The sequence below is a fragment of the Columba livia genome, chromosome Z (genome assembly GCF_036013475.1).
Source record: "Columba livia isolate bColLiv1 breed racing homer chromosome Z, bColLiv1.pat.W.v2, whole genome shotgun sequence".
NCBI lineage: Eukaryota > Metazoa > Chordata > Aves > Columbiformes > Columbidae > Columba > Columba livia.
In genome coordinates this window covers 56572839-56861196 of record NC_088642.1, presented here as the reverse complement: position 1 = coordinate 56861196, position 288358 = coordinate 56572839, and the positions used below count along the sequence as shown (strand labels likewise).

At 39.2% G+C, this 288358-nt stretch overlaps 4 protein-coding genes and 1 long non-coding RNA gene across 14 annotated transcripts; 1 reads left to right on the top strand and 4 right to left on the bottom strand.

Moving 5' to 3' along the window:
• Positions 1-3565: 3565 nt before the first annotated feature.
• Positions 3566-35057, bottom strand: ENTREP1 (endosomal transmembrane epsin interactor 1). Of its 2 annotated transcripts, XM_065045959.1 has the most exons (11): positions 34501-35057; positions 31900-31956; positions 21435-21545; positions 18637-18765; positions 17675-17782; positions 17445-17563; positions 12848-12977; positions 12145-12217; positions 8128-8256; positions 5447-5733; positions 3566-4021 (listed from the first exon to the last, which is right to left on the bottom strand). In XM_065045959.1, the coding sequence occupies exons 1-11, from the start codon at positions 34846-34848 to the stop codon at positions 3815-3817; spliced, it is 1698 nt and encodes a 565-aa protein (XP_064902031.1). In that variant the 5' UTR covers positions 34849-35057; the 3' UTR covers positions 3566-3814. The 2 variants fall into 2 exon arrangements, with proteins under 2 accessions (XP_064902031.1, XP_064902032.1); XM_065045960.1 differs by lacking the exon at positions 17675-17782.
• Positions 35058-53338: 18281 nt separating this feature from the next.
• On the bottom strand, positions 53339-60271 carry LOC102086233 (riboflavin kinase-like). The gene is made up of 4 exons (XM_005507938.3): positions 59712-60271; positions 57989-58140; positions 56578-56680; positions 53339-55976 (listed from the first exon to the last, which is right to left on the bottom strand). The coding sequence occupies exons 1-4, from the start codon at positions 60055-60057 to the stop codon at positions 55846-55848; spliced, it is 732 nt and encodes a 243-aa protein (XP_005507995.2). The 5' UTR covers positions 60058-60271; the 3' UTR covers positions 53339-55845.
• A 1875-nt stretch (positions 60272-62146) lies between these two features.
• On the bottom strand, positions 62147-78648 carry LOC110362954 (uncharacterized). Its single transcript, XR_002420696.2, has 3 exons — positions 78346-78648; positions 67067-67158; positions 62147-66976 (listed from the first exon to the last, which is right to left on the bottom strand). It is a non-coding gene; the product is annotated as an uncharacterized LOC110362954 (long non-coding RNA).
• An 864-nt stretch (positions 78649-79512) lies between these two features.
• GCNT1 (glucosaminyl (N-acetyl) transferase 1) lies at positions 79513-91884 on the top strand. 3 transcript variants are annotated; one of them, XM_065045953.1, is made up of 3 exons: positions 79513-79688; positions 89052-89153; positions 89569-91884. In XM_065045953.1, exon 3 carries the CDS (start codon positions 89705-89707, stop codon positions 90983-90985), a length of 1281 nt encoding a protein of 426 aa, XP_064902025.1. In that variant the 5' UTR covers positions 79513-79688; positions 89052-89153; positions 89569-89704; the 3' UTR covers positions 90986-91884. The 3 variants fall into 3 exon arrangements, with proteins under 3 accessions (XP_064902025.1, XP_064902022.1, XP_064902024.1); XM_065045950.1 differs by having other exon boundaries at positions 89017-89153; XM_065045952.1 differs by lacking the exon at positions 79513-79688 and adding an exon at positions 79784-79802 and having other exon boundaries at positions 89017-89153.
• Positions 91885-126023: 34139 nt separating this feature from the next.
• On the bottom strand, positions 126024-265621 carry PRUNE2 (prune homolog 2 with BCH domain). Of its 7 annotated transcripts, XM_065045943.1 has the most exons (20): positions 265454-265621; positions 231994-232098; positions 231335-231537; positions 229851-230014; positions 222004-222150; positions 219411-219505; positions 186636-186794; positions 179148-185688; positions 177866-178697; positions 153490-153569; positions 152376-152576; positions 147651-147827; positions 142474-142576; positions 138069-138200; positions 137813-137899; positions 134415-134513; positions 132957-132992; positions 132399-132437; positions 131152-131199; positions 126024-128907 (listed from the first exon to the last, which is right to left on the bottom strand). In XM_065045943.1, the coding sequence occupies exons 1-20, from the start codon at positions 265487-265489 to the stop codon at positions 128886-128888; spliced, it is 9306 nt and encodes a 3101-aa protein (XP_064902015.1). In that variant the 5' UTR covers positions 265490-265621; the 3' UTR covers positions 126024-128885. The 7 variants fall into 7 exon arrangements, with proteins under 7 accessions (XP_064902015.1, XP_064902017.1, XP_064902016.1 ...); XM_065045945.1 differs by lacking the exon at positions 132399-132437; XM_065045944.1 differs by lacking the exon at positions 132957-132992 and having other exon boundaries at positions 265454-265620.
• Positions 265622-288358: the final 22737 nt, after the last annotated feature.

Below are 288358 nucleotides of genomic sequence, written 5' to 3'. Positions count from 1 at the left end.
TTGAGGAAGGGTAGCAGCAATTCTTAGGAAACCAAAGGATATTAACAGCCTGTTAATTAAGAGAGGTGCTCCTCAGACCTAGTGTGAAATATGTAACTGCAACACGTATGGGAAGGGAGCTGTGGTTCATTCTTAAAGAGGTTGATTGTTGCTGTAAATGTTGCTCCTAACTACTTCTGTTTCTGTAAAATACTCAAGTAAGGACATTTTTTTACTTCTCCAGTAAAATGGTTTTGGTTACCCTCATTTTCTCTGCACTGACCATCTGGCATGACTGCTATTCTGGAAATCTCCCCTCTCTTAAAACCTAGTGTCTATTTTAAATATTCATATTCCAGCTCAACTGAAATAATCTGTAACTCCTGCTTATTCTCATGCTTTCACGGCAGGAATTTTGTGCAGAACTATTCTCTACTGGATGATTTTACAGATGAGCAAATTAAGATGGCAGAAAAATGTCTCTCCGAATCCTAAGCAGTCGTCTTAACAGGCTAGTTCCATCTCCCTCCACCACCCAGTCATTTCTGTTAGTCTGCATGCATGTGTGCAGGTGGATAGGGGAAACACAACTGACTTTCAGAGAAGTAAACTGAAACCAGGTACATTTTGTTCCACTTTAAGTCCATCCTTAATGTTTATCTTTATGATAAGCATCCACTTACTTACTACTTATCCAGTGATGCTTCTTCCTACCACCTTTGCCCCATTGGGACCTGCATGTACTCTGCCTTTCCTCCCTGTTCCATCCCATACAGAATCTCTTACGGCTTCTGTGGATTTCTCCACCGAGTGAGATGTGTGTGCTGCTCCTTCTTCAGAAAGGCATCATCAAACAAGAGCGTGGAAGTTCAGATGTACCCTGGCAGCAGTGGGAAGAGAGTATGGCAGATTGAACTAAGCTGTGTGCCCCCCAGTTTTACAATAAGAAGTTCTGGGACTAAATGGGAAGTGTCTCACCCACTAATGAATTCCCACTGTTCTTACTGGTGGCTTTTCCATCAGGTGAGAGTTGCAAGAGGAGTGGTGAAGGCATCTGCATTTGAGAGTGTGCTGTTCATGAACAGAGACTTTTCCATTCATTCTGAAGGCTGCCTGGGTGGGAAATGACACCACATTTGAAGTGAGAATGGGCGTGAGTTTATCTTTTAAATTTATGATTGCTTTTAAAGCCGGTAGATTTTTTTTAAAACAACAAAACTCTGCTGGTGCAAAACTGTTTCTGATTAAATAGATTTGCATAAACTTTTCCTTGAGGGATGAGAAACACTTCAGAAAATGAAAATTATTCTTCTGTTGCTAAGGGCTGCATTGTCACTGGAAGCATGGTGATTAACATTAGCCCCTGGACACCTTGTAGCTCTAGAAAGCTTTGCATGTCTTAAACCTGTTGGAATAGCATAAAATGTGGTAAGTGTCCTTTACATTATTTCTTGCTGAGCTTCTAATTATGACTAAGAAAAAGAATTGGGCTATGCTACTGTTCCAGTGCCTGAAGATAACTGAAGATAATTAAACTAAAACTTACTACATTGTTTGGGTATATGGGTAATTTTTTTTTTTTTTTAACTTGCAATGTTATTGTTCTAATACTTGTAGAGAAAATTAACTTATATCTTCAAAAACTACTCAGTTTGTTAGAGCATTATTTTGCAGTAGATTTGTTTCCTATTGAGAAAGTATTTAATCAATGTGTCATAGTCAGAGATCGTGTGGAGCCAGGCTGTAAATTCATGGCAGTCGAGGTGCCGTGTTAGGTGTAACAGCTGAAGGGGCTGGATACCAGTGGGCAAAACAGAGCCCTGTATGGTGAATAATCCATGCAGTTAGCAAGAACCTGCCTGTGCAGTCAATAGCCAGTTAGGTTGTCAAGTCACTGGTGCAGAATAGAGCACAGCCTGGCTACAGAAACCAGGCTGTTTGGTGTTCAGGCCGGTCTCCAAGAAACACGGGAATTCAAGTATTTTTTTTTTTACACACTGATTCAGCTGCAAAATTTGCAGGGATGTTGTGTGAGGCACATGGAGAACACAAAGGCTCCTGCCCTGAGAAAAGGTGCCTCAGCTTGTGCATTCCCCATATGAAGCAAGACTGGTTAGCTGGGGAGCACCCTGGGCACAGACCTGGCCATCAATTCTCTCAAATACTCCTCTGGGACAGGGACCAAAGCCTCTGATGACAGAAATGAGAGCATTGTTTTGAAAAGGTGATGATTCTGTGTATGGGTTTTCTTTGGTATATTTTCTTCTGGTGGAACAGCTGCTGTTGGCACATTGTCTCTCTTAGTGTCTACTAAAGCATGACTGGCTAAAATCCAGGTCATTTTGTGCAGGTCACTAAGGAACAGCTTATCTGGGTAATAACTTGATTGATCGGTTTTATAAATAATCATGGCACTCATCCTGTAGTAATTACCTGGTCAATTAGAAATTAGGAGCTTGGGTAAGCAGATAATTTACTGAAATCAGATTTTTTTCTCTCCTGTTATCTAAAACATGTGCCTGCCTTTTGAAGCACTGTCCAATGTCTGGTAACTTTAGCTCAGATTAGCTCTGTTCCACTGAGACAGTGAGCACATAACTGAATTGTGATCAAGTCTTCCAAAGCATAAGCTTGTGTTGTATCCTGGTGTGGATCCCAAGGACTTCGTAGACTTTTCTCCCAGTAAGGTTGTAGAGAGTTTATATAGAAGTGTGACAGCAAGGTAAGAGCTGTCAAGAGTACAGTCTGCACTGATGGAGTACACATAATTTTCCTCTTCTGCAACTAGTTTTGGGAAGGCAAATGATTAACCGGGAAAAAGAAGCCAATATTGGAAATCTGAAAGAACTCCCACTAAAGATGATGCATGTAACAAGAACAGTTATGAGTTTCAAACTTGATGACATTGCAACATACGTAACAGAGCAAAGGCAAAAGCTAGCATAACAAGGCAGTGTCAGTGTGTTGCTGTAGTATTTTCCTTCTTCAAGACAAAACACTTTATTTTTACTTGCTATGCTCTTACTTCTGAGAGTAAAATGTACCACTGTGCCAGTGCTTCAGCAAACTCAACATCCTTAATGTATTTCTTCTACCAGACAGGAAAAATGAAACACTAATTCCAGTGTAAAGCATTTTATTTTATTCAAGTTATCATCTTTAGTGAGTCAAGCCATACTGCACAGTTTCAACTTCTGAACAACCTTAATTAAGACTCACTTTATAGCTTTTTGGTTTTCAGTGGGAAAACTGTTTAATATTTTCTAAATGAAGCTTTACCATTAAAATAGAGGGAGGAATATTTTGTCATCCTGCTGAGACACAGAAGGCTACAACTTGTCTTGCAAATAAAATATGTATCTGATCCCAGCCTCCGGAAATACCGAGTGTATTCCGTGTTAGCAGCACACGTATAGAACAGAACTTAACAAACTATAGTCATCAGCTTGAGCCAACTGGCATGCATGTTTGTTTATTAGCCAGAGGTTGTCAACTCATGGGTCACTCACTGTGGCCTAGTCATTAAGATTGCCAAAATAATGTTAGGTCGTCACCTGCATGTCTGCAGACCAGTTGAGATGGCATCACAAACAGACCAGTTGCACCTGATCAGCCCAATAAAGGCCAGCTTGCAATCTACTTGATTTGCTTTGCAGAATGAGCTTCCCCTCACAATTCTGAGCAGGAAAGTTAAAAAAAAAGAAAAAGTGTTATCAACACACCAACACACTTTTCCACCTATTTGTCAGAGATTATTTTCCTAGGCAACATGTATGGCTGACAGAAGTGCTCTACTGAGGAATAAACAGAAAACAGCTCAAAGACAGAAACTAGCTCAAAGTACAGTTTCCCTGACAACACCAATAATACTGTGAGGCCGTTCACGCTCAGCTCTCTGGATCCCGATCTCTGCGAGCGGTTCTTCATCTGTGGTGAAAACACTCAGGTCACAGCAGCTCTGCACGTGCGGCAATCTAGTATGACATCCACAAGGTAACGCACGGGCACTCAGTGACGTGGCTTGCTGGGCAGGTGCCATCACCTTTCAAAGGAGAAAAACATACAAAATGTAAATCAGATTTGGTTTTAGGCTCTTCTTCCATTGAAGTGGTTTCTTACCCAACTAGGAATAAGCTAGTTGTATTCCTGTCTGTTTTTTTTAAAGAATAATAAAAAAAGCTGAGACTAAAATTGTTATTTGTTAAGGAGGTATGGGAAAAGTAATCCCAAATGGCAAAAGGAAAGAGTATTGGTTTGTTTTTTTTTTTTTCAAAAAAAAAAAAAAAAAAGCTGCACAAGAATCAGGTCACCCCAAACCATAGCTTGTCAGGTATTGCTTAACAGGAATCTAAATGTTGCTTCCTGCAGAAGCAACTGGACTGTAATAAGCTTCAGGCTACTGTGATACATTCTCATAAAAATTATTTTTCAGTTGTTTCTGTCAAATTTGTTAAGGCTTTTGTGGCCTGTAGGCTACAGTGGGAAATCTCACTTTAAATACAGAGCCTAAATTAAAATCTTTGATGTGTTTTGTGTGAGAATGCAAACCAAAACCAGTACTCACAGCAAATCACTTGTGCTGTGTGAGAATCAAGTAATCTATCCAAATGGCCTGTAAGCTACCAGACCGTTTGTTTGATGAAGTCTGTAATGTCTGAAACATCTGAATATTCATTCCATTAATGTAAGCACATATTTTCTACTTCCTGCTTTTTTTCCCTTTAGTACCAGGTCTTATCCTGGGAGTCAATCACAAAAAGTTGCTTCTAGTGGGTTTACATTAAAATTTCCTTGTCAGTCTCTGTTCCTTCCAGTTTATCATAGTAAATGCTTTATAACATCTCTTCCCCCTCCCTTGCCATGCTCAGTATAAAACATTGTCATGTTATTTATAGTTCATGATTCGAGCACAGCTGACCACCTCCTAAATACACCTTTGTTCAGTCCGAAAACCTTCCTGGCTGTGTGGTTGACAGAGCAAGAGACATAATAGATGCACAGCCTCTCATGCACTCCGTAAATAAAACTACAGTACCGAAGGAAGCTCATTGGGTCCAAAACCTGTGACACACAGAGCAGAGTGCCAAATATAAAGCTATACTCCCAAACGAAGGCCACCTTGGGTTTCAACATCACCCCATAAATACAAGGAGGTTGTAGCATGAAGGGTGTTGATCTCTTCTCCCAAGTAGCAAATGATAAGACAAGTTGAAATGGCTTCAAGTTGCACCAGGGGAGGTTTCAATTGGATATGAGGAAAAAATACTTCACTAAAAGGGTTGTCAGGCTTTGGAACAGGCTGCCCAGGGAAGTGGTGGAGTCACCATCCCTGGAGGTGTTTAAAATATGTTTAGATGAGGTTCTTAGGGACCTGGTTTTGTGCTAGGCTTAGGTTATGGTTGGACTCAATGATCCTGAGGGTCTCTTACAACCGAAATGATTCTATGATTCTACGTAGTAAAACTACCTGCTCAAGGAATGTGGCACTGGTGATAACTTCTGCCATATGTTTCTCATCTGATTTTAAAAGAGACTTGATATTTTCCACCAATTCATGTATGTCAGGCCTCACGCTGCAGGACTGCTCAAGGATCCATGACACAAGCTGTTTAGTGTCTGTGTAACACCTGTAGTCTATCAAAGACTGAGGCCTTCCCCTCAAAGTTCTTGCTCTCAAACTGTTCTGCAAGGTGACAGCACAGAGTTGTGGTTTTAGTTCGGTCTGTGTTGCAGCTTCATAATTGAGCGCTGGCCCTGAAGACAGAGATCAAACAAAGCAAACAGTCCACTTGGTTCACAGAGCCTTTCAACAAGTAACCCCTGAGATTTCAATCCTGGTTCAGTGATGATGCAGTACATAGTTTAACCACATAAAACTCAAAAGCCTGACATGGTCAGGGCAGCACACAGGGCTCACTCTGTATTGGATTTACACTAGAGAAAATGCCTGTGAAATGAAGTAGAACATGGCTATGGTTGAGTGCATATCACGTGTCAAAGGAAGAACATTTCTAGGAAAGCTGTTTGCCATTTTGTATACATCATTTCCTTTCTCTTTTGCTCCTGTTCTTAACAGACCTGAAATGAGCATTCAGTGTTAATGCTGACATACAGTTATACAAAGCAGGTTAAGTCAAGCTTGAAGGCTTTTGCGATCTCTCCTAAACTTTTTTGTAACTTTCCATTATTACCAGTCAATAGGGCTGATTACAAAATATCTGGAAACAATTGTTTGTTAAGCTGGAAGCTAGTAATACTACAAAGTAGAAATGTCACAGGGGAAAATGAAACAAACCAAACAATAATAATAAAACAAACAAAAACCAAAGCAAAACAAACAAACAAAACACCCAAGAGGCAGCAGGAAATCAATTCCACTGCCTTTGGTCTAAACGAGGATCATCAATTTTTGGCCTTTGTAAAAAAAAAAAAAGTAAATATATATTAAAAATATATATTTTATATATAAGAACACCTACAGGTTGTTCAAAAAGCACTTTAATGTCGGCTTTATGTTGAACACAATACAGGATGAGGTCTAAAACTTTCCAGCAAGAAGAGCACTAACTAATTTGAAGCAGGTTCCATTATTTTTTTGCAGCTGAGTTCCCTTGCCACAGCACCTATGTATTTGGCTCTCAGATCCAGTGCTGAGCAGACCTAATCTTATCTGCACCGAGCCTAAAGTGCCCAAATGCTTCTGAACGATGGAGTCTCTCTACAGCAGAAAAGTTGTTGTTACTAAAATGCTGCCTCCCCACTTGCATTTTGTGAATGCTTACATGTATCAGCAGCTACTATGGGGATTACAATATCCTCTAACAAAAAAGGCAAGACTCTTGACTCGTGGATTTTTAAGACTGTCAGCAGAACCAAGGACTCTTCAGCCACACAAGCAGTTTTCCAACAGCAACTGAATTGGATCACTGACACTAAAGTAGCTGTGACAGACTTCATTGGCTCTTCACTGTGGGGTTTTTGTGTTGAGTTTTTGGTGGAGGTTTTTGTTTGTTTGTTTTGGCTTGGTTTGTGGTGGTGGTTTTTTGTGGGTTTTGTTGTTTTGTGGTTTGTTTTTTTGCGATACTATGAGGAGCAAGAAAAGGTGTGCAAATTTACAGGCTAATACCAAATACCCAAGCTAATTTTGCTTTAAGTTGCTCACATTGACAACTACCCTCACAGGCTCTTAGATGCCAGTGATACAGGGAACTGACAATTTACTAATCAACACTTAAAGAACTAACACTTGACACTTAAAGAACTAACCCTACCCCACATCACTAAAGAGCCAACAGAGAGCTAACCCTTTAACCCACATAGCCTTGCTTAGCTTTGTGTAAGTTATTGTATGAGAAACAGGAGTTTGCTGATGCCTTGCAGAGATAATAATCCTTGGGTACATCCTTGATGAATCCTTGGGTGAACTAGATAACAGAAATCTGGGCACAGGACAGGAGATACACCAGTTTTAACCAACTCAGCAGTCTGAGTCCTAACCAACTCATCACACTGGACCAAAGGTGACCATGTACAGAGAAAGAGGACCCGGGTTCATGATCACTGTGCAGCTGCAACCAGGAGGAGCCAGAGGTGGAGACTATGGAAATGGTCTGCCAGAACTCATTATGATAGGAACCACCTTCTTGGGGACAGCTTATGAATATGTACAGGCGTTCCTAAAAACTTTCATGAATATGTAACACTTTACTGTATATAACCAAGCTCATAACTACTGTAAAACACACACTTCTTGGGTGGAGCTATCCCCAGTGTGTCCAGCATCGTAAATACATACCTTCTTTACAATCTCAAGGGCTGTAAGTTCGTTTCCGTGCCTCACCAGTGTACAAATACACTGAGAAATCCTATGTGTTCCCTCCTCCTCATCTCCCAACACCCCTCTCCCCTTCCCAAACCAGTAGCACCTGTTACAGACCCTGTTTCTAGATGTGAAAGCCTAAAGACCCACAAAACTAAGGTGTTGGTTGGAGAAAACTTGGCGAAGCACAAACTGCTTGCTGTATGTTGGTAGTCTGTTGGGGGACAGCAGCTGATTTCTGCAGGTGCTATGTTCAAGGTACTAACCTTCTGACGAATGTTCTTTTAAGGATTCATTACATAAGCTCTGATAGAGAAATATCAAGTCACCTTGAAGCAGCACGGGATCACTTTTAGACCTTTGTTGCACTGGATGGAAGTCTCTCCCTTGTGCAGGCAGCAGGCTTGCGTTTGGAGGTGAAAGGCTCACTCTGCTGGAAGACTCAGGAATTTCTTCACCTAAGTAACCAGGAACAGTGAAAGTGAAGGAAAAGTAGTCAGAAAAAAGCAAATCTGTGTAAGTTGTTATTAGGTGTCATTACTGTGTTTGGTTGTGTTTTTTCATTTGTGTGGGGGTTTTGTAGGCATGTTTGTTTTTGTTGGTTTTTTTTGGTGCTCCCTCCAGACAAAGCTGTAACGATTGAACACAAAAGCCCAGAGGTGCGTGTATGTGTGTGTATGCCCACACTCATGAGTAACACTGGTCTAAAGCCTGCTTAAACATTTGCAGAAACCTGTTCAGCCTTACACAACTAAAGCAGCAAAAAAACCCCACCCCAGCTTTGCCTTGTATAAACCTCACCTTAAACTATCTGATCAGAGAGAAACGAGCTACAGCTTTCTTGAGCAGAAAATTAAATCTCACAGAGCCTGAAATCCACCTGCACATAAGCAGTTGTACCAAGATATGCACATGGTCACACAGGTCAGTCACTGTTTGCAATTAGGTAGCTCTTAAACTCGACACCAGTCCCTGTAAGGGAATTAAAAATCTTGTTTCCCTGGGTTCTTAATGAAATTAACAATTTTCCTGAATTCTTGTGATGTGTTTCATCTTCCCAATTAATCAACATTCCTCCTTTTCCTTAGAGTGAAATTACATGCTGTGATTCTCACAACTGCCTTTTTGTGCATAGGACAGGACGAAGCTTTGTATTTTGCACCAAGGCTGGTTCCATACCTCTGTCTGATAGTAGCTGGCATATTATAGGAAACAATGTTCTTGCTCATGCAAGAAACAAAGGCAAATTAATGCCAACAGTTTCTTATTCAAAAAAGGGCAAATGTTTGTGCCGTTGCTCCAACAGAAATGTACCGGTGACTGGAGCACTGAAGAAAGTTACGGCTTGGATGAAACATACTTACTGAGATAGCACCTCATCTCCCCCACAAATACAACCTAGACTCTCTAAAGTGAAAAAACAGTGACACAACCTACATAAAGTAGATACCAGCCTTGAAAGTCAGGAAGTAGGACACAGCAACAAAGCATGGTGGACCAAGAATCACACAGGATTAAAGAATTCATCACCAATATAAATGTTTTAACACCAGTGGAGCTGTGCTAGCAGTCATTCCTGAGGTAAAGTGCTGCTGGCACTCTGGAGAACTTTGGTGGTTTTGTTTTTGTTCTTCAAATACTAAACTTATGAATGAACCAATTTCATGATCTTGTGAAAATTATTCATAACAGAAATGTTTCAGATGTCAGAATGATCACTGGCTTAAGCTGGTGTGTACTGGAAATGCATATGTGATGATACAGAGCAGCTACCAAGCACCCCCAGCCATCAGCAGAAAGTCTTGTCTTCCTTCTACAGGTGGCAGGGAAGTGCTTTTGAGTTAAATAAAACCATTTTAGCCAGCACAGAGAAGCTTGCAGCTCATTCTGCAGCAGGCAGCCAGGATTACCCAGGCTCTGCTGGCAGACAGTAATGTGTAGGTTTGTTTTCCATTGGGAGCTACATTTAGCTGATCAGTCCTGGCAATGCTGAGGGAATCACAGCATCATACACAAATGCCCCGGCATGACAGAATACTGGCATAAACCAATATTTGGCTCTTATTTATAGACCGTTAACTCTATATCAGGTGAGACAGGCCATGGAGTTACCCTGACACAATCCCAACACATCCTCTCATTTTGTATTTCCCTCCTGCTGTGGTTTAAATGCAGCAGGCAGCTCAGCCCCACACAGCTGCTCACTCACCCCACAGTGGGATGGGGAAGAGAATTGGAAGCACAGAAGTGAAAGGGCTCGTGAGTTGAGATAAACACGGTTAGGAGGTGAAGACAACAAAACAAACCAAGGAAAAACAAGTGATGCAAAAGCAATTTCTCACCACCAGCTGACTGATGCCCAGCCAGTCCTTAAGCAATGACAACCCTAGAAAACTTCCCCAACGTCCGTGTTTTTGAGCATGACATTCCAGGACATCCCTTCTTTGGTCACTTGGGGTCAGATGTCCCACCTTTGTCCCCTCCCAACTTCTTGTGTACCCCCAGCCAACATGCTGTGGGGGGCACAGTGAGACACGGAGCATGTGCAAGCACTGCTTACTGAGAACTAGAACTCTGGTGTGTTATGAACACTGTATAGTTCACAAATCCAAAACAGCATCACATGTGCCATCCCAGCCAGACCTAGTGCACCTCCCCAAATGCAAATAAAGGACAAAATACTGCTCAGCGTATTTCTGTTACTTAAATTCACCACCCCTAGGAAGCCTTGGCATCATCTAGAAGTAGTAGTGTTATGTTTCTTCATTAAAAAGCTCACTTTATTCATTATCTGAATTTAACAGCCAGGCTGAGGTTTAAATAGGTCTTTACAGGCATTCTTATAGAAAAAGAAAACAAAAGGAAAAAAAAAAAAAAAGTAATAAAAAGGAAATTAAAAGAAAAAAAGGAGAAAAAAGTATGGACAAAGCAGTTAAAAAGATGATGATGAGGGTACAATTCATCACATGTTCAGGTCTGCTTGCTTGCGAAGGAAGTTTTAAAATACAAACAATACCTCAAACAATGACTTATTATGGCTTAAAAAAAAAAAAAACAAGCAAACAAAAGAATCACCCCAGCCCCCCCCAAAAAAATACCCCTTGACTCTTCTTCACAACAGTTGCATTTTCTATAGTGTTCTTTTCCTGTTTTCTGTTCTCATAACTTTAAGCAGTCACCACTCAGCCCTGTGTTTGATATCTTGTTTTCTTTTGTGTTCAAAGTTCCCAGAGAAAGCAACAGTACATTTATCAGTAAGTCCTTGAGAATTAAATTTTTTGCTACAAGTCTTTTGAATTTCTTTCTGGTTATCATAACTGATAAGATATCAGAAGCATCCAATTGCTTGTTTTCAGAAGTTTCAGATAGACTGCCAGCGAGTAAGGGAGCTTTGAGAGACTTGTTATCTGGTCAAATTATGGTTTTATGTAAATGATTTTTTTTCCTGCCACCACTCATTAAGGACAGTTTCAACTGAAACTGTTTTCAGTTTTTCCATAGCTTGGGAAGTAGGTTGGCAGAGGAGACCCCACAGTCAAGTAAAAGATTCGGGGCTTCCCCTCTGGCCCCAACTGTCTTTACTCTCAATATTCTTGCAGTGTGAACATAGTGCAGTCAAGGCACATGACCATCTGTTACACAAAAGACAACCTGCCCCATAATGGCAAGTTTAAATGAAAAGCAGAACAGATCTTCACCATGGCTGTACTGGAAAGGCTGCCTGTGACTTACATGGGAGCCAATAATGTTTAACTGCAAGCGTACACTGCAGCAAAAATTAGGCTGAAAACAACTTGGAACTATTTCCATGATTTTCTAAAACGATCCTGAGCAAACCATGATGTGGCCTCTACATGGAGTCTACCTATGTCCTCTACCAGCATGCGGAAACTAATTAGTAATTCTCTCAGTGCAGGCTGAATAACAGGGTAATTCTCACATTTAGCTCAACACAGTACAGCATTATTTTATCCTTTTCCTATTTTCATCGGCAACAATATGTCAACAGGAACCATCATGTATACAAAACAAATGGAAACACTGGATCTTACAAGCTAAGAAGAGAGAGTCAACAACTACCTTGTGGACTACTAAGAAGGAGATATAGATATATATATATATAGATATATATATATTTTTGTGTGTGTGTGTGTCTTAAGAGCAAACAACTTTTAATGTATTTTAAACATTAACCCTTGTTCCTACTGCCCTAAATAGTCATGATTCTGTATATCTGCTTTGCAATATGGTGCTTGTCTTTCAAATATATAATAATGCTGCTGCCACAGTAATTCATCTGGGTTGGGTGGAACTGTTCTAGACAAATTTTAAAATGTACTTTTTACCTTGAAAGGCCTCACTGCCACTCACTTGACCCAAATCAACGACTTCCACGACACTTGTTTGTAGCGCACTTTCCTGGAATAAAATAGAAAAGTTGAAAAGTTACTAGTAACTACCTCTTCTTCTGGTACATTCTAACAACTGCAACATACACCTTAGAAAGAGAACTCTTTTGCTTAACTTCACAGTGCCTATGTGATACAAGTTTAATCCCACTGCAAAACCAAAACCAAGACTAGTGAATGTCTAAAATTAATGTTCATCATTCAGGTCAGCCAGTTTTATCCTGCTGAGTATTTTCTGAGTAGAAGCACCTGTCTTCTGAGAAGACCAGTGAAAAGGGATCAGTGAGCACGGCAAAACTCCAACCTACTCCCACATGGGAGGAGTATAGGTATGGACAGAATGTTTAGCAAGGAGGCAGCAAGGGCATCCTCTAGAATAACCAGCAAAAGATATGCTCCAAAATAAATTTTGCTCCTTTTCCCATGCACAGACACAGTTTTCCAACTCGGTGAAACTTCTCAACTCTAAAGGCAAGTGATTAATTAAAGTCTTCTGTGATATTAACAGCAAGCAAATCAAACATTTTCTCCTGTTATTCTAAAATTAAAATATACCTGACTTATTTTACTGCTGCCTCAGTGCAACCTTACCTTTATAGCGGAATAAACAAGTTAGGCTTGAAACTCCTGTGGGCCATACCTGCTCAGAGGTTTTCTGCCTACAAACAGCTTGGTAAGAAGGAGGTGGGTCCAGAGGGCAGAACACTTCAATGCCTTTGATTCGCGCTCCATATATGTGGGGCAATGGAATCACACCAGAGCCCAGCATCCTGCAACAAACAACAGTGAGTGGCTCTGTCAGTACAGCTTTCCAGCTGCAGGAAAACATCACCAGCTGCCAAACTCCACTGGCTTCCCTGTGCCAGCTCAGATTTTGGGATCGCAGTCACAGTTAATGAACTTGATGTGAGCTGCAAGAGATTTTCCCAGAAGATGTCAGGAAATTGCTCCTTGGGTGGAGGTGACTCTCCAAGGTGTTCACCAGAGAGTCTTTGGCCAGTACTGTGCCTGGAAACCCATTTCAGTTTTACTTCACAGAGATACGGTTTTGTTTCAAGACATCCAAAGGCAAGTGGTAATTTAAAATGTGATAGCCTAGCTCTGACTCTTGTGAACAACTGAATTCTTAATTATAACTGAAATTCAAGATACTTACAACCTCATGTTCTATGTTCAGATATACCTGCACGGAAAGAAGCAAACTCAAACTAAAGACTGTTTTTGTGATGAAGCTTGGCTAAGAATATTATAGTTGATCAATTCACAAAGGCTTGTATGAGGCAAGTGCACCTCATGGTTAATCTTACTTCGCAGTTTTCAAAGAGCTCTCTGAAATCTTAAATACAGCAGAAATGCCAAAGACCTTGGGCTGTATCATCTTCCTCCTACAAGGTAGCTCTGAGAGGGAAGAAACCAGAACACTGCCTGAAGAAACTCTTGTTGGCAAATGCCAATTTTGATGAGTTTACATCACCCCATTGACACTGGAACAAAGCGTGGTGGTTGATGGCAGAGCTGCCAAGGGGACCCTCCTCACACAGTCTTTAGATAAGTGTATGACACAAAGCGTCTCAGTTTTTCTCTGCTTTATATTATGCTTTAAATTGCTGATTTGGTACTGAGCAGGAACCTCAAGCAACACACAGAAGCCCAGGTTTTCCTCTTGGGACCCACATCAGGCTCACAGCTGTCACTAGTGGATCTGATCTCTATTCCCTGACACTACAAAGAAATGCTACACAAGAACAAGGTTCTTCCTCCTACCGTTTAGGCTTCTCTGGACACTGAGATAACAAAGGTTGACCAGGAAAATTATTTTCTTCTAAGCTGATAGAAAAGAGCAGAGTGAATGGAAATGTTTAGAGAAGGCTGCTTACAGAGAAAAAGAATAGGACTTCCAAAAAAGAAAATTGGGAGCACTTTTGTGGAAGGCTCCTGTCAAGGTAATGCATGGAAAAATCCAAGGAAAAGAAATAAAATATTTTGATAACTGGTCATTGCCTTTTCAGTCTTAAAACTGGGAGACAGATATCATGTTGAAATAGTTTTTAATTTCAGGCTATTTCATCTTCCCCTAAAAGCTTCAGAATAGTTTTGGACTTCGATAGAGATTGATGCTCCATTGACATTACTTCTTTACATTTTTCCAGTATGTTTGTGCTGAGTTTACATTCAATGTAGGCCACAAAACTGTACTTCTTGAACCCTAGTTCTGTTCTTAAACATGACTGATCCGGCCTACACAGCTCAGTCACTCATTGAAAATTAATATTGCATCCAAGCATCATATCATGTTAAAATGTTTTACAGAACATGCAACCAGGAAAGCATTCCTTTAAGTGCCTTAACAGAAAATTCATTTCCAGGATGTGCACATTTTTCAATCTGTTATTAATTTCTTAATTTGCACACTCTTTTTTTATGTAAGCAAGGCAAATACTTCTGTTAGTCAAAAAAAAAGCCGGCAGCTTTTTGAAGTGATGACACAGAAAGGTAGGAAAGTAGGAGTCAAAGCTTTTTCAGGGAATCCCACTGCCAAGAGAACTCCTCCGTACCGTGGGGAGACTTCTGTCCTGCCGCTGGTGAGCAGGACACCGAAGGAGGAAGGCGCATCCTCGTCAACCTCCATCTCACATTCTGCATTGGTACCTCAGCCCACCAGCAGCATCAGGGCCTTGGCCTCCTGGAAACTTCAGTGTTTCAACAGCAGGAACATGTTTTGTGGTTAAGAAACAACTGTCAGCAGCACAGAGGTCCAATTTGAGACACATTATGAATTTGAGAATACACAACTTGGATAAACAGATTGGCATTTTGGTAAATGCCTCTAGTCCCCAGATGGTACTTAAAGCTGGACTGGGGTAGATTTCTAGGTCACAGGCAATTGGTTTGCTGCCCTGCATGGATCGCCTCTTCCCTTACATTCACATGCCTTATAACACTTTGTATTTTATTCTTCACGTGGGAACTCAGCTGTAACTGTTAATGTTGTTGTGCCAGTCTTGAAGAACAACTTAATTGTTGTTTCCTTATTTGTGAAATAACAAGGTTAGAGGTAGAAGCTGACCAGACATTTGTAATGTTAGCTTGTTTTGTCTGCTACTAAATATGACAAATGTAAAAGCTTTTCCTTGAATAAATGAACAAACCAGTTAATTGGCTTTGCTAGTGGTGCCTCTGGCTCTTCAATTTAAAGGGTAGAAGAGAACAGCTTCCCATTCCAAACATTTCCTTGGCCCACATTTTGATGTCCGCAGTGTTTCCTTTTTCAGAGGGATGTATCTGTTTTGGAGTCAGCCCAGGAGCAGCTTGCAGAGGGTGCTTCACCATGCTGGATGCAGCTCCTGTCACTCCCATTTCACACAAAGGTTTTGGCTGCGGGGTGCACGGTAGCTTGGCACAGAAAGCCAGGCCATGGATGCAGCGTGGTGTTCAGGCTACAGACCAAGCAGGGAGGGGAGGGTGAAGCGTGAGGAGGATGCTTGGGAAAAGGTGAGGTCCCACCTCAGCTGTTCCGTGGGAGCCATCACATCTCATCTGCCAAGAGTGGAAATTATCTCTGTCCATTGCTTTAATTACTGCACTGCTGCATGACTATCCTGAGTACCTTGACACAAGCAGCCTGACTTCAGAAAGATGTCACCATCACTTAAATGTTATTATCAACAATTTCTAGTGCGATCACAGGCAAGGTAGCTACCCCATATTAGACCACAGAAACCTTAAATACTGTTCAGCCGCCACTACTGTGCAGAAAAAATACAAGAGGAATACTACTACCAGGAATAAGATAACCTTCTAGAATGACATGTCAGACAAAGAATGACAGCCTATTTTAAAGCAGGGGAACTGTGACAAGCATATTTCATAAATACCTTATCTTCCAAAGAGATCATTGCGCATGTCATCCTCTTCTCATAACTAGCTTAAACCCAGGCTCACATAGGAGATTTTTAGTAATGTTTGGAATTAAACTCCAGGTTTTAGCATTTTCAATGACTTTTTTATTCTAAAATCTATTCCTGTGCTATGTTAGCATTTTTTATGTAATCTCAGGATCTGTAATTACCTTTGCAAGCACCATGGAGTCTTGAAAGTCAATGTACACACTATCTGTCATGAAACAGTGAAATAAACAAAATAGTTCTGCACACTGAAAACAGCAGGAGTTTTAAACAAGAGTAGTATGATACTGTCTGCTTGAGCATGGTGATATTTTATATATAAATATCATATGTTCACAGCAGCATAATGCGCCCCACTTGAGTTGTAAACTAATAAAGCGAACCTGCAAGTTACTGTGACGAGTGTGTAACCACTGGCAGAATGAAGGATAACAAAACCCACAAGTCACCAAGAATTGCAAGAAATATAGGCACTACTAAGTACCAATACAGCAAAATAACCAAGTTGATGCTTAATGGACAAGCTACACGATTTTTAACACTATTCCTCTGCAAAAACAACAAAAAAATCCACAAAATTTACACTAAATGTTTCGTAAGACTAATTATATGAAAGAAGGCAGCCTTCTGCAACATGAAAATTTTCTGCACATTTTCTCTTGCTCACAAGAAAACTCATGCAGCTATGATTTTTTTCTCCTCCAAATCCTTCTTCCCTGATCTTTGTAGTAATGAATTTAGAAAAAAAAAAAAAAGTGGACAGGGGAGATTACTGTGACTTGTGACTATCCTCCTTTCTGATAAGCAAATTCACCCTCCCAGGCTCACTGTCAGTCCTCCATCCCACAGCTGCCACTGCGGAGAAGCCCAGCAACAACCCCAGGTGCAAAACCCGCCTGTCTGCTTGCACACAGGTAAGGGTAGTGATTACCTGGCCTGGCAGAACAATCAGAACATACCCTCCAGTCCAGTAAAAAGGTCTGGGAGGTGAGGCTGCTGTCTCTCTCACATCACCTTGCCAATAGGTTGTGCCTGGCTTTCTGTCACTGCCCGCACCTGACAGCATCGCAGCAGTTCTCAGACATGCCAAATTGCAGTATTTCTCTTATCTGAAACAGTTCCTACAGAATCTAAAGTGAAAATCCCCAGATTATTCCCCTAACCCATCCTGTATATATGCTGCCTCCTAACTCAACAAGTTTATTCTTCTTTTCTTTTTTTAACTTCCTGAGGTCACCAACCTTTTTCAGTTAACAACTGACTAAAAGAAGAAGACGATCTTGTAGTGTTTCCAAAGACATTAAAAGAAAGGAAGAAAGTGTAGAGGTTTACCTGTGACTGCTTTGTGGAGTACAAGAACAAAAAGTTGAAAAATAGGAGGGAGGTGGCACAGGTGGGACAAAATCATCAGGATCCGAAACTTGATCTTGCTCTCCAACATGAGATTCATCCTAATCAAATGAAACTTCTGTTAAAAACCTTCCGAGATTAAAAAATTCCTGTCATCTAGAAATACTGTTAGTATTGCTGTTCATAGCAGGCAACGCCTTGCACAGACTTACTATGCAGGATCTTCTCGTTAGAAATATTTTTGAGTAACGCAGGGAAACCGCTGCCAAGCAAACTGTGGTGGTGAGAGCATTCAGGGCACAAAGGACAAAGATAACTTTCTGAAGAACATGAAGATTATGGAAATTAAAAGATTAAATCAAGATATTTGTAAATGTCAAAATTAATAATAATAATAATAATAATAATAATAATAATAATAATAATAATAATAATAATAATAATAATAATAATAATAATAATAAACTAAAACAAACACGGAAAGCACAAGAATGACCATAAAATTACTTTTTACAGACGTATGTGATGAAGCCTTCAGAACAGGTAATCCCCAAGATTGGATTAATTTGCAAAAGCTTGTTTTGCCTTGCTATGTGTCCTGACAGGAAGATACAAAAGGATTTAACACCACTCAAATGTGTTTTGTGGCCTGTCTATTCATCCAAGAATTATAACCTTCCTCTTAATTTTACTGTGGGAAATCCAGATGTGAGATAATCACCATTTAATAAACATTAAAGCAGTTTTATATTTGAAGATGATGCTGTTTGGAAGATGCATTTTGGCAGTTTGTAAACCAAGAAAGCCTGAGAAGATCAAAAAACACTAAAAGCATCAAATAATCAGCTAACATTTACACCATATTTACCCATGTAATCTTGTCTGAATTCAGCTGTAATTTTGATTGCATAAAACACAGGACAAGAGCTGCATCTTGGATCAGCAATGCACTGGTCAAAACCCAGAGATGAGTAAAAAAACAACCAACCAAAAAAAAACCCAACACTAAACAAAAAACAAACCTGTTACAGAACCATAAAGGGCTCTGACCACTGTGGAAGACCAGAAAATAACAGGATTTTTCACTAGCAAGCACAGCAGTCGCCTGAGCGCTGCAGTGTCACACAGGTGTGGACAATCAAAGCAGTCATGTTCCATGGTGTGCTCAGGGTACCTTGAGAAGAAGGCGAGCAGCATTGCACGGCTTCACATGGTACAGCTTCAGGGCAGTCTCTTCATCTGGGCATTTAGTGGCGTCAGACCTTTCACAGCAGATACAAATCTTCTCTTCACCTTTTTCCACCTTATAAACACAAAACTCCACTTTTGATTTATTAGCTCTTTTAGGTAACATTTTAGCTTGCATAGTATTGGGCCTGTGTCTTAAACTATACCTCTGAATGGAAAGCAAACTGTAAATAGAGTAATAAAATGGAATTTTTGCAGTTTGGTACACCAATGATTCGTGCATTATAAAGCTGTATTATGCACACTTCTTATTTGAAAGGAAGCGTTACTGATAAGCTCAAGACCTTTAAATACAACTAAGTTGCAATCAAAGCAGCACTGATTACTAAGCAATACTAAGCAATGGGGTGGTTAGTAGGTAGAGAGAGGTTCCCCTTCCCCTCTACTCCACCCTAGTGACACCACATCTGGAATATTGTGTCCAGCTCTGGGCCCCTCAGTTCAAGAAGGACAGGGAACTGCTGGAGAGGGTCCAGTGTAGGGCAACGAAGATGATTAAGGGAGTGGAGCACCTCCCTTATGAAGAAAGGCTGAGGGAGCTGGGTCTCTTTAGTTTGGAGGAGACTAAGGGGGGACCTCATTAATGTTTATAAATATATAAATGGTGAGTGCCATGAGGATGGAACCAGGCTCTTCTCAGTGGCAAACAATGATAGGACAAGGGGTAATGGGATCAAGCTGGAACACAAGAGGTTCCGCTTAAATTTGAGAAAAAACTTCTTCTCAGTGAGGGTGACAGAGCACTGGAACAGGCTGCCCAGGGAGGTTGTGGAGTCTCCTTCTCTGGAGACATTCAAAACCCGCCTGGACATGTTCCTGTGCGACCTCACCTAGGTGTTCCTGCTCCAGCAGGGGGATTGGACTAGATGATCTTATGAGGTCCCTTCCAATCCCAAACATACTGTGATACTGTGAATACTATTCTATGCTTTTTAAAATGCATCACAACCTGGATTCTTTCTTTGACTGATGTGTAAGCCACTGTATACGGAGTGTACACATTTTCTTTGACCCAAGTATATTTTGCATCTCTATGGATGGAATTAAACCCATAACTATAATATCAACCCAGCCAAATCGGTAATAGTTATATCTGTACAACACTATTGCTTGTAAGTTTCAAATTAATGTTATTATCTTAGTTTTCAAGGAGAAATTCAATGTTTCTATATCTAGAGGTAACTGGGGGTTTTAGCTGTCAAACTCTCTAGAGTCATTGTGTCAAAGGTCTTCTGTCTACATAAACCACTGTAGAGAATAATTTATGATTTCGGGAACACCTTTCAGCTGTACGCTATGCTTCCAACCACAGAGGGCTTCAAAATTCCTGAAATGTTTAACCATCTCATCTGGAATAACACTGATAGTTCTCAGTGCTGCTTCAGTACATTGATATCGGTGAATCTATAGTGCTAAAGTGCTTGTAATCTTGGACTCTCACTGTAATACACCAAGTGGCTTGTTAAGGAATAATCAATAGCTTCTTGAAGCAACAAATGAATGAAAATAAATATTCAAAGATCTTTCCATTAACCCTTAAAGTTCTTCACACCTTTATGCACGATCATCTTTATCACCAAGTGACCCTGCATCCTTCAATTTCAATTATTCCACAGTTCCTTATTCATTAGTAGACATTCTTCTACTTCTTATGACACCCATCTGAGAAAAATCTTTTGCATTGTGTCCTTTCTTGTGCAGGTTGCTTCTTCCTCAACTAGAAGATTTCTGAAAAGCTAGTGTGATTTAATCTACCTTAATTTTTTGCTCTTAGTTCTTGCTGTAAGGTATCAATGCAAATTGTTCTCACCAGGTGACACAAACCAGGAAAAATAATACCACCCACAGATTATACTGAGATATTGTGCGTAGCTCACCAGTACCCACTCAGGCTTTTTTCAAGAGTTTATCCTCGTGACATTACTACAAAACCCCTTTATGCTAGTCCTTAAATTACTATGATACTAAAATTAGTGCATAATTCTGGCAAGAGGGATTTTCTAAAGATTATTTGGAATTCCCTCTTACATGGCCCCATAAAATTGTCTAGGAAGCAATTTCTGGGCTAAGTATGCTCTTCTAACAAAGACTAAAACCTTTAAAAATGTATCATTTTGGAGTCTTCAGCTTTAGGAACCGACCTGCTTATGAAAACTCTAACCCCAAAAAACCTGGTGTTTAGGAGCAAAGACAACAAAAATTCTGTTGTGGATTTCAGTGCGTCTGTTCACAATTGGAATTGAATCAAAGCCTGTGGGAGATCTGAGGGATTTTCTTGAGGTTGTTGTGTGGATGGGTCTCTATTAGATGGAGATTTATTTCTGAACTAGCCAAAGGAATCTCAAGGCCAGCTCGAAGGCTGAAAAACAGCACCCGCTGTGGGAGTGAGGCCTCAGGGCCTCAACAAGGTGTAAATCAACAGACCTATTAGCAGTGAGATTGGGGCGCGTGGACAGCTCGTGAACATGGACAATATTCAACCAGCTAATGCATGCTTGGAGTGTGTTTCTGTAAAAAATGGCTTCGCTTGAATCCATATTGGACTGTGTGGAGTCCCTGATTTTTTGCCCTCGCAAAGGCCTGCAACAGAGAGTTTTCTTTTTTCCCCACCGTGCTGCAGCTGCATTATTTGCATCTCTACATTAGCCCATTTTGTGATCCCAGCACATCAAGCTTACACGGCACGCTATGAAGAAATAACTGTAAATCAGTATGTCTGCTCACCACATCACATCCAAGTGTACTGGACACAAACTGGATGCTTTGACATCCTAATACAAGTCCAGCCACGTTCAGCAGAACACAGATGATTGACAGCAGAACAAACAGGTTAGCCTGGAATGGCAAAACAAAGTTAACAGCAGTGGGAACAGGATCACCAACCTGATTCAAGGAACCTATGGCAGTGCAAATCCCACTCCCAAACTGAAGCTGGGAATGACATTTCCCCCAAGGGTGTCTTATCTTAACCCAGTAAATGGTTACTCCAAACATCTTTGTCTTCTCTCTCTCCTTATTCTGCACTAGTTGTACAGTAATAAAATACAGGCAACTGTTGAAAAGTACAGGCAGCTAAAGGTTTTACTGGAGTGCAGAATACAATTTGCAAGCCATCCAACTTCCACTGTATGTCATATCTTTCTACTGAGTTTACCTCGCAACACATTTAGATCAGTAACAAAACTGAAGGGGAAACATTCTAAGACAACATTCATTCTGTGTAGAGTTTCTAAGACTATTTTGCAGCAGTAATAATTGAAAACTGTTTGCCCCAGTACGGTGAGGACTGAGACACTTAAGGGACTTTGATTATACGTTTTTGTTTCCTCTTGGCTACTAAAACCAGAACACTTTCATTTGTAAATAAGATAATACATTCCGTTTATAAATCATCTGAAAGACCAGCAGTTGGGAGAGTGATAGAGTGCTTGAAAAAACACAAGCAAAATTAGTGGATAAAATGAAGTCCTACTTTTCGCGTATGCCCTTACAATCTGCAATCTGTGCTTATGTGAGACTTGGGATATGGATTTTAGACACATGTAAGAACTTTTCTGTCCCCAAAGCATATGTGCAAAATTTTTCTGTAGTTCAAGAGAGAGTACTATGGGTAAGACTACTACTTTAGAGACAATTAAAAACAAAGGATCCCTCTCCTGACATATTTAAATTTCAAGCACTCCATCCTACAAAGAAAGTATCAGGTCTTCAGTGTCCAAAAGAATCCTTAAAAACAATCTGCCCCCTCAGATTCCTTTGTATCAAGATGTCCTAAATTAAAAATGCAGGAGATCACAGAAAGCTGAGGAAAATAAGGAAATACTGAGGAACACATGCTCAGTTCTGCTCCAGATAGCTTTACAGCAGATCCAGCAGCAAGGACTTCCTAAACATGCACAAACACTGCAATCAATTTCCAAATTAGTTTAGCTGACGTACCATGGCTAGCTACTTAGGAAGCTGGACCAAAAATAAATCAGAGCTGTTGCACCAATTATGACACAGTTTACTGAGGTTCAGGGAAAAATGATCACCCCTGAATGGACAAGAGCGAAAGAGCATTACTGTGCAAACTCATTCCTTAAATTACACCACCTCACTACTAGTAGGCTTTTTCAGAAATTTACCCTAACATTATAAGGTAGGTTTTAACCTCACAAAACCCCAATGATTAAAGTAGCTATAGTACTTCTCTGAAGAGGACTGAGACTATTTTGTGTTCGACATACCAAGAACAATCAATATTAAGATAAATGGTGTTTTCCTCTAGCTTTATAAATACCAAGAAGCCACAGATAAGAGGTTTTTTAATGTCAGTAGGCACTCTGCACGCCATTTATTTTTCTGAATAAGCACAGGATTTTTTTTTTTTTTTAATTAATTATTTGCTCAGTACTCAAATGAATAAAAAATGATCAGGGGGCAGGAACACCTCTCCTATGAGGACAGGCTGAGAGTGGTGGGTTTGGTCAGCCTGGAAAAAGCTCTGGCGAGACCTGACTGCAGCTTTTCGATATGCAAAGGGGCCTTATAAGAAAGACTTATAAGAAAAGCCTTTTAGGAGGGCCTGTTGCAACAGGACAAGGCGGAATGATTTGAAACCAAAAGAGGGGAGTTTCATGCTAGACATCAGGAACATTTTTTTTTTTTTACACTGAAGGTGGTAAAACACTGGCCCAGGTTGCCCAGAGAGGTGACATATGCCCCATCCCTGGGGACATTCAATACCAGGCTGGACAGGGCTCTGAGCAACCTGATCTAGTTGCAGATGTCCCTGCTCATGGCAGGACGGTTGGACTAGAGGACCTTTGAGGGTCTCTTTCAACCCAAACCATACTACAACTCTGTAATATCCCCAGATCCTTCTCTGCAGATCTGCTTTCCAGCAAGCTTTTTCCCCAGAGTGCCTGGGGTCATTTCCCAGCACGGGCAGGGTTTTGCATTTCCCCTTGTTGAGCTTCATGAGATTCCTCTCAACCCATTTCTCCAGCCTGTCCAGGCCTCTCTGAATGGCGCCACTTGGTATATCAGTCATTCCTCCCAGTTTTATGTCACCTGTGAACTTGCTGAGAGCACACTCTGTCCCATTGTACAGACCACTCTTCAAGATATTATGCAGCCCTGGACCCAGCATCCACCCCTAAGGCATGACACTTCTGACTTAGCATTGTGCCACTGTTCACAATCCTCTGGGCAAGATCATTCAGCCATTTTTTAATTCACCTCAGTGTCCACTTATCTAACATATACTTCATCAGCTTATTTTATAAGATACATTCTCCTGCAGATTCAAATTTAAACATCTTCTCCATCTCTACTCACCTACAAGTGAAAGCAGGTGTTCTACTTTATTTCAGTGAAAGAAGATCCCACTTGCATGTAAACCAGGAGAAAAATAGACCTCAACATAGAATTAACAAGCAAAGGCAAACATGTTACTTTAAAAGCCAGAACAGAGGTAACTAGTCTTAACTGCAGTGATGAAAATGGTAAGATCTCAAATTATGGTTTTAGTTTGGCCCACAGCCCTTCATCTCCTGAGTATTAGATACACATGGGCAGTGAACAGCTGCAGAAAGTCTTGAGAAACATTTATAGGAATGAAACTACATGTCTTGCACGGATGACCTCTTCCAGGTTAAAATAGACATAATGCACTTCGAGGAGTCCCTACCAGCATAAACTTGCATGATAAGGCTCTGACCTCATCATTCATTCTGTTTGTTGTCCTGCTGCTGCTGCCATTGAAGCCAATATCTAATGCCAGAGAGGAACTCCTTTCAATTTAATATGCACACACAGAGGACTGATGCTCAGACAGGCACTTAAAAAAACAGAAATCACTCCACAGGCATCAGCTCTTATGTCTATTTACATCCTACACACATACTTTCTAAACATCCTTCTAGGAAAATGCAAGTCAATGTTTTAATTTTCCATATACACAATAGCAATAATTAAGCATTAATTATGGGACCTTACTAATTTTCTATCAGTTGTGAGAGTTATTTATTGTACCATATGGAGACCTGCAATACAGTTGCCAACAAGAAAAAAAGCCATGCAGAAGTACAAGACAAACTATTTCATTTAATAAAAAAGTCACATCCTTCAAATGCAGCATCAAAACACACCATATGAATGGAACAAAAGCTTTTTCAGCATAAAAATCAGTGATCAAAAAAATCAGAAGAAACCTGACTTTGACCTGATTATGTAGGCTAAAAGCTTCCCTAAAGCCTTTTCACAGTCTCACACTTAAAAGCATATTTATTTTTATTTGCTTAGGCTCACTTTAAAAGCTTTGTATGAATACCTTTTATTGACTTAATGCTGGAGGCCTGCCTGTGGGCCAAGATGTTAACATCAAACTACTTTACTCCTAAAATACAGAAAAACAGGCACTATTACTGCAATTCTCACCAAAGCCAAATGACTTTGCTCATTATGAAGAGCATGTATAGGGAAAGATTTTTTTTGGCAGGCTTAGGGCATTGACAGGCAGCTTCTGTTCACAAAGCTTTATATTGTTACCAGCAGGGCTAAAATTTACTAGCACCAGAATAGTTTGGTCTAAACATTGTATTTTGCCTAGATCTATGCAAATTAGTCAAGGTGAAGATACCAAGAAGGCAGTAACTATTCCTGAAATTCTTTATTTTCAAGCTGCTGGAACATACTTTTCTTCTGACAAGATTTTTCAATGAAATAAATTGCTTCCTACACATTTGTTCTTCAAAAATTTTCGATATTTAAATAAATACTTGAATTTCATAAAGTGGTCTGCTTTCCAATGAAGATGCACAAATTTTTGTCTTAAAACAAAAAATATTAACACTTTTGAATTTTAAAGGTTTCTAATAAAAATTCCAAATCCTTAAGTTACTGCACTGTAAAAAGAATCTAGATTGAGTGACTCATGCCAAACTTGCAACTTGGACTTTTCTGAGTCAAACCCCACAAACCTTTACATGAAAGCTGACCATATGTCTGAACACAAAAGCTGGCTGTTAGCTAACAACAGAACCATAATGTGATGTAGCCGAAAGCCAGGGTTGCATTCACTAAACCTGCATCCACTCTGTTAATTTCTTGATCCTCTGCTCTTGCAGATACCAAGCTGCTCACCAGCGCTCGCAGCTGCCACAGCACCATTGCCTGGTGTCTTCCTGCATGCCTGCACACCTGTCACTTTTCATGCAATCACAGCTAAATCTTCTCTTTAGCAGCAGAACCCAAGCACTAACCAGCCACCAAAGATATGCTTAACTTGAAGGTTTTGCTACAGTTGGTGAAAAAAAAAAACAACACACACGCAAAAAACCAAACCAACAAACAAAAAAACCCGCAACAAACAACAAAAAAAGCCCCAAATCACAGCACACAATCAGAAAGCCTCCTAAAAAGCACACTTTACGGGACTGCGACTAATTTGTATATGACTGGAAAGGAAAGGATACTTCACTAGTAAAATGCTTCTTCATTTAGCAAAGTATCTATGGTTCCTGGGAATACAATATAAACTCGGAGTGCATTGGTGTAGCCCAGACTGGTACACGGGTAAGGACAAAGCAAGCATGGCCTACAGAAGATATGAATTGCCCTCAATGCACACGCAATCAAACAAACAATGTGGAATTACAATATTTTCTGAAAATAGTCAGGTTCCTCCCTTATGGAGGACAGAGAGGACCCCAGGAACTATGGACCTGTCATCTTCACCTCTGTGCCTAGGAAGATCATGGAACAGATCCTCCTAGAAGCTACGCTAGGGCACATGGAGGACAGGGAGGTGATTCGAGACAGACAGCATGGCTTCACCAAGGGCAAGTCCTGCCTGACTAACACAGTAGCCTTCTATGGTTCACTACATCAGTAAACAAAGGAAGCTCTACAAATGTCATCTATCTGGACTTCTGTGAAGGCTTTAACCTGGTCCCCCACAACATTCTTCTCTCTAAACTGGAGAGATACGGATTTGACGGGTGGACCATTTGGTGGATGAGGAATTGGCTGGATAGTCACACCCAGAGAGTAGTGGTCAATGGCACTATGTCTGGATGGACACCAGTGACAAGTGGTGTCCATCAGGGGTTCATATTGGGACCAGTACTGTTTAACACCTCTGTCAATGACATCGACATTGGGATCAAGTTCACCCTCAACAAGTTGCAGATGACACCAAGCTGAGTGGTGTGGTTAACACACCTGAGGGACAGGATGTCATCCACACTTGGACAATCTTGAGAAACGGGCCCATGAGAACCTCATGAGGTTCAACAAGACCAAGTGCAAGGTCCTGCACCTGGATCAGGGCAACCCCCAGTATCAATACAGGCTGAAGGATGAAGGAACTGAGAGCAGCCCTGCAGAGAAGGACTTGGGGGTACTGGTGGATGGAAGATCAGACAAGAGTTGATGATGTGTGCTTGCAGTCCAGAAAGCCAATTGTGTCTTGGGCTGCATCAAAAGGAGAGTGGCCAGCAGGTGGAGGGAGGTGATTCTGCCCCTCTGCTCTGGTGAAACCCCACCTGGAGTCCTGCATCCCGTTCTGAAGCCCTCAATACAGGAAAGACATGGACCTGTTGGAGAGGGGCCAGAGGAGGCCACAGAAATGTTCAGAGGGCTGGAACAGCTCTCCTTCGAGGACAAGCTGAGAGAGGTGGGCTTCTTCAGCCTGGAGTAGAGAAGGCTTTGGGGAGACCTTATTGTAGCGTTTCAGTACTTAAAAGGGGACTAATAAGAAAGATGGGGACAGACTTTTTAGCAGTGGACAGGTTGCCCAGAGAGGTGGTAGATGCCCCATCCCTGAAGACATCCCAGGCCAGGCTGGACAGGGCTCTGAGCAACCTGATCTAGTTGAAAATGTTCCTGCTTATGGCAAGGGGGCTGGACTAGATGACCTTTGAAGGTCCATTACAACACAAACTATTCCATGATTGAAAAATAATATTTAAGGCCCTATGAAAGCAAGGAGTTTAGGAGCAGAGAGGAAGGAACCAGCTTCTGTACAAAGTAAAAAGTAAAACTGAGCCCAGAACAGTTAAAAGTCAATAACCAAACAACTCTGGGGAGGGGGAAAAAGTTTCACTTTCCCCATTAAATACATTTGGACAGGCATGCACAAGACGGAGCTTATTCTCTGGAAGAAAAATCAGCTTCAGAGCATTAAGCACTACAAGCTGACTTCGGAATGTTGTTGGCAATTGATACTCAGAAAATCCTCAAACAACTAAAAGCAAGGTAAGATTTCAGAGCCAAGGCCTCTCAGCAGCTGTATTGCTGAAGGTCAAGCCTCCGCTGCAAGAACATCCTTCAAAAGATATTATTATAATTTGTCTCTGGGACCTATTATTAATATTTACCTAGTATCTTCCCATGCTGTAATACAGACTGGGTGGGAGAAAAAACAACAAGTGTGGCTATTTTATTTATTAACAGGTCTTATCATAGTCATCCCTCTTCAAGACTGGTCTCCTCTCAGCTGTAATCTCCAAAGAAAAAACATGAACGTTTAAAACACAGCAGCCCTCTCTGCCTTTGACTCGGCAGCCAGTCCCTGGGTCCTTTCTCAAAACATCACAGCCCTGCGCTTTCTCCAAGCGCCAGCAGCACCAGATCCTTGCTGTCATCGGGGAAAAAAAAAACACAGTTGTTTTGTTTTCCCCATGACCAAGGCCTCAGATTGAAGTGGCAGCCAAATGACAGCCTGGCTGTTCACAAAGAAACATACCCAGGCAGTGAGAAATCATCACCTAAAGAAGGAAAATGGAGAAAAATGTTTTGTGAGCCCTTTTACTGGAGGAGCTAGACTGCTGCCACACTAAGAAGCTGCAGGCAATCAGGTGTACTTCAGCAGGTTTCAAAGATTAAAATCTTGAATCAGAGCATAAAGCAGGTTTCTTTTAGAAATAATTAGTGTTTTTGAAGGGGACAAAGACAAATGTGAATTGCATTATAAAATTCCTTAAGTATCATAAACTGACAAGAACAAAAGAAAGATAATGTATGAATCCATAAGACACAGCTTTACCGCATTCTTCAGCATAAACTCTACTATAAACTGCTCTGAGGACCAGCACTCAAATTCTGTGGCACCTACCAGTCGCTGTAATTCTGTTCAAGACCCAGATCTGGGAAGGAGAGAGGGCTAAATGATGGAGCTTAACCTTCTACCCCTAATGACAGCCTAATTGGTACATTTGAGAGCCTTCAGTACATACCATGATAAATTAAAAACTAGATATTATGATCCAATTTGGGCTGAAACAAAGCTATTTTGGGGGGGTTAGATGCATATGAAGAATTCCAAGGGGTACTTGCATAATTTGAAGAAATTATGAAACTGAACTGATTGAAAACAGCTTTGCATTAAATGAAAGATGAGAAGAGGTCCTTCCTTATGAACAAGAGAGTATTTGTAGATTGAGGCGTAACTACATATGAAAAAGAATAATGACCACTTAGTCCCACAACACTTAACTATTGAGCAGAGTCCAAAGTCTCTGCAGAAAGACAACTAAATGTTGACATAAGTTGCTGCAACATAAAATATAGTAATAGATATAACTCCTCAGATTTCTGCCATGGCTCTAGCACAGGTACCCAGCATGCTAAATATGTGGGTTCAATAGCAATCTTACAAAACCACCTTAATGTGCAATCAATCCTTTCCACAAAGCTCACCTGCTGCATAAAGGCATTTCTACACCTAGCACCGGCCTGAGTCAAAGGCTGTCAAGGAGACAGTTGTGTGATCTCTGCTTCCCTTGCAGCAGGATAGCAGCTCTGTGCAGGCAAGGGAAAAAGGGATTCAGTCCAAAAGTCTGGAGAGAGGAATCCATTAGTAAAGTATTTACAAGAAATAAGTGTAAAGAGCCCCCCATAAGAGTAAAAAGGGAATGGCAGTCACAGCTGGAAAAGGGATGTTTTAGCTCCAAATGCATTTTATAGTTTCAGTTACGAATGTCACAACTCTAAGCCATGGCTGTATGAGGAGTTTTATTGATCTGGTATTTAGGAAACTTGCCTGAACAGCTCATACAATTCCTCATAACTCCCAAGAGAAAACGTTCAAGCTACTAGAGGGTAGACATATCAGAAATTTAGCCCAAAATAAGTATGTTCACAGAAACTAACAATTTCTCCTTGATTCGCCATAGTAATAGACTGTTGCCAGTTCAATGCATTATTTCCTTAGCCTCCTGTAATGTTTAATGCTGATTTCCTTTTTTTGAGAATAGAATAATATTTCAGAGGGAAGGGACCTACACCAATCTTCTAGTTGAACTGCCTGAGCACTTCGCCGCTGACCAAAAGTTAAACAATGTTACTGAGGGCATTGTCCAATTGCCTCTTAAAAACTGACAGACACGAGGCATAGATCAACTCTCTAGGAAGCCTGTTCCAGTGTTTGACCAGCCTCTGAGTAAAGAAATGTTTCCCAGTGTCAAGTCTGATCTAATCTGGCTTTTAAAAATCAGACCTCTATAAAATACACATACAAATAAGAATCAAACAAACAAACAAAAAGAAAAGTACAGGTTCGTAGAATCACATAATCGTAGAATAACTGTTGCCGCAAGTGAGCTCAGAAAAACTCTAGTGAATCCTCCTGCTCAAAGTAGGGCCAGCTATGAAATCCCAGCAGGCTGCTAAGGGCTTTAATCAGTCTCAGAAAATTCCTCATCTGCTGCACAACACTACTAGGCAATGTGCTCCAGCACTCAACCATCCTAAAGATCATTCTATATAAATGAAATGTTCAGGAAGCATTTGATGCTTTCATATTAAAAAAAAAAAAAAAAAACTAGGAAGGGCCCATGAAGTTTACACAAAGGAGAATATGAAAGAGTTAAAGAACAACAGCAGACAAAAGGAAACTACAGCAACAACATGCTGCAGAAACAGCACAGAACACAGGCAAACAGAAACAGGGAGCACTGTGCAAGTCTCAGGCATTTTGAGACAGATGGCCTTCCATATTGGGAGTCCCAGACACCAAGCTCCTCTTTCTATCCACAGGTAAGTTAAAAAAACCCTAACAATTTGCTTTGCTCTGCCTGTGCTAACTAATGCACCACCGAGAAACAGCAATTCATCTACAGCTCACACATCTGAATCTTGGTACTTCTCACTGATAACCATTAGGATCCCAAAGAAGTACTGCATACAAATACAACTGCTTTGGCCTGGAAAAAGTCTTCAGAAGTAACAGTGCAGAGAAAAAAGGAAAGGAAAAGGAAAAGGAAAAAAAGGAAATAAAAGAAAAAGGAAAAAGGAAAAAGGAAAAAGGAAAAAGGAAAAAGGAAAAAGGAAAAAGGAAAAAGGAAAAAGGAAAAAGGAAAAAGGAAAAAGGGAAAAGGGAAAAGGGAAAAGGAAAAAGGAAAAGGAAAAAGGAAAAGGAAAAAGGAAAAGGAAAAAGGAAAAGGAAAAAGGAAAAAGGAAAAAGGAAAAAGGAAAAGGGAAAAAGGAAAAAGGAAAAAGGAAAAAGGAAAAAGGAAAAAGGAAAAGGAAAAAGGAAAAGGAAAAAGGAAAAGGAAAAAGGAAAAGGAAAAGGAAAAAGGAAAAAGGAAAAAGGAAAAGGAAAAATCACTTAACACTTTAAAACCTTTTTTTCAAATCATGTCTCTAAGACACTGAGAGCCACACAGCTTCAGATTTCACTTACAAATAGGAAAGGATTACACACCCTGCACATCAATTAACTTCTCTCAGAGCAATGTAACGTCAACTGTATTTGGAATAGTAACATCAGACACTTACTGTAAGACAGCAATACTTAGGTTAGCTCTCAAACCTGCCGTCAGACACTAGTGCAGTATAAGTGAGCTAAGCTTTCGAACCAACTCATCTATATAAACTTAAACAGCACTGCCTCAGACAGCACTAAACCAGCACATTGTTATACCTACACAAATACAAAAAGTGCTCTGTAAACAACATTAACACTTCCCCCAGATATGGCCCATTAGTACTTCATCCATTCAGGAAAGAGCATAGCTTTTCATGGACTCGGATTTATCTTTCAGTAATTATGATTCTACAATTTTAAAAAGGGACTCAACAGCATAGTCTTTTTTCAAGCAGAAAGAAGTGATTTTGTTTGTTTGTTTGTTTTCCTTACCAATGACTGTTAAATCAGGATCATCTGATATTTTCCTTACAAGAAATTTTAATGCATACTTACCAAAACCATTACTGGCTTCTTCCACGACATTATGGCTAAGATTCCGGATAAGATTACCTACAACATCAAAAAACTTTGCATCAGCAAGAAGCAAAGAACTTTTCACAAAATGTCATTTGCATTGTATATATCACTGTTCTTACAAAAGGTACTTTATAATACTATAACAATGCTGGGAAGATACAAAGCTGCACTTTAAACACAACCAAATTTTTGTCCACTCTTTTCTTATTTTTATGTCCCAGAAAATATGCCAAGGGACAAGAGTTATGGCAGTGACTCAGACCTCAACAATTGCCTAAAAAATTACTTTCAGACAACCCAGTACTTTTTTTTTCTGCAACATGGCCAAGCAAATCTAAAAACTTGATATGTCTTCTCCAGCCTCACTCACCACTCCAACAGTTCATGAAGTGCCTGTGGGCACTTACTGCTTCATCCCTTGTGCTGGCTCTGGCCCTCTTCGAACCATCTCAGTGAACCAACTTCCAGAGCATAAACCCTACCAAAAACACTGAAGAGCACTAAAACTTATCTCCCTGATCTGACTTGCTATTTAGTCTGATGAATGCCAGTAACAGCACAAGAAGGAAAAGCATTCCCTTTACAGCAGTAGTCATTACACCAAACTTGCTGAGTCACAGAACTGGACCCCATGACTCTTCACCTTGGGGAGCAAAACCAAGGAAGGAGAAAGCATTGCTGTAAAACTGAAGGAAACAGCATATCTAAATACTCTCTCACAGTAATGATGGGAACACTATAAAGAAAGGCAAATCAGTTTTTCAGCAGGTCCTACCAATAAGCAGGTATATTTTAATTTGTGGGACTTTGTGACTAAGCCAATTCAAACCAAACTTGTACTCTAAAAAGAAGTAAGAAGACAAGAAAAAAAACAGGAAGTTGCCCACTAGTATTTTTAATAAATCCCTTCTGTAACTTCATTCACTTGACATGATCAATCTGATTTAGCGTAACATGCACATATGACTTGGCCAAGACACCTACTGGTATCATCACTGGTGTTGTAAAACCACATACGTAACTCTGCAGTTTCATAACAAATTATTTTTTTGAATTCTGTGAGTGCAAAATAGTCACACGATTTTATAACAAAGCACAACAATACTGATGTGAATTCCTGTTTTGCCTTAAGGATCACACAACATTTCATTATGCTTGTTATAGCTTTAAATTATGAAAAGAAAGTCTTCCTCAAGGTATTCCTGACCTGCACTTAACCAGTGAATGATAACCAGGATGTTGCACCTAAAATGAAAAAACGAAAACAAAAAAAACCACACCAAAACACCAGGCACCCTCAATTTCAGCTTTTAATTGCCTCACCTTTCCACTTTGCTTCTGAGCTAAAATTTTCACTCACACTGTTACACCTGAAAGATATTTCTGATAATTATTCAACTGAATATATTATTGTTTCAGAGCTAGCATTTAAAAAGTAATCATCCTTCTTCATTATTAAAGAGACTCAATATTTCTATATTTTATAATACGCATATAAGCATGGTTCTGCCTGCAGAGCTCAAAGAAATTCCATAGCTTACATATATTTAAACCAGTTTTAATCTAGGGTAAGAAAAACAGCAGATGAAAGATCAGGAGGAGGACACCAAATGCACATATTCAGATGGTTTGGGTTTCCTCCCCACCCCACCCCATCCCACCCCTAACAGGCTGTCCATACTGTCAGTGATTAAAATTGCATTATACAGACAAATAGGAACTATTTGATCCCCAAACCACAGATCATTGAGCACATTTTCACAGGTTGTGAACAACATCAGAAACATAATATAAATGTTTAAAGCCAGGGACAGGCTGATGCTATTCACATCAGCAGCAGAAGAAGAGCATGCCAGCCACAGAACGCAACTTGCTCATTGATCGAGGGCCCACAAACTGGGCGCAATCTGACTGTTTCCTGCTCCTATTAACTTCTGCTACTACTGCCTAGCTTCTGCAACACAAACTATTATATACTGTACAATTATAGAGGTGCAGTTTAAAGCAGGGCCCAACAGGATGTGGAATAACTTCTCTCACTACTCTTTAGTAAACTGTCATTTTTTTTCCCAGGAATTTCGCTATTTTATTATCTCTCAGTCTCGCTAGAGCAACGGTATACAATGCACAACAGCAATATGCAACATCTACATACACCACGACTTGAGAAAATTCGGTTTCTGATTGTGTATGATAATTTAGTACTTTTTTTTAGGCTAAACGGCACACCAGGAAACAAATCCCCAATCTAGTGTCTTATCCTGTTGAGATTCGTGCTGTAAACCTGGTGAAGCCGTTAGCAAAAGTGTAACTGTTTATTACTTCCAAGTAAGAGAAAGCTGCTCTTCGCTGTTGGAGCAGCGGGAGCAAACGTGTCTCGGTGACAGCAGCTCTGCCTTGGCGGTCCCGTGAACCCCAAGCTCCGCGCTCGCACGGCGCGCACGCACGGAGGGTTTCCCAGCGCTCGGCAGGCGCCGGGAGCAGCCGCTGCCGCCCCGCAGGGGCGCGCACGGGCACCGAGCCGGCCGGGACGGGAGCGGGCTGTTGGCCGGCTGCGGGCCCCCGGCCGTGACTTACCGAGGAGCCAGCCCAGAAGGAATAGGCGTTCTTCACCTGCGGGCCGCTGCTCAGCCACAGCGCCCTGAAGTTCAGCGCCACCACAGAGCAGCCCAGCACAACCTGCAGCAGCCCCAGCGAGAGCAGCGGCCGGCGCGGCAGCAAGCCGTCGCCCGGGGCCGGGGCGGTGGGGCGCGGGTTGCGATATTGCGGCAAGGCGGGAGTGCAGCCGCCAAAGCGGAGTGGCGGTAGCGGGGAGTCGGCGGCCGCGGTGGACAGCGAGCCGGACGACGCGCCGGGTGACGGGCAAGAGGGGGCAAATCCCGGGACGGGAGAGGAGATGCCCGGCAGCAGCACCGGCAGGGACATGGGGGGCGGCGGCGGCTGCTCTTCGCGGGCGGCTGCTGCGGACGCCGGGCGGGGGCCGGACGGATCCCCACCGACCACCCGGGCGACGGGTTCCTGTAGCGTTGCCGTCGCGTCGCCTCTCCGCCGGGAAGGACGCCTCCGCGCCAGCCCCGGCCGTAGCCTCCAGCTGCCCTCCGGGACACGAGGCTGCCCGCCTGCCTCGCCGCACCCCTTCTCCGACGGGCACACGGGCCTGCCCTCTCTCCACCCCTCCAGGCGCTGCCGGGGCCACCCCCGCGGCAGTCGTCATGCTCGCCGCAAGGTGTCTCGCCTGATCCCCCGCTCCCGCCCCGCTGGCCCGTCGCCGACCGGCGGACTCTCCCGGCTGCTGGGCCATGCCATCCCCCGGTCCCGTCCCGCCCTGTCATGTCTCGTCCCTGTATGGCTCTCCCTACTGCTACATGGGCCATTTTGTACCACTCTTGACGGGGTTTTCACCTCCCCTTGTTAACGTGCTCACTCCCACCCCTCCTCCCTGGCCCTTTTTCCTTCAGTCACTGTTGTTAGCAAGCAGTAAGCCTGAAGTTTAAAAATAACTCGGGGGGAAAGCCACTGGATTGCGTTTCGCGTTGTTGGCGCGCTTCCACCAGGAGGAGGAGGTTTGGCTGACAAAACGATGTGTGTTTTTATGTGTGTGCCTGCGTGCAGACACCGCACCATGTGTCTGAGCGAAGATAAGGGCAGAGAAATGTCTTTCCTTATTCGTCCCCCCCATTTTCCCTGGGAAAAGCTTGTCGTGGTCATGGTCTGTCGTTCTCTTCCACTTTTTTATATGCTCCAAGGAAGGAAGGTCAGGAATTTACTTTGGCTGTGTGTGCTGCTCTCTCCAGCTCGGTCAAGGCAATTTTATACCTGTTGGGCTTGTCTGGACATTACTTTGAAAAACTGAGAATTTCTGATATGAAAAACAGAGCTTTTAGTACTATGGGAAAATAGTTTATGTTAAAGGTGTCATTGGCTCAGATGACAGCATTTTCTCCTCTGCAGAGAAGGGTGCAGATCCAGTAGTCAGGAAAGGATTTGGAAGCTGTTGCAATAATGCATAAGGTCTTATAAAAAGGAAGGAAAAGATTCATCATTAGAGAAGCAGCTTTTGGAGTCAGATCCTTTGTGCATCTCTGTTGATTTTCTCTCTGAAAATCCAGCATTTAGAGCACTCCTTAACAAGAAAAAATCACCTGCCACCCTGGACCATCATCTTGCAATCAAACCCTCACAAATCAACCTTTATGCCAGCGTTTATGGACCAGAGTTTGAAGCAATAGATTTGAACACCCAAGATATAATAGGAGGGCTGCTCAAGTGCTGTTGCTCTTGCTTATGCCCTTCCCAGTCTTTAACTCAGGCATTAATTCATAAGCATGTAGGTTTAATGATACATGTGAGATTGAAGTCTATCCTACACATGCTAACTTACATGACACTTTCTATGTTTTTACCTTTTATTCTGTTATATGAAAATAGAATTGCAGATGTACTGTAAATATGCTGAAAGTTCACTAACAGTGAGTAACTGCAAAATGCCACATCCATGTATTTCAGGGCTTCAGGGATGATGCTCCAATCTTAGTTTACCCAATCCACAAAAAGCAGACAAAGGTAAAAGGTGCTCCATCAAATGACAGATTTCAGCTGTATCCAACTAGCAGCTTACTTGTAACAAGTAAAAACAGGATATATGCACTTCATCTGGTAAATGGGATCTTGTAAAGCATGACATTTATTTCCAATTTCTTCAAACATGCTCTTCTTTTTAACTTTCATAAATACAAACTGGGGAACAAAAACAGTTACATCAGAACAGAAAGTTATTTTAAGTCTGAGCCAACAAGTTGTTACTTCATGTCTCAAAAATGCAAACCTATGATGTACTAACTCATGAGCTTGAAGTTCTCTGTGTTTTGGACCTGCACATTGCTTTCTCCGTAGCTTTTTACTGACTTGTCTTAATCTGTGAAACAGAAAAAATATCTAGATCTTTTTCATCACATTGCTCCAAGTTACTTCAAGTATCTGAAACTCCAAAGAATCATGGAATGGTTTGGGTTGGAAGGGACCTTCAAAGACCTCCCCCCTTGCAATGAGCAGGGACATCTGCAACTAGATCAGGTTGCTCAGAGCCCCATCCAGCCTGGCCTGGGATGCCTCCAGGGATGGGGCATCTACCACCTCTCTGGGCAACCTGTGCCAGTGTTTTACACCCTCATTGTAAAATATTTCTTCCTCAAATCTAGCTTGAATCTCCCCTCTTTTAGTTTAAAACCATTACCCCTTCTCCTGTCACAACAGAATCTGCCAAAAAGTCTGTCCCCATCTTTCTTATAGGACACTTAAGTGCTGAAAGGCCATAATAAGGAATTTGTGAAGCAGCCTTGAGATGGTTTTATTACATCATGTCACCTTACTTTTGGCTCTTGAAGCTTTGGGAAACTGGGCAACCTGTGAAATCTTTTCACGGAGCCTTGAAAAGGAGAAAAGTTAGCCTGAAAAAAAATGGATAAAAGAACTTTTAAAAAACATTAAATAATAATACTGTATAGAATGCATAGTTAACAATTGAATTCCCTCCAATACTGTTTAAACCCATCCAAAGTAAATATTTCTAAAGGGAGATCAGTTTCTCTGATGACATGTTTGGCTACGTGCAATAAAAAATTTCAATATACTCTTCAAAGTCCTGTCTGTCTTGAACTCATGCAAAGACTTAGGGCATCAGAAGACACCATGACCTTGATCAGTATTCCTCTAGAAGCAGAAGCAAAGTTGCATTATATGTAGCATATCAACATTTTCAAGACACTCAGAAGAGATACTTGAAATCAGCTCTCTGGCTTCTTTTCCCTAGTTTTCGTAAACCTCCACTGGTCAGCTCAACTTCTGTAATCCCATCTTTCTGCCTAGACAAAATTTGGATGCTCCACGCTTTGGAGTGACTATCTGGTATCCTGCAGCCTGTGGCCATCCACTTAACAGGGACAGAGCAACCTCAGTTCCTCAGCTGCCTGGTGCAGACTGATATGGGAATCCTGGTGCTCCTGAACAGAGGGATATGACTCTTGGGGGTGCCAGATGAAGAAGCAAAAGTCAGCATAAAAATGCATTTAGTGCTCACATGAACAGAAAAGGAGATGATAAAGATAGACAGATAGAGAGAGAGAGAGAGAGAGAGAAATAAAGGAAAGGGCAAGTCAGGACTACCTTGGTTACTTAGGTAGAGAGGTTAAGAGACAAACAAGGTAAAATCTCTTTGCTAGGAGGTAGGAAAGAAAGTCTTACTCAAAGTAATGTGACTTACGAATGTGACCAGAAACAGTCAACTGGAAGCACAAGCTAAATACTAAAACTTGCCAAAGCTCAGCAGTGATGATGTTTACTCAAAAAAACACTTCTGGAGAGAACATAGATCATGGGGGCTGCAGTCATTGCTCTCCATACAAGAAGAAGCCAGTCTGGGGCCACTCCTGAGAGCCTGGAGATAGTCACAGCTGAGCGGCTCATTCCTCCCCAGGTACGCTGTGAGTATTAGCCACTTGGGAATCGTGGAGCTCCATACTCTCATTTGGTTCCCATAGCAGGCTCTGGGGAGACGGGACCAGGATGGCTCTGAGTGCTGACACAGCCTGCGGGGCTACAGTCTGCCTTTACAGGTCAACGTGGCCTCCAAAAACATGTCACACTTGGCCAAGTTGGGACACCTTGTAACAAGTTTCGCTATGTATTTTTGGCCATTTTTTTCCCTGGTTCATTATGTGGGACAACTGAATGTCTTGTTGCTGCTGTCCCTATTATGAATAACGTGCTACCATTCTTGTTCTGAGGAGCTAGATGAGGCTGTTTGCACCATTTATGTCCATGTGAGTGCTCTGTGTGTTTGTTTGTACCATACATGTGTCTGGCCACATGCAAATATGCATATACATGTTGTATACACATGTTCTGTGTGTGTCTGCTGGGAGCACACACACAGCCTCATTAGCAGCTGGACCTTGGGACATGGAGCTGACACATGTTCTGTGTGTGTCTGCTGGGAGCACACACACAGCCTCATTAGCAGCTGGACCTTGGGACATGGAGCTGCTGCAGCCTCACTCCTCCTGGGCTGCTGGATCCATTATGATTCTGCTAATTGACGGTTTCTGATGAAATCTGATGGTTTTTGCATTCATTCCTCGGTTAACTTCTGCATGTCAAAATCAATCTTTCATGAACCACAATAAACACAACAATAGGCCATAAATGCAAATAAATGTCTCTTCCTTATAAATGACAGCTATGATTTCTGCGAACAAATTGAATGTTTGTTACCCTATCTCTGTTTTATCATAAAAATGATTATGAATAAATTACTGTAGTTCAGAAAACATTATCAAGAGAACAAGCCCATGTCCATCACATGTCCATCTTCAGATTCCTATTGTTCTTTCCTACTGTTCTTTTCTCAACTAATTTTAGTTTCAGCAGTGTGTCTTTGGGTGGTATAACAGGTTTACCATAGTCACTGTCACTGGGATCTGTTAATTGCTGCTGCCAACTGCACACCTATGCAGATATCCTCCTTTGCTGGCATAATATATGTGATGCAGCAAGTTGATAAGGCCATTTCTGTATCAGTTGTCAGAATATTCCCAACAAATACACACACAAAGCATACTCTAACACTTCATGCTTCTGCAGCCTTTATAAAACAGGATGCAAGAATTCATCAGCAGATTCATCATCTGTGCATAGTCTCATAATGAGGTAACAACCAGGGCCAAGAGGGGGTAGCAAAGCTTATCCACAATTCTGGGGGCATGAAGGATCCCCAGCATTATTTTTGAGCTGCAATGTCTTTGCAGAAGTGTCACCCAGAAGAAACCTGTATCAACTTTATGCAAATATCTACATCCTGACACAGTAACTCTACAATGCCACAATGATACTGCATTATTTTTTTTTAAAATACTGTCTTTAAGTGAGTTAAAGAAAGAAGGAAAAAAGATGCAAATAGTAAAGGCGTAATGTCCATCTGTAATTCCAGCATTATTAAGGAAGCTTACTGGATTAGCTCCCTCAGAGATTTCATGCAACCTGTTTAGCTTCATCATGTCTCTTCAGTTCTCAGCTCGAAGTTCATGAGGGCAGAGGATTTCATTCTAGATTTCCCATTCCAAGACTGGGACTCAGTACTTCCAAACCAAGTCTCCACAAAGTAATCAACACCCTCTTGTGTTCGTGGTGAGCATAGGCCGTGGCCTTGGTATGCTATAACGCTGGACCTTACATAGCCTTGCTGCTTCTTCCAGGCCTGGAGAACAACTCATTGCTCTGGCCTAGCTGGGTACGTCGAAGAATATGAGGAGCAACCATCATGCTGAATACACTCATTAAGAGCTATATATGTGATTAATTCAACATTATAGAAAATACTTTGATAAAATATCTGGTCTGACACTGTCTCCTGATTGCTGTCAAAAACAATGTAAGCATCTGAAAACAACATTTCAGGGATACGTTAAGCTATGCTGGTGATGGGTGCTATCAGGGTAAGAGCCACCTTTAACTGTTGCAGAAGAGACATGGGACTGGGCATATTTCGTGCTCAAAGAAAGAATGAACAATGTATCCTTGTGCCTGGACCCAAGTCAGTCAAAGCCCCCACTGGAGTGCATACAGAAAGGTGAGATGTGGTGCAGTTGACTGTGTCAGAAAAGCCACAACAAAGACTGGTTTTGACCAGATTAGTAAAGTTTTGACAATTCTTTGTGAAAATGAATGGCTGTCATTGGGGGAGAGCAGCAAGGGGAAAGAGGCTTTTGGGTTTTTTTTGGTAGCACAGTCCTTCTGTTTATCCTTTATTCTGCTAGATAAGGTAGAAATTATTGAAACAGTCCTGGTATTTTTGTGTGTTTGTTTTTCATATAATATAAAATACGTTTTTCAGCTCTCTCAGGAGGAAGACAAAGGAAGAAAAAAGTAGAGAAGGTAGAAATTCCTTGTTGGAACAAAGAAATAAATGCATTTCAGATGAGGAATGTTTTGCTGCTCACATAATTTACTTTCATGAAGTCTTTTCATATTCAGCTGGAGATAATTTGTTTGAATAAAACCTTTGTGCTCTTGCTGTATGTTCTTAGATCCACCTGAATTTTGATGCTACAGTTCCAACTCTGAAGTAGTTAAGTGCTGCCTGCGTGAGAATGTAGCTACTAGCTCAGCTGTACAACAAGCTAAAATAAGACAGTCATGATCATCAGCTCTTCCCTGTGATTTCCTCCCACTCGGGATGCTTCTGTCATTCAGTTCACGGGCAGTTCTCAATGGAAAATTGTTCAGTTCTCTCTTTTTTTTTTTTCCTTTCCATTTTTCCTGGGATCCAGTACATGTCCCTACCCTTGTTCCCAGTCACAAGCAGTAGAGAAATATGCATTTATTTATGTTTCATAATTTCCAACAGAATCTTAAGTGCATTCTAGTGGTTTTGATTATCTCTGGGAATACAAAACAAGATCTGTTAAAACACATTGTTCCTTGGTCAAGCTGCTGTGCTTTACTCACTTGCTTCTGAGTGGCTCTACAAACACTAAGCAACAGACCTTCAGTAAACTTGTAGTGTGTGCAGCACACTAAACTAAGTCTTGAGATGAAGTTCACCTGTTTGCTTTCTTTGGTTTAGAAGTGAGAGAAAATAATTTGGGATTGCTTCTTTTCTTTTATTTTCCTACAGAGAAGTGATCCGAGCATTGGTTATGAGTTTGGAATCCACCCCATCAGCAATTCTGCTACTGTGGCTTTATTTTGTTAAGACAAGTTTTAAGGGACAAAGATGTTGGCTCCTTCACATCAGAAGGCTTTTTAAGGTGCCATGTAATGCAGAAAAAGTGCTACTCCTTCACAGTTCAGCAATGGAATTCAAAGGGAGAAATATTCACCTTTCATTCTCCTTGCAGTATCAGGGTGTCTGAACTCTGGAAGAATGTTTCAGTATCATACAGAGTGTGAAGAATTTATGTGATGATGCTAATATATGCTCCTTTCACTATTTTTGGGTCACCAGGGAAATCAAAGTCTGCTAGCATCCCGAGAGCAGACTTAGATCTTGGAATGACCCCTACATGTTGCTTTCTTTGTGCTTTCTATGATGTCAAAGACAAAAATGGATTTTGTTATTGTCCTATTTTATTTGATTAAGTATTAGCTAACAGTTATAATTTGTAATTTATCTTTAATGGAGGAAAACTTTTTTCCCTATGTGCCTAAGGCAACAGTTCCCTGGTCTTATTTTTGTTGCACTATTCGCATGCGTATGTTAACAGAAAAAAAAAAAAGAAAAAAAAAAGAAAAAAAAAAAATTGCATGTACTTAAGCAGCAGTAAATTTGCTTTATTAGCTCCCCAGACACATATGTACCTGGAATTTTATCAGGGGATTTGAGGATTTGAGCGATCTTTAGTTCCAGGGAACAGAGTTCAGTGCAGAAGATCCTGTTGGTCTGTCAGCCTGATTGTGCTCTGCTTGGGAAAGCAGTAACATCTTTACAAGTATTGTGGTAAAAATTATGGGCTTTGGAATACAAGAATCTTGCACAAGCTATTTAATTTCTTTTCATACTTACTATCCTTTTTTGTAGTAAAATTCTAAATTAGAAAATCTAAGCCCTTTCAGAGAATGTACAGTGATTTCTTATTTCCATAGACGTTTTTGTCTCACAGAATCACAAAATGTTAGGGATTGGAAGGGACCTCAAATGATCATCTAGTTCAATTCCCCAATCCTCATCACCTGTTGATCTAAAATATTGCAAGTTTAACAAAATTGAAGGGATGAGAAAGATCAGGTGATTAACTGGAACATAGTAAATTCTTCAAGATATGAAGCTTGTGACTTCAGGTAACTTGACTTTGTTCTGTCACACTGCTTCAATTTATCTCCACCTTGCTACTAGTCAGGTTATTATATTGCTGGATCATTAACTTTCTTAGATGTTCCTCTTTCCTCTGTGACTTAACATGTGCATATTTGTGCATTTTATCATTGTTTACCTGCAACTACTGCCCGTAGAAGATTGTGTTGACTCCTGTGATAATTCTCATGAAGAGGAATCAGAAGCAGAAATATAAACTGTGTAAATACAGGGATTTTTCCTTAATTAAGGTAGAGGATTTTATCTGTAAGTCCACAATCACACATCTTTGGTTCAGGTTTGTTTCTGCACCTCTTTGTGTGTGGTTTGATTTTTTGTGCCTTAAAAAAAAATTTTAATTCTTTTTATGAACAGTCTTGTTCTGATCTGAAGGGTGGTTCTCCAGCTGTGTCATCTCCACTGGAGACTGAAATAACCTCGCAGGTATGCAGGGAGGGTGTGACTCTCCTCTTCCTTTTACATTGGCTGTCACTCAATGAAAGGGGTACTGAAGTTTAAGTTGCTGCTTTGGTCTACACACATAGACCCCCACTCTAGCAGAAAGCAGAGGTGGCAGTGGGGAGAACAGCATAGGGAGGATATGTCCTTAAACTGTGTCATTAGCAGCATTCAGGTAAAGATTTATGTTTTTTCTAGAGCTCCTCATCATACTGCTCGTTTACTAGGGCTACAAGGACATATTAACAAATAATAAATAATCTAAACTCACTGTAGCAGTGGACTTCAGAGGCCTCTGCTCTCTCAAAGATATAAAAACACATAGGGAAAAACAGAGCTCCAATTACTTTTCAATAGAGCAGAAAGCTTCTTTAAATTTAATTCTACTTTTATAACTGGACATGTTATTTTGCAGACAAAACTGAGACCTCATTTTAAAATTTTCTAGACTCTCTTGTTTATCACTTAAAAAGAGATGTGTAGATTTTTAATTTTAAAAGGGAAACCAAGTTTGTCAGATATGACACTATATGACACAGGAAACACAAAAACTAAGCTGCCCTGTTTCAGCTTGACGTGTTTAGTATAATGCTCATCTCGTCATTAAGAAAGCTAAAAAAATGGTACAGCCCCATAGCCACCTGCAAACACTTAACTTCTGATTACCAGCTGGAGCTCAGGGACTGGTCGTGCAAGCGACACGTTTAGGCTGTCTTAGAAGGTTCACATGCCAAGTTCAGAGATACAACAGCAGGTGGGGTTGATTTACTTTTCAGAAATCTCCATGTGTAAAGTATTCCCATGTTCCACAGAACTGTTTGATAAAAACAAAGGAAAAGTCTTGGTCAGTGGGAGCTAAATTGTGGCCTATATGGCTGTTACTTTTGGTAAGAGATTGTGTTATTTCCTAATTGGCAAACCCGTGGCACTTTATCCCATCCTAGAGTTTTGCAGTGGTTTCAGGTGTGCATTCTGATGAATTATAGCTTGTGTAAAAGGTAATTCCGTGATGTGCATTCTGATGAATTATAGCTTGTGTAAAAGGTAATTCCATGATGTCTAGACTGCATCTCAAGACCGCAAAAACATTATTTTTCTTTCTGTTAGGATGTATACATTGCACTAAGGAAAACAAGATTTAGTTCATCTTAGATTATACACATGTTGGCTTGGAATTTCCCTGGAAATCACTGTGAATGCTTGTAAAACTTCGAGGCAAAGTTAAGTATATTGCAGTAAAATAACATGTTCTTTGCAAAGAAAATGAAAAGATTATGATTTCTTCTTTTTAAACTGATGATTTTGAAAGAAAACACTAAAAAGCCACTAGTTAACTTGTCTGCAAATTTAGTTTAGGGGATTGTGGAAGGAGCTTTCTTTCCCCTGGTTTCCTGATTCACATAAACATCAGTTCACAATGGAAGTTTTTTCTGATGTCTACAATGGTTAGTAATGTGCTCATATAGGAATATATCTAGAGAGTCAAGCAGCTGATCTGGGAGGCCCAGTGCTACTTGAAGCATTTCAGGGATGTGACTTTGAACTAGCCCAGGTCTGGTCCTATGGACTAAATGCCTGCTAGCAGTTGTAGCATATCTTTGAATGATTTAGTTTTGACTGAAAGGAAATCTGACAATGTCTCTGAGAGGCACTGAGGTGCACTCTTAGATGCCTCCATGACACAAGTGATTATGAGATTTACTTGAAAAGCACACTGGTGTAGAAGTATGTGTTTTCTGTCCTGGAAATTTGGACTAATTAAAGGGTGTCCTGCAGGGCTACCCAGAAGTTCTGTGGTACTTTGTTGCAGACCATTTAACATAAAATTTCTAGATAAATATTTCTAGCACTTCCACAAAATATGTTTTGCTTCTCTATCTATTTACTTACAGCTAGGAGCCAAATTCTAATGTGATCATGTAAAGTCATGTTCATTTTCCATGTGTGGTTTCATGTTGTTTCAGAACCCTGATGTCCCAATAAAAATATGGTGAATAGTGTCACAATTCTTTTGCATCCTCTAGTTATGTACACAGATCACCACACTATTCCAGTGTTGCAAATATTGAACTGTTACTCACTGTTGCCACTATATCACATTGATGTTCGTGCACAGGAAAAGTGGTATAATCATCACCATTCCATTCTACTTCTGTGGTGGCAGCTATACACATACATCCAGAAACAGCAGTATTGCTTATATACTTTCCCACTGGGTGTATCTGACAGGAATCTGACAGGAATCTAGAAAGATGTTTTGTCGGTGGACCAGTGTTGACAGTAATCAGTGTAGTCCTGACTTGATTTTTCGACCTGCCACACCATGACAAGATTGCTGTAAGGTCAACATAGTTTTCCTTTACCCATTTGATATCCCAATGTGGATTATCGTATCTCTTCTTTATAAACTTTTGCCCTATGGGGCTCTGAAGAGGTGAAGATCAGCCCTGCTGTGGCATCATGGGGTCAGAGACTGATGATCCTGGGGCACTGAAATCAGGTCCTGGAGCAGGGCCAAGGGGAAGGCACTGGCCGGCTGAGCAGTGACAGTGCTCTTACATCCTGGACACTTCATTGAAAGTTTTCTGTTCCAGCTCTATGACGCATATAGAAATCAGACAATAGGTAAATGCAACAACACCAAAAAAAACATTCAACCTTTCCCAAATGCCCTAGACCATACACCACATCCTTGTGGGAGGGCTGAGGACAAGCTAACGAGCATCACATCGTGGTTGACACCATTTCCATGGCTGTTGGTTACACTGAGGACAGCATTGCTTACAGAAGTTCAGAGATGACCTGTAGACCTGCCTTGGCCACTCCTGGCATTTCCAGTCATCAGGACCCACTCAGCATGTCTGTTCACTTTCCTGCAAACACTGAGCCTGACCAGGGAAGATTCTAAGCCCCTCTCTAGCCCTTGAATTCATCATAGGTTTGAGACTGCTGGAAAGGATAGTCACACATAGTCAAGGTCTGCACGTGTTGTCTCATTCAGTTGTGCAAGGCCCAGGAGACATCAGCTGGCGATGGGAAGCTGAACTGCATGACACCATGGGGGATTTGTAGATGAGAATTTTTGTCTCAGCTGAGGCATCTTTAAAAAAATGGGCCTGGGAGGCCATCACAATCAGGCTAAGATCAGTTTCTGTGATATCTTCAGTACCCATATAATTTCATTTGGCAGTATCACTTTGCTTGGTTCTTGGTTCATTCCTGCATTTCTACCAGTTCTGCGGTTATCCCTGTAGATCAAATACCACTTCTGTGGTTCAAGGGCCCATGGGCTGCTCATGAGCTTGCACAGGAATCTTTCAGAGCAGGGCCAGTTTCTTTGTTACACAAAGGTATGCTCTTCCTAGTGGGAAGACAGGAATCTAGCATGCACACTTCACGACTACAAAGGCTCAGCTCTCTGACTGAGATTTTCTCTCCTGTTTTGGTTTTGTTTTTAAATCCAAACCCAAGGATGAGAGGAAATGGCCTGAAGTTGAATGAGAGGAGGTTTAGATTGGATATTAGGAAAATTTTCTTCACAGAAGGGTTATCAAGCACTGAAACAGCCTACCCAGGGAAGTGGTGGAGTCACCATCCCTGCAGGTGTTTAAAAGACATGTAGATGTGGTTCTTAGCGACATAGTTTAGAGATGGACTTGACAATGCTAGGTTAACAGTTAGACTCAATGATCTTAAATGTTTTTTCCAACCAAACGGTTTTATGAAAATTACTGTTTAATTATTAATTTATAAATTGGTAAACTACAATGTACTTTATGCAGCTAAATAATCTTACAAGGCCGTCAGGGTGTTCTTACTGATTTACTAAAAATCAATTCTGAATTTTGAGACTTAGATATTTAGGTGTACTTGAAGCCATAAATATATAACCGAGGTTAACAACATGGGATTTTTAAGAATGCTTAAGAGTGCCTGGATGTGTAGGTTATTGGACATAATTAAAACTATTTGAATGACTCTCACGAAATATAATAAGTATTTGTATGGTTTCCACTACATGAAAAGGCACACAAAAGAAACATTACCTCATACGCTAACTGAAGTGCTTAAAAGCTATGTGTTTCAAATAAGAAAGGTAGCGTGACGGGACATGTGTGTGTAGTTGACCATATAGAATAATGTTGTTTCAGTTCTTCTTTATCCACTTACTTTCAAGTCTACTTCATCCCATTAGCATTTCTGCTGTCAGACATGGAGGTGTTCTTCATAGAGTGGAAGACCTTTTCTTCCTCTTCTTGGTTGGAATGAAGGCTATGTGTGAATCGCCTGTTCAAGGTAAATGGGTCTCTTCAAATGAGATAGTATTATTTTCATTATTATTTGGAGAAAAGCAAAGCACGCTATGAATTCTAATGCGTGTGTGTATGGTGCCCAGTTATCCTGGCTCCTTCCTATTCCGAGATGTACATAGGCTAAACTCAATTGCGTTTCTACAGTTCACAACAAAATTAACCCCTCTCATTTCAAAATTATAATAAAATGGAAAAGCTGATTTTATGCTTCTTAAACAACTTTTCTATTCTAAAATCAAAATCACACAACAGTCTCACATAACTGTGGTAGAACTGCAATGAGAGTTTTAGTTCTTTAGTTCTGCTGTTCATGATCTCAGTTGTGTCCTGTTTAATGCAGCAGGTGACCAAATAGGCAGTCTCTCTGCTTTCATATACACACAGACGTGTGACGTGTGTGTATGTGTGTGTATGTATATACACAATACCTGAAGAGGCTTCCGGATATCTGTGTCTATGAGCGCGCTACAGATATTTAGCTGTGAGTGGCCCTCATTTCCCTTGTGCCATTAATGTATTTTCTTGTACCTACATGTGCCATTTTGGCTAATAATGGATTTTTAGAAGACCTTTCATTTTCAGGAAAATAAAAGCCACAGTCATGTGGAAAGCAGGCTTCTACAGTTTTTTCACTCACAGTTTGGCAGTGAAGATTATTTTAGAAGAGCAGCTGGTGAATTGTGTTCATCCTTCTGGTTCACTACTGCAACAGAAGGTATTTTCTTTATTTTGTCTCTTCATACATGCAGTCATTCACTTAACTTACGTATCTCATACTCAGTTTTACTACAACATATTGTGCACATCATCTAAATAAGAGTGAATGTTTCTTGTTGGTAGGAGGACCAACATTTGTTCTTGAAACTGACGGGTAAAATCCACAAAGAAGTACACATTTCAGGCTCTTTTGTGAGTGAATGAATGACCCTAAGATCCTAGTAGAAAAGGTAAGAAAATCTCACAGACTTTGTAAAGGACTGAATTTTGGCTTTATGCCATAAGAAATGCAAGCTCAATGCTCGGTATCTGTAGTGATACTTCTTTCAGATGTTTGACCAATTAGCTTCTATGTTCTTTCAAAGTGGACTTGCCTCTTTCAGCTGTTAATAGCTACATGTTTGATTTCCCCACATCAATAGCTAAACTCCTTTACATTTTGCATGTGAATTTTCATTTTTCTGTATTTACATTGCATTTAAATTTGTCAAGTGCCTGCACACTTCTTATTACAAATATGTTTTATTTTTTACAGTATGTATACATATATGACCCTTTAAAGATGATGTATTATGTAATGGAAAGAATACTAGTCTAGTTTCACTCAAGGTGAAACAGTAGCACCTGCTTCCCTTTGACTTCCCTTTCCCTATGAAACTCAATCAGTCATCAAGGCACACAGCAGTGGCAATGGCTAGTTCCATGGCTGAGCACTAGATTGGGGCAGAGAGTGAGGCTCCTGGAACCAGGGAAACCCGAGGAAGAGTCTGCTGTGGCATTCAAGATGGGAAGTGGCAGTTCTCATGAGAGGGGCTGATGAGGCTTGGGCATTGCCAGGAGCAAACGTGGGTCATTTAAACCTGTTTCTAGGGAGCGCAGGTGACCAGAAGCGTGGCATTCATGCAGGAAGGGCAGGGAAGCTCTGCCAACTCAAGAGATTAGCTCAATTGGTGGTTATCATTCTCCCAGGAGTCTTACTATGGTATTCACCTGACACAAAGGTGTGTCCTCTGCACTCACTAGAAGGGATGCAGCAACACAGACAGAGCTGCCACAGGAAGAGGCAGCTGTCCATACCTCAGGCTGCAGGGAATGCCAGAGCCTCTCACTGGCATGGGATGGCGATAGAGATAACAGCTGCACGAGGTGGGACCAGGTGGATGATCTGCCCAGCCTGGTGGTAGATCTGAGAGAGCTGATAGAAAAGTTGAGAAGCATCAGGGAGCTTGAGATAGACTGATAGGCTCTGGCCTCCCTGGGACAGGAAATGCCACCAGTAAGAAAAGAAGATCAAAGGAGTCCTGTATCCTTCCACTGCCAGACTGAAGACAGTACATCAAGGGAAAGGGGTGAATAGAAACAACTCCACACTCAGGGTGGCAGGCAACCCCCTCCCCATCTTGCCTACTTCAGCCTCCCAAGTGCCTCTGTAGAACAGGCATGAGGATCTGGATGTGTGTGGCAGTTGCACACCCCCCCTCTCTCTCCCTTCCCCCACCTCTTTCAGTGTGGAAGAGGTGCATGCACCTGCTTCCCCAACACCTCCTGCCTCTTCTGCTATGGGGCAAGTTAACAGCTCCATTTGTTTAACCGTCTGTTGGTTAGCTAGGAGAGGGAAAGAGGTGCCAGACAGTCGGGAAGTTTCTGGGTGCCCAGAGCCAAAGTGGCGGGTGCTGAGAAGTTTCTGGGCATCCGTAGCCAGAGTGGGGGAGCAGAGAATCTTCTAGAATGCCCACAGCCAGATCTGACACAATTATAAAATGGGACTACTCGCTGAGGCATCTCTTTGTGTGTGTCCTCTCGAAGCAGGAGGCCAAGAATGCTGTCATCGAGAGCCCTCCCCTTAGGCAGGATGGCCGCCTAAGGTAATCTCCCGGGACTGGAACTACCTCACCGCACTGTGTGGGTGAGTGATAACTTACTCAATAGTTCCTCGCTGCATAAACAAGTGTATTTTCCTTGCCGAAATCGGGCAAGTGTATTTCCTTGCAGCATTTGTGGGTGTTTTCCTCACTAGACAAAGTGTGAGTATTCTGTGCTTAAATATAAGCACGTGTATTTTCTTCCTGAAGTCAGGGACGGCTCTGGCGTTGTTTTTTGTGAGCCACATGTATGCACACTGTGGATCTCCATTGTTTTTATTTGCTGCACCCCAATAATTTCCTCAACTGATATTCAAACCTGTATTTATGTTACTGGAGTGCTAACTGATTGCCCATTCCTTACTGGTTAATTTGCTGCACCTTTTTGACCAGAATAAAAGTTTGTCCGCCTAAAACTAACTTCAGGGTGCCCCTGTGACAATGTGGAAGACCAGACAATGGCTGAGGAAAATGAAGGTACATCTATATCAGAGGTGTTGACAGGATCAGAAAGGCCTACCCTCCACATCACAACCATCTCCACAAGGAAGAAAAGAAGGGTTATAGTTGTAGGTGACTCCATTTTGAGGGGTACAGAGGGTCCAATATCTGGGACAGACGCTCCTTGCAGGAAGATCTGATGCCTTTCTGGGGCCTGGGTTAACGACACCACCAGGAAACTTCCTAGCCTGGTACAGCCCTTGGACCTGTTACTGGTCTTCCATGTGGGTGGCAATGAAGTTGCAACCCATAGTCCAAGGGTGATCAAAAGAGACTTCAGGGCCTTGGGCAGTTTGTAAGGGAATTGGGAGCACAGGTAATTTTCTCCTTTCTCCTCCCAGCTAAGGGCAGTGACATTAGAAGAAACAAATGGACAGTCTATTAATACATGGCTTTGTGGCTGGTGTCACCACCACAATTTTGGATTTTTTGATAATGACATGGCATACAGGGCAATGGATTTGCTGGCATTGGATGGAGTTCACCTTTCTCAAAGGGGGAAGAGGATCTTTGCACATGAACTAGCAGGGCTCATCGACAAAACTCTAAACTAGGCATGATGGGGGAGGGGGACAATAGCAGGCTCACCTGTGACAAGCTGTGGGATGAGACACCAAGGATTGAGGGGTGGGGTGCTAGTGAGAACCCTCAGCTGGTGGTCTTGAGATGTGTTGGCCTCATTGGAGCACACCTAAAGTTTTACAGAGATGAGCCAGGGACTCAGCAGAACAGAGGTGGCAGAACTTTAAGGATGCTTTCCAACATGCACAAGAGCTCTTGATCCCCAGGTGTAAGAAACTGGGTAAGGAAGGCAAGAAGCCAGCATGGCTGAGTGAAGATCTGCTGGTCAAACCAAAGGGCAATAAGCAAAAGCACAGGCAGGGACAGGGATCCTGGGAAGAATGTAGTGACACTGCTTGGTTGTGCAGAGATGGAGTTGGGAATGCCAAGGTGCAGCTGGAGATAATTTGGCAAGGGATACAAAGGAAAACAAGGTCTTCTACAGGTATGTCAAGCAGAACAGGAAGGTCACAGAATGTGAACCCCTCCAATGAGGAAAACTGGTACAACGGACAAGGAGTATGTTGAGGTATTCATTAATTTTTTGCCTTAGTATTCACTGGTAAGCTCTCTTCCCACACCTCTTGAGTGGATCACAGAATCACAGAATGTTATGGATTGGAAGAGACCTTGAAAGATCATCCAGTCCAATCCCCCTGCCAGAGCAGCAACACCTACATAAGGTTACACGGGAAGGTGTCCAGGCGGGTTTTGAATGTCTCCAGAGAAGGAGATTCCAAGACACAGACCAGAGTAGTGAAGTTGCTTCCACTGTAAGATATCAAGTTTGTGACCACTTGAGGAACGTAAACACACATAAATCTACGGCATAAATCTGACAACATACATCCCAGAGTCCTGAGGCAATTGGCTGATGTAGCTGCCAAGCCACTCTCCATGATATTTGAAAAGCCATGGCAATCAGGTGGAGTCCCTGGAGACTGGAAAAATAGAAACATTAAATGCATTTTAAAAAGAGTAGGAGGACACCAGGAGCTATTGACCGTCAGCCTCACCTCTGTGCCTGGGAAGATCATGAAACAGATCCTCCTAAAAGCTATGCTAAGGCACATGGAGGACAGGGAGGTGATTCAAGACAGCCAGCATGGCTTCACCAAGGGCAAGTCCCGCCTGACCAACACAGTGGCCCTTCTACAATGGAATAACTACATGAATAGTTAAATCCATACCTGAAGCAGTACACAGAAGAATCATAGAATCATTTCAGTTGGAAGAGACCCTAGGATCACTGAGCCCAACCATGAGCTAAGCTAACTCTAGCACTAAACCATGTCCCTAAGAACCTCATCTAAATGCCTTTTAAACCCATCCAGGGATGCTGACTCCACCACTTCCCTGGGCAGCCTGATTCAATGCCTGACAACGCTTTCTGTGAACAATTTTTTCCTAATATCTAATCTGAACCTCCCCTGGTGCAACTTCAGGCCATTTCCTCTTGTCCCATCACTTGCTACTTGGAAGAAGAGACCAACACCCTCCATGCTACAACCTCCTTTCAGGTAGTTGTAGACAGTAATAAGGTCTCTCCTCAGCCTCCTTTTCTCCAGGTTTAACAGCCCCAGTTCCCTCAACTGCTCCTCATCAGACTCGTGCTTCAGGCTGCTCACCAGCTTTGTCACCCTCCTCTGCACTCTCTCCAGCACCTCAATGTCTTTCTCATGATGAGGGGCCCAAAACTGAACACAGGATTCCAGGTGGGGCCTCACCAGTGCCGAGAACAATCACTTTTCTAGTCCTGCTGGCCACACTATCCCTGATACAAGCCAGGATGCTGTTGGCCTTTTTGGCCACCTGGGCATTCTGCTGGCTCATATTCACCCAGCTGTCAATCAACACCCAAGAAGCCAATTTTTTCAATCTGAATCCTAAAAGAAACAAGCAATTTTTGAAAGTTTTGCAACAAAGTATACAGACAAATCAATTCACAGCTTTCAGGCTGCAGCTCCTGTAAGTTCTCACTAAGGCACAAGTCTCCAGAGCAGGGCGAGTTCTCAGACACACTGGGAAGGTTAAACATCTCACTACTCTTTTCTGTCAGTCTAGCTTTTTAGGCAGTCACCCCCACAAGGTTTGCATAAGACTGAGACAACCAGCCTTGCTATGTGTGTCAAAGGAAAGGAAATCTGCAACAAGGATAACTTTGTCAACCACAGTTCCTTTACTAATGGTACAGCGCAGCAACGTCAACTGAAATAAATACAGTTATTTGTATATAATACAAAAATATAACCATTCATAAAATTCATACTGTGCCAGGAATTATGTCTTGAACTTCAACAATTGATATATAACATTTTCTCTTAAATAATGCGGACAGGTACCCTCAGCCAAACGAATGTAATAACATTTTCTCTAATTTGAAGACAAACACACGAGGAGCAGTTTATTAGTTCAGTGTACACATACACTTCAGCTAAGATTTGAGAGCAAACTAACAGTTTTTCAAGTTCTCCTTTTACCATTTTTCTCTATCAATATCACAGTGGTTCTATAAGCAAATGGTGATTTTTTATAGTAGGTACAGATTCATAGGTACAGAAAAGTATATATCGGACAACCATCTTAAGGCACTATGGTTTCCACAACAGACACATGAAATTACTGGCAAAAAAACAATTTTAAAGACTGCTATGAGTGTCTAGCTACAGTACTATTGATGAACAACATTCTGTTTATATATATTCTTGGCAATACATTCAGCTGACTAGTGTGGCTTCTTTTTTCTTTTAAAAAAAAGTAATAAAATATAAGATTTTGACATTGCTACAATCTCAAGAATTCCTCAAGTCTTTGCAAAAAAAAAAAAATATCTCCCTTTATCCAGCTGTCACTCTTGCAAGACAATTCTTTTACAGACTTCTTAGAAATACAGTTTCCAACATGCTAGATGGTAAAAGTCCACTCCTTTAAAAAAAAGTTTGCTTAACTGCTGATAAGCACCCCACCCCCAATTCTGTATTCCCTCTATCTCTGCTACCAACAGCACTGGTGAACAATTCATTTAAATGAAATCAAGTTCTTGATTTGCTCAAGACCCCTTCCTAATAATATCCCATGATATTTGCTCAAAGTTAAAACAACATGAAGTGAAACTAACATGCTGACAATACCTGCGTCAAAGACCAAAACTGCTACCTTGTTAAAATTCTCTTAAACCCAACCTGAAAATCAGGATAGGACAAAGAGTAAATTCATAAAATTGCATGACGGAAACTGTGTTTTGCAAATTGCACATGGTAGTTCAGACACAGAACTACAATTGAGACATATCCACAGAACCATTTTGCATTTCAGAAAATGTTCCAGCCACATCACAAGCTGATGCCAAAAGATTATAAACATGACAAAATCACTGCAGCTTACCTAGGTCCACTCACTGAGCAGGGGATAGAAAAAAAAAATCAAAGGAAAAAAAAGAAGTAGATTTCAAATCACACGTTACTTACTTTAAGAAGCATTTTCCAAATTAGTATCTATTCTGACAATTGCCCCTCTGTTTACCTATCTCTACATTTCAGAGTAGGACCAGCTGCAATTACTTGTAATAAATAACCCATACCCACTATAATGTTGATGTATTATTTCATGTATCCCCAAAGGCTTTCATTTGTGTATTGGTCAGCCAAAACCTTGGCTTGTACCCGCACTTGGTGCAGAGAGTTGATGGGATTTTTTTGTGCCTTACAGTAAATGTCAATCTTGAAGTCAGACATTTAATTGCCAGTGTAGTAAATAACTCCAAGGTTCTCCCCATTTTCCTATGACAAATGCCAACAGTACATAAAATGCAAAGTCACCTTTTGTTACCTCTTTTGCATAAAGGCCCAATGAGCAGAAGTCTTGTTATACTGTTTCTGCATCTTTTGTGCCTGAACCTTTAAAGTTTATCAACTTTCACATTGTCATTCATTTCCTGAATTTCAGTGAAACACTTCCTCAGAAGTAAACTACACAGGTCATGTGTTGTCATATGTACTGTCAACTATGAAGAACTATGTCTCAGATTCTGGTAAACTAAGGAGCAACATTAATTTCCCACATCTCAAATAAACTTAAAATAAATAATTTCAATTAAAATAACAGCTTCAACCACCACAGCTGTGTAGTATATAAAAAAATAAGAACTATAGAGAATTAATATTGCTACTGTTACCTAATCATTGGCTTCCTGCACCACAGGAAATTTCTGACTCAATCAATAGCAAAATTTTCTAAGCTACTAGCTAAAATCCAGATGTAAAAATTATATAAAACTGAGAAAAGAGGTTGAAATAACATTCTGTATGTTAAAACCAGACAGCCTTCACTTAAATGAACAACTCCTATCTTAGATTCAGAAGAGGTCACAATTACCTTTGGTCATGTTCTGCACGTGTTTAGATCTCTGAACAACTGGTAACTTTATGATACACAATGTATCTTGTAAGCACCTAAAACTGCCTTCAGCTCCTTTTGCGTGACTGGGTTAAGGATGAATTAGCACAAGGAAACTTACATTATCATGTACGGTTGGTTCCATCCTCAGTTACCAAAACAGACATATGACAACAAAGTACCTATAAAAGCAGTGCAAATACAAAAGTTTCCTAGCACGGGAGGAAAAAAAAAAAAAAAAAGCAGCATAGGTTTGCCCAGTGGTTGTTCACTGTTTGTTCACTGTTTTGCCTTCCGGCAGACGAAAGAAGTTATCTTCTTTGAGTTTAAGATGTTCTGGTAAATCTAGCTGTCTTTTTGCTTCTTCAATGTCTTCCTGAATTGCTGAAATGAGTGCCTCTGAAAAAGACAAGAATAGGGATATTTGAAAGTTGGTTTGAATTCTGAACACAATAGCAAGTGAAAATAAGGTGTACCACAGAATACCAGACAACAATCACAGAAGTAGAATTAAATTATTACCACAAGGTTTCAAAGGCTAAATTATTCTGCTCTAAAATGCGTCCCCCCCTTTTTTTTTAACATGCCAGAGTTGCATTTTTCACTGTTATAAGCACTACCATCTCCTTGTTCCAAAAGACATTTTAGCAAAAGATCAACAGGGTTTCATGAACTGTTTCAACTTTAACAGAGCTGCATCTTAAAAAAAAGCTAACAGACTAGACTGATGCTTTTACAACAAGCCCCTGATTTTAAAGTTACTCCTCAGACAAGTGACACAACACCACCATTTTTAGTGTGATATGCTGGAAGATGTGGGGCTATGTTTTTGTTTTTAATTAAACCAACTTGTACATTTACCTCATTAAAACATTTTACTGAAATTTCAAAGGTTAACAGTTAAAACATCTAATAATGGAAAATGAAGAAGTGAAGACACAGTACTTGCATGAATAAGACAAATAAGAGATTAGTGTGAGCGATACCCTGTAATACTGACCTACAGAATCAAAGTTTTTTTCCGGTCGAATATATCCAGTTATGACTATACTAAGAATTTCTCCGTAAAAGTCATCTTTGAAGGTGTGGATAATGTGTGTTTCCTAAGGGAAGAGAAATAAGTTGGTGTTTATGTTGAACTTTAATTTTATTCCTCTCACTGTAAGGATGCACTTCTAATATTCCTAATTCAAATTTTACCCAACAGACACCAATAAAAAGGACATTTAGTTTAGCATGTATAATGCAAGATTAAAAGGCTAGGGCTTTTGCTTATGTTAGGAAAAAGAATTGTATTTTGCATGGAATTTAAGAAATGTGATAGCCAAAAAAAAAAACACCAAAACACGCAAAAACGTGGCATTGCTCAGGAGAAATGCTTCACCACTTCTCAGAGGTTAGATTTCAAAGGCAACAAATCAAAACCAAAGCTTAATGTTTCATCATTAAGTTGATGCATCTAAATGGGTATGAAAATTTTGATTGAAATAGTTGGCTTAAGGAGACCTTTTACAACCAGCTCACACAGAAACTGAATGATAAAATTCAAGAAGGAGCGAAGGCCGTCTCATGCTCAAAACCATCCATGCACATCTCCCTCTTTAATGTAGGCCCACCCATAGCAAAAGCAGCAGAAATACCAAATGGAAAGCTTTGGATTACCTGCTCAGAAAAGTTAACTACAAACATTTTTAAAAGTATCTCTTTGCATAGGACAAAAATATTACAAGGTCTTCAAACATTTAATACTTTAGAAAGTTCATGCCTTAGAAAGTCATACACAAATAAAGTATTTTAAACAATTAAAACAGAGCTCTGCAAGACTCAGAAAAAGCACCAGCACCTGACAACAAGAAAAACACAACAGTCACAGCTCAGGATTTTAACTCAACTCCTCCATCCTATTACTATGTACCTCTGAATATTTTTTTCTGTATATCAAGCCAAAGCACCTCATGTATGGATTCCATCATTTAAGAGAAGAACTAATAGAAAATCGTTACCAATTAAGATGCCCAAACATATCTTATTTGAAATGTAAATAGATTGCAGAGAACAATAGATAAGTATGTTCCAGTTTATGCTAGGGGTCTTGTAACCAGTTAATTCAATGCATTTATCAAGCTGATACTTAGTTAGCTATCACCACCATAACCAACCACAATTTCAGAAATACTGTTAAGTTTTTATTTTAGAAGTATATAAGTAATGATGGAATAGAAAGAAGAAAATAAACTTTATTCATATACAGCTCTATACTCTCTGGCTACTAAGAGTATTTTCTTTTCACAATACAAACATATGGATATCAAATACATTTCTAAGAGCAAACAAATTTATAGATCTCATTTATGGATCAACATCTGCCTCATTTATTACAATAAAAATTCCACACAAAGCAAAATTCTTACCACTGATTTCTTAATATTCTTATAGAAAGGATTCCATCCTATGCTCACAACCATTTTATGCACATCTCCATTTCCAACACAGGCCCATCCATAGTATATACCAGTAGACATATCAGATGGAAAGCTTTCAACTACTTGCTCAGAAAAGTTGGCTGCAAAAATTTTCGAAAATGTAAAGTGTGAGTGACACTGTCTAAGTCAAAGACATAAGAGAATCTTCAAACATTTAAAAGCCAAACTCTGCCTACATATTATTTACAAACATAACACTGATGATGATGCAAATGACGCAATGTGTCGTTTGGCAAAGTATAAAATACAAAACAGGTTCACGATATTCAGTTCCTATGGTAATATTAGAGTTATCACGTAACTTATGCATACTATATTTTATAGTTATACACATTCTCTCCTGTGGTAATAATTAAAAAACGTGTTACATATCCAGTCAAACGTATTTCACTCTTAGCATAACCGCTTAGTACGGTGAAAGATGAGAAAAACATTCAAGTTTCTTCTGCACTACAAAACAGCATCTCAGAACGATTTACTTGCAAGTTAAATAATTACGTATGAAATAAAATACATAGAAATAAATGAAATTATTATTTAGTCACCTGTCAATTTTGGACAAGTTGCCTTTCAGAGGTATCTGTGGATTTTGGGGATTTTCTTTGAAAACTACATCCCTACAGTAACAAAAATTGCCTTCTGAATGAAGCTAGACTTCTTGCAAAATTATTGTCCTCCTGCCTCCCAGATAAGTAGATCTCTTCAGGCAAAACATCAAGTTGACTTGAAAGAATTTATAGTTACTGAATTTTCATCAAAGCTCACAAGCAGTAACAAACTTCCCTCTCCTATTCCCTTTACACCATTTATAAGTCAAAAGTAAAATGCAAAATTCGTAACAGATGTTGTCAGAAATCCAGCACCTCAAGATTAGTCTTATTAGTCTTATATAGTTTGTCTGCTATGAGTGGTGCAACATGACTGCTGATTTCGCTGTCTAAGACAGGCCAAAATTCAATTGAATTGCACATCTTTATTTATATACCTGAAACAGAGATGAACAACAGGAAAATATATTTCTTTGCAGGCCACATCCACCTGCTGTTTTTCAACCTCTGCATTATTTCCATCAACCTTCCTTCCTTACAACTATTCCCAGTGCCTGCTCCCTTTGTGAACGGATATTTTCCAAGCTTCCACACCACAACATCGTGCGTGTGACCACTTATCTACATCCTGAACACTACCGTGACGGTCATCAGATGCTCAAACCAACAGAAAAAAAAAAAAAAAAAGACTGGAAAAAACACCTCACAGAATGGGAGGAAAGTAACGCAAGAGAGTACAAGACTCTAGGCAACGCAAAAAAGAAAAACGCCTGCCATAAAAAAAATGCTAACACGGAACAAGCCAAGCCTTTTCCCAGAAGGAACGAGTCACGCCAGCGGCGCGGTTGTGCGGTCAGCGGGCCCTCCCACGCTCACGGGAGCTCAGTCCCCAGCCGGGGTCCCGCGCCTCTCCCAGCACCCGGGCTCTCACCGGCGGCTGCACTTCAGCCCTGCCGCGGTCCCGGGACAGGGATCCGGTGCGGACCACTGGCCCCGCGGCGTGGCCAAGGCCGGGCCGAGCCGAGCCCGGCTCCTCCGTAGCGGACACCTCGCCGGTGGCCTTCGCGGGAGGTGTCACCCCGGCCCCCCGCGCCCCCGCTCACCGGTGGGGATGCCCAGCTCTTTGGAGCCCCTGCCGAAGCCCTTCACCACCTCCCCGCGGCAGAAGTACGGCAGGTGCCGCATGGCGGCCGGCGAGCGACGGCGGCCGTTGGGGCAGGCACGCGACGGCGGCGCGAGCCGCCCGCAGCTCCCAGCAACAGAGAAACAACTCCGCTGGCGCGTGGCGCCCTCCACCGCCTCGCTCTGGGCGCTACCAAAAAGCGGGGAGAAATCTAGTGGAGCGTTCCGGTTCTCAATATATACACCGCTCTGACAAGCAAGCTGCCTCCCCGTGAGAATGGACTTGCCTAAGCGGCTATGGCCACCGCACCCATACCGCTTGCACATGCTCAGTCTGCTGTGCTGGGCGCGGTGGTTCAGTTGCGGACTGAAGGGGCGCGCCTGGCGGCTCTGCCCGGGGCACCGCTACCCCTCCCTGCCTCTCCCCGCCGTGTCGGTTCTCGGGCAGCGCAGCGCTGGGGCCCGGCTGGCAGAGGCCGCTACTGCTGCGGCGGGTGGTGGCGGCCGCGGCCTGTCCACCCGGCCCGGCAGGGTGTGAACCGTCTGGGTTCGCTGATAACCCTGCTGCCCCGTCCGCTCCGCCTTACAGGCCGGCAGCGCGCTCTCAGGCCGCCCGCACGGTCGTCGTCCTGCCGGCCGCGGGAGGCGAGGCGGGGCGCGGCGAGCTTGTGGCGCAGAGCCCGCTCCCGGAGGCCCAGCGCCTGGCGGCGCGGAACGGGCCGCTTGCAGGTCGGGGTGGTGTGGAGCGGGTTGTTCGCTTTGGGAGCTGAACCAGGGGAGGCAGCGGGACTCGGGGCGAGCCGCCGGCGGGGTGTCTGGTCCTGCCCACAGACCCTGCTAGACTCGCTCTCGTGGGGCGACCGGCTCTGGCCAGTCCAGCAGCCTTCGTGCAGTGAGAGCTGAACAGCAGCTGTGGCTGTCAGCAGCAGTGACTGGCAGCTGCCACACCTCACTCTTCTTACCTGAAAAGCCGCATCTCGCGCTCTGCGGCCGTGCGCAGAAGTAACGATAGTTTCTTCCTTGGTAGCGCAGGGTTTATCTTTCAGAAAAGGTCACATGCCTCAGAGCACAGCAGATAGGTAGGAAAACTCTGAGACTAGATTTTTTTTTTTTTTTTTTTTAACGTTATAGCAACGAAATGTAATTGCTTAAAAAAATTTACTCTGATTTGCCACCATACTCCCATCTCCTTTTGTGTCATTACCCCGGTAGTATAGGGATTTTCCCTGGGGAAAAAAAAGTGTCAAGACAAGGTATGCTCATCCTGTGTTCACTCTGTATACTTAAAGGAAAGTGAAAGGTACATCAGCATTTCTCTTCTTTTGCTTCCCATTTCCAGTTGTTTTTCATGTTGTAGCTGTGTTGATAAATCTCTTTAATGTCCTTAGCTGATTAACACTTTCTATGGCCCCAATCCAGCTCAAATAAATCGAGTTCGCATGCATTCAAAATAGCATTATTGAGTGTGAAAAATGTCCATAATCTGCCTAAAGCACAGATCATACAGCTTTCCAGTGGACAGTCTGTTTGTATCAGTGGCATATATGCCAATTGAGTTCTGGGGTCTCATTCAGCATTGCTGTGCTGCGTGTAAGCATAATTGTGTATAAACACATATCTGTATCTAGAAATACCACCAAAGTCCTTGAAGTGGATTTCTAATCCTTCTCTCATCTAGAACACAGTTGCTAATTTTACTGGTTTGATACAAGTTACAAAAATATTTCTGGACTGCTTCTAATTCTGTTAGCTAGCTTTTAAATGGGAAAAACAGTGTAAACACCTATGACTTATGCTTACATCTAGCTGCATTCGAAGTAAATAACTTTTAAAAATGGGAACTGTCTTGAGAAACTGACTTATTTGTCATACAGTACAACATGGAATGCTACTAGTTTGTGGAAGCTGTGGACACAAACTGTTTTGTATTAGAAGGCCAAAATTTTTTAAAAAGTTATTCTCCCTCAAACTTACTCCTTACTTTTGCCTCCCACCCCTTATGCCAATACCCTCTCCCCGCCCTGTCATTTTCATGCTAAGATTTAAATTAACTACTTCAATTTGATTAGCTTTGACTGACTTAACAGAATAATTATATACATAGCTGTAGCCAAGCAACAGAGCAGTGGTGGTAGTATATATACTTAAGAAGGAAAAATGGGAAAGATGTCCTAAGTATGCTTCTACTACTGCATATATTGTGTTTGGCTGTCTCCCAACCTATAGAGAATAATTTTGCAAAAAGGGTTTTCAGCATACTTCCTAATGGAAATGTCTTGGATATTAAATCCAAATCCTGAAGTTGTTACATCGTTGCTTAACTAATGACAGACCATAATAATTGAAAAGGTGATCACATGGCCATTAGAGTTGTTAGTTTATTTCAGCTGAAGAGCAAGAAACAAAACAAAACACCTTATATTTTCCAAAATATATTTTTTCCTGATAGTAATGAATTATGCATCTGGTTATAATTTGTATTTAAGGACATACATATTTGTGGGGTTTGTTTTGTTGTGTTTTCTAATGAATACATCTTTTCAGAAAAAAATGATCATGTTCTTCTGATGTCCACAAGATGGCAGGCAATATCTTCTTTCTTAGCATCTGTAGGTTTGAGCATAAGGTTTACAATCTTCTCAGTAACAGAGAAGACCTTGGGAAACAATTAAGGAAGTATTTAAGAACTGTGTGGTTAGGTAATTTCACAGAAGTCTAACTGATGACTTTTATCTCATTCTATCAAATAGTTGTGAAGTTAATAATTTAAACCAGTCATCATGATGGACTGCTGTGATTCAGCTAAAACTTAAGCCATTCTTGATACTAGACATGTTTTTCCTTTGTTATTAATTGAACCTAGTTCATATTGGAGAGGGGGATCTTGGATGAGCAGAATTTAGTTACCTGTACTGAAATTTATTAGTGGTCATGTTTCTTCCAAAAGTGTCATCAAATTTTAATTGTGAGCATGTCTGCTAGGATTGTCAGCCAAGAGAAGGGCTGTTTGATGGTTCATACCCGCAATGAGAAAACTCAGGCAGCTAGGAAGGAACTTTTGTTCCCTGCTTATGCTGCTCTATCTACCACTATTGTTGTTAGTTAAAAGTGTTTAAATATTTTTCTGGTTTACACATACAGCATAGAAACCAGTACAAAGAAAACAAAGCATGTGTTATGTCATCAGTGTAGGGCCTGTGTCAGGTTACTTGGCTGAATATAAGCTCGTCATACTAACCAAAGTTTTATGCAATACAGAATATACACAGTTTTCCTTGTTTCGTAGTAAAATCTATGCCTGTATCATATCACAACCCTGTGCCAGAGTCCCTGTCTCCTGCTGCCATGCTGCAGAAGAGTGCGTTCTTAGGCATGGCTTAAGGTGGGAGCAGGGATATCCTGTTTCCTCTATGTAAGCTGGGAATAAATAAATAAATAAATATGTATGTATGTAAATATATGTATATAAATCTTCTGGATACTGGGATGTTGTAGGGCTGTCTGGATACTGGGATATTGTAGGGATGTCCTAGCCAAGCTGGAAAGTCTGGTTACACCAGGCTTGGTAAAATATTCAGGAGGTGACTCAGAGAAAATAGTATCATGTAGTAAAACTAGTAGCATTTTAACCAGCTCCTTGGAAGTTTCCATTCCCAGTATGACAAAACTCACATTGATTCAGGAGTTCAGTCCAAGGACACTCTGGCATGCATTACTTTTAGTGGTCTGAAAACAGGTGGTGAAATCAGAGTACAAAGATACATACAAAACACTCTTGCAAGAATGTCTAATAAACACACCTGCTTTTAAAATATTTTTTTTTCTGTATTTGAGTCTGGAATACCAAGCAACAGAAGTTTTTTGTCTTGCTTTGTTTCCGCAGTCTGAAGTTTTATTCTCTTTGAAAGGACCATATTCTTCTAGAATAAATAACTGCAGTTTAATGTGATGGCTAGCAAGATTGCATTAGCTTACAGTGAAGCAACAGATAGTATCAATGTCTGCATAGTAAGGCATAGCTGATATTATCTGCTGAACAGTTTCTGCTAATTGTAGAACATTCTAGCACCTACAATGTGTATGTTACTAAACGATGTGTGAGAGACAAAGCTTGTTTGATTACTTACTGATGCAATTCAGATATTGCAGAAATAGGACATAAAGATGTGGAGCTTGATGCTTTTTGAAAGCTTATATCTATGTGTTCAGTAATTCCCTCAGCTTTTGGATTACTATTTCTCTTTTTAGTGCCGTTTCCACACCAAAACCTCCACTGGCTTCTTGAAAAATGCACAGCACTGCTTTCAACTAGTTTAACTGCATTCCCTTGTCTCTGCACTGCGTTGTGTTGTGCCACGTGGACATACTTCATGGTTGGGGCTTAAAATTATCTAAATTTTGAAACTGCTGAAGGACCCAAGCTTTTTTTTGCAAAAAGCCTTCAAATGTATTTTACAGCCCTCTCTACCTGTCTGTTTTTCAGAAGTAGTTAATAGGTGTCTTGGATTAAATAACTGTGGTCTAAATAGTCCTGACTAGGCTGAATCATAATCATATCCACCTGAATGTCAGGTGTATATCACGTTTTTTTTTTTCTAGCTACAGCTGATATAGATCAAAATGTTTGTGACCAGTCTATCACTTATTATAAAAACAATTGAATCTTTTGATTTACATTTCTACTGTGCTACAAAATGAAAGATACAACACAGTGTGATTAATGGTTTGGTACAATCTTCAAGAGAATCCTACCCACAGGGGCTTTGGTAGCACAAGAAAAGTAGTACAGGGCAAGGCATCTCAGGCAGCTTCCACCATTGAAGATGATGAAATAAGGCTCTTATGTGTTTGAGAGTATGTGTTCCAAAATACCTTGCATTTCTCAACAGCCAACAGTGATTGCTACCAGGAATCCCACAATGAAATGTAGAAGAACGAGACTGGGGACCTCAGTGAAGTAGGTTAGAAGTTCACTGTGTTGTCATGAGTTGTGCAATGCTTTGCAAATGAATAGATGTGGGCAACTTGGAGGTTAGTGTTGAGCTATTTCTGATCAATGTTCCTGCAGAAACAGCCTGTAAGAAGTAATAATGTGTTACAGAAGATAGTTAGCTGAAATCTGTTAAGAAAGTCACAAACAACTGCATGAGCAATGGATTTTTCATCTTGCTAAATGTAATAATAGCCAGGAATATCTTCATTTCAGATTTTGATGAATCTGAGTAAATTATGTTTCCGATGAGTTGAAATGCAAAAAAAAAAAAAAAAAATGATACCAAAACGTTTTCTGACCTAGAGCTTAAGTACTACCTGACTCTTAATTCCCACTTTTCATGGGGAAGAATAGAAGGTGAAGATGCAAGAGACTTAGAGAAAAGGTCAATCTCTCAGAGGGAAGAGCCTGTTGGAAGGGCATAAGCTTAAGTGGGAGTGAGTACAGCAATAAAAGGACCAGATGTTTGATGCTTAGGAGATTTCAAAAGTTTAGGAACACTTGACAAAAAAAAAAAAAAAAAAAGCCAGTTTATCAAAACTGTCTGTCTTTACTGCAAGGACTGATTTCACAATAACATGAAGAATGAAAACTTGAACAAGTCACCACTGGATTAATTCATGGAAGTTGTATTTAGAAGTGCTGGGAAGAACAGTACCCTTTCAAAACTACAAGGAACATGTTGCCCCAGTGGTAGATTTGCTTTTTTATGTCCAGGAATATCTTGCATAGGCCCTCACCTCTGTTATCTTTACGGAAAGCTGAAGAGGCTTTGTTAATTTTCAAGGTACAAAGGGAAAGTTTTTTCATCTATGGAACAGCATTAGAGAGCAGAAGATGAAAATTATTGTCCTAGAGACTGAGATTGCAGGGAGGGAGGTAATGAAGGAAATGGCTGCAATGTTTTCCCTGACTGCTAATTATCAGGTTTTAGGATCATTTTCCCTTCCCTGGGCTTTCTGTTACAGCATTTTTCACACACTAAGCAACAGCTGAGCAAACAAGAAACGTTCTGGTGAAAATTTCTCACCCATATCAAGAAGCAACATGTTAAAGAAGAAAGTAGCCCTGCTGCAATACTTAGAATTGAACTATTAAATCAAATTCACTTCATCATGTAACTCCTCCCAGCTTCTTGGAAGTTCAAACCCTTTCACCATATTTTCTTTCTCCTTTCCAGTTTGTTTGGCTTTTTCCTCGGCAGCATGCAAAATATTGTGTTCATACCATTGCAAAAGTGGCAACAACGCATCTGCCACAGAGTTGGATTTGGTGAGTGATAGGTGCCTGACACAGGACTGCAAATGAGGAGAATACGTCCTTTGGCTCAAGCATGTTATCTAGTAGTTTATATCATTACTTGGAAGTTTCTACTAAATAGCTTTTTGTAACTGGGATATTAGTCTTCTTCCATCCGCTTTTGCATCACCAATTTGTCTCACAAGGCTCCTTCCAACATGACACCTGCTCTGCTTTTTTCCCCAAATAAGACCTGCTGTTTTCCAGTGGGTTTGTTGGTGGATGATGAAAACTGACTGCTGGTAGTAGTACAGGAAGCTAACTCACGTGCTGTATGTGAGGTCTGACAGAGCTGCTCTCCAAGCTGCTGCTGGGTCATTTTGTTTTGCCCTAAGTGTAGCAAGGCTTGCATGATATGAATAAAGCATCTGGTATGTTTATTGCTAAATTAACTACTTTGTGGAAGCACTGTGTGTATCTCCCTCAGTTCTCTGAGTTCACCTGCATCCATCAGAAATGGTAGCAGTGATGGTTTGTTCATTGGAAGTTATTATATAATTTAAAAATCACTTCTTTCCTGCTCCTCTTCCCATCAAACAAACAAACACACATACAACAAACTGACCAAAAAACCCCACACAAAACAAAACAAAAAAACAAACCAATATGATTTTACAACTTCCATTATTCTACTTACTCTTTCAATTATATCCTGAGTTGCAAAGGTTCAAAACAGCCCATCTAACCCAGTATTAGATTCACGTGGAGATGTTCTAACCAGTTTTTCTGCATTATTAATATCACTACCTCCTGCACTTGAATTGCTCATTTTACCCCACACTGTTTACTTTGACAAAGAAACAGCAGTGGGAACCTGTAATTTATGCTACAAAACAGGTTGAAAAGAAGATTCTGTAGAACCCACTTTACATTACGGAACTAATTATCTCCACATAGCCATCATCCGTGTAGTATCAGAAGGTTTAATAGGAAGATTCATATACTCCTTTGTTGCTAGAAAAAAAAGATAAATCAGAGATTAGTAAATGTCCTCGTGAATTTTGGCAACCTTGTACTCATGTTTGGCAACCAGAATGTACTAACCTGCAATGGATATCTTGAGGTATTGCAAAAGGTTCATTTGTGAGTGAAGAAGGGCATCAAATTCTGGAGTAGTTTGAATAATCTTCCACTTCCTTCTTGGACAGAAAAGAAGAAATACTCTGTTTAGTTTTCAGATTATATTTTCTCACATCAAGCGAGCAACTTCAACAGTCATTAACTGCCACAAGAGGTGAGTAAGAAGGTGACACAAAAGCATTCAAACTGTTTTGTCTGATGTTAGAGCATATAAAAAAATTGAGCAAACTGACATTTTCTTCTTCTCTTAAAGAGAAATCAATCCATGGAAGAGAATCTGTACGAACATCTGTTTTGAACTACACTTTTGGTTCCATGCTAAATATTTAATACATATTTATTGCTCATAGTAGGCCTGTTAACTAGAATATAAATTTCTGAACCTTGGAAGAACTTGATACTGAATGACCCAGATGTTTGATATATTCTGAAAAAATCTTTGAGAAGCTGCAAAACGTTTTTTCTAGCCTTTTGGTTCACCACACTGTGGTATTCCTGGCAGCTGCCTCCCCGCATCGCTCCTGGACAGGCAACTCATAATGCTCTGACAGATCAAATTAGAAACGAAGAAACGAACAACGAAACAATCTGAGGATAATGCTCATACATAAGAAACAAATGTAACTTCATGAGCTGGTTGGTTTCACTGTATCTAGTTTCATTTCAGAGATGCGTAAGCCCCTGGCCTTATTAATTACCACATAGGGCTGAGACTTCATATGTGTAAGGTTCAGATTCAGTGTTTGTGGCCTCTCCCAGTTCAGTGAGAACTCTCAGTTGTGCAAGTTTTTCCCAATGTTAGTGACTATTACATTTGGTATCTCCCATTCGCTGTCACTGCAGCCAGGTGGAAGGTGCACAAGGCTGGACATGGAAGTTCAAGGAAGATCAGTACCTCTGTTGTTCCAACCTGTCTGTGTTGGAATTTAATCAGTTTCTTTATCTGCTTTTTTTGTATCTTTCTTACAGACTCGTTCCAACAGCATGAATTAGTGGATTAATAGAGAAAATCCTAACAAAAGGACACTTTATCTGGGCTCTGAAAAATGCTGCCAAGTTGCTATCAACTTCTTTATGCTGGTTGGCTAGTTTTTGAGTGAATGCCAGCACTATATTTAAACAAAGAGAATGTCAATGTGGAGTTGAAGGCCCTTCCATTTCAGTCCTCAAAATATTGCTAAACTAGGCAGTTACTTAAATGTTATCCTCCACTTTCTTGACAAATAATTCTGCTTAATTACTCAGAATTTCTAAAGTTAAGGTAATTACTTTTGCATTACTGGACATTATATATATATATATTCAATCAATTTTCAGTCCTGAACCAATTTCTAAAGAATCATGTCTGATACAGAGAAGGTTCTCTAATGTGATCTTGGTTCATTAGTAGAACCTCAGTATGTCCAGCATTAACTGATGTGATTAATACCTACCGCTTCACAAGTAGAATGTGTAATAGAGTGTTTTGCTGTGGTAGGAATTAGGTGGTTTGTTTTTCTTTTTGACTTTGCTTTGAACATAGCTGTTGCTGTACATGTACAGGAGGGGAGAGAAGCAGGGTGAGTGGTATGTAGTTGGTTCTTTACTTCTGTGAGAACACCACACCAGTTTCCCAGAATGGTTTATCAATAGCTTGGGCATTTTTGTACAGAAAGTTGCAGCAGTATGCCAAAGAAACAAACTGCCAACACTGGACTTTACTCTGAACTTTGAGTGAATATTTACATGTTTTGGGATCAGACCATAAATTGTCATGAACATGCATTGAGATATTACACAGAAGGTGTCTGCAAGAAGCAAAGGTTGCAAAAGGTTTGAACAGTCATGTCAATGACTGCAGCAATGCGATATCTATGCAGAACATTTCATCCGTTAACCTCAAAGCACTTCACTGAGGAAATAATTGGCCTCTTTATTTAATTCAGAAACTATGGATACCAAAAAACCTATACATCAGGTACTCTTTCTTCTTGGTTCACATTAGAAATAAATGTTTGCAAAGGCATGGCTCCAAGATGTGTTATTAGAAATAATTCTTTATATTTACACAAGTGCAGATTTTCAGATTGAGATAACCTATGGTTTTTTCTCATTCCTTTTCTGGTGTGGTGCTAGAAAAGAACAGGCTACAGGTCTTCTCACACAGAAGTTTTTTCATGTCGGATTATTGAAAGAATAGTGATTTGCTTGAGTGACTTTCTCTGCTGCATTAATTTATATTGCTACGATTTGTTGGTGTCTACTTGAATAGAGATTTTTAGCATCACATTTGTTTATAATCTTCATTTTCCTTATTTTAGACAACATGCAGAAGAAAGTATTCTCTCAGATTACAGGTTTTTTTTTTTTTTTGGTAAATTAAAACCTAAGTGCATCGATTTCCAGTGCTGGTTTAAACCTTTTTGGTGAACACCACCCTAAGGTACAGAGAGCAGCCAAATGACAGATAAACAACATTAATAATAAATAAAATCTCAAATAAATGGATTAAATTAATATACATGAGCCAGGAAGCCTTTGTGTAGGACAATGGAGTCTTTTTGAGGATACACTTCAAATCTTCACATGTGGATCTTGAAGGAAAATGGTTTTCTTCAAAGTGGCAACAATCCTGCTTCCTAGCAGAACTATTGAAATGACTTTTAGGCATGTGCCAGCAAGCTGGGACACAAAATCACATCAGAATATTGTTCATAGTATTTTTCACTATGGAACCTTTTTGCATATGATAGTGAAAACCCCTGAATCTTGCTTGGAAATCAGTCTTGTTTGCTTATTTTTGTGTTTACTTATCTATTTTACAGACCTTTATTTATATATTAATAGAGTTGTTTCACTGTTTTGAGAGGTTATCAGCAGTGTAAAAATCCTCTGGACTTCTCACAAAAAAGTGTGTATGGTATTTTTCAAAAGTTTCTTTATTTTGAGGACTCAAAACCTTTTAAGAAAACAGGGCTACTCTTGAGGACATACTACAGTAGTGAGAGCAAGAAATGAAACCCTTTCTCACAAGCTTTACTTGTAATTCATCAAGAGATAAATACTTCCTGCTTTTTTGATTGATTTTTTTTAAAATATTTACATTTACCTCTGCCACAAAACACCACCACCTATGAACACTACATGATAAGATTTGGCTTAGGAAAAAAAAGACCAATGGAAAAAAAATCAGAGAGATCCAGCAGGAATTTTGTCCCTCAGGAAGGCCCAATGGAGCTGCTGAAAACGAATATAAGAAGAAAGTTGGTTTGTCCTGGATATTCAAGATTACTTTAATAGTTGATATGTAAGTGAAACCACGTGTTTATCAGACTGTACTAAGGAAAGGTACTCATTATTTTTGACCTAGAAAGTATTAAACGGTTAGAAGGTATCAGGTATGAAGAAGAAATTTGTGAAGTTCTTACAAGAGTCCTCAATTTTATAGGCAATCTTGAAGTCCCTGTGAACCGCTTGTTCAGCATCTATCTGTGACAGACATGAGATATTCAAATCAGAACAAATGTTTACTCAGAACCCAGATTTAAACTTAGAATTAAAAAACGAGTGGTGAATTGCAGAATGTAAATTGACTAGCCTGTAATTAGGACCCCACATTTACCCTCCAGGGCAGAACAATAACGAACTGCATGACCCAACCACTAACTCTTGGGAACATAAAGAAACAAGACAGATTTGGAAACTTAGATCTGCAAATCAATAGGATGAGTTTGGAAAATGCACTGTGAAAGACTGTACAAAGTGTGCAATAAAATACACATCCCAACAGTATCCATTCTTTTGATGAAATTGTTACGTTTCCAAGAACTTAAAGTATCTACAAAAACATGTGGACAACTATGAAGTTCCGAATAAAAATGAAAGTACACTCCTACTCTACAATACACCAGTACTGATTCTAGGGACTAATCAATAGGCAGTTGTATCTAGCAATATGAATAAAACTGTTGTGAGTTGTGGTGATGTGCAGTTTATATTATTAGGTGATGTCTAAGCTTACAGGAAACTGACAAGTGATAACTAGACCATATAATGGGACAATTTTTGCTATAGGTTCATGCGTACTAACTATACAAGTTAAACATAATCTTGCATTGCAGGAATTACACAGCCGCCACCTAGTCCGTGTAGGGAATTATGTGGATGCCACCTCAACAGGGCTTGGCCCTTGGTTCTTGCTCAAAGATGAGTCATGAATCCACTGAGTAAGTAAGTGGTTTATTTATCCAACGTGCAGAGCAGCTCGAGCTGGGTGCCTCCAAGTATGGACCCCATTGCAGACCACGCATTCCAATAATTCCCTTACAAATTTCCCAAAATGTACCACCTGTTACCCAATCCCCAACTCCAAACATTTAATTCAGGTTCATTTTCTTGGTCACTGGGCTGGCCTTCTTCTGAAGTTATTACATTCTCTTGGAATTATTTCCTTGGTCCTTCTTCATTCTGCTAGCATCTGCCAATGTCAGCTAATTTTGTGATGCTTCATCAAAAAGTCTACTCTCAGACAGCTCTTGCAGCCGAATGCTTCAACTACTTTAGCTTCTAGTGCTAAGTAAGGCTGTTAATCCTAATAATTCTCGGCACTTGGAAATACACAGATTACAATTTACTTAGGGAATGGAACACCTAGTCCACTAATGGAAAATATTTGTCTATACATTTTATTCACAGCCGACATAATAGAAAAGAACTCCCACAGGAGCACTGGAAAATGCATGTGTTCAGTTCCCACACTTCTGCAGTTTCTCAAGAGTCGGGTACTTTTATGTAGGTGTTGTACTGACAGACTGACTGCCCAGAAGGACAGAGCAAGACATTCTGTTTCCAGCAGAGCAAATTCTGGTGAAAAACAGCCTACTTCTTGAAAAATATTCAGCTGATCCCAGGTAACAGAGCAACCCTGCTATAAAAAAAAAAAATGGAATACGCAATAACAGTTAATGTACAGTGAAAGTGTAACTGAAAGAAAATTGAGAAATAATTAAAGTACTGCCTATTTCACAGAAAGTAGACAAAATATCGTAAAAAGGTAATATGTGGAAGTGATGAGTAGATGTTGAAAGCCTGATGATAAAAAAGGACCAAAGTAAAGAGGCTAATGCTGTACCTATAAATAACATCTAAAGTAACTGTAGGTTCATGGTCCTAAGCTGGCATTAATTTGTTTGGATATGCTGGGAAAAAAGTGTTAAGATGGGTTTTTTTTTTTTCCTTTTGTCTAAAAGTAGCAATATGAGACAGTATAGCATGAAAACATATCGACTAGGTATGTTATACCAAAAACGCTGAAGTCCGCAACATCAGCAAAATGCACAAAGGAATCTTAGCACCAGACAACCAGCTTATGTAACAACTGACAGCAAAAGACTATCACTGTAAAAATATTATAATGAAATCAAAGATGCTACTCTTGTGATGTAGGATCATGTTTGTTTATCTAGCAAAACAGGAACACAAGGGACTATAAAACTGTTTATAGTGGAATTTTTCCTCACAGCTATAACAACAGACTACCCTCAACAAAGGGAAGAAGGAGAAAAGAAATGAACTGAGATTGAAAGCTTGGGCTATTAAATAAGTCCATAGTTGATGGAAAATCAAAGGAAAAGCTTGAGCAGAGTGTTAGAGATACACAGTCTGCAGTTCTTTCAGAAGAAGTCTGCACTTAGAATACCGTAAAGCAATTATGACACCAGCCTCTGAAATTCGTGAGGTGTTTCAAAAGTGTAGAGGAGAAATCAAACCAAATTAGAGGCTAGTTCAGAATTCCTGGGGTATACATAGGCATATGTATGTGTGTGCATGTATGGATGGATACATGTATGTATATCTTCATATTTACATATGTAATATTGGTATTGATTTATTTTAACCCTGGGAGGGGGGACTTTCTAAGACAATTGATGCTTTTCATAAATAAAATATGGAAAAGTTTGAAAGGTTGAAATTTGCCTAACTTGTTAATGTTATAGGAGGAGCTTGACTGATTCTCATTATGGTTAAAATACTGGATTTGCCAGGCCACACCAGACTCCTCCAAAAGAAGCCAGCAAGAGAAGGAGTCCTTCATTCCCTGTGCAGACATGTTAATGCCAAGCCTGCTTCTCACTTCTTCAGTGCAATCAGCAAGTTACACTTTTTAACTGGATCAGAGTAACAAAGAGTAACCTAAATGGTTCAATGTGGTTTACTTGGCAAGGTTAGGGCCATGAAGTGGGAGAAGAGTCCAGGGGATGCCTCGTGCTGGACACAGCTGCTTCCAGATGGCCCTAATACAAGACACAATAAGCAGAGCCTGTTGGTGACAGTGGTGGCACCTCTGTGATAACACATTTAAGAAAGGGTAAAAAATGCTGCACAGCAGCTGTGAGATAAAGGAGTGAGAAAAACACAGGAGAAAGAGCCCTGCAGACATCAAACTCAGTGGAGCAGGAGGGCAGGAGGTGCTCCAGGTTTTGGAGCAGAGATTCCCCTGCAGCCCGTGGTGCAGACCATGGTGAGGCCAGCTGTCCCCTGCAGCCCATGGAGGCCCATGGGGGAGCAGAGACCCACCTGCAGCCCAGGGAGGATCCCACATCAGAGCAGGTGGATGTGTGCCCAAGGAAGCTGCAGCCAGTGGAGAGCCCACAGAGAAGCAGGTGTCTGGTAGAAGTTGTGGGCTGTGCGGGGCCCACACTAGAGCAGGCTGTTCCTGAAGGACTGAATCACACTGAAGGACCCACACTAGAGAGTTTGTGAAGGACTGTATCCCATGGGGAGGACCCATGTTGGAGCAGAGGAACAGTGTGAGGAGGAAGGATCATCAGAGGAGCTGTACCACAACCCCAATTCCCCATCCCCCTGTGCTGCTTGTGGGGGGGAAGGTAGACAAGTCAGAAATGAAGGGGTGAAACTGAGCCTGGGAGAAACCAGAGGGGCTAGGGGAAAGGTGTTTTTAGTTTTGTCATTGTTTCTCACCATTATACTGTATTTTTAATTTGCACTAAATCAAAGTAATCTTTTCCAAGTCAAGTCTGTTTTGACCATGATGGTAATTGGTAAACAATCTCCCTGTCATTATTTCAACCCTTGAGCTTGTCCATCTTATTTTATCCTCCCATCCTGTTGAGGAGGCAGAGTAGGAGAGTGGCTGAGTAGGCATCTGGCAGCAAGCCAAGGTCAAACCCATCACCGTGGTACAATGAGATGCCCCTAACTTACCCAGTATATGTTTTACAGTTAGTTTTGGCTACTTAAGGCTACAGTCCAAGCTATTTTTGATTCTGTAATCAGTACTGTCAGCCAGTGTCTTGGAAGCAGTTTGTGCTAGGATGGCCCTGATCATGCAGTACTAACATAGTTTATTCATATTAAACCTATTTTAAACTTACCTGAAAAATCCGCCTCTCAAAAAGTGTGATGATTTTGTGTAAACACACAATGGGTAAAATGAAAGAGTATTTCTGATATATATTATACATACTTTGAGAAAGAAAACATGGCCTTCTCTTATTAACTTTAGGCATGAGCCCTGTCAGCCAAGAGGGCCACCCGTGTCCTGGGTGCATCCAGCACAGCATTGCCAGCTGGGCAGGGAGGTGATTGTCCCGCTCTGCTCTGCACTGGTGCGGCCTCACCTGGAGCACTGTGTGAAGGTCTGGGTGCCACAGGATAAAAAGGATAGAAAGCTACTGGAGAGTGTCCAGAAGAGGCTACAAAGTTGGTGACGGGTTTGGAGGGGAAGCCATATGAGAAACAGCTAAAGTCACTTGGTTTGTTCAGGCTGGAGAAGAGGAGATTGAGAGGAGACCTCATGGCAGCTACAGCTTACTCACAAGGGGAGGAGGAGGGGCAGGCACTGATCTCTTCTCTCTGGTGACCAATGACAGAACCCAAGGGAATGGCAGGACAATGTGCCAGGGCAGGTTTAGGTTGGACATTAGGAAAAGGTTCTTCCCCCAGAGGGTGGTGGAGCGCTGGAACAGGCTCCCCAGGCAGGTGTCACGGCCCCAAATCTGACAGTGTTCAAGAAGAGACTGGACAACACCTTCAGGCACATGGTGTGAACTGTGGGGTTGTCATATGCAGGCAGAGGATTTGTTCTCGATGATCCTTGTAGGTCCCTTCCAACTCAGGACATTCTCTGATTCTAGAGCTATGTTCATCCCTACAAATGTGTACTCAAACCTATCAGAAGACACTTTGTTCCAAAGTATGCTACAATGTGCTTCAGCTATATTTTCTTCAATGGGGTGGGATGTCTCCTTTCTGTCAGCTGTTTTGTGTTAAAGTGGTTTTGGCAGCTGTGACTGTCTACTTCAGACTTTCTGTTCCACACACAATGTTTGCACTTCTGCAACACCTGCCCCTCCCCCAAGCTTATGCTGACTCTCAGTGTTCAAGAGTTCACCTTGAAGATGAAATTGAAGATTAGGATTATTTTTTTTTTCCCTACGGAGGCACAGAACAAGCAGGGTGGGGAATCTGAGCAAAATTTAACAAGGGAAAGTGTAGAGTCCTGCATCTGGGCATGAACAACCCCAGGTTCCAGTATAGGTTGGGAAATTACATATTAGAGAGCAGTGTAGGGGAAAGGGACCTGGGGGTCCTGGTGGACAACAGGATGACCATGAGCCAGCACTGTGCCCTTGTGGCCAGGAAGGCCAATGGCATCCTGGGGTGTATTAGAAGAGGGGTGGTTAGTAGGTCAAGACAGGTTCTCCTTCCCCTCTACTCTGCCCTGGTGAGACCCCACCTGGAATATTGTGTCCAGTTCTGGGCCCCTCAGTTCAAGAAGGACAGGGAACTGCTGGAGAGGGTCCAGCGTAAGGAAACAAAGATGATTAAGGGAGTGGAGCACCTCCCTTATGAAGAAAGGTTGAGGGAGCTGGGTCTCTTTAGTTTGGAGAAGACGAGACTGAGGGGTGACCTTATTAATGTTTATAAATATATAAAGGGTGAGTGCCACGAGGATGGAGCCAGGCTCTTCTTGGTGGCAAACAATGATAGGACAAAGGGTAATGGGATCAAGCTGGAACACAAGAGGTTCCACTTAAATTTGAGAAAAAACTTCTTCTCAGTGAGGGTGACAGAGCACTGGAACAGGCTGCCCAGGGGGGTTGTGGAGTCTCCTTCTCTGGAGACATTCAAGACCTGCCTGGACATGTCCCTGTGTGAGCTCACCTAGGCGTTCCTGCTCCAGCAGGGGGATTGGACTAGATGATCTTTTGAGGTCCCTTCCGATCTCAAACATACTGTGATACTGTGAAGAATGCTAAGTCTATTAAACTTTACAAGAAAGGGCAATATAGGGATGCTTACAGAAAACATAATACAAATTTCTGGATTGTAGTAACTCTTTCCTTAGAGAAGGCTGAAGTAGTAAAGGCACAGTCTCCACATTAAGAGACCTTCAAGCCCAAGCAGGATTCAAACTGGGGTTAGGATCCTCTGTCTACCCGAGGTCAAATACTAGGTTCTAATATCTTCCTAATGTTAGGCCTGAACTATCACAGGAAACAGATATTGGGGTTACACTTATTAGAGACAAAAACTCAGACTAGGGATCTTTTGAAATGGTTAGCAGAGCAGCTATTAAAATGACAAAATGCTAGACCACTGTCCAGCACTTTTCCTTTTCAGAAAAAGGAAACTTTTCCTTCCTTAGAACTGCTAAAACTGAGAAGATAAAAGAAGGAGCAATAAGCATTAGATTTAAAAAAATCTTTGCATCTCAAACTTTTGACAGAGTATAAAAAAACTAAGGTCTTTAAAAGTGTTTTATATTCTTCACGTTTTCCAAGAAAGAGCCTAAAAGACTGGTGGCAGCTGTCAAATGACAAATTAAATACAAATATTAGTTTATAGCAAGCATACCTATGAGACAAATCTCCTCCTAGTGGAAATATATTTAAGCTTCATTCTTCTGAACCATAACTATGTAAATTTAGCCATACACAGAAAACTGTTCTTGAAACTTTCTCAATTTTGTTGTTTCTATGCCTTTTTTTTCTCACAGGTTTGTTGGTCTTATCATGGCTGTCAAATACTCATGTACAAATTGATTCTATGCAAACCAACCCAGATTTACAACAAAATCAATTATGTATTTTAAATCTCCTGCACTTGTGACTTGCTTTTTGTTCACTTCAGTTTATATTTTGTCTCTAAGTTCCACTTTTCCTGTTAATTATTTTAATTCCTCTGTCAGTACTTACAAAATTGTGAATGGCATCTCTTTTTAAAAATTTTATTTTATTTTTTAACTTAATTTTGTTTCACAGCTACCGTACACATACAGTCACATCTCTCACAGGGGTATCACCTAGGAGGAAGGACAGCTTGTGGACCCTGTCAGCTCCATATTCCAGCTTCAAGGTTAGAAGAGCAAAAATTAGATGCAAATCCACTTCATCCATTTTGTTTCAGGATCAAATGACAAAAACTATCCATGAAAGGAACCATAACTGAAACACAGTCTTTGAAATTTCACAAAGCTGCAGCAAACAGATGACAAGACCATTCCACTGAGGATCACAACCTCTCTAATCATGTCAGTCTATGAGGAACTCCACGTTCCACCTGTACAAAAGGTAGAGAATAACAGACTTCTGAACTTCAGTTATTTGTCTGAAATAACAGCTTTCAGCACTACTTTAATGCTCCCCCATCCCTCTCTAGCTGTGTAAGTAACACCAGGGGGATGAAAAAACAAGAGAAACCTCTGCCCCCAAAGCTTACCCAATTTGCTCTTTTAAGAATACTCCATGTTCGGCTCTACTTCTACTACTCCTTGTACTGCAATGGCAATACTGTGGTTCTTTGCAGACAGTTTAGCAAGAGGACGAATATTTGTATTTATGCTACCTGTGACTTATTTTTATACTTTACATGCAAGACCAAGAAGATGCAGTCTTCAGCTGTAATCATAAACCATTACTCCCCATGAGAAAAACAAGTAGGAAATCTTGCCCCTTACCCCCTGATTTTTCACTCTTGTTGGAAACTTCTATTACCAACCTGAATGGGGTTTAAACAGAAAAGTCCGCTTTCCTATTGTTCTCTCTCAGAAGTTCAGCCCTATGAATAACAGATGTACTAGAAAGACTCCTTTTTTCCCCCCCCGTCAGAAAAAAAAGGACTACCAAGCTAGTGTGTAGTTATACACTACTTCTGTGCTCAGAAGGCATACACATAATTAAAATTTTATTGACAACATGACGATGCAGATTTCAGGTCCCACAGTCCATTCCCAAGCTTACCTGTCTGACCTAAGGGGTGACGTAGAGGCATCTCCCCCTTCTGGCAGTGTCTCCTAGTGCCAGCCTTGAAATGAAATCTCATTCTCTGGTTAGCTTTCAGTGCCTGGATCCTGTTTACTGTGCAGATGTGTGAATCTCCAGTGGGAGCTCACAACTGGGATGAGGAAAGAACGGGAGAGTCCCTTAGCCGTGTCTTGACCTGCCAAATCACACTGCACTCTAGATAACGCTGTTGTGCAGGGATTCTTGGGGAATGCTGCAAGCACTGTTCAAGCTGCTGCAGGCCGCAGCACTTGGGGTTTTTTAATGAGAACGATGCTTTCTTTGAACATCCTATTTCCTTGGAATTTAATTTTCTGTTTTCTTTTTAAGTAGTTGGATAACTTATTAAGAATCTACCTGCCCCTAAGCCCCACCTATGTGTTTCACAGCTCTCCAAACCCTGTTGAATAGTTTATCATCAGGCAAACATTTGATGGGACAAGGTGAACAACAAATCAAAGCCTTCTTCAGACTCTGTCTAGACACGCTTTTCACCACTGTAAGTTTCGTACCTGGCTTCCTAGCCAGGTCTGCTCCCTTCCCACCCCACTCCTCTCTTCCGCCTCCCAGTTTTTCCACTCACTGTCCCATTTACAACACATCTGTCTGCAAAGGCAAGCTCCGAGCAGCCGAGCTTGCTGCTTGGTGCCAGGTGGGCGCTGCACACCCACAGCACCAGGAGCACCAGCCCCGCTGTGTCCCTGCTGCTCCTATAGCCAAAACAAGCCAATTCAGTGCTGTGGCGGTGACTTTCCCCCTCGTCCCCCCAGTGGCACCCAAGGCGTTCTCCGTGCCTCACAGGCGCGGTGGGTTTGTGGTTATTTTGGACTATGCCCTGCCGATGTTGCCTTCTCCTGACGGGCCAGACGGGTCCCCCGGCGGGGTCTGGGGAACCGTGAGAAAGCCCTGATCCGCGGGGGAGTTACCCCGCTCTATCCTACGTGGTTTTCAGCGCTACCGGCAAGGGAAGCCTTGGGGCGGGGGCGGGGAAGGCTTAGGAAGGGCGGTTGCAAAAGGGTCTGGCGACAGCTCCGGCACTGGCGGAGTGAGGGAGGGGCGGGCAGGCGTGAGGAGAGGCGGGGGGGGATGCGGCCAGCGGTGCCGCGCGCCGCGGAGCGACGGGCCGGGCCGGTGGGGTGGGTGGTGCCGGGGGAGGTGCGGGGCCCGAGAGTCCAGCGCTGGGCCGCGCAGGCAGGGACGTGTATCCGCGCTGACGGGGCGCCCTGCCTGCCCCGGAACGTCTCGCCTCCCCGCCGCGACACATCGAGCCGCGCCGGGCGACAGCGGCCGCGGCCCCGCAGGTGGGTGCTGCGGCGGGGCAGGGAGCGGCGCGGTCCCGGAGGAGGCGGCGGCTTCGGGCTGGGAGCATCGCTCTTCCCGGGGTCTCCTCCGAGAGCCTCCGGGTCGCCGGGCAGGTGCCGCCAGGGAGGGCGCAGCTGCTGTGCCTCTCTACTCCTTCTCTTTCTGTTCCTCCTTACTTTCTTTCCCTCTTTCTCTCCTTCCTCTCTCTTCTTTCCCCTTTTCCATTTTTTTTTTTTTTTTCCCGCGTTCGTATCTCTTCTCCTCCCGTCTTTCTTTTGTTCTTTTCCCTTTTCTCCTCTCTCTTTATCTGTCTCCCCAACTCCCTTTTTTTTTTTTTTTTTTTCCACCTGGGTTGGTGTGAAATCTGTTAGCAAGCACAAGGTTCAGGGGACATCTGATTGTAATCTTGGGGTGTTTTTTCTTTTTCTTTTTCTTTTTCTTTTTCTTTTTCTTTTTCTTTTTCTTTTTCTTTTTCTTTTTCTTTTTCTTTTTCTTTTTCTTTTTCTTTTTCTTTTTCTTTTTCTCTTTCTTTTTCTTTTTCTTTTTTTCTTTTTCTTTTCCTTTTTCTTTCTTTTTTTTTTTTTTTTCTCTGTTTAACTTCATAAAAGTGGGAAAGCCCTGAATAAACGTTCTTTCTTTCCAGAACAGCAAAGCTGTTTAGAAGGTTGTAAATTTCTGTGACCAAAGTTGGGTGGGAGGACTCACAAGCCTGACAGGAGGCTCAGTTATGCTCTGGCACTTTACCTCCTTTCGGTGTTGCTCAGAAAAGTAGATTTCTTTGTGGGAAAGAGGAGGAGTGGCAGAAGGAGAAAATTGCTATTTTGGAGTCTGCAATTTTAAATTTCTTTTTTTAATGGAATATGAGGTGTATGACCTCAGAGCTGGCAAGAATGACAGAGCCAGAAATTGTAGTAAGAGAAGAAGGGACAAACCTAGCATTTCAGTCTATCAACTTCAACTTGAAAATTCTTGTGAAAAATACTGCAGTATTTGTAACTCAGGTCAGAGCTCAGTTACAACGGTACATTACTTTTGAAAGTAGGTGTATGCAAAAGAAAATACTACTACTCTTTTTTCTCCACAGTGATTCTCTACTCTGCCTATAGTAAACATCAGTTATCGGCATAATCTCTTTTCTATGAATCTGAGTTGTCCGCAGTAATAATTCTTTCCTGAGACGTGAAGAGCCAAAAGTTTCTTTAAAAACCCAGTGAAGACCTTTGCCAAGTCTGCTCTCTTTTTTTTTTTTTTGGTAACTTAAGTGAAATGTGCTGGAGAACATACAAGCTGAGGATTTACAGTCTGCTCTGCTGAGAATATGGTGATTTACCAAACAAAATCCTGCTCTCCAATGTTTTTTCCACAGTTTTTTCCACTACTAGTCTCATGAAAAGATTCAGTTTTGTTTTTTCTAATAATTTCATACTGCTTTTCCTTTGAATTCCAACATAATCCAAAAGTTCTCCACTTAACTTTCATTCATAAGCTTCTGAAACTTGGAAACACCTAACTTTATCAACATAGAATTCTGTCTTAGGAAAGGCGAAGAAAGGTAATTCCACAGGAATGTAGCATGCCCAACTAGTATGACTGAAATAGCTTGTGCTATTAGGTTTACTTCATAGCTCCAGGGAAACCACTTCTTGCACTGTGAAGCTCTATTATACACAGCATAATCATGGTGCTAGTAGAGAATCTTAATAAAACAAACAGAAACCTCATCATATCTCAGAAAGCTCTTTGCGCCCACCAGACAAGAACACTGTAAATAATAACAAAACCTGTGTATTTGGTAACTGTTACCAAAGTGTTCCCAGGTGTGGATTCTCCTATCATAATCATACATATTTTTCTTGATTAGATTTTAAAGCCTTTTTTTGTTTGTCTTTTTGAGGAGTGGAAGGATTAGGCTGTTTTCCTACTGTAAAATCCTGTAGGAAAGGGAATAAAAGGTGGCAGTTCTCTCCCAGTATAAAGTTTCTGTGATGACAGTGAAAGTTGACCATTGCTGATTATGTATACAGCTCTATAAACTGTAATACGGGGGGGTGGAATGCCTGTCTTTCTGTGTATTTTGCAACACAACATACTTTCCAGATAGAATCTGCTCCTTAGACAAAAGTTGTATTTTTGAAATGTATTTTTATGTGCAGGTTAGATTAAACTCATCTCAGCTGAAGTGAGCAGTGAAACCCCTTCGAAATATCATATAGTGCCTCTTACGCTGTAGGCTAAAAGCAGGAAGTGTTATTTTATTGACTTGCACAATAGAGTTAGACCTTTGCACATGAGCATGGTGCTGATCCTTCTTTATTCTATAACTACAAGAGACATCTGTTCTTTTCCGATGAGGTTATTGTTGCTGGTATTATTTGTCCTTTAGCTTACTGGTTAACTGTAGGCATGGGTTTAAAACATTGGCTTCTACACAGGGTTAGAGAAAGTCTTCTCAGAATAGTATTTGAATCATTGTGCTTGAAGCAGAATTCACACACTCAAAAAACTGACAGCCTCTTCCTTCCCCATGAGATTTGGATGTAGCTTAAGAGATATTACCTTTCCTGTCAGCCAGTGTGTCCCATTCTGAAATACTGTATTGTCACAAGACAACAATTAGCAAAATTCTGTAGATGGGCATGAGGAGTGCAGTGACTGCTCCATTCCAGGCAAAATTATAGTTCCTACTTTAGAATACTGTATAAAAAAAAAAGATATGCATTTTACTTTGAAGTAACCAACGTGTACAAATTATCTTGATGAACACCAGGCACTTGTACTGGGTGTTATATTGGACAGTATTACTCTAAAGATGTTTTGTTTGGTTTTGTGAGTGCACTTTCAGTGTTAGTTATCTTGAGGTAAAACATATTGTTTTGTCAATACTAGAAAGCACAGACTTCTCTGGGAGGAACTGGTCACTGAATGACTTTGCCATAATGGTTTTACTTTCCTTAGTTGAAATTTCTTACTGTTATTTCTTACTGCCTGTGGGACCTCTGAGGAAGGACGTGAACACGAAAGATGATCAGGCTTTGAACTGTTCTGAGGAAGATTTACTCGATCCAGTAGTACAAGCAAGTATTAGAAAGACTACCAAAATTTATATTTTTCTCAATGCCAGTTAATATACAGTGTGTGTTCATGTGGGTTTTACTTGTTTTTTAAAAGAGAAAGATTTTGATGTGCCATATTCCTGACATCTGAACATATATCCAAATAACACAGGGATTTGATTCCCCCCCTGCTGAAAACCAGCTATCTGCTTTTGGCTACTCTCACCATCTATTCTCTATGTAGTAGTAGGTGTTTGTGGAGCTTTGTTTAAAGCTGTCTTCTAAGCTAGCAAGCGAATAGAAAGGTATTATTTTTTTTTCTATAAAAAGGAAGCGTATTTTTCTTTTTATTATTGGGTGCTTTTTTAAAGCAGCTCTGAAGGAAAAGCCCTGTTGTTACAGAGTATTTATTGTCAATGAGCAGACAACTGCACCCACGTGGAACCCTGCTGCTGCCTCTACATGACTTTCAGCATTAAGGTCTTAGTCCTGTAAAGTCTAAAGATAACCTGAACAGTCACCTTATGAGCAAATCTTATTTTCGGTAAGACTGAAGGCTGTCTAATGGAACAAACATGAGTACTTTCATTCACTTACAGGCGGATCTACTTTCAAGATCACGCTGCTTGAAATCATGGAAATGCTGAGTAAAAGTGACTCCACTCTGTGTCTGGCAGATCTCTGCAGATAATCCTGCATCTGCACAGTCTGTATTTGTGCTTGTGCTTGTTTGTGTTTATGCAAGCTGCTTACAGCTTCGAAAATCACTTCCTCATCAGAATGAATGTTATGCATAGCTGAACCTGAATGGGAGCATGTTAATCGTAATAACTGCTTGCAGGACATGCATGCTTTGAAGCATTGTGGATATGCCCTGGTAAAACTCAAGGGCCTTCCAGCAAATCCATCTGTGGTGGAGGGCCTTCTTTGGAAGTGTTGAGGAAAATTTCGAATCTCAGGTGGAATTTGTGAATGGGGAAAGAGAACAGCAAGGATCTGGTCAACATCTTCTTACTTACTGCTCTCACTGATAGCTGAAGTTTCCGTATATCTTCCCTCCCTCTGAGGCAAGAAAAGGAAAAATAAGTCAATTCTGACTATGATTCCCCACCCATCAAAATGATTACTTGTTTCCTGGCCCATCCCAACTACCACTTCAGAGATCGGTGTACTCAGCACTACATTTTCCACTTGGCTTTTCTTCAAAACATTTATGTAAAAACAAAAATTTCAGGTTGTCGTGAATGGATGTAGGATATTAGTGCAGCTGCCAAGAAGTTTTCAAATACCTGTTGTAAATCTTTGTTTAAAAGCTAATATGTTTGTGAACATAAGATAGAGGCCCGTATAATGTTAATGTTGCTGGGCTGCTCTACTGTAGCTGTATGCCAAAAGTCACCAAAGCAACTACAAGAGAGCAAACATCATTCACTGCCTACTTCCTCTGATATTTGTTAGAGGAAGCAGAATCGGAGGGAAAATGAAAGGAAGAAGCTGGGTGCACATTAGTTCAGCAGCCCACAAGGCTGAGAGAGTCATGACACCGGAACATTGCAGCTAAACCTGAATGATCTGTCAGATCTTCCATGCTCTTGTTATAACTGGTTTTGACCTCCTGAAGCCTCCATCACACTACCTAACTCTAATCTCTCTCCTGCCTTTCTATCAGTCTTTCACAAGATCTACAGGCTGCTGACATACCCCAAAGTACTCTAACCCCTTCTAAACTTCTGGTGCTGGTGCTGACCTACAGTCTATTTTGGCAGCTACAGTGACTTCATTTTGAATGCTGAATTGGTGTTTAACATCTTTCCTCAACACTTTTTCCACTGATGTGAGAAAAGACTGAAGAGCCAAAATCAAAAGCCACCTGAGTTTTTGTTCCTGTGCCACCAGTCCCTAATGATTTTCATCTTATCGTAAGATGGGTCTGTGTACAATTTTGTTTCAACCTTAAGAAAAGACACAATCTCCAGCTCTCAGCTGTGTCAGTCTAAACAAGAGCCTCAAACCCAGAGGCCAGGTTTGCTGGACTGGGGTATGGTGAGCAGAGATTTCCAGGGTGCCGCAGGGCTGGTGGTTCCCCATGGTGGGTCCATCAAGGCAGGGACCAGCAGCCAGGCCCATTTTGCAGCCCCAGCCAGGAGCAGAGCAGCCAGGGGGCATTTGGAGACATTCCTGGCATCAGGCACCTCTCTGGGGACTGGGAAAAGCTGAGGCTGGGCTGGGAATTGGGCCCATGGCCAGGCTGTATGGAATGGAGACTGGCCCTTCTATGGCATCACTGAGGCAGGGGCTGGCAGCCCTGGGAGGCTGAAGTGGAGCCATAGGGGAGCTTGGAGGTGGCTGGTTGCAGCCATCAAGGCCTATTAGTGCCCTTGGGGCCCTGCGGTCAGCTATGAGAGCTGACTGCAGAGAGCTGCCTGGAGACAGGCCCTGGTTGGGTCTGTTGTGGTATCGACCCAGCCTGGCATGCAGAGGTGCTGGGGATGGGCAACCAGCAGAGATGAGAGTGGGTCTGCTCCTTCCACCAGCAGCATGTTGTGATACCGGACCAGCTGGCCCGTGAAACTGCAGCCATCAGGTTTGGTGTGGAAGTGGTCTGCCAGCTGTATGCCCTTGCAAACATCCTCTTTCTTAGGACCAGCCCTGTGGTGTGGGTCCTTGCTAATAGCACTGTCATTATGTGCTGCAGCCCCAGTCCAACCTGTCTGTATGAAGCCTCTATGTGAACTTTGGTCACCCTCCTAGGTGTGCTCTAATCTTATAGAAGTGTTTTGTGAGGTTTTTGTTGTTGTTGTTTTTTTTTTTTCTCTGAAGACTTAGGTTTCGTGTGGCATTTTCTGTTTGTTTTTAAGGATGGGTGAAGCCAAACTTATCTAAAAACACATGCTGAGCTGCACTCAGAAGGTGCTGCTCCCTCCTGTCCATGGCCACAGCCTTTCTTTGATGAAGGTTATTCCCCTGCAGCTCCTTTGGCTTAAGTACCCATGTAGTTTATTGCTGACTCGTTTCAGTCAGTACTGTGAGTCAGATTAATAACTTACCATGTAGGGTTAACACAAGTTTATAAAGTGACCAGGTAAAGACTTTGTTAATGAAATCAGCTGTTTTACTGTAGCACTTTTATAGTCATATGAAAGTTAAATCAGAACCTGATGTTTACCAAGACATCTCCCAAACTGACAGGTAATGAGTACTTGTTTCACTGATGAACAAACTAAGAGGCAGATGATCCAAGTGATTTGCCCTCTGACACAGAAGTGGTACGAGAAATGAAGATTTAAAGTAGTTATAGTAATCCTTCTTTTCATAAGGTCTGTTTAAATGGAGAACACCAGTGTCTAATAGAAATCAAGTTGAAATTATCTTGGATTTGTGTTTAGTCATACCATAACGTTTGTATACAGCAGTGAAGAATAATTTTAACAGGAAAGAGGGAAACAGGCAGCAGGCAGCTAACTCAGCCTTTTTACTAACTCCTTCGAATACCAGCAGCTACTGTAGGTTTCCCCTTTTAATGATTACTGCATCAGAAATATGGCCCTGGCTTGAAGAGGAGGCAGTTAAAGAAGGAAGTGGGTCAAGAACATAACTTGTGCAACTGAACTTCAGTTGAGAGCATGATCAAGGCTGTAGCATAAAGTCTTTTATATGTGGTTGCGCAACCTCCCTCCGGCTCTCCTACAGTGCAAAGTCCTGCCTTTGACACCATGTTCTCTAGTCTGCACTCTAAAGCTATGCAAAGCTTGAGAAAAGAATGTTAAAAGCTTTACTGAATGCAGTCTGGAGCTATGTTAATGAATATTCTAGGCTCATAAAACTTCACAAAACAAAAAACAGGTATATTATTAGATGAAAGGTACCAAATCTTTCCTTATCCTGTAGAAGTCACCTTTACCAAAGAACGGGATATGATCAAGTTTTAGGACTTTTTAGAAAAGGAATTGCAAGCATAAATAGTAACTTATTGTTGAGACTGTTCAGAGGAAGCAACATGTCAGGGAGAAAAATTTGACTGTGGGGAAAAGCCTCCGCCTAAAGATAGGAGCCACGTTAATGTGTAAACATTCGTAGATCTTGAATTTTGGTATAACAGAAATTCAGTGTCTGATTATTCTGAGCTCAAAAAAACAAAGGAATTGCACCCAGCTAGGTATACAAAGCCTTTTTGAAACAAGTTCTTTATCCTGCTTTCAATTAACTTCTATTCTAAAGCAGGAGCAGGAAAGATTTCTTTGCAAGCTTTATTATTTGGAAATCGTAGAACGTGAAGACCGCAATGGTAGCTTTCGATTAATACTCTGTCTCCCTGGATTGTAAGGAACAGGGAAGGAGTGGTAATCCTCTTTAAGTGTGTGTTACTCCACAATGCTAGTGTTCCTCTAAACGCTGGGAGTAGGATAAAATAGTAGTGCTAATTCACATCCTAAAGAAAGAAGGAGTCCAGCTTCTGACAGTGAAAGCTTCACAAATATAAGCGGTTCTGAAATACATTTTAAGTTCAATAAAAGTCTCTGTTTCTAAGTTGGTAGGCAGTAAGCGGTAATATAAGGGTGGCCAGTATTACAAGCTTCATCCTGTGGCAATAAATACTTGATAGAGATACTGGAGACTATCATGTAGCTAGTATCCTTCCTTTGTTAATTTCATATGTGGTGTATATTATTTCTGTTGGATCAGATCTACTGATCAAGACCAGCAGGACATCAAGTAAGCAAGTGTGTGATAAGTTACAAAGCATGTTAAAACTTCCTCTAAATTATATAATTCTGTTTGATGCCATATTGCAAATGAAAAGTGGTAATTGTGGAGTTTTCCTTTTATGCATTTATTTATTTTTTTTAATTCAAATCCAAAGTGTGAGACCTGATACTTAATAGGTACATCTTTATGCTTTCAGCCATAATTGCACACTGGTTCATCTGGCTACTTACCTTAAGAGTTAAAATTTTAGTTCTTCCAGTTTTACTTCACTATAAACCTAAACCAGACTTGGAACAAATGTCCATGTTTCTAAGATGAACTAGAAATGCATGGTAAAATACTTACAGTTGCAACTCTGAAAACAAAGTACACTTTACAGTAAATAAGATGTTTATATCATGCTGTTAGCCATGATACTTATAGCTGTGCTAGACATCTGTGCAATGATCCACACCTTTCTCCCACCTACTACATGTGGATCAATCCCCCCATTGGTTTGCAAAGCTGTGGGCACAGTGGTGGACCTGATGTGTAGTGTATTCTGGTGGCAGCATTACTACCAAAAAACTGTGAGGCCAGGCCTCAACTTCTTACATGCACCTGTTCTGAGATTTGCAAGTAGGAAGATAAAAGACACAGTTTGAAAATCAACAGCTAAAATGATACTGGGGTAGCTTAAAGAAGGAAAAGAAAAAATCTTACATGGAACAGCCTACAGCATAACCCAGAAGTGGACGCAGCACACACTTCTTTTATGTAAAACAATTTTCTCACAATTTTTTTGGGGGTAGCAATTATTCTTAGGGCTGCTCTGAAAGTTATTCAGAGGCACTAAATTTTTCATGAAAAGAACTGTACATCTGTCCAATACTTTAATATTTCTTTAACCTTTTAACTTATAGATTAAAATTTTGGAAGACCTTCTCGGTAAACTGTATTGGCTTTTGCAATTAGAGGATTTTTTGAAATTCAAACCTGTACCGAATTATTAGGCAATGAATTTGTGAGTACAAATGCCATTATTTGAGTAGCAATGCAAGTGGTTTACGGATGCCCTGTTCTTGATCAGTTTACTGCGTGTGGTAGTGCTCACAAAAAGAAAAGACCCTCAGTTTGGTAATTCTAGACTGTAGTTTTCTCAACAGCTACAGCTATAGCAGCTGCGTAACTATGCAGTGAACCCTTCACAGAACACTGAAACAGAAAAAAGGTGCTTAAGGCGAAACAGGGCTAACAAACGCAAATCATGTAGTGCCTGTGAAGTGAAGATGAAGATAATATTGACGTATTATAAATCTTGTTTCAACTCAACCTTGCAGCATATTTCCACATAAAAGCAATTGGTGAATCATAAAAACAGGTGTGTTTAAAAGATGGTAACACAACACTGCTGTGTTCTTAGATTTGTGCATTTGCAGTGACCTAACACAGATCAGCTTTTGAGATAGGCTGTAAGTATTGTCTTTTACCTTAAAAAGGTACTTCAGCAATCGAGTCACAGCTGTTCTCACAATTTTGAAAGTTGAGAAGCTATGCTACACTCACTTCTTTCTCCTCTTCTCAACAGCTCTTTCCTGATGGTGTTTCTAATCTCAACTGCAGGAAGTTGGAGAGACTGTATCTCTCATAAAAAACCTTGAAAGGCTTCAGGGACTGCTTTCCCAGTGAGAAGATAAAGCTTGAGTAGCATCCAGGAAGTGAGTGGTAAGTTATGACTATAATGAAAACTGTGTCACTGCTGAAATGAGTATAAAACATTCTTGTCAAACTCTGAAGCGTGAATTAATAACAAACACTTGCTTCTCAGTAATGTATCTGACTTAATTACTGGCTTTAATTTTGTCCGATGCAGTTGAATCAGCTCCTTCTTCTTACTGAATTTTGGTTTATACTCCTAGTACTACAGAAATAATGTCTCACAGAAACTATCTGCTTCTCACCATATTTTTCTAGAAAAATAAACTAATTTTTTTCATTAATTTATAATATTAAACAGAATTTTTTTGGTGAAACTATTCACCTTTTTGCTATCACTAAATAACAATGTATTTATTAGCAAGTAATTTTTTAAAGAAATCTTTTAGTCTTTGAATGACAATTATATTTCATTTTACTTTAGGATTTTTTGTTCCATCTCCCTGACAAATTCACCAGATTCCTGAGAAACACAAACTGTTATTCTGAAGTTGTTGAAGTTGATATGAGCAGATTGGAGGGCAAATTTTTTAGCCCTGCAAAGCCATTTGTTATTTGAAATGCTGAAGAGGAAATTGCGGTTTTGCCACAACTCACACTTCAGGCTTTTCTTGGGTCTAACTCTTATTTTAGTAATCATTTCAGTTTTGAAAGTTAACCAGAAACAAGACTTCTTAAGTCGGAGACATCTAGAGCTGACAGAAGAAGATCCTATTGGCGATGTTAACTGCACCAAGATTATAGAGGGGGATATAGAAGAAATTCAAAAGGTAAAACTTGAGACATTGTCAGTGTCATTTAAGAAAAGACACAGACTAACAACAAATGATTACATTAACATGACAGCAGACTGTGCCTCCTTCACCAAGACTAGGAAATACATTATGGAACCTCTCAGCAATGAAGAAGCAGAATTTCCAATTGCTTACTCGATAGTGGTTTATCACAAAATTGACATGTTTGATAGACTTCTAAGATCAATCTATGCCCCTCAGAATTTTTACTGCATTCATGTTGACAAAAAGTCTCCAGAATCTTTTTTTGCTGCTGTGAAGGGAATAGCCTCGTGTTTTGATAATGTCTTTATTTCCAGCCAGTTAGAAAGTGTTGTATATGCGTCATGGAGCAGGGTGCAAGCAGACATTAACTGCATGAAAGATCTCTACAGAAGAAGTTCAAACTGGAAATATCTAATAAACCTCTGTGGCATGGACTTTCCTATAAAGACCAACCAGGAAATAGTAGAGAAATTAAAAGCTCTTAAAGGCGAAAACAGTTTGGAAACAGAAAAAATGCCTGTTTATAAAGAAGTAAGGTGGAAAAAACACCATGAGATTATTGATGGTAGAATAAAGAACACAGGCATAGACAAACAACTACCACCTCTCAGTACTCCAGTTTTTTCTGGTAGTGCCTATTTTGTAGTTAGCAGAAGATTTGTAGAATACGTCTTAGAAAGCAGCAAAATACTGAAGTTCATTGAGTGGGCAAAAGATACTTACAGCCCAGATGAGTACCTGTGGGCAACAATTCAGAGAATCCCTGAAGTCCCGGGTGCGGTTTCTTCGAGTGACAAGTACGACGTTTCTGATATGAACGCACTGGCCAGGTTTGTCAAGTGGCAGTACTTTGAAGGTAATGTGTCCAAAGGTGCACCCTACCCACCATGCAGTGGAGTTCACGTTCGCTCTGTCTGTGTTTTTGGGGTAGGAGACCTGAACTGGATGCTACGAAACCACCACTTCTTCGCTAATAAGTTCGACACTGAAGTTGACCCTTTTGCAGTGAAATGTTTGGAAGAGTATTTGCGACACAAAGCTTTGTATCTGCAAAAGAACTAAAACACTGCATGCTCATGTTATGAAACATAGGTACAAACAGTACAGCTACCTACTTGAACTCCATGCCTTGTACATGGACAAGGGGGAGAGAAGACATGTCTTGAGTGGAGATGGGGATGCCTTGTGTTGCACACTGAGGCTTTGAACTTTGGGTGCAAAATCAAATACAGCAATTTTTTAAAGAAGGCCAACTCTTGGAATATTTATTGTCTAAAAGGTGTAATTGATGGACTTCCTTTGGCTAGACTATTTGTCTAAAGGCTTGTAAAATTCATGTTGTTCATGGTTTTTCCTCAGTTTTTTCCCTTGAATGTAACGCTAGCTGAAAGCGAAAGATGAAGAGGGGAAAAAAAAAAGGAAAAAAGCAGCTGGACTGTACAAACATAATACTGAGTACTGAAATTTCTCAGGAAAATAACAGAATTGATCTGAAAGTTAACCAAATGGAATATGCCAAAGCCAGCTGTCACCATTTAACTTAAATCTGATTGCTGTAGTTCTGTAATATATAATTCTTAACACTTCTAAAGATTTAATCTTCAGCATGGAGTATTAAGGATTTGTGTTTAAATTTTTGTAGCCAAATCTTGTTTTTTACTCTCAGACTCCCCTGATAATGTGATACAAAGTTTATACACCAGTTTGAAATTACATCTTCTCAGGGGAACTTCACTTTTGTGCCTGATCAATATTAGACTTGTAATTTCAGACTTCCTACTGTATCAGGAGTGTTTCTTTAGGATTCAAAATGAATCAAGTTTCTCAAAAACTTAAGAACTGAAGTCGTGTCTAAATGTCACTGATGGAACTGCCGGTTTCTGCTTTCTGTGAAGCTCAACTTGCATTCCGGATTCTTTTAACACTGAATAAATGAAAATAAAGTTATTTTTTCTAAATGATATCGCCTCTTCCTACAATCAAAGTCGTTCTGAAAGAACTACCAAAAAACCATAATGATGAAGAACTATATATATATTTTTTCTATTATTTCTTTCCATATCTGTTCAGGTTTGTCATGCATAGTTACTGCCCGATGGTGTCTCATCTTACTCCTGAGATGACAGTGGAATTCATCACACACTAACAAACAGCAAAACAGACTAAATATTTTGTTTCTTGAACTGCTGCACATGTTTCTTACAAAGGTAGTTTGTAATGAAGTTTCTCCTAAGATGTACCCCATTAGACATTATCATAATGAACTGCTTAACATTCATCATGTGAACAGCTAGGGAGGCAAGCAATTTACTCTGAAATAGGGCCTGTTCTGGCCAACATCCACCTTCAAAACCACCTGAAAGCTGTTTAAGGAGTCTCCAGAGGCTCTCATTATTATTATTAAAGCCTACGAGCTGTGTCAGTGAAGAGAAATATCTTGTCTTCCCTATACTTTGCCTTCTCTACAAGAATGCTCTTATAGACAGTTGTGCTCTACCATGAACCACAAAAAGCTACACTGCATATAGTTCTGGGAAATTCCAGGAAGTCATGTTACATTTTTAGGAGAAAGGAAGCTGTTTGCTTTGAAGAATTTCCACCTGGTAACAAGCTACATGAACAGCTTCTATGAGACCAGAACTGCTAGCTCAAATAGACTAAAAAAGTGATGATGAAGTTGTCTGAAGAATGGACTGCCAACTCAGCTGCTTCAAATCTGCTAGACAGCTGGAGCATCAAGCCTTTTACCCACCTATTGAAGCCTGTTTCGTACTTACTCATTTGTATAATACAATTAATGCTTCACTGTATCTCTGTTGTTAATGACAGTGATACTGCTACTGCAGAGAGACACTGAAGATGCTACTTGACTGGGCGCTCTAAATGCTACTGTTTAGATAGAGTCAAGAGAGATTTGGTGTGCACTCATTGTGTGTTTTGTACAGAAAGAAAAACAGGAGAACATTGCTTTTTAGTGTACATTCTCCATAAGACAGGGAGGAATTTCTTTTTCTTCTGGGGAAAGTGAATAAAAAAAAATACATCTCCTTAAAACTAATTTCTAGAAGATACACTCTGATCTAGAAGATTTTAATCGCTTTAGGAAGGCAATTTCATAGAAAGAACTCTTAATCTGTTGAACAAAATGTTGAACCAAATGTGCCAAAGGAGATCAATAGATTAATAAGAATTGTTGCAGCTGTGCATACAGAAAAGACACCATAGCCCGTTATAACAGGTAGAGAAAACAATCTAACTTACATTAGTATTTCACTGAATCTGCCACGCTTAGCCAAAATAATCATAATTCTAGAACTGACCAACTTTGTAGCACCAACGAAACTCAAATAAAATCTAGATTATATCTCTTTCTGACATCAGCAGTTGGTTTTTCATAATTTGTCTCAGTTTTCTACCCAATGCTTAGAGGACTGGAGTAAAACTCCAGTACTAGCTCAAGTGAATGTGAAAGAAAAATGCTTCACTGATACTGCAGCAACAAGCTAATCTTGATGCTGTGCTGAAGATGCTGGGCTCTTGTTAGGAATACTAAAAACTAGAAACTTAATTATTACATTAACCCTTCAACCATTAATTATGCTATAGTGGTGCTCTAATACAAGAAAATTGCTTGTTTAGTCTGGTCAGCTTTGGTTTCCCACTTGGGGAAGAGGGCAACACATAGACCTGCACCGTGAATGCTGGACAGAAGGCAGAGCAGTTAAATTTGAAGCCGTGATGGCAGGTTCAGCTACAGTGCTGCCCAGGGCCCCCAGAGAACTTACTTTCTTCAATCCTTGCTGCATGCACACTGCTTACACAAGCCCTCACACTGTGACCTTATCATCCCATGGGCAGCTAGGAAGGAAGCTGGTTTGCATTCTGCCTACCACATAACTTTTTTTTTTTTCTCCTTTCTATGTTTTAAAGCTGGTTTAGTTCCTCAGTCCTGCTCAACAGAGCTGGGAAGGAACAAGTAGCCAGTTAAATGGTTGCTGAAGTAACACATATGCAATCCACAATCCCCTAACTTGTCTTTTAACTTTCCTTAGAATTTTTCAAAGGGCTCTGTGCATCAGAGGTACTGCTCTAGTTCAGTCCCTACTTACACGTAAGCATTTTGAGTCACCCTAGCAATAATAACTTGCTTGGTTTACTGTTAATAATTGTGGTAACCAAGTATCCTGTATGAGTGACCAGGCTGGAAGCGTTTCGGCTCACAGGCTGATTTGGTCCCAGAAACCTAATACTTGTGCTTTCATCTGAAACTTCCTTCCTGCCTGAGGTTTGGTTTGACTGGGAGCATGTGGTTGCTGCTCTTGCTGCTTCCTATCTAGCACAACAGAAGACAACAGGAAACACTCAAGTTAAACATCGCAATTATAAATTAAGGTCACCAAGCAGATCACAATTACTTGGTGCCTATTCAAGTGGCCTGACAAATAAAAATTGACCTGGGTTAAAACAAGAATGCATTAGAACATTAAAATGAAATAAAGGGCAATCTGCGCCAATATACTTGTGTTATGCTGATAAGGAGGACATAAACCTTCCTTCCAGATTCAGTGCTATTGCTAGCTCTGAATGGCTGTGGCAGTCATTAAAATAAATAAATGTGATTTCATTTAGTTCTGCTGCAATATTTCACTGTCTTAATTTATAACTTCTTTTACTTTTGAAGATTCCAGTGGTGGATGCTTTTTGTTACTTGGGGAATATATAAAAAATCTAGTATTATAGTGAGCAACTCTTCAGTCAATTAAAACATGGGTAACTGTATTATGTAAAATGGCTTCCCATTTCCAGTTAGCAATAGCATTCATCCTCATCTTAACATTTCAATAATCTAGCAGACCAGCTTCCATAGTTTTCAAATTATCTTCTTTCCAATAGATTGGTTTCCTTAAATGTGCTTTTAATGCCCTAGACTGCAGTGTGGTAAATTAACAGTGAACTGCTTTTGACAAGCAAGGAGTCTTCCAGGTGACTTAGACAGCAGATGGAAAAAGGCAATACCCTTCTGGTTATGTTCCTTATTCCAATTCAAGTCACTCAGCTTTTTCCAAGTACTCAGTTTTCAAGAACCTACACTAATCCGATGTACAAAGTTATTTTCCTCATATTTATCCTGAGGTTTTCTATTTTATAACTGAAATTAGTCAGTTTCTTATTCTTTGCATACAAATTAGCCTTCCCTCCTTCCTTCCTTCCTTCCTTCCTTCCTTCCTTCCTTCCTTCCTTCCTTCCTTCCTTCCTTCCTTCCTTCCTTCCTTCCTTCCTTCCTTCCCTCCTTCCTTCCTTCCTTCCTTCCTTCCTTCCTTCCTTCCTTCCTTCCTTCCTTCCTTCCTTCCTTCCTTCCTTCCTTCCTTCCCTCCTTCCTTCCCTCCTTCCTTCCTTCCTTCCTTCCTTCCTCCCTTCCTTCCTCCCTTCCTTCCTTCCTCCCTCCCTCCCCCCCGCCCCGACCTGGGTCAGCTGCTAACCTCACACAGATCCTTTTTATTTGCATTATATTCTCCCATTCTCCCTAATTCATCTCATCTTTCATTAAACCATCTTCGGTCAGGGTAATATTTTCCTCAGTGTCATAATTTAAATTCTGTGGCTTGGAAAATGAGCTTTGCTGTTGGAGTCCTACACATGGTTGTGTTCTAGGATCTATCAGTATTAATTTTAGTTTGTCTGTATTCTACAGCTTCACAAGAAAAAATTAAAACCAAAACCAAGTCCTTGGAGTCAAACTGATAAATATTTAAAAATATATTGTTTTTCCCAAAAAAAGGAAGTTGCGTAGGAAAAAAGGATGATATAGAAAAATACTCAGCTACAAAAAACATGTCAGGATGGGTCCTGAGCAGATGTCATCTGTTAAAATCCATGTCACATACTCCAAGACAGGATGCTGGAATTTTTTTTTGACAGATACTTGTTTAACTATATTTTTAAAAAATAATTTCCTCTGGATTTGGGAACCTAGGCCTACTGGGAGATCAAGTCACATACAAGTAAAAAGCATCTATTCTGTACCATGAAATCATATTAATCTTATCTATCTTTACTTTTTTATTTGTCAGGAACTTGAGTTCATTCTCTCATTTAAACAAGCAGTATTTCAGAAATCCTTTAGCAGAAAATGTTTAGTTACTAGAATCTTTACTAACTTCAATGAAATCAGTTTTTCTGCCTCAAAACCCTGTATCTTTCTTTCAACCAACTTGCCTTTAGTATACATGGGTGTGGGGAGCGGAAATGGTCAATTGGCTTCAAAGTATATCTCACCACCTGGAATGTGATAGCAAAAGTGAAATTTGTGGCTTAGCATCAACAGTTACGGCTAAATCCTTAGTATATTTTGGCACCAGCTGTATGAATTGCATTAGTGATGCTGGAAAGAGGGATGTCCCAGTGTTGATTTGAAATGAGTTTAGTTTGGAAAACATACTGGAAGAATGCACATCACCTGTCTATAGGGAATGCTTGTAATCCTGTTTAATAAGCAGACTGATGTTAATTACACAAGTTGCTTGCACCAGGCAGTTAAACCTCAATTACCTCTTTGAACCGCTAGATTATTAGGGTGATGTTGTGAAACCTCCTCCAGAAGCAAAGTTGAAATTCTGTCACCCCTAACTTCAAGTTAATCTCCCTTTGTGCTTTTTTTTTCAAGTTTAAGGGGCAGATAGGTCTTTCTACAAAAACTGGCAAACCTGTTTTTAATGACTCAACTCTCACTGGCCAGGCCAGCTGCCTTCCTGCCCGCATGGGGCTCTTGAGCCCAAATGAGCCCAGCTGGTATACTTTTTCTGATCCAGCAGTGGTGTTTTAGCTACCTGCATGGCATTTCTGTGCTGGGCATGCGGAGCAAGGAGATGATGCTCCTAAGAAATTACGTATTGCACTTTTGTAAGCATTGCATGCTGACACATTCAATTCCTACTGCTACACAGGTCCTAAAGAGCAGGGAGGATTTGCTTCTACACCAGAGCAAACCCAGGTGAACCTACTTTGGGGCACTGAGACCAAAGGCATTTATTCTTTCCCCTGTGCTTGTGGCACCATAGCATGGAGCAGCTGTTGCCTGTGAGATACATAAATCCTTAACAACAGTCAGCCAGCAATGAAACTTAAAGAGTTCAGAGAAAATAAATATCCAGACTACACAACTCATGTGTATCTTCTTTAAGGACTTCTGCAAGAAGGTAAAACACAAGCACCATGCATACCTTTCCCTCCCTCCTTTCCTCCCTCCCTCCCCACTAAATTTAAATATGAACTGCTGCCATGCCAGGAAACTCAGCAAACAGGATGTTTGGTAACTGAGGTAATGCCCACCCCACTGCCCCACCCGCTTGCATGCCTGCTCCCTAGGGCAACTGACCTTTGGAGAGCTCTTGTTCTTTTCAAATGACCAAAACCAGAAGAGCCACAGAGAAACTTCATTTTGTTTTCACAGGAACTAGTAAAAACATTTTTCTTTTGATGCTTCCTTAACCTTTTCTGCCTGCTTACTCACTGCAGCTGAGGGCCCGGAGAAAAAGAAGGTCTCTTCCTCAGTATCTCCAGTCTCATGGTCTTTCTCCTTCCTTACCAAACAAGATTTTTTCCCACCCTTGCCTCCTTCATTCACCGTCTCCTGTCTTATTTCCTTCTCCTGCCATGATCTGCTGGGAAGAGAGGGCACATCTGAAAGAAACTCTGACAGACCTTGCCAAACATTATTCAAGTGGCCAGCGTACAGGGAGAAGTGAAGTTTCAGTAAAACCATTTTTGGATGGGGTTACAGATTCTACTCAGGGCAAGGGTACTTAACTGATTTGGTCCTGAAGCATGTCTTCCCCACCTCAGCTTCCCAGATGCTATGTGCCAAGATACCCAGGCTGAAAATATGGTGCAAGCCAACTTTATGTATAGAAAGGAGATTCCTTCAGTGGATTAGCTGTCCAGCTTTATTCTACAGTGGACACTGAATCTGGAGATCTTTCTAAAATTGTATCATGATTGTATATTCAGATACACAGCAAAAATAAACTAGGTTTTTCTCAACAGCTGAAATCTTTCTAGATACTTCCTAATCAGTAAACTTTACAAACACACACTTTTTTCTGTTATGAATTACAATTCAAAATAGGAGCTACTACATACATCACATTTACAATTTTGCCACATTTAAAGTGTAAGAGTAATGACGTGACACTGAGGATAAAATAGAAATTTGAGTCACAAATGTAGGTTAAATTCCATAATTTAGAATTAGTTTTCACTGTTTCAACACAACACTTAAAAGAAATTTCTTAGGTTCTGTAGGGCTTTCCATAAAAATCAATTAAACAAATGTTTCAAATTGAGCACAATCACTTCTGCACTGTTGTGTGACTGAGACGCATATTCTTTTGTTTATTTATTTAGGGGAAGGATGATCAGAATATGTCTTTCAGTGTAGCTTTAGGCTTCAATACCTCTGTGGAAGGGGAGCAACTAGTGAAGAGAAAGTGGGACCTAGAGAACAAATTAGATCTTGTACGTAAGGAGTGACTTCAATTCTCAATTTGGTAGCTATTCCCTAGTTTAATTTTTTAGCAAATTCAGAATCTCAGACCCTCTTAAGAATAATAGCTTTTGCAAGGCTGTCTTTTATTTCACAGAGAAAAATTAAAAATATGCAGGGTTTTCTTTTAAATGGAACCCTCAGCTCTAACCATTGAGGTCAGTTTTCATCAGAATTTTGAAAATAAATACTCTGGAAAAGAGTCATCATTCCTACATGTCTGATCTACCTTCATGGGGATGTAGTCCCAAAAACCTCAAAGCCCACACAAGCTAAATATTTTTCAGCTCTAACTAAAATGGTATTGAACTATATACCACTAGGGTTTTGCGTATTTTTGAAGTCACATTTCTTTTACCTGTGAGTTTGTAAAAATCTGCTGTCATTATAGCAGGCTTTCACTCTTCTTGATGTTTAAAAGTTGAATTTTTACTAGCAGCCTGGATAACACTCAGAAAAGCTAGACTGGCAGTTTGGCTGTGTAATCCATGTACTTCAGTTCTTTTGTGTGAAACTGTCACAAATTTCCACCAGCTAAGCGTCTTTCTACCATTAAGTGTAGTCATACGTGGAAATTTTTTAAATGAGAGGGAAAAACCTCCACAAGATTGCCTTTTGTCATCTGAAGATGAATGACACAGACTGGAGCAGTATCTCAAAAAATTGTGTGTTAAGAGCAGAAAACATTGACAAGTGGCAGTCACAGTGGAAAAGAACAGCAATCGACACATCAAAATATTTCACGTAGCTCTTTCTGAGATGCTGCCAGCAGTGATTAGGCACTATCATCAGCTTTTTTCAGTTAGTGGAGGTTAAACCATGTATTTGGACAAGCAGTGACAGGATGTGGGGCAGTGGTTTAATGACAGACACTGAGGTACTTGGTGGCTTTCAAGTAAGTTCTCAGCCTACCTACGTCCCTAGGACCAGTTGGGCTGAACCCCAGGTTGCTGAGGGAACTATCTGATATCCTTTCAAGCCTGTTCTCCTTCAGTTCTGACAGGTTATAGAGAGGAAAGCAAATATTGCACCTGTCTTTAGTGAAGGGCAAATGGGAACAATCAGGGGAACTAGAGGCTGATTTGCCTAATTTTTGGTCCCTGGGAAATTCATGGAGAATTCTTGAGCATGTGCAAGCACATGAGGGAGGAGACAGACTGGGAATATTCAGCAAAGATTAACCAAAGTTAAGCAGTTCCTAACCCACTTGATGGTCTTCTGTGATAAAATGGCGGGGCTTGTGGATGAGGGGAGAGCAGTAGATGTTGTTGGCCTGGGTGTACGTGAGCAAGGCTGCAACAGACACTGTGAGGAGATGCAGCAAGAGCTGGGCTGGAGAAGGGTGGGTTTGATGTGCCTGCTCTACCTGGGAGGAGGCTAACAGGAGCCAGGCTTTTTGCCAGTGGTGGTTGTAAGTGGAAAAAGGAAAGTTTCCAGCCAGAGAAAGAAGGGGTGGGGAATTTCCCTGGCAGGATAACTAAGTACCAGGACAGGCTTCTCAGAGAGGCTGTGTCATCTCTGTCCTGGGGCAGACTTCAAGCCCTGGCCCTGAGCAACTATGTCTGACTGCACAGCTGAGCTTGCTTTGGGCAGGAGGTTGGTCTGAATATCTCCTGCAATCCACACCAGCCCATGTGACTGTTTTTCCATATTCCTCCAGCAATTATACAGTTACAAAACCACTCCAGTAGAATGAGACCTGAAGCAAAATATTCACAGAGAGGGATAACCCATTTCTTATGAACAGAATGTTTTAAATAATATATAATAATAACTGAGGCTTGCTCTAACTCATTTTCCTGTGTTGCACATATCCACTTTGTCACCCCACAAATACCAGTCCCCACAAAGCTGCAACACATTGTTCTCTTTTTTCACCTGTTCTGTTATTTTTAACTTAGTATTCTTCTCACAAGAATACTGCCATGTCTGTCTGCAACTAAAGCTGATCAAATGTTTGCTTATATTAATGACAGAATTACACTGTGAAATGGGCAGGCTGTTTACTACATATAATGTAAAGGTGCCTGCCCATTACTGCCAGTTGTATTCTAGAGGATCAATTAGACCAGCTGAGAATGAGAATGGTGATTGATTAAACAAACAAACAAACAAACAAACAAAACCAGCCAGGAAATAATGAAGACACTTAGCAGTTCTTGATGCTGTTATGACCCCCATTTGGTTCTGCTTATATCCTCAAAGCCACAAATGAATCGAATTGTGTGATACAACACTGGGTTCCCTGCTTTTTCTTGGAGTGTAGTCAGAAGGAAAATTAGTTTGGACTTGTACAAATCCCTTTCTGAAAACAAAGAGGAGTATGCACAAACAGGTCAATCTTCTCCTATGTGCTGCTTTAAAAAGGTATTTAGCTTTTTGTCCATTTAAAGACTGTTGTAAAGGTAGCTATACTAATGAACCATAGGAAGACAAATCTGGTTTGTATGATTATTCTCATGTGTGTTCTGTCTTGGCTAAGAAGGTCTGTATGTCTGGTCTTGTACGGTATTTTTAAAAACTGTTGTAAAAAAGGCTACATGCATGTGTGTTTGTGTAGCTTGTCATCTCTTTCAACAGGAGCAGGTGCTTAGAACAGTTTAGACTCAGAAATGACATTATGCAGGCATTTGATGAGAACTTGATACTTAATATGTAGTCTAACAATCCCTTGCTAAAGCTTGGCCTTAGAATTGGTACATCAGAATATAACAACAGAAGTATTATTCTTTATATATTGGCATTGAGGCTCTAGTAATTTTTTTTTTTTTGGCAGAAGGCAGTATTTGGTTAATGTTTGTTAAGTGCTACTCTCTTTAATTGTTGGAAAAAAAGAAGACAAAATAATTTAACCAAAATGATTTCACTTTTACTAAGTGCTCTGTGTCATTTGTTGGCAAAGGTAACGGAAGGAAAAATATCAGCAACAAAAAGTGACCATGAAATGATTTTTTTACATTAACAACACTGGCTCAGATTTTGTTTCCCATATTTGGTATTGCCTAAACTGCAGTAAATGACTATGATACAATTCGTATTTCGAGCTGGTAGCCTTGGCCTGTTTTCAAAAAGAACTGAAAGCATCTGATGTGGGAACTTGGATCCTTATGTCCAAAATGTCAGTTGTGACCCTTCACACTGCGCCTGAAGTTAGAGGCATCTTCTTTGCATCATATTATTATCTTTGGTCTTTCATGCCTTACCTACACATATGAATCTACATATCTCCTTCCAACTGGCCTGGCCCTTGCTGCATAGCTCAGCACCTACTTCATTTTTATGTCTGCATGAAGACATACTGCTGTAGGCACACTCAGAAAGCTTTCCTTCCCTTCCCCTACCCTCTGTCTTAGAAGAATGGCATACCCTCTGTTTTTTAAAGAATAGGAAACATGTACATGCCTCTGTCTACACAGGAATTTGATCTCTTCTCTAAAGAAGTCATCAGCTCTATCGAGACAAGTGGTTTAAAAACAAACCCTTCTCCATACTATCACCTTGGCTAGCGCCATGCAGTTGATAACTCCCTGTGCTGGTTGTTCATGTTCTCTCTGGAGCCTGGCATATAAGCTCAGAACAGGGAATAAGGCACATGCTTCCAAAATCACTCTGTAAAAACATTTTAAGTTCTGTCTGTAAATGCAGCCCAATGTGTACATCTCCACTGGTGTTTGGAGATCCCTCTGCAGATATTGCATGAAACTTGCACTTCGTAATTCCAAAAGAGGAAGTACCACTCTATTTGTTTGATGCCAGGTTTCCAGAGTCTTTCTCTGAGGTGATGGTATAAACCAGTCAATACTTGAGGCACACTACCAAGGTAGGAGGGTGGCTCAGACTGATGGTAAGTCTCAAGAACTGACATCTGAAAAACACCAGGCAGTAGAAGTTTGGTAAACACAACAAAGCAATACAAGTTACAGTAGCCGCAACTCTGCATAGTTTCAGAAATAAAAGATTATAGATCCCAAAATATTTACGCAAATGAACCTCAGCAAGGAGAAGACAGGAAAGGCCGAAGCTCATTTAGTGTCGAAACTGGCCAGTGTTTTTTCAGATAAAAAGAAGAGCTTTTAAAGTATGCTAATAGGAAGAGGTCTGAAGAAAACATGGGACCAACAGTTGCTGAAGATGGTGACCTAACAAATAGGGATGAATAAAAAAGGGAGACATTCCATGCATTTTTTTTGCTCAGTCTTTAATAATACTGACAAACCTTGGGCTGCCCAGCCCCCTGAGTCAGAGGACCATGAGAGTGGAAGCAGTGACTTCTCATTTGTGGACACTGAAATTGAAAGAGATCAGATGCATCAGCTGAATGTTCACAAGTCCGTGGGCCTGATGCTATTCATCTCAGAGTACTGAAGGAGCTAGTGGATGTTACGGTAGGACCTCTCTCAAGCACCTACCAAAGGTCTTGGGGGTCTGGGGAGGTCCCTGCTGACTGGAAGCTAGCAAATGTTATCGCAATCTATGAAAGTGGTGTGAGGGAAGACTCAGGGAACTACAGACCTGTTAGTCTGACCTCAGTTCCTGGAAAAATTATGGAGAAGAGCATACTGGGCACTATTGAAAAGCATTTAAAGAATAATGCAATCATCAGGCACAGTCAACATGGGTTCACCAAGAGAAGTCCTGTTTAGCTAATTTGATATCCTTCTGTGATAAGGTCACCCACCTCATGGATGAAGGGAAGGCAGCAGATGTAGTTTTTCTGGATTTTGGCAAGGCTCTTGATACTGTCTGTTACAACATCCTTCCGAACAATTTGTACAACAGTGGGATGAGTGAGTTCAGGGTGCACTGGGTGAAGAACTGGCTGAATGGCAGAGCACAAAGGGTTTTAGTGAATGTCATTACATTTGGCTGGCAACTGGTCACCAGTAGTCTTCCTCAGGGCTCAATTCTAGTGCCAGTTCTGTTCAATATATTTATCAACTATATGGATACAGGAGCTGAATGCACCATTAGCAAGTTTGCTGAAGATACCAAACTGGGAGGTACTGTTGACTTTCTTGAGGAACAAGAAACCTTGAAGAAGGATCTAGATAGACTGGAGCACCAGACTATGATTCATGGGAAGAAATCTAACAAGTCCAAATGCCAGATTCTGCACCTGGCGTGGAGTAATGCTGAGCACAAGTCTAAACTGGGAGAAGAGTGCCTGGAGAGCAGCCCTGCAGAAAGGGATCTGTGGGGGCTGGTTGACATCAAGCTCAATACCAGTCCACAATGTGTGCCCTAGGAGCCAGGAGAACAAACTGCATCCTGGGGTGCATCAACCACAGTGTAACGAGCCAGTCAACAGAGACGATTGTCCTGCTTTATTTGACCTCAGTGTGGCCTCACGTTGAGTACTGTATGCAGTTCTGGGCCCCACAACTTCAGAAGAATGTGAAGGTCCTTGAATGTGTCCATAGGAAAGCAACAAAGCTGGTGAAAGGGCTGGAAGGCATGTCATGCGAGGAGCAACTGAGGGCTTTTGGCTTGTCTAGTTTGGAGAAAAGGAGACTGAGAGATAACCTCATGGGTCTCTACAGCTTCCAGAGGAGTTGAAGTGGAAAGGGAGGTGCTGAGCTCTTCTGCTTGGGATTCAGTAATAAGATGTGTGGGAACGGTTCAAAGCTGTGCTGGGGGAGGTTTAGACTGGACCTTTACTAAGAGGGTGGTGAAACATTGAAACGGGCTTCCTAGAGAAGTGGGTGAAGCCCCATGCCTGTCAGTGCTTAAGAGGCATTTGGACAATGCCCTTAACAACACTCTAACTTTTAGTCAGCCATGAACTGGTCATGCAGTTGGACTAGATGATCACTGTAGGTCCCTTCCAGATGAAATTATTCTATGCCATGCCATGCCATTCCATAAAAAAATCACTACTCATGCTTTTAAACATCTCATCTATTACCAGAGAGAAGATTTAAAAAATGGCAGGTAGAATAAAATGTCAGCCTGAGTGTTAAATGGCAATCTGCAGAAAAGGATTAGGCTGCTGGATAAAACAGCACCAAATAAAATTTAAGTATATTTCACGAGGCCATGGGCATTTTTTCTCACTGAATCAATTCCAGTGCTGCAGTTCAGTGTGCAAATCCTGGCTTCAGAGCCGCTCAGCCCCCATTTGTTTACATTATTCTTGCCATAAGGAGTCCAGCTGCTGGGCAGATTGAAGGCTCTGTGATGCAATTTCAGTGCTCTACAGCGCATTATAAGAGGGTTCACACAGTACATTTTTTGTTGGACAAAGAACATCAGCAGAGGTTTAGAAACCACAGTGACTTCAAGGCAAATTGAAACTGTCTATATTAACTGAGAGGCAAAAAAAAAAAAAAAAGCCTGACAAATGAGCTGTGAAAAGCAAAAACAGGGATCAGACTGCTTAGCGCAAGTGCTTCCTTTTTCACATAGTAGGAGTCCTGGCAGTGGACACATACTGTGGAGAAAAAAGAAGGAAAAGGAAAAAAAAAAATAGCCACAGTCTGGCTTTTATTAGAGTTAAATATTAACTTGTCCAGAGGAAATGAAAGGCAGCAAAATATCACAGGGTTATTGATTTCATTTCAACTTTATCCAAATGCCCTACTGTCCTAAGTACTGTGTAAACAAATAGGAAGACATATCATATCATAAAACTCACAGCGCAATGCACTAAAAGGCAAGCAAGACTATCTATCTCTTCTTATTGCGTTAGCTCTAATAAATAGCATTGTGACCAATACCTTACAGAGTCTGAGCACTTTTCTTACTGGGATGGCAATGGCCCAGCACCTCCCAGGGCAAAAACCAGAAGCCTAAATGAATATTACTCTAATGAGATAGAACAGAACCTAGTAATAAAACTAAAACATAATAAAGCTAAAACCTTTATACTGTTCTTCCAACAACAAATGACATAATCTCCACCCACTTGCAGGCTAATATGTATACATTAAGTGTGAATGACATCAGGCAGTGCCAGAAGATTCCACAGTAAATCGAAAAAAAACCCTCTCACAGACCTTACCTAAAATGGAGCAACTATTTTGGAAAATATCTCCTTGTGGGAAATAAATTCAACATAACAACACCCTTATATTTTTTTAATCTAATTCTTGACTTAAATAGAAACAATGCAAATATTATGAAACAAAGCTATCCACACTGAATTTAAGAAAACAAGAGATGATTCCACAAACAGAACAGTGCAGATCAGGACCCTCATTTTCATCTGAGCATTGAAAGAAAGGAAGTTAAGTGTCACAAATCAATCATCTTAGACAATGAGACGTATCTCTTGTGCCTGTATGCAGTCATAACCTCTTGTTTTCTCACAATACATTCACAATCTTGTCTAAGTCATGGCAGGAAGCCAGCTAGTACCCACTACATAACACATTTTCATCTACTCTGTATAGGCTGTTCTTTAGGCCTAGAAGTAAAATAAATTGCATTTTTAGGTTTATTGCTACTAGATAGCTAGGACTGCTATTCTTCTTTTGAGAGCACACATCCTGCTTACTTTAATAACTTGTGAGATACTGTAATCCAGACATTTTGTCACGAGTGGTAAGGTCATTAGAATTAGTATTAGAACATATTCCAGAGTCTTCATACTCACTAAATGAAGATCAAACTACTTTATGCACCCATAATGCAAGAAAATCATCTTGTTCTGTGTATCTTCAGCATTTGTGTGATTTCAAGATGTCATTTCAAGGTTAATGAATTACAGGAGTACATACCTTGCATCAACAAAGACCCAGATTGCTGTTGGAATGCTCGGTCTCAAAACTGCTTTCTATCGCATATAGACAAGAAAATGAACCCTGTTGTAGCAGAGCAGGACTGAGGGAGAGTTGTGGTGATGGGCAACACTGCCCAAGCTTTCCTGCTGCTGCCAGCCCTGCAGATGCAGTCTCAGGTGGCTGTGGATGAGTAGGCTGCTCTTCGGGGGCCACACATAAGGTTGGTGGCGCACACCCTGGGCCAGAAGGCACTGGAAAAACACACTGTGCCCTTGGCCCAGGGGCAACATGGAGGGAAGAGCAAGCAGGGGACATCCTGCACATCCCGCAGCTCGACCCAACCCGGGGGGGCAGACACTGGGGCCGGCGAACAAAGCGCATGGTGTTTTTCTGCCTGGATGCTGAGTTACCCCCGGTTTGACAGTTACGATCCACTTCCTCCACCGCCACTCTGAAAAGGGCACATACCTTGTCAGATTTAAAAATGAGAGAATGCTAGATGTCTTGAGGATTAGTGTTAAGTGTTAAAATAATTTTTACTCACCAGAAATGGAAAAGGTTGACAACAGTAGGGATTGGCTGCAGCCAGCTAGTGCTGGCTAGCTGAACCACCCAAAGTATATTGTATTTTATGTATCAAAATGTTACCTTTTTCAGCATTGCCACAAAGATAGCACAATGTATAATCTTCGTCCTGTCACCACAATTAGTTAAAACCCACAAAACATTTCTTTAGAGAGGCTGTTAACTGAGTGACTGACTTGAGCAGAGCCAAATAAGGTCTGTCTACAGTACCAGGCAATCTTTAAACAGAACCCTTTTAGATAACAGTAACCAGCTGCCCTCACATCTCTATTCTTTCACCACAGATTTTTATTAAAGTCCTCCATTTTATCTTTGTCCCAATCCTTCCAGGATCATGTAGCATCATATGCGGACATGCACAATTTCACAATGACAGACTTTTATAGAAATTAAAAGTTGAGCATTAAAAAATATAACAGTACATTTTCCTCACAATGATTATGGTTTTATGCCTCCATTCAGTGCAGACCTTTATGTAGGTAATTTTTTAAAAATCATGCACTTTTAGATGAAAACATTTTATTTAGACTATCATTACAAATCAAACCAGCAAATAGCACTATTGCCTTCATGACAGAGAAATGGAAGTGCAGCAATGTAGGTCTGTGTTTAGTTAGATGCATACCTATGTAAATCCAAAAAAATTTTTAAAAGGTATGAGATCTTGGTGATAAAGAGAAGTTCCGTTACACTGTACAAGACACACTTCTTCAGGTGCCAGAGATGGTCACACTATTTTTTAGCAAAGCCTGGAAAGGATAAAATAGCAGGAAGAAGAAGAAATCTTTCCCCCATGGCCCCTGCACTGCTATGTATTTTACATGCAACACCAGATTTCACATACAAGACTAAAAGAAGAGCAGCCCCCTCTGCCTGAGCTCCTGCCACTGGTGAGGGCACTTTCCAAGGAAGAGAACATACGTAGCTGAATGCTCAAAGCCTGAGAAGGACGTTTGTAGGTGAATATCCTGTTCACAGGGGGAACATTCAAGACTGCATATTAAGACGGTCCAGCTACATCAATACAAAAGAAAATCTACTTTAGCTCCATCCGTAGGGATTCATTTATGTCCCCTGTATCCTGGCAGTACTCAAGTAACATGTAGTTACTGAGCAGCTCAAGCTCAGGTACTTTTCAGTGGCAACGGAGTAGTGGGTTTTATTTTTGAGACCAGGTTCTGGAAATAAACGGATTGCAGTTTGGGGCTGATCCAACAGTGGAATGTCTGAATCCTGCTTTACATGTACACATCATTTAGTGGATCTAGCTCAAGGTGAGACTGACAGTCCTCTGAAAATGCATGATCTGAAATGTACCAGCACGTCAAATCCTTTTTTCCTGGTTTTCTTTGAATCAACAAGTGCCATCTACTTCAGTCAAAGCATGTTTTCCTTTCACATTTCTCTTTTTATTAGCCTTGTTCTGAATGTGGGAACAAGCTGTTTGGGACAACTTAGTCTCAGTCACCATCTCACCTGTCACCTCATCAGGACTGTTGAGGCCACTTGAGACACCTTTTTGGCTCCAAAATTCAGAGTGCTTTTCTATAGTGTGGTGCACAAGAGGACTTTATGCCAGCCTGATCTGCTAGGTGCCACTGTATGGCTAATTTTAACTCCACTTGTTTCAGTCAGTTTTCAGCTTTGCATCTTGCTACTTGTCTTCGCAAGGACAGAGTGTCAGCCTCAGAGAACACTATGTGGCTTAATTTAATTTTTCACAGAGTTGTACATTTGCTTATTTCCACCTCCCTTTTTCTCTCCATCTGGTAATAAATAATGGAACATGTCAGCAGTTGCATTACCCTTCGGAGGTTTGGTGCCTATAATTCATGTCATGCATATTACCCACTTGTAATTTGTTATGATAACTGATGACTTGTTCGAAGACCTTCTAGGCTCAGCACTGAATCTTGCACTCACAGGAGCAGATTGAATAGAATAAGGATTCACCTCTTATCCTGTGCAGGTATATGAGGTAACTCTTGTCTTATTTATAACTCTTGAGTAAAGACACCTGCAGATGTATTCTACAGGGCATGAGATCAATACCTTGACTAGCTCCAGCTGGGCAGCAGTATTTCATATTTGCTAGGGCTTACTCCATCCATAGACAGAGAGAATTACTCATGCCAAAATAAAATTTAAAAAAAAAGAAAAAAAAAATAGAATTGAACATGATAGCAGAAAATAGCTATGAATATTATGGAATTAAGTAAATTAAAAAAAAAAATCAAGGGCAATCATTATGTGAAACTTTGTTAACTAAAACAAATTAACAACAAATTCTTCTTGCTTGTTCTTAATTCTTCCATGTGGATTCCATCATCAGTAGATCATGAAAATTTCTTTGTAGTATAAAAAGCGTCTTGATAAAGCAGTGGTCAAAGAGAGCTTTGTATCATGAAAGATGGCTTACTTCCTGTCTTTATCAGTTATTCTTGAGGTATCAGACTTCCATTTTGCAATTCACAAGTTATAGTCCAGACCTTTCTTGAAATCAATCCCATGATATTTTTTTTCTTTGTATTGGTGGTTTCATTTTAAATGGGAACTACCCCACAGCAAGCCCTGATGTACAATTACACTACTTATTTACCCATATGCTGAAAAGGACCTGTCCAAACAAATTCCTGCATTTAACCTCATTAATAAAAGCCAAGATACAATTGTTTTTCTTGGCTAGACATTTGGTTAGTATTTTAGTCCAAACAGCATAAGGCATGTTTGTTTAAAGCTCACAGGAGAGTAGAGGTCAGAAAAGAAAGCCGATGATTGATTTACCTTTAAAAAAATATTTTAAAAATTTAGAGTAATTGTTATGCAAGATAAGGTTCTGAAAAAAGAAACAAAACCTGCTTGGTGGGTTTCAGTTTGATACAAGCCAGGAGTCACCAAGAAATTCCAGTTCCACAGATGTTCTACCAGAATAGTGACCAGAAGGGTCACTGAATTTGCTTTAACTTCCCTGGTGCTAAAAGAGATGTAGTAGCTTTTCACATTTATTATATTAACTAACATTTGTGTTTAACTTTCTTAAGAGTAATGGGGAAATGCAGAGGAAATGTGTACACATTCTTGAGCATTTTACCAATCCAATTTCTTATGGAGCACCCTTCTTTCTGGGATTACTTTTTTTTAGTCTAAAATTACTGATACATATATATTTGTGGACAATCAATTTGCTTTAATGATAATCTCAGTGCTGGCCAGCTGTAATATGTCATTTCACATCCCAGTTACGCACGTCAATCAGTGTTTCTGAGTGCTGCTAAACATGCTGACTGCAGAATAACAACAGGATAGCTGGATTTACCCAGGCGTCCAATTTCAAACCATTGTAAGTTACTTTATTGTCCTGATTACAAGCTGGCTCTTTTCTGTACACTGAAGAAAAAAACCCAAAACAACAGCAACAACAACAAAACCTCAAAAAGCAAACACAAAACACTCTCCACAACAAAAGATCGCCCAACAGTGCTACTGTACAATGTCACTCTAGCAGACAGCCAGGAAAACTCCAGATGGTTATCTAACCTGCTCCAGCTGTCTGGAAAGCTGCAAGGCCAGGACATAAACCTGCCTGCTCCGAGCCTTGTCCCGTCACTCCTGCTGTCGTGGTCACCAGCGTGGCCGCCTCCGCCACACCAGAGGGGCAGTGAGAGCAGTGGCAGCAGTGGTGCTGGCAACGGCCCGAAAATCGTGGACGCTGGCAGAGCTGAGGACAGGAGCTGCAGCAGGGCTGACCGGAAATAAATAAAACTGAACCTAAGTGTGAAATCCAATGCTGTTCTGAGTCAGCTTATGATCAGAATAATGCAGGCACTATCCAGCAAGCTGCAAATGGGATTTAATTTAATTGCACACAACAGAACATGTTTCAATACTGTTTTCAAATATGCTTGTTTATAGCAAATACTCACTATTTCTGTCACAACTATAGTTTACAAGAGGCAAGCACTGTCCTCTTCAAGGATGGGGACATATCATGAATGGTCCCAGTTCCTGGGTTTACTCAGTGAAACCATGGAGTTGATGGAGTTTTCTGCTCCTAGATTGGAAACTTTGTTTCCTAGATGTCTTTAAAATTTAACCTGTGCCTCTGTAGGTACTTAAGTGGGTCTTTATTTTACTTTTAGGTCTAAGCCTTGGGCTGCCCATTGTCTTGTCAGGTCTATTGTCAATGAACAGTAACACCTCAGAGGAAAAACATGCTTTTATTATGGACTATTTCCCCTGTAAGGGATCAGTCACAGCAAGATGCCTGAATTACAGTGGATAACCCTCAGGAAATGCTGATTGCAGAGTGGGGAATTCTCTTTACTGCTTCTTTTCTGTTTCCATGGAATAGATCGGCTTCTCCATCTCTCCTTTTAAATATATTTAACATTTGTAAATGCCCTGGCTCTTCCAAGTCTGACAATCTAGCCCAGCCAGCTATCTTCTGTATTCATCAGAAGGATGTAAATGGTGTCCCAACTGACCATGTTTTGGCCCTAAGGCCAGTCCTGCTCATGATAATCTGGGAATAAGGATTCAAAGCAAAATAGTTACATAGGCCTGACTACAGTGACACAAACTTTCCTCCTCTCTAAATTAATGTGAACAGGAGTAAAACTGAAGAAAAATAACAGTTCTGTTGAAAAGTCCTGAGCGCACAGTACTGGAAACTTTTAAGAGGCTAATAAATGAGACCATTTGAGTGAATGAGGCTTTTATTCTCAACTGGAGACTGCAGTGACTGAAACTGATACGCAGCCAAATTAATATTAGGCACTCTCAACAGAACAGAACTCTCTGACTAAGTAGTAGTTACTCTTTTTCTGAAGTAAAAGCTTTAGTTAGTCTGTGATTAATACTGTGTATTGATTTGATGTGAGCACAATAAAAGGAGATTTCAAAAGTAGTAATATCTGACAATTTGAAGATATGGTCCCCAAATTTGATGAACAGAATAGCAAACAGAAGACAGTAAGTCTCTGAAGAGAAAACTGTCTCAGACGTGTGGAACTATATGCATACCCAGGAGGTCTGGAGGCAGGTGCTGAGATAAGTAAACCAGCTTCCATTATGCTACTGATCTGGACTAGGTGGGCTCACCACCTCCCACAGCCCCCAAGCCAGTGTATGTGCCTTTAAAAAATATTGCTGATTTTTAAAAACAAATTCATAGTACATCATAATGTGAGGATATTAATACTTGGCCAACACATGGCACCTTCTCTTGGAAAATCTGTGTGGCCCTTTTCACATTGGTTTATTACTTAGCAAAGAAATCTCCCATGACTGCAAAGAAAACACAAACTGGATTGCATGATTCTGTTTTGATGCTACTGTTGTGAACCCCTATTTACACCAGAGAACAAAAGCACTGATATAACTTTCTGAAACTTATACATTGAAATCTATACTGATACACTTAAATTTTCACTTGTATTCACTGGTATTTAGGAACCTTCAAAATGTGTTAGCTGACCATTTCAGCACTATTGAAATTAAATTAATGACCAGTGCTCTCACAAATTAAATTTCATTCATTATTTGGTCGAAGTCACAAACAAGAAAAAAGCAGTACCACAAATGTAATCAATGTACTACTACATTCATACAGACATTAGCATTCATACAGACAGCTCACCAATAAAAGTGTTCACGTTTTAGGAAATGAGAGAGGAGAGGTTAGCTGGTTGTTTTAGGCTGCACACATTTGCATTGACTCATTCTGGAAAGTTTTTGTCAAGATGAGTATCTGCATACTAACTTTTACTATTTATCAGGGTACTCCCCATCCACCAGTAATAGAAATAGTAGCAAAATATGTCACGGCATGTTAACTCTGCTAATAAGAATAATAATAGATGGTTCATCCCATATTTGAAACAAAAGATTAATAATAATAATGAGTAAACTGTTAAGGGATTGCAGTGGGACTAGAAAGAAAACATAAAAATAACAATATGATTCACCTTTTAGCTAATGAAGTCTGAATGCACTGTTCCAGGGAAGCAGTTTCTACTTCAAAAGACAGCACAGTAAGTATTCAAATCAGAAAGCAGCTTGAAATATAGTATGTTTGTTTATCCAGACTACATTTAATGTGGTGCTAAGCCCAGTGCTGTGTTACTTAATTCACCTTTGCTCCTGGGTGTAAGCAATGAGGGTGAGTAGGTGTTCCAGACTGGACCACAATGTTTCGCTGGGGAGCACCAGAGACCAGTACAGCTGCTTATAAACTTAGTAAAGCATTTGAACAAGCATATTGCTAAGAAAAATTATAAGCTTTTCTTTTAATGCATCCTTCTGTTGCTTACCTTTATTTTCTATCTGAACTTTCCCTCCCACATTGTTAGAGTGTTACCTTAAGGAAAAGAGGAGGATGAGTCCATCCTCCTGAAGGTCTGAGACCCAGACAAAGGTTCAGGCTTTCTGGTTTGTATGGTCTTATATGGTGACGTACAGTCATGTTTGTACAGTCTTGCCTTAAGCTGTGCTACTCCATTTGCTATAGCACTACATTAAATACGCTTTTCACTTAAATTGGCTACAGACCTACCTACCCCACAAAGACTTTTTAGGAATAATACACCTAATGTTTATTAGACATTGAGGTCTTCACAGGCTAAGTACTGTCAGCAGGTTTGGGGCTTATTTCCTCAAACTTCCTCTCCCCAGAACAGAAATGAAAAACTCATGAAAGGTCATTTAACAGGGAGGGTAAGAAAGCAAAAGTTAATGCAATGCACAGAATAACTGGAAAACTATGTAGCCAGTATAGAAATGTGAAAGGTCTCATTGGGGAAGGGCAGAAAAATTTGCAGCCAGACTTTTCCTGGGGGATTTATATAGCTGTAGAAATACAGCCAAACAGTCTGAATTCAACAGTGTTGCCAGTAGCTACCACAGATTTGTTACTTGCTGTATTTTCCCCACCTCATAATGACCTGCTTGTTCCAGATAGAAATACAGTTCAGCAAAAATGCAAGTTGAGAGGAGCTTGGTTAGTTTTATTAAAACTATTTCCCGAGCTAAATACAGGAGTTGATAGATACTGGCTAATATTTCTAATGAAGGTGTGTAAGAAAGCCTCATAAATAAGTATTGGAGTAATACTTTCATCAGGTACCAGACTAATACTATATCATCCAGACTGGTCCAGAACTAGTTTCTATCTGGTAGCTATTTTCTCCTTAAACACAGTAATGGGTAAAACCACTCTTTCACTATAGTTACAGAGAACTATTGCATTGTTAATAGAATGGCCAGAGAATGTAGATAAGTGTACTGGCCCTACACAGTTTTTTTACTTATGCAAATAGCTAAAACATACTACATACAATCTCAGAAATGCAAGAACAGTGGATAAGGGTAATCCAGATAAGAAAAATGTTTTGGAACATGCAGAAGGCTAGAGGAGAGCTCAGGAAGGGGTGTGTGGTGGGGTAGCAGCAGCCAGACAGTCTACAGTCAGAGGCAGGAGTAGATCTGGTAGCTGGTAAAGAAGATGCTCAGATAAAATGTTTATTCTGAGCAACAGCTTCTCCACAGGCTACCCTGGGAAGCAGAAATAGCCCAAGCCTGGCTTATGTGAAGCAGCAGCAGTTGTTTGCTGGCTGTAATTTGTCAGCAGAGTAAGGGAGGTTTCTGGCTCTCTGAGCCGCTGCAGGACCTTGAGGGTTAACGCTTCTTAAGAATAGAAAAAAAAAACAAACAAACCAAACCAAAACCAAAACCACTTCTTTAATACATATATTTACTTTTAAACTGTGATCTGGTTCCATGTGAAGAAGCTACCAGCAGATAGATGTGGTCAAGTTTTCATTTTTGTCATTAATATATTCAGGAAAATCTCAGCTATGCAACCTGGATCACCAAATAACTAATTAATATTTTGGACTCACCATGCATGCCCAGTTTCTCATTCTTGAGTGAGTCTGGAAGAGCTGACAGAGAAATCTCCCTTAGATGAAGCTGTCTGCTGATGACCACAGTTACACCACATTCAAATGCTTGTGTTTCCCAAGCAGAGGCATTGAACAGGCACTTGTAACTTCTGCAGGCTCAAAGGAATGCACAGTCAAACTCTGTTTAACTTATTGGAAAGGGATTAATAAAAATCAGAAAAGCACTGGAGACTCACTGAAGTTTGAAGTTATTCGTATTGAATATCAAAGTTGGGAATTAAGTTTAAATAATCTGGTATTTTCTTTTCTAAATCAATTAAAAATATATTCTGGTCTGCCTCTTCTTTATCAAGTAATTAGCCTTGTTTGCCCTCTTCTCCTCTTTTGTCTCTATCAGATGATGTCCAGGCTACTTGTGTTTACTTCCTTATTTGCATTTCTTTAATGGAGACAAAATGTCCAGGCACCAAACAGACTCAGCAATCTACAAAAACAAAGTCATAGGTAAAAGCAGCACAACATTTTATCTCTCACACACTTGCAAATCTCTATTTGTCCTCAGCTGAGCAGTTACGACCTACTGGACCAGAAAATCCTAGCGAGACCTGTCTACCAGATCATTGGGTCAACTCCAAAACTGAAATGGCATTTCTTCCCATCATTTAGGACTCAACTACTCTGTACAAAAAGAAATAACCTCAAAGCTTGGTTTATTTATTGAAATCCCAAAAGATCAAAAAGAGCTTAAACAAGTTTAGTTGGTTGGTTGGTTTTCTTTCTCAGTATATAATGAAAGTGAAAAGAATACACGTAGTAGCAGATTTATTAATAATGATACTTTATTTTACCTATTGATTAATAAATATTCTTAATCCTCATGTATGCAGCGAATATCCCACACATATATCTTGGCTCCTTCACAATACGAAGTACAACATCTCCGATGTTGAAAAGACAGGCTGAGAATGAGTTTAGCTGAAATACATAGTTTAGTAAAATTCTGAAGGGATGGCAACATTAATGACAGCATGATGTTCCTGTCCAGGGTGACACCTTCTGGATTAGGAGGCCACTCAGTAGGGTGTATGGGCACATGGAAGGGCAAAAGAGCCTGAGGAAAATTTAATGGAATATTCTCTCATTTCCCCTCATCAATAACTCTGAGGGGCTGCCACACATCTGCTCAGTCCCTCTATGCCACACGGATTAGTAGCATCAAAAATCAAGTTGGTTGAACCAGGTGCCAGCATATAAGGTAGGTTGCTTGTAGCCTCCATGATGATTATGTGGGCAGCTGTGAGCACTTGCAGAAGCTGGGTGGCCTCCATGATGCCCTTCCATGGGAAAAAAGAAGGTGCTGGGACCAATGGGATACCTCATAGACACCAGACCCAGATGTGTGGAAATGCAAAGTGCAAAGAAAAAAGGCAGACCCTCCAGAGATCTTTTGCCTTTCGTTTACAAAATCTGTCTACAAGTCACACTAAGAAGAAAAAAGAAAAAAGAAACCAAAAAGAGACAGAAAGTAGCACTAAGATCCCTGAGATGTTGAAATGTTGCATTTCCAGATGATGAATTGCCACTGAAACATAGTTGGAAGTTGTGGCAGGATGCAAACGCCCCTCTCTCCCCCTCCCTCCTTCATCATGGAAGGAGTAGACACGTCTCCCTCTCTCTCTGCTACAGCTTCTTTTGTCTGGCCCCAGAGCACCCTGGCCAGGGCCGTTAGGAGAAGGAAGTGCCGAGGCGCCAGGGAGCTGCTGGGTGCCCATGGCCAGTGTGGGGGACGTTTGGAGAGGCACCAAACAGCCAGTGTGGGGGTGCAGAGAAGCTTCTGGAATGCCTACAGTCAGATCTGATCAGCCAATAAAAAACGGGACTCTCGTCGAGACTCCGCCCATTGTCGCGGGTCTCTCGGGGCACCAGCCAGATGGTGCCAACGAGACCCACCCCCGGGATGGAGACTCCGCTCGCCTTGCTGCCATGGGTGTGAGTAAAATAACCCTCGCAGGATTGCAAGTGTATTTACTTTCCGTGCACATATGCACGTGTAACTTTCCGTGCTCAATATGAGCATGTGTAAAATTAATCCTCACCTAATCGCGGGTGTATTTTCCTCCCGTGCTTCCACATAAGCATGTGCAACTTTCCGTGCACATTTGCACGCGTACTTTCCATGCTTAATACAAGCACGTGTACTTTCCGTGCACATTTGCACGTGTAACTTTCTGTGCTCAGTACAAGCACGTGCACAAATTATTTCCTCACACACTCGTGAGTGTATTTTCCTCCTGTGCTTCCACATAAGCATGTGTAATATTCTGTGCACATTTGCACGTGTATTTCTCCTCGCAGGATTGCACGTCTACTATAAATTTACCCTCACAGAATTGTGAGTGTACACTTTCCATACTCACTACAAGTACGTGTATACCTTTAAAATAATCCCACACCGTGTACAGGCAAGTGTGCGCTCCTCCCGGACTCAGAGACGGCTCCGACATTGTTTTTGGTGAAGCCATGTGCATGCACTCTGTGGACCGCCTGTTGTATTAGTTGCTACCCTTTAATAATTTTCCTCAACTGATATCCGAACCTGTATTTAAGTCACTTTTGGAATGCTAAAACCCTGTTTCTCACTGGTTTAATAAAAGTTGTTTTGGACCCTGTTGTCCCTTAAACTAACCTCGGGGTGCCTCCATGACAGAAGTAAAACCACAGAATCTGCATTTTTGCAGTGTACCTGAAGAAATTTATAGTTCTGTCTTGTTGGGCATAAGGATGGTCCGGAGTCTGCTCTTCTGGCGGTCTCAACTGAGGTAGCTCAGCTCACGTGAGAGCAGCCACAAAGCAAGTCTGTGTTTGCATTCCATGTTGCCATCTGGGGTGTTTGGACGTCTGTACTAAACCCCCAAGTTATAAACCCTGCTGTATACAGATACAGATGTCAGATCCTTTACCAAAGCATTCTGGCATAAGATGGCTGCCCTTTTGGACAGGAGGGAAACAACTTGTGGGAAGATACTGGGGAATTCATGTCACAGCAGTTGCCTGTCATGCATCTGCACCTTGAAGCTGTCATGTTAGCAACCGCTAAGTTGTGCTGACCTATGATTTAACCAGCCTCCTGTTGGGCCACTTGCAGAGAGTGGTATTACCATACCTAAGGAGAAGGTTGTCCATGTGAATAGAAATCACTCTGGAGTGACATCAAAGCTTAATGCTTGAATTAAGTTTGCAAACAAGGCAAGGCCTGAAAACTCACAGTAGGGACTAGGAGTCAGAATTACATGCAGATCACACCCTTTTGTTCAAGAAACTACATACCAGATCACAATCGGGAAAATCTGAATAATACTAAGATGTCAAAATCTTGACTTACCCATTTCCTTGTGTCATGATTTGACACTGTAACATCAAAGGATGAGCATTTCAACTCACTGATGCTATCTCCACACTAGAAAACTATTCATTTGTTGTACCTGAAAGCAGTTTAGACCGGTTGATCCTTTAACTGTTGTATCCCTGGAACAGCTAACTTAACATCCAGCACAGCATCAGGTGGCAGAACAAGAGCTATAGATGTTTCCTTAAAGCTTGAATGCAATATAATATTTTTCAGCTCTGGCTTTGCTCATATAGTTATGCATCTATACATATGTGTGTGTGTATATCTATATATCTATATATCTATATATCTATATATCTATATATCTATATAGATATATATCTATATGTCTATATATGTGCCTCATGTGTCATCTACACACCTAGGTGAGTTTTCACCATCCTCTGTTTGACAGTGAACTAGTCCAGGAGCTTCAGGTCAATAAACGTGCCCGAGGAATCTCCTGGTACTCTCCTTGAGATTCCTATTGTACCACATTCCTACTTTGAGGGAAAGCAATTAGCAAAATAGTGCTGTTTGAATTGGAAACATCAAAAGATGAAGTCTTTCCTCAGTAGTAATTATTAATCTGAAGCTGGAATGAAGTTCAGAAGCTTATCAATGGAAGAAGTGCTAGTGAGTGGTAACACGGAAGTAAAAACCCTTAATATAGAGTAGTCAGAATAAACAAAAAAATAACTTATCGGGCTAAACAAACCAGAGGCAAAAATTAAGAGTAAGCAATTAAGGATGAGAAACAGAGTGCTTCTTCTGGGTTCTACTCAGTATTCACAAAAAAAACACTCTTGATCTCATTCCACTGTCTGCCCTGTGCTCATAGTTTCCACTGATAGGAAAGGAATGGTGTACCAGCTTTGTAGGAAATACAGCAGCTGAAAGCACAGACGAAAATGAGACGGGTGTCTATAGACAGCTGCAAGAGGGCCATTCTGTGGTCATCTTACCCTGCTTTGTCCATGTCTGATTCAGCTTTGTGGGGGAGGCGGGAAAGGGAGCACTCTTTTCTTTACAGGACTTACTAGAAGAGACCTAGCAAATTAATTCACTGAACTGGTGACAATACTGCCTCTGTGTGTTCATGTCACTAGTCTCATCCATTTTTACTCACTTCACAATCCCAGCAGTTGAGAAAGTGCTCTGCTGAAGGTGTTGAGCCTGCCTGACAATCCTCCCACGAAGCGGTGGTCTACCAACACCAGTAGCATTTAGACCAGTGTCTAGCTGATCACTGCTCCATATAAGGCATAACACTTTAATCTAAAGATGTCTCAAGTCAGCTTTGGTAGGCCAAAATTATGCTTAATATTCCATCATGTACCACTGACACATCTTCAGGGGATCATAGATTCTCCACTGAGCACCGCTATTGATCCATTAAATAGCACGGGCATTATCTTCTGAAGCAATTAGCTTTCTATTTATTTTTTTTTTTTATTCCCCCCTTACCCGCAGCATTTCCAGTCCTTGTTTATCCTCTTTGGCATAGTTCATCTGCTATTCTGTCATTTCTCTCCTGCAGCGATTTTCCTCCATGAAACATTCTTTGCCATATGCCTCCCTAATTGCATCTTGTTCTTTCTGTCCTACATTTAATTTGTTTCTTTATTCACACCTATGATGTCTTCTGACTCATGCTTATTCTGTGCAAGTCACTGGGAAATATCTAATTTATTTTTTCTAAATTCATGCAATGTTTCCCATTTTTTATAGCCTCCTCTTTGGTGCTGTCTATACAGAGGCTGAGAGGATTTATTTCTACACCAAGTGAAAGCCAGATTAAGGTACTTGTCTCCAGGGATTCCATGGTTTCTTTAAATAAAGTAAAAAGAACATTTGGTACAGAGCTGACTTGCGCTTCTTTTTAGTTAAGGTTCCAGGTAAACAAGGCCTACTGTGTTTCAGAAGCTCTCCCCAAGGAGAATCGGAATTGGGAAGAAGGTTGGAGCCCCAAGCAGAAAGATGTCTGTAACACTGCCTTATCCCTAGTGATTTCCTTCCCCTATTTTTCCTTTCCCAGACTGATAATTTTAGCTATGTTCCTTTTCCTTTTTTTCTTTTACAAAGCCCAAAAGTCACATTAATATTCTCTGTGTTCTTTAGATTGGTTGTTTAATGCAATGTTACTCCTACTTCAAAGGGATGGAGACAGAGATGAAGTTTTACAGTCTTGATGGCTAAACACTGGTCTGTCATATAAAGCCAGCGCTTAATTTTCTGAGTCACTTTGATGGAGGGAGTCTGCTTTACACTATGGGCCTTGGGGAGCGATGTGGGAAGTTCTCTGGATTGTTTTCCTGCTATTGCTGGAGGCTGCTTTGCTTGCTGCCTATTGAAGTATATAATAGTGAGCAAGAACATAAAGCTCTGACATTTCTGATTTGAATTCTCTTTTAACTGCTTCTATTTTTGAAGTAAATTGTGACTTGGCTCAACAGACAATACTGGGAAGTGAGCTTATACTTTTTATTTCTTCACCTGAATTTAATTCCTTTGAACAGCTTGGCTTGACAGCCCTAGAGTTTATCAGATTTTCTGGCAGGCTAGATACTGTATGAGCAGAGTGTATTTTTTTTTTCCTTTTTTTAAAATTTTTTTCTTTCTATTTTTTTTTTTTTTTTTCTGCAGCAGCCCACCACTGAGATCACATTTGGTGATGCAAACATAAAAGAAACCTCATTCTCTGGAGCTGTCATTTACTTCCAAGACTGTTCATAGATTACTAGCTAATATTAGGGCAGGGACTATTGGTCTGTGGCCTCAAGGCATTCAAAAATCATTCAGAAATAGTGCTGCACTGGATTCAAATTACTTGCTCACAATACAGAAATATTTACTATCCTTCTAACTTTATAATTTTAAAAATGTCATTCCTTTTAGCTTTATAATGCAAACGTGACTCAAACTATAGTGATAACATGGTAGAGTGAATTCCCACACCTAACACAATTCTGGATTTGAGACCGAAATCTTAGTCCACTGAAGCAAATGCACACCTTGCTAACAATGCTAAAGTATGCATGCTTTAGCACATGAAATTAGTTCTTTCTAATAATATTTAAGAAATGACTGTTTGAACTTCTTTCTTCAAATAGAGATAATTATTATAATAGGATTCAATTCTAAAAAAAAACCCAAAAACAAAAAAAAAAACCCCAACAATTATTGCTACAGGAACAGCTAGCAAAGGTACAGCAAAAAGCCTATACCAGTTTACATATTAAAATGCACTAATAAGGATTATGAGCCTTGAGAAGTACTCTGCCCTACTTCCATAAAGCTGCATTTAATAGGGTTATCTTAAGTCGGGAAAAGCAAAGAAGAAGAAAAAAGAGGTGGCAAACTTAGGCTGCTTTTTGTTTCAGGTTCTCGAATTTGGCAGAGCTGAGCCAAGCCAACTCCATGGCGCCCTCTGAATGGACAAAATCAGAGAATCACTAGATGGAAAGAAGTCACTCTGTGCAAGCAGGAGTTGATAATTTCTTCTTAAATGGGTGGATCTTTCTAGGAAAAAAACCTGCAAGAACGAAGCACATGATTCTTAAAAGAGACTTCAGTAGCTTTGGGAAATAATTTGTTTGTGTGAGAGTTTGTTTTCTGTAGCAGTTGGGCATTTGTCAAGGCAAAGAACCATAAACCAAAACAGTGGAAATAGGAACAGCTAATATTTTAACTTCACAGTGCCATTCTTCAACCTCCCTTTCAGCATAGGCAGCTAATCATACAGAACAGCATCTATTAATACAAGTTAAATAGGCAATAATTTGTTCTTTACTGGACATTGCCTTTTACCAAGAAGCAATTTGAAAATCAAAGTTAAATTATCCTATAAACCATGACTGCAATGTTGTGACTTTTTTTTTTTTTCTAATTGCAGACTTGGAAAGTGAAATACTTGCTTCAATAAAGTATTTTTTCATGGTTTGTTTGTTCGTTTTCACTTGCACAAAGCTAGTGGTTATTATAAAATGAAAAGATGGTCACATTTGGCACATGACATGAAAACGAAATACAAACATAAAAGGAATAAAGAAACATCAACCAGATGTATGGCAGACCAGTAGCTGTTGTTTAGAAACTAGAACAAGCTCCAACAAAACGCCGAAGTTGTAAGTGTTTACATCTGCCTACTTGAAGCGCTGATGCACAGAAAGTAAGCCCACAGGGCAAAAGCTGCATAAAACAGCGAGACTGCATCAAATAAAGGAACAGAAAAAATTAAATGCTTACAGTAACAGCACACTGGTCTAAAGCCCTCGGTAACCAAGGATTTATGAGTCCCCTCACAAACTCAGGTCCTTGTTTTAAAGCTCCATAAACATGTAGTTAATTGCCACCATCTGCCTGCAGGGTAGCTGTATTTCACAATGGGAACAGGCTGCTAGAGTGGAGAAAGGGACAGTGAGCGAGCAGCAGAACAGTGAATTTCTTGATGCTTGCTCTGTTGGCTTAACCTGTGCCAGAGAATAACAGGACACCCCTCTTGTCTCCAGAAATAACTGTATGTGGCTACACAGCTCACACAATTTGGGACCTGTCTTTTATTCCCACTAGTGGCACTAGTAGGAAATTGAGGGCCACTTGTAGCACTTAAAAGTTACAGCTGATTATATCATAAACTTGAAAATCCATTTGTAGATACTGGATTTCTAACAAAATACACTGCTGGCACTGAGATGAACCTTCAACACTAGCAAGTTTAAATTTTAGCAGATGCAATTTCACCAGCTTGAAGGCTTCAGAGAGCAGAAGAGACAACAAAATCAGGTGGATCTAAAAGAACCCATCCACACACTTATTTCAGAGAAAATGGTAAGGAAGTTTTTTATTTCCTTTCTTTATAAGCGTATATATTTCACATCTTAAATGCCTGATCACTCAAGAGGACTAGACTGGGGGTTGTGCTAGATGATCTTTAAAGGTCTCTTCCAACCCATTCTAACTTTTCAAATTTATTTAAAAGATGATATCTTATTTTGATCCAGTTACTTCCAAACTACCATGGGACCCATAACAACACAGGACTGTTTCCCAGCGCTGTATTTGTACTTACACTTGTAGAATCTTTAATACTTTATTTCATTAAGGAAACTAGATTTCCTTTATTTTTTCTTTAGTTATTCTAATGTACAGTGGTAAGTCCCAACAGCTCCTCCAACAGCACTTCCCTGATTTACCAGCTATAGCATAATTGTGTTTCTTCATCACGCAAAGCTGCAGAAATTTGTAACAGAACAAATGAGATCAGTACAAATGACATATGAAACATGCATGTGTGTGAATGCAGTGGGAAACACAGCAGCAGAAGGTTTAAAGAACAGCAGAGGCTGATAACAAAGAGCACTGTTTCCAGGACACTGAACCCAGCAGTAAAGTGGAGGCATGTTTTTTTTATGTCAGGATGATCAGACCCGCACTCTGAGAAGACCAGAGGTTGTCAGTGGAAGACCCTGTCACCTCACACCAGTAGGGTGGCAAAAAGGCTACATCACATACAAGGGTGATGCATGGGGTAACTCACCAAGAGAACAAACATGTTTCCAACAAAGGAAAACCATGGTCTCAAACTTATGAGACTGAAGGAAGCATGACTCTAAAGTAATGGACCACCCAATAATAGCTACTGACTCCTGAATTGTACAAAGGACTCAAAATCCACACACCCCAAAACCAGTTTGCTGTCTGCATGAAGAAAGACCAAAAACATGATGAGGACTTGGTAGCCAGCAGCTCTTGTCCTCTGTGCTGCCAGCCACTGCTCATGGTCAGGTCACCCTGGGAACACGGGTCCTGGTGCTTTTGAGTATGTGGATGTGACAGTATGAGTGAATGAAGCCTGTGAGAGGAGAAATGTGAGTAGGTGAGATCAAATTACTTCAATATTTTGTAAATAAATATTGTGTCTTTTCATAGTATCTTGCATTCAGCTTGTTAAACTAGTTCTTCCATACAGAAAACAATCTACATCATTGATTTCTGCTTTGGCTCTAAAGACCAAGCTAACAGGAATATAGATGTTGGAGGAGTGGGGAGACAGAAAATGCAGAATCTGGAAACGAGTGATAATGTTAACTTACTGCATGGCAATGGATCTCCCTATCAGCTGATATACTTTATTTTATGCCACCGAACTGTGCTGAAGCTTCTTTAATGACAACCCTACACTGAAAATCTATGGGAAAATGAAATCTATTTTTCCTCTCCTGAAGAAACACCAAATGAGCAAAACATACAGTTTGAGTACTTCTATGCTTTTCACATTATTTTTTTCTTGAGAAAAATGTTAAGATGTCCCAGATGTTCACAACATGGACTATTTAGAGACTATCAAAGAACACATAGATGTAAACAGTTAATATACTAGGATTTTCTTTTCTGAAAATAAGCCTTCTGTGCTACCACTTACCTGCATTTTCAGCTCTTGTAAAGATAGTTCTGTCTATTGCACCAGTGTTCTCAGGTATGCAAGCCATTAATCTTTACTCTGAAAACATTAGTCAAATTACTGGAAGACATAAATTGCCAGGTAGTGAGGCACACAGAGGTAAGGAAGAGAAAATATCTGAGGTCTCATTTTGATGACTGATGGTATTAGGATGACTGACATCTCTCCCAGCTACAGCATTATAGCTGGATGTTAGAGTAGCCACTCCAACTCCTGTGATTTAGGGTATAAATAATCCCACACTACTGCACACTGGAGATCAACTGCCAACAAAATATTCAAGCTGCAATTAAATTATATTGGAAGGACCTGGAGAAACATTATCAAAACCACAACACAATTAAAGATTCCTGAAATCCAGCAGCATTTCTTTTGTATGATATGGCCTTTATTAAGTCTGCTTCTGAGGCTCAATTTATGCCCTAGATTCACAGAATCACAGAATCGACTGGGTTGGAAAAGACCTCAGAGATCATCAAGTCCAACCCTTGGTCCAACTCTGGTCCATTTACTAGATCACGGCACTAAGTGCCATGTCCAATCTCAGTTTAAAAACCTCCAGGGACGGCGAGTCCACCACCTCCCTGGGCAGGCCATTCCAATGCCTGACCACTCTCTCTGTAAAGAATTTCTTTCTAATATCCAGCCTAAATTTCCCCTGGCAGAGTTTAAGCCCATGCCCCCTTGTCCTATTGCTAACTGCCTGGGAGAAGAGACCAATCCCCACCTGGCTATAATTTCCCTTCAGGTAGTTATAGAGAGTGATGAGGTCACCTCATTATCATCTCCTAAGATCTAGATAAATCTTCAAACCTATCGAAATCAAGGAAACTATTTTCAACAAGCAAGAAAGCTTAGTTTAATCCAATTTCTTTGACTTCGAACTGAAAAGGTCTAGGAGCATTCTTAGAGTTGCCTGCAGGTGGGTGACAATGTCAAAGCCCTTTTAGCTCGTATTTGATGTCTCACTGGTAGAATAAATTGACCCATTTGACATTGATGTAGATTGGGACAGGAGTGGGTACCAGTACAGCTGGTACCAGGAAAGTAAGAGGACTGAATACAGAGCAGCTCTGATTCCTTCCTTCTCTACAGTCAGTAAGGTTGGTAAACTGCTCAAGGTGCTTTCACAGCTAGTCTGTTTGTACCCCATAGCTTCAGTTTTCTGCCTGCCATATGAGATGGAGTGAGACTATCTATGCATTTGATTTTTAGAAAACAGCATAGACACTAATTAGAGAGCAACTTGAAGAGCTTCTCCCACTTCCTTTCACAAATATTGCTAATATCAGCAAAGCAAGGATTTGAGTACGTGGAAGTGGAGTGTAACATCATGAGACACTGAATTGACTCTGCTTAAATTTTTGGAAGAACAGGCAGGAAGTGGAAAGAAAAAAATATTTACAGCTATGCAAAGAACTGTGATTTGAAATTAAGCGTTTCCATGTGTCCAGGGACTAAAGAAAAAACTTGCAGCTGAAATGAAATAAATACATCCAGTGGTGGGCTGCAGATCTTTATTTCTGATTCTGATGTATATATATGCATACAATGATATTAGATACCCTTGTATTGCCTAATCTATAGTTTAAGTCAGCATAGGTATTTTAACAAAAAAAAAAACCCAACTGTTAATTTATATTTTATCTGAGCACTCTGATACACAGTAGAAAAAATCCATATATAAAAGATTATATCTGTGCAATTATACTTACTATGTTCCTCTTCAACAAACTACCAATTTATAAATATTGATACATTATTGTTAGGATAATATAGAATTGCCATCTCATAACATTAAAAAACTTTTCAAAATATATTAATAAGCAAAGATAACCACACCTTGATCTTGCAATCGTTTTTGCACCATCACATTGATCCCCCATTTTTTTTTAATGTGACGTTTGGCTTAAACAAATTCCTTTCATCTCAGACTGCCACTATTAGTCCACCCACATTAATCATGTTAATTCACATATAGCTTTGCTGTTTAGTAATTTTACACAAAGCCTTCAGAATTAAATTCACCTCTGAGCTGAAACACAAATCAGTTATATCCCGCTTAGGTCTTAAACAGCACATAAAGATTTGTGCTGAACTTCTGCTTTGTGGTGAACTTTTTTTTTTTACAAACACTTCTCTCACCTATAGCATAACACAAATTGTCTGGCTCATTCTAGGTGGCTTAAACTACAGGTCTACAGAAGATGTGACTTCATGCTACTAAATGCTTTTAATAGTTTAGATCTAGGTGAAGCTTAATTAGCATCTGGAAGTTAATACAAATATTAATCTGTACATAAAACATTATCCCCAATATACTAAGTGACAGCACTTATATAAGGCAGACACAAGCCAAGATTCAAATATCTGAGATATGGTGGAAACTATCAGATCCTAATTTAAAGGTTACAGAGCAGCAACAATGGTCAGCAGGATTAGGCCCTTTCTCTGTGAACATTAACAGGAACCAACAGAAAGATGCCATACGACAGCCTAGCCAGTGTGACAGATACTGCGCACCACCTGCCAGCACAGAGCAAAGACTGCAGAGGTGCAGGTATCTCAGTTTTGATGCTGGCAGGTAAGAAAGCATTTGGCATGTTCTTGCCTTTCTGACAATTTTGTCCATCTCTATTACAGCAGCTGAACAACTGTGTGCACAGTGATGGATGCTTGCTTTCCTGCCTGCAGACTACCTTGCAAATATAAGATACAAATTGACACAGATGGAAATGTGCAAACCACAGAACAAAAACATCAATCTTTTAAATGAAGGATGAAATGTAATTTTCATTCTCAGTAGGCTCGTGCTGTCCTGCCTTTTCCTTAAACTTTATTCCCCATAAAAACCTTTGCTTGTCTTCTCTTTAATTAATAATTCCGGACTGGAAGCAGGACTGGAGTTAGTGCACACATTGAAAGAAGGTGCAAATTATCTTCAATTGTTACAACTACAGACTTCTTAACAGAGAAAGCAGAGAATCCACAGATGTAACTCCAGGGCAAATGAGAATCTCCTGAAAACAAGAATAGTATTTTGGAAAGTGCGTAACACTGTTAATTCTCTCAGGACATCCCAAAACGCAGGTGAGTCAGCAGGTTTGATAAGCGGATGTGTTCTTTAGGGGAAGTGAAAGAATTAGTTACACCCTTGACTCTTGCCTTTTTAAAGCCGTCAAGCAGAATTCACTCAACAATTAATTTGCACTGTCTTGCAAAAGAATGGTCGGAGAGAATTTTCCAATGAATATGAGGGCTTAGACTGCAATGTCTTTTGTGCCAGTACACAAGACAGCAACTTTTAATGTTTTCACTGCTGTGTTCTATGACACAGAAATAAACTGCACTGTAATACTTATTTTTTAAATATCAGATACAATTTGAATAATACTTTGACATCTATTACTGACAAATGAGTGTGATTCCCAACTATAGATTTATACATTTAATCTTCATCTTCAGTTGCTAGTCGGAAATACTAAGTATTTGTTTCGTATTCATAGCATTAATAGCCTTTATGATTGAAGTTAGGATGCCATTTGAAGACCAGTAACTTAAAAAACAAAGAAGTTCTGGGAAAAGAGATTTAAAAACAACAATAACAAATTAATGCTCCAAGGTTTTTAGAATATATGACAATAATTTACAGGATCAGCTGCTTCTATCAGAACTATCCCTAAAATAAAAATACTGACTTAAATTATTAAAATAAAATTAATTTCAGTTTCTCATTTGTCTTCTGGGAAGTCTGTTTGGTGACTAATTCTTATGTTTTTAGCCTATCAGTGTTTCCCGTGACCAAATTAAAAAGTCATTAGGGTTAAATGAATGTGGAAAGACTTTTCAGACAGAAAGAAACACACAAATTCAAAAAAGTCCTGCATCATTTCTACAATGATTATTAATCAATGAAGTTGTTGCTGCTCTGTGACACAACCAAGCTAACATTTATTGTAACAATAATATCCTGTTCAGCTGTGCATAAACATTAATATGCTGAAGACAAAAACCAAACAAAATCTGCATCCTCATGGACTTGTTCATGAGGCACACTGTTGCTAAAATGGTATCCTTTTAAACAGAAAATGCTCACATACATAGAAACCAATGCTAGATGATATAGCTTTCCTAAAGAAAAGTCTCTTTCTGAAAACAACACAAATAAACAGGTCACAAATTCTGCTGTTTCCATGGCAACAAGATTGGCCCTTTTGGTCTTCTTAAATTGGTGAATGACACAGAAAAATCATAAACAAACCAAATTAACCCAAATTGCCTATTGTACACCATGGTTGTAGGTGTCTAGGTGAAGAAAATCCAAACGAAACCTCTTCTTCAAATGCCTGGTAGCAACGCTTTTTATTTCAGGGTCATGTCAATGCTAAAGACAAAAATACAAACACAAAAGAAGAACAACAAAAAAAGAATCAGTGCTGTGCAACACATGGCTAACCATTTCCCCAGTCTTGAGCTCATGCAAAGTGCTGAGCATCCCCATCTCTCATTTACTTAAATGCATCAGTGTAAAAGGATTTACACACATTCTTTCTACTATATATGCAAAATAAATACCCTAATAAGATTTGTAACCGTTTTATTGAACTTAATAACTACATTCCTGGCAATTCCAATCTGAAGTAAACACCAGATTTGGAAAGATCCATTGGTGGAATGATACCACAGTGTGCCAAGACATGGGTGCTCCTAAAAATGTTTCTGGGAGTAAGGTTTTGCCATTTAGTGTAAAGCATGTAATCAAATATGTTATCAACGTTCTTTAGAACAAGAACTTGTCATTATAAATGTTGCATCAAAACACAATTTTCCTTACAGCATACATAACTATTTAAAGTACCCTGTATATTTATGAACTGCTACAGAACACACAGATTTCTTCGCTATGAACTATTTCATAATGAATTTATTTTTAAAAGTTATGCGGAAATGCAAGAAGTTCAACAAAATAGAACACAAGAGAGCATGACAATAGACAAAAGCCTTTGGAATAGATATGAAAAAGACAACAGAAGGCAACTAAGAGCTGGGCAGACTCCAGAGAGGCTTCAGCAGAAAGTATACAGAAGCAAAGTCTGTGTAAAACTCCTGCTATCATTGTGGACACATTTACATGGAAAATCCTGTTTCCTGAAGGAGCAACACCAGAAATTAATGACATGACCACAGGAAAATTATTGCCACTTCTGAAGACAGATTCATATTATGCAGAGAAAATAAATAGCATTAATTTGGCCACAACTATATTTATTTAAGCTAAATATAAATCATGTTGTGTCGCTTTTTGCTGTCCACCTTCTCTTTTGAAAAAAACAGGAAAAATTGTTCAAGCCACAAAAAGGCCGAAATCATAAAGTCTTTAACATATTATTCATTTTCTGTTCTCATACTTAAAAAAAACCAAACCAAACCAAATCAAACCAAAACAAACCAAATCAAGTCAAACCAAACCAAAACCAACAACAAAAATCCCACCAGTTCTCATATTGATTCAGTCCAGATTAAGCAGTATCTGAAAGAAAAAAAAATCCTCAGAGATTTTATGTCAGCTGTTCCAGGAATCAGTTTAGCTCACGGTTCTAACCTATGTATGAGGTAGGATACTGTGACAGTTTGCTAGTGTATGATTTTATCTTAAAAGTGAGAAAAAAAAGCTCCATTTTATTTATGCATCTGTTTGCTACATGTATTTCTAATTATTTGTCTGCTTATTAATGCTCATGTTATTAATGGAGTCTTTTGCTAAGGAGTCAGGTTTTACTATATGTTATTTCCTGAGCAATATTCCAGTGTGAGATGTCAGTGTATTTCTACACATCAGTCAGATGGGCAAGGACAGGAAAGCTCCCAGTCACCTTTCCTCTGTACGCACTGTCCGGGAATACACATGCTGCTGCATTGGCTTGTCCTCCTGACATGCTGTTCCAGCAACAAACTGCTGGTGCTTCTGTGACACATGGAAGCTGCAAAAACCCTCACAGTAAGAGCAGCGCAGGGTTTTCCACTGACATACTTCAGTTACAGCATCAGATGGAGGAACAGCATGCCAGAGGACTGACACATCCCCATTTCCAAGGGAACCAGTCCAGCTTTGAAAGGAAAAGGAATAAAGATACTGCAGATTTAGCTAGGGAAATAACTATGAAAGAAGATGAGAAGCATAAAAAGCAAAGAGAAGGAAGACATCAAAAGCACGACCCAGATATCAAAGTAAAATTGAAGACTTTTTAATCACTGAATGAGAATGGCAAGTTTACAACTTTATTTTCGATTACGGATAATGCATGGGATCATCAACGCTCTGATCATGTTGCACTTTGTCTAACTGCTTTTCACATAACATAACCTGAATATCCTCAGGCTAAGAATTCTATCTGTCTCTGTTTGGAAATGGTTGAGGATACTTTAAATGCATCTGCAATGCAAATACAATAAATCCTAACTTCAGTGTTTTTTCTGCTTGCATATGTTGAATCAAATTTCTGAAAATAGCTATAAAAGCATTTACATATCCAGAAAGCTTTATGGAGTCTACCCAACCTCAGTTCCTAAGAGTGTGTTTGTAAAATAATGTTAAAATGTAACGACAGTATTAGGCATAAATTCTTACTCCTGCTCCACGGAAGTAATTTCTGGATCATTTGAGAGGCAGCTAGTTCTGGATACAAGGAAAAAGAGGGAGTAATAAACATTTCTTTTGTGTTAATTTCTTTCTCTTTTAAAATATGACACCAAATTGGGGGGATGTAATAACTAACTGTAGTGAGTATCTTTGACAGCAAAACCACACAGATTTTATTGATAGGAATGTAGTGAGCTTAGTGCCTGCACCACAAGTTGGTTTGAGTATTTTTAAGCTATTTCTTCAAGTTGGAGAAGGGAAATGCACTACAGTGACTTCATACATCCAACAATAACAATAATCAGTGATGCCTCATATGAATATTTAGTTCCCCTTTCACTCCCTATGCTGCAGCCTGCACTCTTAAATGAAAGGACTAACAAGAAAGCAGCTTTTTTCCACAGAGTTTTCCTTGTCATATACTACAAAGTATTTGAAAAAGTTTCAATAGAAGGTATAGAAGTTGCATTTCAAGGCTGGGTGGGCCTCTTTTTTTAATAAAATACTCAGGTGATATCAGATGACTACTTATGTGAATTTATTGCTTCTGAGGCAGTCTAACTGTTACGATGAAAACGCAGTGGCCAGTGTTTTGGGTATTTCTCTGCGACTGTTTCAAAAGCTAATCTCAGGAGAACCAGGGGAACGTGTGTACTGCAAAAGATGAAACTTTAGAAAAAAAGACAACAAAGAAGAAGTGGTAAGATGAAAACTCTTAAGTGCATAAGATAAAAGAAGGAGACAGAAAAGAAACCTCAAAAGATCAAAATTCTTAGTTACAAAAACACAGGAAAAATGTCATACTAGGACTGACAACAGACACAGCTCCATTCTCCAGAATCTTGTATATGACATGCATGTGAAAAAAGTGCATGGGATACTTTCTAAGCTCTGCTCAGTGAATCAGGGTTTGTGTCCTTCCAGTTAAGGATTTCTAAGGTACTTCTATGGTAAGTTATTTCAGTCCTCTCCATTATGCTAGAAACAATCATCAAAAAATCACAAAAATTTTTTTTTATAGTATAAGGTTACGAATACTCCTTACTGAGGCCCAATGGTACAAAAGCAGGCTGCTTGCAGTGAAAGGGGAAGTTAATTCACAAATGTGGCAGCTTACACAGTAATTGAAACTACGAGCTGACTGCTGTGCCAAACACACAATATACTACTGCATTCAATTCATTCTTGTGAACCAAGTAAACACAATGCCAGCATCAAGCTGAAAGCTATCTTACTTAGCTGTTTCTGAAGTTTCCCTCAGTTCTTCATCCAGTCTGCATGAGTAAAAGTTATTGATATAAAGAAACAAAGAAGCAAGCAGAGCATAAGAGAGAAGCAGAGCAATAGCAGAGCAAAGAACAAAGACAGTACATGCTTCTAAAATGGCCACCCAGTATTATGCACTGACTAAATATCTTCAGTTCAGTATGATATAATTTATCCTTGTGCTCAACCCACCTTCGATGTGTAACTCATTACTTAGCTCATTTGGAGGCAGAAACATAAAAGTAGCAGGGAACTGAGGCATGCCCAGTGGACAGAGCTGAAAGCATTCAGTTGCTCTATCAGAGAGTATTAAACTAGCTGCAGCCTTGGCCAAGTCAAGGACATTTACAGTTGAGTAGGTTTTATTTGCAAGGGAGGCTGATCTCAACAGCTTGAAGGGGAAAGTAAGGTTCCACATCATTGCGAGTTCTCTCTCATTCAGCTGTTGAGGTCGCCTGAAGGTGAAAGGCTGTCACACAGATTCACTCTATTATGAGCAGCAGCATGGGCCAGAAAGCAAGTTTTACCTCATTCTTCTTTTAATACACTTCTCTTCATCATACCTTACAAGATAAGAGTGGGTGAAGGAAGAGAAAAGATGTACAAGTTCATATGATACAACAGGCACATTGTATCCCGCTGCCGTAAAAACTACCAAACAACCACACAACCACAAGTATCAAAAGAGGGTGAGAGAAGGAGGAAAAGATGAAGGGAGGACAAAAAAAATTTATGGATGTTAAAAAACTTTGGGCATCTATCAGGTGACCAATGACCTCTGTGCTCCACATTGTCAGCATCACTCCACCTCTAAAGAAGTTACAGCAGGAAATAAATCTGAGTGAAAGTCCCTATGATTCCTGATTTCATGACCATAATTTCTACAAGTGCCACTGCAGGAACTGAGCTTCCCACTTGCTCCCTGGAATTACACCCCCAGTATCAGAACATCCACCACTCCAATGAAGGAAATTATTCTACTTTCACAACTACTGTGAGGCAGTCGTGAAAACTCCTGCCTGGGCTGCAGAGATCTATGACAGCTCCAAATGAAGTGTTCTTCATACCTATTCACTGGCAAACCATAAGGAAAATACAATTATACGTGTGTATTTACTCATAAAAATACTTGTAGTACAGAATGTTCACCTGTTCAAAACCTAGGACATTCGATAAAAAGGAAAAAAAAAAAAAGCATTCCCAAACAGGACATCTTTTTAATAATGACCCACATGAAAACCATGATTGATTTCCAAGGTTTTCAGCCTTGCTACACCATCTCCGTTTGTTGTTTTCTTGTCTGAAAAAAAGCCAGCTGAGATAAGCAATTCAAACCAAATTCTTACAATTTTTAATAGATATCTTTCCTTTAGAAATACCTGCATTTAAAAACCTTTATACACAAGAAGAAAGAACTGAGACACTCTCTTTCAGTGGTTCTCAGTTAAACAATGAAAATCAAAAAGATAAGGAACACTCAAGCTATCAACTTTCAGTGGTCTTCTATTGAACAGTCTATCTTTGAATTATTATTTCAGTTCAAAGCTCTATAAAACTAAAACTTAAACCCACTTTTACTTAAATAGTGGTAGAAGTTATGGAAAAATATAGTATAGGTGATATCTGTGGAAAAATTAAACTTTCCTCCTATTTATTTCTGAGTTGCAATTAGAGAGTGAACAATCTGTTCCAATTTGGATTATATAGTCATAGGGTTGATGAAGGGACTCTGAGCCCGAAAGTTTTTCTTCATTTTACCACATGGTCCAGTACAAAACCTTTCTCTTCCTATAAACATTGGCTCCCCTGGGAGTATATATTTATTGTATTTTGTGTTTCAATTACACGTTGTTTCCCTGCTTCTGAGTTTGACAGTGCAATTTTTGTGAAATAACATGTAAGCATTTGTAACAATATCAGGAAGGGGCTTCCTGTTTTTATTACAGACTTTGAAAAACTACTATTAGTCAGTGGAAATCACTTACTTGACAATACTGTCTGGTATGTGCACATATTCCATTGGAATCATCTCGCGAAGCTCTGCCAACGTGTTGACGTACTGTATCTTACTGCTGAACTTAGAGCTGAAACAACAAGTTAACTGACTTTCCCCAAAACATCTTCTATGATATATTAGAAAAAAAAGAAGGCATGTACTTAATGTATTAAATAATTAGGTATTTGTCATTCACACTTCAATTACAGAGTTCAGCTGATCATCAGCATATCTGAATTCTAGTGAGGCTGAAATGAAGTCTAGACCTTTTGGTGTTCCTTGTTTAGAGTGAATTGCAGTATTTAGGACAACATTATAAATTGTAATGTCTACATACAAGGCAATGTAATTAGTTTTACAGTTCGAAGGAGATGTATTAATATTCTGAAAAGAATCAACCCCCCTACAGCATACTTATATGTAAGAAGAGATGGGAAGCATTCACTTAATGTGGTCATGACAAATTAACATCAAGTGATCATGATGAATTAGCATTTATATTTTACACTGATTCTCAGTCAAACATAATAAAACTGAACTTGTGCATTTGTTTGGATTAATACAGATCAGTGTATCTGCATGTCTATTCTTATTGCAAGGCCTTCTTATGAGCAAATGCTTTCCTTGTTTATGTCAGCTGTGCTATATGATAATTTACTGTGTTTGAGAAATGATCACTTGGAAAAAGGCTAACCTGTCTAGAAAAAAGCACTTAAAAACAAGGCTATTCACTTGTCAAATCTGAATCACTTGATAGGTATCAGCTTATGAGAAATCTACCTTTCTCATTTATCTCAAAAGGCAATTTTCCAAATTTAGCTCTCATATTTAGATAGTCTTTTAACATCACTAAAGTGCTGAATGGACATTGATTGCAAAGTGTAGGCCATGAAGAACAGAATATGTTCTATTTACTGCTGATTTGGGGGTATGATCAGACAACAAGAGGTCTCTGAGATAGCTCTGACTAGAAGGTTATTGCTCCTCCCCTTACATCTAGTAATATAAAACGAGAGAACTGAAACAGGAATACATCAAGGTACTGTGAAATGTCGTTTAAGCTTATCCATTTTAATTTTTCTCTGTGCCAGATGAGCATCACTAGGCACACATACTGGAGCAGGCCAATGGTCATGTTTTTAGATGCATGAATCATTCACAATTGTCCAGTCAAAGCCATGATAACATACAGATAATTCTTAGCATTTTATAAAAAATGTTAATCATAGCCTGCATCATCTGAAATACCAGCTAAAGTAACTTGGCAAGCTGCAAGGAAATAGGAAGCTTCTAAAGACTGGGGAGGTAGAGAAAAAAACAAATCTTTCAAGGCTCAGTTTTTGCACTTGGGGATTCCCCTGGGTCCACTAATTCCACCACAGTGACTGATTTCTGGGTACTTGCTTAATGTGGGAGTCTGTGTTCATGCAACTGAAATACATGACCAAAATAAGACCTTGTTTCTTTCAGACTTTAGGGGAGGTGTGCTGCAAATAGTGGCAAACTTCCTATTATTTATGTATTTCTACCAAATACCAAATAACTTTCACAGACACTTGTTCTATTAGAAACGTAATTTCTTACCTAACACAGGTACGATGACCTCTAGTGTGAATAACTGGTCCATAAAGAGTATCTGGGATCTATCTTTGCAACCCTTAGTTATTACATCCCGTGTATTCAGACAGCTGTTTAGTGTTTGTCAGTCAAGATGTGTCCCTGACTCCACTAAAATACCTTGCCAGTTTTTGAGGTAGAATTGACTGCAGAATACCCTCAGTGACTTGACTGTCCCTTGCCATTTTGTTGTCTTTCCCTTTCTGATTCCTACTGTTTTGTCCCACATCTCAGCTGAAATAGCATTAAAATTAAGTTGTTCATGTTTAGCTATCCCATTGAAATCTCTGCTTGCCTTGGGACCAATTAATTTCTTACTCTGAAACTCCCACTGTGCATGTCAGTGGCTTAGTGAACAGCTCGGGGACGGCAAACTAAGATACAGCCATCGGCCTACAATCTTATCAAGTTTCTATTTCCTTACATTGCTTTTTACTGAAGTCAGTTTTTCTTTTCATGCCTCCCAGAGTTTTTACTCAGCTTGTTCATAGTTCTCTTCTGTCTTTGGTGTGGGTTCAGATATCTTATGTCATGTTTCACACAGTCACACTGGCCATGTGTCCTGCCCATCTCTTTTCAGCTCTCATTTGTGCTTCACTTTAGTCTTGCACTGAGACTTGAGCTACATGGCTGAAATGGTGAGTTTTAACTGTACACTATTGTGCCTAGTTTTGTACTGCAAATTTGCTCTGCTGCACTATTTAGAGCCAAGCTTTTCTCCTGTTTGGCAACACAAAACCTCTAGTCACTGCTGCTCAGTATGGTCATTCTGGATAAATGACTGATGAACTGAAACACTTGTGGCATATTTGACTTTTTAAAATTTTACTGACTACCCTTCCCACAACTCAGTGAATCCCCATCATTACCGCTGGTAATTCCAAGTATTGTTTTCCTGCTACTGTGACATTTTAAATTGTCACTTTCTACTTGGTATTAAAGAGACTACATCTGAAAGAAGCAGCTCCGTTATGACACTCTGTCTATTGCACTTTGGCAGCAATGGGAGAACTAATGTGCTTTCACCTTGCCAGGACAGAGCACCCAGTGACAGACAGCTCCAGTGTCCTCATCTGCAGCCTGGGGGCAGACCTCTCTGAGGTCTGTCAAGACTATTATTAACTGTGTGGCTTCTGTAGACGACCTGTCTTCTCTATTGCCTGAAGCAACTGTTTCTCACGCCTGTCAGTCTGCTCTCCCTGATCTCAGGATTTCAACTGCACACTTGGCCACCTTCTTCAACAACTTGTGAGGTCTTCACGGTCTGTAACATTTCTTTGCTTTTTTATGAATCAAAGCATGATTTTTGGTGGTGTAGAACCTTTTTTTAGAACCAGAACTCCTACGCTTTCAAACAGCTCAGGGTGCTGGCAGCTCAGCTTGGATGAGCAGCAAGTAATTTATTATTTTTTTTTAAACCCAGCATTGTAGCTTAATCTTGTCCTGTAGCCAGGATTTTTTTTTAAATTAATTGATTATCATTACAGGTGGATGCCTTTTCTACAAGCCTTTTAGCTGGGCTTGGAACAAAGACAATTTTAAGGGACTGAACTCCCAGTCCTACATACACATACAGGTTTATGATATGCTTGTGATGTCTGCAACTAGATACTCATAAAAATCAAGGGTTTTTTTCCATTCAACTGTCAAAATCCAGACAAGAACTATAAAATTAATACTCTTCTGTGAAGGATTAACAGCCTAGTTTGATGATTTAGGGTGCTCCTGTACACTTAGGGACATAGAAAATCACGGGTATTCACTACATACCTTATAAAAGGTCGTGTCACAGCCAGAATTGTTCTGATAAACCATGATGGATGAACAATTATAAATGATTTCAAATTCTTCCGTAATCTAAGTAAAAACCAAACAGTTTCTTAAAAACAAAATGAACCAACAAAAAAAGCCCCACAAAACAAATACAAAAAGAACATATACAGTGAACACTGTCATACAGGGGAGCACCAGAAATAAACAGTGTTTAAAATAATAGCTGTGGATCAGAAAGGAAAATACTACTCACCGTCGATCAATCATCTGGTAACATTTTTTCATCCAGCCCAGTCCAGGCATCCTCCTTCTTGGTGTTGCTCCATTCAAGTAGACAATCATATAGTCTTCAGCTACCATGAGCTCTAAAGTACTGATTACATAGCTGAAAAAAGTACAGAAGTGAGCACATACTTTACATTATCCACCGAAGTGCAAACTGAATCAGTCTACTAGGAATAAATCAAAGCAGACTAAGCAATTTATGACGAGACAGTGTTTTCCTTTAAAATAAAGCAAACACTTAGCACTATTCTCCATGCTGCCTGTAGATGTATAACTAGAAAACCACAATCTTATCTGCATCTTCAGAAATATGTGGTTTCCTTACAAAGATACAGTTTCATAGTGAGTTTTCAAATCTTGAAGGTGACTTTGCTTTTTCTTAAAAGGGCATTAAATAAATAGATTTTGCAAGGAAGAGCACCACAGGACCATGTGAAGTTCCAGGAACTTTGAGACCAACTGCTGAGAAACTTCACCAATAATCATCATATTTGTTCAATGCAAAAATAATAAGGGTGAGAAGATGATACTTGTGATCCTCACACTACTGCTACCGAGTCTGTGACTACCAAGTACAAACACTTTGAATCTCGAGGCTAATAACACTTGTCCATCAACCTGCATTTTGGAAGGACAGAGCACTCCATGGCATAACTTCATTTTGTTAGCAAAACATTCCAAACACTTATTAAATTCTTCAGCTCGGCAACGATAATTCAGATAGAACAGTGGTATTGGGGCCAAACTCACTCTACCTAGAAGAGCACACTACCCAGTCAAATGGAACGACAGCTTTAAATTCTTGTCTGGGACTATATATGCAGATGTGCTGCTCAGTTTCAGTAGTCCCTGCCTCACTTTAGAGTTGTTAATCGCAGGATTGTTCAAATCGTTCTCTCTACTATCCAGCCCCAAGGCATGCCTATGCAAAAACTACAGTTGAAAGTCAGTCACGCCTTAAAAACCCGAATGCCTGAGTTGCTCACTACAAAAGGCAGTTCTATCCCTGAGCATAATGGCCCCTTTCACAGGTGTATGGGAATGACTCACAATCTAATCTGATCCTTAAATTCCTTGAGATGCAGTTTCCTTAAAAGAAGACTAGGAAATCTCGTTCTCACTAAATAGAATTATATTCTACCTGGACATAAAGTAGGCAGACATTAACTGATGAGTTCCACGTATGTGACACATCACATCTAAATCACCACTCGCTACCTGCTTTCCACCGCTCTCTTTCGCACCTTGCAGTTGCGCATTCCCTGCTTTTACCTGACATTTGTGAAGTCTCATGTCTTATCAGTGAAACACCAATGTGAGGGACTGTGTGGACATTCTGACACAGGAAGCTTAACTTAATTGAACCCACTAATTGACAGGTGTGCTGGTTTTGACTAGCATAGAATTAATTTTTTCCACAGCAGCTTGTATGTGACTATGTTTTGATTTGTGCCGAAAACAGTGTTGATGATACAGGGATGTTTTAGTTATTGCTGAGCAGTTCTGACACAGAGTCAAGGCCTTTTCTGCTCCTCACACCACCCCACCAGTGAATGGCCTGGGGGTGCACAAGAAGTTTGGAGGGTACACAGCTGGGACAGCTGACCCCAGCTGACCACAGGGGTACTCCATACCCTATGGCATCATGCCCAGCAATTAAAATCAGGGGGAAGAAGAGGGAACAGGGGGGGCATTCAGAGTGATGGTGTTTGTCTTCCCAAGTAACCTTTACCTGTGGTGCAGCCCTGCTATTCTGGGGGTGGCTGAACACCTGCCTGCGCATGGGGAGTGGTGAATGAAACCTGTGTTCTGCTTCACTTGTGTGTATGGCTATTGCTTTATTTATTAAACTGTCCACAAGTTTTCTTACTTTTACCCCTCTGATTCTCTCCACTGTGAGGGGAGTGAGAAAGGGATTGTGTGTTGCTTAGCTGCTGCCTGGGGTTAAACCCCTACAACATGTTATGAAATTAACCCTTCCTGTAGGGCACAATATTTAGTGCTTCAAAGGCATTTAGACGCCGAAATATACAGTAAAGAACATACTTCTCAAAACACTACCAGCCTTTCGGTTACACAGAGCCAGAATCACAAATGTTTGTGTTTGCTTAAGTTCAAAGGAAATTGTGAATATTATTAACAATTCATTATAATAAAAATAGTCATGCATACTTCTCATCAGGAGCAAGAGGAGTATTACAACAAAAAGTAATTGCTGCTAGTTTTTTTGGCAGATCTCAGTTACCTCATGTCCTTTCACTAAACAGCTCTTATTCACTGTGGGTTGAATGAGACCATTTGCCATTTTAGGGATGCTGAGCTCTCTTGCAAAACTTACCTAACTGGTAATTTATTATTAATCGGTAATAATGGTAATGTTTTAATTATTTGACATGATGGACGGAATTTTTCTCATTGACTAGAACAACTCACTCACTATGAAAGCAAAAAATGCTGGGTTTCAATTTAAAAGTGTAGCTTTTCAAGTTGTGATTCTTTTAAAATCTTCTGATCTCTAGACTGTATCAGGAAGCCACAAATGAAACACAGAAATGCTGACTTTTCTGTATGGATCTGCATCATCTAAAAGAAGTGATGTACAAGATGCTGTCTCAGGGGTTTTGGCTCAAACCCAACTCTTTGAAGACAGTTTTACAGGATTTGTCAAGGTAATGAATAAGAATAAGGTAACTGGAAATATGAGGGGAAACTAGAAGTGAAAGTAGCTGCACAACTCAGGAACAACTGAGGACAGAGGTTAATCAGAAAACAGAGGTAGCTTATTTGCTGCAAGTGCATGATTGTCTATCAGAAACATGCTGTATAAAAAAAAATGAGAAGAGATTTAGTGATTTGCAGGTCTCTACAGACTCCTGTATAACTCAATGGTAAGGAACTCACAAATATTTAAACATATCCGTTATGGGATACATTGAAAACTGTCGCAGTCCCTCTGTTTCAATACAATTAATAGACCTACAATTGAAAGGGGTGATCTGACCTCTTTTCTTCTTGTGTTACAGAGAACAAAAGGTCTATAAGCCTTAAAATAAGCTGAAGGTTCACAGCCAACCTGAACTCTCTCTAACATTACTACCCCACAAAAAGACAGTGAGTTATACAATAGAATTTGGCAATATCCTCAAGTGATGTGTAAAAGTCTCTTGAGGCTTTAAAAGGCTTTTTCTGTGAAGCCCATTTACCACCAGCTCTGCCTATGAAAAGGGTCTTGTGTGAGGTCAAAGAACAATTCTTTAATGTCAGTCACGATTACTTTCAGCTTTGTTCCCTATTTATTGAGTTAAAAACACTGCAATAATTACTCCCCTCTAGATTACCTAGCATTGTGTAAATCAGTTATTGTAGATGACATCAGGGTCTTAGAGTCTCTACCAGAAAAATGCTAGCAGTTGGTCTGACCTGGAACTAAAGCACTCAATCTCATTTTTCAAATATAGACACACTGTTGAAGGCACTGGCTGTCACCATGTGCATCTTCTAGAACAGGAGTTTTTAAGAAGATTGGGTCTGTGCTCTTGGTGCCTTCATAAACTGCAAATGGTAAAGGCCAGGCCTCTGCTGGCTTTAGAAATGACGTACTTGGTTTTAGCATAGAAAATGCTGGAATGACTGATATTTTTTAACAGCTTCAAGTGGAAGTAGCTGGAGGCACTTGGAAAGTGCTGCCTTCACAATTACTGGCTGCCAAATGAAGTTGCTATTAGGAGTAATTTTCCTGTGACAAATTTGGGTTCATGTGCCCAAATTTGTGTCCTGCCCAACTGGCCCCCGCCACTTACAATTGCATCAGAAGTATCTGGAGTCAGGAAAAATATGTAGAGCTGTTTGTGTAGAGCTGTTTGTGTAAGCAACTGTCATTTATCCTGTATTTTTAAAACACATGTCACAAAACGGTCCTGTGACTACTAAAAACAGCCATGGTATATATTAAAAATATGATATACAGTGATACCTCATAATAATATATAACAAAAAATGAACAGTGAAAGCCAGTCTGGTGGCCTGAGTTCCTGCTGATTGTTCTCAGCAAGGGCTGGAAATCACTAGCAGAACAGTTCAATGATTGTAGGCCCAAGAGGCTGAAGATACTGCATTCCTTGGCATTTCAGAAGATACTACAGCCAGATTTGGTCCTATCAAATACACCTTAATCTGGGAGGGTGAGTAGGAAAAGAATACCAAACTAATATTCCACTGAGAAGTTTATCTAAGACTACTATTTTCCTTGTCATTCAGATCACTCCCCTTCTAATGACCCAAATTACCTTTTAATTAAAGACATGTTAACTCTCACTACATAATTATGAATACTAACTCAGAGGACTCTGTCATATTGCTCACATATCACTCACAGGAAAAGATTTTCCATTACATAGTTGTAATCAGTTCGACTGCTGTCTGGCAAGAAGCACGCCGCAAACACAATGATAGCATTCAGGCCATCGCCATAATATCCTGTGGAAAAAAACAAAAAAGGCATTTTAATCTTTGTTAAAGGCTCTTAACAAGATAAATTTTAAAAGAAAACTAAAAGTCCTGGAATAGAGCTACTACGTTTATGGCTGAAGAAGATGGAAAATGTAACATACAAACTGTCATCAAGTGATAAGGAAGTAGTTATACTGAATTCCTGAAAAACGCACTTAGCACAACTATTAGTAAACTTCATAGAGACCAGCAAAAATACTTTCTTCAACTTTGTAAGTAATACAATCTTATCTGAACTCCTGGTTCATTGCATCTCTATGGCAATAATACACTTGAACGCTAACCTTAAACTGAGGAATAAGTGACTAAAGAAAATATCCTGCAGTTGCTATGAAGTCTTACAATCCAATCTCAGTTGGCTTGTACAGCTTCAATGGCCTCAGGATATTACAATTATTACTGCACTCCACTATACCTTAAAAGCTTCTGAGGATCCCTTAAATTCTTAGCTGCAGGTTTTGTATAAAATACTTCTTTACCTTGGGCACTCCAGTTATCCACTGGTGGCATTCTCTTGGCTACACCAATGCCTAGCAATAGCTGTAAACCCTCAAAGCTGCAGCACTACTATTCTGGGGTCCAGGACAGTTGCTTGTTACCCAAAAGAAAATATATATTTTTCCATGATGGATTAATGCTGGTTAATCTTCTCTTCAACCTTTTGCAGCTGCTGTGGATTTCTGTATTATTAATAATAAACACAAAATACTCCTGCATTTCAGTTGAAAGTTTTATTTAAAAGATACATGCAGTCAGAAGGCAATTTATAGAGGTGCTGTAGAAATGGTTGTAGGTAGACAGCACTAATGATGCTGGGATAGAAGCTGGGTATACTTAGAGTATGACTTGAAAGACTTTTAAAAGAATCTAAGAGAAACTAACGATGACAGACACATGATAATGTTCAGGAAGGAAACCCTGAACCTCCCTCAGAAATAGGAACACATTCCTGACAAAATCAAAGGATAATACCAGCACCTAAACAACACTTTCATAAGGAGTTTTTAAGACTTTCACAGTGCTTTTTGGATACAACAGAGCAGTATCCAAGCCTCACTCAAATGCTCACAGAACCTTTTGCACTGTAGCCAGCTGAGCAAAGCAAAAAGACAGAGATAACACATAATACATGTGTGCTAACAAGGGAAGAGTGAGAAACTAAGTTGTTTTCTCCTTTCTCACTCAACAGCTAAGCTGAGTCTCAGCTAGCTGAAATAAGGAGAAGATGTTTATGTCAAAGAAGTGATATCTTAAAAATCTTTGTAGAGATCTTCACAGAAGCCAGAATCTCTGACAAAATGGGTGCTTCAAGGCACTTGCCCATGAAGTCTTCCATAACAAGAAGAACCACAGCTGATTAATCTCAACACTATCCTAGTCAGAAGGACAGGCACAAAGGCACTCTCTGTTCAGGGCTTTCAGCTGTTCCTTAAGGACAGAATCCCACCACGGCTTCCGCAGTTACAAAGGGGAGCAAAAGAAGGATAAGTCACTGAGAGAAAAATGTGCATGTCAGAAGTAAGTCTCCTGCCTTGAACCATGTTGTTGCAAACCAAGGCTTGGCAAAGCACTCTGCTGAAGGTTTATGCTGGACTTTTTTCTTTCTACATTTGATTTGGCAGATTTGACTAAATACAATGCATTTGATAAGCTGATAATACATATTATTGATGGCAACATCGAGTTGAGAAAGTCAGCTAGCCTAAACCTCATCCTCTGAAAAATCATTTGGACACTGTAGGACACTTTCTGTCCTTAGCCTTAATTCCATCCTTCCATGATCCTGGCATCTCTTGTCTTCCCAGCACTCTAAAGTAGGGTTTTCTTCTGGCTCTCAGAGGCCAAAGGCCAGCTAATCTACAGCTAGGCTTCCAGAGCTAGCAAAGCCACTGTACAATGGTAGCCCAGCATATGTCCAGTGTCTTCTCCAGTCCCACTCTCCATCCTGTTGGAGGACATGGACAGGCAGAAGAGCTCAGGATTAGGATATTGAGTTCAAGTCAAAGGGCAATGTGGGTATAACCACTTCAAACCATGTGACATGGGATGGTGTGTCTAGCCCATGTTAGGATCCTGTAAATGTGAACAGCGTATCCATATATATACATATAGGTCATTGACTTTGGTGTCCCAGTGAGGATGTCAAGGTCAAAGAGTAGCATTGCATTCTCTAGCAAGGATGCACATATGGAAGGGGAAGAAACTCCAGTCCTGTTTTTAGCACTTTCACCTTTTTAGAGTTTGTTATGAAGGAATATACGAGTCTTCTCAAAAGAAATGAACTCTACCTCCCACACGCATCACTTAGTACTACTCTCTCTTATGTTTCCACCTTCTCAATAGACTCACATACTTTCAAAGAGACAGTACTCATTTCACCTATCCCATCGTAGCTCATTTCTCAGCTAAATCATTATGGAATAAAGCAGCATTCCCTCCCTCCCTCCCTCCCACTACCCCCCCCGCCTCAGCTATACAAATAGGGAGGAGATTTTCTTCCTTCCATAAATTTAAAAGTCCTTAAGAGACTTTCAGGACAATTTATACCATGCTGACATAAAGCAATCTGGTCCAGCTGGCTCAGGAGTTTGGCAGTGAGAACACATAGTGGCAGGTGTGTCCACAGCACAGTTTGCAGCTCATGTAAAGCAAAATTATTATGTGCAGATGCCACCTAACAGCACATAGAAGAAAAACCCACAGATAAATCTAAGCCACTTTTTCTTACACATGCTTGTAGACAAGGAATGTTCACCCAAGGGGGAAGTGTGCTTTAATTCATCACTAGAAATCAGTAAAAGCCATTTGCCCAAATTCTCAGACAGCCTACGTAAAGAGACAGATGTCTACGAAACTACTTCATCAACCCATGTGGAAGGCAATATCACACCTACACTGGCAAGTCTACTCTCCCCTTTCCTATTTTGTGGCTACCATCTAGATTCTGCATTTGGTGTTATCTGTCATTTGGCAGGGAGAAATGTTGAGTATATCATCAAATCATCGAGAGATGTTTAACCTGAATTGCAATTAACTAATTTTAGCCAGAATAAGTTCTTAATCTTGAGGCTAAAGGAAAAATTCCTGGCCCTCTAAAGCACTCCAAAGATACTAAAGTATTGCCAAAGGGAACAACATACAGAATAGGTCTAGCCACCATACTGTAGAAACTGTTCAACATGTCCAAAGTTTTCCCATGACCCACGCATCAAAATAATTTTGTTTCCCCATCTTTAGTCTACCACTTCATAACACACAGAACTTAATCCAGTTCTTAACTCACTTTGATATGGCTGGGTTCCAGGCAAAGTTTGCAGTTTAGCCAGTGATGGACTGAAACTCACACTGTTTTTTTTACAATGGCTAGGTTATTGACCATCCAAAAGTAAATGTAATGTTTTTTATCTTAGATTTGAGTGATCTAACAAAACCAGATGTCAGATATGTAAAATTTGATTCCTGGTTATTTCACACTGAGAACCGAGCTGAATGACCTACATTCCCATTGATAACTGTAAATTGTTATGTACTTCATAGTTGCTATCAGAGATGTCTGCCACTGGAACTAGTCCTTGTTCTACAGCCAAACAGTGCTCAATTAAGAGCTACTCCTTCTCCACTCATTAAAATGGACTGGCACTTATTTTTCATAAAAGCTAGTATAAACATACATCAGCATCTAGTAGGAACTATACATGAGAGTTTTCACCTCAAATGTACCTACACTAGTTTACATCATATAAAAACCACATAAATAAACACCATTAGCAAGGCTTCAAAATATTTTGTGTTTGTTTCCTAAGTTCTGCCATCTGTGTCTGTTTGCTAAACTATGTCTGAGGTGTCATCACACTCATATATCTTTGATGGTGTTCTTACAGTGGGAAAATTCTTGGAGGTTTAAACACCTTTATTAATTCCAACTAAACCTTCTGTCCACTGTCCACTGTAAACATCTCTACGCTAGCGTCTAGCTGCTTTTAATGTAAAACTGCAAATTTGAACAATGCATCCTCAGGTAATATAATTAAACATAATTACACCAGATAACGATTCAGCACTGAAAATATATTGGAAACAATGGTTTACCTTTAAATGATGTTCTGGATCAGCAACACTGTGACTGAAGTATCCTCATATAAACTCCCAAATCTTTAAGATGCTAAGTTTCCTGTCTCAGTTTTTCCAGGAATAGAACACCCCATCCTTACTTAATACTTTATTTGGTGGCAAAAACTGTCCCACAAACATAGAATTCAAAGATAATCTAAACCTGAGACACCAAGGAAAAGGAGCTTAAAAAAACCTTCATTTTCTTCCTTCAATATCTATAGTAATATTTATCTCTTTAATTAATTTATACAGAAGCGTGTTAGTAACACCAGAACTACAAATTCTCTGAGGAGGTTAGGAAACAGACGAGAAAAGCAGACAATATAGCAAGCACATGAGATCATTTTCCTACTTTGTTTCCTTTGGTAATCATTAACAAATTACATGAAAAAAACCAACATTAAACAGTTGCTGGTGAAATGCTATCTGCTGGCAACTATCAATGGCAGAAAAATAACATAAGGAGTTTACCCAGATGAATGGGAGCCCCAGGGCAAACTGTATATTTTTTCATTTGCCACTCCACTTGTTTAGATCTGTTCATTCACATATATCATTCAAAAAATCACAGAGCACCATACTTCCTCATGCAAAAGGTGTTAACAAAATCCACAGAACAAAGTTTTCAAAATTTTTTTCTGTAGGACAAAAGCTTTCTCTTTGTGTTTAGTTTCAGCCTACAATGACCAGATTGTTACTGGCACATGCATATCAGTTTATTTGTTGCTCCTGAAATTGCTTTGTATTTAAAATATAAATCAGTCATTGCCACACTGAATTGAAAGCCAGGTTGATTTCAGCCATGGCTGAAAAATAAACTCTCTCTCTCCTTGCCAGTGTGATAACTGAACTAAACCAGAAGTAAATAATGCTCAATAAATCATGTCTTTTTACATCAATCTAAAAAATGAATTCTGAGCTTTCCTACCTCCATGTGATATGACCTTTTTGTAAGGTTCAATGACTTTCATATCAATTCTTTGTTCTTGTTCTCCAATAACCACCGTTCTCCATAACCTGTTGTCCTCTCGCTCCTCTTCAGCTGTATACTCTGGAATTGATTCAGACTCCTCATTGGAAGCATCCTTAGTAGCAGTCTGCTCTTCTGAAAAATAAAATTGTATATATTACATCTCCTGTAAAAACTCTATATATTTTCTCTGTTACATATATTTGAAATGGAAGACTTAAATTAACTGGATTTTTGCAGCACCATCCTGGATCTGCACTGGTATAAATAAGACCAGAGTTTGATCATGTAACAGTCAGCAAATAAGAAGTTTTCCTTTTTAAAAACTTTCTATCACTATGAACATAAGAACAGTAGCGATTATCACTATGCAGAATAACGTGAAGGGATTTTTGCATTTTTGCATCTAGTTAGTAAAACCGATCAGCTGCTCACTAGAGGGATTGCACTCCAGGTCTTTAAAAATCTTTGTGTTGCAGGTAGGAGAACTATACCAAAAAGCAAAATAGGGAACTAAAAGTGAATATAGTGAAGCTTCTTGTCTAGAGAGGAATTAGCACAGAGCTTCAGCTTCTCAACTTTTTCTCCATTTGTCTCCAGTCTCTTCACACCTGGCACCAACAAACATGAAGAACGCCCTTCTTCTTCTGATTGAGTCATGAGACAAAGGTGACTCCTCATATCCCTCAAGCCCAGTATTTGCCTTCCTTGGGGCCTTTCATTTGCGAATAAATACCAGTTCCCTCCGAGAAGTGAAGTACAGAGCAGTCAGGCAATCAGCCTGTTCCTATGAGCATCCCTGAGAGAACAGGTACATGCAGTTCACAGGTACAATGATCACACTTACACAGGATCACAGTTTCAGACAAGCTGTGGAGTAATTAACAAAATCTACATTTCCATTGCACATTGACAAGATGGCTCCTAAAAATTAATTTAACTGCATTTCAGTTTTTCAAATTTAGTGGCTGGTTACAGAGAAAACGACATAAAAAGTAATTCTCTCCACAGCTGGAATTATTTTATTTCCTTCTTTAGTTATTGTTACAACATATTGGTTTTCCAGTTGAAATAAAAAATCTCTTGCTGAAACATCTTTGCTTTGTGGCTGTATGCATATAATAAATTTATTTTCATAGTAAAGATTCTATGCATGTTATGCATTACACACATTTGAAGTAAACAAATAAAATCACCTCTTCTTTTTTAATGTATTGTTCTGGCTCTGTAGTAATAGGGGCAGAATTTGATTATGTAAATCAATAAGCAAGGTAACAGTAAATAAAGATACAGTGGTATACATGACCTACATGTGTGTACATAAAAAGATGATCAGACATCTTATTAGAAAATACCAAATAGATCTACAAGAGTTAGGAGTAAACTAAAATAAGTTATTTTAACTGACAAGAAGAAGTAAATATGTTTCACGGAAGTCCTCAAATATTTCTATGTATTGGTTTAATGAGAATGTATGATCTTTAAAACACACCAGTTTGTCATAAGAATTAAATCTATTATCTTTACGAAATCAAAACTAAGATCATATACTATGTATATACCACGTACATCTATACACAGAGAACTTATGAGCACACACACATACATGTACTGACTATTAATTTATAAAACTGATTTCTGCATTAAAACCTATGAATAATTCCACCCAATTTCTCAGGAATATCAAGTTCCCCAAAGGACGAAAAATGCTTTGAACTTAAAAAAAAAGGTATATATATATATTGTTTCAGTAGGACTAATGAAGTCTGAATTGCTACTGCTGCTTTTCTTGTACTCTCTGTTCCTAATACAAGGTATTATTAGGGAATAATACTCATGGAAGGTCCCCCTCTCCAAGGTAGATTCCCACATGTGCAACAAAACCTGAGTCTATCATCAATTATTCTTCTTTACCTAATTCCTGCCTGCTGGAATCTTGCAAGCAGTAATAAGTAATATTTCTCCTCCTTCATCATCATCTAACCAACAAATGAGTTAAAAACATATTCAAGTAAAACTGTATTAATGGTGGAAACAGGGATGGAGGATCAAGAAATACATACATGTGCACATATAAAATGACCACATAAGCTTTTTTTCCTTAGGAACTGCAAATAAGGGAGTTTGAAGAGATGTAAGGCTGGGATGAACAGACTGCAGAAGGTGTTTTTTTTCAAGTATGCTATTTCAAATCAGTTTAACAGTTGCTGCTCATTAGATTATATGTTGTGGAAGTATGTGAAGTATGTTTTCATGGCTTCTCAGAGTACAATGCTCATGATGTTTAATAATATATTTAACATTCACTTTTGAGACATCACATATTACGTGACGTTGGGAACAACCTTACAAAATGCATAACCCAACTCCCTCAAAACCTACGTACCTTAATGCAATTTTGTATGATGTTAATCTTGTAAGGGTACCATAGAAAACAATATGAATACTACATGCACGTAGTCAAGCTATGTAAACTTTGACAGGTCATCACAAGGTGGTCCATTTCTTCAAGGATATAGGATCCCCATGGGACGCAATATGCAGCTCAGGTGTGTTCAGAATAGATAGAGGGGATTATCAGAACAGCCTAGGAAACTGGCCGGTCAGCAGGTTTCTCGCAGGGTAGAAAGAACATGGCTGAGGAAGAGAACTGTAGCTGGCAGAAGAGCTTTAGTGAAAAGAGACTGGGCTAGGTAACTGTCAGAATAATGCCAAAACTTTATTTGGGGTTTGAGATCCCTTTTTTATTGGTGAAACTGATTAGGGAGGAGACCTTCACCTATGTGCACATGCAGCTTTCTGAAATGCAATTTTTATGTCATCTGGCGTCATAATCCTAAAAAGCTGATTTTGGAAACAAGAGCAGGTTCTGAAAGAGAAAGTTTAAATTACTGACAAAAAACGCTGCGAAAGTGATGATCAGCCAATTCCTAAGTCAAGTTCAAGCCAAGCACTTCAGTATTTTTGCTGTCATCTATTTTCTTGCACATTGCAGTCATGATGATTCTTTTTCATGATTCTTATAAACAAATGGGTTTCAGTATTTCTTGTATTACAGAGCCATCAGTTTTCCAGCAATGAGGTGGACCCCTGAATCATAACAACAGTCTTGCTTTTCTCAGTTGCCTTTTGCAGTTCGAATGAAACTTCAGCAGTCCGAGTATGACAAGCTAAAAATCACTGTTCTAAACAGTCTCAACAGGTGTGTCTTCTCAGTATTTACTTCCCTGGGATTGGCATAACAGTCTAGAAACACTGATCTGTGGGAGATCATGAGTACTAGTAACAGCAAAGGTTATGCTGCTCCAAAGTCCAAAGATAAAAAAGGCTATTTACCATGCACATAAATAATTCTGCACTAGCTCTTGTGATTACACTCTTAGCTATTAGATTCATGAAATACATAGCCTGCTTATTTTACTGTTGGTCTATTTTGATAAAATGTGATTTTTTTTCTATTCTCTGTTCCTGGGTCATCTAAGTGGAGGACATTTTGCCAACTAAGTATGTCTAAATTCAATCTCCATGACTGGGGCCAGATGGGATACACCCAAGGGTGCTGAGCAAGCTGGTGGATATGATCAATAAGCCACTTGCCATCATCTACCAGCATTCCTGGCTAACTGGAGAAGTCCCAGTTGACTGGAAATTGGCAAACATGACACCAATCTACAAGAAAGGCCAGAAGGAGGATCCAGGGAACTACAGACATGTCAGTCGAACCACAGTGCCACAGGTGGTCATGAAGCAGATCATCCTAAGTGACATCACACAGCACATAGAAGAAAACCATGCAATTAGACCCAGTCAACCTGGGCTTATGAAAGGCAGGTCCTGTTTGACCAACCTGATGTCCTTCTATAACAAGCTGACCTACCTAGTAGACGAGGGTAAGTGAAGTGAGTGAGACAGTGTAAAACAATTTTTAATGACATGAGACAACATTGTTACTATGTGAAGAAAGAATGAAGTATCCGTTGCACATTTCAGTGTTTATCTACACTGCTCAGCTAATCCTGCTGAGAAAGAATATTTAAATTGGTGGAATAAGCAAACCTGTTGTTCCATCACCTGAACTAGCTTTATCATGCAATGCACACACCTTCCATGTCTTAACTTTTCAACTATACATGGGAATAAAAAAAAGACTTTTCTCACTAACAAAAGACCTCTCTCACCATGCCGTGTCTACTTTATTTATACACCGAAAGCTCTTTGGTGCAACTTATGTCAGAGAACATATCTTGCACAAGGTTATATCCCTAAGTACTACTGATGTAACTGTAACCTAGAGCTAGCCAGAGCTGCACAAAGGTGCAGTTAGCAATAGCATTCTCTACAACAGACAGCAACTGCTTTCTGCTTCTTGAATGACTCTTTTCAGGTAAGTCCTATGGTACTGGACAAAGACAGGACTCGGAATTTTATTCTCTCTACATATCTTTTCTTATTTTATTTGATCAGTTGTACTATTTATTTCTACACTTTGCATAAGTAGAAATGTATCACTTTATACAGGGGAAGAAAAGTTAAAAAATAGAAGACAGTAAAAATATCCTGACACCCAGCATTAAATCTCCAATGCTTTGACCATATTCATAGCCTGACAGACATGAGGCAGATCATGTAAGCAGTAAATAAAGGTACAGAGATGAACTCTACATTTACAATCTAGAACAATACCTTGTCCAGTGTACTCGAAAGAGTCTGCTTCATCAGGGGTGTCAAGGTCATCTACGTTGATGTCAATTTCATCTGGTGTATCCAAATTATCATCAGAAAGCACAGACCCTTCACTCTGGTCCAGAGAGAGATTAATATTTGGAGCAGTGAGCTTTATCCTTCTGGGATGGGAACCATTAAGATCAAGAGAATTGGGAGGTTCTGAAAAAAACAGGAAGAAAAAAAAGGACTTCATCTCCTCCACACACAATTAATCTCCCAGATACTTAAGAATAACCTTCAAAGACACTGGGACAGATCAATTTTAGTAACATCAAGCCATTTAAGACCTAACATAAAACACAAATGTCAACATTAATGTTTAAAGAAATAAAACAAGCATATACAGGAATGGCAGATGTAGCTGGGAGCTCTTAAATTATGTAAAATCCAGATTCACTTTTTTGCAATCAGCAGACGAAAATCAAGGTTTGGACATGCTCTGTCCCACAACATTCAAGAATTTAAAGAGCAATATACACATAATTCAAACCAAGACATTGCTGAATCATGGAGAAATTAATCTGAGTGAAAATGCCCTGTAGATATTTGTTTCCTTATGCGCTTGCTGCTATTCAAATGGTGCTCACCTGCAAGTAGCTACATCTTTAGTTTTAACTATACAATGTATTAATCATACAGTAAAAGAAATAAAAATACCTCTAAGTCTCCTAGTCATTCCCAAACAAAAGTAGACTTCGACAAGACCAAAGCTAGGTATGGCTTTGCCCATTGCTACTGCATTGTGAGGCACATTTCAAGTTGTTTTGTCTGACGAATTCTAGCGCTAGCTTAGTTCACTTAGACAGTAGTAAAACATAAGGTAAATAACAGAGACTAGTTCAACTTCACAAGGACTAAATGGGTGATGACAACAATGCACAAGAGAAAATGGCACACTACAATTATCATTTCTCAAGTGAAGAAGAAAATTGACTAAATAAAGTGAAATTAACACTTCTTCTTTTTAACACTGAACTGATTCTTTACCGGCACAGAAACATACTTCTCACTGCATAATTAAATGCCAAGGGAGAAAGTTATAATTAAGAAAATGAATAAAGGCTTCTCTCACCGGGTCTCATCTCTGTGGAACTGGGGCTTAATACACCCTCAGAAAAGGGGATGTCCATTCCCACATCCTCTTCTACCAACCTGAGAGGTAAAATACAAAACAAAATCTTAGAGAGATGCATAGGCTGACCTTGCTACCAATGCCGCTCATGTGATCCCATACAGAACCGAAATTTTCCTCAACATAGCCAGCTCAGAAGTCTGACGACAAATTGATGGAAGCAAGACATGAACACAACTGTTGTAATTCTACTGCGCAGTTCTTAGCTCTTATTTATGCACGTGTCTGTAGAGCCTTTGGAGACTATATGTCACACATAGCTGCTTTTACTTGGATCAAGACAGAGCACTGAATAATAACAGGCTGGCAAACAGCAATCTTTCTAATTTTATACAAATGAAGTTGTTTGCTTTTTGTTGTTGTTTTGTTGGGTTTTTTTTGTTTTTGTTTTTGTTTTTTTTTTTATCATCTGGCAAACTCGATACACAGTTGCTGGGAGCTTCAGCTACTCTTTACAAACTGCATGCCACAGCTAAGAGTTCCATAACAGTCTTTTCATTGCTCTGTGTACAGTTACCACATAGTGAAAATGAGATCACGAGTGGGTTTTTCATTTTTTGATATAATTTGTAATTTAGAGCAATTCTGATCCAAATCAGTAATTTTCTAATACTGAATGTGTTGATGTCCTGCATTGGAAGAGTACAGGAAGCACAAAAATGAGAACCAAAACTACACTGCAGATTTTTAAAGACTAAACTGCTGCAAAATATCCTACCTAGACTCCATTTTTAGGAAGATAATAAGAAATTACATTTAACATACCTACGTAAGACAAATGAAAGGCATTAAGTGGTGAAAATAATAACAAAGGTGTTTGAATGTTTAAAGCAAATTGACTTGAAAATTGTTTTCACACCTATTTTCTATTCAAGTATTTTACAAAATGTTTTCTGGGAAGATGGTTCAGTTGCAGACAGGAAACAACATTTTACATTTTCAGGACAGACTTGGTGGATTCCAAACTCTTTGCACTAAAATGTATGACTCTAAAAAACCCTTCATTTGTTTTGTCAGAACAACACAGCATTTTTTTATTCCACTTTATTTTTAAAAAATATATTTTTTCACAAAAGCTTAAGAACAGACAATTTTTAGACTTTGATTAATAGAGCTGTGATGAGAGCAAAGAAGGTTATTTTCCCTGCCACAACATCAGCTTGCTCTGTTCTGAGTGACTCTGCTGCATGATCTACCAGGCTTCGCTCGCCACTCCTGCAGTTTCTTCCTACTTTGCTTTCTCCATGAGGGCTACAGTCATTATTTTAATGTGTGCAGACATGACTCTTTTGGCCGTCACAGTATGAGTATAATTTCTGTGATTTCTTGTGAATTTCATACAGATTATATTAAACGTGAACAAAAGTTTTCATTGTGCTTAAAGTTGTGAAAGATCTTCACTGCAAGCTCCATACCATCAAATTCCTAATACAGACAGGCAATCTAGTGACTCCAACTTTTCCCATGAGGCCACACAGAATACACACAATATAAAGCTAGGGTCAAACATATTTGTGCTGCTCTACTCATGACCAAGTCTTAATCTTGCTGATTTTACTAGACCGATCCTCACATACTGTAGAGTACGCCTTTCACAGATACAGAGATTAACTGCTTAATGATTTCTACAAAACAGGTCAATTCTGAGAAACGTTTAACTACTATCAAATAATGCTTGAAATATGCTTTCTCTTTGGATGCATAATAGATCTGCAAAGAAATTTGATCAAAGTATCCTGCTCATGAATGAAATGAATGGCACAAATGGTCTGTACTGTACCATTCCCTTTCTATTTTTTTTTTCCTGTTCTGTAGCATCATCTGTGTTCAGAAGCTGTACAGAGAACTGATACACAGAATATCATCACAATTTACTTAGAAAATGTAAATAAGTCACTAGAGTATTTGGCTTTTTTTTGGTGTCTCTTCAATTAATAGTAAATTATGTGTAATGAAGTCTAACTTATTCATCTGAAATTAGAAGAGTCAAATCTGAATTCTCAGGAAACGCTGTAAGTAACAGCCAAATAAGGTAAGAAACCATAGTGGTAGAAACAGTGTGGAGAGAGGATGAATTCCTCTAAATTGATGAATTCCTCTATTCCATTCTAAATCCACATTAAAATTTTATTTGGTGCTTATTAACCTTTCAAAATATAAAACTATGAAAATGTATTGAATTAAAGCAGCTCAGGACTACTCAGATGATGATTTATTGGTACTCAAGGGTGTACAGCCTGGCTGTACAGTATTTTGATACTAACATATAAACCAGGGGTGTCAAACTCATTTTCATCGGTGGCCACATCAGCCTCGTGGTTGCCTTCAAAGGGCCAAACGTAATTTTGGGACTGTATAAATGTAACTACTCCTACATATACAGCTTATGTGGCCCCCGGTGAAAATGAGTTTGACAGCCCTGATAGAAACCATTAATTTATAAAATCTCTTACAGCCTTATCACACCAAATGACAATTCCTTACTGAAAAAGCTTCAGAAATCACTGCAGAAAATTATTTGAAAGGAAATGCTCTTCTTTCCAGTTGTGTAAAGAGTAAGCTACAGGAAGACAGTGAATTTTCAGTCTTTCTGTATCAAAAAGAGATAGTATTCTCTGTGGTAAGCCTGTAAAAATGTTTGAGCAGAATGTAAATCTCCTCCTCTGTGTGATAAAAGCATGACTGCGTTTTATGTACTCTATCCCTATATAAACAATGACAATTATCATCTGAAAAAGTCACTTCCCACAAGTAATCTATTCAGAATTTTGAGAGTTGCCTACAATTTTTGCAATGCCTGGGACAGAATGGTCGTAAGTCATGACATTTCAGAAATTGCCTCAAGACTGCTTTTCACCCTGTGGCACCTTCATTTTTTTTTTTCTTAATGCATATGTACTTGGAGCTGGCATTGCTGCTTTCTCTGGGATCTCTTACACTTTAACAACATAAATTTAAAATGTTTTTTTTCTGCTTTAAGTGGGAGCACTACAGTTGAGTTAAATTTTATATTACATTTGTGTTTACAAGAATGGTACATGTCCAGGGAATTTAAAGATAAATGTGTTCCTATCCTTTTGTTTGAATTTCTACTGAAATACAGATACTGCTATAGGCAATATATTAAAAAAATACCCCTCGCTTAGGGATTACAAGTAAACAGCATCAGTATTTGTATGAGAATCTCTAATTCTATACTGATGACATACTGTTTTCAATGTTAAAAATCAGCATCGTTCATATTGGGATATTTGATTTGGGAAGCAGGAGTCTGCAGTCTTGAAATATCTAGGACAAGGCAGCGCAGTTAAAAATCAGTTACCAAAAGCATTGCTGACACAAGGTTATCCATTCCATTTTTAATTGCATAAAAGATGGTATAACCTTTCAGAATTTTTTTAGCTGGGATTAGATGGGTTTTGTTTGTTTGTTTGTTTGTTTTGTTTTGTTTTTAATTATGTCAGGTTTTAATTTACTGTCAAATAGATAGTCAAGAGGGCTTTTGCAGAAGAGAGACTTTGACTCTGGAGTTAGTAATGTTTCTCAAGATCCTTTGTGTTTCAACCAAACAGATTAAAGATTCCTTGCTAGACATACACATTCCATGCTCGGTGACAGTTCATGTCTTTTAAAAGCCATAGATAATATTTGCTCAGTCATGAAATAACAGGTAATACAAGCATTTTTCAAATCTGGTGGGTTTAGAAAGCCAGTCACGGAGCATGGCTTCTGTGACATTGTAGCTCAACATATGGCTCCAGACTCCCCACTGGTGTGACAATGAGCAAGACATGGACCAAGTTTGTTTTCTATACACATAGTTCCCCATTCTCTGATGGATTTTGAGGGCGTGCTATGCTGGGCAGCTCAACACCTTGCAGAGTAATTTCTGGCTGTGCACAAGCTCTCATCAGATCTCAGCAGGAAACCTAGTAATGGAAGATGGACTCCAGAAACGTAAATTAAGCAACTACCTCCTCGTCCTTTCCCACAGACTACTTCACATACTTCCAAAATTGTGTTTTACCGAATTCCTTGCCTTCTATACAGGTGCAACTGATGCCATGGATGATGTGGCCAAAAGTTTTAGAATAGGAAAACAGGTTTTTTTCCTTTTAATGAATGCTCCTTGTTGAAGAAGTAAAGTTACTTTAGAAAGCTCCATTCTAAGCGTGTATGATTTACTGGATTGATAAAAAAGGGGATCTTTCACTTGGAACAGAGGTCAAAGTCAAGTAAGCTTTTTGTGTCATAAATGACTTCTTTTATGTGGTACACAGACCAGTTATTTAAGGATCAGCTGCACTGAGAGTCACATTACTGCATATTTGCTTTGATTATTCAGGTCTACATACTTGTTCAGAAGTAGCCGAAAACCCCCTGTTTCTCAAAGGCGGATCAGAGACAAATACCAAATTCTCAGGAGAAGAGAAGAGCAAAGCTGGAGGCTGAAATAATTTCCTTGTTCTTTCTTGGTTCAGACACTCTTACAGCCCAATACATTAATAATCTTGAAATAATTTTTAGTGCCCTCTCAAACCAGTATTTCTCAGAATAAAAGTTATCCTTCCTGACTTTTCTAGGTACAACAGCATTCTGCTATTTTGGAAAGAGCAGCTCTAAATATTTGCAGCAATATATCGTAATCCCTATGGGCTGTGCTGCCTCACCCTTGTGTCATATGTGATATATCATCAATTTTCCAAGCTCCTCTGCAGCTACTACATATCAAGAAGTTTATTCATTTGGTCTAAAACAACTAATCTCCCCAGTGGGCTGCTCTGAATGTACCTGTGATGATCACCTTTCCAAAGTTAATCCCTACACTCAAACCCACAGCTTGCTCACCAGCCAGTCTTTAAATTATATACATTTTCCAGGCTTCTGTACTTAACAACGCAAAAGTTTAATCTTAAGTGGAGCCCAGCACTGCCAAACACTTTTCCTAGGTAAGTAAATCATGTTTCTTCCATGCTGCTCCTTCTATACACAGAAATACTTTTATACTTAAGTTTTAACCAGATATTGAAGGTTTGTATAAAGTTTCAAAGCATGATTAGCGAAAAGAATGACATGAATGAAATCACCTCAGCTTATGTTAATACACACTTATTTTGGAAACTAAATGGGAGGAGGGGAGAAGTAGTACAATGAAAAGGTTATTCAGAGTCCAGACTTCTGGTTTTTACATACTCTCAAATTGCACACATTATGAACATAAGCCCTGGTCTCAGCTGAAATATAAGTCCTGCTTATAGCCAACTGTCTCACTGGTTTGCAGTAAAAAATTGAGCTGTTTTGAGGAAGAAGGCATGAACTGTGAAATTTTAGGTACAAAAACAAGGTAAAGGAACTTAAGTTCCTCCTTGGGTCACTCTTGCAGAACGCAGCTCAGCACAAAGTACTTTGCCTTTGAACCCCACCTGTCCCCACCCTGTAACATCACCCTTGTGCAAGCACAGAGACCAGGAAAGGAGAAACAAGAACTTGAGGGACTGGACACGACAGTGCAGTATTTTCTTTGGAAAGTATGAAGAAGCCCTTGGTGTTTATCCAGTAACACCTCTCCACTGACGTTCAGCACAGCTCCATCTGCCCTTACGATGAAGCAGGTTCAGTGTTTTGCCACGCCAAGGCCAGAGTACACAGCACCTTTTGTAAGCCCATCTCTGGCCTTTCCACTGCCACAGGCAACCTACTGATGGCTCTAACAGCGTTTTGATTGCTCCACCCAGACAATGTCTAACATCTTTTGGACCAAATGCAAATGCTGTTTTTCCATAGTCAGAAGCAATAAAAAGCCTCTGAAGCAGAGTGTAGGGCAAATCTTTTAGCACTCCACAAATCAGAATTTACATGAAGGAAGAGTTGACAGAAAGTGTTTTCTTAATTGCTATGTTCCTCTTCAGTTTACAATTCTTTGCTACATAAATTTATATAAATTTAAAGCCAAAGTATCTCACCAGATAGCTTACTTACAAGGGATGACTTGCTTTCATCCATCTCTGTAGCTACTCCAAAATTCATCTCACCTCATACAAAAGAAGAGCAAAACCCACTCTGTTATCACAAATGCTTGTCACATTATTGAATATTTAAAAAAAGAAACTGGTTTGATGTTTTGCATATTATCCAAATAAAACATCTTTCCCTTTCCTTCATATGTGATATATGTGTGCTTCAAGCTTGTGGCTTGTAATTGCTGTTTTATTTCTATTCAGAAACATAAGTCACAGGTTTGCAGACCCTTGCTAAAATAGTATGTTTTAAAATAACAGCAATTATCTACTTTCTGAAATCACTACTCTCTCTTGGAAAGATCAGAAGAGACAGAACATATTCTGTCTTTTGTTTTAAGTAGAGGGTGGTTCTTCTGGTTATAGACACAACTCCATAAACTATGTCATAACTGAGACGTGTTATTTCAGAGACCTTTAATGCTAATGGACTAGTAACAAATCCTAATTTTAAAGTGCAAGTGTTTGCATTTTGATACTTATCACCCATGTAAGGTGGGTAGAAATATTCTACACACAAAGTCAGAGAACTGTTGAACATACCTCAATATCATCTGTTTCTATAGCCAAAAGAAGATGCTATAGGAAATAAAGCATTAGTATAAAATGTTGAAAAATACAACCTGACAAAATACGGGCTTTAGTCTGAAGAAACTTTGATGAAAATACGCAGTAAGAAATGGAGAAAGAAGCCAGGAACATTAGTCCCAAATATCACAAGTGGATTCTGCACTAAGAGAAGAAACCCACTAGCAAATGCACCCACTAAAAACAACACCTGGAGTTACTTCCTAAAACTAGTGCTTTGCTACAAAACTCCCAGACAATAAACAAAAATTCCTACAGTTGCCTCTCCAGAGATAAAGGAGACTGCTGTGTGAATTTTTTTGGTGCAGCAGAATTAATGATCCTTAAACTGTAACAGAGTATGCAAGAAATCAAAGTGGCATTCACTGTGCAGGTTTCAGTCAATATCAGTCTGAAAACGAGCATATTGGAAGGAATCAACCCCAGGACATCTGAGACTAGAAAAAAGTCATTACTTTTACTCACAGCTGTACAAAATAATCATACTGTATACAGGTAGCTTGTAAAAATGGATTAATTTTGTAACATCCCAAGAGCTGCATTTAGCAACCATATGTTAGTATACTAAATTAATTGTGTTTCTATTGCTATTTATTTGGTAGCTCTTAATCACAAATTAGTTCAAGAAAAATGTATAGACTAAACACTGGAATTTATGCATAGCATGAGACTTTTATTCCCATCTCTGGATGCAAACAAAACAAAAGCCCCAAAAATTGTCTGTGATGTTTTGTTTGACCCAAACACTTTATCAATCAGACATCTGTGCAAATATTAACTAATCATTGTCATACTGCTGCACAGTACATAAACACATGCTGATAGTGCCATTTTACAAAAAAAAAAGTCACATTCTCAACAGTGACAGAACAAACCATCGCTAAAAAACAGTAGAAGTCATAACCTCCTAGTTTTTCATGCTTTACTCTTCAGATTTAAAGTTTCTTTCACTGATCATACTGTTACTTGATGTTTCCATGTGATTTTTTTACTCCATTTTCACCATCAAAGTTGTATGAAAAAGTGAGGCATGTCTGTGAGAAGTAATATTGTGCCTGGAGGAAAATCCTGTATTCTAGCCAGAAGATCTGAAATGTTTGCATTTCAGTATGATAGTTGAAAACGTTTTAAAATTCTTGCTTTGGGCCACTGAACATATTTTTAAACCATTCTTTATTAAAAATGTTTCCTAGTTTCCAATCAACTTCGGTGTTAGTATCTGTTTCTCTAGCCATCTTTCTCCTTGTTCCTCTTCTTAAATCTATACTGTAAGCCTCCATTTTTTCCAGGTCGCCACTCATAATGGTAGGCTCTCCTGTCTGTTCTTATGCTTTCAAGACTGTTGAAATGTAAAAGCTGCTATTCTTGAGCACACACTGCTGCTTTCACTGCTGCTAGGCAGCCACTGGCTGTCTGTCCTGACACCTTGCCAGCTCCTTGCCTGTGTCACAGGGCAAGAGCAGCAGGAAAAGCCAGGGAGGGATGCAGGGAGACAGAAAGACTCATATCTAAGTAAACAGATGAGTGATAATGGGATTCACTAGGCTATTTCAGCAACCTTATGTATATGCCTATGGATGAGGAAAGCTAATGGAAGGAACCCAGGGCTCCAGGCTTCTTCAGTCATCTGTAACTTCCAACTGCATGAAATAAAAGGGCATCTCAACATAGAATGAGGGAAATGGGATTTGAGTCCCAAACCTAGATGCCTTGTTGACATGGGGTCTTAGGAATGCAAGCCAGGCTGATGGTGCCTGCAGCAGATCCCAGAACTTGCAAAAGTCTCTTCCTAGAGATCATTCACCAGCAGGTCATAGGATGCTACAGAAAAAACAGTGCAAACAGATGACCAACTAGTTATTACTTTTTCTTCTACTGTCTGCATCCCCGAGCATTATTAACCACGCACCATTCGAACACTGCTTTAGACACAGGACAACCAGTCCTTTCTGGGACTTTTCAGAGCTGCTAGTCACCTGAGCACTGGGCATTTCCAAACATTATTTCATACACCTTGGAAAACAGCTTTATGAGTTAAAGAAACAGAATTATTCACTGTAACAGAAGAGAAACAGAGCAGTTAACTTTGAGAGTGTCTGTTAATTGTGAGTTCCTGATATGTGTTGCCTAATAAACTTTAGCTTTTTTTCTAAATATGTAGTGTTTTATAAAATCTTCTATAAGCCACTACTGATCCTCACAACTAGCTGTCACTGAAAAAGATGGGTATAGTCAAACCCCAGTGGCTTCACTTTGGCATCCAGAAAAAGAACAAATTAGTGAGGGGTCAGAGGAGAAGGACATGTGCAATCAAGCAGCAGCTGACTCCTCATGACCTGCCTCGCACCACATAACAACTCCACGGCATGTACACAGACAGGAGACAATTCTTTAGGGCAGTGTCATCCAGCTGTACCCACAAAACAGCACTGCCTCCAAATATGCCTCTTACAGTGAGGTTCAGAGCCTGTGTAGGCATTTCCTAGTATTGCCATTTTAATATTGTTTTCTTAAGTCAATATTTTGCGTGCAAAAGTAGGTAGAGAGCAACAAATTCTGATGTAGAAATAACATGCTATTTAACATCTATTGCTCTGCTTTGGCATTGCATTCGCATACCACCATATGGTCTTGCCCTCAGAGCAGGGGTTCTCTGTTACGTGCCTAGCTCAACACTGCTTAATCTTTACTGAGCCAGTGGAAAATTACTGGAATTAACAACACAAAGATGGGGAGCCTGTGTGATGGGTGCTCCTCCACCAGCGTTGGAAGATCACAAGGTCTGGGCATGAGCTATGTAAGTTCAGAACCGTATTAGCATTTAGAAGGCTTATTTAAACTTATCTGATCTGTGCTCTTCATAAATGTTGTTAGTATTCTACAAATAACATCTAAATGATCTATTAATCACCAACCACTGTTGAACAAACACTACAAATACAGTGTAGCAAGGCAATGCCAGCAGAGAAAGTAGGAGTTAAATCAATCTGACACGAAAGGTCCTAAAGTGTAACCTGAGAAAACATTTTGTTTGAAAATTGTATTTCTAAAAATGTATTAAAATGCCAGGCTGCCCCAGTTTTGTTAAAAACAAGATCAGTTTCTCTTTTAGTGAATTTTCCTCTCAGCTAAGTGCCTTCTAAGTGCCTGCATATTTTTCTCAGTACTTGGTGCTGATAAGAGGACCAATGGAATGCTGAAGAAGAGCATGATTAGATTTATTACTATGGTAACCAATGTTAACTGATAATGGGACATATTTGGAAGGAGGGGCAGATGGAACAGGTGACACATAACTGATCAATGGAGTATTCCATCCCATAATTGTCATTCACTCTATATAACATGGGACCACAAGGGTCTCATCCCTCTTCGACCATGGCCAGCATCTAAAGAGGACCCTCTTTGCATGTCTGTGATCTATAGGTCTTAGGCCCTTCACCCCTGATATCCAGTTTCTGGTTTGCTGTGGAGTCCCACCCATGACTTCTGGGTACCGGCCCTGCAGTTGCTGGAGCCACCAGCTCCCAGCTCCACCATCACTGGAGTGACGCCAACTCCATATCAGGCATTCAAGATTTTTTTTTGTATATTTTGTATATATTCTATATTTATTAGCAGCATTAGAAAAGCCTTTAAAACCCTTCCAACTTGAAGTCTCTCTTCCTTATCACCTTTCCAATCTAAGGAAAGGGTGGGGGTAGGGTAAGGGGGTAACAGGGAGCATCTGTCACGGTTTATTGTCGCCTTGCTTTAAACCTTGACACAGGCCTAATCACAGATCTGGGACCCAATTCCCAGATTCCCCACCCGATTCCCACCTTCCCCTCTCACTGAACAATTAATTATTCCTCGAGAAAAAGTCAGTTTTAGATTTTCTCACTTTAAAACCAGTTTTCCTTCCAGCATGTGTGGTTCACAGCGACCATTTTGCTGCCATACTGTGCTGTCAAGACAGAATACCTGCAGCTCTAAATGAGGCAATTGGCACATGAACAGCACTTGAAAAAGCAGTGTGCACCTTATACCCAGTGCAGCCATCTGCACTTTCAGGAAGTATGCTAATGCTTTCAGAGTAGTTATCAGGGTACAGGTTGCAGGATAGAATGAGAAAATCCTCAGGAAGCTTTACATATTACATTCTACTGAGATTTTTTAGTGGAGTTGTGAGAACTCCCCTCCAAACATTACTACAATCTAAACCTTATCAAACACATTTTCTTCCAATATACATGCTAAAATGCCTCGGACTGGTCTTAACCATTAGTAATAACCACTAGTTCTGCAACTGAGCTAATGTCTCAACTTAAGTAGCTATTTCCTGTTTTCTACTTGGCTTTTCTGTAATACTTTTGACTTTTTGCATTGTTTATTGGATTTGTTTCTCAGCATGTATGAATGCTGACCTGTACAATCATGATGATACCTGTTACCATACTATAGTAGCTGGAATAAAATGTTTTAACAAACCATCTTAAAACAGGTGAATTCTGTCTTGGTCACATAATACAATGTGTTTGGGGGTGATTTCAGAGCTGCTAATCATAACAACCTACTTAACATCAATATCTACATATTTGTAGCACTTTTATTGATCTGTTTATTAAAGCATTAGGATTTTTCTAGCACTCCTTTGATTTCAAATTCAGGCTTTGCACAATTTATAATGTGCTGATAGACAGAAAAAGACACATGGCAACATTTTTTTTAATACTGTATGACTTCTATTTTTTTCTTCCCTCCTAATGCTTTCTCTACGGTCCTCTTTATGACTTCATTCCTTGCCCTTTTCAAACAATTGCTGTTCCTTCAATACCTTAAATATTGTGAATTCATTAATTTTCTTTTCTTCTCACTTCCTTGCCACCATGATGTCAAAGTGCCATCTTTCCATCTTCTCCATGTTAATAATTTCACAACTTACGATGTAAAATGTTGTTATAATTTAGGTTCATACTTTACCTGTTTCAGCAAAACTAAAAATAACTAACAGCTACCTTTTACCTATCACGGTTATGACTGCGCTAAAGAAGAGGTCTAAAAAGACACTGAGACTTTAGTCTCTCTTAAAGCTACAGTTGTCAGAGATGTAGTAGATAGCAGGGGATTCTAAGTGACAATGAAGAACAGGGAGTGAGAATTTTAACCAGCAGATTAAAATGCAAGTATCTTAGTGTGTGTAAATTGGTAACTGAAAAGTTGCCATCCATATTGGGTGAATTGCATCTTGGGAAAAAATACAGGAAAAGCCCAACCACAAGCCAGAGGAGACATCCAAGCAAGGCACAAAATCTCTACGGAAGCAGTAAAACAGCACTGAAGAAGGCAGTCCTGCAGCCTGCTGACACCGGCAGGATGTGTTCAGAGCAGGAAAGACTAACAGACCCCGCACTATGTGGGTCTAAAAAGCCATGTGCAAAGTGAGACAGGAGACACATTAAGCTGACCAGTTATCTTCAGAAGCAGAAATATAATTGAGTTGGAAAGGTCACAGAAGGAGGAAGAGATAGAAACCGACCTAAGTGTGGGAGAGAGGAGAATGACAGACACAGCAAAAATGCTGCGAAAGACCCAGAGTGACAGGAAATGCCAGACTGAAGAAGTAATGTTTAGGGATGAGGTGAGAAAATGAAGCTCCTCCTTACCCCACATGGAACTCCTAACACATTATAGACTGGGAAATACAAGTGAAAGGTTTGCTATATGCTCTGCTGCTTTAGAAAGCAGGCAAGGGTGTATTCTGTTGGGCTGCTGTCCATCAGACAGCTCTTTAGAGTCTGCTGCTGGTGTTTTCTGCTAAGGAGAGCAATCTTGTTCTTGTAGGACCCACTCACCCTTCATTTGGTAGCCTGAAATAAAGAAATCAGATCTACTGCTGGATAGTTTTCACAGCTGCAACAGCTGTGATTTACAGGATATGCTAAGAACTAGTTAGAAATATCTGAATGAGTTAATTCATACAATCTCGTTATAGCTAAGCCATGTGCAAACAAATAACTAGGTAAACTAATAAGCATGTCAAGCAACTGGATTGTCGTTCCCATCCTCCCCTCTGTCTCAATCTCATTTGTTGTTGCAGTAGCACCATCTTTTTCTGGATATTTGCACAGGGTCTTATAAGAAGTGCCTCCAGCCCTGAGAACACCACAGTGATAAAAATTTCAGCTTTATCAGCTTTATCAATATTCACAGGTGCTGACAAAATCGTATTCTTACCAATACTCTGTTTCTTGATAACTTTGAGAACTGCACCTTTTGCCTAAACAAAAAGACTGTGGCTTAAAGATAGATTTTTTTTTTCCTCTGCCCTTTTCTATAGATATAAGCTGTTTAATAACATTACTGTTACTGCTGAATACTACAGAGATGCCACAAAACCACAGTAGACTGTTTGTAGCAGGATCTAAGGTTTTTAAGTAGTGAACTTATTTGAAAGCTAGACTTTAACTACTCAGATTTTCTATAATATTGTCCAGTTTTATGCAGGGCCAAATAACAGCGAAACTCACCAAAGACAGGAATGAAAAGGCTATTTTAGACCTTAGTATTCCCCTGCCTCACAAGAGATAGGAGTGGAGAGTATGGGTGAGAGGGAGGAACTCGGCAGCCCTCTGTTTTGGCAGGGTAAGGACTGGTGCACGTCATTGCAGCACCCCAGCCCCTCAGTTGCCTTACTGCTTCCTGACCATGTTTCAGGAGCTGTGTGCATCCTCTCTTTCCCTGCACAGCTCTGCTTCCCAAGAGTATTAATAAAGATAAGTTCAGGAATTACTTCTCTGCCCACCCTCCACTTACTTTGAACGATTCTGGCTAAATACATCTGTGAAGTCTGCATGCATTTCCTCTCAGTGTTGCTCTAAGTAGCTACTCTATAAATTTTCAATGCCTCCTGCACATCACTATTGTTTGCTTACCACACTTAAAACTGAAAAGTATTTTCATTCCTTCAACACAGAAAAGCTTAATGGAGCTGGATCAAGCTTCTATAACTAAATGTAAACAAAAATACTGCCTGTACAAACCAACTTTTGCAGTAATTTTCTCAGTCCTTTTACCGCTGAGATTATTGCTGCATCCTTGATCAGTTAACCTTCAAAGATTACATATTCTATTCACTACAACATACTAAGAGGACACTGCAAAAAATTCAAAAATCATATGCTTCAGTTGATAGCAAAAAAACCTGAAAACAACACCATTGTCAAGTATTTTACAATGAAAGCCACCACAAACAATCACCATGCCAGTAATTAAGCTGTCTTAAAAGCATGTTATCTACTGACAATGCCCAACATTTGTTTCTCTTTTCCCACTGTATCCTCAGAGCTAGGCAAACAAGCTGAAAATAATCTAATGTGCTAGGTGACTGCAGTGAAGTTTTGTTTCCTAACTACAAATACCGTGGCTGCATTCAGACAAAAGAAATCCCCTTGAATTGATGTAAGCTTCCCTCATAAAGAGCTGCAGTAGAATTAAAATACAGCTGGCCGTTTTTCAATAATGAGGTCCTGGGTGCTTTGCATCCTGCTGACAAACACTTTGCCTTTTTCTGTCTGAAGTAACTGCAACAAAAGAGCCATTAATCAGAAAACCTTCTGCATATCAGCCTCTCGGAGTAAAGAGACACTTACCTTCTAAAGACTCGAAGAGGCCCTGCTACTGCGAAATAATAAAGACGCTTTACTGCTGCACTTCAGCATCCCTCTTTCTGTAGCAGTTTACTAGGAATACAGATCCTCCACCATTTTCTTGTCACGTGGCTAGTGGTACTGCTAAATCAGGGTGATCACCTGCCTTCAGATAGCTGGCTGTGTGAACCAGCAGCTACCGGGCTTTAATTAAAGCAGCGCTTAAATGAATGAAGAGCTGTGCTCCAGCCGTGACATTATTATTTTTTTCACATTCCCTGTGGAGCTTTGTCAGAGCATCACCGAACTCTGATACAGCGAGTCAGCTGGCAGTAGAGAAAAGCTCCCTGCTGTTTGATTTCAGAGCCCGGGGAACGCTTGTGATGAGAGATTGCATGACAGAAGTTCTTATGGATTCAACCCGTCTCAGCCTTCATTACTGTTTGCATCGATGGTTATAGAGCACATGCATATTCAAACATGCTTTACATAATCTGTTTGGTTTCCAATGCAGCTATGGGAACACACATGCAAATTAAAAATAAAACAACAACACAACAAAACACAACAACTACCCCCCCAAAAAAACCCAAACAAACAAACACAAAAACCCCACCAAACAGGGTGAATTCTTAGAACACAAGCTGTGCAGGCTCATGGCCTGTGCACTTGACTGCGTTTCTTTGGGGTGTGCGTGAAGGAAGGACATTTATTCCCACACTGTGCAGTCCCAGAGTCTCCTTTTATAAAAGCCTGCTGGGGGTAGGGTCACTAGAAAATCCAGGTTTCTTTCCAAATGCAAAAAGGTTTTCAATCCTATTCCCTTGCAATCCTGTGGGGATAAAACAGCAAGACAACAGACCCCAGGACATCCTAAACTTCAGCTGGTTTCTCCCTTCACACTCCCAGCTCCTCCTTTGTAGATTGCTTACATAAGAGTTGGAGATGTTTTCATGTCAGATTGCTAGGCCATAAGCAGACAAAAGCCTAACCCCATTTTCATTTGTCAGTACAGTTTCACACACATCTACAGCACAGTGTAAACTAAAGTTCAGTGGTTGTGACCTTGTTCTTCATGGTATTAGTAATCCTACAGGGAAAGTTCTCATCATCTGCTACAGATCTCCTGAGAAATCAGACCGCACCTGGTACTTTAAAGAACAGCAGACCAACACCATCCATTTAAAAAAAATTAAAAATCATCACCAATATGAAAATACATTTCTAAAGAGGACACTGCTGCAGCCATGTGATCTTTGAGGCTACTGTCAGTTAGCTCTACATAAAATTTCCAAAAATGGGGGTATTTTTTGGCAATTTTTCAACTGGGCAATCTTTAATTCATTTGAAATTAAAGGTCCAGACATCAGAAGCTGTATCCAGGAAAGAGAGCTTTAAAGTATTTATGTACAATAGAAGTCACTAGTAGCATGATTATGATGAAGCTAGGAAACTAGTAACATGGCAGAAGCTATGGCCTTGGCCTTGATCCTCCATCCTTAGAATTACACAGAAAATCTTTGAGATTTTAGGACACTATGCTGGGACCCTCTAAACTCACTGGGACTTACTGTCAAAATCAGGATCTGCATTAACAGGGCTAAGTTTTGAAGCCTGTTAATGCTTTAGGCTGAAATCTCACGTCATTGATCACATTGACTGGAATAAAATACATAGCAAATTAGCTCAGAAAACCACAGGGTTCTGAATAGTGCGGGAGTTTTTCATGTAACCACTGAAACACACTAACATAGTTCAACTCTTCTTGCTTTAAGTGGCTCAATCAGCCCAGTCTCACAATTTAAGCGAAGTTTCAGGACCACAGGTGAATAATAGTGGGCTTTTTCCTTTTAACATTATTTTTCAGTCACTGAAGTGTTGTCCTGTTCTTGTTAAAAGGTTTTATAAAGTACTTGGTATTTGGCATGTAAATATTAATGCTGATTCTACAAAAATGGGATCATCACCATATTGGCTGCTGCTATTTTTTAACAGCTGGCTCTGCAATGGAAAATTGGGTTTTTAGTTTTAATTAAATTTCAACCTCCAGATGGTGATGGAAAATACTGTATCACCCCAAAATTGATAACAAAAAAGATGCTTGCATGGTTGCCATGATTGGCCAAATTGAGAAGAGGGAAAGAAACAATGTTACTACAGGCAATGCATGAACAGCATATGCTGTTACTTCCATTAGTAAAAAAGGTTAGCAGTGAGATTTACTGACATTAAAATAGATTTTTTTTTTTTTTTAATAAAGTGTTTCAAAGAATTTAAAGCTCTGTTGCTGGAATGTTCCCTGCTCTGAATCCGTTCCAGGTATTATTCTATCTTCACAGGAGCAACATCGTTGCAAAGGCTAATATGTTAACACAGAGCTTCTAATACATAGTGTATATTACTATAACAATTATAATGGCAGGATGTATAATAACATAAAATACATTAATTATATTGTTTCCCATCCTAAACTCAAAACAACAGTGAAATCTTAGGTACTGAGCCAGCAATCTTGAAGAGTTCTTGCTCATGCCAAACTATACATTTTGTGGAGATTCAATTAGCTTTTTTACTTTCATTACAATGCATTAACTTTCATTTATGTGGACTTCCATACAAGAAACCCTTCTTAGTTGTTGCTCATCTTCCTACATGTTTGTTTTTAACTTTTAAAGCATGCTTCTTGTGTTCTGTCAATCGGCACACTTTGTGCTGCCAAGTGGGAGACCTGAGTTCAATTCCTATTTCAAGTCCATAACCTTGCAGTTCAGCAGAAGCTGGAAGCACCACTGAAGCTGCACACCTGGTCTCCAGAGTGCCTGGAATTGCTTTCTAGCAACTCTGGCCAATAAATAAACAATTTTGACAAGAGTGAAAGATGACATCCCCACGGGTATGCAAGGAAAAAAGGAAATGGGGGCATCCAAAGGCAAGTAATTGCTACTTTGCAGAATGTGGCCTCTTAAACTTACAATAGCTTTTCAATCCTTAGGCTTCCCATATATAGCAGCATGCTCTGCCCATTCAAGCAAGATGCCAACCTGATCTCCCTGATTCATTGATTTGTCTGGCTCTGGGGTGATGGGACAGACATTTTGAGAAAATACTAGGTGAAACCCTTGGTTCACTAAAGTCAATAAGAAATTCTTCCCTCATTCCATTCTGTCAGTATTTCAGTGCAGTAGTGGACATGGATATTTGACTTGAATGGCTTTGAGATATAGGATGTGCATCTGGCTAAAACACAGAGATAGCAGAGTAGCCTCAGAACTCTTCTTAATCTTGAAATAGTCACAGATTTTTCTTATATTTAATTATCATGATTCACTGTCAACCATAGCAACGTGATGAAAACAGACTTCTCTATTAAAAAATTACTGGATTGCTTACAGTACTGAGCAATTCTAATAGCCAGCAGTACAGCAGTGGTCCCAGAGAGATACTTTGGATAGAGACAGTGGAAGATATTTTCCAAAAAGTCACTGCACACATGAGCAGGAAATACTGATTCCTGCTTCTTTGACAACATGCTATCAGAAAGATAAACGAAGCTTTCTTTTGTGGAAGCCTTATTCTAACGAGTTAAGTAAGTTCGCAGTTGTTCAAATGAAATTGTCTTCAACACAGTTTTGCCACCAGTTTTTCCAAGCTCTTCTCCAAGCTTTCCAAACATCAGCATTCTTTTCTCTACTGCTCTCACTACTTATTCTTCAAATCAATAAATCATTTCACACTATTTCCCTCAGCTCTTTCTAACTCTCCCTACTACAGAAAAGGATAATCCTTCCCTACAGCAAAGATAAGAGCAAGAATGATCTGATATACACAACCACTAACACTCTAAGGAGTGTGCTGGTAGGTAAAAGCCAGTATAGTCAACCGCAGTGTTCTCCCTCCGCCTTTTGACCACTGTGTCACCACTGAGCTTCACACAGCTTCATAAGGTAGGATAGCTTCTGTCAGGAAGAAAATGACCTCCAGTCTTCATAAATTCTACTGCTGGCACACAGCAACATCAACGAAATATGTTATACTGCCTACCCAACATTCGTACAGTGCTTCACAAATGTGTCCTTTTTAAATGTAGCCACTTTTGGCTGTCCACATATGGAAAGCTATGTGAAAACCTATTTTGTTTCTGGAAAGACTGACAATAATGTGCTATGAAATATTTTGGTACTTTTTATGAGGCCAAAGAAGCCTCTAGATTTTATTATTTCTGGTGTTTGTATATTACTGACACAGGCTTATATCTTTTCTTCAGAGTTTTAATGCTAGTAAGCATCCTCATAATTCTCTTCCTGCTGCCGCTTTTTCTTGCAGAAGAAAAACAGGACAGGAGGGAAGAACTTTACCACCAGTCACAGACTTTCTTAAAATTCACGTGAACAGCCTGGAGACCTGTTTTGCTTGACATTGGGATGAAGACAATGGCCAGCAGACATCAACATTTGAATCCACTTCTTCATTCTTATTTTTGTTTATGCCTTCTGTTTCAAAACTTTAACTCCCTCTTCTACAAAACAGGCATTTTTCCTAGACAAAGTGACAGATGCTTTCTGGTTGAGAGCAAAAAACAACGCAAACTGCATTCTTTACTGACCCTTATTCTACCTACCTCAGCACAAAACGAATTTAATTTTTTTCCTATCAGGGACATGTGAATAAATTGTAGATGCAGAAAACGGATTAGAAAGCAGGTGCTGAGCAACTCCATAAACTTTGGACTAACAATTCAATTGTCCATTGGTTTGGATGCTTGTGTCACCACCTCATCTGAGTACAAATTATGAGCTTCATTAATCTTCGCAGATACTGTGTTTGTGCTACACAAAAATATATGAAGTACATACCTAAAAAATAATGAACCTAGTTTCTATATCTTGCCAAGGGGTATATGAACCAGCAGGCCACAAGGAAAGCTTCATTGTGGGAAGCAAAGTTTGCACCAGAGGAAGTTCTGGATTTAGGAGCCACTTCTAAAAGTATCATCACAGTTACAAGTTCAGAATGCAAACTTCATTGCATAAAGCAAAAGTACTCAACATAACAAAAAAACTAGCAGAGAACGTAATCCATGCTCAGGGCACAGCTATCCAGTCAGATCTTCAGATTAAGGGTGTTTAATATTCTGATACCAAGTAGGCTTAATTAAGCGTAGGATAGGAAACAGACTATTCAGTCAAGGTAAGAGTCACATTTAGTGAAGAATCCAAGAAACTTCCCTGAGCAAAAATTATGACATTCCAGAAGTAGAAGAATTCAGGCACAAGGACACCTTTGAGAACTGGGTATGTTACTTAGACTTTGGTTCAGTTCTACCAAAGCCTGCTTCAAAGATGCAAATCTTCGGTGGACCCACAGCCTGATGTCTCACACAACCAGGCCATCCAGAAACTCTACCGCAATAAAACAAGAGAAAAGCCTTACATTTTTTTCTCCTTTGTGATGACACCAGTGTTTCTGTGCTAACTTCCCAGAGGCTGGCTCTGTCACATTGCTTTAAAATTTGTCAGCCAAGAAGGGCAGCTAACTTCAGACTTAGAAACAGCACACTGAGGTGTGTTTTAAGAAGGAACTTGTGTTTTTGAAACTGTCAACAAAATGCATTAGAAAGCATTTCTAATTATATATGTCTACCATATCAGTTCCTGTTTCTTCAGATGCTTATGCTTTTTTTTAAGAGGTTTAATGAAATTGACGTATAATCTATAAATAATTATTCCTGTATGTGTTTTATTCTTTCTACCATAATATTTTTGTGTGTTGATTTTGGTTCAAAGAAATCAAGGCCCCTGTGATCATGCTGTAGGCATACAAAGCAATATCTGTGTATGTCTCTGCTATTGCTTGTACAGTCTGAAGTCATTATCTGACTGACCAAAGACAGAAGCTTATTACAAGTTCACTGAACATCAGCTACCAAACACAGGGGAAACTAAGGGGAAAACAATGCCATAAAAACAATCTCTGTTAGGCATGAAATCCTCATACAAGAGCAGTATTTTTAATAACATTAATGGTGGAAAAAAACTTCCATTGGATTTCACACCTTATCATCAAATAACAACAAAACATAAACCCAAAGGAACGTAGATTTTACTGGTTCCACACTTTCAAAAATAATCATTAATGTGGATGCTGAATAATTTCCTTGCTTTTCTTGTCTAGGCTTCTGCATCACTCCTGTTAAGGGCAAAAATAACCACAGCTATGCACTGAAAAGGCATTTGGTATCAAACAACTTCTGAGTCAGATAAGAAAAAAGCCTATAATGGAAGCTATTAGTGACCATATGTCTATTCTCTACAAAGGATCACTGTATCATTTCCTTGGAGGATGCACCATATTCCATCATGCATTTAAGTTTTCACTGAAAACACTCTTACATTAACACGGTCCAGTTTTGGACTTTAATGTAGGAATCAGTCTAAAAGAACATACCAAGCTCTAAGAATAATGAGTGTACCATATCTGAAACATCAGTGCAAGTACTTTTTGTACAAGACTCAAGTTTTTACTTTGGAGACTTACAGAAATTTCTAAAGAACAGCAGAGTTCTTCTCAAAATTGATCTAACAATTCACAGCAATAAGATATTAAAACCCCTTATAAATCCATGGCCATAGGGATGATTTTTCTAGTGCCAGTATAAGTTCAAAAATCAGATTATTTTATTGAGGTATCTAACAAAGAGCCTTACTGCTTCCAAGTTTTCTCAACACCATTATGCTGATGTATAAAAATAATTTAAAATCAGATATCTAGACAAGTTTTCTGTGCCTAAGAACACCATGGGCACGTGTCATGGTTTAACCCCAGCTAGCAATCAAAACCACGACAGCTGCTCGCTCACTCCACCCCCACCTTCAAGTTGGGGAGAGAACTGAAAGGGAAGGAAGACACTTGTGGATTGAGAAAACAACCATTTAATATATTAACAAAATAATACTAATATACCACTACTATATAATAAGTGATATTCAATGCAATTCATCATGAACTCCATCTGCACTGAGCAGCCAGTCCTGGGAAGGGAGAGAGCACCCTGGTCCCAAACAGACGATCCCAAGGAGAGAGGAAAAAAGGCAGAAAGGCCCAGAGGCCACTGCAAAATGGCAGAATGGCAAAAGGCCAAACTAAGGGAACTCCTGAACAAAACTGAACTGAAATGGAGCTCAACAAGAATGGGTCTCCCTGGACGGAAACCCCAACTCCCACTAAATATGAAGCATGATGCTAATGGCATGAAACATTCTCATTGATCAGTCTAAATGTCAGTCAAGGTCTGTCCCATCCATGCCCCCTTCCGAGCTGCCTCGCACCTCCACACAGCCCTTGGCCTCCCAGACAACAAATAAGATATCAGTAAGTTCTTACATTCTCTTCATTCCAACACAAAACCACTGGAAAGTTACTTGAAGAAAGACATTAATTCTGTCCTGGGTTGTTAACTTCTTGTTCTCAAGCTAAATCCAAACAATGACCATACTAGCTGAGAAAAAGAAGAGTTTGTAACTGCATGAAGAAAATTAACTTGATTTCAGTCAAACAGCATAGCATGTAAGACTGGCAAGTAAAACTCTGGGATGCTGCCAGCACATAATTAATCAGTGTGACTTAAGCAGGGTCAACATTTGGCTGCTTTTAACTTTAAATGCTTTGTGGGAGACAGAGGAGTTGACAGCTGATTTGTTCATGTCAGATTTGCAAGCCTGCAACTAACTAGCACCTCTAAACAATGCCATTTTTCCCATGCCATTCCCCATTTATTGTGAGCAGAGGTGGTAAGCGTTTTTTCTTTTAAATATGTTCACTAGAAATCACTGGTTTGTCAAAAAAAAAAGCTTTATTAATTGAAATTAGTTGGCTTTGATGAACTGCCAGTGAAATCTTGCAGAGATAATGAAGGAAGATGACTTCTGGGTGTGGACTAGTCCTAACAAGCAAACCACCTCAGAGTCAGAGGATGCCTAGTTTTCCTAGATCCACAAATCCCAAGGTGCCCTTCCACACACTAATGTAGATTCAAAACAACTGCCTGGGGATTTTGCTTCTTTTGCTTCTTCCAGATTTCTCATTTGTGAAAATTTCTACTTTTCCTTCTGGAATGGAAATTAGAAGCTTGGAAGATTGGATGCAGTAGAAATGTTGTGCCATCTGGCCCTACTTTTGAGAGTTTCAAGGTCAAGCACACAGCATTTGTTTTACTTCAGACAATAAAGAACTGGGGAGTCCTTGACTTCTGCTAACCCTTCCGAATATTTGCCTTTTTCTTGATGACAGTAAATGCTAACCTGCATCAATAAAACCTGTCACTGCCCTACAGAAACAAAGCCCTTCACATCTCATATTCTCCTCAGTGCTGTGTGCCTAGTAAGATTGAAGTTGTTTCAGCCAGGGGCAGTGTGTGAGGGCAAAGTATACTCTGTATACAACTGAAAATCTTGCCTGTCAAGAAAATCCAAACTCCTACACAGGTGCTTAAGTTTAAGCCTGAAAGTAACATCATTATATTTCAGAGTTTCTGTGACTGGAATTTCTGTTTAGGATGACATTTATCATGTATTAAAAATAGCTCAGCTATAACAGTGTCTGATCTTGTGGTAGTGATACACACTTTGAAAAATGCGTGAAAATGTTTTGAGGAGAGGTATTTTAACAAGTCTTGGGGAAGATAATTCACTGCTATCAAACTACTCACTCCTGAAATCTTAATAAATTTTCAACTGATTGGGGTGGGGAGGAGGGTAGCAAAAAGCTGTGCTTTTCTTTCACAGTTTATTTTTACATGTGGTTATCAGGGTTATACAGTTATGCACAGGCATGTCACCCTTAAGGCAAAAAAAGCCTACTGCAACGATTGCAAAATTGCTAGTGAAAATTTAAAAAACCAAATCCTAAAATAAATTGCAAGCCAATTAAAACCCGACAAGAGAAGTTGTGAATGTGATGTGCATTCTACACTGAACTGACAAGTGCTTGGGAGAAACTTGAAAAAAAGAAAGTAAAAAATCAGTCTTGCATTTCACACAAACAATATGTTTCCACATGTTTCATTCCACGTATATTCTTTTGAGTAAGTGCAGTTTGAAAGCAGTAGCAAGTACAAAGCAGTTACATCCCCTAGTTTTTTGTGCACTGGCGAGTTTCTTTTACTGTTCACAAGAATTTCACTGTATAAACGCAATGACAGGCTCCTCTTTGTAAAACTGCAGCATGTCAGTTGCAGATGGTCAGAAGAAATGAGGTCAGACTTCCACACTTGCATCTATGGGGCTATCCTAGAAGCCCATGGTAGCAGTTACAACCTCCTAAATATAAAAAATGAGGAGTCAACAACAGAAGCGCCCTCTCCAAAACACTACAGTGAATGGAGTCAAGCAGGTCATGCCTCTCCCCATCTGGTGACACAGTAGGGAGACAGCAGGCAGTAGTAATGCTGTGAGCACAGAGGTTGCGATTCCACCCATAGACAGGTGCAAATGCACTCGAACTGCCTCAACTGCCAGTCCAGTCTAAACAGATGGAAATGCTGGTCTGAGATGACTACAGCTTGGAAATAACCACAAAGACCATAATCTTCCATTATCCTTTTCTTTCCTCTATAAGCAGAACCTTTTTCCGACCCTAAGCATCAACTTCCTCCTCTCTTCCCAGCAGCTCCGCATTACAGCACTTCAGTCCCTCCATAATCTCATCACTGGCATTGCATCTGGATTGGCAATACCACCAGTACCTGGCTTTGGCCTGCGTTCCCTGGCCACATCAGTTTCAGATTTAAAGGTAGGTGATGAAGTCTATGGGACTTCACAGAAGGAAGACAGACTTACTTCTGCAAGGAAGTAGCCTTAAGAGCTTCCTGCATTGTAATATAACGCTAATTTGACACATATCAAGAAACCAAGAACTCACACTCTCTTTTTACACAGGGAGGAATATAGTGATACTTAAATATGTAAATATAATTAGTACTTCAGACTTGAAAGTCCTGCCATCTATCCATAACATCATACACTTCAATAATATTGATAACAAGTGAACAGAACACTCTTGAAAGGAAACAAGTTGGTCTTTCCTTACCCTGATTTTTGACTCAAGTCTCTTTCATTATTGAGAACCACTGTTTCCTCCTTCATTTCTTGTTCTGTTGCTATGTTGTCTCCAAGTCTCTGTTGAGAACTCGCTTCCCATGCACCATCACCACCAATCACCTCCAACACATGTGTTCCTGCAATGCCTGAACTCTCATCCTTGGTAGTCAGGCTGCCTGAAGGAGAACAGCCCTCATGTTCAAAAGATTTCTGAAGGGGAGTTTCTACTTGAAATCCTGCGTGAGCACCAAGAATCAATTCCTGTGCTGCAACGGCAGTCAGTTCTTCACCAGAATGTCCAGACCCTGATTTTGGCATCTCTGATTCAGCAGAAATTTCTTCAGGTGATATGTCACTGATTTCATTTTGGCCCAATATAATCCAGTCCTCATCTTGCCCATAGCTTTCCTGCAATCTTCCTTCATCATCCAGCTTTTGAGGCACAACAGAAGAACTTTCCTCCTCTAACTGAACAGAATCCCATTCAGTCTCACAAACAGAGTGATTTTCCATTTCATTTGTAATGGAGATTGGCTGAAATGTATCCAAGGAGCCCAGTGAAAAGCCTTCATCAGACTCTGTTTGTTCAGCCACCTTGGCTTCTTGAAATGCAAAATCACTTTCATTTCTTTCAAGGGTATCCTTTGCTGTAGGTGTTTTTTCTTCCTCAGTAACAAGGATGTAATCCATCTCCAGTGATGTTGGATCTCGGTGCACCTGCGTTCTCACATCTTCCTTACCCTCTGCACTTTTCAGTTCAGGGCTCTCAGAGGAATTCCTCAGCTTATTCTCCCTAGGAAGCAGGGAGTCAGTGACAGCTTCTAAAAAAACAGGTAAATAGAAACTCCTTTTAGTTTTTGAGTTACCATTTCAGTCCCCATTATTTCTTTAAGTCAGTACAGTGAGATAAAGCTCTTCTCAGTTTGCTTTTTCCCTGTTAATGTATACCTGAATTTTATAACATCATTATCATTATTGTTAAAGATTATACATTAACACTGTAATCATTCCTAAGGGAGAAATGATTCAGTGTCCCATATGCCAGGCCCTGTATCAATGACAGAAATAATGTTTATACTTCAATGTTTATAAGCTTTAGATCTGTCTAGAAGGGTGATTCTAGAGGTCTTCTCAAAGTAGAGAGTTTTGTACAACAGAGAGACAGACTAACTTCAAACTTCACTCAAAGCCACACCATTCAGCAGTAACACTCCAAACATTTCCTTCTTTCTTTGTCCTATGAACCTGCTCTGGAAAGCAGACTTACTTACCATCAAGTGATCTTTTATCTCCACCTGGCGGTAAGTCGAGATCAGTTGTTTCTGCTTCAGATTCTCCTATCGAAGTCTCAGAAGCTCCTTGAGTTACTTCAGACTCATAGAGTGAGGGTACTGACGTGTGATTGTCCTGAAGGCACTCTGTGGATGTGTCAGACACCTGATCTTTAATGTTGCTGTCTTCAGTCGTTAGGATGCCTTCTGCACCTTCCGGCGGACCTGGCAGTGGTAAAGGTTTTTCCAAAGAAAAACTGTCACAAAACGGCTGCTGTAATAAGAGGTCATCCTTTGCACATTCTGTGCTGTCAGAGGGTTCAGCATCAAAAGATACATAGGATGGTGGAGTACACACCACTGGTGATTGGTCACTGGGCATTTCTTTAAACATGGGAATATAATTTTCAAGTAAATCTTCAGATTCTTTTGCTATGTCATCAACTGGCTGATCATTTGAATCAGATTCACAGCCTTCATTATCACCAGGGAGAAAGGATTTAGGAAAGTGTATCTGTTTACCCTTTAATTCCCCTTCAGCTGCTTCACTGCCTACTACTGCCACTATATTCATACTACCACATGTGCTTGCTGGGATGTCAGTCAGTGATGTGCTCCTGATCTTATGTTCTACTCCTGTCTCAGATTCATCCATGCATTCTTCTGACAGTTCTAGCTCATCACCAGATATTGCTGTATGGGCAATATCAGAATATTTTCCAACTTCGGCCAAGGCATTTATTTCTTTTAAGCTTTGTTCTTCTACATCAGGTAGAGTGAGATCCATGGGAAAAAAATGTATTTGGGAGGTTTCTTTTTGAGCTGTATCAGCTGGTGTTCCTTGATGACTTGCAGGCGTAAAACTTTCATGGAATGTGTCTTTCAGATCTAAGGATGTCCCTTCTAAAACTTCACTGCTAATCTCAGCTGATTCAATGGGGTCAGTAACAAGCTTATTTTCTAGACCATATTCTTTCAAAATTGAAAATTCAGAAGGCTCCTGAATATTAGAAGAGATTAGCTGATAGGAGTCATCAGTCTTTCCTTGTTCATAGTCCTGGGAGCTATCATTTTCAGACTGTGTCTCTACCTTCTGCATTACTAATTGACACTCTGAATCAAAATCTGCCTCTTTACTCATACTTGACCATGCATGAATCATCTGACTACCTTTGTCTTCAGGTTCAAGCCCAGTCTGAGAAGATGGGATAGAAGCACGCTTAGCTTCATACTCCTGGCACACATCAGGACTGCTTGATGCCTCTGAACTATTGTCTTGTTCACAGTGACTTAATATATCAGGGTTTTCACCATCTGATTTTAAAGTGACAATCTGCTCAGCAGCAGTCCACAGGTCAGGTTCCACCGAAAACTGCTGATTACTTTCTTGTGTGTTATCCTGTAAAATATCTGGGATAAGTGCAGTTTGGGGAACTAAAATACTCCACCCTGGACTTGACTTCTCTGTCATTTCAAAAGATAAGTCTTCTACAGTGAAAGCACCTGGATGGGAGTTGTGTGCTTCTAATCTTTCACACGTGTCCTGCTGTTGTTCTTGAGGAATGAGACTTGTATTTCCCTGGTTGTCTTTTGGTAGATCTAGTACAGTGATTTCTTGAACTGGTGTATTTGGCATACTTTGTTCCTCATCTGGAAAAGGATTCTGTGGTGTCAGCTGCTTTTCCTCATCTGTTGGAAACAACTGATCTTTTAAGCCCCCTTCTTTATCCAGTATGAAAGGATCAAATTGTTTGAACTGTACAGTGTCCTGACTTATTTGACTATCAGGAATACTCATAGGATTTACTAGCCTTTCATTTTCTTTTTCATCACAGTGCAGGAGGGAAGTCTGAATTCCATCATTACTTTCATTTGTGAAATGTGCTTGTGTTAGTTCTTCATCTTCTGAAGGTGATCCCCAGGAGTCAGGCTTACTATTTGTCAACTGGTTTGTTGCAGAGTGACTTGAAACAGAATATTGATCTTCCAGTTGCTTTTCTTCACAAAGTTGTGAATTCCACCATTTTGAATTGTCATCTGGAAAACCAAATGTTCCTACTGAGGATTCTGGATCAGTTTTTAAATCAGCTTTCAATGACCTACTCCACATATCAACAGTTTTTGAAGAACGCTCTTCTTTATCACCAGCTGCAAAAGTCGGTGTACTTTCTTCACTCATTTGACACAAATATGAGTCTTCCCTGCTATCTGTTTTTTCAGTGAAAATACTAATCTCAGAGTTTTTCTGAAGTGTTTCCCAGTGACCTAAATATTCAGACGTCTCATTATGCTCCATTATAGTCAAGTCCTCCTGCAATACTTTCCCAGCTTTAATAGTTTCAGGATTTTCACTGAAGATGCCTATTTGGACCTCCTCTCCCACCTTAGTTTCTGCACCTAAATGGTCTTCATTTGCTTCAGGACTTGTTGCACTAGATTGAGCGTAATTGTCTCCAATTTCAGACACTTTGCCCTGTTTGTTTCCATACGTGGCATCTTCATGAATTACTTCTGGGCATGCCTCTGAGTTCTCTGAATCCTCATTTATGTCAGGACTTGATAAAGAAGATACAGTATCATCATCCACATGGGCATTCCAAAAATCCAGGCTTTTAGGAACTTTGTTCTGTTCAGCACTTGCTTCAAATCCTTCTTCATGTTCCTTCCTAGATTCATTCCTTTTATGAACATCCTCGAGATTTTTATTATTTTTAATATCCCATATATCCTGAATTTTTTTGTTATGACTGGCAACTGGAAGGTCTCCCCACACATTCACAGATGCATCACTTAAATCAGGACTTGTTCCACTTGAGTGTGCATAATCATTTATTGAATCACTCCACACATTATCTTCTTCCAAGTAACTTTTGATCTGTATATCCTTTGAAAGGCTACTTGTGGTATTTGCCATTTCAAGGATTTCACTTGCCTCAGGACTTGTTCCAGGAGACTGCAAATCTTCACATGGTTGTGAATTCCAAGCAGCTTGGGGAAAATTGCCACTAAGCATTACACATGGCTCCCCACAAAGATTATTAGCAGGGTCTGAATTTCCAGGGTTTTCATTTCTCCCAGAATGTATTTCATGTGAAAACGAATTTTCCACCACAGACGTATCTGTAATGTCAGGAACACTGACATATGCTGAAGAAGGACTCTTTTTAAACTCATCTATGAAAGACTTTTCATGAGTTCTGTTCAGTTCTGAGCTATTTTTGAAAGACACCAACTCAGAATCACAAACGCTAGGGTGGTTAGGAGCCACTTCATGTAAGCTCCCTTTCACTTCCCCCAGCACTTCTTGTGGTTCGTTTGTCAAAGGCATTGATGTGGCAAGGTGAAAATCACTTTTTTCAGAGTCATTCCAGATGCCTGAGTTTTGGGGCATTTTGGAAGAATTATTTTCAGGATTATCACTACCCTTATCAGAACTTTCAGAGATACTTTCCATTTCAGGACTTGTTGCATCCTCTATCACTTTAGTCTCCTTTTCAGCTTTTTCAGAAAGCAGCTGTGATGTTTCACTATAATTGTAATTATGTGGTCTGGAGTCATCAAAATATCCATAATTTCTGACTTCCTCAGAAGCACTTGAAGAAGTTTCTACATTATTCTGTGACAATTCTTTCATCTCTTCCTGACAAATTGGATTGCTTTGATTAGAAAACAACTCATTCTCTCTGTCTAATGCTTCCAAACTAACACTTTTCTTCATTTTTTCTGGGGAGCTGGGAACTTCATTTGTTGACCTGTTTTCTTCTGAATCTGCATTACAGGAAGATTCACTGTCCTCTTGTACTGGTTTATTATAAAAGTCACTGATCATTTGCTGTCCACTTGTTCCATCTGTTCTCTTATATGCCTCTTTTCCTTCCTGAGAGGTGACAACGGCATTGTCCCAGCCTTCCTCACTACCCTGCTCACTCTGTAAACTCCATGAGTTCAGCTGCTGCACTGAATCCTGACTTTCCAGCTTTTCATCAATATCAGCAGCGTTTTGTGCTGCCTCCTCACTAAGCATCTCGTTCCCTACGAAGTCACTTATTTTCAGATCCAGACCATTCCCAGTGTCTGAAGTTGGCGTAGATGTGTCTGTGTCTTCTACGGGAACACTGCTCACTACTTCTACACTTTCAGCTTCAGGCTGTCTGGAATTCAATTTGTTCTGTGATGGTGATGAGTCATTCACTGTTTGCTCATTTATCAGTGTTATTCTTTTGTTTTCAGATATAGAAAAAATATTTTCACTGCTACGTATCTCAGTTGAAAAACATGGATTAGCTGTTTGTTCTGAATTAACAGAAGGTTTAACAGAGGCAGAAAGAGCTGTAATTTCAGAGTTTCGTTCTTGTAACTGGGTGATGTTATTCAGGGGAGTGTTCCAGATGTTCGTGTTTCTGGCACTTGGAAAAGGTAGGTTTGTAGGAGATAACGGTTCCTTATTTGCTTTCTCAAGTACTTTTGGTTCAGCCAAATCTGGGTTTATCAATTTATCAATAACTATTTCTTTGTCAAAATCTTTGTCCTCATTTTCTCTTTCGTCTTCCACATATGTAGGTGATACATATGAATCAGATGTTGAATAATTGGTGTCTGGTGGAGAAACAACTAAGTCTTCACCTATGTTGGAGGAGCTAAGATCTGAGTACAGGAAAGCATCCTCCCACGGCGCCACTACTTCTGTTACTTCTTTCCTGATGTTTTTATCAGACATATTCCAGGTCTCTATATTTTCAAGTTGGTTTGGTCTGTGTTTAAGGTCACCCAATACATTTTTTTCCTCTGTTTGCAACTTGCAGCTATTTTGCATGTTATTGAAAACAGAATTTGTACTTTCAGATTTTCCATATTCTTCTCCTGAATAATATTTTTCTTTTTCCCAGGCTTCTGGAGATACCTGGATAGGTGGATTTTCAGTCTCATTGTCCACTGTGTTTTCTGAAGAATCAGATAAACTCGATTTTGATATGGCCCATTCTTCAGGAATATTCACTGATTTTTTTTCTCTATCCAGTTTGGGCATGTTCCATATATTTTCTGAGGATCTAGCAATATCTCCTGCATCAAACTTAGTCCAGACTTCATAAGAGTCTCCAGCTATCTGACTACCTTTTCCTTCACCACAACACCATGCATCTGACATCATAGGTGGCGGCTGACTGACGTTCCACAGGTCAGTAAAGCTCTCCAGTTCTTGCTTTGTTTCCTCTGAAGAAGCAGACTGCAAATGTGTATGTTCACTGTTTTTCTCTTGACTCTCATGGTTCCAAGTATCTTGTTTAAACTGATGATCCCACAGACCTGCTCTCATGTATTCCATTTGCTTTGGCTGTTTTTGGAGGAACACTGAATCTGAGGCTCTCCTGTCAACATGTTCTCGTAGCAAGGGACTTTCTTTACAATCTTTCCATAAGACTGGGCTCTGAAATACAGATTCCTGCTCACTTAAGCTCCATGTATCAGCATTTCTGGACTCTAGATCAAAGCCATCCCACCAGCTCCCATATCTAACACGAGAGTGACAATGATCTGTGTCATCTATTTCATTAATTTTTTTAATGACATCTTGTGGGAAAAATAAAGGTTGTCCATTATCTAATGGTGAAGTTTCTACAAGACTGTTCATAGGAGTTGGTGGAATTCTTGAATCAGCAGATTTCAACATTTCTGGTGAAGAAGAATCACCTTCAACTAAATTGATCAAACTTGAAGTTTTCTCACACATTTCTCCTGGATTCTCATCAAATGCAGCTAAATTGTCTACCTCATTTGTTGTTATAAGTAGGTCAGCTGAATAATTTGCTGTATCATTTTCTAGCATGTTTGTCTCATCAACTTCTTTCTGCACAGTGAGTTGTTGCCCTTCTGATGAATCACTATTAAGGAAATAGTCGTCTGCTGGGGAACAATCCACAGAACGAGAAGATGACTCGGATGGAGCTGTGACCACGGGTGCTAGATCAAAACTGAAAAGATCAAAGTTATCGCTATTGTCTCTAGACTGAGGTTTTTGTTCTTCAGCTATTGCTCCTTCAGGAATAGGGCTATAGGAATCAAAGCCAGGCAGAAGACTGTGATGGGAAGCAGCACCTTCTGCAACAGGGCTGTCATCACTAAGGAAAACAGAACTCTCCTTGGAAGACCGGCTGCTTCTAATGGTAGCCAATCCACTGTCTGGACTCACAAGGTCTACATTAACGTCAACGTTGGCTTGTATAGACCCATTTAGATCTGGAGGATTTTCTATAAAATTGGCAGAACTGGGCTGTGGCTCTACATCAGAACCATATAACTCCACAATACCAGAAGATCCTTGTGAAAGTGGAGCACTTCCAGCAACAGCTTCAGTAGAAGATGTTCTACTGTTTGACACCATTTCTGGTTGTCTTCTATTTATAACTTCCTTAATTAGAAGAAAAATTTGATCACAGGTCACCAAAGAATTTTCTTGACGATAAACGAGAACTTGGTCACATCCACATTCTAGAGGATCCAGCTCCAAACAAGGATTCTGACATTCTTCTAATTCACAGCAGATCTGTTGAAAAATAGGATATTTTAAGAGCTATCACAACCAAGGCATAAGGGCACATATTTACTACCTCACCATCTAACACAGACATACCTATCCCTATTAATCTATGTCTTGGCCATTTTTCCCTAACAGCCTTATTATGATCCCAAAATAGATGAAATATTATAACAAAAGATCAATACAAAATATGTTTTATAGAATTGGTCAGAATATTTATTTGAAAATATACTAAATTCACTTTTTATTAGGGAAAGAAAAGCCAAATAAATGTTATCGCCTAAGAAATCTGAGTAAAATATGTAAGGGTACATGAGAAAAGTTTTTCTAGGAGAAAATTAGATTAATAAAATATTTATATTGACCTTGAAAGCAACAGAGTCATTTAACTGCCTGTCCCTGAAATCAGAAGTTTTTAAAACCGAGAAAAAGCTTAAAAATCTTCCACTGAGATGATTTCTTCCACTTGGGAACAAATATAGTCAATAAAAAGGACAGCATCTCACTTCTGATAAATGAACATCCTAGTAACAATCTGGTTGCATTACAGAGCTTAATTCTTTTGAGATAACGTACAAATAGACAAGTGTGTTTGCTTGTCCCTCACTGCCAAAGACTCATTTGTGTAGATCACAATACAAACCCAAGCCAAAACTAGTGAAAAAAACGGATCATTCTGCTTTAGCTAAACTGAAAAATCCCGCCTCTTCCTGTATTTCTCATAACTCTACACTTTTTTTGTTAGACTGGGCTGAAACAATCATAAATATCACAATCTTTCATTTTGCATCATATAAATAATGCAGCCATTTCAAATAGCTACTCAATTGCCAGACAACTGTTGCTATTTTGACACTACTTAATTATTCAACACCTTGGTATATACAACACAAACAACCAAACAACATTTTTTTCAGGAAATACATGAATCAATTATTTTTCCAGGTACTTACTTGATTGCCTAGCTCTAAGTTTTCCGAGTATACTGCTATTTGTCGTTTTGTTTGCTTCTCATTTGACAAACAGTTGGCCAAAATGACAAGTACATCAAACCCGTATTTATCTATGAATACTTTCAGGTCACCAATGAGACTCCTGTGTAACACGCAGTCCTGAAATATGGTAAGAAATTAAAAGAAATGTCAGTGTCTTTTTCTTGCTCTTTCCAACCAAATCTGTGGTGAAAATAGCCACAAACCAATAAGCATCAGTGTCTGTAACTGGCAACAAAATCCCATTCCATTTGTCAAAACAGCTATGTGCTTTTTTTAAAAAAAAAAAAAAAATCGAGAACTGATCTCACAGTGCAGTAATGAACTTTCATTTCTGAAGAACACTAAGTCACTAAATGTAGGGTTTGCCTTCTTGAAACAGCTTCTGAAACAGAATTCTTATTGGTTCCTAGTATTTGCTTTTGCAAGGTTGCTTAAAAGTATTGTGTTAGTGCTATTCCTTGAATAAAAACCATTTTTGTTAGAAAAATAAAGACATTTCAGTAAATTTGTCGTGTCAGTATTTTATTTAAAACAAAAGAAGTTAAAATAATAGTATTGAGGTGCAAAATCACGCACTCAAAAGGAAATGAATGGTATGGGCTAACTTAATTTTGCAGCCCTCTATTTGTATCCATTATGATGTTACATGACTGTATAGAATTTTACCATGGATTATTCCTTTAGATACCTTTATTCCTGCTCTTTGAATTCTGTGCGAATCTTCAAAATAATAACCATCCCCAAGTAAGGACAGAATAAGACAAGTTGGTTTTAAAATCTCTTTGTGTCAAAAGAATGCTTATTTTCACACACCCCCAACACCAAATATATAGGAGGTAGACACTGAATTTGTCATTCCTGTTCTCATTTATACACAGACTAGCCCCATGTTGAACCATCTAGATTTTGCAACATAAACCACACAACTCTCTTTCTTGCTTGGGGACATAACACACAAAGTGTAAGTGTCTCCCCTCGGTCCTCAGTTCTCATAACTGCCAGTGAACAAAGTCGTTGAAATTTTAATTTATCCTTTTTATATTTCTCCTACTTGTATTTGAGGGAAAAAAAATTGTCATCTTCTAGCTAATAGTTCTTCTGATGCTGCCAAGCTACACTGACCCTGAATAAACAGCAGTTCATCATGAGCACAACACAACTGTATATGCAGATTGGCATGTTATTCCCTTGCATCTGTCTCCTACCTGATAAATTACTGTTTTGGTTACATATATACAAATACTATTTATTAATCTACTCAAATGTGTCCACAAAGTGTATCTCCCTCCCTGTAAGTTAAATTTAAAACAAAAAAATTTCATCATCAAATGCTTTGGAAGTAGATCCTTTTCTGATACTAGAGATGAATTTCCCCTTTGATGTTTGCAGAGCATGTAAAAATGAGTTTTATGTGAAATTCACACAGACTAGTGCACAAAAAAAAAGTCAGCTGTTATTTTACTGGTGGAAATTCAGATATGAAATCTGAATAGAGGGCTATGGTGAGGAATATTGGGCAATAAGTTCTGAGCAGCCAAACCAGTAACATTTTGCTGACAACTGAAGTATTAGCCATATTAGAAAAAGTACCAAAATGTGCTTTAGCATGGAGAAGCTACTTCAGTTATCCCATTCCTAACTGCAGCTGGAATAATTAAAATCCATTAGAATAAACACTAAAATTAGAGCAGATTCAAAACCACCTGAAAATCCCTGATAACTCACTTATCTCCACTCACAGCTAATTCAAGAAGACTGGGAGATCACAGGGAAGGACATGGACCAATGAAGGATCTAGTCTGCAAGATGTTTTATGGTTGTATATAAGGTAAACAAACTATCACTCTAAAAAAATGTCCAGCCTTCAAGCTTCACGATGCTTTATCTTCTATATTGTTCTATAAGCTGAAAATGCAATTAGAAATTTTCTGTTAAAATCACATGACTGAACTAGAAGGCTCACCAAAGTGACATTGAGTGAGATAATATCTGCTATCACCTCAGCCTGCATTTGACACTCACATAGTGGTAGGTTGGGGAGTACCAAAAATTCTGCTTTCAGCAGTATTTTGAGGGAGGAACCTCTTAACCTGCCCACAAAGCAAGGGAAAATTCCCCTGTCACAACCATGACTGGAGAGTCAATATGTACATGCAGGGCTATCAGAGATACATTTCTAGAGTGTGAGGCCATGGATCACCAGGGAATCATAGAGCAAGATAATGAATAGAACAGAACAAGAGACAACATTCATGTGCTATCAGCTATTTGTTGGTGGGAATGGTTATCACAGCAAGGGTGTGGCACCAAAAATGCCATAACCACCAAATATCTGCAGGCTACACATACTCCCTGAGCACAGAATAAACAGGGCCAGCCAACTGTACCAGAGAAGCCTGCAGGCAGCATCTGCTTGGTATTAGCACTTATGTCACTTGTGTGTACTTGCCTTTATCTAAAAGTGCAGCAACAAGTTCTCATATGAATGTCCTTTCTCTGATGCTAGAATGGAGGAATGGAGTTGTTTCCTTGTAATAAAACCATATAATAGCTAAAATGACCAAAAGGTGGAAATATCTTCTATGAACAGGGTGTCCGCAGAATACTGTGCCCGACTGGAGGCTTATGCAACGCTAGATCCCTCAGGGTTCCCACCACCTAAAGGAATGTAGGATTATCTCTAGTGTTTTCTCCTTACAATGTTAGCTCTAATCAAGAGCATTTTTAGATGATACCTCATAGAGTTTGTGTGCTTTTCGTACTGGGATGATAATGGACTGGCACTGCCTGACGCAAAGCACTGTCAACTCATGAGAGACTGCTCAGAGCATCATGGAATGAGTTTAGGTGAGCCAGCACCATGCACTACATTGAAAGAAAACATCTTCAAAGAAAACGTGCCAATTATTTGAGGATTTAAAAGTCCAAGAGGGCAAGAGATGTTTTGCAGTTACATCCAATCAACAAGAATACTGAGGAAGTCATTAAGGCCTGTCAGAACACTGTCCATGTCAAGCAAAATGACGTGGATCATATCCCATTTATTACTTCACCCCATAGTCTGCCAATGAAAAAACTTTCTGACAAAAAAGTTGTTATTCAGCAAAGGTATAAAACTCAAGACCCGGGTTATTCTGTGGCATAAGAAATAACATACAAGCTTCTCACATTACTATTACTAAGCAACAATTAATATTCAAATAATACTTGACAACATAAGTTACCCATAAAGAGTAATTTTAATAATCAACAATAAATGTTTCTCATACGTTGTTACTTCACTAAGTGCATCCAGAAATTAAACACAAGGCAAACAGACCTTGTTAAAAGAACAGGTGAAAGAGTAAATTTGCTGGACAACGCTGTTGACTACGCTATTGAATAAATGCAAGATGAGATTACATGTCTTACAGAATCATGACTCTACCTCATCAATTTTTTTGGTTGACCAGTCTATTAAAAAAACCCATAAAACTAATTATTAATGTTAAAATAAGCAAAGGTGGTTTTTAAAAATGTTAATAAATATTACTAATTTAAGTAATCCTTTTTTCTAAAACTTAGTTTAATTTCATCCCTCCCCTCAAACATCCATAAAGTTTACTCTTTTAAGCTATTAATAGTACCAACAACACAATTCAGATACTCCTTTCACAAGCATTCAAACATTCAAATAAAGTTGCAAACAAGAAAGTCTTATAAATTACCAAAGACTAAATTTTCAAAGATATACCTGACATACGGACAGTTCGACAAAATTGCTAACCCAGGTAAACAACCAGAATGTTGCATGTATTGTACATGCTAACAGAAAATACAACATTTCCTTCAGAAATAAAAAAATGCTAATCATTTCAACAGCTAAGTTGCTGTGCCCCAAATTAATTACAGGCACTGTAAAATATGCTGTCAATAAATTGGTACAGTAGTAAATACACTAACATACAGCCAAACCATGACAAAGATCAGTCAGCTATTCATTCTTAAATTACTTTACTTTATTAGCATGTGCTGGCTTAAATATTAATTAAAATTTGCATAGTATACAGCAAGTAAACAGCACATGTAAACACTATTAGTTGTTATACTGTCCCCTAAGTAATCCATAACAAAAAAATGGACCATAAGTATACTTGAAATGTTATATACTTGAAATAGAATCTAGTAGTAAAGATATTTTGCAAATGCTGCTAAATATGCAAATGCAGAAATATGAATACTGAAGCAATTTAGTGTCAGCATTTATAATAAAATTGTGCATTTGTTTTGTCTAATGCACATAAACACACAATGCTACACATAACAATACAGTGAACATTCAGAAGTCACAAATAATTTTTTTGGCATCTGGGTAAACACAATGAGAAAGTTTAAGAAATCCACAGACTTTTGAAGCATTTTGAATGTGACCTGATCAGCTATTATGTATTTCTGTTAAGAAATACCATGTTGTGTAGGCTGTATATTGTTTCTGATTCATGAAGCCAACAGCCAATTACCCAAGTGATCACTGTAAATGTACATTACACACACTTCTGATTCTTCTAAGCTAACTGTGTCAATATTAACCTGACCAAATTAAGAACAAACTGTCTCTTTTGTTCTTCACACTCCTCACATGGAGAGCACAATATGGCTTTTGTCAGAGGTGCTCCATCATTTTGGCTCAAGGAAACTGTCAGTACAGTTTGGGATTCGTTATTCACGGGCAGATACCCTGATGAGTCTAATGAAGCCTTTCTGCTGACAACTCATTTGCTAAAAATACCCAGCCATCACAAAATATAAATGAAGAATATTGCTGTATCCCGTTATAATTTTCACAACCAAAGTAATTATCACAATACAGAAGTCAATATATACTGTTTCACACTGTATTCTCTTAATATTTCATGGCCAGTATTTCTGCATTCCAGTTTATTTCTGTGTGATCACTGATAAAACTTTATGACATACTTAAATTGCAATATAATAGGGTAAACACCAATGTTATAGCACACATGCAGAGCTAACAGTCTGTGTGCCATTTGTTGTAAATCCAGCTAATCACCAGGAGCCCCCTCCTTCAAAAAAAAAAAGGGAGGGGGAGCGTAAAAAAAGCAGAAAAAGACTCAATTTTTTATTGAAAGTTTTCAGGTAGGGTCACTAATATATAAAACAAAAAACAAACAAAAACCAACAAGAACAACTAAAAAAACCCAGAATAAACAGTATGGTGTTTATAAGACTCCAGAAACATGGACAAGTATATTCACTATTTTACCTCTTTATTTGTATCAACACCACTGCTGAAAATCATCTATACAAAATTCACCATCTTTTGTGTAAGGAAAGATTACATTTTTCTGTTGCGCATTTCCATCCATCAAACACCAGCTCTGCCACACTGATATTTATCAGTCTTCTGAAAAGAAGAAAAGCAGAATCTAATTCTTTTTTGTTGTTGTTGCAGTTTAAAGTTTCCAAAAAGAAACAGGTATTGGGTCCTAAACCAAAGAGCAGGGAATGGACATCGCAGAGCTTGAGATACCCTGCTCTACAGAGAACTCTGTCACACTTTATGTTTAACTTAGACTGGAATTGAAAGAGGAAATTCTGTAGCATTGTAAAACCCTGCATATAGAATAAAGTGATGAATGCTTGTTTAGCACTGATCTCACTTCCCTTGCAGTCTATTATTTTAATTAAATGCAGAATAACTAAAAAAAAAAAAAAAAAAAGGCCAAGAAGGATTCATTTATAAGAAATGAAACAATCACATTTTCTTCAATAGATGTGTGTTCAGCTAGTTTCACACTGGAAACAGTGCCTTTTCTACAGCAGTGATGCATTTCATGATAGTGTGTCTTAACAATGATCCACTTTTTATGAATTGACATTACAGCTAAATAAGTGTTACTTGTGCTTGATACAAGTGCAAATTCTATGTGTTCAAATACAGGCTTATTTATTTTAATCTGTGTTTAACTAGAACTTACAAAGATGTCCTTGTTTTCTGTGTACTTCCACACAATGTAAGAATACCAAAATGGCCCACTGGGTTTAGAACATTCTTCCTCCAGCTGGAATACCTGCCTTCAGTGGCCATCACTGCCACCCACCCAAAAGAAATTGAATTATCATCCATATGCACAGCAGTCTCCCCTGACTACCTAGGTGTACAACTAACTGCCTGACATACAATAGTCCAAAATGCTGCCTGGCCTTGGTGGGGTTTGGGCATATACACTCAAATCATGTAGATCAGAAGGTCTGGAGATGAAGCCTGGTTAAGGTGCTGCCACGACTGCATGAGATAAACATTAAGTGTGTAGCTTAAAGACATAAGCAAACACAGGTAATAGTGTGTATACTGTGGTGGTGTGCACTGGAATGACATAATATTAGATGGCTGTGACCACAGAATCTAGGAGAAAAAAGGTTTTGCAGCAGCAGAGAAACCAAAGAAGGGATGTACATCATCTAGTATAGTGAGATAAAGGTGAAAGTGCTTATTTATTTCCATCTTTAAGAGAGGAAATTCAGAGAGTCTGTAATTTGTGTCATTGTAGTGGGTGATTTCTGTAGTAAGAAAATCATCACTTATAAAGATAAAGCTGCCGTTTTTCAGCATTTTTGGCTGTTGAAGGATAAGTAGTTTGGAGTTGTTAAAGTATAAAATAAAGGAAAATATACAGATGTGATTTTCAAGTTTAAAGGCTTAAATGCAGCTGCCTTTTTTCAGGTGTGTCTTTAAAACTCCACCTCTGTAAAATAATTAAAGGGACAAATGAGATAATTTACAATCATAACAGTATGATTTTTTGCTGAAAGCAGACAACTACAGGGAAATGTACTTGCATGTTGTGGAAATATTAAAATGTATGATGTTAAAATGTACTCCCCTCAGCTTATTTTAAAGGCTGAAGTAAGTATGTACATATTTTTCTGGAGAAAACTGTATGGAAAGGAAAGTCTCTTATCATGAAACCACAGGTATGAGTACCTAAAGCCTGAAAGTAAAGGAATACAGAGTCTAGATAGGGCACCCCATTTATAAGCAAATATCACCTGTACAAAATATGCACAAACCGAAAAGGAAAAAAAAAATCTTTCTACTATAGTACAGTGTAATATATACAATCTAATTCATTATTTGCCTCTGAAACTTAGAGAAGACACTATTTTTGTGTCTTACTAATACATATGCCATGTGGACATACCAGAAGACACACTTTTTAATTCTCTTTTACGTCATTCTGCTTTCTGATCCTAGGTTAAGAACTTCCATCTGAATTTTCCATAGCTTGTAAATGAACTAAAAAATACTGAAAAAGACACAACCTACAACTTCAGTTACAAGGTTCATTTAATCACATACAATATTTGATTTCACTGTTGACTGATTAGCAAGTGGTAACAAGCAGAAGGCTGACTTGCCAGAGTGATGAATTAAAAGATATAAAATATCACAACCATATATACACTGACCAGGATCTGTCTGTTTTAGCCAGCTAAGTCTCAGGTGTAAGTTTATATGTAATAATTCATACCTTACAAAATAATTCCCATGCAAACATGGTAACACAAAAACACATTTCTGGCTGTCAAGAAAATTTCTGGCAAAATTAATCAACCATTCATCCATTCAGGCTCTTTGCATACCCTTTTGTCAAAGAGGGAATACTAAGAGATTTCTTCCCTCTTCCACGCACTCATTGCAATGGTTTGTAGAATCCATCAAGCCTGAATTGATTTATTGAACTGTCTCTTGGCTCAGCAGTATAACTATAGCAAATGAACTGGTAACTTCTCAAAAAACAGCAGTGATTCAACAATATCTGATTTATTTAATTCCTTCTAACTTCAGATAAGCAATTTCTTAAAGGCACTGACTTGCATTTGTTAGAAGTTCTATCTGCAATTTTACGCCTGCATGTTTTGTTCCCATTCCTTTATTTGTCAAATGACAAAATATAAATTTTAAAAAGAAATTTTTTTATTCACAACTGATGCTAGAATCTACCTAAATCTTCACATCTTCACACTAGCTAGTAGTCTGCTTCTACCGCTCGTCAATAGAGCTTTCAAATTTAAATATAATACTGCCATGTACTTTTATGTGAGTCATTATGCTAACACAGAAAAATGCTAACACAGAAAATAGTTAAACAGAAAAATAATTACCTATTTAAAGTCTCCACCTATTTCTTTAATTACATTGACAACTTCGTGTGCATATTCAACTATTTTTGTATTTATCTAATCCTATCACTAGTAATGAGAATTGTTATAAAAAGTAGTTAAGGCATAAAAACAAGAGAAATGCCAAGCTGTTTGAAACACTGTTTAAACACGGATTTTATTGCTGAGCATCGTCCATTGAACCCCATGGAGAACATTTATCACTCACCAGCTTTGCATTTTTCTTCATAAAGATATATGACCTTTGCCTATTAGATTTCATTAGCAGGGCACCATACAAGGCTCCTCTGCAGATGACAGGATAGAAAGCTAAACAACCTCGCCTGAAGGATTTGTGAGAACAAGCCCATCTTCAATCTTTGTCCCTGGGAGGCACTTCTAACACCTGCCAACCACAGCACTATCATCAGAAAAACATTTAGAGATTTATCTTCAGGCTGGTGATTATAAGAGATAATTTGTTTGGAGTATGGATAAAGTTGGTCTAGCATAAACAAACTACAAGCTCAAATTATACGATGAACCTCATTAACTATTGATTTAACCACTGCAAATCCATGAACAAATGTTGTATCAAAATGTTAATTCTTCCTGAAGACATAATCCAGGAAAAAAACAAAATGCCAGGGCAGGATGGCAAACTATTCTTATGTGCACTTTTAATGCTTGCAGCTTAAATTGGAAATGGAGACTTAACTCACCATATAACAATGACAACAGTATGCTATTGCCATTTTCCCAATAACATGCAGCTTTGTCTGATAAGAAGCGCTATATCTCCTTAGTTGCTGTCACTACAGAGGGATGAAACAGTGCTTTCTCTCCTACTTTCAGGAATGTTTTTTTTTGTTTGAAGACAGCAAGACTATATGTACCATTAAAACCACTTTCAATAGCGAGAAGCTAGCAATATTGCAAATGGATGCCAACATAGGCAGACAGTCTGAAAAATTCTATACACATATATACCTTCTATACCTATCACACATATCCTCTGTGCCTGTAACAGGAAATAACTTTCTCATAATCTTTGAAACTTACTTTCACTCAAGCTAATCAGTCTTCATCAGTCTTCAGCCTAGAGCATATTTAGAAATAACATAGCTGAGTCAGGCTTGAAGGCGTTGGGGGTGAGGGGTGGTTGGTTTTGGTTTTTTTTGATACAATGAAATCCAACCCTGTCCCCTGCTGCCAGACTTCCTATTGCAGCCCGAAGAGCCCAAAGCCCAAAGCCAGCTAACACCTCCAGCTGACATTGTTGGTATATGGCCTAGCAGAGTCCCATTGCACCATGTCTCCACCAGCACTCCTCTTCCTTAACACCACTGTGCTGAGGGAGAAAATTCATTGTGTATAGTAAGCAGATGGAAACCTGCAGTTCTTCCTCCAGTGTGGCAGTTGGAACAAATAATTCGGTATAACTGGTTCTTAACAAAAAACCACCAACATTTTTAACGCTAATATAGGCTGTAAAACCAGTAAAAATCTTTTGGATGGAACTCAAAAACTTGCAGCTAATGAAATCAACAAAAGGAAAAGGAACTTTTAAAATAAATTGTGGTACAACATTATTGCTGGGCATTAATTCTTTCCAAAAGGGAATGGTATTTAATGTGAAATTATTAGTTCAACAGTTAGGAAAAAAAATCGGCTGCATAATCCTGTCTTGTTCCTCACACAGTAATACAGCCATGCAGATGCACTCAACATTTTTCTGTTTTCTGGTTCAGTTACCAAAAATTTCACTAATTTATAATCCTTTAAATTTCCTTGAGTTGTTCAATGGTTATATGGCAATTTCAAATCCCAAGCTGACTCTTTTTTTTAATATTTTTTCTTGTCTATCACATTTACTTTGCTAATTTATGTAAGCATCTCAGAATGTCACTACAGGAATAAACCAGAGCTACTTAATTGTTGAAGGTATTATATTTCATTCTGTTTACATAGACAGGCAAATTATTGTGCAACATAACTGAAGCAGAATAAAAAAAAACGTGGACCACTCATCGATACAGGCCCATCAGGCATCCAGATTTGTGCAGGATCCAAGCTTCTTTTCCCCATTAAAAATCCTGCTTTGAAAATGATCAGCTGATAATAAATCAAAACAAGTATTTGTGCAGGATTCAGATTTAACACTTTTACTATCTTCTAAATTGTTAATGTGTCAGTTCTGGACTGTTTAGTAAAATTTTACTAGTCAGTGAAGCCTTCTGTTTTGTCTAGCTACCTCTGTTTCTGCCTTTCTAATGGGATCTGTCTGTTTACCCTCTTGCTCCTTTGATTGCAAACCATTTTTCACAAAAACTGTACTTCACTCATTCTCTTGACTCTAAAGAACTATTTTATCCTACAAGTTTTCTTCCTCTAGTGATAAAAATTCATTGCTTACATTATTTTCTACTTTCCCTATTACCTGTCATGAACTCTCTGTTCCTATTTCCAATTTATTCTTCTTCATATTGCAATTGAATTCTCAGCAGAAACCACTGACGACACTTTAATAATTTAATTTTAGCTTTTCATAGTTTCTTCCTGTTGCCCCAAGTCTCTCTAATTGCAAATACAGTTTACCATTGAGGCAAAAACATCTTTGATTATACCTCAGTCTTTATCATACTTTAATCCTTTGTTTCACAATGAATGTTTTCTTTTCAGCAACACAGCTGAACAGGCATTTCGACAGCTTTGAAATGCCCCTCTCAAACTGGAGTCTCTGCATATTAAAAATACAAATAGTAATTATTAACCTTAGGTGTTCATTCTGCAAGCCTGAATGAATAGGCCCACTCAGAATCACAGGAACTAGAAGTTAATGGAAAGCCTCTCATGGACTTCAAAGGATTTTGCACATGCCACTGATGTTCATGCAAGTGTTCTCCCAATCGTTTCCCTACATAGACAATATTCATGCTATTTATCAAGCACACAAGTTTACCAAAATGCTCTTCCAAGACGTTCTCTGCTAAGTATATAAAAATTTTAGAAATGCATCATGAAGTATTTTGATAAAGTCAGTTTTGCACTGTATGCTGAATCACTGGCACCTTGCTTGGCCACCCATGCTGCCTTGTTGTATGGAATAACCCTCATCTGGAATACAACTGGAGACAAAACAGTAATTAATTTTCCATTAATGCAGTTCATCTCTCTGCTGAGGAAGCTGGACATCTCACTCCAAGACACACAAACAAATAGGGGTCAAAGTGTTTTCAGTAGAACTGGCTTTAGTGGCATCTGCACTGGCTGTTTCTGAATAGGAAGTAGGAATTGGATAGAGATGATCAAATACTGTTCACTGCTTCTTGTAATTCACTTAAGTTATCCTAAGGATTCTTCTAATAAGCACAGTTATGCAAGCAAAATGCCTTTAGCAACTCATTTGTTAAACAGTCAGTTCCTTCAGAAGAGATAAAAGGACTCATTACCAACACAAGCAAAAACAGGACAAAACAAAGTTCTTTGCAGATGCCTGTCAGGGGACACACACTTGGTTACACCAGGCAGGAGTTCTGCTGTGGCACCCTTGTTTCTGTTTTACATTTACAGTAGCTAAGACAGCAGCCTTTACCATAGAGACAGCTCAAGTTTCTGAGAGCAAAATACAAGCTATGCATAAGGCAGATTTTGGTTGAAAACTGGAAGGATTGAGTTCTCCGGCATACATGCTTTATTCAGGCTGTGTGCTTCAGAGGTTGTTTGCTCTCTCTCTAGACAAATAAAAGTGAAAAAGGAGATGCAAAGCAAGACAGTATATTGAATCTAACTTGGAGTTTAACCACTCTGAGGCACAGGACCACTGCTCTGCTGACAATGGCATGTAAATCTAGTTTAACAACCGTTGGCCCCCAGGGACCAAAGCAGCTGGAATACATTTAACACGGTTCTAATATTGCTTGATATTTACATGGAACCCTCAATGTTTACAAGAAATTATGCCTAGGACTGTGTATTTTTTTTTTCTAAAGAACAATAATGCAGGGATTTTGTTGGGGTTTGTAAACAAAAAAGTGCTCTAAGTTTTAACACTATGGGAAGAGTGACATGCAAAATCATTATTTTCCACTATGTTCAGCAGCCAGGCCAATTACTTTCCAAAAAGCTTTTGTTGGTGATAATCATGTTAGGTCGGTCCTGCCTCTGCAGCTTTTCCAAAGTTTAAAGTGGGCTTTTCAAACTGTTGACAATTTCATCCTATGCTCTAGTGATTCTAGCTAGCACAACTGACTCTCCTCATGACATAATAACTCTCTTTCAAGCACTTAAATCTTGAGACAAGCCTAATCTGTCAGGTAAATTGTATAGTAAGACTGTTAATAAAAAAAATAAATATATTTAAATATAAACTCAATAAATAACAAACAAAAAAATTAACAACAAAATAAATACATAGCAAGTTAACAGCACATATTTGAGTTAGCCACAGGCATACCATGCATAGCTGTAACGCCTTAAAAAACATCTGTTTACTCTCTGCTTCGTGCATGCAGTCATGCATTGTCAATGAAGCATCTTTCTAACACAGGAAGGAAAAAACAAGTACATTTCAGCGGTTTCAAAGCAAAATTTCATCTAACAAAGCAAGCAGTTTATTGACTAAATTTTGTACTGCTACCAATGACTTCACTATAGCCTGTTGACAAAATGAGCTTTCAAAACTAAGGTTTGAATACAAGTCTTAAAATGTTGAATTTGTGTTGTCTGAATGTTGAAGTAAACCAAGTAAAGATAGGGTGGTCAAACTGCTAATACACTTACAGGTAAAATTTACTTACCATATATTAAAATCTTACCAAACTCATGGAACTGAAGTAATACATGGAAGTAAAAAATATGTGCATGATCACCTTATTAATTAGGCCTGCAGTTAAGCCTTTCTATCCTGTTGGCTCATTTTTAGAATGCTCTCAATTCCAACCTCTATGAAATTGATGTCTTCATATTCAGAGCCTCATTTATTTTCTGAAAATATTGTTAAAAACCTTAACATGTAAATGAGAAAGCTGGAGCTCCAAATAGCATCCAGTCTTCTTTCAAATAATGAAAAAAATCCATATGGAATGACATGAGGGTTTTAACTGCTGCACTACTGTGCACTACAAAACCATCTATTGCTGAGTGCTAGACAGAAGCACATAGTGTAATGCATAATATTATTATCACAACCATACAGGAGCTGATAAGTAGTAAAGGCTCTTTTAACAACTTGAATTTTAAATGGTGCAACTACTACATTACTTTAGTTTTAGCAGCCTGCAACTCTGCTAAGACTACAATAAACAGTGGTATAATGGATAAAGATGCTTGTATCATAATCCTTAGTGAAAAGAAAAATTTAAACCCAAAATCTGCAAAAAAAAAGATAAAACAGAATGGCCCACAGCTAGAAGGACATAAAGGCACTGCCTTTTCTCTCTTTACACTAAAGCCCAAACCCTTCTATACCTCCTTTTTACAAGAGTAACTGACCATGGTTCTGCTGTACACTTCAGCAGAACAACATTCTTATGTACAAGGTGTGCTTTACCTCCACTATTGTACTTCCACCAGGTAGGAGAGTAGGAGTGATGAGAGGAAGTGGTAGAAGACATGGCATCCTTTGCCAGTCCTTTCAGCAAAAAGCTGCTTGCAGGTATCAGAGAGGAGAAGGAGGATACGGAAGAGGATATGGCAAAGAAATTGCGAACAGGTAGAAGAAGAGGGGGGTATCCATAAAATTAGCATGAGTTTATACCAGAACAATACTTCAAAGAATTCTATGTTATGTTGAGTTCAGTGAATAAAAAGTTGAAAAGCACAAGGCACAGAAATAAATAGGAAATAAAATACCTACAGTAAGAAGCATTATATCATCTGAGTACAAGCATTACAAAAAAAGGACCAGACAAGAAGTCCTGATTAAAAGAAGTATACATCAGATTGGTCCATCAAGCTTGTCTTTTATTCGTGTTAACCCACCAGATGGTGCTCTTGCAGCATCCATCAACGCGCTATAAGTGCATCACTACCTGACACAGGGTCATTTCGCGGGGTTTTCACGCCTGTTTCTGAAGGAACAGTTTAGCTATAACACTGACACTTGAACTGTTCTTAGAAGAGGATAGTTTTCAGACAGTTCTTGGCATACAGATTTTTCAAAATCTAATTAGAAGTCTGACTAATTTTGGTAGCAGCATGATCTACAGGCCATGCCAGCCCTTATGTCAGCTAGTATCCACTGTGGTATCTGGGTCTGTGAGCACAAGAATGACAGTTTGGCATCAATTAAGAGAGCATGCAAACTCTCAGAAAAAAATGGAGATTTATTTTGTGCCTGAAACATGTTTTTTTAACTGAAAATATTTAATCTCTGCGGAGCTGTGTATTTCTCCCACAGTTATGGAGAAAGCTTTGCAGCTGTTCAAGTTAATGCGTTCCTGTTTGTCCGCTGACATTTAAACTGAAGGGTACATGGCATTCTTCAAAGCTTGATTGGCACATGGAAGTAAAATGTGTAATCAGTGTTAATCTCCTAGTCTATTACTACTGCCTTTCATAATCTACATATATTTTACAAAATTCTTTAGAAGAAAATGCTGTCAGAGCAAATGATGCATCAAATTCAAACAGGCCATCAAGATTGCTAATGGATTTTAATAGCAGCTATTACAGCATAATGGTATTTTCCCAACAGCTGTTTGTTTATAAAATTTTCAGTTTACAAGACCTTTATGTCCAATCCCAGGAGACATCCCTCTATTCATTTATAATCATTTGGTTCAACCTACATATAAATGCTGCCTTATTCACATTGGGTGTGTTTCTACATGTGTGTAAGACATAAGCAATGAAAATTATGGGGAACCTTACAAGCTAAACTAATTAATGTGCATCTTTTGACTTTCACAGCAAATGTTTTGTATGTTTCTTCACTCTTCCCACTCTTGAATAGCTCCTTCCAACTAAGAAACAGCTGCCTGGATTATAGCCTATTTTATGTCTCAAACTGATAAATTATTTGTTTAGTTCCACGTAGCTATACCTGCTTAAGACTTTGAAACACAGTGCTAGGTGTCACAAGGGCGTAACTGGGGCAACTGACCAGAAGACAATGGTACAACATGGCCTGCAGAAGTGGTGGAGAAGCATTAGAGGAAAAAGGTCTTGAATTAGTTTTTTAGACATCGCACACTTGCACATGGCTGTTTGTCCAGCTTTTCTCCTGATTCTCAAGATGCCAATGGAATATATCTTTTTAAATAACAGTTAATTATGAAGTCTGAATAAATACCTTTTAACATGTCTATTAATGGATAAGATTTTTCCAGAAACATCTATACCTCGTTAATTTTGCAGCGATGTTGTTATCAGTTATCCTACTAAAAACAAAAACACTGGAGAACTTTCGAGCATATAGAAGACAGAAAAATCACACGCTTCACGTTAAACGACGGACAGCAGATGGCTCCACTTTTCCACAGAAGAAAGCTACCCCTAACAGTCTCAGCCAAGGCTGTCACTTCTACAGTACAGGAAACAAGGGAGTTGCTGTGCAGCAATCAGGATAAGAATAAACTATCTGTTAAGTGGGTACTGTCTGTGAGTAGTGTTAAGCAGCCACCTTACAAAAAAGGTGGCTTTCACCCATACTATAAATGTTCTCCTGGGTAATTAGCTTACAGTAAACATCAACTACAGCCAGTATCTGTAAATTCACATTCTACCTCTGTGCTTGCTAATCTCTGTGGTCTAATAAGCACTTAGCTGTTTTAGACAATCAGGAAACTTACCAAAAGAGGAATCTCTACATTTTTTTTCATGGAGTGCCTTGACATTCATGGAGCTTTACACGGAGAACCACTGCCTTCTCTTCCTAGTCTTTTCAATGACATACCACCACTTACTACTACTATTTGGTTTATTGTTTTTTTCACACCCATTCTGCAGAGCGCTGCTATTAGCAGAAGTTTTAATGCTGGAAGTAGTACTAAAAAATAACAAAAATATTGGTTTCCCTAGACACATGGTCTAAGGTGTTTTGTCTCCCCCATGTTCACCAAGAGAGTTATGGTCAGATCTAGTTCTGGGCTTGCAGCGGATAAAATGAAATAAATTAGAAAGCACAGTCTAAATGTGATCAAGTAAAATACAGGTATCTTCTAAACAGCTACAGAAGAGTTGTGCTTAAAAAACCTCACCAATGAGACTAAACTGCAAAGCCCACAACTGATATTTATAAATCAGCTGGTATTAAAAAGTATACAAAATCACCTCAAGCCTCTTACTGGTTACTAGTAACTCACTAGCACCACACTGGAGTCTATTTTGTTAATGGGAGAGTTACTCTTATGAGAAGAAGTGGTGATACATTGGAGTGGTCTATCCAGAAAAGAAAAAAAAATAACTAAAAAAAAAATAAATAAAAAAAAAAATCTTGATCCAAGACTGATATTTTTCCTGTTTACAGGTGGATCCTCTTATCTTACATGAGGACCTCAAGCTTATGTATATGCCACTGAACATCTTCAACTGGGAAATTCACAAATATCTAGAAGAAAGATTATTTATCTGTTAGTTTCGGAACTCTGAGAAACTGCTTGGATTTGAGCTTTAAGCACTTACGCTTATGTCACAGTATTATTTAATTTTGTTGGATGTTGTAATAAAGAAGGTTGCCTTAACTTATCTGAAAAGTGCACAGTGTAGATGTAGGTACCTTCACATTAGTATGCAAAAAGCTTCCCAATGCCTTATTTTTCCTTCATCTCATCTATCATCTTTCCGGAAGGTTTGCTCAAGGACTTTGCAATAAGGCAACACTCAGACTTGAGGTCTACACTTTTAGAGCTGCTTGTGGAAATAAACTTGTTTGAACAGATCTAATGTGTATGTATTTTGTACCGTATATGGACCAAATATTTTATATATAGTGTATTTAAACTGTATATATACTGGATATTTCCTATTTCAGCAGTGTCTGTGCATATATACATTGCAAAATAATATATTTGTAAATACATAAACACAGATACACAATACTGTTATGCACTTCAGTTCAACTTGATCCAGTACAGCCAATCAGTAAGTAGTCAGGAAATTAAGACTTCAGTTCAGAAGAAGACTTCATCCAAACAGCACAAATAAGCCGTGGGTCTGCAAGTTTATTTAGATTAGAGGTGTTACAGTGAAATATTCTAAAAGGAAAGACAAGCAACAGAACATATTAACTAACTTGTGATCATTTTTTATTTAAAAAGTTTGGGATGTCCTATTACATACACTTTAATACCTCAAACTCTCCTAACTGATACCGCTGCTACAGAGAAGTACAACAATAGCCACAGAAGTAAAAGCTATGTAGACATCCAGGGAAATTCAAAGGTAGTTGAATAAGAGACTCTTTAAGAAAATAAAACCTAAGAGTTCATAAGTATTTTATTCACAGTGTTTTCCTCACAATTTTATAATAACATAGCAGATACTTTCTCCGTTCTGGCATAGCTGTGCTCAACACAGCACTTTGGTTGATCAGTCTTTACATGAAGTATTTTCTGGCTGATGTGCTTCGCCTGCCACTAAATTCCCACAATTTAGGTTTTAAAGAACAGCCATGCTCTGACACAACCACAGCAGAAACCAAGTAGTAAAGTAAAGCTGCAAGTAAAGCTGTTTTGCAACCTAATTTGGGGACATACATAATATTCAGTCATCTCAATTATTCCAAGAAGATTAGAAAACATTTTTGAGTTCGAATTGCTTTTTAAAGAACTACATGTTCCTTGTACTTGCAGTGTAATACAGAACAGTACGCAAATATAGCATGCTATATACATATAGGAATGCTATATCATCTGTACAGAGTACATATTATGAAAGTCTTTTTCTGAACAGCACATTACATTTCTTTGTATTACCAAACAAATACCACATTTCTAGCTGACACTCACAAGTGAAGTGAGAATTATGTGCATCAGATACTCATAGAGCAGGAGATTAAGGGGGTACTGAGGGGTTTTGGTGCAAGTCATAAATCATTATTAATGTAACATTTTACAGAACTAGCATGAAAACTACATAAGATGTAGGACTCCCTCAGAGTTTATATGTTATTAATACATATCTACTCAAATGTTTTGCCTCAAGAGTAAGGAATTAGTATATTCCACAGTGGGAAATCTATGTAAAATAAAATTTAATGCCAAATTTCTAACAATGCCAAATGAATGCAAAGCTGGAGCAGAAAATATAATTTATCACTTGCTATGGCCATGATGAACCGGTAGCCTTTAAAAGAAATAAACACCTTCAACATTTTTTAACACAAAACAAATATGTACTCTGTTCCCAACAATCACTTGAACATAAAATTCTTTTCTCTTACTGACAAGAAAAATAGTGTATATTTGTGTGTCTTGGTTTCTGTTAACTTCTCTTTAGTTATTTTTACTGAACAATTTATGCACTATTTATTTTCTTATTAGGGACTCCTCCTAAACTGCTCATAGAACTGTCTAATGAATGGGAGGTAATCTACCACTGCCGTCATCAAGTTAATAAATATAGCTCTGGTTTTATTGGTACTGAGCATTATTCTGAGAGAGACACAAGTATAGTAAACTGTAATCATGCCTGGCAACACTCAATCCTAATTTCACGTAACTTATATTAATAAATAGTAAACATGTTGTGCATCATCTCTCAAACAAGTCTACATCCTGTGTTGTCACCAAAACCACCCTCTTTTATGTACAAATGGAACTCAGAAGATTGAATAATTGGCTCTCTACCTACTAGGTCAGATTCTAATTTCATTTATATCTCATAAGATACAAAATGGCTTCAATTGAGTTAATATAAATCACTGGATAACACCAATACACCTAATCAAACATCTTTCCAGAGGGGATGAGCTTCCATGTCTTTCATACTTCTCCCTTTTTTATTCTACATTATTTGGAGAATTGCTTAGAGCCGTATGAATTTTTAGTATTGACTTATTTAACATAAATTAATGGATGAAGTATTTCTATATAGCACGACATTTCATCAGAAAATGCAAAACAATGTCCAGGATCCTAATAAATACCGTTATGTCTGAAATGAGTTATCTCAGTAGTGACTTGGGCTCAGTTTTATTGTACAGTTCATCAACTTCTCAGCATGCTGGATAATGAATGTTTCATTTACATTGCTAATTGCCAAGCCATGGTTCCTTCAACCTTTAACCCTTATGCTTTATCACATTATCACCATATGTCAATATAATTGCATTTAACATTCCAAATAACTAACTTTTTCATGAGGTCAAGAGATCCTTTTTTTTCTCTTAAGCTTTACCAGTGGGATATCTTTAAAACTATCAAGAAATCAGCATTATACAGATATTGCAAAACTAATGCATCTTTTTATCTTCTGACCCAAAATAAGCTCTGCTCTGTTAAAATCTGCATTTGTCCATTTTAATTAAATCACTTATACCTCTGTGAAGAGCTTTAGCTTTACTGTCTGTGATTACAAAACTCTATTAACTAAGAACTACTCTATCTGCATGAGATTCTTGTCTCTAGTTTCCTTTGATTTCTTGAATTATGCAGTTATTTCCACATATCATATCACATTGATCTTCATTCTGCTTTGCCCAAATTGTAAAATATTTTACTGTAGGTACTATCCAAGATACTATCTTAGGGTATATGTCTGGTATAACAGCATTGCTACTCATCTTCTTAAAATTATTCTGTCCCTCAACGGAAACTGGACTGTATCTTACCTCTAGAATAACCTACAGGCAAAGTTAATTCACTGTGCACCTGAAATCCCCTTTACAGGACAACATTCTAACCATACTTCAAAAGTTTTAAACTATAACAAAGTTGCAGGCATGAAATACCCAGCGTATCTTAGGAGGTTTGTATACCCATCTCTTGCAGCTTTCAACTACAAAATAATAAGTTTTAGCACATACTAGTGTTAGCATGACCCTCTTGCCAAGCTGTAGACAATCTCTTTTCAAATCACCTGCAGAATCCATCCAGTAAACATCCACTTGCCACTGCCTGACTACTTATCTTGCTGGATGTCACAGAGAAGGACTGTTTCCGCTCCCTGCTAGCTTGGATAAGACATAACATTTTGATTTACCTATACATAAAACATGAGAAAAGGCTGGAATCAGAACCATAAAACCCCTTTGAATTAGATTAGGACCAGAAATGTACGTATTTTTTTTTCTTCAAAATGTTTCAATCCATTAAATATATATAAAAAGGTAAAAAAAAATTAAATTCCATGTTACCACTGGGAAATGAATTTTCCTCCAGGCACACCAGCAGAGACTCAGCACAAGCATTTTGCTTAAAAGAATTCCTAAATACGAGGAACTTTTAACAGTATATGTCAAACAGTGTGTTCCTAAGAGACTGAAGCATATTGTGGTTATCCATTTCCAGCTGTTTCAGTGGAATCAAACTTTGTTTTTATGTTAACAGATAACATTATTATTACCACATTTTGTGAAGAATGGTGGCATCAAGCACAGATAGATGACTGACTGTGCAGAATGCCATTTGAAAATATGCTTGGTTTTTGAGTCAAAAAGTTAGCTAGATTCAATGCCACTTCAAATGTATTCAGAATGTGAGTTCACAATTACTGAGTTCACAGAAGAGAAAGGATTCCTTATCACTTAATTTACTTTAACCTCCCAACGATTTCCAGTTGACAGAAGCCACTGTAAATTAACGTATTTCTAAAATGGTTACAGCATAAAATCCACAGAGTCCAAAACAGACACCAGGGGCACTTGACTTCTGGCTGTTAATCACAGAAATTTAAATACATACATAGAAATTAGTAAAATGACTGCTTTCATGGTTCTGTCCACCTGGGCATCTTGAAAATCCCACCTTGGATTTTACTGCTACACTGATAGTACTAGAAGTCCACAGGAAGTGGGCTGAGGTTTGACTTCTAAGTAAATATTGGTTTATACTACAAAACACAACTCCATTACCTCAGAGGATCTGTGTAAGTGTAACTGACTGGAACACTGTAAACAATTAGGCTAATGATATACATGAAGGAAGAATTCACACTAGATGATAAAACAACCAATATTTTCTATTTATTCATCTACAAGTATTTACAGATTAGTTCATGGAGAAGATCAACAAGATGCAGCACACTAGAGGAGTATAAAATACCCAATAATGAGCAGAGAAACAAAACAAAAGACTGAACATGGGGAAATCAAACACAACTACAAGTACTAATATACAAAAGCATGCAACCTATGGACCTTACTGACAACCTGTGGAGATCACGCTGAGACAAACTTTTGGCAGAATCCAAAGAAAGAGTTTTGTATTTATTTGAACTAAGTACCCACAAGTGTTGTAAATTAAGTATTTCCTCTTGAAGACTTAGAAAAAGTGTTGCCTAAAGGAAATTATGCAGGACTATGCACATTCTTCTAAATCTGAAGCATGCACAGTTCTCAATCATTTGGCTGAATCCTCAGACCTGGAATGGGAATGTGAAGGTTTGTTGCTGATACAGAAAATATCCAGACAGAAAGTATGTGCATTACCAGGGTCTATTGGATGACAATAATGCAGACAGCAGGACTCAAACCACGGCTTTTTAAAAGCATTTTCTTTTGTAGCCATTTCCTGTTTGTAATTACAGTATCAAGTGTGCTATGGTAGCAATTTCTATTTTCAGAGCAATGCATCTGTTTATGCAATAGAGTTTGGTTTGCTCATATACACCGGGTCCTAACTGTAAAACACTTTTTTTAAAAAACAAAACAAAACAAAACACAAACATTCCTTGAGCTGGAAGCGCTGATGAAAGAGTGCTCACTTTGGTTACTGATACATGCTTACTACTTTTTATTGCTCTCCAGTGATTTTCCACACAGGCATACTAAGTAGTGCAGTTGACCAAGTTCCAAAGAGTCCTTGAAGGACAATTATGGCAACAAAGCCCCTAGAGGGAGAAGTTAACTCACAGAGGGAAAGAGAGCACATATGCAACAGTAAAAGCCCCAGGAACTTGTAGGAGATGGGAGCTTTTCATAGAATCAGAGAATGTCCTGAGTTGGAAGGAACCCACAAGGATCATTGAGTCCAACTCCTGTCCCTGCATGTGACAACCCCACAGTTCACACCATGTGTCTGAGGGTGTTGTCCAGTCTCTTCCTGAACACTGTCAGGCTTAGGGCTGTGACACCTCCCTGGGGAGCCTGTTCCAGTCCTCCACCACCCTCTGGGGGAAGAACCTTTTCCTAATGTCCAACCTAAACCTCCCCTGGCAGATGTCCCTGCCATTCCCTGGGGTCCTGTCATTGGTCACCAGAGATAAGAGATCAGCACCTGAAATATTTCAAAATATTGATGCTGTGGATTTCCATGGTTGTGAATCTCAAGAAAAATCTATACCATTCTTTATTTTATATATCTTTCTTTGCCTGTGCCAAACCCTAGCAGTGGACCAAAGCATCAACACATTCACTCAGCTGGTGATTCTCCTGTGGAGGTTCAGGGAAAAGCTAAAGCACCCCATGCCACAGCAAGAGCAGCAATGTTTTCATCAAGTGCCCTTCATGGGGATAGCACAGCCCTGGGGGGTCTGGCAGCATGCCACATTGGAGCAGGGAAGGTGTAATTTACACACTGTCATGCAAGCTCCAGCAAATCAGTCTCATGGCAAGAAAAGTGCAGCATTTCATTGTTCACAAACTCCCAGCAGAGCGGCAAATATATATATATCTACTTGAGTAAATGCCACACCTGCATATGGGCTGAACCCGAATAGGTTTAGTTCAGTTTAAAAAAAGGGGGTGAGGGGAGAATATTAATATTTTTCATCGCTTTTTTTTCCTGTTCACTCACTGTGTGTTTACCATAAATTAGACCTGCTGAGAGTGTGATGCTGAGCAACCCATATGGCAAATACGCAACTGAGAGATGTGAAAGGAAAATCACTTTTCTGTTTCTGAGTTATTTCTCGTTCCTTTATTTAGAAAGTCTTTTTAAATAGCAAATGCTGAGAAACAATACTGATAATGCTATTTATATAGAGAAAAAGAGATTAACTTTTTAGACCAAAAAAATACATTTTCAGTAGAATATCATCAGTATGTGAAGATACCTGACAAAAACCAGTGCTTAACTCAGTGCTCAGTTAAGATTTTTTGAGTTAAAACACAATTACAAGAGTTCATGGTTGTTCAGTTGCCATTTATTCAAACTCACCCCCGAAATCTTCTTTGGCTAAAACAATCCACAGCTAGTGTAAGTCCATGATGTTCTACCAATCAAAGAGTTGACCTAACAGTTCCCATTTTGGGTGCAGAATTAATCTATTGCAGCCCTTCTAGTCTGTGACGAGCACTCAGAGAATGCATGGATGTTTGGCATTCATGAATCCCAAAAAAAATATCAAATTCTGGGTGTTGAATCCAGGCACAGATTGCTGACTGTAACTCACCGGCAATCTTGCAATGGTGGGGGAAAAAAGAAGACTGGACTAACAATTCCCTGTGGACTCCATTTACTCTTACCTTTCTGTTTCTGTTAAGTCTACATTGTTGTTTTGTTGGTGGTGGTTTTGGTTGTGGGTTTGTTTGTTTCTTTGTTTGCTTGTTTGTTATTCTCTTCTTCCCTCCCCCAGGAGAAGAAGGAAGGAGGGAGGCTCATGTTTTATGAAAATTCACTGAAAACATGACTAAGAAAAAGGCAAGAACAACAGCAAAACAGAAATATTGAAATGCAGTCAGGTTACAAAATATCTAGCAGTGAGGTTTGTCCTTCTGTAAGAAGAACCAGAGCTGGCAATAAATAGATAACAACTAACAGCTTTTGTTGGTAATGGTAGAATGCAGAGTAGAAGGTATTTTCTTCAACAAGTTTTTTTGTTCATGCAAAGGAAGAAACAAAAGCATCTGGCAATGAAGACAGATAATTCTGCCACATTCTCTCTTTGGTTTTACTAATTCTATAGTCCTGTTTGACTGGAGCCAAAGAACCAAGCAACCTGTACTCTGATTCATTATTTCTTTCTTACAGAACCAACAGTAACATTCTCCCCTGTGTGAAAGTGTTCTATATACATGTGAATTCCACATCTCTACAATGCAAATAGTGTGAGTTTTTGTACTGTACTGGGGGAAGATAAAACAATCAGCTGCCATAGTTTCCATTTGGCATAAACTTAGTGGTCTCAATTTTTTTCCTGTTTTATAGCAGCATAAGTGTTGTGTTTTTCTCACGTTCAGAAGGAAAGGGGACTGTAAGAATCCTGGAAGAGGATAATAAAATTTTCACAAGCAATCTAGCTATGGAGCTGCAGATCGGTGAATAACATTCATGCAGCAGCTTTATGATGAAAACTACATTTTGCTAGAGAACACAGAATTTGTGAATAATTCGGAATACAGAAGCAATGATCCTTATGATAAAGCAAAATTGCATTTTTTGGTAGACTTATAGCTAGTGTTCTTAGCTACTCTGAATTTGAGTACTCAAATATGGGCTGCAGGGTTTCAACTTGAATAATTTTGTATTTTTCTCATCCTTGTTTTATAAATGGAATCTATTTAAATGTATATAAAATGAAATTAACCCTGAAGTTTTCAGATAGACACACCACTTGACTTCAAGTAAGCCTGAGAGCATAACCAGTTACACAGTTAAAAGAAGGATCTTCCCTGTCACTAATTAACTAGAGAACACCAATGCTGAGAAATCTTACAGAGCATTTTATCAGACTAATTTAAAATTTAAAATGTTCCTACATCTTAAAATAACCAATAGCTTCAGGACTAGGCTTCTGATATGTATCAAAAGGTATAATATTCAGTGGTGTATGCAAAAAGCACAAGATATTGTAATGTTTACAAATTCACTTACATTCACTTACATTCAAGTTCAGAAGGTGTTTTAGGCAAATGCTTTACCAAACAAATGGAACAAAATTAATATTTCAAGACACAGCAGACATATTTTGTTGGTTTTCTGCATCAAAATATCACTAAATATATATTGCATGATTTTAAATGTGGTTTGTTTGGGTTTTGCCTCTTCTTTGAATTTCTAAATGAAAAGTGCAAAAGCAGTCACCAACACAGACATTTGCTTAGAAATACACCGGATCTTTCTGTCACTTCCTGTGGTCAGAATTGTTGTCTTCTGTATTAATGCAACACTAACATCAGCAAACCTAAAAGAAGTCCTTTCACTTATAGCTGGAATTACATTGTAATCTTGGATCAACAGTTTAATGTTCTAACTAAGTTATTTTCCGCACAACAGCAAAGAAAAAACATAAAGGAAATAGCAGAAAATAGAATTCAAATTTTCTGTAATATTCACATAGTTGTTATCCACATTACCCATTCCTATACTAGCGATGCATTATGGCTAGATCTTAAAATATTAAATATCCAAGTTAGGGAATACATTGACATTTTTAAAAAAGTATATTGAATTTCATAGAAAAAAACTCTCTTTATGCTGAACATTTCTCAAAACAGCACCTCCCGCTGTCAATGTCTATGCCCCATGAGCAGCTGAGCTGAGATGCTACTGACAAGAACTAGAAGAGTACACAAATGATAAATTAGTCAGCTTTGTGGAAGTCAGGAACACAGTCCAATAATGATACTGTAGATGATATCATTTTGTTTAACTGAGAGACAGTGCACATTATACAGCTGTATTTCATAAAGAAACTATCTTAATTTATTTACAGAAACACATTTCATAAATGATACTAAAGAAAACATAGTTTATCTTCTTGAGCAGCATACTTGTAAACACAAGCACATTTTAACTGTAATGTTAGTAGATGAATCTAATGTCTATGCTTATTCGTTTAATAATTCTCATTGTTATTTTACTTTGTTTATTAACATTTGAACCAAGACTGAACAAAAACAGTAAAGGCAAAATCATAAACAATAACACTGGCCAAATTTAGACCTGCTGTCACACAATTTATAACAGATGAAGTCTATCCAATTTCTCCAGACACTGAAATAAATTGAAATCTAACATGCATACCATTGAAGACCTGATATCACTGTATACCTCGAGTGTTCTTAAAGAAATACTGCAAGTACAAAATCACTGATACTTCTGATTTACTACAAGTTATGACAGCAGTATAGAATAACCTAATACACCTTGCAAAAATGACAGTTAATAAATCATTATTTAATGATTTAACCACAGGCTGAATTGGACTGATTGATAAATATACTGGTCTTGGCCAGTTTTATAAGTTTACATTTTTCTCACATTGCAATGGACCATAATGAACACCTTGCCTGACATCTTACATTACTTCATGCAGGAACACCTCACCGAGTAGGGGAACTTTAGCTCTTATCACCCTCACAACATCGTCTGTAAGGGATTTGGCCTTGATTTTAAAACTATGAGCAATCCTGATAGTCACTGTAATCAATGTCTGTTTTGCTGCCATCTGACTTCACATAGTTCATTAGGAAGCACTTAAAACAGTCTATGATTCCCCCCATCAGTTCCCTTTCACACCTTCAAAGATAAGTATCTAGCTACAACAGAGAATGCAGCAGGTCTGGTCCAGCTCTCCATACCTTGGACTGAACTCATTACAACCGGGGTACTTCTGCTGACCTGAGGCATCAACAGAACAGCTACCATCCTCCAGAACATGGCAGTTTGATGTTTCACATGAGTGTGGTATTTACACGAATGCACGTTCGGCTGCATTATTCACTCCTGTAAGGTGCTGACCTAATCCTTCTAATACTTCTAAAAAAGCAAATGAAAGTATGTCCAAGCTTTGTGTACTATATATGTTATACATTTTCCTAAAGGCAGATCTCATACACTGACATTTTAAGACCTTAATTAAGGTTGATTTATTTACAAATGGTATGTTTTCAACTCTCAGAAATGATGTATTTAATGTTTTATTTTTAAACACAATTAAAAAATAATATATAAATATATACATACTGCAAATGTAATACAGATAACAAATTCATTTAAGCCCATTTATGCACATTAGTGACACACCATGTGGCAGAAAGACTAGGACTACAAGAAGACCCCTTGGCGATTTATTTTATATTAAATCCCTAATGGCCTCTTCTCATCTTTGCAAAAATATGCACAAAAGTCCAGACTATGCAGCCATTGAAATGAATGGTTATTTATTTGCTAAACGAGAACCCTATGTTTAATGTTCCTTAGACATAAGGTAGTCTGCAAAAGTTGCATTCCTACAGCTCCATACATCATTTATTTTACATACCCTAACTTCTCACAACAGGCATCAGAAAAATATCTCTGAACAGCATTGCTATTGTAAGTTGTTGAGAATTTTGTTTCCAACTCCATTACTGGAAGATTAAATGTTAACATGTTTACTTGGGGTTTTCTTCTTGTTTTGTTTTTAGCATTAAAAACAAATTCATGGACAAATCTGATGTTATTTAAAATACGTTTATATTTATACTGCAGGAAAAAACTTCCCAAATACATAACTACAGTCCAGTCATTACAGACCAACACCAAAAGTTCAAACCTTTAAACAAACATGTTGCAATCTCACTTAACTGTATGCAATAGTCCACCTAGCCCTTCTTTGACACACTGCAGCGGAGATGGAGAATCTTGATTTCCTTTATCAAAAGAGTAAAAGCATCACTTTTCATAACACACAAACAAAATTGTCCACATGAGTAATGTAGTCTCATGACATACTACTGCACTACAAAACAGCCTCAAAATTAAACTGTGTCTCTGAGATCAGATTAGTTATTCACTAGGAAGCAGACACACTGTGTGCCCAAACATTTCTAAATTTCCTAAATTGCTATTACTGGAACAGCCACTGTGAGTTTCTCTGAGACACAGATCCACAAAAAGGAAATCCGTCAAAAGAGCCAGAAGTTTGTCTTGGTACCATCCTCAACTCAGCTGGACCACCAGGTGCCGCCTAGGGACAGCCCAGCTCACTGTGCCAGCATGAACTTGCAGGTCACTTTCTTGGTGACAGCAGCCTCCACTCAGGCTCTGACATTTTCTCTAAACCTCTTGGTTGGCACACACACAGAAGTGGCTCCAACCCTACAATACTAAAAGATGACACAACATCTACAACCTGGAAGCCAGGAAATACCTGATGAGGTATTCAGATACCACGGCCAGAAACACGAACCTTTAGAACACGTGTTACCTTGTCAGCAAAAGTCAATAGCAGACAATCACGGACTACTTGCCTTCTTTTCAACTAATTGCCCTGCCTCTCCCTGGAGAAACTTGATTTTCTACCCTCCTATGTTACTGCAAGTTCTATGAGCAGCTAGAATAAATTTTCATGAATCAAAATATTAAGAACAAACATTACAAAGCTACAATATCCATTTCAACAAAACTGAACACTCACGGAACCTGGTGCACTAGACTTCAGGAAACGGAAGGCAAGAGCTCAGTTTACAAAGGAAATATCCATTCCTCAGGAAAAAAATTACTTTCACAGAAAGTCACATTGACAAGATATTTCTCATTTCCAAGTGAATTCCAGCAGAGAACAAGCAAAACATACTCTCAGGGTATAACATAATGTAACAGAAATTAACTGTAACACATTCGCTAAATTTTGTTACAATATCCTATGAGTAATAATTTTTATGACTTGGGGAAACTTTCCCACAAAGGCAACAAAAGTAGCTCTCTGATCTAGGCTCTGTCACTTTTACTTTTGTCAGTCTAGGCTCTGTTACTTTTGTCACTCTCTTGAAAAAAACACTGTTATGCATGTGAAATCCAAGCAGGATTTATATATCTATTTATTTATATATCTATATATTTATATATCTATATATTTATATATCTATATATTTATATATTCTATATATATATTCTATATTATATATTCTATATATATATTCTCTCTCTCTCTATATATATATATATATATATATATATTCTATATCTATATATTTATATATCTATATATTTATATATTTATTTTATATCTGGCAGCCAGTCACTGGAGACATGGCTTTGATTTCAACTTCCAGCCTTAATGCCACCTAAATCCATGAAGATCAGATCCCAAAGCAGTTGTCTCAAGAAATGCAAAGCTGCATATAGACCCTTATAGAAACCTAGACATGGTCACATGAAATGCCTCCCCTGCCTTTAACACTAATGACAACACTGTCTATTCCTTTAATATCTGAAAGAGTCTATCAGGGCACTTAAAAATCTGACAGTTGACAACAAGTAGGCCAACAGACAAAGGATGTAAATTGATTGATTGATTGATGGATTGATTGATTGAATGATTGATTGATATCACTGCTAATATCAGTAGTTACATACAAATAAAGCACTGAGATCAAATGCATTACTGTTTTTGCATTCATGTCTTCAAGAGAAAGTGGAGAGCAGAAGTGTACCTGCTTGTGTCCTATTTGCCTGAGTACTGCTAGGCCATAGTACTCAAAGCAATTTATGAATATTAACTTACAAATGATGACTTATTAGTTACCATAATTTCCTTCCTTAAAAAGTACAGAACTTAGAAAACATTCCCATGGATACTAGAAAATCTGCATCCATACTAATAAAAACAGGTTTTATAGAAATATATCTAACATAAGCTTTGATTAGTTTAAATTCATGGCACATTTATGAAATAAAATATTAATATCCTCATTTACAGAGGGGAAACTGGGGAAACAATTTATTTATTTAACACAGGAAATCAGCAGTAGAGAAGGGAAAGGAACTTAGCTCCATGTCAAGACTTGGCTAAAAAGAACATCCAACCTCTCAAGAACAGAGGATTTTTTTCAGAATCTACTTTCAATAAAGATCTGTAAAATTTGCCATAAAAAATCAATATGGAAAGCTTAGAATCATTTGAGTATGTGCTACTGAAGTGTGACATTTGTTAGAATATCAGACTTCTTGATCTCCATCTTTACTATTGTGAAACTTTGACTGAAATCAGAGCTTGCATGTTGACCTGCAACACTTTCACTCTTCGTGATACAAACCAAACACAGCAGGGGATGTGTGCTTGTAAGCAGCTCACTCTACACAACTATACTTTTATAATCATCATCTTTGGTCTTAGCAGTATCATTTACATGGTAGACCACTGAACCAAAGCAAAAAATGAAGCCTACAGAAAGCACTTAAATGACAGATACTTTTGCATACATATTGATTAAAAAAAAAAAAAAACAACAACAACCTTATGAGATTTCTGAAGAAGGAAATACATTACAGATTCAACACCTGCTTGTTAGGGAAGTTCTATTTCCTAACATGAAGCAAAGCCAAGCTTGTTCTTCATGTTGCCTTACTGTTTAATCAGGTGACATCCACAAAGCACTTTGAGAACAAATTACCATTATTATTGCTGAGAAAATCCTGAAGTCATTGAAGTTTGTGTATTCTGAGTTCATAACAGAAATCTAAACTGTATTCAGACAGACAGGTCTGCACAGTTTTCTCTATAATTCCTTTATATCTATTGTTTCGGATACTGGTAACTAGTGCAAAATGTTTTTACAAGGCATTTCCTTTACCATCATGCAGACCATATTCCTAGTTCTAATTAGAGCAAGTAAAAAAGGTCTTGTGCTGATCAAGCACTGGAGATCAGAGAGTGCAGAAAATGTTTGGACAAAGTGCATTAATGCAGCAAATGGAAAATTGATTTCCATCCCAACTGTGAAATTAAGAGTCCTTTTAATACAAAGTCTGACTTTGTAAACATTGTAACTAGAAAAATGTAGTTACACCTCTGAAAAGATAGCTCTTTCTGAAGCAAAATATTCACAGCAGAACAACAGTGAGCAAAAGGTGAAGAGAGATACCCGTAACTTCTAGAAAAATACCATCAGAAATGCTAGTAATAAAATTACTTAACAGATAGGGATTAAAACCCATCTAACATCAGCAAAAGATTAATCAGTTTGTTATTTTTGCATGCAACTGAATCTACTTTTTCTTCCACAATGGTCACTAGATACGTCCTAATAATTAAGAAATATTTATTACTTGGCCACCAGATCTTGATGCTCCTTGAACAAACTACGTCAGCATGAAATGTTACATGATAACTGGAAAAAAGTGTGAAAATTTGGATGCTTTTAGGACTATGAAACCTATTGTTGCCAAATTCAATTTTTGAGTTGCAGCCAAAAGGAAGACAAGTTTTACATTAGAATTAATTTGAGTATGTAAAGTAATCAAGATGAGTTCAGCCATGTTTAGCTGGAGCTCAAATCTGTGGAGCACATGGCCTGCACACTACATAGTCTATTAAACAAGATTAAAAGGAAAATAAAAGAAAATGTAATGCTAAAGCTAGCTCCGAACTAATTGTCCTGTGTGTCCACCAGTCACTGAAACTGACAGATAAAAGAGAAAAATTTAAAACAAAAGAAGAGGCAGATTTTATTACGACCTTTTTTTTTAAATCCTATTTCCTCTTTTGGGGATTTATCTTAAAATACTCTTTCCCCATCCCCTCTCCTCCCAACCTTGGGAGAATTTTCAGGAGCAAAATTATGGTTCATAAAGCAGTGCAGTTTTGGTGGCTGGTAAAGGTTGCTTAACACTGAAAAACTACCCAAGAAAATAACAGAGTCTACTTCATTTTTTGAAGCTTTGCTACCTAACTTGCTTTGTATATTTTACTATGCAAGCACAAATCTATGGATAATTACTAGTTGGACTGCACCACAAGCTTATTCAACCACAGAAGCACCTTATTTTTTGTAAATGCATTACAAAAGACATATAAGAAATCTAATAGGATATACACAGGGAAGAGCTATTCAAGGTATATTTTTTTTAGTATCATTCGAGGCAAAACAAAGTTCTGATTAAAGTAAAAAGCAAAAGTAGAAGATGACAACTTATTTTCAATATCAAACATTTTTGTATGGGTCACCTTCAGGCGAATGGTGAGATTGCAAATTACAAATATATACTATGTAATAGTGCCTCCTTGTTGAGATTTTCTTCCATCTAGTTAGCTTTTTATTAATCAGTATATCGGTATGCAAACTTCCATTAGAAGTAATACTGTCATGTCATACTTGTTCAGTGATCTAAACGTCAATGCTTTTAATTAATATATTTACAAAATAGCTAGCAACATTTATATCTACTTTAGGTCAACATAAATAGCTACTGACATCTGTAACACAAGTGATCTTGAAATAATGATATAAAACATACTACACAAGAGTTTGCCCTAAACAATTACAAAACATTTGGGACTGGTCAAGAAAGAAAATCTAAGCTGCCACTTCCAGGCTGTCTCAGGGATATTCATTATGACAAACCTATAGATTATAATCAGATGCATGGTAATGTAAGACAGACTACAAACAGATACTGTTTCTCTCAGAGTTAATTAAATCACTGAAAATTCTGTTCATATATAATCTTGAGAAAATAACTGTTTCAAAACCTTTGTTAAAGAACTGTCTCCATCTGCAACAGGCTGTCTACCAACTAGATTGTTTAGGTTTGCTCTTACCTCCAGTGTCATGTACACAGTGCTAATTGCTACTTTGATTTCTCCATCTGAAATCTCCTTGAGATCCTTCAGCATAACCTCCTCAATGCTTACACCTGTTTGAGAAGAGAAAGGAATTTCAATACATACAAGTATCTACAGCTGACCAGATGCAGCAACATAAATTAAAAACACATCTTATACCTTAAAGTTGAGCCTCCTCTATTTTACAAAATTCTATGAGAAAATTAAAACCAGCACTAATATCTCCATTCTTAATGTTTCTAGATGGATTTTTTAAGCAAGAAAAAGATTTAAGGGATGTGAGGGGGAAGCAAAGGATTAAGAATTAAGTCTCCTTCAATGAAGTTGTGTAAACACCCAGATTTTTTAGGCAAACTGAATTCCAGCGGATGACAAATGTATACATAGACCCTTTCTATGGTTTAATATGAAATCACTAATATGAAATACTCCTGGAACAAATAATATATTGAAAAGCACATGTGGAATACTATGGTATTTATAAAATATTCAAAAGAAAAGCACTTAAGATATTCTGTAAACATAAACACATTCAACCTCTCTGACCACCCTCACAAACTGATACTAATACCAATGGATTCCTCTTATGTACATCAAATGGTGAGTGAACCAGCTAGATGTTTAGGTACCACAGAAACAGAAGTACATATTAACATCAGAAACACGAGTGTAAAATCAGAGTTGCTTCACATTGCAACCAGACATGCTGGTGTGTTTAAGTACAATGCACTGAAAATCTACATGCCTTAAGTTTCTCTAATAGGGGATGCATCATGTATAGGAACACCGTCATATCACACAATTGAAAATACAGACAAGATAGTAAAATGTCTATGTAAAGAAAGATGCAAGCCACGTACTTCAGTGGAGGGCAGCAACTAAATTGTCCACAGACTTTTAAAGTTTAGCAGCATAACATCCAAAAAGTGTCTGCATGACTGATTTTTAAGAGGGAGCCAAATACCAACTTAAGCCAAAGAAATTAGTCCTCTCGTTACTGTTCCTGTATAGTGTCCAGCTACTGCATTCAATCTAATGAAAAAGTGAACTGGATCACATTCACCTATTTAATATATTTTCATGTCTACCCTTTTAAAAATATTTACAGGTAACCTGTAGACTTCCTGGTGGGCTACAGTCCCCTGTGCCTCAAATAACAAATGCTTTCATGAGTTCAGGCCAATAAATCATTATTTCAGCATGAAACTGAGACCTTTTTTTTCTGAATTGACTTAATACTGCCTGAAATAACAGGTACACAAGGTAAAATATTCAGTAGAGATTAGTGCCTTCAAAGGACCTTGGAAACTCAACAGCACTTTACTAATACAAATGCCACATGAATATATGCACTGCTAAATATATCCCTTGTAACACAAAGCAAAAGCAAACAGCAAACAGTAGCTATGAGACAAAAAAAAAAAAAGAAAGTGTACGGCATTGCCTCCTCATGTGGCATATAAAAATTATTGGCAACCAGTGCCATGCAGACTGAATCCATTATATATATACTTGTCCAAGTTCTGTGTTTTGGATATTGAGTAAACTTCATGGGCCAAGTACATGACAAACATTACTTCCCAGGCAACCAGCAGAACTAAGAACTGAGCTCCATAAAAGCCACTTTCACTGGGTCTCTCCAGTACAGGCTACATTCAGTTCATTTCTGAACTATGATTCTTTGACTAGTGTCTGGAGGAACTTCAGGGAACTATGTGAAGATTTATAGCCCTGAACTAATTTAGTTTGCAACCTCACTGAAAGAAAGAGCAAAGGAAGTAGCACCTCAAATTCTGTCCGTAACTATCAGCTTGGGCAGCCGCCTCAGGCTGACAGTCTGCATTGAGATGAGAGGATACTGAAGAGGAGTGGACAGAGTCTGCATGGACTTTGTCCATACCTGATATATGTCACAAAGAAATATCTCAGTAATTCAACATTCACTTTTTGCTAACAACTTGGTAGCAGATGCCATTTAACAAAGACAGAAAAAAATGTGAGAGTTATTGCAAAAATTTTCTTCAGGCTTTCAGAACAGCTCTTCAAAAGCCTGCTACCAAATTTTGGGTTCAAACATTCCCACTTTTGATCACTGAACAAAACACAACTGTGTTCAGCTACTTCTAGCACAAAAAAACGAAAGAATTGCAATTTTCCCAGTGCTTCCTTAATCTTAGTCCAAAGTCAAATTCTTGTCACCTGTACAGAGCCCTTGATAAATCTGAGAAGGTTCAGAAGATAAAATCCACTCCCACACCATATAGGCAATTATAACACAATTTTTGCACATGGGCTAACACATTGATTATGCCCCTATATTTCATCGACACAAATTCCTCACTGCCATTCATTTGTAAAAGCAATATATGAAGTCAATTAATGTTTAGTTTATCTGCAAAAGCAATACAAGATTATTTAGGAGTTTAGTAGTTCCTCAACAGAAATCACAGTTCCATGGCTCATGTACCTGTCAAAGAAGGTAGTAGGCTGCAACAATTTTCACCACACACAATACAGTTACATTGCTAAATTTGTAAAAGGTCTGAAAAATGAAAGCAAGTTGCATTACCTTGTGTGTTAAACTGAGTTTCCTGGAGAACAGAGATAATTTCCTCCCGTGGGGGAAGGTCTGGAAACCTTTCCTCAAGGATTGACAGTACTTTTTCCTGCTGCTCTGTAATTCTGTCAGCCTCCAAAGACTTGAAGAGAATGCTTCCTGAAACATTGAAAGACAAAAATCAATGCCTCCTGTAAATGGCAAAGAGGTACTACAGAAACCAGAATGTTTACTGTATCACCATCCAAGCCCTTTCCTTCTTGGAGGTTGTTCCCACTGATGAGTTCACTGAATTAGATATTGCACACTTTTCACACCAATATATCTTCCTAACATGAAGGCAGTTTCTAAATCTGAACTAGGTGGCTTGCTGGGGCTTATGCTACAGCTAACTGGATGGTCCCACCACTGCCACGGTTTGCAGCATGCTTCTCTACAACGAGCACAGATCTGCAGCACGATCACTAGCCAGCAGTGGGTCTTCTTCCTCTCTCTAAGCATTAGACCAAGCGTTGGTCTTGGAAACAGTAAATCCACATTGCCAACCTTCCTTCTATAGACATGTCAATGAACTGCTACCATGGATATAAGGAAGAAATTCTTTACTGTGAGGGTGGTGGGGCACTGAAACACGTCCAGAAAAGTTGTGGATACCCCAGCCCTGGAAGTGTTCAAGGTTGGTTTGGATGGGGCTTTGAGCAACCTGGTCTAGTGGGACATGTCCCTGCATGTGGCAAGGAGGTTGGAACTAGATTATCCTAAAGTAATCAGTCATTTTGGTGTAACTGCCTCCAGTTAATTCCTCATCAACTAACATTACAGAAAAGCACAGCATGTTCAGCCAAACAAAGTGATGCATTCAGTTTTAAAATTTGAGAGAAACATAATCCAATACATGACTTTGCCATAATTGGTACGCTCTTACAATATAGAGGCAAGTTGGATATATTTTCAGACAACTATGTGTTGCACATATTCCATCCTGGATGTGAAACATTCTGGATGGTTCAAGGTTTAAAGTCACCCTTTCATTCCTGGGAGATTGCGATCCCATTTATTAATATACCCAAAGATCGCCTTTGCTTCCAATTACTCATATTAAATTAGGGATAACGAAATCTTACAGTTCAGCATTGAAATTGTCTATTACTGTACTGTGCAAAGGGATTTCAAATGAGTGTATGATTGCACTGCATTATGCTAGGTCAATGAGAAAATCAGTATAGTAGTATAAAATAGTTATTATAAGCCAAAATATTTAGGCTTTAGCACAGAGCCAAGAGAGGAAAATAAAAACTTGGACACAGCCACCTGCAATCTCACTAGACTGACTAGGATCCAAACATCTAGTATGTATTAGTTTTTCTTCTATACTGTCATCACATAAAATAACAAAAAGCATTTCTTCAAAATTCATAAAGCACTTGCAACACAAAACAATTTTGCCACAGTAAGTATGTGCTTTCTTATTAGATAAATCCTGTGTGAATTAAATAATAAGTAATTCTTAACAAGCCAAAAGCTGTTCCCCATCAGATATTAATTTCTGGAAATTCACACACATGAAATTCCCTTCCGTGTTTCTGTTACAGATACAGTAACTGTCAATATTCTTTTAATTCTCAGTTTCCCTTTATGTCAATTTCATCATCACTTTAAGGCAATGCTCCTGCCCTATTTGATACTATTACAAACATTAAAGAAATACAGACTGCATGAAAATCATGTATACTAACCCACACTAACATTTGTAAATTTAGGTACACAACATATGGCTCCACAGCAAACAGATTTCAGATGTCTACAGGTAAATAACTCAAAGTATCTAAATACATTAGCAAGGTCTGTTTTTCAGCCCCTTTTATATGAAGCAGCAGCCTACAGGAAAATTAATCTAACAATATCCCCTAGTTGTTCCCACCTCTAACCAGTTAACAGTGCTTGTGCTATACATTCTTGTCCATACCTTAGGGAGGGCGGTGACCAGAATGAGTTAGACACACTGCCCACAGCACACTTCCAATCAGCACAGAGCTGCACCTGGATAACTGGCAGCTCAGGGACCAGGCTGCACAAATTATTTTAGCAATAGCAATCGTCTGCTTTTTCAGCATCCTTTTTTAACTCCTCCAGGAGAAGAAAGGGAAATTGCTCATGCACACACAATGGAAACGGAGACTCCAGCAGAACGTACTGGGCCTACAATGCTCAAATTCATCATACGATTACCTACTGGAGGGAGGCTGCAGCTTATCCTGCCGGCCTCCCAGCAGCACTAGGATGAACTAGGCAGTCTGTCCATCTGCATAGGTCATCAGACACAAAAGGTGTCAAACCTTTACCACAGCTGTGTGTGCTTTGGGTGGGGAGAATATTTGGAGAAGACCAAGAAGAAAAAAATCTTAACACAAACATACTGGAAAATGCAATAAAACGAGAGGTGTGAGGTGTATATCCAAACTCATCAGTTTTGAATTCAACATGACATAAGCTTCCTTAACTGCCTAATTATACAGAAATAACTACTGTGTAGTGGGTTTAGTGTCAGGTAGGCAACTTCTGATTCATTTTAGCTCCATATATCAGAAATAATTTCAATCTAATTACAGGATTGATTGTGAATTGAGCAATAACTACACCACAGTTTTTATCTAATCAGTCCTGGATTTCAACTAAGCTATAAGACAAATACAGAACTATGTCCTTCCTAAAACATAATTAAAGCTCAAACATACAGAAACAGTCAAATGAACACAGTTTCTGAGTGTCAGAAGTTAAAGACAAGTATTTTTTCCTGTTTCTTACAGAAACAATTCCCAAACTATTACAATAAAATGAAACAGATTATTTAATTAGCCTTTTTTCTATGTCAGTATTTCAAGCAGGGAGTATTCCCATCTAGCACAGGCAGATTCTACTCTAAAGTTCAGGGCTGGGCCACCAAATTAAACCAACTAGCTCCAGGCCCAATTTAACCCAGCCCATCTATAGCCAAGCAAAAGGGTTTGGAGAGGCAAGACAGGAAAGAAGTTGAATGAAGAAGAGGAAGGGTCTCATATTTCTCCAGCTGCAGGAAATAGGAGAACTGGTACCACAAAGCTGTGGTGAGTTTCTAGCAGGTCAGTATCTGGCTGTGGTTTTAATAAGTGCCTGAACCACAGCAGCTATGCAGCACCAAAAATCATCGTAAGTATCTGTTTGCTAAAATAATAGATGGATTTCTTTCATGCCAAAGCAGTTCTGCTACAGTGTTGAAGCAGCATTGCTCATGCCAGCTAAACTAGCTTAATTGTCCTAAACACATCGATTGGTGGAAGGAAACTTTTACATTACTTATCTATTCCCTAATCAAAAGGTATGGAAAGATTGCCCAGGACATACTAAGACAGCCTACCATGCATTTCTATAGGTATCAGTGTGCATTTGTCTCTTGCTTTCACATATGTGACAATTTCTTCGTTTCTTCAATGGTAAGGCTGTCTTGGATTTGATCTCACCTTTGGCAAGACAGACATTACGGTAAAGCTGTAAAACCAAAATACGTTTAGACTTGCACTGTACTGCAGAATCTAACTGGAAGCCTTTGCCTTTCACTGCTCAGTCCATCTCAGGATCAGTCCCTTTGCATAGTTTCATCAGGGATGATATCTTCAAAGATAAAAGCAAACTTAGAAATGTGGGGATTCATCACTTAATACAAGAATGAAATGCAGTCAGCCTGAAATAATGCCTCATCACAGGCAGACATCTTACAAAGTTTCTTTTTAAGAATATTTTTCCTACTTGTCACAGCAATACTATAGTGTGTGTAATTGCTAACTTTTCTACTCAGATTAAAGCAAAAAAAGGATACTTCTCAAATTAACAGGGTCTCAGCAAGCTCTAAGATCAACATTTATTCTTCCTTCATTCTTTAATACTATGCTCATCAGCAGGAAAGCAAGGCAAATATATGTCTTCTCTCCTAGGCATCCTCAGCACCCCTGTGAGGGTTAAGACTCCAGGTAGTTTAGAAAATCAGTTCACTCAAGGTACTTTTGCTTGGCCAAAGGTCAGTAGTCCATTTAGCTATGTGCCATCTTGTAAGTACTTTCTACAAAAGAAATACATGGGCTCAGAAATCTCCTGCAGATTTTACTGAGTGCTGGTGCAACTCCCTCAGGGTCTCTGAAAGCATAATGGAGGCTGCTCTGTCTGCTGACAAACACAGAAAAAAAGAAATATATAATAGCTAATATAACACTCAATATTGTTTCTTGTGTACATCACACTACTTTACATATTTTTTTTTCCTAAGGAGAGGTCACTAGAAAATATGTTAGGACTCTTAAAAACAATGTGCATTTTATTCTTTTTTGCAAAGCAGTTTGGAAGTGGAACACTAGTTTTGCCAAAAGCAATTGCTCTGCATTAATATTAAACATGATCTAATGAAGGCAGAAGTCGTTTTGGGAAAACATTAAGAACAGCACAAGCATCCCCTGAATTATAAGTTTATGGCTGAGAGAAACAGTACAATGAATATATAGTCATTTCTCCTGTGAAGGTTTTCTTCCATGACCTGGAAAAATAAAGGACAGGGAAAAGGGGAAAACCAGCAGTCCCTCACAGAAAGTGTAATTCAACACTTCCCACCCCCAATAAAACACCACAAACCAAAACTGTAAAATGGACCCAAGCAAGTAGTCTTCATTGCAATTAAAAGGAAAGCCCCAAAGCTGCAATAAAGTGTAATCTGGGGGGAGAAGAAGGCAGGGAGAGAAGCACTGCCCCTAGTAAAATCGCTTTGATACATACAAACAAATATATCAGTCCAAATAAGTGCAGCATTTGCTGCAGTTCAAAATGCTCCTTTCTTTCTGGCATATATATTAGGGGTAGACCAATTAGGGAACATGTGAATCATCTCGTTGATGTACAAGACATAACAAAACAAAACAAAGCAAAAAGGCATGATTCCCAAAGTCCTTAAAAGGGTATTTCTTAACATTTGCCTGGGTGGCTAGAATAACAAACTAATCTTCTCTACTGAAAGTCAGACTGCCCCAACAGAGCACAAAAAGACCTCAACTATGCAGCTCATAAGTAGCAAAAGCAGATTCACATTAAAAAAAAAAAAAGGGGGGGGGGGAAAAAGCTGATACCCTTGCTGTAACTCTGTCTCTATTTACATGTAGCATGTCTGCACCTTGTGTCATCCTTCAAGGCCTTATACAAATAAACACAAGGAGGCATTTTTGAGAATGCATCAGCCCAAGATACCTGACAGTGAAAGCCTGGAATCACATCCCTGCCAGCTGGCTGCAACAGAAAATGTAATGATTCAGCAGTTTAATGGATCTTGAGTTTGGCAACCATCCTCTTATAAACATCTCTGGGGAAATAAAATAATACAGGCCCAAGACTCTGGCACGTTCTATAATTGTTTGCTTCTGGCACAAGTCCAGGGACAGTGCAAGCTCCAACTTAAGGCAAATATGGCTGCACAACTGACTCCCCAAGCAGGCTCTATTCAAAGCCCAAGAGTAGAATTAACTTACAGCATGTCTGACAGGGAGACAAAGATACCAGGAAAGCATTCAGCTGAAGAGAGGTCCTCAAGTATTAAACTGCCCAAATCAATAACCCTCAGTTTAATGGGAAAAGTCTTTTCTTTTGACTTTTTTTTTAAACACAGAAAAGCAAGTGAAGTTTGTTTGAAGTTGAAATAGGCACCTGCCTTTGTTATTAAAATTTTTTAAATGCTAACAGACTGTAAGTAAAAAAAAAAATAAGTTTGCAAAAGAGGCAAAATATGAAGAGGCAAAAAATGAAGCTGTCACAGCCACTAGGCAATAATTATTAAAGCACAAGATATTTGTATTGTCTTACAAGACTTCTAGCAGAATACTCACTGGAAAGCCAGAAAATAAAAGATGAGTTCCCAGCTCAGAGACTCAGATTTTAACTTCTCTCAGCTGTTTTGCAAAAATACAGATCCTGATTGTCAGAATTTTACTTCCACTTTGGCCTTCTGTTCTGAACTGAAATCTATGTATACTAACAATACACAGATTTGCATTGGAAGTAACATCACGAAGTGGGAAAAAAAATAGTAGGACCCTTTCATTGGCTGTACACCTGTGGAGTGCAACCAGAGAGAGGGTACATCATATAAGCCTCTACACATGCATTTACTGGTAGTGAGAATGAAGCAGTCATCGTTCCTTCTAAACCATTATATATTTACTGTCTCTTTATTTCCTGTGCTCACAGGTGAGATAAATTTCAAAAGCTACACTTTATGGACAAAGACGTTGACAAAAGGACTTAATACATAGATGAAAAATCTTTTATATTTTAAGAGAACCACAAAATAACTCTCTACTGTTCAGCCTTCTATATGTACAAACTGCATTGCTGTGAAAAGTAGAAAATCATCAAGTCACAAGTCCATCTGTGTTTTGCTGTTCATTCTTTGTCAAACATTTCTCATAACATGCAAGAGAAGGTATGCACTCAGTTCCTCAAACATGCACTACCAAACACAGTAATAAAAATGAAGCTACAAATTAAAGAAAAAATTAGCTGCTATCTCCCTCAAAACCACAAGTGCTATCTCTAATGCAAACACTTTCAATATTTCTCTAATAAAAGCACTTCATTTTAACTTGGATACAGACTAGAGAGCCCCAAAACATGCAGACAGTTGCATCCATGTACAGTACTGGAACATGTTAATCATTCAGAGCACTGCATCCTGACTCTTGTCACCGGTATCCGGAGACATGCCCAAAAGCTTTCTTTGGTTCTGCCTCTAAAATCAATTACTATGCTTGATCACTTGCCTAGATTCCTGGACAGTTTGTCAACAGAAATTAGGAGCTTACAAAAGTGTTTCACAGCAGGTTTACTGGAGCTTATTAGCATGGAAAGATACTAAAAGACAAGGCTAAATGCTGTGTTACTGTAAATGCTTCTTCCATGGAAACATAAGAAAATATTACCTTTTGTGATTTCTCAGAACATGCTCATTATATTAGCTATCACAGTAACAAGCCAAGATTCCAGTAGTTTCTGTAAACTAAGTGTAGGCAAGTTTTCATAATCCCCGTTAAACACGCTCACTTTAATTTCTTAAAAGGGCATTTAACAGTTGCACATCAATTAAACCCTGAAACCTTTAAAATTCATTAAACACTATTAAAATTCTGTAAATAACTTAGAAGGAGCAGTCAGTTCTTTTCTACCCCAGTTTTATTTCCAATTGAAGAGTTCTACTACAGCAAATTAACTGAGGAAACTAATACAAACTATGAACTAGGACAGAAATGAAAATACTTCTGACTGTTGAAGCCACATCCTTTGTCCAGGCGTATGATATAACACAAAAGGAGAGTGCAATGAAGATTTGGTTACAGTGATTTTAAACAGTAAAAGTTTCACATCACACCATTAAAACATCATTCTGTTAAGAGGTACCACCATTGAGAGAAGCTCTAACATGTAAATATTAGATTCCAACCCATGTTGCTGTCCACAGGCAGGCAGAGCCGAGCTGGTGGCACTGCGCAGCCCCTGGAATCGACGAACTGCACAGCTTTTCCAGCTACCCAGCTGGTGTGTCGACAGCTCCATTTAATATTCTTGTCTAGTGATACAGCAAAGACCTCTCATGCCTATTTTTAAATGCACATTTTTAATATTCGATATAATGTTACTCTTTAACAAACTCTTTACTCCCTGCTTCTTTTATGAAGCTTCCCGTGGTCTTTAAAGGGATTGTTAACCAAAGAATGGATCACACTCTTTCTGCATGAGCAGATTCAGAAACACTCCATTAAACCTTTCAGTATTTAATATAAAGAGTAATCTCTCACCTCTGAGGAGATAAGCCAGTTGCTGAGTGATTAACTCTGGTGCCTCTTGAAGAATCTCTTTTACTACTAAAGAGGAAGAAGACGCTTGTAAATCCAGGCTTCCATCACCTTTCTCATCTGGATTGATGACCTTGACAACAGCTGATTCCAAACTTTTATCCTCACTATCAAGCAAATTTAAAAATTATATATATTTTTCTTTCTAGCTGCTTAGACATCCCAGCAAAATAATGAAAAAAGAATATTAATTCCAGAGTATAACACTATTGTTATTGCTACTTGAAGTCTGCTATAAAGCCAAAGAATGTCACAATGAAGTCTTCAAACTCTAATTTTTTTAAATGAAGTGTTCAAAGTGGTTTTATTGCTTGATACAACAGTAAATAATAAGACTTAAATGTTTACACTTCCACTATAAAAATATTTAAAAATCAATAATTTGAAGATAGTATTTCTACATGTACTGAAAATATCAGTCTTTATATAGGGGAGATTTTGAATTTTCCCCATTGAATATTTTGGCAACTTACAAAAGATCTTTTTTTTTGCATTTAGACACTTTATGTTTCTGCTTACAATAGCAATAACAAAGCCAAACTATACTTAATAATCTAAAATGCTAATCAGAATTTTTTAGAAGGAAGAAATACAGGGAAGTATAGTAGTAAACAAAAAGCAAATACTATAGATAATTTTTACTTTGAAAAAGTGAATGATATACTGTGCTGACTGCAGTTAAAGAATCAATAGATAAGAGATTCATGCATATTTCTCTACTTTTATTCTAATCTACAAGCCCCTCAGATTCGGATGGGGCCATAGCACAACAGGATGCTGTTTATCCTAAATGAAGTTCTAAAGAGAGTTGGAAACAAACAGCATTCTTCACTCTGGACAAGACAAGCAGACCATTAAAAAGAGGCTCCCTATAAAAGATTCACCATGGGCTTGTAAATATTTCCTCTTAAGGACGGATACATGGACTATGGTCTTCCACAGAGCAACCCTGAGCCTCTGGCACTAATGCCATTTTGAGAAAAAAATGCTGTCATTTCTAAGGACTGCAATAATCAAGCATCACCTTAACAGAACATGTGCAAGTGTGCTGGCCACATCCAAATCAACGTGAGAGCCTTAATGCCTTTAGTGAAAGCTGAGAAGCAGGAAAAAAATTTAATCTCTTATTTACTGGTCACAGGAAACTTCCAGACTATTTAAACTAAATTAAAATATCTAATCTAAACTGTGTACTTTACTGTGCACAGTACTTTAAAAGGGAGCTCAATTAAATGTGATGGAAGGGTGACTATTTAGTTTGTTACATTTATTGGACATAAAGGGAGACAAGATATATTTTAACTTTTCTTTTTTTTTGTCTGTGTTAATGTAGTAATACAAACATGAATGCAGAAAAAATGTAAAATATAATTTTTAAAACAGCTCAAACCCACATAAGCCATCTTGTTGTACATACAATGCAATACCTTGTCAGCATGTTGCTGTTTACAAGTGTTAAAGACAATTTCCCTTCAGCATTCAGCTGGTTCAAATTGATTTCATCTCGGAAGATGTGGAATGACTCTGGGATATTCAGCTCCTCCAATATAAATCTTGTCTCTGTAAAGTAGCTAAAATCTCTTCTTGGTATGTTCAACACGGGTAAGCAAAGAACGTCAGGAGGACTGACCTGTAACATAGGTGTGCATTTGTCAGAGTTGCATAAAATAAGACCTGTTTTTTATTAAGAAGATGTTTTAACAGAGTTAACTTAGAAACAGTCTGAATTTTATGTTTGAATTTTTCCCCTTTTACTTCTCTTTTAAAAAATGTCCTTCACTTTTTTTCTTTTTTTTTGTCTCTTTCTCCTACAGAAATACTGGGAAACTAGGAAGGAGAAAGGAGAAAGAACTATGTACAGGGCTGATATTTTGCTGCTATTGAATAAGACACTTAATACCCACTCAATAATTTTTGTGTGGAAAGAAATTTAAATTGTTTCCATTTAAAAACCTCACCTCTGATTATAACAAAATCATTGTCCAGAATAATGTTTCTACAGTATGTTTTGATTAACTTAACAATAAGATGTCTGTAACAAACTGAAACAAATGAGTTAAGACCACTTGGTCTATTTTTCCATTACCTTGTCTAGAAAGTAGGCATAGGCCAGAGTAGAAATAAGTGAATCCAAATCACAGGATTTATTCCCAAGAACAACATGGACTTTCTCCAGGCGTTTGCTCCTGTTCTGTAACACATTAGAAGACAATTGCAATGAGTGACAATGATGAGAAAAAACAAAGCCTAGTCACCAACACTTCAAAAGACAAATTAAATGTAAGTATTGTCCTCAGTTGTAGCACTTTTTGACATCAGCTGAAGCAATGCACTTACTGTGCTCACAGCTCCCAAGAAAGCCACGATACAAGGGACCCTGCTTTAGAATTGAGATGACATCTAACCTGACAGAAGTCCCTTTTTAGTGAAGTAATAGATGAGTGGCTCTGGAAAAAGCTTTTGAAAACACCTGACAAATCCAGTAAGAAAAACAGTTCCAAAGAGTGTGAAAATAAACACAGCAAGCTATACACAGCAAGTTGTAGTTTTAATTTCCCTTTTTAAATCTTTTTCCTCAACTGAAATCAGTATCTAGACAAAGTAAGTTGCTTTCACCCTGACTTCAAAAGCTGAACACACCCTGTGAAGCACTGAGGGCAAAGTGAACCAAGCCTGTTCTGCATTTAATACAATTAAATATAATTACGAACCTTCCAAATGCAAGGAAAAACAAAGACAGACTAACTTTGTGAAAGCAAAATAATGCTGGGAAGTGTCTACCTTCTTCATAATTGCACATCATTAATGTCAATCAAGCTGCATGGAAACATTCTTGTTTATTCTCTTTCAATGAGCTATGCTTCTTAATTTGAGAAACACATCTGACTGATGCTAAGGTAGATGTCTCAGAACAAAATACATGCAATTAAACATTTTTGTCCTTGTCATATACAGGCTGACGTACTTTTTGTTATTTTGATTTAGGACTCTGGATACCAAGTAAAATTCTGATCTTTCAACAGAAGTATATAATTAGTATATTATCCTCAATAATTTCAAATGTGCAATTTTTTTTAAATTAACCTTTTTTCCTCTGTGTCTTGTCTTACCTCTATCTGGATATAAAGGAGAAACTTAGCCCTCTTTCCCTTATAGGGAATACCTTTGGGTAATAAAACCAGGACATCTATTCATCATTCCCCATGCTTTGGGAAAGACAGATAGTTTTCTGAAGAGTACAGTGCCTGGCACAGATATGGTCATTCAAGCTGTAGGCCTTCACCAGCAAAAAACTGTCTCAATTTTCCTCTTTTCAGTATAGTTTTTGTCACATTGTTATTCTGAAGCATACATATCTGTTTGATCTGCTACCCTGAAGAATGAAAATAAAGTTCATGAGCTCGTGTTTTCTTATTAATCAGTGTATAGACACCTTTTTCTTTACACTAATCGTAACTGCAGAGTAAAAGACTCAACCTTGAAAAGGAAACTGAACCAACTGACAAATTTATTATTAAATCCACAAAGTCACCTACCTCTAGGAATCCAGTGCAAACAACAGTATAAGAAAATTTCATGCTATGTGATGCTGGTCTATATCTACGTATTCTGTACCTACAAAACTATTTGCTTCCTGTTGCTCATATTCCACAGAACACTACCCCATACAGAACTAGCAAGGATCCTCAAGAGTCATCTGAGTTTCAGTGATGAATATCAGACCTATTCATCAGGTGCATGAATGTTTTCTTTTGAAAAATTAAGATTTTTTTGTGTTGTCTTTACAATCACTAAAATCTGCACATTTCTTTTTACAATTCACATGTTAGCTGTAGCTTTGTTAAACTCATATATTAGCTGTAGCCTTGTCACACGGGTATACTGTAGTTCTAAAACCTGCAGAAAATCATGTGGGAGGAGAAATACCAAAGGTGGATATCCCTGACACAGCTCAGTACATTACTACCGAATTATTAATATTTACCTTCCCACCCCCCAGTGATAACCACTACAATAATTCAGTGACACATAAAGATCACACTTGCATAATCTATTCACATGGACAACATTTTCTACTCCGAGCACCTTTGTTATTTGAACTGGGTATTTATCTGATACCAGAATCACAATGTATTTATATTTTAATAGATTACTTAAGACAGCTATGTAGCATCTCCCCCACTCCATTTTAACAGAGAAAACCTTGTACCAACAACACAGGTACTTTATCAAAAGCTTAGTGATGACCACAGTATTACACAAGTCAGAGCAGATAAAATACTGTTTTATCCTGCCCCAAACTTCAGTGAACGCAACTGCAAACATTTGTCTTGGAACAAGTGGGTGCCATCTACCAGTTCCACACACAGGACTATTTTTAACCTTCAATTTGATTTGTGGCATCTTAAAAGTTGCAGAAGTCAGTACTTTCAGCACGACATCCTTGGATGATCATTACTGGCAAAAAGACACCACCATCCATGGATAAAACAACATGAGATACCCCTTCAGGAACAACTAGGTCTTTTAGTCTGTAACCACAACACTGCTCACTACAGCTTTTAAAGCAATCCAAAGCTAGCAAGAAGGAGGGTACTGATAAGCTGAAGTTACATTAAGAGGAATAATTGAATAAATTGTTACAAAACTATTTTTGTATTGATTAAAATTATATTTTAAGATCAATGAAAACCTGAAAACAATCTTTATTTTGATCTTGCAGGGCTTAAATCCAAACTTATCAACAATAATATAAACATAACACTGCACAAAATAAGCATTCCCTGTGATGTGCTGCCTTTTTTGTATATTTGGAACAAAAGTCCACTATCCCTCTCAACTCCTCACATCAGATAATGGTTTTCAGAGAACATAAAAGCTCAGGTGACATCTTCAGCTCTGATGGACTTATGAGGAAGGCTTCCTCTCTTAAGTTGGTACCACCTCTTCTCTCAGCTTCTATGGCTGCTCACAGATCAGAAACCAACACAAAACCAGCACGCACTACTGTCTGTTGATGTGCCTTGATTTCTTATCTGTCTTTTTCCTAGAAGGTCAAGGCACAAGGTAGACCTTTCACTGACTGTCCTCACGTGCTGTTGTAAAGGTCAGTGAAATCTTTTTTTCAGCTTTCCTTATCTCTGCTCTTCTACTCACTACGCGTAATTTTATTCACTTCTCCTTGCCCTCTTGCAGGTCCAAGATATATGATTTCACCAGAAAGTCCTCTCCACACATGTAGCTCCCTGAAGGGCTTTTTAGTATCTTACTACTGCTTATTAATAATAAACATCCAAAAAGTATACTCTGCATAAAAGCAACCCTGAAATATGCCATCCCAGGACCATCCAAGTTTACTGTTTATCTTACGGATCTGAGACTGCTTCCTCTTCCATCATCTCAGATGCAATTAGTCTGCATAGTCTACTCCTTGGTAATCAGCCAGCCAGGTGAAAAGAAGGCACATGGATGTGAGGCTTCCTCTTATAGGTCTTTCCAAGCAGACTCCAGCAGAGAAGCCCACAATAAGCAAGATGAAGCTTTAGATCCATAAACTCTGTGAGAACTAGCTGCAATAGAACTTAAATGTGACTAACTCCTGCAGCTACCGCAGCTAAACCTGAGAAGAATCATGAATTCCCAATATGTCTGAGAGTTAAAAAAAAAAAAAAATCTAAGAGGTTGATGATGAAATTTGACTTCATAAATTAAACTACATGAGAGATGACTGATCTCTCTTACTGCTGATGGAGTTTTGTTTAGCTAGATTAAAGGTAAATTGTAAAACGCATAAACACTGGATGCCTGGGATAAAATGAATTAAAGAAATGATGTGTCATTCTCAGACAAGTCAGGATAACTCAATTTAGATCAGAGCTGCACAGATCAACATTCATTTATCATATTGAAAAAACAGATTTATAAACATTAAGCTACTTCTGCAATCTAGTAAGAGATCTCTTCTGATACTCTGATACAGCAAAGAAATTCTGATATCTGCCCAGTTTTTATGTCTTAATCACATAAACGTATTAGTATGGCAACTGTATCTTTACACAACTGCAGTCAAAAAAAACTTTTATTCGTTCTTACCTGCACCAGACGTCTGATTCATTCAAACATGGGGCATTTACTGGAAATCAGGTTTGCAAAAGCTTTAGCTAGGGCATATTACTACAGTGATTCATCAAGTTACAATATCCCAGTCAAAAATGACAGTCTCTTTTTTTGTCTGTTAACATAAGCTGAAATGATCTTGCAAGATAAGAAATACTGAAGATTTCTCATAGTATAAACAGGAACACAGAATCAGAATCACATAATCACAGAAACACCTACAATATGTTCACTTTCTCAAGGCAAAAATTTTTGTTCTCTTCCCTCTCCTTCATACACCCACCCACCCCACCCCATATACACATTCTCCTTCATACACTACCCCATCCCCCCACATAGACACTCAGTCTTGCTTTCTGAGCCGCTATTTTCTTTTTGCCTCAAGTCTCACTGGACCTTCTGCCCTTCAACTGAAACAAAATCACTGCATTTTGCTTCATGGGATGGGACAGTAGCTGTCAAGGATAGCAGTTCTTTGAAGGAAGGAGCTATACAGCTCAACAGAAGCATATTAATAAAGAAGAATTTGCAGAGTCACATAATGAGAGTGTCAGATACAACAATGTAAACCTTTCCAACCTTGAGGCTGAAGCACTAACAAGGGAGCACGGCTGCACAGACACCCTTAGCTTTCCTGAAGATGCATGGGGAAAAAGCTCCTCTAACTGGACCAAGGACAATACACTAATAAACACTGCAACTGAGATTTTAAGTCGTTTACTCACATAACAGAGGATTTTTGTACCTACTGAGTAGCTTTGCAATTGCACCTCCAACCCAGAGGTACAATTTATTGAGCAGTCATTTTGGAGTACATCCTGCTCTTGCCTTATGTAACAGTATCAGGCAGCATTACACTTCCACCCGCCCGAAGGCTTTTAAGTTGATTATCCTTCTCCATTGTCAAATAAATGGCTTTAGGCCAAGGTAAAGTTAATTTAATATTTTATGCAAAGTTCAAGTTAGTTTAATATTTCATAAGTCTTTTCACAAGAAAGCTTCATACTCATCTGGAAAAAAAAGAGGGGAAAAAAAAAAAAAAGGTGGTCTCATGGTCTCATCCTGATAAGTCTTTGTTTTCCCTTACTTTTGAGGACAGAAGGAAAAATATTATATTGCTCTGCACCTGCATTATCACATCTACCATGTACAATATGTGATATATATTGTAGTTTAGTATAATAGTTGTAAAATAGATAGTTACATAGTGGATTCTTCCCTAAGGAACATAATTTAATAGAGAAAATTTCAAGTGTGCTATATGACTGGAGTGTTGGATGGAAGGACATAGGCAATTTAGGCAGGATTGGGAGTGGAGGCAAGGAGGGGGTGTCGCCCTCTGAGTCAATGACCAGCTGGAGTGCATGCAGCTCTGCCTGGGGATGGATGAGGAACTGACCAAGCGGATTAAAGGGAGGGCAGGGACAGGTAACACTATAGTAGGGTTCTGCTACAGGCCACCCAACCAGAAAGACCAAGTGGATGAGGCATCTATAGACAGAAGCAGCCTCATGATCACAAGCCTTGGTCCTCATGGGAGACTTCAAACACCTCAGTATCTGTGGGAGGGATAACACAGCAATCCAGGGTGTTCTGGAATGTGTTGTTGATAATTTTCTTCTCCAAGTGACAGAGGAGCCAACAAGGTGAGGTGCTATGTTGGAGCTTGTTCTCACCAATAAGGAGGAATGTGAAGCTCCAGGGCAGCCTTGGCTGCAGTGACCATGAAATGATGGAGTTCAAGATCCTTAGGGCAGCAGGGAGGGTGCACAGCAAGCTCGCTACCCTGGACTTCAGAAGAGCAGACTTTGGCCTCTTCAGGGATCTGTTTGAGTACAATGGGATAAAGGCCTGGAGGAAAAGAGGCCTAAGAAAGCTCATTAAATTCAAGGATCGCCTCCTCCAGGCTCAGGAGCAATGCATCCCAAGAAAGAGGAAGCCAGGCAAAAACATCAGGAGGCCTGCATGGATGAACAAGAAACTCCTGGACAAACTCAAACACAAAAAGAAAGCCTACAGAGGGTGAAGGCAAGGACAGGTAGCCTGGGAGGAATACAGAGAAATTGTCCAAGCACCCACAGATCAGGTTAGGAAAGCTAAAGCCCTGACAGAATTAAATCTGTCCAGGGACATCAAGGGCAACAAGAAGACGTGCTATAGATACATAAGTGATAAAAGGAAGATTAGGGAAAAAGGTGGGCCCTCTCTGGAAGGAAATGGGAGACCTGGTTATCCAGGATATGGAAAACGCTGAGGCACTCAATTACTTTTGCCTCAGTCTTCAATGGCAAGTGCTCTAGCCACACCACCCAAATTTTAGAAGGCAGGGACTGGAAGACTGAAGAACTATCCACTGTAGGAGAAGATCAGGTTAGAAACTATCTAAGGAACCTGAAGGTGCACAAGTCCGTGGGACCTGGTGAGATGCATCCATGGGTCCTGAGGAAAGTGATGGATGAATTTGCTAAGTCATTATCACCGTATCTGGGAGGTTGTGGCAGTCTGATGAAGTTCCCACTGACTGGAAAAGGGCACACATAACCCCCATATTTGAAAAGGGAAAAAGGAAGACCCAGAGAACTACAGGCCAGTCAGTCTCACCTCTGTGCCCAGCAAAATCATGGAGCATATCGTCCCGGAAACTATGCTAAGACACATGGAAAATACAGAGGAGATTGGTGACAGACAACCTGGCTTCAATAAGGACAAATCTAGTGGCCTTCTATGATGGGGTTACAGAACTGGTGAATAAGTGAAGAGCTACTGACATGATCTACCTAGACCTGTGCAAAGCATTTAACTCTGTACCATACAATATCCTCGTCTCTAAATTTGAGAGAGGCAGATGTGGTGGATGGACCACTCAATGGATAAGGGACTGGCTGAATGGTCACTCTGAAAGAGATGTGGTCAATGGCTTGATGTCCAAGTGGACACCAGCAACGAGTGGCATTCCTCAGGTGTCAGTATTGGGACCAGAGTTGTTTAACACCTTTGTTGGCAACATGGACAGTGGGATTGACTTTACCCTCATCAAGTTTGCCAATGACACCAGCTCAACATGCTGGAGGGAAGGGATACCATCCAGAGGGACCTTGACAGGCTTGAGAGGTGGGCCCGTGCAAACCTTATGAAGTTCAACAGGGCCAAGTATAAGATCTTGCACATGGGTAAGGGCAATCCCAAGCACAAGTACAGGCTGGGTAGAGAATGGATTGTGAGCAGTCCTAAGGAAAAGGATTTGGGGGTGTTGTTTGATGAGAAATTCAATATAACCCAGCAATATGCACTTGCAGCTCAGAAAGCCAACCATATCCTGGGCTGCATCAAAAGCAGAGTGACCAGCAGGTCGAGGGAGGTGATTCTCCCCATCTACTCCACCCTTATGACACCCCACCTGAAATACTGCATTCAGCTCTGGGGTCCACAACATAAGAAGGACATGGACCTGTTTGAGTGAATCCAGAGGAGGGCCATGAAGATTATGAGGGTGATGGAACATCTCTCCTATGCAGACAGGCTAAGAGAGTTGGGACTGTTCAACCATGAGAAGAGACATCTCTGGGAAGACCTTACAAGCAGCCTTCCACTATCTACAAGAAAGCTAGAAAGGGACTTTTTACAAGGGCATGTAGTGATAGGACAAAGGGTAATGGCTTTAAACTGAAAGAGGATAGATTCAGGTTAGATACAAGCAAGAAATTCTTCACCATGAGGGTGGTGAGGCACGTCGAAGAGGATGCCCAGCAAAGCTGTGGGTGCCCCATCCCTGGAAGTGTTCAAAGCCAGGCTGGATGAGGCTTTGATCAGTCTGGTCTAGTGGAAGGTGTCCCTGCCTATGGTAGGAGGGTGGAACTAGATGATCTTTAGGGTCCCTTCCAACCCAAACCATTCTATGATATTTTAATCATTATCTGTTGGATCTATAGTGTACAATGGTGCTTTACTACTGGATCTATGAAAAAGCTTTTGCAGTAAATATCAATCCCACTGGCAGAATAAAATATACACTAATAAAATCCACACCATCTGCTTTTATATGGGAGACACAGCCTTTCAAAAAAGATAAACAAAAGTGGAAGTGTCAGAAAAATTCATTGCCATCCTTAGAAATGGTTGGATAGGCATAGAATTTCACCTGATAATATGTTGAATAAGATCTGGTGACAAAAGGCTTTGGCTACGACAAGTCTGTAACAAAGACTGGGAAAAGGTCTTTGCAATTTAATTGCCGTGCATGTAGAACTTAACCTGGGGTGTAAGTGATACACATATTTTAACTCAGTCCTACCCTCTGATGGTGACTGCACGTCCCACAGGAGGTTGAACATAGCCTTCCTGGACAAGCGTTATTGGTCTTCTGAAGTTAATACTTTAAAAGACACATTTAAGAGCCAAGAGCCATTTCCCAAAATCACACTGCACGCTGATCCTTAAAAACTTAAAATGGAAATAAGGCAGGTTAACTATCTGGCATACCAGCCAGGCAAGGAAGTCCTGTCCCTAGACTCTTCCGGGAATTTCCACAAGACAGAAGCTCTCCTTTCCAGTCATTTCTAATCAAAAATTGGCACTGTCAGCTCTTGCTGCTGAGAATTCTGTTCAATATTTCTGCATTACTAACAGGCTCTGATTTGGCATTCTGCAGGCAGACAAATGTCACATTGTTCAAGAAAGAATTCCTTTCAGCTACAAACATCTACTCTCTTTTCACTTTTAATTCATTTTACATGATATAACCACATGCAAGTCTGCTCTGCCTGTTCTTGAAATAGCTTCTAACTTATCATATATTTATTCACACAGCAAAAAATAAAAATGAACAAAGACTTCTAGATGCAATTTTCCTCTGAAAAAGAATAGTTGGAGTAATCAAATAATGCAGACATGCATTTTAAATACCAATAGAAGCACCACAGAATTAAAAACATCAATCAAAATCTTGTTAGCTCCTTTTAAAATTAGATTTATTCCATCAATTGGTTTGGTGTTGATTTTCCACCATGTTTTATAAGCTTTACATGTTCACATTCTCTTGCTTCTCTAATTTCTGCCTTTAGAGCCAGGTTTTGAGACACCACTTCTACTGGACCATGGGGTATAAGTATATAGTATATCCAACAGTATTTGATTTCAGAAGGGTTCATACATGGGGTACACACACATGCCCACATTCACACACATTTTGGAAGCATGACTTTGGCACTACACATTTTGAGAGATATTAAATATGCTTTCTCTTATGGAATTAAAGAAACCTAAGTTTTTGCAATACAAGATTAATAAAGCGAGGAGGGGAAAAATCTTCTTTAAATGACTGTAGGCTTAGTAAAGATATCACATTGCTCTTCTTGCCAAGACAAAACAGGATATGATCTTGTATGGCTGAAAAAGGAAAATGTTCTCAGCAGAATGATTATTTAAGCTTGAATCAGCAGTACTTCAACAGCCTGTCAATAGGATATTCTATCAGAGAAGTTACAAAGGTAAAAATCAAAGATCCCTTCTTCCTCTTACGCTGCATTAACTTATTTGTTGTTCAAATTAATGTGTTTTATACAGGATTAGTGCTCTCACCTAGTAAGTGGGTATCTGCAATACAGCATACAGCAAGCCAGCTCTGCAAAAGAACAAGTTATATTTCTGTTCCAGGTTCTCTTTAAGGTCCAAAGCCAGTCACAGCATATCTTTGAATTTTCAGCTCAAGTTACACAGCTCCCCTTCCCTCTCCTTTTACATGCAAAGGGGAGACTGGGATGCCTATCAGTTTATAGGACCTGACAGTATTAATCTCCTTTAGGAATTTTTCATCTTATTACAGGATCATGGTGTCCCTTGAGATATTAAAAACAAATGAGTTAAAAGTAGGGATCACGTTTACCTGAGGGGCAGAGTGTCCCTGTCATATTAATTGTACGAGTCCTGTGCTGTGTCAGGAGGTGACCAATACCAACAATCCCCTCCATCGCACACTGCAGAAGTTGAATGAATTATAGAGAGACTGAATTTTCTGTGTTTATACGGACAATATATAAGCAGGTTTAATTCTGTTATTTCTTTTTTTTTTTAATTGTGTCACCTTGTAATCTCAACATTTCTTATAAATTGTTATCAATGTGCTATAGATAACCTTTATTACATACTGCACTTAAATACAAACATTAAGCATAGCTACATTATCACATTTTCACTTTTTTTCAGATCTTCTGTGTGAACTTCTGTCCCCCCTTCATCATTACCTACATTTTAAGTGATTCAACACAAGCAAGTAGTCCATGCTAACAACAAAATGATAGACACCATCTTCCCATCAGTGACTTATCCTAACATGTAGTACACACCTTCAGTTGAGAGAGGAAATCATGGCTGGAAGAGATGATCAGAAGACCAAAGTCACTTTCAGTTTTACCTTTCAGCACATTTTTATCATACTAGAATTCTAAAATGTCTTTGACTTTTTACCCTCTCTGATACAATTGCCTCAGAAAAGATGGAGTAGATTTTTTTTTAACTTTTGTATGAATTTAGTCACTATTTCTTTTTCCACACTGAAAATCAGAAACCAATTAACAAGTACTCCTCTGCTGTCCTTTATGCCTGCTGCAAACACCATTCCCCAAAGGAATTTTCCCAAAAGTCCTATCTTATTATTGGCAGTTTATTTTTCCGTGAGGGAATTCTGTTATTGTGGCATGTTTAAATCCAAGTATCTGTGTGAGAGATAGATGTAGCGTTGATTTGCTGCAGAAGTTGAGCACAGATTAGAAATTATCTTGCAACACTGCGCTTGTTAGTGAAATGACAGTGCGCTAAGGAAGAAACACTCAGAATGAAATTTGATTTTATAAAATGAATCTATTTTTTATTTGGGATGTTATGAGGAAAGAAACATATGCTCCATTAGGAGAAGGCACTGCCTTTTTACTCATACAGTAATTGGTTATGTCTATACTATTTAGATCCTGGAACTGCCCTCACCATAATACAAATATCAGGTCCATATAAGTATTGCATATGAGCAAATAAAAATGCATAATCATATTCTTGTACTACTTTTAACATTCATATGCTTTACAGCATATGTCTAGTCACTAATAAACTTAGAAGTTGTGCTGCTTTAATGTCTACTACACTTTTTTACATGGATGATATTAAAACAGTAGAAATTTTTAAGTAATTTATTAAGTTAGGTTGGGTTCAGGCTAGGGACAGAAGGCATATGGAACCACTTGAATCTATATCCAAAGGATGTGATCAATACATCAGACATCTCCATGTATGGAGTGACCCTCTTTCTCTGATTGATTGGGTTGTGTCTGAGTTTCCAGTCTGCTCACAAAATTCAAAGACGTCATTAATGCAGTGACCAACTGAGCACTTGTTGGGGCAGTTCGAAACCACCTTGTTCAATTTGTCTCAGCAAGAAATCCAATTCAGCTGTTCATGATGTCACATCCTCCAATCTAGCACAATCAAAAAGGCACAACCCAACACCTACGTCACAGAATCACAAAATCACAGAATGGCTGGGATTGGAAGTGACCTCTGGAGATCACCTAGTCCAACCGACCTGCTAAAGCAGGTTCACCTAGAGCAGATTGCACAGGAACAGGACCAGGAAGGTTTTTAATATCTCCAAAGAAAGAGACTCCCCAACCTCTCTGGGCAGCCTGTCTATTGTTGAACTCAGACCTTCAAACATACTGAGAAAACTGTGATCTTCTCAGTCAATCATGTTCACTTTTGGACCGGCTGTCTTCCACCAGAGCAGAATCTGTGTAAAAATATAGTGCTCATGTCTCCAGAGTCAGACACAAGAGTTGAAGAAGAGAGTTTATAGATCATGGAAGCAGGGGCTGGCCACTTGGAAAGAATATAAGGCTGCTGTTAGAGGATGTAGGGAGGCAACTAGTAAAGCTAAGGTCTCCTTAGAATTAAACCTGGCGAGAGGGGTGAAGGACAACAGAAGGAGCTTTTTCAAATACGTGGCAGATAAAACTAACACCAGAGGCAACACAGGCCCACTGATGAACGAGGTGGGTGCCCTGGTGACAGAAGATACAGAGAAGGCAGATTTACTGAATGCCTTCTCTGTCTCTGTCTACTCTGTCAAAGGCTGTCCTGAGGAGCCCCGTATTGCTGTCAAACTGAGGAAGTGTTGTCTGGACAATTGGATAGTGAGGTGGATTGTGAACCGGCTGAAGGGAAGAAGCCAGAGAGTCGTGGTCAATGGGGTGGAGTCTAGCTGGAGATCTGTATCCAGTGGAGTGCCTCAGGGGTCAGTAGTGGGACCAGTATTATTCAATATATTCATCAATGACTTGGTTGAGGGAATAGAGTGCACTGTCAGCAAGTTTGCTGATGACACCAAGCTGGGAGAAGTGGCCAGAAGGCTGTACTGCCATCCAGAAAGACCTGGACAGGCTGGAGAGTTGGGCAGGGAAAAATTTAATAAAATATAACAAGGGAAAGTATAGAGTCTTGCATCTGGGCAAGAACAATCCCAGGTTCCAGTATAAATTTGGAAATGACCTGTTGGAGAACAGCATAGGGGAAAGGGACCTGGTGGTCCTGGTGGACAGCAGGATGACCATGAGCCAGTACTGGGCCCTTGTGGCCAAGAAGGCCAATGGCATCCTGGGGTGTATTAGAAGGGGGCTGGTTAGCAGGTCGAGAGAGGTTCTCCTTCCCCTCTACTCCGCCCTGGTGAGACCCCACCTGGAATATTGTGTCCAGTTCTGGGCCCCTCAGTTCAAGAAGGACAGGGAACTGCTGGAGGGAGTCCAGCGCAGGGCAACAAAGATGATCAAGGGAGTGGAGCATCTCCCTTATGAGGAAAGGCTGAGGGAGCTTCGTCTCTTTAGCTTGGAGAAGAGGAGACTGAGGGATGACCTCATTAATGTTTATAAATATATAAAGGGTGAGTGTCACGAGGAAGGAGCCAGGCTGATCTCAGTGACAATCAATGATAGGACAAGGGGTAACGGGTTCAAATTGGAACACAAGAGGTTCCACTTAAATTTGAGAAGAAACTTCTTCCCAGTGAGGGTAACACAACACTGGAACAGGCTGCCCAGGGGGGTTGTGGAGTCTCCTACTCTGGAGACATTCAAGACCCGCCTGGACGCCTTTCTGTGTAACCTCATCTAGGTGTTCCTGCTCCCGCAGGGGGACTGGACTAGATGATCTTCTGAGGTCCCTTCCAATCCTTAACATTCTGTGATTCTGTGAAGAGATTTAAGGGTTGATCCTGCATACCATTTCACCAACTAATGCCAGTGCATTTCTTCAGAAGTCAATAACCTTTGATGTATCAAAGCCTTTTCTGCATTCCACGTTCCTAGGCACATTCCTTTTGTTTTGATGGCAAGCAGCCCTCATAAACTTTTCCAAATTGCTCTTAGGTGACAAAGTATGTTTCAGCATAAACATTACCAAAAACCTTTCTGAATCAGACTTTCCCATCTATCCTTGAAGCATTAAGAAGGCATTCAAACATATTTCCTTGATACCATTTGGCTCACTGCAGATTTTTTGCTGTGTTTTAAGCACACTATTGACTGCATTAAATAACCTCATAATCACATTTAAAGGCTTAGTGATCTAGTGCCACCAGTGTACTAAAATATATGATAACAAATGCAGTCAGCATTTTCCATACCATATGTTTGTAAATGTTATTCTGCAGGGAACCAATTAAAACTATGGAAAATTTGGAACACAGACATATGGAACAAAACAAAGCAACTTATCTTGTCACCATGGTGCTTGCTCAGTACATCGATTAGGGAATGGTGATATTATAGGACAAACAAATGCCACTTTAATTAAAGTGTGCTGAAAGGCAATATACAGTACCAATCTAAAACATTCATTTTTGCTGTGCTGTTGTTAGTTTTCCTTCTAATGAGATATAACAGGTAAAATACACTTCCATAAAAGCAAAAAATCCACAAATATGCCTAATTGAAGAAATGCAACACTAGTCCAAATTTATTGAAAAATTTCCTCTTTTAACATTCCATGAGAAAAGGGCAGGAAACTGAAATGGAGTGTTTGGGTTTCAGGGAAAATATTTAAAATACTGCTAAGGATCTAAGATTTTTCAGGAAAAAAAAAAATGTTTGAGCAGGGATTTACTTCTTAAAAGTCTTTCTGTGAAAATGTAGTGTATCAGGGAAAACACTGAATCTAATCCTTGTATTTGTCCAGCACAACTGGCAATGGAAAAGTAGTAAAAGGATTGGAAGAAATAAAAATCACTTTGAAAAATATCCTCTAGAGGAAGCAAAAAGTTATTAGGAGGTGGAATCATTTTTACCTTCTACGCCTCGGACAAGTTGGGAAAGAACTATAGGAGGGAATAAGTTTAAATCTACACTTCCCATTCCTTCTTGCACTTCAGAGTTCAGCACTGCAATAGTTAAAGTCCCACAGGGCACCACAGTGCCCATTATAAAGATTCACAAAAAAAGTAAGTACCTAGAGGTTACCTATCCTGGGTAAGACTCCTGTCTTATTACTCTTGCATAGTGCCAATGACACCTTGAACTGACTTACAAATTAAGACCCTGCAAATAATATTTATGCTGATTATTATTATCGCTCCTCTGAAACACAGCTCTATTTCACATTATTTTGTCTTGGCATACAACAAATGTGTACCTTAGCCACGTTTTAAATTTAATGCACTAGGACAACTGGTACAGAAAAAAAAGGAACATTTTATGTTAATTCTGCTGATCATCACAGCAATTTTACAGCACAGCCAAGATCTGTCAAGAACCACAGTAAAATAAACACATCTTTCTCACGTAGACCTACAGCCATATTGCCACTGTAGCCACCAAAAAGAAAACCCCCAAAAGCCTACTGATTTCACGTACAGACTCTATGTGGCACAGTAGTTCCATTACATTTCATAAAAGATAAGTTATCGAGAGAAGAACCATAGAAATAGAGAGTATATAGCATTAAAGCTTATCTTCATGGTCAGCATATCAACTACGGCTTTAAAAGTATGGAAAATAATAGACAAAATTATTTAAAGTGTAATTACAAAGTAAATTGAAGCACTGTTTAGATTATAAAGCTTTAAAATAATTTCTTTTAAGCTTTGTTTTGCCATTAATTTCTGTTAAAAAAAAAATGGTAAGTGTTAACAGAACATGAGAACAAGGGACGCACATAAACGAGATTTTTTTTTGTTTAAGGTTTATCTTCATTTTATCCATTTTCATTAAGGGTTTCACAATGTATTATTTCAAATTTTATTAAGCAAGAGAAAAACAGTAGATATAAATTGGCAAATTCACATATGAGAGACACTAATGACTGATAAAGTAAGACATACTCTTCAATGATAGCTTTGCTGAATCTTCTCAGTTAACACCAAAATGGGTAATTCATCATCCCTAGCAAATCTGCTGCCCTAGCTCATTCAAAAGACAACAAATATTTTAGAAAAAAAAAATGCTAATGACAAACAAAATAAATTACACTATTATTTCTACTCTAGCTTTAAATTGACAGATCAACAATATCTTCTAGTTTTATATTTAACATACTATGATGTATTTTTAATCTAACAGCGTCCTTCCCCACATAGGGACTTGCTTGATTTTCCTCAACAGTCAAGCTCTTGGTTTTCAATTGAAGAGCATACAGTTATGTATGTACTGCATCCATTGATATCTACAGCTGTTGTAGTTAAGAACAGAGGGTAGAAAGGTAGGGAGAGATACATTAACTAGCAAAGAACAATCTCCTTCCTCTCAGACTAATACCTTACTTCCAACAATTTACAAAGCTCTGAACTTGACTAAAGTGATTCTAAAGGTAAAAAAACACCAGAGCACAATATCCATCATAGAACACCTCTTGCACAGAGAGAAGTCCTTAAATCTCTGGGCACAGGGCAAAAAAATGCTGACGAACAAACAACAACAACAAAATCCCAAGCTTAAATACATAAAAGGTACCTATGCAAGCTAAAATATCTGACGCACAAGACTGATCACAGAAGACAGACCCACACTTTTCTACTGGTAAAGTCTGAGAACATTGGTAGGTATTTAGAATTTGCTCGTAATTAATCCCTACCTCAGTGACTAGCAACACAACATCCTACGCCACATGGACATTTAGTAGGTGCCAATAAAACAATTCCTGTGTTTCCAGCTGTGAGAATACTGCAACACATGAACTAAAATTCCTCTGTATTTGCAAGGTGTTTAAGGTATTAAAGAAAAAGGAATTTGTCGCCCTTGGAGAAACTGACAAGCATCCAGTTAAACACTTGTCAGAACAGGAACAGTGGTAACTTTAGAAACCAGTGATGATTTCACGGCTTTGCAGTGTAAGGTCACTCCCTGTGATCAATCTGACATTCCTTTAGTTTATTATTTCTGCTTAGTTATTTGCATAAATCTCAGCAGATCAGAGGACCATTACACAGCTTTTTTTGTGTAATATAAGCATTTTGTACTGAAAGAACACGAGGAATAACTATGTGTAGCTTTCTTTCCCTTATACGGGAAGCGTGTGCTGGCCTTGTATTGCTGTTGAAAGGACATCTGTTCAGTGTTAATGGAATTAGGAAAGTCTTAAAAATAAACACGGCATAATACTTTCCTTTCTTTTACCAGCTAAGTAGAACAATATTTTTTCTCAGGATCAGTCAACGAGGATAAGGTATAATGGCAACATATTCATACACAGTTATATTTGAACATTTAATCTCTGGCTCTAGATATATTTCGTATGTATAAATACCAACATATACTTGCCACTCCTGAATAAAAAAGCACATCAGGTCTTAAAAGAACACACCGACTTAAAAGAGATTTGAGATATTCCACTATATGATTACTCAAACAAATGAGTAAATTGTTTAAATTTATACAAGGACCAACCCACAGAGGCACTGTGATTCAAGTATTCTATTACAGGCATAGCAATATATGAGAAGCCAATTTTGCGAATGAGGTCTACTTATAAAAATAGACTTATGGCTATCAGAGGAGATCCATGTCTATTTGCTGCAGTCATATGAACATTGCATTTCTGAGTTTTTAAAACCAGCCTTAAAAATACATTGTAATGATTCTGTCAATTTGGGGAGCAAGGATGCTAATAATTATGGTAGTTAGTGTCAAAAATAGCATCAAAACATAATGTATAATTTGCATTTAATTATTTTATTTAAAAACTGTTTATAAGATATATAGATAGCAATATACATGCATGTTTTAATAAGAGAATGACATAAAATACCTGTTTTGTTATGAAGGGTATATTGTGAAGCATGTGGGCTGTGCAACATGCTTAAATTAACATTAGCACAAAAAGCTGTGGCTTTTACTTGGCTGACATTTAGTCTGTGAAATCAGTTAATGTGATATAAAGTGATAGTTGTGCTTAACACTAAAAGGAAACTCAAAAAGTCATTTAAAATGCACAATATGGGGGACAGCTTGTGACACAGTTAAATGAAATCTACACCTAACTGCTCCTCATGAACGGAATTCTCTTTTCAGGAGAGACGTATGTGAGGGATAAACTCTATATGCAAAGGCACCCTCTCCTGCAGCCTAAGATGAGAACAATCCTTCTAGACTGGAGGTAAGTTTTTCCCCGCTTGTGTGTATTTCAAGTGTGCTTTTCTTGAAGTGTATTAACAACTGTAATTAATATATTAAGTTATCTTTGGATAACCCATTAGCACCAGACACTTGTCCTCATCTTAAAGTTTGTCAAGAATGGCATCAAACTTAAAAAAAATATATATATAATGGTTGAGGTGATGGTGTACAAACTGACAATGTAATCTGTTATTCATTTAGATTGCGAGTGGATAATAAATTTGTTCCTAAAGCTCCACGATGTAAGATTTTAAGGTCACACTGCAGAAAAAAAGCTGCACAAATGATTATGAAAATCACTGTAAGAAGGAATTCTCTTTTCTTCTTATGTTTCAGCATAAAAAATATTCAGAGAATATAGTAGAAAATAGTTAAATTACAAAATCTCTTAATTAATATATAACTCCTCAGAAAAAATTACAATTAGATTCGGAAGTCTGAATAGTTTGCAAATAACAGGACACAGAAGATGGATACTACCCCTGGCTAAGCAATTCCTTCATCCATCATGGCTAAGTGACACCAGTAACATGACCATCAGTATCTGAAAATTAAACTAGCAGAGACTCAGCATAAACATTCTGAAAGGCAAAGAGGGAAGGGATAAAAAAAAGAAGCAGCCAAGACATTTCAGAAATACTGTCCAAAGCAAACATCACAGTATGGTATTGTTCCCAGAAATGGAATATTATTGTTCCCAAATACAAGTGTGTTCTTAACGTTATGCAAGTGCAACTGATTCTCCACATACCACATATCTGACACTAATACCAATTACAGCTCAAACTGAACCTCGAATTAAAGTTGCAGAAAGACCATAAAGCTTAGCAGCTTTCTGGAACAGTATTAGTATGTTTCTCCTATTTCCTCCAAAATATCTTTGGTCTTGCCACAGAGTGCTGAGCTGTGCTAGTGCTACTTACTTGATTTCTTATTATTGATCTCAGTAAAGATACTTTGTCCCTCCTTCAAACTTTACTGTACAAATTATTATTTAGCCAAGTTCCCATCTCCAAATTACTGAAAGTATTGACTTTTCACTCTGAAGTGTCTTTCCCTATTTTAAAATATTCCTACATTTTATGGTTTTGTGGATTTACACACTGCTATGAAGAAAATAAACTAAATTTAAATGTCTGTGATGGGATGAGGTTACAGTAACTTCTATGGAGCACAGTTTCAGTTTACCATCAAAAGCTAAGACTCTTACATATGCAGAAGTCCCCACAGGTATGAACTTTGGACACTTTACACAGTGGGCTAGGGGTGTGAATGTACACATTCAGGTAGGCATGCTGGCCATGTCCAGTAGGACAGAGTATGTACATATCTTCTTACTTAGTAACCTGGAATATAAGAGAACTACTTCTATGCAAGTTTATAAGACTTAAAATATGAGGAATACGTGCTTATGAATTAACATTTCACATAGTAGTTGTATACAAACAGCAAGAGGTCCTGTTTAGCGTCTCCACCTCAAAGATTGTATAGTCGCTGCTTTGCGTGTTTGCTTCAGTAAGCTCCTCCAAGCTCTGCAGAACCAGAACTAATTACACACATCTCCATTCCCACCCTTCCCCTGGTCTTCTGGTACAGCAGCTATGCAGGCTGAGGACAAGGACAAAAAAAGTATCACATCTGACTTACTGAGCACATTTATCTTAAGGACTATCATTAGCTAAAAAGAACACATCACACACATGTTCTGTGTCTTACGTTTTCTTCCCACTGATCGCAAGCCCAAAACACGGATTTGGCACTAACCTCTGTAACTAAAGAGCAGATGATAAAGAGCTAAATCAGACTTGATGATTCTTTCCTCCAGGGACACTTGAAAAGATGCATTTAGAAGAGATATGTTTTAAGAGAGAGAGACAAGACAATGTCAGTGTTAGACGCCGGATGACACAGCACCCTGTCAAAAGTAGAAATAACATCGTGGCTTATCATGGCCTTCTTCAGAACAAATAGAAAAACCTTTCTTCCCACAGACCATTCAGCAGCAGAAGCTATGAGCACCAAAGAGGGAAGGGGAAGAAGGGGAATAGGAAAAGGAAGAAGAGGAAGAAGGGGGCGGGGAAGAAGGAGAAGGGAAGGAAGGGGAAGAAGGGGAAACCTATCTCTCTGTGACTGGAAACACTCCACTGTTTTCAAATGACATTTGTTTCCCTTGATTTACACTCCTCTCTGGCCTCCCAGTACAACTATTAAATCTATATAGGTGTTTTTTATAAGAGCTTGCAAGGAAAAAGACCTAGTTACTGAAGCTCAGTGGGTTTGAGCTATTTTAAACTTTATGCACCTTGATTTACCTTAATTAAATGTCCTCAGAAACATTTGCAATTATGTGAAGCTGGGACCCTGAAATTAATTTCTCTCTAACAATAGTAACTAAAAATTGCAGACAGACAATGTAAGCTTAGGGGGACGAGGAAGTTTTCAGGATGCAAGTCTAGTTTTCAAGTTTATTCAGATTCTTGACAGAACCAGGAACAAAATAGGACACTTCTGCATTCAATAAATAATAGCTTTCATATTATCATTCTGCTTACCACTCTCTTCTTTCTTTTTGTTTTTTGGTTGGTTGGTTGGTTTTTGTTTCTTTGGTTGGTTGGGGTTTTGGTTTGGAGGGGGAGTTGGTTTTGGTTAATTGGTTTGGTGGAATTTTTTGTGGTTTTCACTCCCTGGCCTTGACCCTGTCTCACTCACCCATCATTTCAAATAAAGTTCCATGATTTCCAGCAAGCTATTCCTAACTTAGAAGTGTCAGATAACAATATTTTTCGACACAGTACTCAGCACAGGGATAGAATGGGGCTTGCAAGTATCTAAATATTCTGTAAAGATGCAGAAATTGCAAGAAAAGTCCCTTGCCCTGCTTGTTATCTATTCTTACACACTTTTGGCTACTTTTCTTATTATAGCAGTGTTTTCTAGCAGTGCACAGAACATGCTCTTCTGTCTATCACCTGTCAATCTAACTCACATCAAATTAGCAAAAAAAATAGGCTACTTTCTAAACATTCAGAAATGTGTTAAGGGATCCTCAAAACAAATTCAATGCCATGTTACTCTTAAAAAAAAAAAAAAAGGCATATTTGAATTAGAAGGCATGCCACTCTTTAGCTTCTCTGGACTGTCAGAGATGAACAGCCTGTATTGAGCGCTAAATCTTTCTAACTTGAAAATAAATGGTCTTTCAGCTGTAGCTGTGTACAGTGTCAGTGACATCCAGTCACCTGTTCTGTTTACTGCAGCTGTGGATTCTGCTGGGATCTCTTGGGGATGGAGCTTAGTCTCTCTTTCCTGCTAAAAATGACAGTCAGTTGGCTTAAAATGCTTTCTCAAGAACCTGTGATGCTCTGAATGTATCTGTTAATCACATACTCATTAACATCCAGCCTTGAAAATACATAGAAGAACATGTCAAAGCATGAATACGTGGGAGTGCAAATATATTTTAGATTTTGTATAAAAGCTTGCAAAATTTTGTTTACTGTATTTCTTTTAGTTTCAAATAAAGAGCTAAAAGCTCTTCATATTTCATAGAATCATAGAATTCTAGAATATCTCAAGTCAGAAAAGACCTATAAGGATCACTGACTCCTACTCCCTTCTCCTCGCAGGACTATCTAAACTATATGACTAAGAGCATCGTCCAGACACTCCTTGAAATCTGACAGGCTTAGTGCCACAACCACTGCCCTGGGAAGCCCATTCCAGTGACCAACCATCATTTCAGTGAAGATCATGTTTTTCATGTTCAATCTGAACTTTCCCTCCTGCAGCTTCATTCAATTTCCTGGTGTCCTATCACTGGTCACAAGAGAGAGGAGATCAACATCTCCCCCTCTGCTGCCCCCATAGAGGAAGCTGATGACTGGCATGGGGTCACTTCTCAGCCTTCTCCAAGCTGAACGAGCCATGTGACCTCAGCAGCAAATTGTAAGTCTTGCCCTCAAGGTCCTCAAATTTTTCCTTCATCTCAAAATGAAAGTAGAACTTTAGGAGTACTTTGTTTCTTGAACAGTTTTTTGTCAGAAAGGCAAAAGCCAAAACATACAATAGGGGCATAATGAAGGTCTAGTTCCCCCTTTCTTTAGAGGTGTAAATTTACCTAAGAAGATAGTATTTCTAGTCCCTATGAAAGACACCAACCAGACCAGCCTTATTCAGTAAGGTCTTCACCCTTGTCACCTTAGCAATCTTCTTGCACATCTCAACAATTTCTGGAACAAGCCTCACTAGAGATAAGCAGGAAATAAAACACACTGCATCCTCCTGAATCCCCCAAGCTTGACAACAGTTATACTTGGTGGGAGATGCACTACAGCCTGCATATGAGTGCAAGTTTTGTGCATGCACAGAACACAGACACCATCCCTCAGCTAGTTCAGTGGGATTTCAGAAATAGTCTTCGGGCTCACACTGTGGTCAGGTTTAGCCATTTAAGGCAGAGAACTCTGCCAAGTGCTCCCTAGTCCATTAACCCACTTGCAGAGAGAGAGAATTTGTGTTTCTCTCTGTGCATGCGAGCAACAGAAAGTATGAGTGCACAAGCAACTGAACTAGATCAAAGTGGTATTTTATTTATATGGGTTTAGTGAAAGATGGGATGTCAGGTTGGACAGACACGTTCAATGTTTATACTTTCCTTCCAGTTTCCTCTATTTTGGTTTCTTTTCTTTTGCTAACACATATGCTCTCTACCTGAAGGATCTATGTAGTCACTCTGGAAACACTAAAATCCAAACCCATAATTTAAAGTGAGTCCCACATTGTCACAATGCAATAAATGAGACATTCTCACGCATCTGGAAGAGATGTTCTCACCTTACAATGCCTGGAGTGCAATCATCTTTTAAGCTTTCAAACTGGACAGAACATGTCAGATCTACTTCAACTGTTACTTCTGCTACTGTACCACAGCGTTGCTGCCTCAGCTCAAAAAAATGCTATGAAATAGTACTGGGTTGTCCTGCTTGCTGCCATAAGCCTAACATATCTCAAGCAGAATTCCTTGTCTCTTGATTACCCATTAGCTTCATTTGTATAACCACTTCTGATTTATGGAAGCAAACAGTAGATTCTGCTTTTACAGACTGATATTAATTCAATATCAGTAATTATTATCTGGTTGGGAGAGAAGCAGCTAGATTTTAATCACTACTTAATATGGCAACTAACTAGGTTGCTTTTTCCACAATATCATCAAACATGACCGATCTAAACTCTGAAAAACTGAAATCTGCAAAGAATTCAAATTAGTATCTAACTAGTTTAAAATGTGATTAAGCACTCAGTCAAGAATGAAGCATTTTTGAAATCAGTTCATTTCTTCTATCAACTGTAATTTGTATTTTATTTAGAATCTGCAAAAAAAATTATCTTTTCAGACCATGAGATTGTAACTGGCCCAATTTTCACACAGTGAAGGGCGAGGGGGTGTGGATAAGCTGATGGCTGTTTTCATTTGGTTTGCTGCTGTTTTAAATTAAGGTTCAACACTCTGATATTGAGACAGGTTCATGCCAACAACTATTGCAGAAACTTCACAAAACGGATCAAACTAAAGACTTAAGACCCAGCCTTAGAAATCCCTCTTCCACTGTGCAGAAGCTGTCAGTTGGAAACTGCAGTGTTTTTAAGAAGTGAACAAATAGCTGCTAAGATTAGATCACTTAACTGATTTTCACATGTGATTTAAAACAGGATATGAGCCCATGTCTCTGGAAATGTAAGACCAGATCTTCAATGTGCACCACTCTCATCCTTGGAATTAATACTTTAATGCACAGTTATGCCACCCTTCCAAAGAACAAATGAAGTCATGGCCTTCACTTATTCCTCCTAACAGTGACAATGTTGAAGTTCTAGCGTGCGTCAAATTCTCAAGGGAGGAGCAAATTTCACATAACAGCACAGAACGCTTTTTATTTAAGTTTATGAAGCTAGCTTCTTAGAATATGCAGAAAGCAAAGAATAGTACAAAACCATTTCACACTTCTTATTCTTATATACAAAACAACTTTTATGTAAAAACATAGCCAAAATGTATCATTTTAAAGCTGTTTGCAGCAACTCTGAAGTTTATCATTAGCCTCTACACTTTCATCATATCACAAAGAGATAAATGCACACATTTCCCTGAGCAGTGGTGGAGAGGAAGTACATAATCTCCTACTGCAGGTTATGCCTTAGTGATGGGATTCAGCCTATAAACCCCTCACAAATTGAATGAGTAATTCATTTTGAAGAAAAAAAATAATCTATACATCAGGTAAATTTGAATTACAGTATTTTTTGCTAGTGAAAAAATTACCACAGCTACTATCTCAACAAAGTCAAGAGAAAGGACAGCTAAATCCATCTTTGCAAAAAAGGGAAATTTCATTTGTTTTCTGCACTGAAGTTCTCCCAATTAAATGGGTGATTTCCTTTTTTATGCCTGCTGAATTAAAAGACCGAAAACTCAAAGCAACACAGAAACAAATCTAAAACCAGAAAGAGGACAGAACTGAAACAGTGGTTTTAAAATAATAGCTGGTCTTTTAACTTGAAAAGGCTATCAACTTTGAAGATGTATAAAAAAAATGTGCAGGAACCTGGTGGGCTAATCCTTCCAGGATTTCATACAGACCTAAATGTCTTAAACGCACAATACACAGGTACATCATGTAAAGCCACTTGCTTTTCTGAGTAGTATGAATGCCCAGGACACAATCTCAAACAGATTTATCTGGAGAAAAGCTAAGTAAACATACTTTAAACTTCTGTGGACGGCATACACGCCCCATCAAAAAAAAATGCAGTATACTTTTCCAGCACGTTAATCTATCATTGCACTCCTGACTCGGCTGTAATCCAGCCAGGCCTGCAAATGACTTTGACTGAGTGTTAAAACCTTTGTTAAGTAAGAGCAAGGCTGCTGAATCAGTCAACTGACCACTTGCCAATTGTCTATATCTAGAAGAAACTGTTCCTCCAAGTATTAAGTTTACTATTTTTTGTTGCTTCATAAAAAGTCAAATATATTCCAAGCAGAGCAATTCTGCTTCCCATATATCCAAAACAAAAACAAAACAAAAAAAAGCCCCAAACAAACAAAAACATTTTTTAAAAGGGAAAAAATAGGAAAAAAAAATAAAATGAAAAGTTCCTTTCTTTCCTCCTATCCTGCTGACTGCAGGAGAGCACACAAGGTTGACCAAGCAGAATATGCCTTTCTCTGTTAGCACACTTGCTAGACTTCATGTCTCCACTTACTTCAATGAGTTAGAAAAAGCATGGTAACATCTCAAGAAACAATGCAGAGGTTTCTCCTTCGTACCAACTCATCTTTGCTCAGGGGTTTTTAATCACTCTTGTAAAAGAGCAAGAGACTATTTCTTAACTATAATTTGCAGCACAATAAGATTAACCATTAGGGAAAAGGTCACATTAGCATGACATTCTGTCACTTAACCAGGCACTGTATACAGAGCCACTTACAAACAGAGAAGATAATCAAAATTTTGTCAATTACAAGAAGACATAAACACAGTTATTGCTATCAAAATATGGCAATAGCAAAGTTTCGTAACTGGTACAAAACCAGTAAATCATGTCAGGTGTACTGCAAAATCTCACTGGGCTCTGGACAGAAGCTGACGTAAGGAGGCTTAACACTAATAAATTGAGTCTAGAGGGGAATGTACAAAAGCAGGTTATGACTGTGCAGGATGGAACTGGGCCAGTGCATTAGATCTATTACACATTATTCAGTTATTGTCAAATGATGCAGAAAGAAGGAAAGAGAACTATCTGACACCATCCAGACGTCACTGTTTTCCGAAATGTTCCTAACCTTTTCACTGTCCATCCTCTGTCCTTATTATGCTTCAATCTATTCATATCTGACTAGAAAAAGTGACATCATTCCAGTTGTTAAGGATCTGTCTAACTGTTGCTGGCACCAGGCTTCTTCTTTGGAGAAAAACAATATAACAGGAAGATTATCAAGTCATTTAAGCTCTGAGCCTGATCTCCCTCTGGCAAACAGGATTTTGGTGATGCTCCCGTCCTGACCCTTTCACACTAAAGTCCAACACCACCTCCACACCTTCCTGGAAGAATCTCACCATACACTCCAAACCTGACCTTTTACACCATCTCCTTTTAGTACACCTCTTTCTCACAAGGACATATGTAACAGATACATAGGGGTTAATAAAACTATCCTGCCCATCACTTGGGTCCGCAATCTTGGCATCTTGTTCATCATCCTACCTGTTGCGAAGTCCCACAGTGGTTTTTTGTCATCAACCTCTCCTGTCTACCCTGAGAGCCAAAACATTGGCTATCATTACCTGATGGTTTAATCACAGAAATGTTATTTGTCTTCAGTAGAGGTAACCTAGTAGCTTCCAGAACCACGCTATGGAAACTCTTCCCCTAGTCTGTGGTTCTGACCCTGTCACATTGGCTCTGCCCATACAGGCTCTCCGGGCTCAACTTGATCCCACACATTAAACAGAATCCCTAAACTACATTTTGTAACCTTTTCAAACCTTCCTCTGCTTCATCTATCATCTCCTATTCAATAATAAAATGTTAACATTTATCTCCAGCCAGTCAGTAGCAGAGGAATGGAAAGAGTAATCAGATCTTCTCATTTCCTCCTATGTTGTCCCTATGCTTAAAGACTTCAACCCCCCCAATCTTCCTTTTTCTAACTAACTCCTACACAAAGATGCCTTTGGAATTTACTTCTGTGTATAACAATTAACAAAGGATGCGAGCTACACATGCAATGATTCAACACCCAAAATTTATTCAGGATAGAAATTTGGCTTAATCTTGATTAATCTGATGTACTTCACCCCCTCCAGTGGAAAACCCACCACGATGTGCTTTATTCTTCCATTTCCTTTTTTTTTTTTTTTTTTTTTTTGGTGAAAAAGGAGAAAATATCACTGCACCAGAGACTAATGAAAGGCAAGGTATGCAGGCTATTGTTTTAAAATGTTATTTCTGTCCCGTAAAACAAACAAAAAAAAAAAAACAGGAAAAGCATTTTAATTTTCAGCTTCTGCTACATGTCTGTAACCTGTATGGTTTTAGTGAAACTATAAAAGGCTATTAAATCATTCAGCATATTTTCCTTACAACTGTAGGCTGTTTTCTAAAGTAGTTTTATATATGTTCATCCAATACAGGTTTTATTTTGGTTTGCTTGAATAGAGGGGCTTCCATTCCTTCCTCTGGGACACTGCTCTCCTAGCTTAAAGACCTCATTTTCAGGAAATATTCTCTTGTTATTAAGCCTCTTCTGAGCAATTTGCAATTTCTTATTTATATCTATGTACATAAATGAATGATTTATTTTTTGCATTGCTTTTAGTACCCCATAGATCCAGACTGCTCTCATGTCTCAGCTCAGCAGTAATTTAAGAAAGCTTTATGTTTAGTTCATCTTTATTTCCTTGGAAGTAAATTCTTTAAACCATTTTGTTATGATTCTCTGAATTCTTTCTCCAGTTAAGAAATATTTTTGGTTATATAATACCCCAAACACAAGGGAGCATTCCGCTACAAATTGCACAATGATGATGAAAAAGAAACCAAGTCTAGAGGACATAACCCTCCCAAGTAAAGATGTGCATGTTTGTATAAACACACAGAGGTCTGTTACTGCTTTACTATGCAATATGAAGGCTGCATCCCAAAAATCACATTTTTTAACACTTATATCACCCTACAAGCATGTCTTACTTGCATTACAGTGACACTCCCATCTCCATCTTGCTATTTTCATGCTCTCAGATTGTTCTCCTCATATTGAATGTATACTTGGAATTACTCTTCAAAAGAATGTCCCACACTATTTTTCTAATCATTTCACTCATCTCTGTAAGGCCTGTAACACGTATCTGCTCAGCACAGCTCACAACTATTCTTTGTTTAAATATTTATGTCAGAATTATATTAGCGCAATGTTTACTCTTTTTCCCACATTACTAATGAACCCTGACTCTGAAGTTCATGCTGCAGAGTACATGGATTCTTCTGACTGATTTAAGGAACCAAAGGTTAATCAGCTGTAAGACTCTGATTCTGCAACATTTTTAGGTTTCCAAGAGGAGTCAGGAGTTTTCCTTTCTGTGACTCCTGTTACCAGTGGTCATCAGTGCCCAGACCACTGGATACTTTATGGTGCTCTGTAAATATCTCTACTCAGACTAACACCTCTTCTATTAACTACATCTTTAAGTAGCTTTTTTACTGTTTTATAAATAAGTAATCATATATATACTCACTTATACATGTGAGTTTTCCAACTGAAGTCAACATCACTACTCATAATTCTGTACATACTGTAAGTGCCCTGCTAAATGGAGTAAAGTCCCCTGTGAGCTGCTGGATTAATGCAAAGAAGATACATGAGAGGGCAAGACTTGATTCCTTGTCTTAATGATTGAAAGCTTTTTTACCCCACTGCTTAGATAAGTCCACTGATTTCCCAGAAAATAACTTCTGCTTCACTTCCATAACGTTTTTGACTTCCCATAAAGCCATCACATTATTCCAGCTAAATCAAATATTATTTTCAAAGTAACCACTAATATAACAAAACTCCAGACAGGCAAATAAAAGGTAATATGAACAAACACGCAAGTGACTCAGCTTGTTTTTAAACTGTGGTCAAATATATCTGTTCAAATCATGCCATCATCACTAACTGTTCTTTGAACTTCTTCACCTCAGAAACAAGTACAACATTCATTTTTCTTATCTGTCAAAGCAATGCCTTGGAAGCCTTTTTTACTGTTCTCAAGGGCATCTCCCTGGTTATGGGCCCAGCCCTCACTTTGGGAAATGTCCAGTCACACAGTCCAATTTTTCTCTGGGCACATCTGTCTGAGGGCATGATTCCCTATTTGACCAGTGTATTATTCTGCCAGCTGTAACATTGCTCTAGAATTATAATCTCTTTTCTTATGGCAGCAAGGGATTAAAGGAACTTGAAGTTTTAGGGGGTTGGTTTTTATTTTTCTGGGTTTTGAGGTTTTTATTGTTTGTTTGTCCTAATACTGTTAACTGCTGAAGATGACACAGCATTTAGAAAGATTATGTCCTCAGCTAATCTGCTACTCTCTGCAGAGGGAGGACCATCTTTCAACTGCTAGTTTGAAGCAGTTTGCTGCAGGATGTGGATATCTCAGTATCATCTGTGCACTAAGCCCTTTCCCGGGCTCATTCTGTTCTCTTTGACTTCCCTGAAGCCATCATATGAAGCATTAGGCTCTCCATTAAGCAAAGACCTAAGGCCAGGGAAAAAGTACTGGCTGGCAGCCATTGTCTCAGCATCTCTCAGGGGAAATTCTGTCAATTTCTTATTCTTTTTTTTAATTCTTACAGCTTCTTTCTTGACAGACTCTGCCTATTTAACTTCTCACAGTCATTCAGCTTTACTGCAGTCTGAAGCATGAGATTACTTGAAAAATACCAAACTTAACTACCTCATGCAGCACACAGTATTTCACACCAGAGAATTCCTAGTGAAATAATTCTGAATTTTTACTTCTCTATTTAATTGCCTTTAATATTTTGATAATCATTCTAAAGATACACCACTGAAGACTCCAATTTTTTATTTATTTTTCTAATTAAATTCTACAAAATGATGTATTGACTGATTAGTCACTCTTCTCCCACTTGAGGGCTTAGCTGTGCCTCAAAGAGTATAACCCACAGAGAGACAGGCTGAATTGCCACCAAACATATCAATAACATAAGAAACTGGGGAAGAGACAGCAAGGTTTTGTGAAGTATAAAATTTTTGTATGAAATCTTTTAAAGTTCTTTGAATAATTCAATAAGCACGCAGAGGAAGACAAACTAGGCAATGCATTGTACTTGAGTCTCCAAAAATATTACTCAAGAGTTTCCAGGGGCTAGTGAAGAACCTAAATCACCAAAGAAAAAAAGAGATGTAATCCTCTTATGGTATAATAAAGAACTAAAAGTTAGGAAAGAAACGACAGGAACAAATGGCCAGTTTTCACAATTAAGGAAAAATATCTGTGAAGGATTCTTCACAAGGATACGTGCTGGGATATGTGCTGTTCTTCATATCCATAAATAATAAATAATATTACTTCCAGTAGAACAGGCAGGCAAATAATGAGCTGACAAAAGCTGCAGACAATACCAGATTATTCAGGAGAGTCAAATTTAAAACTACCTACACAAGAGCTGCAGAAGGGGCTTATGACACTAAGGAACTAGGTAATAAAACAGTAAATGGAAATAAGGACAGTGAAGTGCAGACTAGTGAAAATATGAGGAAACAAGCCCATCTCCATTTTTTAACTATATTTGGGTACCATACACACTCAGATCGGCTTTAAAATGGGTTTTACTAAGCAGAAAAAACACCATGTATTCACTTTAAATTTAACTCTGAAAGCATCAGAAAAATTCTTTCTGACAGTAAAATAAATAAGTAAGTAGATTATACCAAGAACTCTTAAGAAAAAACTAAAATGCTGCAGTACAACTGTAAGTTTTTTACGCACTCATGTCTTAAATACAGCAGGCAGTTCTGGGCTCCACAGCTTTCAAGGGGCTGATAAAATTATAAAATCTTCAGAGAGAGGACACAAGGAGCAATAGAAAAACATAGCTTGGAAATGTTTGGGAGAAGAAATAGGGGATATGGTAATACTGAACACCATGGAGAAGGTGAACAAAAAATAGTCACTCAAGAATTAAGAACCATGGAACACCCATCAAATTGTTGGCCAGATGGTTTAAAGCAAACAAACAGGGATATTGCCCCAGTCACACAGAGCACATAATAAAATTGTAAAACTCACTGTCTCGGGGATTTTGTAGAAGCCAAAGCATAATTGATTCATGGGGAAAAAAAAAAAGCCAATTGTATGGAAGATAGCTCTGGCTTTGCCTAACATAGTACTTCAGATATATATTTTTTAAATCAGTACAGGCAATCACTGAGAATGTTCTATGACTACAGGACAATTCACAAAAGGAAAATTCATTGTTCTTAAAGAAAAAAATAGCCTAATGGAGACTTAATTATTAATAGATAATACACAGATAATTTTCTTCTCTAACAATCAATGAAGGTATACAATACAAGAGTCTTAGAAAACCAAAAATGCTCAAGGCCTTTGTGTGGTATACTCTGAGGCGAAAATTTGCTTCATTTGGAAAAACAGCCTTGATTAATGTTGTGGCTGGAGCCAGACACAAATGAATAGGGAAGCAGTTGCAGTAATGGTTTCTCCTGCACAGTCTGGAGCTATTGTTCATGAGTAAAGAAAATTTTCCTTTATTCATGCTGAGTAGTACTCATGTAGTCAGTACACTGTAATCAGTTTAACGTAACAAGATTACCTATGGTGTGATACTAGCGCTGTAACATCATCAGGCCTCTGAGATATGACAGTAGAGCCTTAGCGTGTTCCACAGATACAGCTGCAGCACCACAGCAATACACAGCAGCTCATTAGTTCTGGGCCATTTGCCCGTTTAGCCAGGCAGCTTAACCTTACATTGGTGGCAAACCAAACATAGCCTCTTGTTTGCCCTCAACTCAGTATATGGCTACCTTGTATCAGCAGAGAAGGCTTCTCCACTAAAGGCTTGACCAGGCAGGACAGAAAACACTTCATCAGCTGTCTGTGTTGCAGGACACAATCTTCAATTACTCTGGGTTACCTTTTCCAGGCTACTGTGGTACAGGATTACTTGGCAAATGGAAGTCCACCTATAAGATTTGTTCTGAACTGGACACACTAGTGCTCAGGTGCTTCCTCCTCAGCTGTGTTCAGCTGACATGACCATGCAATGAAAAATCACACTCTGAAAGACATTTTCCCCCACAATACTCTTCCCTGTAGAGGAGACCTCCTCCCAAATGTGTTTTTCTCCCGCAGTTCAGAAGGTACAAAGTGAAGTCTGCATTTCTTTTGAAAAGCCACTTTGTAGGAATAAAAGGGGCTACTGTTCAGTTGCCATGCTCCCTGTTTCATCTAAATTAGAGAAATAATATTACCTATTTTCCATTAACCTCTTGAGATTGTAGTTTTCCAGACAACTCCTTTCTGATTATAACAGCCACTCAGAAATATTAATGCAGTATTTGCTTTTAGTAGTAAAATCAAGATGTTCTTACTGCGTGCCATTTATTAATGGTGTAGAAGGGACCATTATCATAACATAATTAATGTCTATTAACATTAAGTAAGACTAACTTTGACGTACTCAAGCAGCAAACTTGTCAAAACCAAATCTCCCATTCAAATGTTGCAAGAGATCACATGCTGATGTGAAAAGGTATTACCTATTTGTCACTGCATTATGCAGTATCTTTTAACGGGGCTACCAAAATTCAGTTTGTTTACATGAAAACATAATGGAAACACTTTATAAACTCCTAAAAATACACAGTAAAACAATTTAGCTGCCATGTGATCAAGATTACATACTTCATGTTTACTATCAACGTTTGCCAACACAGTTAAATATTAAGGGAGCCACCAAGGGATTTATTTTGTCTTCAATTTTGCCAGTCCTCTAAAAAATGCCTTAATTCTCTGATTTCCAACATGTGTGACAACAAAAGATAGTATAACTAACCATCCTTTAAAAATCATTACGTAAAGAGCATGATGGCCATCAGAGAAAGAGGATCTTGGTTTTGTGATTGCTCACTCTCTAGAGATTCATAACAGGTGTATGGAACTGGGAAGACCCTGCTATTCTAATTATCAACAATGAAGTTTACATTCAGCTATCTACAGCAATCCTCCAAAGCCTGGGGAGGAGACCCTGCAAGTCCCAAGTGCCCAAAAATATAGGGCAATAGTACCAGCCACTGAAATTTTTTTACTAACTCATTATTAGTTCTATAATTGAACATGCTTCTTAGAGCTGGGATAGCTACCAGGAGTGCAGGCTGCCCATGAAAGCGTAATAACTGCAAAATGAAGTTGTGCACAGAAAATCAACCCCTACAATTGGAAACAAGCTGGCATAAGACCATCCGAGTCTCGAAAACATCCTACCTTCGCAATGCACGTAAGGGAAAATGACAGCACACACTATCTGGGGCCAGATTATCAGTCACTGTAAACAAAATAAATGCACTGCAGTTTCAGCACAACCCTACCAACAGAGTCATTCCAGAACAGGACCTATATGTCTGCACAATTCCTAGCACAATATTAACTACCTATGGCAGATGAGACACCATTACGGGGCTGGTCCTTGGCCACCTGAGCATATTCCTCAGTTATTTTAAGTCTGGCTTATCCAAACTTATCTCTTGCTCCTAGTGACACTTAGACCACAGAAATGGCAGTTTTTTCCATTACTGCTGGTATTTCTTCCCCATTCCGCTGCACAACTTGATGCATCTGAAAGTAACTGCAAATGCGCAAATAATCCCAAAATGGCACGCTGCCATCCCCCACATGCCTGTCAAATATGGGTTCACATATTCGTAAAGTGGAGCATTATTCAGCAATAACTAGAGGGCAGAAAGGTGTGAGAAGAAAATGCACCCCCAGAACATGCTCCAGCCGACGCAAAGGTCACAAGCCCCATCCTCTCCCCACTGCCCGCCCTGCTGAGGACCGCTGCTGAAACACTCCGAGAAGTTTTGGGGAGCATCCGCGGCTGCCTCACCCGGGGCTGCGGGGGAAGAGGCCGATGTCGGCAATTACCGGCAACTCGGGCGAAGTTTTCTGCCCGCGGCACCCCGCCGTGACTCACCAGTTTGGACTGGGCGCGCTGCAGAAACTCCTCCATGGCGCCGGCCGGCAGGACCGCCGCGCCCCGCCGCGCCGCGCCGCGCCGCACCGCACCGCACCGCGCCGCGCAGCGCAGCGCTCCTGCGCTGTCCCCGCGCTGCCCGCTCCGGAGCGCGGCCCCGCCGCCCGCCCCGCCCCGTCCGCCGCGGGCGGTGACGTCAGACCGTGCCGCAAGGGCCGGCGCGGAGGGGCGCGGAGGGGCGCGGCAGCGGCGGGAGGCGCGGAGCGGGCACACCCCTCCCGCGCAGGGGGGTCGCGGTTCGCCCTGGTCCGCGCCTCCCGTCAGGCCCTGACAAGCTTTGATTTGTGGCGTTTCAATAGCGTGTGGCCGAAATAAAGGACACCCTAAGACCCGCCTCGGGGTGTCAAAGCAACAGGTACGAGCTAGTGGCTGCTGCTGGTCCTTAGCCGGGAATTTCGCGGTTTCCCATTTTACAGATGGTAAAACCCAACAACGCAGAGCCCGTGGGCATCGGGGTCAGAGGCGGTGGCCGTTTCGGGGTCCCCTTACTGCACAGGCATAAGCTCTGGAGGTACAGTCCAGGCTCCAGAAACCCCGACTGCTACTTCAGAACTAGGATCCTTTCAGACTATAGCGCCCACATTTAATATCTATCCAACTGAACAGCTCATGAAGGAGCCTCCTACCATAGCACCCACTTTATAGAGATGTCAGAGAGCTGGAGTCCCTGTCCAGTTCTGTAGACGTTTGTAGAAGGTCATGCAATGAGTGTAGACTAGACCAGGAAATAAATTGCAGGATTCAAAGCTTCTCTGATGCTCTCACACCACTAGTATTCACCAGTGTGTTTACTTTGCCTGCTGTAAATAACTAACCTGAATAGTACAGATTCACTGTTCCAATCAAGTTGTGTCTTACTGAGGAGTTAGCAATGGCTAATTATTAATAAATTCACTGCTATGAGATCTGGGATTTTTTTCTCTTGTGTGTTATTTTACAGCTCATCGAAGATATCACAATAAAAGCTAAAAGCTTATGCTTCCTTAGTAACAAACTTTTTCTTATGAGTGTAATTCACTCATATTTGATTTGTTAATTCTTCCATGATATCTTGCAGATGCTATTACTGAGTTGCCTGTCATGATCAATCTATTCTGCCTAGTCATACCTTTGTGTCTCAAAGTGTTCTGGGCAACAGGAAAAAAAAAATCTATATCATAATCATTTAAAACTGAAAGATGAGTCTTCATTAAAATATTTGAGTGGACTGAAGTACCATGCAAATGGCATGAAGCAAAGTATTGTAAATTACAGTGTTCAACAGGAAAAAAAAAAAAGGATTCTGCTACATTTACTGAAACTCTTTTTTCTTCTGAAACACATTAGTGTGTTTCAGAATTCTATCTGAATTTGAGTTTTCCCATTATTCTATAGAAAAGTAGGTCTCTTGAAAGATTACAAGTTTTGCCCAACATATTGTCATACTTGTAACTTGACATTTAAACTAAATCAAAAAGTATTTCAATAGAGGACTTGCTGTGTAATTTGAGATGCAGAGATGAGGTCTACTGAAAATGCTTTGCCAAGTAAGAAAACAACATGATCTTGCAAAAAATGGGGTAAAGTATATGTTTCCTTTCAACAAAGTCTGCAAAACAAGGTAAAAAAATGCAGCTTGCTACAGCAGCTAAGCTGAAGTTTAGAAAACTGATGTTTAAAGGGGTCATTTTTGCTGCAGACATATTAAAAAAAAAAAAAGAGAGAAAAATTATGTCAGAAGTCAGCCTCTGGACAGCAAATAGTTGGAGAATAAAAAGCTGAATTTCCTAAACAGCCAGTGAAGTTGTGTTCTTATGCCTCATACCAATAATCACACTCTCATATACTGCAAATAAAGTGTTTTGAGTAATTACCTCTTTGTAAATCCAATTTATAGGTGTCTATATGTGGTATGGAAAGAGCTGGTAAATTTACCTTATGCTGTAATATCCAAGCGGTCTTGCACTCAGCTTAGAAGAACCCTGTGGATTCTTTGCTGTGCACATACTGGGAGTCCAGAGATGGAGCCAACAAAGCTGTGTTGAAAACAAAACAGAATGTGCCTGAGCTCCCTGAAAATACTTGTGAAAGTTATCTTTTTGAAACTGTTTTCAAACAACTTGTTGGCTACCATAATTATTGTACAAGTTAGACATTGTGAAATTAATTATTCACTTCCTGCTGTGCAAAACCATGAACAGAGAATTACTCTTTGTATTTGCTTAATGTTTGATAGAAATTCCTTAGCCTTAGATTCTCCTCTTTTCTACCTGCTTTGCAGCCACTGAATTACTTGTGCTTTACTGAAGCTTAAATTGGATATTACTTGGGACCCAGATTATTTTTCTTATTCATCTTTCTGAAGTAGCTAAACAAAACCAGTTCACAGTCATACAGAAGCTCTTCCTAGGGGGTGTCCTTCCCTTAATGTGTGTAACAATTCCTTATGAGATCAGTTGGAATCGTGTATGTGTCCCAAAGTGAGAATTTGCTCCATATCTCATTCACAATTGAATTATAAAATAACAGACTTGTTGATCAGTGCTGAATTTTTCTGTGTTCATAAGCACATTTGCAAACCTCTTGTCACATTGAAGATATTAAGCCAGTGAACTGTGAGTTTTACTCTGTAAATTTGTGTGGTTTTGAAAATGTAAATACAAATATAATGTCAGTGTAAATGTAAATACAAATAACATCTCCTGAAAGAGAATATGTTTTGAAAGTGCATGTTTCTTTATTCTCATGACAAAGGAAAAGGTTTTGTTTTTTTTTATTACAGCCATTATTAAAGCAAGCAGGAATATATAGTGACTTTGCTGTATCATTTTTCTGTGTCCTGAAAAAAATATAGCTCTAGTGATTATGAAGAAAAATAATTCCTTACACCACAGGATTTTCTAAATCTCTCTTCTTGTCTTCACTGTGACCAGTCAGGGTAAAGCAATTTGCATAATTTATAAAGTATCCTAATAAAACCTTATGTCGTTATACATACTATACAATATCAAACAGTGCAGGCTTTTGTGATTTTCCATAGTTTCCGTGATTCATATCCATTTAATTTAGTCTTCAGGCATACAGTTGGGATTGGTTTTATTCCATGTGATAGAGAAGCAAAACCAGGGATTACTCATGTACTCAGATCTGAACTCTGTAGCTTGTCTTTACAACTTGGCAAACAGTTTGAAAGCTGTCATGATATAGCTATCCGGTGGTTTAGCATTTCTGTCTTTAGTAGTGTTTGTGATAAACACTTCAATGGCACATTAGCAATCATTTTCATGATAAATAAGAGTGAATCACACTGCAAGAGTTGCTATACTACTACAATAGGAATAAATAGTTTCTGCCCCATGGAATTAGAATGTTACACAACCATTTCAATGTGAGAGGAGGAAAAAAAAAACAAACAAAACCACAAACAAACAAACAAATCCCTGTATATACAGCTGTTGGCTATTTTAAGAGGATACCATTAAAGAATTTGAAAGGAAAAAGGTGATTTCACAAATTACTGAAGGAGTAATTCAACAGACAACAATACGAAGAAACAAGACCAAAACTGCATGTAGCAGCAGCAAACTGACAGTCATTGACACTGGTACTCAAGCCTTTTTATTTTCTGAGTCTCTGTATGATTTCCACATACACCCATGAAAGCTACTACTTTTTTCTCACAGGTTTTACCACTGGAACCCATACGTAGAGCTACCAGTTGTTCAGTCTTCTGGATCAAGCATCTTCACTTCCTATGAAGAGCCATTTTTTTCCATGTTACTTATGCTTTACAGTTTTACATGCTTCAGATACACTGGTCAACCTATAAAGATGGACAGAGGGAAATAATTTCAAATATCAGAAGACTCTTCCAAACATGAATGCTGTCCATCAACAACGTGTAGAACCTCTACACTATGAATACCTCCTGCTTTTCTTTAGAGAAGATAGGCATGAAAATTAAGTTAATGATCTCAGTGTCCCTGATGGACTGCTGGTTTGCCCAGTGTAAACCAAGTACTAATAAGAAATTATGTTATCCAAGAGATCACTCTTGTTTATGCAATTACTTCATGGCCAACCATAAATTTCAAGGTGAAAGCTCTATAATAGTCCCTATTGCTCTTATGAAAAATTAAGTATGGTAGAAATGAAATTGCTGTTCCTTTTCCTGAGGGGTAGAGAAAGAGAAAGGAGAAGCCATGCTTGGCCAGGAGATGACTCCTAAAGATCTGATATAAGTATCTGTTGGTTTTCAAAGCCTGAATGCATTAATCTCATTTGAGCTGTGAATAGCACATAATTCTTGTGTTAAAATAATTGTCAGTTCTGTTCTTCCAAGTGAAACTGAGTAAGACACCAGGGTACACGTATTTCAGCCAAGGCTGGCTACTAATTCAAAGCCAAAAAGCACCACTGAATCAATACCAAAAGTGCTTGGAGGTGTCCCAAACAATAGTGTATTGAATGGCTTGCTTTGTGGGAAAGCACAGGCTGACAGACACAGACAACAGAACTGCAGGTTTAGTCCTCTCCAAAACTCCAACTTGTACCAAACAAAAAAAAAAAGGAAAATTTAAGAGTGTGAGAAGCCAGAATCCAGATTCATCTCCCTTTAGCACTCAGTCCCTGGAAACCAAGTTCCCAAGTTGCCCATCAAATTTCAATACAACTGAGTACTAAGACAAGTTATTATAGAAGTCAACCTACTGTGCTGCTGCCTCTTTCTTACCACTTATACTGAGAACATACGCAAATTACATGCCCCGTGTGAATATATCCCTAAGTGTTCAAATGATCAGTTGACTAACAGACTGAGCATTTTACTTCATTTGCACAGCCTGAGTGCTGGCTACTTGTATTAAACTAGTCCTAGGTCAAAGAAGTAATTCCAATAGATGTGCTCAGCTTTGCAGGTTAAAGCTGTTACTAAACCTCCTGTCCACCTACCCCTCACTTGGCAATTAATTGGAGGACTTAAATCATTAACATTGTTTTCTTCCCAGGCACATGGGTGAAAGTCCTTGAAGACAGATCTCCTTTCTCAGCAACATTGTCTCATGCCTTTGACAATAAGGTTTTATGCTGCAGTGAACACAACATATTTCCAAGTTAACTGTAAGAAAATTAAACAGGACATAAAACATCAGCTGTTTTATAGATTACCATTAAAAAATTACATATAGTATGTTTATTATTATTGAGTTTTGAGTTGTGCAGTAAAAGTACACAAGGGAACATTCTTACAAATATCAGTGTGAATACAAATAAAAAGAAAACAAAAATGTTCCCCAAAAGTCAAATTAGAGACTATAATGCTAACAGAGTATTGGCTCTATGACAATAAAGCTGATTCTGAAACAAATTACACTCAATATTATATTGGTTACTATTTGAAATCCGAAGACTAATAGAGGTATTTCTCATTTTGCAAGCTGACCAAAGTATGACCAAAGTAGTCATACATCATCTACAGTTAGAAACTACTTAATTACTAGTATTTTGTGTTATAATTTCTTAGCCAAGTCTCATTCTCCAGATGGTATAAGAGCTAACTATGATTACTTTCGTAAAATGAATACTATAAAGCCATTACAATTCTTACATTGAACTTTGAAATTCATACACACTCAACAAATTCTTAGGACTTCTATCTTGAGGACAATACTGACTGTTTAGTAGATACACTGAGGCTAAAATTAAGGCTTGTGCAATTGTATGAGAAATATGAAAGGTTTCTTTACCTGGAAGTAGAAGAGGATTTACTGGGAAGATCCCAAATACCCGTAAAAACGTTCTATATGTTTAATAAAGTACAATAAAGAGCATTCTGTGGTTGAAATTCCCATGTTTCAAAGGGAGAAGGTTATGGGGGCGAAAAATTACCTCTGACTTCTTCTTTTTTTTTTTTTAAATAATCTGATTCTTTCAATGAAACATATAAACACAACAGTAGAATTAAAAAAAATAGAGTGATCAGAAAATGCAAGTATGGTGAATGAATGTACATGTAATCTGGGGTGAGGAGGCAGCAGGAGGGTGGCAGAAATGCATGCATACGTACATACATACATACATAAATAAATAAGATTATGCCAGAAAAGAGTGTAGAACTTGCAACACACAGTCCTTCCTTTACGTCTGAATGAAGCTTGCTGACTCTGTATACCTCAAAAATTGTCTGATTTAAGTGCACGATATCTTATAGGCAATTATTCTGAAACAACTACCTCCAGTTTGCTATGTACAACTACCGAATAAACACCAATATAAGTAACAGTCAGTATTTAAATAACTTTTTTCTCCAGGTACACAATGGCAAACTATAACCCAAAGCTAGGAAAGCGAAACTGAGTACAGTTTATTAGAGAAATGAAGTAAATGTTCAGTCTAATATTTCCAAAAGTAACTAAAATCTTCCATTTGGGCAAAGCAAATGTTCTTGACAAGTTAGCTGAGGACTGGCCTGTTTACATCAACAGGTTATGATAGTATACAGTTGTACTAAGCTCATAAAAACATAGAAATTTTATTAATCATAGCAGGAAGTAAAATTTATAATTTGCTCCTCTTTGCAGGCTTACTAATGCAGCAGAAGACTGTTTTTCCTAAGACTGTTTTTCTTTAACTCCTTACTAAACCACTGCAGCACATTTCCACTTCTATACTTGGAATGAGACACTAACTCAACAGTTTCTATGTGGCTAAATTGGGTAAAATTAAAATGTCATCAGTTTGGAAGAGTTTAAGGGAATAACTAGTGTGTGGCATGCCACATGCGATATGTATACTAAGTTTAATTTAGCCTTAAAATTGGTATTAAACTTCATCACATGAGTGGTAAGTTTTGCTACAAATCCCAGGGAGCTTCAACATCATCACATAAACTGGGGTTAAATGGAAGACGTTGGCAACACCTAAATACAATGTGTTTTACTGACAATATGTATGGTTGTTAGTTGAAAAACATAGGAACAAATTGAAGCATTAACATAATATATGCAGACCATTCAAAAAGCACGATTATCATATTCTGAAGATAATACTAAAGAGTACTTGAATACTCAGGTTCTCATTCTAAATGGATTGTGTTCTATATGACTGTAAATCAACATAGATGTTGAAAATTATCACTATAATTATCAAGGAGTAGAGTTCCTTAGCAGATTTCTAGTTACTAGTTAACTTCCAGTCATTCAGTTAACTTTGGAAGAGTTGCAATTGTTTACAAAGAGAAATGGTCTCAAATATTTCCCATCACCTTTTTATGCTTTCCCATGGAAAGGCTTTTCCATGTATTCCAGCAAGTATTTTAAACTATAGCTGAGAATGGGTCCCGCAACACATAATTGTAAATGTACTGCCTTCCTATAAGCTGACAGAAGGTGTTTTATATGGTAGAGCTGGAGATCTCCATACAGATTTATTATAACCCTGTCACTGGTGGACTGATAAACTGACCAAAGATAACAGAAGCCTGGAGATGGTAATGTTTCTTTGTGATAGTCTGTCATAAGATATGAGACACAGTAATGTGTTCTGGGAAAGATGCAAAAAAGCCTCCGCAAGTTCTACAGAACATTATGCATTTATGGATACCTCTTGTGAAACAAGTACAGCCAATGTCACATAACACCACCAAGGTGCTGCACAACCTTGTTCCTACAAGACACTTCCAGTGTGATTCCAATACTCCACAGATGGATAATTCTGTTGATGAAGAAAGGCTAGAAAGCACATTGTTCCACTGTTTTCATAAAGTGTCTGTAAAACATTATTCAAAGAGAGCCTTTGGTAATAAGATTTCATTCGTGGAATACTGTATATTTAATAACATTAATGCATTTTAATTATCCAAACAGTTTTTTGTATTCAAAGGGAGGAACATGGCAAAAAGCAGTAGCTCCATGAGCAGCACAGAGGAGCAGATCAATGAAGTGTCTTCTAAGAACATGTATATTTCCTTTGGAGGACTTTCTGGTGTCTGATTTGGAAGTCTTGATACTTTTGATGGTTGATATAATCTTTATATCACCCTATCAATGGGTAATCTGAAATTTAATTAAGATAAATTAATCTTCAGCCTTTAATTCCTCTCCCCAAGCTAAAATATGTGAAAAATTATTTCAAATGTAGTTGGAATGTATCAATAGTATAAAAGTTATCGCTGGAAACAGTAACAGACACATAAAAACTCATTTCCCATGGAAAACTGGATAAAGCAGACATTGCTCGCACAAGAGCTGTTCAGGCCTGCAAGTGCTTTAATCAGTAGCACACTATGGGAGAAAAAACAATTGTTAACCATCATTATAGCTTTAAATGCCCAGGCCCAACAAACACCTGCCTTTGTATATGACCGAGCTAGCTAAAGGCAGCATTTAATACAAGGCCCATGCCAAGCTGTCTCTTTTACTTGCACTATCTCAAGCTTGTAGTATCAGCGCTGAATAACATCCCTTTTGGAAAGTGTGAAACCTCTTCTGATACTCGCTCCGTGTGGTTTAGAAACCTGAGATTGCAGGAGCACAAAGGTAACTAGGCTGCATATAGTGAGTAAATATTGTTATGAGGGATCTGGCTGTGTCCATGTGGCTTCCTATTATTTTTACATGAAAACCAAAGAAAACAAAAGGTTTGAAGTATTTTCTGTTACTTCTGTTTTATATTTTTGTGGATTATCATAAACCAATGAAATTAATGTTGAGGTTTTGCATTTATTTTCTGTTTCGGTAATAGTATATCTTGTATTCAAGACTTGGGCTTTTCAGCTAAGAATTCATACTGTAAAGATAACAGGCTTGGTCATTAATGATCATTAGTGTCACCACTAAGAAAATATTAGTGTTGGTGTTATTTATCAAAGCAATCAAAATGTGCTATTATGTTCCTAATTACAATATTTATTCAAACTCCCCTACTTACCCACAGTACAAATACAGTGCAGGCAACTGTTGTAGAAGCTTCCCTCTGCAGCTCTGGAAATTACTTTTTATTTCAACTAAGGACACTCCTGTTCTCAAAGGTAAAGAACAGAATAAATGCAGATCTTTGCACTGCCAGGCAAACACTCTGGTTTTGGATGCCTGAAGCTGCATTAAGGATAAGAGCTGCAGAAGCAGAGAAGTGACTAAGAACAGTCGTAGATCAAAAAATGGTCTGTTCAAGCTTCTGCCTTCAAACTAGCATATCATTATAAAAATAAAACATTAAAAACAAACAAACAAACAAACACACAAAACTTTATTACTTGTAATGTAAATCCAACACAAGAAAAAATTATATTTCCAAATACTACAGACTGTTTTATTTATTCAGGGATACTTCCTTTTAGGAGCTAAATAACATGAGTGTCAGCATCTACAAGCAGAGATTGAGTATCAAAAAGTCCTCCCCTGAGAGGTGAAATGAAAGGCTTACTTCACTATTACACAGCACAGCAGCAGAAATACATAAAGGAAAACTATAGAACTGGGGCTATCATAAAGCCTATCACACAGAACAGCAAGAGACAAATATGAATGTTTGATAATTTATTTTAAGAACATCCATTTAGACACCATCCATTTAGACAGGAGCACTGCTGGACCTTATCCTCACTAACAAGAAGGGTATGATTGAGGCAGTAAAGGTTGAGGGCTGCCTTGGTTGCAGCAACCATGAGATGGTGGAGTTCAGGATCTCGTGTGGCAGGAGCAGAATACCGAGCAGAATTGCAACCCTGGACTTCAGCAGGGCAAACTTTGGCCTTTTCAGGCGATTGCTGGGGGAAATCCCATGGGCAAGGCTGCTTGAAGGTAAAGAGGCCCAAGATAGTTGGTTAGTATTCAGGGACTGCTTCTACCAAGCTCAAGATCAGAGCATCCCAACACATAGGAAGACAAGGAAGGGAGCCAGTAGGCCTGATTGGTTAAACAGGGAACTGCTGGATAAGCTCAAGTGGAAGAGGAGAGTTTACAGATCATGGAAGGAGGAGCTGGCCACTTGGGAACAATATAAGGCTGTTGTCAGAGGATATAGGGAGGCAACTAGAAAAGCTAAGGCCTCCTTAGAATTAAACCTGTTGAGAGGACAACAGAAAGATCTTTTTCAAATACATGGCAGATAAAACTAACATCAGAGGCAACATAGGCCCACTGATGAATGAGGGGGGTGCCCTGGTGACAGAAGATACAGAGAAGGCAGAGTACTGAATGTCTTCTTTGTCTCTGTCTACTCTGCCGGAGGCTGTTCTGAGGAGCCCTGTACCCCTGAGGCCCCAGAGGAAGGCAGGACAATGGAGGAGTTTGCCTTGGTTGATGAGGACTGGGTTAGGAAGGAATTAAGCAATCTGGACATCCATAAAGAAGCCAGAGAGTCATGGTCAATGGGGTGGAGTCTAGCTGGAGATCTGTATCCAGTGGAGTGCCTCAGGGGTCAGTAGTGGGACGGGTATTATTCAATATATTCATCAATGACTTGGTTGAGGGAATAGAGTGCACTGTCAGCAAGTTTGCTGATGACACCAAGCTGGGAGGAGTGGCTGACACACCAGAAGGCTGTGCTGCCATCCAGCGGGACCTGGACAGGCTGGAGAGCTGGGTGGGGAAAAATTTAACGAAATATAAGAAGGGCAAGTGTAGAGTATTGCATCTGGGTAGGAACAACCCCAGGTTCCAGTATAAATTGGGGAATGACCTGTTGGAGAGTAGCATAGGGGAAAGGGACCTAGGGGTCCTGGTGGACAGCAGGATGATCATGAGCTAGCACTGTGCCCTTGTGGCCAGGAAGCCCAATGGCATCCTGGGGTGTATTAGAAGAGGGGTGGTTAGTAGGTCAAGACAGGTTCTCCTTCCCCTCTACTCTGCCCTGGTGATACTGTGTCCAGTTCTGGGCCCCTCAGTTCAAGAAGGACAGGGAACTGCTGGAGAGAGTCCAGCATAGGGCAACAAAAATGATTAAGGGAGTGGAGCACCTCCCTTATGAGGAGAGGCTGAGGGAGCTGGGTCTCTTTAGTTTGGAGGAGAGGAGACTGAGGGCTGAGCTCATTTATGTTTAAAAATATATAAAGGGTGAGTGTCATGAGGATGGAGCCAGGCTCTTCTCAATGACCGCCAATGGTAAGACAAGGGGTAATGAGTGCAAACTGGAACACAAGACGTTCCACTTCTATAGGAGAAGAAACTTCTTCCCAGTGAGGGTGACAGAACACTGGAACAGGCTGCCCAAGAAGGTTGTGGAGTCTCCTTCTCTGGAGACATTCAAAATCCGCCTGGACACCTTCCTGTGTAACCTCATCTAGGTGTTCCTGCTCCAGCAGGGGGAATTGGACTGGATGATCTTTTGAAGTCCGTTCCGACCCTTAACATTCTGTGAAATAATACATTTTGTTAGCAATGTGTACTTTCATATGCATGCTCCTGCCTAGAACTTTTCCTCTCTATTCATTCTGATCCTAAGCAACTGCTGGATAATTGCTCTGTTTGTGTGTTCATTCACTTCAGGAGAGAGGGAGAGAATCCAGGATGGTCTTATGATGCCCCGTTTCTCATTCTAAATCATAAAACTCAGACATAGTGAAATATATTTATTAGTTATCACAATATTACTTCAGAAATACGGGATAAAGAAGTAAAATCTGCTTAGCAAGTCTGTACAAATCTGTGGGAGATTAAGATTGCCCTTCTTCTTTGGAGGAAACCTTTTTCATGAAAGTAAGAAAAGGGGTTATCTAATTAAGGAGATTACGAAGGAATAAAACAGTATTTAGCATCCTCTATACTCTCACTTCCAGTACTCCCTGCACCTCTCACAGAAGGGAAAAAGGTGTTTGCTCAGGAAGGCTGATTGATAGTGCTTTGAACTAGATTGGAAGGGGGAAGGGGGCAGTACCAGGCCAGTCAGTGACAAGCAGCAAGATGGCACAGCAAAGCCTGAGAACTTGCTTGGCAGTGAGATTCCTCAGGATGTGCCATGAAGTGAAGTGCACAATCAACCACACTTGAAGTACTTCTACACTAAAGCACACAGCATGAGGAACAAGCAAGATGAACCAGAAGCCTTGGCCTGGTGCCAGGGAAATTATATAATTGGCATTAGCAAAACCTGGTGGGATGAATCCTGTGACTGGTGTGCCGTGATGAATGGTTACAGGCTATTCAGGAGGGACAGACAGCGCAGGAGAGGTGGGGGGCGGCACTGTATGTAGCGGAAGGGCTGGAATGCACAGAGATGGCAGTTGACAATGGCAAAGTTGAGAGCCTCTGGGTAAGGATTAAGGGTCAGATAAATAAACTGGATGTCATTATGGGTGTCTACTATAGGCCACCCAGCCAGGACAATGACACTGATGAGTTATTCTTTAATGAACTAAGCAGAGCCTCCAAGTCATCTGCTCTTGTCCTTTAGGGGACTTCAACTTGCCAGATTTCAGCTGGGAATGTCACACAGCTGGCACCAACAAGTCCAGAAGACTCCTAAAGCATCTGGATGATAACCTCTTGGTACAGGTACTAAGGGAACTGACCAGGAAAGGTGCCTTCCCGGATTTCATTGTCACTAACAGAAATGGTCTCGTGGGAGAAGTGGTGACTGGTGGCCTCCTTGGCCACAACAATCATGAAGCAGTCAGGTTCAAAATCTTTGCTAATGGGAGGAAATCTGCCAGCAAGACCTGAACTCTGGATATGAGGACAGCAGACTTCAGGCTGTTCAGAGAACTACTTAGTAAGATTCCCTGGGAAGAAGCTTTTGAAGGTGTTTGGGTCTACCAGTGTTGGTCACTTTTTAAGTACCACCTACCAAAACCACAGGACCAGGAAATTCCAAAATGCTGAAAATCTAGCAGGCAAGGCAAAAAGCCAGCTTGGTTGAGCAGGAATCTTCTTGAAATATGGCGAGAAAATAAATTACATGGTCAGTGAAAGCAACATGGGAGGACTACAGAGATGCTGCTCGCCATTGTAGGGAGGAAATTTGCACTGCCAAAGCTCAATTAGAATTGAAGCTGGCCAGTACTGTGAAGGACAGTAAAAAAGGCTTTTTAAAATATATTAATGGCAAAAGGCAAACTAGAAATAACATCGGCTCATTATTTGATGAGCATGGTCACCTTATTAACGTGAACATAGACAAAGCAGAGATGTTTAATGCTTTCTTCGCCTCGGTCTTCAAAACCTATGATGGACTTGGGGGCCCCCATAATCCTGGGCTAGAAAACCGTGGCTGTAAGAATGACAAAGTCCCAATAAATCTGGAACTTGTACGGGATTTGCTACTCCAGCTAGATCCCTACAAGCTGATGGGGCCTGATGCAATTTACCAAGGATGCTTAAAGAGCTGGCTGACATCGTAGCGAGACCTCTCTCCATGATTTTTCAATGCTCTTGGGAATCTGTAGAGGTCCTAGGTGACTAGAACCTGGCAAACGTTTTCCTAATCTACAAGAAAGGTAACAGGGATGATTCTGGCAGCTACAGGCCTGTCAGCCTCACTTCTGTTCCTGGCAAAATCATGGAGAAGATTGTTCTGTGAGTTATTGAAAAACACCTGAATGACAATGCAGTCATTGGTCCCAGCCAGCACAGGTTCATGAGGGAAAGTCCTGCTTAGCAAAATTAATTTTGTTGGACGACAAGGTTACCTACCTAGTTGACCAAGCCTGTCAACATGATATGTTTGGGTTTCAATAAAGCCTCTGATACTGTCTCTCACAGTATCCTGCTGGACAAGATGTCCAGCATACAGCTGGATAAACACACAATGCAGTGGGTGAGCAATTGGCTGACGGGCCAGGCTCAAAGGGTTCTAGTAAATGGGGTTATGTCAGGCTGGTGACCAGTCCCTAGCAGGGTTCCACAGGGATCCATCTTAGGGCCAGCACTCTTCAGTGTCTTTGTAAATGACTTAGACTCAGGACTTGAGGGATTACTTAGTAAGTTCACCAATGACACAAAACTGGGAGGAACTGTTGACACTCTCGAGGGCAGAGAGGCCCTGCCAAGGGATCTGGACAAACTGGAGAACTGGTCAATCACCAACCGCATGAAGTTCAACAAGGGCAAGTGCCGGATTTTGCACCTGGGACTTGGCAACCCTGGCTGTACATACAGACTGGGGGATGAAATGCTGGAGAGCAGATCTGTGGAGAGGGATCTGGGAGTTCTGGTCGACGACAAGTTGAACATGAGCTAACAGTGTGTCCTGGCAGCCAAGGGGGCCACCCGTGTCCTGGGTGCAACTCTTTGTTAACCAATTACAGGACCCAAGGGAATGGCAGGAAGATGTGCAAGGGGAGGTTTAGGCTGGACATTAGGAAAAGGTTATTCCCCCAGAGCGTGGTGGAGCACTGGAACAGGCTCCCCAGGGAGGTGTCACGGCCCCAAGCCTGACAGTGCTCAAGAAGAGACTGGACAACACCCTCAGACACATAGTGTGAACTGTGGGCTTCTCATATGCAGGAACAGGAGCTGGACTCGATCCTTGTGGGTCCCTCCTAACTCAGGACCTTCTGTGATTCTATGTATAACAAAACTACAGAGAAAGATCGGATTAGAGGTTGTACCCTTCACTTCTACTAACTGTGTTTAAACTGTGATTTCACAGTCACAAGAACATTGCAGTGATAATGTTAATCTGCAAGACAGTTAAATATATGCCTCAATACGTTTTTCTGAGTGTTGAGTTTAGTCTATTTGTTACTCATTGAGCAGTTCCATTCACTTTAACAGGAATGTTTTTGTGAGAAAGATTTACAGCCTGGAGAAAACTGTAAAATGCAAATAAAGCACATTAAAAAAAATGGGTAATACAGCAACTAGTGGAACCAGCACTGACCACTGACACTGGCAAATTGCACGGTTGTAGAATAAATAACCACTGAGAGAGAAATGTATGGGAGGAATAGACTAATCAATGAATGAGGATGTCAGAACTAATTGGAATTTGGAATAAAAAGCATAAAGAGAATAAACACATACACTTTTTATTATGACCACCTGAATATGATAGTCAATTCACTTCTGCACAGATATTCCTTTTGCTCTAAAAAAGGCAAATGACTCTTTTACATTATGCTTCTTTTTGACCCTGAAGTGGGAAGAATTTTGTTGTATCAGCTGGAGGTGAATCAGCTCTCAATGTCTGAATGTCAGTGCTTCATCAATGACATTTTTTCTGTTTTTCTTTTTTTTTTTTTTTTTCCTTTTTAATAAAAAAGTAAAAGACTGCCTTTACTAAAGTCAACAAGAAGGTTCTCCACCACAACCAGTGGGGTCAATATTTCCTCCTTCTTACTTGTCTTAATTTCCTCTTCAACTTTGTAAGTTGTCTAATCCATAAGTATTGCATTGTTCTAGAGCAACAAGGAAGAGGATACAGGAATAACAAAATACTCATTTTCAAGTGAGATCTCATGTATCATAGTGCTTCATGGCAGCCACAATTCTTGTGTTTGAAATTAAACAAAAACTTGGTATTGAATATTAGTTGTATCTTTCCCACCCTGTCCCAAAATTTACAGGTATTCATACTGATTTCCTTTGTTACCAGTATTCTATCAGCACATGTTTATATTTTTATATTTGCATGACAGTATTTAGGTAGTAGTAAGAATTGCTTCCTTTATATTTATTGTGATTGTAGCTCTTGCTAAGAAATTCCCTTTGGAATCCTCTCTTTTGGCAGTACATAGCTAACGTAGTCCTACATTAGTACAGCTGCTTTAGTTCTTAAAGAGTTCATATCTATCCAGAATGCATGGAATCGTTCAGGAGCAGAGATATTCAAACTGATTTTGTTTCATGGTCCAGACCTTCTCTAAGCAGAATCACAGACACATAATCCTTGGAAGACAGCATTCAAGCAGTTGAACATCTATAGGCACACCTTCATGCTTCGTGATTACTTATAGTCCATATAGGAAGGCAACAATTTGAAATTTGAATAATAATCAACTATTAGTCAAATTAATCATTTTATGAAGGAGAGAACTTCTTTGAAGCTGTTCAACTTTGCAACAATCTCAGCAATTGTTTTTCTCAAGGGCAATGACTGAATTAGCATTATTTGCTTCAAATAGGACATAGTATAGAGCAAAGAATACACTATTGATTTTTATAGCAAATTCTCAAAACACCCAGGAATTATTTGCTTGCTGCACAACTGACCTATCCACTTTTCTGGCTAGACTGTGCTTTTACTTCTCCTCTAGCTCTCCTTCGGTTGGGTAAGTTCATGGTAGAGATGAAGGATAACATGTTAAGGGATCTGTTTATGAAGAATTGTTTTCTACCTTGGAGAGCCAATTAAACATAAACTGCCTACGGCTTTTAAGTGCCTTCAGAACTCCAAAGCTAATGCCTTCTTCCATATCTTAATTTATTTTTTTAAAACTCAACAAAAATATTTCCGTTTACATAGAACATGTCTTGATTTCTGTAAATTTCAGCTATTCAGAAATGTTTCTGATTTAACTGCCAATAATCAATCTTAAGGTACTGTAACTTGCCTCTCTGGCTAGTATCATAGATAAGAGGAGTCAAAAAAAAAAAAGAAAACATGACTGACAGATGTTACCTTTTTTTTCCTTCCCTGCACTGAGCTCTGAGAAAAGTTTATCTCCTTTCTTTCACACAGAATCACAGAATGTTAGGGATTGGAATGGACCTCGAAAGATCATCTAGTCCAACCCCCCCGCCATTGACTTTAATACATGAATACCGTTATCTCAAGTCCTGTGTAAGGCCCAGACCTCACAAGCATACAAACACACTCGCATTACCTGAGTAAGCCCAGTGACTCCATGTGTTAAGTCAAGTATGTCCTCATGAGTTATTTAAACGAGGGCCTCAATTTCTAATATTCTGTTTAATGAACTTATCCTTCCTCTTTTATTTAAAAAGATTCATCTAGTTTGGGAAATTATGTCAGAACACCCAGCTGTGTTTTTCTCTTCCTTTTGATATAAAAAAATATTAACAGTGGTAACAGTGATAATTATAATGTCCACAAATCATATCGTACTTGTCTAAGTTTGGCAAATGGTTTGACTGTGATTCTCTTTCCTTTTAAATAAAGAGCAACAACAATGTTGGTATTTCAGAATGATTCATACTATATTAATACTTTTATCTCAAGATTTCAAAAAGCTGTAGAAATAGCAATGCTATACATGATGCAATACCATGTAAAATAAGAGTGAAACGTATTTCAGATATATGTCAACTGATCATACTGAAATAATTTTTTCAGTGAACGTATTATGAGTAGTAGACTGAAGTACAAGTCTGAAGGAGAAGTAGACTGTCTCCACTGAAGGACATGCTCCCCTTCTAAAGCTTCACATTCTAGTGGCACACAACATCGTAGACACTTGAGATATACAGACCGTTTCATGGGATTATGCTGTGGCCACCAGTGGATTAATTAACAAAAATGTTGAAAGTTAAATTCTGCTCCAAGGCTCAAAAGAAGGACTGAAATTGTGATGGAGGAATAAAAAAAAAAAGTTCCCCTTATTAATTTCAATTTTTGGAATGAATTAGCTTGACTTCCCTGCTGAAAGTTTCATGTAGTAACCTCTGATAGAACACAACTGATTCCTCAGTTTTACACCCAGCAACTATCGCAAATAAATCATGACGGAAAGCCTATTTCATAAATATCCAGTGTAAAACTAAATAATAAAAAAAACTAAGGTATTATGCCGCGATTGAGAGACGGGGACGCAGCTTGATGCAAGCAAGGTGTCCGCTTTATTGTATGGCAAACATACATTTATATAGTCTAAGGCACACATGTTTCATGCTGATTGGCTAATCACTTTAACAGACATTAAGCTAGCTAAGGCGGGAATCTTAGTCAGGCAGTGTTCGCATGGTAACAAGATCGTTATCTCGTAGTCACAAGCTGTCCCCCGCTCCAGGGCTCCAGGGCGCAGGCACCCCCACCGACCACAAGCTCCCCGCCTCCAAGTCTCCTCACAACTACCGCAACACTTAACTTTATTCATACAGCAAACTAGCCTATTAACTCCAAATACAGAAAACTAACTCATCAACTCTAAATTCAGACAACCCACAGTATTAGGTAAACTTGACTGAAGGAATCTTGGAAAACCACAGTCAGCTCATGAATACTAATAGACAGGTAAAAAACTACAATAAGAATATTTTTCTGATTACAGAATGCCCTTATTTCCTTTCCAGTTCTGTCTCTCAGTAATCACACTGGTAGTATGTTTGAGGTTCATCTGTGATTTACAATTGCTCACTAACAGGAACTATACCACTGATTTCTGCTAGAATATCTTGCAGAATGAAGTGGTTTTGCAGGACAAGGTTTTGGTAGCAGGGAAGCTACAGGGGTGGTTTCTGTGAGAAGCTGCCAGAAGCTTCCCCCATGTCCAATAGAGCCAATGCCAACCAGCTCCAAGATGGACCCATTACTGACCAAGGCTGAACCCATCAGTGACAGTGGTACCATCTCTGTGATAACACATTTAGAAGGGCAAAAACTGCTGCACAACAACAGCTGGGAGAGGAGTGAGAATATGTGAGAGAAGCAACTCCACAAACACCAAGCTCAGTGGAGCAGGAGGGCAGGAGGTGCTCCAGGTGCTGGAGCAGAGATTCCCCTGCAGCCCGTGGTGCAGACCATGGTGAGGCCGGCTGTCCCCTGCAGCCCATGAAGGTCCATGGAGGAGCAGAGACCCACCTGCAGCCCAGGGAGGACCCCACGCCGGAGCAGGTGGATGTGCCCGAAGGAAGCAGTGACCTCATGGGAAGCCCATGCTGGAGCAGGCTCCTGGCAGGATCTGTGGAAGGGACCCACAATGGAGCAGTTCATGAAGAAACTGCAGGCCATGGCAAGGACCCACAATGGAGAAGTTCATGGAGAACCGTTATTTGTGGGGGGGACCCCATGCTGAAGCAATGGAAGAGAGTAAGGAGTGACAGAGACAACATGATCTGATGGACTGATCACAGCTCCTGTCCACCTGTGCTGGTCAGCGGGAGAAGGTGGAGAACTTGGGAGTAACGCTGAGCCTGGGAGGAAGGGAGGGGTGTGAGCAAAGTGTTGTAAAATTTGGGTTTATTTCTCATTATCCTACTCCAATTTGATTTGCAATACACTAATTTTCCCAAGTTGAGTCTGTTTTCTTATGGCAGTAATTGCTGAATGATCTCTCCCTGTCCTTATCTAGACCTATGACACTTTCATTGTATTTTTCTCCCCCTGTCCAGTTGAGGAGGAAGAGTGTCCACCCAAGATCAACCCACCACACAGCCATAACCATCACAGGGAATGATCAGCCTAAACTATTTAAACCATGGTTACTGTGGTTTAAAGAAGCAATTGAAAGGAGGTAACAAATGAAAAGCACTTTCTGCTCATAGGCACCACACAAAAAGAAGAGGGAAGAACACTACCTGTTTAGGTCCCACAAACTATACACAATTTTTACAACAGAAGCCTATACTAGCGATTCCCATGTCCTTTAAGGTAACACAGTTACAACATGAAAACATTAAAAATCTCTCCTCTGCATCTGATGAGATCCTGTCATAAGTACTATAGATTTCCAGTATATATGTAAGTGCTATTCATACATAATGAATAGCAAATTGAGAGGGGTGCTTTAAGCACAAAAGAATAGCACAAATCTCTGCACTTAAGTCTATAGTTTTAACATAGCAGACCCAAGTCAATTTTTTAAGATCTTGTAAAATAACAATGGAGTTCAGTGAGGTATTAAGTACCAGAAAAAGCAGCCCTCTAATAGCAAGAGAGTACAGCTTGTTCTCTGAGCTATTTCAGGCAGGGTGTTCACAAGGGGAAACGTTCTATCACCATTCTGCTATGCTGATTAATGTTCTTAATGTCCATTGCCTTCAAAAAGTTAACAGTTTAAAAGGCATATTTATATTATTATTATTATTATTATTATTATTATTACTACTACTACTACTACTACTACTACTATTACTATTACTATTACTACTACTATTATTTTGAGGGATGATTTTGAGAGGGTTTGGAGAAGGGAGGAGGGTATGTGTGTCTACTCGAGAAAATGGGAGAAAAGTTCAAAGTTAAGACTAGATGAAGCCTAGTCCAGTAGATTTTTAGAAGTTCAAAAGACTATGGGAAGAAAAATTACTATAAACCACACCAACCATGCTTTGGCACTGGGCAAAAATGTAGTCTTATGCAGCCAGTAAGATAAAAAACAACAGTGAAAGTAACAGTTGTTCTTGAGCTGGAATTCGGTGATGGGATAGAACTTTCCCACCTTGGCAGCAGAAAATTATCTGTACAAAGAACGGGGAAACCCTGGTTGCATTAAGTCCCACATTTCATCTTGGATGATGAAAAGCAACAGATACTTCAGCTGAAGCTGTGAAAACCTGCATTGCTGACAGAAATAATCATTCTGCACATGAAATTTATTCTTAGTCCTTCAACTTCACAATTTAAAATAAATAAAGAAATCAAAACAACTTAGCACCCGAAATTCCTTATTTTCTCAACATGTTCTATGAGCTATGGGGTTTTGAGGGAAAAAGCACTGTTCTTACACATTAAGACCTTTATTTTAGCCTTCATCTGCTACAGTACCCCAACCCTGCAACCACAAATTACTGAAATTATGTTGCATGCACACATTCTCATGCAACCCAACCACATTGGCTTTACCCAGAAATAAGATCATTTCATATTTTGTCCCACCTCATAAACTTCATGTTCTCCTTGTTAAAGATCTGACTCTTTCACAAGTGCTCATCTTAGCCTCAAATTTAGCTAGAGGCAAGGCATTTCCATGTTGTATCACATTAAAGAAATTCCCACATACGTATTTACCTTCATAGCTTTCCAGAGGCAGAATCTTCTAGTACTTTGCCAGGTGGAGAAGGGTCTGTGTTTTGGAAATAGCCTTACAATAAAAAACAGTCATACAAATTTGCCTGACAGTGTCAGCAACAGAAGTTTGCAATACCATCTTGAAGAAAAACTTTGGTATGAAAATACTCTCCCATTTGGTAAAAGCTACAGCTACACAACTTGCTGTTTTGCTTTTTTGTAACATTCATCTCCTTAATGTTGGTGGTAAGTCATGTCACTTACAAGTTAGGGCACTGATTTCCTTTTAATGAACCTTTAAAGATTTAAAGGTTCTATTCTTCGAGCATTTCCCAAAATTAAAGTGTTTTTTTTTTTTTAAATCTCAGGCCCTCCATTTCTTCAAAGTATCATTTGGTTTTAATAATGCACCTTCTGGGAGCTGCAATTTTGCTTTATAATGTTGTCCCTTCCTTTCATTGCAACTGACATTCTGTCTGCTGTACTCTATGCTACCCTTACATTTGCACAGAAACAAATAGAGATATTTCTTTGTTAATTGGCTTATTAAAAATTCACGGTGCACTTAGATGTTTAATATTTAAACACAATGTTTAATGTTTACTAGTGCCATTTTTTCCTGGAAAAATAAATAAAATCTAATATAATAGAGAACACAGTGCTTTTCAGGACAATGACAGAGATCTTATTGTGAGCTAACATCCAGGACAGAGAGCATCATTACTTCAGCATTAGTACACATCTTTTAAAAGTTTATGATCACACTACCTTTTGAGTTCCAAGATAGCCAACCTTGATATAGTACAGTACTATAATGCGATTTGTTTTTTAAATTTTCCATATCTGCTCGGCACTGTTGGTGTCATTTAAACAGCATTACCAAACAACTATAAACACCATTTACAGAATCACACAGAATCACAGAATCAACTGGGTTGGAAAAGACCTCAGAGATCATGGAGTCCAACCCTTGGTCCAACTCTAGTCCGTTTACTAGATCATGGCACTAAGTGCCATGTCCAATCTCAGTTTAAAAACCTCCAGGGACGGCGAGTCCACCACCTCCCTGGGCAGCCCATTCCAATGCCTGACCACTCTCTCTGTAAAGAATTTCTTTCTAATATCCAGTCTAAATTTCCCCTGGCAGAGTTTAAGCCCATGCCCCCTTGTCCTATTGCTAACTGCCTGGGAGAAGAGACCAATCCCCATCTGGCTATAACTTCCCTTCAGGTAGTTATAGTGATGAGGTCACCTCTAAGCCTCCTCTTCTCTAGACTAAACAACCCCAGCTCCCTCAGCCTCTCCCCATAAGTCTTATGTTCAAGTCCCTTCACCAGTCATGTTGCTCTTCTCTGGACCCGCTCCAGCACTTCAATGTCTTTCCTGAACTGAGGGGCCCAGAACTGAACACAATACTCCAGGTGTGGCCTCACCAGTGCAGAGTACAGGGGAAGGATCACTTCCCTTGTCCTGCTGACCACGCTATTTTTGATACTGGATAGAATACCATTGGCCTTCTTGGCCACCTGGGCACACTGATGGCTCATGTCGAGCTTCCTGTCAATTAGTACCCCCAGGTCCCTTTCTGTCTGACTGCTCTCCAGCCACTCTGCACCCAGCCTGTAGCGCTGCAGGGGGTTGTTGTGACCAAAGTGCAGCACCCGGCACTTGGCCTTATTGAACTTCATCCCATTGGAATCAGCCCATTTTTCCAGTCTATCCAGATCCCTCTGCAGAGCCCTCCTGCCTTCCAGCAGGTCGACACTCCCTCCCAACTTGGTGTCATCATCAAATTTGCTGATGATGGTCTCAGTCCCCTCATCTAAATCGTCAATAAAGATGTTAAACAGGACTGGACCCAACACTGACCCCTGGGGAACACCACTAGTGACTGGCCGCCAGCTAGATGCAGCCCCATTCACCAGCACTCTCTGGGCCCGGCCCTCCAGCCAGTTCTTAACCCAGCGTAGAGTACGCTTGTCCAAGCCATGGGCTACCAGCTTTTGCAGGAGTATATTATGGGAG

What these genes read in the sequence shown, in the direction of transcription:
- ENTREP1 (XM_065045959.1), bottom strand. Translation starts at nt 34,848, where the DNA reads ATGTCCCTGCCGGTGCTGCTGCCGGGCATCTCCTCTCCCGTCCCGGGA. An exon ending in GTACACTTGGATGTGATGTG is followed by an intron (nt 18,766 to 21,434) that starts GTGAGCAGACAT and finishes TGTGTTTATAAG; the next exon opens with GTGGAAAAAGGTGAAGAGAA. An exon ending in CTGCTCGCCTTCTTCTCAAG is followed by an intron (nt 17,783 to 18,636) that starts GTACCCTGAGCA and finishes CATGTTCTTCAG; the next exon opens with AAAGTTATCTTTGTCCTTTG.
- LOC102086233 (XM_005507938.3), bottom strand. Translation starts at nt 60,057, where the DNA reads ATGTGCAAGCGGTATGGGTGCGGTGGCCATAGCCGCTTAGGCAAGTCC. An exon ending in AGAGCTGGGCATCCCCACCG is followed by an intron (nt 58,141 to 59,711) that starts GTGAGCGGGGGC and finishes AAATTTTTGCAG; the next exon opens with CCAACTTTTCTGAGCAAGTA. An exon ending in AGAATATTAAGAAATCAGTG is followed by an intron (nt 56,681 to 57,988) that starts GTAAGAATTTTG and finishes CTCTTCCCTTAG; the next exon opens with GAAACACACATTATCCACAC.
- GCNT1 (XM_065045953.1), top strand. Translation starts at nt 89,705, where the DNA reads ATGCTGAAGAGGAAATTGCGGTTTTGCCACAACTCACACTTCAGGCTT.
- PRUNE2 (XM_065045943.1), bottom strand. Translation starts at nt 265,489, where the DNA reads ATGGAGGAGTTTCTGCAGCGCGCCCAGTCCAAACTG. An exon ending in AACAGCAACATGCTGACAAG is followed by an intron (nt 230,015 to 231,334) that starts GTATTGCATTGT and finishes TTTGCTTGATAG; the next exon opens with TGAGGATAAAAGTTTGGAAT. An exon ending in GAAACTTCAGAAACAGCTAA is followed by an intron (nt 131,200 to 132,398) that starts GTAAGATAGCTT and finishes CCTTGTATCCAG; the next exon opens with AACTAGCTGCCTCTCAAATG.